At 46.6% G+C, this 273,413-nt stretch overlaps 1 protein-coding gene and 1 non-coding gene across 9 annotated transcripts; one reads left to right on the top strand and one right to left on the bottom strand.

The window, feature by feature from the left end:
* Positions 1–94,290: 94,290 nt before the first annotated feature.
* ZNF516-DT (ZNF516 divergent transcript) lies at positions 94,291–98,286 on the bottom strand. Of its 2 annotated transcripts, XR_011441639.1 has the most exons (3): positions 97,744–98,270; positions 96,870–97,297; positions 94,291–95,037 (listed from the first exon to the last, which is right to left on the bottom strand). It is a non-coding gene; the product is annotated as a ZNF516 divergent transcript (transcript). The 2 variants fall into 2 exon arrangements; XR_011441638.1 differs by lacking the exon at positions 94,291–95,037 and having other exon boundaries at positions 96,866–97,297; positions 97,744–98,286.
* A 9-nt stretch (positions 98,287–98,295) lies between these two features.
* Positions 98,296–218,720, top strand: ZNF516 (zinc finger protein 516). Of its 7 annotated transcripts, none has more exons than XM_023647999.2 (6): positions 98,296–98,453; positions 147,368–149,303; positions 199,406–200,866; positions 206,952–207,056; positions 207,946–208,013; positions 215,846–218,720. In XM_023647999.2, exons 2-6 carry the CDS (start codon positions 147,548–147,550, stop codon positions 215,903–215,905), a joined length of 3,450 nt encoding a protein of 1,149 aa, XP_023503767.2. In that variant the 5' UTR covers positions 98,296–98,453; positions 147,368–147,547; the 3' UTR covers positions 215,906–218,720. The 7 variants fall into 7 exon arrangements, with proteins under 7 accessions (XP_023503767.2, XP_070131968.1, XP_070131967.1 ...); XM_070275867.1 differs by lacking the exon at positions 98,296–98,453 and adding an exon at positions 98,729–98,863; XM_070275866.1 differs by lacking the exon at positions 98,296–98,453 and adding an exon at positions 101,977–102,093.
* The last annotated feature ends 54,693 nt before the right edge of the window (positions 218,721–273,413 follow it).

Genomic DNA, 273,413 nt, shown 5'->3' with positions numbered 1-273,413 from the left:
GGTCACCCCTCCGGAGAGCTCCTCCAGTTCTCCAAGGGCAACAGCCCTGCTCTCTCCTTTTCAGGCCCCGTTACTCTTATTAAATCACCCCCAGGCCTTGAGCCTGCCCCCTCTGCCCTCTTATCAACCCTCTGCAGAACTCCGGTGACCTCCTGGATCCCCATGTTCAGCCATTCCGTCACCCTGCAAAGCCCCAACCTTGACCTTAGTCCATTCTTCCTTTGGCCATCGCCAACATGGAGTGACCCCATTCAAACATTGACTCATTCAACACATGTCGATTGAGCGCCTGCCGACTGCTGAGTGCAGTGCTAAGCAGCGAGAGTCAACTGCCCTGTCTTGGGGGCTTCATAGCTGTCCTTTCTCTAGTTCACCCTCAGCTCAAGTCACAAAACCATGTTGACTGGGGCTCCTGTACACTGACGCTGCCCAGCTCCAGCGAGACTCACTGTGGCGGGACGAGCCCTTCCTTCCTCACCTCGGGCTCTGCGGTCTAACAGACACCACTTCTTCCCAGTTTTCTCCAGGCTACTGGAATCTCCAGTCCTGGGGGAGTGAGGCCAAGTTCTCTGCCTCTGGTTCAGGGAAATAATAAAGTCCAGCTCAGACTTCCTTCTCTTTTTCACCCTCTCCCTCCATCAGCTACCCTCTGGAGATTGCATTTTTAATTTCATCCTATGTGCTTGTTCCTTTTCTTCCTACAAAGTAAGCACTCCGCTCCAGCCTTCACAGACAAAGACACCAAGCAGAACGCTCTCTTTTCCATCCTCACCGCCATCTTGAAAGGAGTAGTTTCCCTTCTTGTCTATCTCTGCTGACTCTTAGATGCATAGAATCTGACTTCTAAGTTAATCCTTCTATCGTGATAGGAAATTGTTCTCTCAAAGATCACAGTGACCAAATAACCAATGTTTAGTTTTAATTTGGGTTTCACGATCAATCGCCGAGTCACTGTGTCCTTCCTTAACGACTCTGGTGCACTTGCAGGCTGTCAGTCTGAACTGCAGCCACATTGCTGAAGGGTTGAGTGGCCTAAACTAATAGGAAATGCTAAGGGCCTCCAATGGGGCAGCATCAGAGGTGGGGCTTAAATCCAAGTATAAAACCAAAAATTTAGCATCTGGGACACCAAACCAGACAATTCCAGGTATATTCGTTATTTATTGCTATGTAAAAAATTACCCCAAAATCTAGAGGCTTGGGACAACATGTTTGTTATCTCACACACTTTCTGTGGGTCAGGAATTCAGGAGTGGCCTGGCTGGTGGTTCTGGCTCAGGGTCTCTCAGGGGACTGCAGTGTGAGCTGGGGCCGTGTCATGTGAAGACCGCCCCCTGGACGGTTGGCTCACATGGCTGGCGGGCTGATTCCTCATCCCATGAGGTCTCCACAGGGCTGCTCGTCTGTCGTCGTGACATGGCGGGTGTCTCCTCCAGGATGAGTGGTCAGAGAGTACAAGGTGGAAGCTGCAATGTCCTTAAACACCACACCTTAGAAAACACATGACGTCATTTCTGCAGTATCCTGTTGGTGACACGGGTCAGCTCTATTCCCTGTGGGATGGGACTACACAAGGGCGTGGATCCCTGGGGACAAGGCTGGTTGGGGGCCATTTGGAGGCCACAGCAGGATGAAATGAGACCCTGGAAGTGGAGGGGACATGGCTTATAGGACTACCTAATTAGTGGTTTTCAAACGTTTTCTTTACTTTTTTTTTTAAGCAGAACTCTTTTAATCAAAAACCCTTATATCAGAATCAGTTTATATACAAATAAAAATAGAGCCGTCTCGTTCAAGCCGTGCTGGGCTGCTTGCTCACCTCCCGGCCGCTCCCTCTTCTTCACCCCGATGAAGAGGCCTCGAAACTTCTCCAGGAACAAAGACTTACAGGCAGAGAGCGTGAGGCCGTGGCCACAGCCGTGCACTGAGGGGGCCCTGGATCTTAGGAACCATTTGGACAAAGCAATTTGGTGATATCTATGAAAATTTAAACCCACACCTCCTTTGTCCGCTCAGTTTTACTTCTGGGAATCCATCCCACACATTAGCTGTCTGCGTGCACGGAGACGTGGGTACCAGCGTGTTCCGCAAAGGCTCTAATGGGAAAGTTTGGGAAACATTTAACGCTGGCTGAGAGAGGACGGCTTGAAAAAGTGACAGACGGCCATGCAGTGGGGTGCTCTGCACCTATTAGAAAATTGGGTATTTTTATATGTATTGACATGGAAAGATTTATTGTTACCTAAAAAAAAGCAAGCTGCAGAAAACTACTTATAGTTTGATCCTATTTTTATAGAAAAGAAAAAAGAGATATGCACCTTATTCTCTTATAGTGGTAGAGAATTTCTGGAAGGTGTTAACATGAGTTCCCTTGGGGAATGTGTAGGTCAGTGAACAGATCAAGAGATTTCCATTTTTAAATTTACACCATTTAATATTTTTTAAATTGCTTTCGATCAATTTGTGATGAATCACTTTTTTTTAATTGAGATACAATTCATATACCGTAAAATTCACTATTTTGAAGTGGACCATTCAGCGGCTTTTCATACATTCACAAGGTTGTATGACTATCACCACTATCTAATTCCAGAACAGGACGAATTACTTTATAATAAATACTGTTAAAGAGGAACGCGAAAGCTGGCTTATGGTGTCATCTCCTGGTGGTCAGGCTTGCTGTGATGGGCGGTCACCTGGAGGGACCGCCCACAGGAGGGCAGTGATCATCGCTCTCCTGAGAAACACGTAATCGAATCGATAAACCTGTGAGGTTCAAAACATGTAAATGGGTTCTGACTCATCCTAATGCCCATTTGCAGAATCTTAGCAGAAAACGGAGAAAAAGGTCTTAGAACAAAGTAAATGTCAGTGAGATGAAATGTCTGAGGCTCCTTTGCTCACTCCTCTTCCAGCCGGGAAGACCCCAACAGGGCCGCCTGGGTCCTTGTATGTTTTTAGGGGTTTTTGTACAAATTCGAGGGTAGAGATCACTTTAGACAAATTCATTTCTAGGAGGCAGTTCCCATGCAATCAGAAGAGAAACCAGAATATAGAATAAAGTGTTTAAATAATATTAAATTAATTTCAAATTGTTTTCGTTAGTTTACTTCTTTATCTTTACATTGGGGAGAAATCTGAAAATCTGGTCCCCTGGACCACATCGGCGTGGGGTGCCAGTTTCTCAGATTCTGATTTTAGAGATTGCTTTTGTCCATCACTGCAAATTTAGATGATACCTTTTCTTTTAACCTAAAAATGAGCAGGCCCTCTCTGCTCCTGCGCATGAGAATGTGAGCCAGGTCAGCAAAGATGACTTTTTTTGAATTGCTTGTTATATATTTTTCTAAATTAAAACCAAAAGAAGAAAACAGGAGCTCAGGTGACTGTAAGAATGGAAGGCCTCAACAATGCTTTTAAATCCGGAGGGAGGGAGAGCAGGATTCTGTAGCTGGCTCTGCAGGCAGACGTGGGTAAGTGCAATCCTGGTCTCCCTGAGAAGAGGTGCAGGGCTCTCCTTGGCAAAATGGTGGCTACACACACACGTCTTGGAAAAGAGAGGTCTTCAGAGACGTGCACACAGCCACTCATAGTGTCCTGCTCATACCCTCCTCGGCAGCCCTCTCTTCTGTTTACGAGGGAAGGATGTCCTTTAAACGCCTGCCAGTGAAACTCACGTTAGTATTTACCCTGAAATGTGGTCCAGCACGGTGATCCTGAGATGAAATCCTGAACTTTTCTCTCTCACAGCTTCTCCCTTCCCCACTTCCCTGTCTCTTTCTGCTCCCCCTGAGTCCTTCTGTGTCATTACGCACATCTTTCCTGTCCTGAGTCTTCCCTCCCCTCCTCTTGTTCACCAACACGCGTCACAATCCACAGCACACACCTGCTCTCCCAGGGCCTCCTGACAGCCCTTCTGGGGGGGGAGCATGTCCGTGTTCAACAAGGGTTGCTGCGCACCTACCACCGCCAGGCCTGGTATCCTCTCTCACACACGAGAAACGGAGGCTCGAGGAGGTGCTGGCCCCAATCTCAGAGCAATGGTGGCCGAGTCAAGACTTGAAGTCAAACCTGTCTAGAGATATGGGCTCTCTGCTTTCACCTCTTCCGTCTCTGTTTTGCTCTGCGTTTTTAGCAGTAACAGCAGCTACACTTTAGTGGCAATCGCTGTGTACCAGGCACTGTCCTTGTCACTTTTCGGTGAGCACTACTGTCACCATCATCTCCATTTTACAGACGAGAAGACAATTTTGGGTGCACTTCCCTGTGATGACCCCACTGTGAGAGGGAGAGGCAGGATTGGTCCCAGACGGCCGGGCGCCCCAACCCCCTAACCCCACCCGCACTCCCCACCCAACCCCCACTCTGCTCCTCTCTGCTGTGGGCGAAATGTCACTGCAAAACTTGGTGAACTGGGTCCTGGTTTCTTCGGCAGCAGAAGAGGACGGGTGGAACCTGCCTTGCAGAGTCACTGCACAATTGCACCTAGCAGGGTTCTTGGCGCTCAGCAGGCCCTCAGTGAGTGTCAGCTCTTGTCACTGTTGACTCAGCCACCCATTCGTGTGTGCTAATCTTTACATCCCAATCGCTTTTTTCAGAATGACTTGAAATGCTTTGCAAGTTTTTGGTGGGAGGTAGGCAGGTTGAGAGAGAGCATTGGTTGTAGCAAGATAGAGACCACCCCTCTCCTGCCCCTTGGCCCGCTAAATGCCTTTGTCATGCTCCCTGGATCCTCTCAGAGTCCTCTTTCTATACCATATGACCCGCCCCTTCCACCGTTCCCCAGTCCACCCAAATTAATGCCTCCTTCAGCCCAATAACAGCCTGGTCACCCTTCCTTCTGCTACCCACTGAAACGACCATGGGCTCAGTGGGGCTCTCATGGAAACAGGTAATGAATGCATCACAGGTGTCGGTGCCACTTTGATCGTGAACATTGGGACAGGACTAGATGGCACTCTCTTCCTCTCCATATACCTCAGCAGGCACATTTCGACCTGCGGCCAAGATCCCCATTTCTTTATTGGAGGTATATCTAAGTATGAAAGAATATGTTTGCATTTAGATCCTGCCTCTTTCAAAAAAGGCTTTGGTTCAGAGAGTTGTGAGGGCAGTCCAGAGGAGGGAGGGAAGCTGGGGTTGGGTCAAGCACCTTGGGGGAGCAGGGGGGGCCTTAACTGCAACTCTGGAGGTGCATGACCTCCCACTGTCTTCGTGTTCGCCTTCCTTCTTCTTCTCTCCTCTTCTCTTCGCCACCTTCCTCCCAACCTCACCCGAACTGAATGCGACTGTATACTCCGGTCTAAATATACCAATGTCAAGATTCCTCTCATCCTAGCTTGAGGAAAAGATTCCAGTTTGGATCCCTGCCCTTGTCTGGAAGAATCAGTATGCCTAGAGATGGCAAGGGTGGGAAACTTCCAGCTGCCACGGGATGCCGTCTACCACTCCCGATGGACAGACCGGAGCGCGCCGTGTCCCACGTCCTTGCTTTCAAGCCTTCAGTCATGTGGGCACTAAGCACCAGTCTGATCTGTTGGATTAGCCATATTCCCATGCAGCAATCATAAGAGTACTAATACAAGAACTCTGTGAGAATCCCACCACACACACACACTCACACACATGGATGCTCACACTCACACACAGCTTTTCTTGCATAATTTACTCCTTCCTCTGACTCACAGCGTTTTTCCTTACTGCGTAGCTGAAACCAAACACCTCCCATTACACACCCTGGGAGCATAGAACTCCTAAAGAGAGTTGCCTGAGTGTTTACACAGTAAAAATATGTATTCATTAAAATATTTTTGAAGCCAGAAATAACGTATGCATTAACAGTTTACAAGGGGAGATTTGAACACCTTTGTTTTTTTCCGGTTCTTCACGAAAACGTCTTACTGTTACCATAGATACAGATAGACCCAGGATGGCAGAGTCCTTCTCGGAGAAATCCACTCCATCAGCCCTGGGTTGTGTTGCTGATGGAAGGGCATGTGGGAAGGGGGAAAATTCAGGAGCCACAATCAACCGGTCCCTTCAGGTTCTCTGCTTTCAGTGGGTGACAGCTGGGCATCAGGGGACTTGGAACTGTGGACTCGAACGAGGTTGGCTAAAGTAATATAGGCTCAGAGGAATTGGCCCAAACTTGAAACTCGAACTTGTCCACCCGGCTGCCCCCCCGACAAGGCAAGGGGTGAGTCCTCATGTATTGATCAAAAGAAATGTGCTCCCAGTCCAAAGAAAAAAGCAAGTGTGGTGTAAGACTTGAAATAACGCACCGTGGAACGTACTGAATCTTCTTGTTCTGTATTCAATGTAGTGTATTCTCTGGGAAAAAAGCAATTTCAGAACAAACCAAAACAAAAACACTGGGCAAGTTACGACCTGCTGGAGTTAAACACAAGGGGAATCCCCAGGCTCCGGAGGATATGATGAGCGAAGGAAAAGGCAGGCGGGAGAAAAGGGGCAAAGTCAGAGGCCGGGGGGTCCGAGTGAACGTGGAGGTGAACCTGGGCTCCAGTTCTGGGCTTTGCTCTGGGCTGCAGCCCAGCCACTCAGTCCAGACCCAGGAGTTTCACCATCCTAATGAACGTATCGTCTCCATCACTCCTCGCAGCCGGCTTCTCATCCTTTTATCTGCTTAATTAAGTCTAAGACTATTTATGGGGCTTAAATTTGCCCTTTGAAGTGATGAAAAGTTTTGGAAATGGACAATGGTGACGGCTGCACAACGCTGGGAATGTAAGTCATGTCATTGAACTGCATGCTTAAAAATGGTAAAATGGCACATTTTATGTTTATGTTTCACCACAATCGAAAAAACATTTTTTTTAGCCACCTGGAAATCGAAGAAAATGTATTTTTTTGGTTTAACTAAAAATAGAAGCAGGAAAGGAAACCAAAATTGTATTGTCAGTTATTATATATTTTGTTAAATGCATTTAACAGCAACCACTTTTTTGTCTAGAACAATTCAAGAATAAAATGAATTGTTTTATTTTAAAAAAACAAACAAACCTAAGTTGCCCTTTGAGGACCATGGTTGGACACAAACCACAGAAGGCAGTGTCTGCCTTCTTTCTGTTGTGGCTAAGGTCTGTGAGGCTGCGTCGCCAAGTGGCCCCAGGGTGGGGACTCGAGTAAAGTTTCAGGTGTTTGGTCCTCGTCCCTGGGTGACAACTCCACTTGCCCCACCACTGGGCAGCTAGTGCAGTGCTCTCTGGAGGATGCTGTCCAAGTCACCCAGTTGCCCTCACAAAGGCCAATTGTATCTGAACCTGGTCAATATTCCTTAGAAGGATCCTGAAAGGGCAGGGTGGGAGGTCAGGGGTGGGGAGCCTTTGACACCATAGAAGGTGTAGAGAGACCTGATCTATGAATGGTATACCCTAGACTTGTTCCCTCTCAGATCAGGGTAGATATCAGAGATCTATTTTCACTCTTTCCACCATCTCTCTTCCAAAAGAAAAGAAAATAAGAGTCTGTTAAATGTGGGTAGAAGTTTAAACTTATACCATTTAAATATTCTCCTAGATACCACAATATTCTCCATAGACACTGGCGGTCTCCACTCACAGTGAAGAAAGTGAAGATGACCATCTGAACAGCGGAGAGATGGTGCTGATTACTCTGCTTCCCTTCACATCGCTAGGGTTGCTCTCTGAGGCTCTTCCCATGTGTTTATATCAAAGATGCCCACTATGGATGTGGTGGCTGTTTGGGTATGTGGCCATTACTGAAGAGACTAAAGTGTGACCAATCATTCTTTCCATTGAGTGTATGCATGAGGATTTACAAAACCCCAGAATTTGTTTAGAGAAAAAAATCCACCCACGTAATGCCTCGCTGTGCTCTGCGCTACCCACTTTGTGTAGCCGCAGTCCCTGGTGGCTAAAACATCCCCCTTTGGCTTTCAAATGGTGGTTCAATACCAGCACTAACCAAGACCAGTGAAGGGTGTTTCATGGTTAAGGACCATTTGTCTTGGTATTATGAACTGTGGAAAAAGGTGAAGGGAGGGATGGATAGAAGGGTGGATGGAGGGATGCACAGGGGCAGCTTGGGAGACGTGGAGCCCCATTTTTATCCTCTTAAAAGTTCACAAGAACTCAATCAGTACTAGATACCTAGGCAATGATGAAAAAAAATGTACACATATATATATGCCACATATATGAAGCCATGGGGAGGCATTCCAGTGGTCTATTTCATGATGCGTTTGAAGTTTGGGAGAACTTGCTAAAAGCAAAATTTTAAGAAAGTAGAAGTCTTTTCAAAATTATAATTAAAATCTTCTTTTGTGTTAAACGTCATTGAAATCCCTGATTTAAGGGGAAAAAAGCGTAGATTTTAGACCTGCTTATAAATTACATATACAATCGAATGTATCTTAACTTTTCAGATAGCCTTATAGCAATTTAATATATGAAAAATCATTTTTAAGAAAAAAGATGTGATGCAAATGAGATAAGTCAAATTCTATTAGACACAGATGAATTCCCACATAGTACAGCTTTTCAAAGTATTAATGGATCCAGGCTTATTATTTTTGTAAAAAGAATAGTTTTTTAGGCTTTGTCTTCCCTAACTAAAAGATATATTCTCATATTATCTGCACACAACAAAAAAAGAAAGAAAGAAAAAAGAAAAACAGATGCACATACCTGACTTTAAGGTTAAAATTGGTACTCTGTGTAATCTATTTTGCACAAATTCATTGTCAAACTAAATTTATCTATCGGAAGATGAGAAAACAAAGAGGGTGATGGGGAATGAGACATCGCGGCCTATTAGAGCAGTGCTGGACTGCTGGGCCTCTCACAGAACACTTGACCTCCGGTCGGTAAAGGAAGGATGGGGTCCTCAACACCCCTCAGAACCGTTTGGTCCTAAGTGGATCGAATGCAGAGAGCTGGTGATGTTCACTAGAGTCGATACGTCCACAGCCACCCAGTGTGCGAGTGACAGGGCGGGCTTGCCTACCTTTCCCTAAGATCTTAGATTTATTACAATTCGACATAACTCCTTAATTTTAGTCATTAATAACACCATGAGTGAGAGTGATAGTCAGTAATTCAAATGAAGTTGACATTAGTTTTGTTTTACTTTTTCATGTAATTTGTTTGTTTAAATCAGAGCATGATTTAGAGTTTCAGTAATAGATGAAAGGAGAAAACAAGATAGGTGGTTATAGATTCTTCTTAAGTCTTTGAGCGCCTTCAAGACGAGGGTGTGTCTTTCTTTTATCCCCAAATCCCAAGATACATAATAACCCTTCAAAAATGGTGAAAATGTGGATGGATCAACAGAAGGATGGATGGATGGATGCACAGGGACAGGTTGGAAGAAGAGTAAAATTTATATGAGTTGATTGACTCAGTGGCATCTTAAAAATGGAAAGGAAATTTCCATTGAACATGGAGTTATGTTATATTAATGAATTAGTAATATTTCTCAAAGCATGACCTACACACTACATATGTCAAAAAACAAAGGGGCACTTGTCAAAAATGCAGACTCCTGGGCTACTCTTTAGACCGTCTAAATTAGAATTGCTAAGTCTGGGTCCAGGAATATGCATTTTCACAAGTTCTCTATGCATAGCAAAGTTGAAAATCACTCATAAGCAGCATTACAAAATCAAGAAAGTAAGGCATCTTCTGTTTTTTTAGTACATCTGTCCATTTCTATGTCTATGGGACAACTAAGAGAAGGAGAAAAGGAAAAAAGCAGCCTCTCACAAGGGATGACACCACATAAGCCAGAGTAAAAGCAAACCAAACTCAGACTGGTTACTCGAGAGTAGACTGAACCAGCCGCTCTGCGCTGTGGCATAGGAAATGTGTCTCTGAGCCTAAAGACTCTCCGGGCAATAGTTTGAGGATTATATTAGCAATAGTCTGACATCTCCATAAGAGGAAATAGTGAATAATTTTATAAAATGATACTTTCTTGGGCAGAAAAGTGCATCTTGAACATTTTAATACAATATGAATGAAAATTACACAACAGAAATATCACAGTCTGTTCCCATCAGTAATGTGGAGGGCAGTGAATTCTTATGTAGTAGGGCAGACGTATCATGAGATCGGAAGTGTATTTCAATACAATTGCCTAGGGGCTTAGCACATTTTGTATATTAAAATTTAAAAAAAGACATAGGTGTATGTTTAATGTGCATCACCAGAATTATAGTGAAGCTTATGGGTTCTGTGCATTTCCTTGAAGAAAGATTCCGAGAAGCTAATGACTTTAACACCAGTGCGTATGACTCAAGCTATAGTTTAAATATTTATCCTCAACACATTCATGGATGCATAATAAATCTTCAGCCTTTGCTCTAGGTCATTCTCCACGAGAAGCACGGGGTCAGGAATGCATTTATTAAACCCCCTCCCTCCGCATCATCTTCATTTCCTCTCTTCTCAGCCTAAACGGCAGCCAGGACTGACCCTGCTGAACTAGCGTGTCGGTGGCGACAGTATGGAGGGTCGGATATTGTTTCATTGTGTGACGTTGCTGCAGATCAGAAGGCACATGCATGTTTTGAAAAAGTGAGGCTGCTCCTCTAGGCCCGTTACGAGACAGACTTCACACTGAAGATTCTCAGCTTTTCAAAGATTAAAAGATGGACGCATTGGAAGTGGAAAATGTTCTACGTAGTACTCCAACCCAAATATCTAACACGCAGACAGTAGAAGTGCCACCTTGGGGTCAGCCCGGTGGTGTAGTGCTTAAGTTTGTCCACTCTGCTTCGGTGGCCTGGGGTTCACGGGTTAGGATCCTGGGTGCAGACCTACACACTGCTGATCAAGCCATGCTGTGGCAGCATCCCACACACAAAATAGAGGAAGATTGGTACAGATGTTAGCTCAGGGCCAATCTTCCTCACCAAAAAGAAAAAAAAAAGGGCTGTCTCTCCCAAATCCTCAAGACAGCATCAGATTTCAAATACAAAGAACTTTATTTGTCGCAGTTAACTCTCTGAGTCTGTTTCCCTGTGTATGAAATGGCCATAATACCTATTTACAAGAGTGATTAGTATTCCCCAGGTGTGCTGGCTTGCCATGTCCATATCCATTACCCATTCTGGTTCATTGATACTCATATGGGTAGTTAAATAATTTGAATATCATCCATGTCTATTTCATGCAATTGTTCAAATCAGATGAAATCATTATAAGCACTATTTATTGAAGGAGTCGTTGTTCAAATAATTGGAGGACTTATAATTTAAGTCCGTAAATGGTATTATCCTGTCCAATTAACTCATCTTTAGAGATGAGGAAATGGGACCCAGGTGCCCTCGCCTCATAAGTGGCACTGTGGGTTGGAGCCTGGTTTGCCGCTCTGCCACTGATGCTCTTACCGCTGTGCCCTGTCACTGCCCACTCTTCACGGGAAGCTTCACAAGTTGTTTTCGTCTTCGAACACCTACGTGAGCCTTCTCCACGTCGACACCCTCTCTGGCATTCAAGCGGTTAGAGCAAGAAGGCTTTACAAGCAGGCCCTCGGGACGCGGCTACTGGGACAACAGTTCACTGTCACATTAAAATGAGTGAAGAGTAGCATGAAGTAGGTAATAAACAAACAACAGACAAAACTCTGAAAGCAGATGTGATCCGTGGCCGCGTTCACAGAGGCAGGGCCACCGAGAGCGCTACCCTGGGGATGAGACGTGGCCCCTGGTAACTGGACTGTTTCCAGAGGTGAGGGACGGAGACGAGGAAGATCTGGGGGGGCCGAGGCCCCGCGCAGTCTGAGGGTCTGAATGGGAGCAGCCCCGAGAGGGAAAGGTCTCAGGGGCATCAGGATGGCGTTCCCAGGACATCCCACCATATGGGAAATTTGACTTATTATATAAGGCCCCGGGCTGGGGCTGGGGAAGCAGGATCGGGATATAAATGGAAGCCACAGTGAGGCAGAGTTTGGTTTAGAGTAAGTTCAAATTTGAAAAAAGAAAGACTTTTAAGTCGAAGCCTATTTGTTGCGGCCTGGAGAGATCTGTGGCTGGCCTTGCGTAGGTCCAGGTCTGGGAGGCACTGAGCGGCGGCCCGAGCACAGTCAAGCCTTTGATCTACGTTAGGGTTACATGGGCTCCCCATCTTGAGATCCGAGGACTCTAAACTACGAGCAAAGAAAGATACTCCTCTTTTCAACTTGTTATCTTGTGCTCAAGACCTGCCATCCGTCAAACATTTTATGTTAGTTGGTTGAGTTATGGGTGGCCATTGGGAAGGACTTAAGACATCAGTCCATAAATGCTGTTCCTTGATTCCACAGATAGTTATCAGCAACCACCATGAGCCAGGCCTGGTTCTGGTCACTCGGATTATATCCGTGAACAAAACAGACCGACATCCCTGCTCCCAGGGGGCCTACAATCTGACAGGCAGACCAGACACTAAGCAAAGGATGTAGGGCACAAGTAAATGAAGCGGTGTTGGAAGAGCAGTGAGCAGTGCATGGAGGACGGACCAGTGGGTGCAGAGGTGGAGGAGGGATGACGTGTAGGGGCACACGAGAGGGCGAGGAAGTCATGGGGCCCTTTGCAGGGAACTCTGTGGGTAGCTGAAGTCTAGAACACTTTCGCACCTCGCTGGCTTCACGTTAGTCTCTCAGTCCAACACTGTTTGTCGCTAAATTTATTACATGTGGCCCAAGTAAAGAGCGAAATTGGCAGATTGGAATTTCACTGCTGTTGATGCTGCCTTTGCTGTAGGTCATATGTCAACACAAGTTTGCGTAGACAGTGGGCAAAGGAGGAGGAAGAATTCGGGCTGATCCGGGGCTCACTCTGCCCACCGAGGAGACGCCCTGCAGTTTTCCCAGAGCTCCAGCTGTGGAGACGGGTTTTCCCGAGAGGGCGAGGAGGTGTGGAAAGCGTGCAAACCTGGCTGAGCAAACTGGCCCAGCAGGGTTGGAAGCAATTTAGCACAATGCACTCGGTGCCATAAAAAATACTCAAATCCTTTGGCCCTTTCATCTTCCCTTTTAAATAGTCACACTGTTTTATATCATTATAAGAGGAATATCTACTTGTAAATAATTGCAACAGTGCAAAAGTAAAAAGAATAGAAAATGAGAGTAAAAGTCTTCATAATTCTCATAGACTCATGGATACAAGGTTTTTTGTCAGTCCTTCCAGACTTCTTACCGTCCATTTGGAAATAGATGTGTGTGTGTAAGTATGTATGTATGTTTGTGTGTCTAATTGTATATAGTGCGCATGTGTATAATGATATACAGAAGTATGTAGGATACTTGGAAATATACTAACTTATTTAAACAGAAAAAAGTTCATACATGTTCTTTTCTGTGACTTAAAAATATGTCATGTGGGGCCCACCCAGTGGCATACTGGCTAAGTTCACATGCTCTGCTCTCATGGCCCGGGGTTCACCATTTCGGATCCTGGGCACTGGCCTACACATCACTTATCAAGCCATGTGGTGGCAGGCATCCCACATGTGAAATAGAGGAAGATGGGCATAGATGTTACCTCAGGGCCAATCTTCCTCAGCAAAAAAAAAAAAGAAGAAGAAGAAGAAGAAGAAAAAAATAGGAGGCTAGGTAGCAGATGTTAGTTCAGGGCTAATCTTCTTCAAAAAAATAAAAATTCATGGATATTTATGTATGTCAGTGCAATATAGATCCACCTCATTTTTATTAGCAGCAGCATATAATTCCACTATATGACAATAGTATAATTTATTTATCCAATCTCTTTCTGATGAATATTTGGATTTTTCCAAATTTTCACTGTTAAAAAAATTCTGCAAGAGATGTTATTAGACATATATATACAATGAAAATAAGATTCTAGGCCTCTGTTGAATGTTTTTTTGTGTTTTTTTTTTTTTCCACTGAGGAAGATTCGCCCTGAGCTACCACCTGTGCCAATCTTCCTCCACTTTATATGTGGATCACCACCACAGCGTGGCTGCCAACCAGTGGTGTAGGTCCGTGGCCAGGAACCAAACCCAGGTCGCCGAAGCAGAGTGCACTGAACCTTACCATTAGGCCACAGGGCCGACCCCATGGGGAATACTTTTAAAGATAGCTTCCTGTAAGTGGAATTGCCAAGTCAAAGGGTATGCATATTTAACATTTTGATAGATATGTTAGTTTTCCTCCAAAAAATGTGGTGTCATATAACAGGTGTGCCTATTACTCATGTATTCACAAAAAGTAGTATTAATATTTTAGTCTTTGCCAATCTGATAGGTGAAAGTTAATATCCAGTTCTGTTCATTTTTATTTCTTTGGTTGTTATACCTCAGCACCTCTCAGATAGCCATTGTATGTTTCTATGTCTAATGACTGGTTGTTGGTGTGTTCTGCACATTTCTCTCTTGAATTGCCTTTTCTTCTGGACTTTTTGACCTTTCTATATTAGAGAGATTAATACTTCATCTATTGGATAAGTTACACATATTTTTCCCATTTGTCTTTTTTTTTTATATCTTTGGCCAAATCAATTATTTTTTCCTATATATTTTCTTGGTCTTGGTCTTATGCTAAAAGACCAATAAAACCTTCTCTACTCCCAAAATTAAGATATTCTCCTTAGTTTATATTTTTACTTTCTAATATATGCATATATATTAATCTATCAATAGCTTATTTTATGAATGTAGTAAGGTTGATAGCCAAATTTTTTCTTTTCCCCTAAAGATTATCCAATGTCTCTTGCTATTTATCGTATAATCAAGTGTTACTCCTTTGATTTGAAAGATGATCTTTATCATAAGGTTATAAAAGCCCCAAAATGGACATGGGTCTCTTTTACTACTCTTTAATTTGTTCCCAAGATAGTTCGCCTCTCTGTCCATTAGCACTGTTCTATTACAGCTGGGCACGGAACAGATGCACCAAAGGCACTCAGTCTTCTTTCTCAAACTTTTCTTAGCAACCACAGGACATTTGCACTTTCAAACTGACTGTACATTTTTCAATACAAAAGTGAGATTTGGAGTAAACTTGGGGAGAATGAACTTCCCTAGAATATTGAATTTTCTCATTAAAGCACAAGTTATACTTTCCATTTTTTTAAGCTCTCATTTTTATTTTCCAATAAGATCATTTAGTTTAATGCACAAACCTTTCTTGTTCTGTTAGGCGTTAGGTGTGATATAGTACTTACTGCTATTCTGAATCATTATATATGGAGTATGGAATGTTACATGCATGTAAAAAGGTAATACGTTTTATGTACTTTAGCTACTTTTCTGAACACTTAATATTATATTTTTAGCTGAGTTTTTGGACTTTTCTAAGTCACAACCATATAATCTACTCAAAAAGAATATTAGCTTGTAATTTCCAGTAATTTTACATTTTTTTCTGATAATAATAACTGAATATCCAAAATAGATATAATACCAGTAAGCCACGTTGTCTGTTTCTCTCTTGAATCTTCACATTCTAGAAATTTCTAATTTTTTTTTTTAAACATTGGCACCTGAGCTAACAACTGTTGCCAATCTTCCTTTTTTTTTTTTCTGCTTTATCTCCTCAAACCGCCCCCGTACATAGTTGTATATCTTAGTTGCAGGTCCTCCTAGTTGTGGGATGTGGGACTCCGCTTCAACGTGGCCTGACGAGCGGTGCCATGTCCGCACCCAGGATCCCAACCCTGGGCCGCCGCAGCGGAGCGCGCGAACTTAACCACTCGGCCACGGAGCCGGCCCCTAGAAATTTCTAATTTTAATTAATAAAAGTCTGCATCAGGAATCACTGTGAAATTTTTAATCATTATTTTAATGTCTATCTAAAAGAACATAACATGTATCTCCTTTAATCTGCATATTTAGTGAGTTGCTCTTGCTTTTCAAGAATAAAATCTACTTGGGTGTGGTACTATGTTTTTTTTAATACACTGTAGATTCTTTTGGATTTTTTTTTTTTTTTTTAAAGATTGGCACCTGAGCTAACATCTGTTGCCCATCTTTTTTTTTTTTTTTTGCTTCTTCTCCCCAAAGCCCCCCAGTACATAGTTGTACATTCTAGTTGTGGGTCCTTCTAGTTGTGGCATGTGGGATGCTGCCTCAGCATGGCCCAATGAGCAGTGCCATGTCCGCGCCCAGGATTCGAACCAGCGAAATCCTGGGCCGCCCAAGTGGAGCGCGAACTTAACCACTCGGCCACGGGGCCAGCCCCTTGGCTAGTATTTTTAATTAAAATGTTTGCATTAGTTTCCATAAGTGGTATTGGTCTGAATGTTCTCTCTCTCTGTCTGTTTTTCGTTTGTTCATTTTAATCTTTTTTTGAAATGTCTTTGTACATCATGTGCTTATAAAATGAATCACCATGCTCTGAGATTAGTTAAGTAACCTAGGAATTACCTGTTCCTTGGGTTTGTAGAATTTTCCTTTGAAACTACTAGCTAAATCTTTGATACTTTTTAAATTTTGTTATGGCTATTGGTAATTTGTTCCATTCATCCTAAAGAAAAAATGGGAAAATACACAATGCAAAGATGTTCACTGAAGCAGTATTTCTATTAGTGAAAAATTGGAAGCAACCTGAATGTCCAACGATAAGGGAATAGTAGGCAAATGACCAGTGATGAGTTAGATGATTGTGTAGCCACTAAAACTAACAAGCGTGAAAACTGCACAGTAAAACAAAGAAGTTAGGATTTAAAAGTGATGTGTATTGTCATTTTAATCTTGTAAAACAATGTATACGTGAAAAAGAAGGGTACCCGTGAAGTGACCTTATGGGATTATAGACGGCTGCCTTCCTTTTTGCTTTTAATTTTCCAAGCTTTCTACGACATGTTGTAGGAACTAACAGCAAGGACTGGGGGCTGGCTGCCTGGGTCTTAGTCCAGCTCCCCTGCCTACAGGCTCTGTGACCGTGGGCAAACCCCACACCCTCTCCTTGCGCAGGTTCCTCGTTTATCAGTTGTGAAGATCAAACATCCTAACGTATTTAGATAAACACACAAAAGTTTCTGGCACGTAGCAAATACTGCTAAGTCTCTGCAAGTTTTACTAAAAGACAGAAGTGTTATTTTCTTCCTCAAATGTATCCCATTAAAACACCTGCTTCGATAATAGCCTCCTGCTATTCCTTAACTAAAAGAAGAAGAAAATTGCTAAAAGATAACATCAAGTTGGGATGTATGAACAGACAAGATTTCATTCAAGAAGCAGAGCAATCTCTTTTTCAAACCAGAAAATACTTGCACAAGAGCCCTGGCACTTGAAAGCTATGGAAGGGAGAAGATGACAGGAGGATGATTTGCGGTGGCAGAGAAGAGGAAATGCAGAAAGAATAAGTCTCCATTTCCTTCCAAAGACAAGTCGAGGTAAAAATTTACAAGGCTGGCTCTTTGATCTGTCAATCGTGGGTGTCCCCAGAGTGGAGCCTGCACCATTCCTCCAGCCTGTTCCCAGACAAGCTCAATCTTTCCTTCCTGTTTATTTCACCATCTTGATGGGAAAAAATATTCCACTCCTGGAGCAGAGAGCAAATATTTTGACAATGAGCACAAACAGTTTCACTGCATCTTCGACTGTTAAATCAGGAGACGGGGCCCCCGAGCATTTTAATTTGGCAACTGTCCGGAATGTTCTGGAGGCTACTGAGTCAAATCGGAGGAAGGCACAGTCTTTCGCTCTGTGTTGGTTATTTCTGTTTGGACAGCTCGACTTCAAAGCGCAGTATTACTGCTCCATACATCTCAGACTGCCAGAACTTTCCATTAACAAATAGAGGTTCTGCCACAAATGGTCTCCATTTCCCTTCGCTGCACGTCAGAAAGCTTTCTCTCTCCTTGGTGGGAAGTCTCTTGCGCCAGAGTCTGGAGATCCCAGCTGCCCACACTGGGGGTGTCGGTTTGCTCTTATCCTCAGCTGGGGCTTAACACCGACCAGGGCCCAGGCAGCCGCGTTCTAAGCCCCCAGGGCTGCCTCTGTGAGGTGCACGGATTGCTCTGTCTCGCAATGCATTTCCTGTTTACGCAGGGGCTGTGCAGAGGAAAAGGCAAGCCTCTGGGAAAATCCTGATAATACCTGTCTCCCCCTGCCTGTCCAGGCTCCTGGCAGCCTTCATTAACTTAATCCTCAGACTACCTAGGAGAATGAATGAGCCCTTTCCATTTTGTAGGCAGAGAAATGAATACATATGGAGGAGCAAAGGGAAGCCCCTTCATCACCACTAGACTGTTTATTTCATCAGCTGATAAGGGGCATCTGCAGAAAGATTTAAAGCAGGATCTTTAACTTCTACCAGCTTTGAATCCAAGACACGTCACAGCACACACTAGGTGAACCAAACTAAAATTAGGAATAAATCTGAGACTTCCCATAGCATTTGGGGAACAGAAAGGATTCCCCCGCAGTGGCTGCAGGGGTCATGAGGGGAGAGGGGCCCTTAGGGGGGCGTGGTCTGCCCGGGAGCCGGGGACAGCCTGGGAACTGCGATGGGAGGGTTTGTTTGCTCGCCTCTGTTAGCCTGGCAGAGTGGGGGCAGCCTCGCTTCCTGAAATGAGATGCTCTGGGGCTTATCTCTGCTCTGAGTCTGTGATTGTTTCAGAGGCGGGGTTGACGGTGAGATATCACAGTTCTGTTGGTAAAATGTCTGCACAGCGGTTGTGGCTGAACCCCTAGAGGTGACCCGTGGTAGAGTCCCAAAGTTGATGGCAGACACACTGAGAGTGGGGACATCAGGGAACCGGTCCAGTCGGGGAAAGAGACAGAACCAGGCTTTCACCCCGACCCCAGCATTGCCCCAGCAAAGGGCTGAGACAAGTGAGCAGCAAAACCAGGTGTTTGGGGCCCGTGAGATTTCTCTGGGACACTCTTTCCACCACTGTGAAATGAGGGGTCTGAACTCAATTCTCTATAAAACTCCTCACCATTCCAAACTGTGAGTCTTTTCTGAAAAGCACACCCTAGACTGCCGGGCCTCCTTGTTCTCAGAAAGGTGGGTCTCGCATGGCGGCCTTGGGGCTCTTTGTAAGCCCACCACAATCCGTGACAATGGTTGAGCAGGGCAATGAAAATACAGACATGGTGTTCAGAAGCCTAACCCTAGGCACTGTGGAACGCGTGGAGGAGAAACTGAGGTAGGGAGTGGCCCCCAGAATAGCCAGTGGGGATGGGTGGGCCGTAACAATGCCGAGTAGGCCGGGCCTGGAAAGAAAGGAGTAAATGCAAGAATCGTGAGAGCCAACTGGCTGGCCTCAGAGGGAGGCAGGCATGGAGGTCCCTCTCGGGTCTCAGTCTGCATGCTGCACCGAGCATTTAGTGGAGAAGTGGTTAAAAATAGGCACACAGCAGCTTCCCCCGTGGTTCCGTGGTGTTCTGCCGGGGGAGGTGGAGGAAAGTGACAGCAGTAATGAAGTAGAAAGCTGAGGGTCTGCAGAAACCAGAAGCATCTTAAGCTAACATTGCCCGAGCCCTCAACAGGTACCAGGATTCTTTTTTTGATTGAGGTAAAATTCACGTAACATAAAATCAACCATTTTAACGTGAACAGTCCAGTGGCATTTGGTCCCTTCATGACGTTGTGCAAACATCGGCACTATTTCTGGAACGTTTTTGTCACCCCATTAAAATTGCCCTACACCCGTTAAACCGTCCATCCCCATCCCGCCCCCCACCCCCCCGCCCCCGGCCCCCATGGCCTCTAATCTGCTTTCAGTCTCTGTGGATTTGCCTATTCCGGATACCACAGAAATGGAATTGCACACTGTGTTGCCTTTCGTGACTGGCTTCTTTCACTTGGAATGGTTTAAAGGTTCGTCCATGTTGTAACATGTGTCAGAACTTCATTCTTTTTTACGGCCGAATAATGTTCCACTGTATGGTTACAGCATGTGTTGTTCATCTGTCGTCTGGTGGTGGACATTCGAACTGTTTCCGCCTTCCGGCTGTTGTGAATAGTGCCGCCGTGAGCGCTGGTGTGATATGTCAAATATGTCACACGCGTCACTAGTTTTCAGAAACTCTGGGGCCAGCCCCATCTTCCTGGTGAGGACATTAGGTGAAGCACCCACCGACACATGGCTGGTCAGTGCTGGACTCAGAATTCGACTCCAGAGCCCGTGCTCTGAGCCACCACCCTGCCATCTGGTGGACCTGCCCAACCCGCCAGTAGGAAAGGTCCCCAGCCTCACGCCGTGGAGAGCTTTCACATGTGGTTCTCTAGGGGTCTGGATCCTGCCCACTCTGACCGCTGTAATGTAGACGCCCGCGCCCCCCAGCACGTGCTGACCTAGGAAAAGACCCTGTCTTCTGGAGGGAAGACGTCCAGCTGCTGGCCTCGTGAAGGACCTTCCCGTGGAGGCAGGTGGGGGGAGCTGAGTCTCCAAGAACACTTGACCAGGAGGCGGTGGCTTCAACCTGCCTGAAATTAAGGACAAATTGGAAAAGATCAAGGGGAAAAAGTCCAGGACGTGCTGCTGGAACAATTTGAGTTTTGGGGGTCAGTGTAGAGAAATGTGCACGCTAGAGGAATGGGGGCCGTTCTGGAGGGCTGCCTCTAAGTGCCTGGGCTGCACCACCCGCTCAGCACCGCCTGGCAGGGAGCTGCGGATCTGAGTGGAGAAGCGACAGCCAAGGCTTGAGGGCTTAATGTTTCTCGCGACGTTTTATTGCTCCTGATTTCAGCATTTTTCATTGACTGAATTTTTGAGATACTCCTCATTTAGTAAAGGAAGTTTTATGAAGCCCCCTTACAGGATGCTGGCTTTTCTGAGCCACGGGGGAGAAGGGATTGCAGTGTGAGTATAATAAACCTTGCCAGAAGCACAGCTATTTCTAAGACTGGTTGTTGTGAGTCTTCATAAGAAGCTCCACAGATTTCTTTTAATAGATTCGGAAAAGAATTAATATGCCTGAAGAGCGAATGAAAGAAATTCAGAAGGGGGCTCCCAGCTTGGGAAAATACCTCGCAGGCATGAATCCTGCCGGAGCAATTTCCCAGCTGTGATGGATATGGAAACTAATGCCGCCCCCCCAGAGGAGGTGTCCTGTTTTACCAGAGCGAGGGGCTCCCTGACTCGAGTGGGCAGCCATCGTGCTGTAAATATTTCATTCTTCTTCCTCCCTAAGGTAGCGCCTTCCGACACTGAACCCTTAAATGAGCATTTCTTACCAATTCATTATTTGTCTTGAAAAACAGATCCGTGAGCCCATCATGAAACCATCTCTGATGGCTTTAGGCCACCCTGAGCTCTTTTTTCTCTAAACTCCCTTAAAGCACCAACAATCTGTGCCACACAATTTAGCACATAATTGGTATTCTCTTACTCAGTTCCTAATTGAGTCACTTCCCATCCCCCCACCTAACCTACAATATTGTATCCTGTTTGAGAGAGAAAAACTGTAGTTTATACTTTTTCCATACCTTCCTATTCTCCACATGCCACACCCTAACACAGTGCCAGCCACAGGTTAAGAAATAAATTTTGATTATTAAGTAGTTGGAAAAAAATTTAGTTTCAGGATTTGAAAAAAAGTGTGGTGAAATTCAAGGACAAATCATAGAGGATACTTTGTTTCCTGTATCCAGGGAAGGACTGAAGAGAGACAGAAATAGAGGAAAAGTACATGTTTGACAAAACTGCTGATTTTGGAGAAGACACCCACCTCTCTGGTTACGGCGTCAAGCAATTGTTATGACTTTGACAGAGTTCGCATAGACAATCATCAATCATACGCATTTGCGTCACTTTAAAAGATTTAATTGGGGCCAGGCCCATGGTGTAGTGGTTAAGTTCAGGCACTCCACTTCAGGGGCCTGGAGGTTGTGGGTTCGAATCCTGGGCATGGAGCTATGCGCCACTCATCAACTCACACTGTGGCTGCATCCCACATACAAAATAGAGGAAGATGGGCACCGATGTTAGCTCATGACACTGTTCCTCAAGCAAAAAGAGGAAGAATAGCCATAGATGTTAGCTCAGGGCCAATTTTCCTCACCAGAGAAAAAAAAAGATTTAACTGCATAAAAATTTGAAGACAAGGATCATTTTTTTATGAAGAATAAAGAAATTGTTTCAAAATCTGTTGCTGGCTCTGCACACATTCCCTCAATGATTTGTTAGCTCAGTTTTTCTGTGAGTCCTGGGGAGTCAGCCGGCCAGCCGACCAGAAAGAGGGAGGACCTGGCCGGTTAATACCCGTGAAGGGGGATCCGGAAACGCAGCAGCGCAGAGCCCCGAGCGCTGCCCGCACGTTGCCTTGCTGTTCTCTTTCCCAGGCCAGGGTGGTTGTAAATCTTTGCGTAGCACGACCTTCAAAGGTGGTCCTTCTTGGCATCGTTGCCTCTGTGCTTCCATAAAGCCCAAGAATTCTTCTTGGAGTTAAGCCTGCTCTGCCCTGGTGAAGGACCCAACAGCTTCCTACCAGCCAGGGCTCTCTGGGGCGGCTCTTTATCTTGAGCGGGAGGATCTGTGTGTAAGAACAGCCCCCGAGGAAACAGGGGGGCTCTCTGAGGAAGTCCACAGTGGTCCCCGGTAGGGGGCAATTTTGATGCTTATCTGGGTAACCCAATCTTAATGGGCCCTGGGTGTATGGCCTGGGCTCCATCAGCACTCCAGGCCCCTCTGTCCAGCAAGAACCCCCTCCCGGAGCGGAATGCACTCCGGAAACTTCACAAGCTCCCAGAACTGGTCTGAAAGTTCAGCTGGATTTTAGAATTGGTCAGTTTAATATTTTGGCACAGTTTTTACAGGTAAAACATTTTGGTTAAATTTGGAAGGTTTTTTGGTTTCAAATTTCAGGGTTTTTGTGGGGTTTTTTGATAATTCCCTAGAAGAAGCCTGACCTTTTGGGGGTGGTGAGCTAGTTCTGGTTTTTCAGAGCCTTTCCTCGGACAGGGAGCTGTATCTGCAATGTACTATTCATTATTCATTAAGGTTCGACATGCCCAGGATGCCTGTGCTGCACTCAGTTAAAGTAAAAAAAGAAAGACAATAAAGCATTTATTTCAGGTTCTTAAGTGACAGTCATCTCTTCACTGCACAGCCGCAGCATGTGGCTTCTGTGTGCCCCAAATGAGATTGTGATGAGCCAGTTTAACTGCTGTTGGCACATATAACCAAAATGTGATAATTTTTTCTTTTGGGATAAACATAGGTAGCTGCCTTGTAATGAAGACGCCCTTTCCACCTCATCACTGAGAGTCCAGCGATGTGACTGAGTTTTTTAAAAAGCTGCTTTGAAGTTTGTGATGGCTAATTTTATGTGTCAACTTGCCTCGGCAATTGTCCCCAGTTGTTTGGTCAAATGCGAGTCTAGATGTTAGGGTGAAGGCGTACTTCTAGACGTCATGAACACCTACCTTAGTAGGCTTTGGGTAAAGCAGATCACCCTCCGTAGTGTGGGCGGGCTTCGTCCAATCAGTTGAAGGCCTCGAGAGCAAAGACAAAGGTTTCCTGAAGAAGGAATTGTCAAGACTGCAACAAAGAAACCCTGCTCGTGTTTCCAGCCGGCTGCCCTGCGGAATTCAGACTCGGGACTGCAATATCCCCCGTCTCCAGCCTGCCCGCCTGCAGACTCCATGCAGTCTGGCTCCTCCCACCTTGTGAACCAATTCCTGAAATCTCTCTCTGTCCCCGGGGACGCCTGGGCAATGCAGAGATCACATGGTCAGAGGCTCTTAAATAATGGCGTTTAGGTTAAAACAAGCAAACAATCTTTCTCCTTCCCAAACAGCTTGAGTTTAGTTAAGAGAAAAACATAAGATATACCTTGACAGCTAAAAAAAGGGCTCATGTTACTCAATCCTTGTAAGATTGGTAAATGTACAATTTTTTTCATATACACAATTTTAAGAACACCAGTTTATAAAATAAAATATTTAGGGTAAATAGAGATAACTATTTGTTTAAATGTTTTAATATATTTTAATTTAGGGTAAATAGAGACAACTATAAATTTAAATGTTATTTTAAACAGCAACAAAAACATTCACTCAAATCTGTACGTGGATACAGATAGTGTAAGGGGTCCAATAGTAAACGTAACTTTCACGAACAGAAACCCCCCCAAAAAAACAAAAAACAAAACTATATAGTTCAATGAAGAGAGAAAATACTATGTTTGTTTGCTAAAATGAAGACAGAAGTGACAGCTTCACTGGAAAAAAAATTAGTTTTGTAAACAAGTGGCGTTTTTCCCCAGCCTCAGTCTCACGTGGTGACGATTTTGCCGCCGTCTGGCTGGAAGACGGGGCTGGCTTCAGATCCCGGGCGGGAACGGCTCGCCCCTGCTCTGGGGATGCACAGAGCGGGTCACCTTGTGCCACAGCTAAACCGAAATAAGTGCCATTGACACTGAGGGCCTTGGGGCTCGAGACAGCCTTTCACAGCATGGCCTCCGTGGGGCAGGACGAGGGAAGCACTTGCCCCGATTATCTAGGCGCAGGTGCCGGGCAGGTGAACACAAGACCTCCTAGGAGAGGCAGTCACGTGGTGCTCTTATCATAAAAATAAAGTGATGCCCTGTAGTTTCATAAGATGAATCTTCATTTTCCACAGAAATAAAATTAAAGCCATTTCTGAGATTTCTCAAATTGGGCTTCAGAAGTAGAAATTTTTTTTTTTTTTTTGAGGAAGATTAGCCCTGAGCTAACATCTGCCGCTAGTCCTCCTCTTTTTGCTGAGGAAGACTGGCCCTGAGCTAACATCCGTGCCCATCTTCATCTACTTTATATTTGGGACGCTGCCACAGCATAGCTTGCCAAGCAGTGCCATGTCCACACCCGGGATCCGAACTGGCGAACACCAGGCCGCCGAGAGTGGAACAGGGGCACTTAACCGCTGCACCACCAGGCCGGCCCCAGAAGTAGAAATTTTTGTATAAACCAATATGAAAAAAAAGCGATGACACTTTATATGGTTTGTAAAGTTTACAAAGCCCTTCCCCCCGCTTCTATTTTTTTTTTTTTCCTTTTTCTCCCCAAAGCCCCCCGGTACATCGTTGTGTATTCTTCGTTGTGGGTTCTTCTAGTTGTGGCATGTGGGACGCTGCCTCAGCGTGGTCTGATGAGCAGTGCCATGTCCGCGCCCAGGATTCGAACTAACGAAACACTGGGCTGCCTGCAGCGGAGCGCGCGAACTTAACCACTCGGCCACGGGGCCAGCCCCTCCCCCCGCTTCTATTTTTGACCCTCACAATAACCTCCGGGGTTCGGAAGGTCAGGCAGTACTGTTACCTTTGAAGAGCAGAAAGTAGATTCAGAGACTCCAAACAGACCTGGGCAGGGGGCACAGCCCTCCCGGCAGAGCTGAGGGTGGGCCCAGGTGTCCTGATTCCGGCCGAGGCCCTTGCCCGTGGCATCTGAGAGTTGTCTCGCACACCAGCCAACTGTGGCTGGACCGCGTGTTGGTTCTCGGACTGGCAGGTGACCTTTGCAGTCAGCTGGACCTAGGAAAGGAGGAGAAGCTACTCCCAGCTTTCCTCGGGGAGGGGCCCTGGCGTATTCAGGACCCTCCGCTCCTGCAGAGGAGCATCATGAAACTCTGTGACACGACAAGGCTGCGTTTCGGTGGCGCCGACTGCACCCACTTGGGAGGCCCACTCGTCTGGACCGCACCCCCTACACCATGGCTGTCAGCCGCCTCTGCAGGGACGAGCGCCCAGACCGTGCCTGCGACCCCGGGGCTGTCGCGTATCTATCGGCCTCCTTCTTTGGCCCCCTGAGAGCTGGCACTGCCAGAAGAGGCCTCAGGGGAGACGACTGATTGACAAAATGTGCTACCAATAAGAATAGTGAAGAAAATTCATTAGCTTAACTGAAAACTCTCCAAATACAGATAAAATGTGGAGAAGCACAATATATGCCTGAAGAATGGAGGAGAAAGGGGCAAGTTAGTTATGGTTTCTTACAGAAATGCAGCCCAGCCCTGGGAAGAGAAGACCCTGGTTTGTCATCCGATGATCCCAGAGAGAACTCCCTAGTCTTCTGCAAACACGCTCTGGGTTGTGTGTTTTTGCTTTCCTTAAAAGACAGACTACCATTAGCCAGCAAGCAGATTTTGGAAAGGAATTTGACAATTTTAGGAGATGCAGAGATTCTATGAAAACATGCAAAACCGTAGACTAGCATCATATTAGCACACACACACGAAATCGGCTCACGCTGTTACAGAATTGCTTTCAGAAGAGATATGCATGAAGATGCTTCCTAACTAACTATTCTTGTCTTTTCCTGTGACATCAAATCCACCTCTAAATTATATCCATTTACATACTCTGGAAGTTCTACTTTCTAGTTTTCCGGAGCCCACATTTTCGACTTGCACAAATGCATAACTGAATGTTCTGTGTGCCTGCGAGGATGTTCTCTAATTTTGGAATTAAAGGGTGTCTCCATCCTCTCTCTGAATTGTACCTAATGGCTTCAGAAACAGCATTTACGTTTTCTGCTTTCTTCCCTTCTGCACAGTTATGGTCCAGCCAGACTGGGGATAGCAGCTGAGAGGGGCAGGCCCGAGGCCACATCCCAGGACACAGGCAGAGGTCCTCCAGGGGCATGGAGACAGCTGGGCTTGAGTCGGTGAGATGATCTTAGGCACGGGGAATTGACTCCTAAATCCTCAGAGCCGCCATATTTGAAGACTTTTGGTAAATAAGAAGCGCTCTTCATGGTCCCCACTACTCTGGGGGTAAAGCGATGTCACCCCCACGGCAGAAAAGCACCCGAGGACTGCTGGGGTGACTCTTAGGATGTCTCAGCATGAGCTCTGATGGCTCGCACGGTGAAGTCTAGAACTGCCCTTCGTGAGCGTACTGGCTCCCTGGCGACGATAGTCTACCGTCTACAGTATCCCCCGGACCCAACAAACGTCCTACGAGAATCCATAAGAGCCAGTATCTATTATCTATCAACAGGTACTTAGAATTTTGATGCTGATACATGAATCCAACTTTAATACTGATGGGACATCCACTATGGACCATGTAACAGGGAGCTGGCATCTGCTATCTTCCTGCCCATCCTTAATACGTTTGCTACCACCTTATTGAGCAGGTGTTATTGTTTCCATAGGGTAGAGGAGAGGCCGAGATTCTTGAGGAATTAAGCCATTTGCTTGTCACTCCTACTAAGAGGCACAGAGAGGCGGGACTCGAACCTGAACGCTGCAAATACTTGCTGAGGACCGGCTGTGACTGCTAGTGAGCTTTATTTCGTTACAGCAAACCACTTCACTCCTACTTTGAAAGATGAGAAAATCGAACCCAGAAAGTAACTTTCCTAATTGACACAGGATCCAGGTAACTAATTCTAGTTCATTTATCGCTGCTATCTTAATGAGCCTGTATATGTTTCATTATTTGTTTTATATAAAAATCTATGACAAGAGGCCAGCCCAGTGGCGCAGAGGTTAAGTTTGCACGTTCCGCTTCTGCAGCCTGGGGTTTGGCGGTTTGGATCCCGGGTGTGGACATGGCACCGCTTGGCAAGCCATGCTGTGGTAGGCGTCCCACATATAAAGTAGAGGAAGATGGGCACGATGTTAGCTCAGGGTCAGGCTTCCTCAGCAAAAAGAGGAGGATGGGCAGCAGCTGTTAGCTCAGGGCTAGTCTTCCTCAAAAAAAAAAAAAAAAATGTATGACACGAGCTGGCTTGGTGGTAGTTAAGTTCACGCACTCTGCTTCAGCGGCCTGGGGTTCACAGGTTCGGACCCTGGGCAGGGACCTACATACCACTCATTAAGCCATGCTATGGAGACATTCCACATACAAAATAGAGGAATACTGACACAGATGTTAGCTCAGGGACAGTCTTCCTCAAGCAAAAAGAGGAAGGTTGGCAACACATGTTAGCTGAGGGCCAATCATCCTCACCAAAAAAAAAAAAAAAAAAAAAAATGATAAACTATATATGAGTCTCATGAGTTGTTTTCAAGGATCCTTAACAAACTCCTTCTATCTAATAAAGACTCTATGAAGCCCTCTAGATGCTATTAACACATGAATACCCGGATTGTGTCCACACATGCAGAATATTAACATCAATACTCTGGTTATCAGAGGGGACAAAACTAAGTAGGCAGTCCCATTTCCAGAACTCTGTCTTACTGAAGTTTATTTCTGTTCAGAGTTCTATATGTCACAGCAGCAATATGGGAGGATAACATATAAATACATGAATCTTTTCTGCCTTCAAGGAGCTTGGTTGAGTTGAGAAGAATGATACTACATAAAATTGGACACATGAAATGATTTGAAATCGATTTTCAAGTAGACTTGGTAACTTCTCAAGGGTTCTGAATAAAAGAGAAGGTCCTGGGCGTTCAAGCACTCGGGTCCTTAAATAAAGATCTGCTTATTCTACATTTAAGAAAGGTGTGTGAAATTTTGGTTTTGAAACCCAGGATACGAACCCATATTTAGATTGATAACTTATTAAGTGCCAAACACACAAATTGAATCCCATACAAGTAAGAGGACAGATAATAGAACACTGACAAGGGTGAGATGGGACTAACCATGGAAGGCTGCCTGTAGGAGGTAAGTCTTAAGCTCCATCTTCAACACCATCTCTCAGTCATCATATTTGCTCTTAATGAGAAAGGAGGAGATCACACCTGGTATGAGGGACTGCCTCCGCTGGTGTCCAATAGGCTGCATCTCTGTTCTGCTGTTTCCAGTCTGTCCTTGCATGTTCACCCCGAAGAGAGGAAGGGTGCTCGTCGGAAGCAAGAGCAAGAAAAACCAAACAGACACGTGAACTCGGAGAAAGGTGGGAGTACCACCAGAAGGATTTGATGGAGGAGCAAGGACGCGTGAAGCCGGGAGATGCAGGAGATGGCGCGCAGGCAGTGAGGAGCCGTGGGACAGCCCTCGACCTGCTTTAGCTCCTGCCTGTATCTGAGGTGACTTTCCGGGCGACGGTCACATGGGGGGAGCCGAGGTTGTCTTCCCAAAACCAGATGGAGAGTGCATTGCACGTGATGAGCATTCCAGGGATTGCATGTTTCACTGAACTGTGTGTATCCTAGTTTATAGGGACCCCACCCTCTTCCACAATTCTAGACTTTTTCTAAAAGTCCACATCCTCTTCAAAAGGTGGGAAATCCCACGTTTGGCAGCTCTTAACAAGCATGTATAACCAGGTAAGCAATTTAGTAAATGCAAGAAGCATCCACGTGAACTAGACAAGGATACAATGTTTTATTGTTTTTGCAGGAGAGACACCCAATGCTCACTGAGAGAACCAAATAAAAGGGGTAAAGTCTGTGTTTCAGTTGGCCTTGTCTACCCTCTGAACTTCTTGGGGAGGCTCCGAAGATGAAACCACTCCTCCTGGGAATGAATCTTCCTACCAGAAGAGAGAGGGCTGGGCGTTGATCTGCAGAAGGAGAGGCGTGGGCAGAGGTTGGGGGCCCTTCACTCAGCATCTGCTCACGGGTCTGAAGGCAGGTTGGGGATCCTGGAGGTCGCGTGCACAGGATCTCTCGCCACCGGCCGGTGGACAGGAAGGTCTTGATGAGGGGCGGACAGGAACTGCCTGGCGGAACTCACCACTGCCTTTGCCCCGCCGTGTCCTTCCTGGGTCACAGGCCCACATACTGCCACCAAGCTGCCCTCGTGCTCCTGGCTGCTCCCCAGTCCCTTCCAATCCATGAGCATATGCAGACCATCACACAGTTAGGGAGGGCGGTGCATGCCCCATAGACACCCACACCTGTGCTGACCACTCTGCAAAAGGTCCTTGACAGGGGTGGCTGGACCAACAGCATATGTCCCTGAGCCCTGGCAAGCCACCAGCACCACCCCCAGTCACAGATCCAGCAATAACTCCCGATTCCAAAACCTGAATTTCAGTCCCACAGGTCCAGCTGGCGGGCTGACCTGCCTCCGGAAGGATAGACGTAGCCTTTGCCACCCACACTTCTGCAATCACAGGACCAGTCCTGGGGAGATGTTTAAAGGTGGCCACGTTGGCTGGAAGTACCCGGCTCTCACTGGCTGCGCCGAGGCCTCGCTCTCAGACACTCAGGAGATCCACGTGCAAGCCCCCCATGAAGACCTGCATCGAGGAAGGAATCTCCTTTGAAAATTCCTCAGCAACCTCTGGGGAAAAGCAACACAGCCTGGTCCAAATAGATGAAGAAAGGACTCAACATTAGTCACTCACACTTTAGTCAAATTAAGTCAAAGTATTACGTCTCGCAGTAGTATTTCTGCTTTAAGCCCTAACTATGATGCTGGAAATGCTTCCGTAGAGAGCAAGCGCGTTTGGAAGACATGAGAGGATGCAGTTCCTGGGCTCCTGACATCCCACCAAGGGCGTCCAGCTGGGGGGTCCCCGCTCCTTCCGCTGTCTCTGCCTTCTAGCGACCACAGTGCCTTCAGTCTGAAGCTCCACCGCAGGGACCGCTCACGTCACTCCCTCAGCCTGACCAGACAGCCTGCTTCAGGCCCCCACTGCTGTTACTGTCTCAGATCTACATTTACATTTGTATTTGTATTTGTATTTGTATTTGTATTTGTATGAGGCCTTATCTTCCCAACTGGAATGTAAACCCTTTGCAAACTCTGTGCTCCCCCTCCCTCCTCCCCGCACTGCCCAGCACAGACGGAACCAGTAAAGAGGCTGAATTACAGCATGATGTAACAAACAGAGGGGAGGAGCGAGGATGGGGCGGAGGAGGCTCTGCCTCTGGGGCGTGCCCACGCCGCGTGCTCCTGGTTCCCTCCTTGCCCTCCACGCAGTGCGTGGGGCTGCAGTGGGTCCTGGAGGAGGAGGGAGGTGGCTCTGGAGGCCGCGTGCTCCCGGCGCCCCTCACGGAGCAGAGCGAGGCAGAGCACGCTTCCTTCTGCGTGTTCCGCACAGTCTTGAGGACCACTAGGGGACGTTGACGCCGTGACTCGAGCAGTGATCCTCCTGGTAGAGACAGAAAAAGGTGTCTATCTAACTGTTTGCCTGCTAATCGGACCCGTGAGCCAGGTGTCACTCAGACTTCGTCACCTCAGCACTCTGCCTCATCACGGCTGACTCTGCACCGTGGGATCCACGGTTGGAAGGACCACTGGGCGTCATCTGCAGGACACAGAGCGGGGACGGCTGCAGGCAGCGCGAGTGTGGACGAGGTGGGCACACTCTTTTCTTTTTTAAAGGACAAGATTTTCTTAAATTCCTTTTTACAAATCGACACCTGAGCTAACATCTACTGCCAATCTTTTTGTCCTTCTTCTACTCCCCACAGCCCCCCAGTGCATAGCTGTATATTCTAGTTGCAGGTCCTTCTGGTTGTGGCATGTGGGACACCGCCTCAGCGTGGCCTGATGAGCGGTGCCATGTCCACGCCCAGGATCCGAAACAGCGAAACCCTGGGCCACCAAAGCAGGGCGCGCGAACTTAACCGGTGGGCCCAGCCGGCCCTGCGAGCACACTCTTGATTTCAGCGGCCGACTCTCCCGCAGACACGTGGCAATGCGAACCCTGGAGGGCCAGGAGGGAGGCAGCTTTGTTTGCTGATGCCTTGAAATAAACTGCTTTCAGCCCAGGTCCCGGGGGTGCCTCCTTGAACTCAACGACTCAGGGCAAAGGCTCTCCCTGGCTCTCCCCGGCTCTTCTAACAGGGATGTGCAATTTGGGTTGGCGGATACGGCATCAGACGCTGTGTCAGATGTATGGGATCCTTTGGGGTAGGCTCGAAATGGAGCACTAAGGGGTGGCCGGCCCAGAGCTGGGGGCTGTCTCCCCCAGCTGCCCCCAGAGAACCAGCTCCAGGGTGTAGCCGGTTGGGACTTTTCGCTCCCAGAGCAAGGTGCTTCCCCCTTGCTTCCCATGGAAGGCAAGTCCTAGGTGGCGAGCAATAGCAGCTGTTGCTCGTCGGCATGCTGATGGAAGGTAGATGAAGAGTCATTAATTAGGACTGCAGACTGAAGTCCTTCGCAGCCAGCGCTGCCAGCTACTCTGTTTAGCTACAAGAAAGTCCTCAGAAGGAAAGGAGGTTAGTTGGCCTCATTTTTGCCGCAAAATTCTTCAACCTTCTGGCATCCCCTCTGAAGGACATGTTTCTCTCCGTCTTGCATGGTGGTGGTGACTGAAACCCTTCCTGCCAGGGCTCAGGGCAAACAGAGAGTTAAGAATACTGAGCAAAGTGGTGGGGGTCAGGACGAGGGAAGCCCCTCCACGCAGGTACGCCGGTACAGAGAGTAGAAAAATGCATGTCAGGAGCAGAACCACAATCCTCTTAAACCGGAGACTGAGGACACGCCGACAATTCCATTCCTGAAACATTTCACTTATGCGTGAAGTTTCTGGAAAGAAAATCTTGGCCCCAAATCTAAACCAGTAGCATTAGAGACAGACCCCTGCCCCACCTCTTTAAAAACCACTGGTGCTGGTTTGGGCAGAAGTCAATTCATTCTGATTATTTATGGTCTTTAAATCAATGAAACAAAATATATGACTGCTTCGGGCCTCTGTCTGGTGTGTGTGGGCATAAAGGCAAGTCTGGTGGTCAACAACCATTCTAGGCCGCTGAGATTCATTTATCAGTGTCGCCCACACAAAACCAAAAGAGGTAATCTTAAGTTCATTAATACCCGTCCCCAGAATCCTATAAGAAAATGTTCAGTTTCACATTACTGCTGCTGATGTATGTGCCCCTGGTCTTCTCACTGCATCCCCCGAGAAATCCAGTTCCCCAAGCGGACTTTGCCTCCGTGCTCTACCCCTCCCCTCCTCTCTGTTCCACAGCGCACAACCACACCAGCTTTCATTCAGAATAAGGCGGCTACCGGAGGTTTACTACCCACGTGAATGCAGGGGGTCGCACCCCGTGAGTGCCTCTGATGACGGCGGTCTCCTCCACTTTGGGGACGACCTCTCACCATCCATCTCAATGCCGCTCATTTTTATTTTAGAATCTTATGTTTTCAGAAACTACTTTGCAGTTATTTTAAATTTATGCACTATTTGTAACAAAGAGACAATTTTATGTTGACATTTCCCCCATTTCTTTGATGGAACAGCCAAGGAAATGTCAAAATCTAAGCTGGGATTAAAATTCCAAAACTCTAGGCATCAAGATTCTGCCCTCTGGGGCCGGCCCCGTGGCCAAGTGATTAAGTTCGCGCGCTCCGCTTTGGTGGCAGCCCAAGTTTTCTCTGGTTTGGATCCTGGGTGTGGATATGGCACCGCTCATCAGGCCACATTGAGGCGGTGTCCCACATCTCACAACTAGAAGGACTCACAACTTAAAATACACAACTACGTACTGGGGGGATTTGGGGAGAAAAAGTAGAAAAAAAGAAAAAGAAGATTGGCAACAGTTGTTAGCTCAGGTGCCAATCTTTAAAAAAAATATCCTGTGCCCTCTTCATTTCACCTCTGTATGCCTAGATTTCCTTACGGAAAGAGCTGACTCAGAGGCAGCCATCTCCAGTCTTCAGCTGAAAGGGTCTGTTTCTATCCCATCCTCAGCGCTGTGAAATGTTAGGCTGATCTAGATACTGACTATTACCACACGACACAAAATTAAAACTTCCGTGGGGCGTCCCGTATTCTTATCAAGATGTCACATCAGTCGCTGTCTTCACAGGGGATTGAGTTTAACCCAAGAGATGGCAGGGCAGGCTGGAGGTCAATGTCGTCTGAGGACACTTGTTCCCAGGAAAAGCCTAGCTAAGGAAAATCCACTTAAAAGAGAATGAAAATTTCATAGTAAATAGTGAAAAAAGAGTCCAGTTGGGGCCAGCCCGGTGGCGTAGTGGTGAAGTTCACGCTCTGCTTCGGCAGCCCAGGCTTTGCAGGTTTGGATCCCAGGTGTGGACCCAGCACCGCTCGTCATGCCACGCTGTGGCAGCATCCCACATAAAATAGGGGAGGATTGGCACAGATGTTAGCTCAGCAACACTCTTCCTTAAGCAAAAAGAGGAAGATTGGCAACAGATGTTAGCTTAGGGCCAGTCTTCCTCACATACACAAAAAAAGAGTCGACTTGATTTTTTAGCTTGAAAACAAATGAAAGCAAATTATATAAACTAATTTATTTTACACCAAATTTATAGTTACAATTATGCAATCATCCTTGGACTCAACAACAAAGGCTTCTAATCTTATTGGTTTTCTGGCACAATGTTTCCAATAAAACTGTAGGATAGCAGGATCAGACATCTGTAAACTTTCAGCATCATCCCACAAAAAGTCATTTTTGCAAAACTGTTGGATGGCTGCCTCATTATTCTCAAAGGCTTCTTTAATCATTGGGTGTGCAAATGCGCGGCTTTTGATGCTATCATGCCATGTTCCTTAGTGATGACTTTTCTATAATTGCTGGTTGTAATTGGAGGTGTGTCAGTGGCTGTGGGAGCGTCTGGAGCAGTTCCCTGACATCACTTCCATTGATTTGTGAAATCCCAAATCGTCTGTGAGACTCATAATCTTATTTGACATTGACCTATGCAGATCTGGGGCCTCAAAGAGGCCAAACCTCCTCCCTGGACAGCTGGACATGGGGTACAGACCCGTGGCTTCATCAGGACCAATCGGAGGGGCCATCCCAGGTCCAGAATTCCCCATGGAATAGTCAGAGGCCTCAGTTGCAATTACATTTCAATTCAACTCCTCCCCGGGCCCTATTATTCTCTCCTCACTCAATTACGGGGTTCTCCCCAAGAGCTTGCCTGATGACTCCCCAGCACACAAAGCTCCTTCTCAGCATTGTTTCTGGGGGGCCAGAAGACACATGGGCCAAGTGCACTGATCTCAAACGATACTTGGATTTCCACCCATCTTCCTGTCATGTGATCCCACAGCTCTTCTACATCGCAGGCAAAGATATCATTCCTTTCATTGAAGGCCAAGAACACTGAGCCCAAAGGGAAAACAGCTCATGTGCTGGCTTGCCAGTATGCTGGCACGTCCTGGAGTCGGCTCATACCCAGGGCTCATGACTTTTGCAATGGAATCAATTCTATCCCCCCATATTACTGTGTTGAAACCCCAACCCCCAGTGCAATGGTCTGTGGAGGCAGGGCCTTTGGGAGGTGATTACGTCATGACGGTCGGGGGGTTGGGAGGGAAACTCATGATGGGATTAGTGCCCTTATGAGAAGAGAAGGAGACCTGAGCTCGCTCTCTGTCTCTCCCTCCACCATGCGAGGACACAGTGATCAGGTGGCTGTTGTGATCCAGGAAATGGGCTCTCTCCAGATACCAAATCTGGCAGCACCTTGATCATGGCCTTCCAGCCTCTAGAACTGTGAGAAATAAATGTCTGTTTTTAAAGCCGCTCAGTCTAAGGTATTCAATTATGGCAGCCGAGGTGACTGAGACAACTTTCACTCTAATGCACAAAGCCAGAGAGGAGGACTGGAAACAGATGATAATGACGATGACGATGATGATGACAACAATGATGATGACGACGACGATGATGACAATGATAATGACGATGATGATGATGACGATGATGACAATGATGATGATGATGACAAACAGAAGAGACCCACCATGCAGATGTGGAAATTCTCCCCATTCCAACATCACAAAGGGATTTATTAATGGCATCAAGATCCTCTTGTCTTGCCACTCTCTTCACAAATCAAGCCACCACAAAACACAAGACTGCTCTCGGCTGACAAATTAGAAGTGATTGATGGATCTGTCTCTCACACTAGTTATTGTTAGAAGTTCCCTCATGATGTCCCCTGCCACCCTCCTCGACCTGCCTTATGGAGCCTGCAGGAGTGAGATGGGGTCAGCTGCTTGGCCCACAGCTTCCTACCTCATCGCGGGAACAAATGAAAAGACCAGGGACAAGCCCGGGAGAAGGTGTGTAACTCAAAATCTCTCTCCTTTGTCCCATAATCCCCATGAGTCCAAATTATGTATTATGAAATTTTAATAGTTTATTCCTCCAATATGTTCCCAAGCCAAACAAAAAACAAAAAATCTGTGCCTGCTGTGTGGATCTTAAATCTCTCTTTGATTCTCCTATTCATTAACTTGCCACAAAAACTAAAAGGCTGTGTCTTTTCTGAAGAAGACCAGAATAAGCCTGGACTCCCCTGCAGGGTGGGCTGCAACAAGCCCCGGCACGCGCGCGGGTGTAGGTGGAACTGCTGCGTGGCTGGCCGTGGGCTGCAGTCCTTGCTGTGCACTGAGACCCCGGCCACCCCCCAGCATCCTGGCCAGCAGTTGGACACACGTTCCCCTGTGCAAATGTCATCTGTGCAGACAGGCAGCCCTCATGAAGAGGCTGCTCAGACACAGCTCAGTGTAAGGTGTGTGCCACTGAGGCCATCCCGGGGGCTCGCTTCCCACGATCTCCACAGAATTTCATCAAGGGGCCTTCCAGTTCTGAGGGGAAACTGAGGGCTGTGCTACCCTGTGGTGTCAGAGTGATAACGATGTATGATGTCACACACAGCTGCCCATTCCAGGGACCATAAGCCGAACTTGGCGGGTTGGAAATGGGTGCATTCTCATTCTGCTCCCACCCCAAGTGACAAATGCCCAGGGTTTGCAGAGCCCCTCAGGTGAGCCAGGCCCAGAGCAACAACCCTGATGATTATTATGGGTTGAATGTGTCCCCAAAAGATGTTGAAGTCTTAGCCCCCAGTACCTGTTAATGGGTCTTATTTGGAAATAGGGTCTTTGCAGATGATCAAGTTAAGGTGAGGTCATCAGGGTGGACCCTAACCCAGTATGACTGTGTCCTGATGAAAAGGGGAAATTTGGACACAGACACAGACAAGCACACAGGGAGAAGGCCACGTGAAGATGGGGGCAGAGATGGGTGATGCTTCTACAAGTCAAGGAACGCCAAAGATGGCCAGCAGACCACCAGAAGCTGGGAGAGAGGCCTGGAACGGATTTCCCTCCCAGCCCTCAGAAGGAAGCAGCCCTGCCGACACCTCGATCTCAGGCTTCCAGCCTCCAGAGCTGTGAGAGGATGGAGTCCGGTGGTGCAAGCTGCCCCAGCCGTGGTTCTCCGCTACAGCAACCCCAGGGGACGAACACAGAAGCGGAAGAGCCGACGTCTCAGATCTCTCAGCACAGGGGCATCCCATGGACTGCCGGGCCCCTGGGGGGGATGTGCTGTCCCTGTCCACCTCCAGTTAGTGTACTCAGGACCACATCAAACAGCCCACAGAAGAGACATCAACTAGAGTCGTACAGGCAAGAGGAGGAGGGTGAGGCCAGAGAACGGAGAGAGAGAAGCTCCTGCTGAAGCCCGTGGCTGACAAAAGCTCAAAGGGAAAGTAGAGGAACTCCTCAGAAGGGCTCCTCAGGGACACAGGGAAAAGGAGGAAAGTCCCTCTCAACAGAGACATCTTATTAGAGACGCCCCCTCCAGTGCAGACCTGCTGGCACGGCTTCTGCCTGCTGGGAATTTGGCGTCGGGCAGGTTCTCCCTCTTTAGACCTCGAGGAGGGGCAGTTTTGCGCCACGTCATCTTGAAGTGTGGCGCTTACCTCCCAGCTGACCACGTACAGGTGCCCCACACGGCAACCTTCTCAGACCAGTGACCATCTCAGCTGCTTCGGAAGTGCCCCGAGAAGAACCTTCTCTCGCCGCCTTCTCTGCTGGTATTGAGAGACCATCCATATTACGTACCACCCTCCCTATCCTCCCGGAGCAGGGGGGCGCCGAGGAATGTGGGTGCACACAAACGTGGCGCTCGGGCAGAAATCTGTTTATACCTGGAGGGGAAGAACAGATATTTCTTCCCGGCATTTTCACGTAGACACTCATTCCTCAAGGCACACAGAGAAGTGAGGGCAGGCAGCCCTCTTGGACTACGTCCACCTGCCTGCTGAGGGGGTCTGGCCCAAATTAGAATTACGTTTGAGCATTTTCTTCTAGTTCCCCACCCCCCCAAACTGCTTCATTTATACGAATATCAACATGGCATTTAAAAAGTCTACGTCTTGCTCTCATTCCCAGCTGGAATCGCCCTCTGAAGTCGGCAGTGTCCAACTCCAGGAGCGTGTTTGCACCGTGTCCCTGTGGCCATCCACAAGCCCCCGGCTCGGCCGGGCGTTTTTTCAGGGCTCTGGAATGAGTCCTTATATAGGATCCATTCGAAGCCATAAGCCTGATTGCAGGGCGCAGCCAACATCTGGAGCAGCGGGAGATGATCGGACAGCATTGCGAAACATAAAATATGAAACTTATTAACTTTTTCCTGTGTTAAAAGTATTTTAAATGGAAGCAATCTGATAGTGCATTGAGCAAAACTTTATCACCCAGAAAAGTTAAGAAAAAGAAGGAGAGTTCAGTCATTTTAGGGTTTATTTTATTTCTTTTTGCCTGAGTTGCACTTTTGCCAATTTTAGAACATCATTACCTTGCATAGTGGATTTTGCTTTAAAAGCATTCTCACACCTGTTTGCCTTTGCATAAGGACTAATGTCACGTTGAGCCCAAGAAAAACAAGCCATAAATCAATGTATTAACGAGCAAGGAAATTCAAGGTGCGGAGGAGTGACTGTCATTCCTCAGGTGCATGGGCACGATCTTGCAGTCTCCTGGCAGCTCCACCCATAGGCGTGCCGTGTGCACACGTGAAAGAGCTTTCCTCGGAATTGCTCTAGCAGCTAAGGAGCAAAAGGAAATCCTAACCAGAGCTGTGACATCCCCCCAAGTCTGTATTTCCCTGTCATGATGGCGCTGCTGGAAAGGGGCTGCAATGCAAGAGACCTAAGGAGATCTGCCCTTGGATTGGCCCAGCCACCGCTCCTCCCATTATTGAAACCCGAGTCGCAGCCGTAAATATCCTCAAGTCAATCTCTAAGTATAAAAACATCCCAGAAATGTTGCCTGCGCACAAGCAATTTCCCCCAAGAAAGGGAATCTCGTAGAAAGTGGGGGAAGACAAAGGGCCAATTTGGAAGAGATACAAATTGACTATGAACATGATTTCTTTAATTAAATGAGAAAGCATTAAATCTTCTTTAGGACAAAAATACCAAAAGTCTATGTATTCAGCAAACACAATGAATCAGTAAATAGTTTTTTCAAGCCTTCGAGGTTAGTGAAATTGACCTACCGTTTTAGCTAAAACATATCTTTGGCTTCCTAATGTTGCACAACCTTTAGAAAGCTTAGAAGGGAATATTCCAGCTCTGGGAAGGCCAACGCCTTCCTGACGCCTAATGTCAAACTTTAAGCCCATGCAAATGTGCATCTGAGTCGAAGAAGATACCAAGATCGCAGACCAGGCACAGGCCGGGTGCCAGACGCAGATCCTGTTAGGAGGGTCCGTGTAAATTATCTCCTCCACTCCCCAAAGGAACCGTGCCAAATATGTCTGACAGTGTCCATTTTACAGATGCAGAAATGGAGGCTCAAAGAGGCCAAGTAATTTGCCCAAGATGACAGGGACAGGAAGCAGCACAGATGCAATTCTAACCCAAGTCCTTAACTCCAACCACTACCACAACGGTCTTCCTCAAAATAGTAAGGAACTACACATTCATGGCAAATTGCTTTTTTATTCATGAAATAAATTGCCATTATTATGTTCACCTTTTGGAAAAAAGTTAAGAACAAGAGACTCAAACACCGACATTTTCTGCTCCTATGTTGAATGGCCAGGAACTATGTAAATGAGAGGGCTGGGCCACCCTGGTTTTATTATCATGTTTACCACCTGCTGCCGCGTACAGAGCGCTCTGCCCTACGTCTTAGCGTGGATTGCTAGAAGAATCCTTTCAAGTTGTATACAGCAGGTATGAGTCATTTTCTCATTTTGCAAATGAGGAAACTTCGGTTTAGACAAATTAAATGACTCACCTAAGATCAGGCAGTAGGAATCTAAACCTAGAGCACCATACTTGAAACAATGATTTTTAAAGAAAATTAAACCTTGAGGATGCGACTCCCAAAGTCGTCTCAGTTACGTCCATTCTAAAAGTCTATTCATAAATTCACGTTTTCTAAAGATTTTTGGAAAATTTGTGGGGAAAATTCTCATCTGATGCTTCCGTCCCACAAAAGAATTATTTTTACATAATCATTTATCCTTTAAAAGGGAAACATTCATACTATTGACGGACTTAAGGTGTGAAGACCTGGCCACAAGCCACAGTTAACCGAAGGACGATTCCTCCCGCAGGACTGTGCAGGCTCCGAGGGGTTCTGTCATTTCTGTCGTCCCTGAGTGGGCTTCTCAATAGCACGTGGGATAAATAACCTTTCCCGCAGAAGAAGGTGGGTTCACAGGGATATTCAGCTGCGTCACTGACACCAGTTGATTCATTTTAAGTCAAGAAGCATCTGCTGGTCTTCCCCTGCCAGCGTGGCGTGAGGCATCCTTCATCCTGGTTGCACCTGCCATGTGCAGGCTCTTTGGGACTCTGGAGCACACTTGTCCTGTCTCAGGACAGCCCTGCCCAGCTCCTCCCATGGGACAGGATCTGAACCAGGTCTCCTCACAGATCCTGGCTCAGGGGGTGGGAGATGGCATGTCCAGGTGGCAGGTGGGAGCTGGAGTCCAGGCGGGACAATGGGACCCAGGCTGTCCAACAGGAGAACTAGCCTGTGGCCATGTGGGCAGAGTGGGGCCGGTGGGTGCAGGGCAATGCTGTGTTAGTCTGCTCCAGCTGCCACGACAAATGCCACGGATGGGAGACCTGAACAACAGACACTGATTTCTCACAATTCTAGGGGATGGAAGCCCAAGGTCACGGTGTTGGCTGGTTTGGTTTCTGGCGAAGCCTCTTCCCTCTGTTTGTTGACGCCGCCTTCTCCCCGTGTCCTCATGTGGCCTTCCTGCCGTGCGTGCAAGTGGAAAGGGAAAGAGAGAGCTCTGGGGTTGCCTCCTCCTCTTCTCAGGACACCAGTCTGACCAGATCAGGGCCCCACCCTTATGACTTCATTTAAGCTTAATCACCTCCCTGAAGGCCCCACCTCCAAATGCAGCCACAGTGGGGGGTTAGGGCTTCAACATGGGAATTTCAGGGGGGCACAGCATTCAGGCCAGAGCAAATTGCATCCAGAACCCGCACCATTCCTTACTCACTTAGTGGACAGGGCTCTGGCCCTACCAAGGGCACTGGCTGGGGCTAGGTGGACACTAATCCAGGCCTGTTCTAGAAAGACTCCACCCCACGGGGGAAACGGCCCCAAGCTGGGCCTAGACGGAGGCTGTCCCCGTAGTCTGCCGGGCAGGGGCACCACGTTCCAGGGTTTGTCCTTCCAGAAACTTGATTGTGGCTCTGTCAGATGTGCCAAGCCTACCCCAAACCAACCAGACCCACTGACATATTAACACACGGGCAACACATATTTATGGAACATATCCACTTGCCAGGTGTCGCTCTAGGAAAATGGAAGTGCACAGAACCGACAAAATTCCCTAATCCCGGAGCATATTACATCCCAGACAGAGAACGTGATTATCCCATGTCGGCGATGCTCAGGTTTACACCCACTGGACTCTCTCCCCTGGAAGGGCCCTGGGACGGAGGGGCGGTTAAGAATCAGCTGGGTCTTGTTGCCCCAATTCAGAGAAAAGAGTAGCACTAAGTAGTCTGGGAGGGAATTTCCAGGGAGAATCAGGATGGAGCCCACCTCCTCACTGACCAGACACTCTTGTCTCTCTCTATTTACCAGTCTCGGGGCAGTCAAGCCTCCCTGGGCTGGACCCTTGTCACTCGGCTTGTGTTTGCACATTTCTCAAATGTCCTCAGCACACACGAACCACGTACAGGGCGGATCACTTCTACAGACCCGCTATATGCCCATCTGTGAACTTGTCTCACTGCAGGAAACTAACCGAATACCACGCCTGGTTAGATGGCCAGCATCCTCTGATGCTCTGCCTGGAAGGGGCGCGCAGGTGTCAGGAACAAACAAAGGCCGTAACTCGAATCTGGGTCATTTGTGCAGGGCTGGACTAGAGCAGGGGGGTAGGCGCTGACCCCAGAGGGTGGCACTGTCTCAAGCTAGAGCTGGCCTTTGCTCCAGGATGAGACGGAGCCTGCTGGGGTTCGGCAGCCCCTGCCTGAGATGACATTCATGATGTCACCAAGGGAAGGGGATTCCAATGCATTCTTTCTCAATCCTCAAAGCCTGAAGTCGCACCTTTGGAGAGAAAAGGTCTAGAATTTTTACACACATCTCATTCTCTACAGGGTAGAATGCTAAGAAAAATGGCAAGAAATTGGACATTGGAGGCAACGATAATGCCTTATAAAGAAGACTTTTTTTAAATGCTTTTTTTAAGGGGAGCACTAACGCGGCTTTGGATACCACCCCCACCCTTGCCGTAAGTACGTGAACTGTGGCCAAAGGAATAAATGGAATGAGAGCTGAGTGCAGAGTGAGAAGGCCGGAGACACATGACAACTCAGAGGGAAGGTCCCATGGTGTCATTTCTGCACATCTTCCACAGGCCAGTGAGAGCCAGACAGTCACAAATGTCAACGTGCGGCCAAGAGTTATGAAAACACGTCTGCTGCACACAGCAGGTGTGAGTCTGTGTGACAGGAGTTTACTTTCCATTCACCTAGGCATCAATCCTGGCCGTGGTACCGGGCGGCCGCATCCAAGCCCTGGTGCTACTGCCCTTGGATGGGAGCCTTTCTCCAACCTGTCTCAAATGCTGGTCAAGGACCCCAGGGTGGTACCAGTACATGTAGACACACACACCACAAGGGAGGCACGCACACCAACAGAAGACACACACACACAGGAGGCACACACACAAATAGGGAGCCAATCAGAGGTGGCCAAGACCTTTATTGGTGAAAATAAATCGGTGTCTCTCTCTAGTCTTCAACTAATTTAAACAAAATGATTGTTAGAAACTAGGAGAATTTTGTGTGTGTGTGTGTGTGCGAAAGATTGTGCCTGAGCCAACATCTGTGCCAGTCTTCCTCTATTTTGTTTGTGGGATGCTGCCAAAACATGGCTTGATGTGCATGTGTAGGTTGGCGCCCAGGATCCGAACTTTTGAACCCCGGCCATGAAGTGGAGCAAGCGAACTTAACCACTACACCACCGGGCCAGCCCCCAAGAGAATTTTTATGAACCATCTTTCTTTTCAACTTCATGTCTGACTCTACAATTCCTTTTCAATTTACTCTGAGGCAGGCACGTTCAGCACGAGCTCATCTAATAGTTACATACATAGAGATCACCATTGCTAACCACCCCTCTTGAAATTTCCACACAGGCACACGCACATGCACACGTGCACGCACGTGTTTCCTAACAGATCATACCGTGCAACAGGATGATAACTGCATGCGTGAAGATGAAACAGATTGATAACGCGAAGAGTTTAGACGTGTGCCCAGGGCATGGTAAGTGCTTGGTAAATGTCAGATTATTATTATTGTTGTTGCTATACTATTGTTTTCCAGTACACGGTATTCTTTTGTAGTCTGGTTTTTTGTCGTTTAATTATGCAGTGATCAAGTAATGGGGAAAGCTCCCATTCTGTGCTGGATTTCTCTTGACGGTGCTCATTTCATTCACCAGAATACTTGACAAACATTTGGAGTGGTGCCTGCTCCAGCAACAGCAAAGTCACATCTTCACCTGCTCACCGCCTTCCTAATTTACATAGTTAACGGCTTTCTTGCACACTGACAGGTACCTGGCTTGAGCAGTGTCCTCTCCTGCCACAAGGAGCTTCTAGCATGAGATCGGAGATGGCCTCTCAGAGAGAAGAGCGTGTGCAAAGGTGCAGAGACGAAGAAAGGGCAGCTTGTCTTCAGACGATGTAGTCAGTGCAGTCAGTGCAGAAGATGCAGCAGAATATGGGTGTGGGGGGCAGGACAGGACACGGCGTGCATGTGGGGAAGCCACATAGTGTTTGCTAAGCTGGACACTGGTGGGAGACATCTTCCCGAGGGAGAGATGACCACCGCATCCGATACTACCACTGACCTGGACTGAATGTTTGCGATCCCATTAATGCAAAGAATCAGTGGGAATGAATCAATCTGTGGTGTCGATCTGCTGTCCTCACAGAAAGTTCACCAGCGGTGCTCCCTCACTCACGTTTTATGAAGAGACCTGCTCCCCCTCGGAGGTCCCGACCACAACCAGGAGGCAGGCCAGAGCCACTGACCGAAGGAAATCTCTTAGGTAAAAAGAGAAAAAGGATAAACGATGAACAATTTTGCAGTTAAGAATGTCAGAAACATGGGGCTGGCCCCGTGGCCTAGTGGTTAAGTTCATGCGCTCTGCTTTGGCGGCCCAGGGTTTCGCCAGTTCAGATCCTGAGTGCGGACGGACATGGCACCGCTCATCAGGCCATGTTGAGGCAGCGTCCCACATGCCACAACTAGAAGGACCTACAACTGAAAACATACAACTATGTACTGGGGGTGTTGGGGGAGAAAAAGCAATTTAAAAAACAAAGAGAGAGAGATTGGCAAGTTATTAGCTCAGGTGCCAATCTTTAAAAACAAAAACAAAAAAACTTGAATTGGTGGTTTAAAAAAAAGAATGTCAGAAAAAATGTTGAGCTATTTTTTGTCATTGGGAAATGAGTTAACAAGCCAGTCCCTAAAAATTCAGATTTTTATGGAAGATTTTTGTGGGGCAAAAACTATTGGGGGATGGAGAGAAACAGGAAGTGACTGGTTAAGACATAGTTCCTTTTTGGGAGTGATGGAAATGTTCTAAAATTGAGTGTGCGATAGTTGCAAAATTCTGTGAATAAACTAAACACCATTGGACTGTGCACTTTAAATGGGTGAACTGCATGGTATGTGAATTATATCTCAATAAAGACGTTACCAAAAAAAGGAAGAAGAATGTCAGGTATCTCACGTGGCAACTCTACCTGAGACTGGACTGTGTGTGTAAGAGGTTAAGTCGGGCGGCGACCTCCCAGTCTCATTGGCTGTAAGTGTCCCACTTAAGATAAACAATTCCTCTCCATTCAACTAAGAAATTCTAGCAAAGGCATTCATGAATAGGACCATCGTGGGCAGTCCAAGAAGGGGGCACATGAGCCAGGAAGCGCCGGTTAGGGTCCTCCCCAAGATTTTTCAAATGGAAGGCCAAGGAGAAGACGGTTTCTTTCTGGAGTGACAAGCTGGAAGCACAGGGCTCTGGAGGTGCCTCCAGCCACGTTACCCAGAGCAGGAAGAAACTCCACTTGCATTTCCAGTCTTGCTGAGGCTGTGCTCCACCCCGCCTGTCCGCACTCCACAAATCAGTACACAGTGTCTCCACTTTGTTTTAAACTTACGTTAGTTTGAATTGAGTATGTGGCACTTGCAACAAAAAGTCCTAACAAATGAAGTATTATGATGTTATAAAACTTATTTCTGAGCCCATATAGCACTAGAATTCATAGTGTCTCATTGTCTTAATTTCTGACTTCAAAACTTTAGATATATAAAATTTTCATTTAACTTGGAAACAACTTTATGCATTTATTATTGTGATAATGTTTTATAATATTATTTTAATTGAGAGCTGTAAATAGGTATTCAAAAAACACAATTAAAACACTAAGACATAATAAATAGGATTGATAGTAAGATGGAAGCAGCTGAAGAAAGAATTAATGAGTTGAAATATCAGATTGAGGAGTTTTCCCAGAAGACAATAGGAAAGGATAGAGAGATAGAAAATATCAAAGAAAGGCTACGGGAAATGACAATAGAAATGCCAGTACATATCTGGATAATAGGAATCTCAGGAGGAATGATCAACAAAGCCAGAGAGGAGCAAATATTTGAGAAAATAATGGAGGTGTATTTCCAGAAAGAAAGAAAAGGCTCACAGAATCAAACAAAAGGGGGAGGCAATAAGGAAAAATCCACGTCTAGACATGTAGTGAAATTTAAGACTACCAAATACAAAGAGAATGTTCTAAAAGCTTCCGTAAGTAAAGAGCAGGCCACCTACAAGTGAACAGGGAATTTCTCAACAGCAACACTGAATGCAAGAGAACAATGGAGCAATATTTTTAAATAATTGAAGGAAAACAGATTTGAACCTAGAATATTATTTCTAGAAAAGCTGGCATTCGTTTACTCTCTTTTATTGCTGTAATATTGGTTTATAACATATAAATTTCAGGTGTACATTGTAATATATTTCAAATTCTGTGTAGATTACATCATATTCACCACCCAAAGACTAATTACAATCCATCACCACACGCAAGTGCCTAATCACGCCTTTCTCCCTCCTCCTTCCCTCCCCACTTCCCCTCTGGTAACCACCAATCCAATCTCTGTTGCTATGTGTTTGTATATTGTTGTTTTTGTCTTCTACTTATGAGTAAGATCATACGGTATTTGACTTTCTCCCTCTGACTTATTTCACTTAGCATAAAACCCTCAAGGTCCATCCATGTTGTCGCAAATGGCCAGATTTCATCATGTCTTATAGCTGAGTAGTATTCCATTGTGTGTATATTCCACACCTTCTTTATCCATTCATCCCTTGATGCACACCTAGGTTGCTTCCAAGTCTTGGCTATTGTGTATAATGCTGCAATGAACATAGGGGAGCATGTATCTTTACACATTCATGTTTTCAAGTTCTTTGGATAAATACCCAGCAGTGGAATAGCTGGAGCATGTGGTAAACAAATTCTTAATTTTCTGAGGAAACTCCATACTGTCTTCCATAGTGGCTGCACCAGTTTGCACTGCCACCAGCAGTGTATGAGGGTTTCCTTCTCTCCACATCCTCTCCAACACTTATTGCTTCCTGTCTCATAAATTATAGTCATTCTGACTGGAGTGAGGTGATATCTCATTGTAGTTTTGATTTGCATTTCCCTGATAGTTAATGGTGTTGAACATCTTTTCATGTGCCTCTTGGCCCTCTGTGTATCTTCTTTGGAGAAATGTCTGTTCAGATCTATTGCCCATGTTATAATTGGGTTGTTGGTTTTTTTGTTGTTCAGATGTATGAGTTCTTTGTATATTTTGGATATTAACCCCTTACCTGATATATGGTTTGCAAATATTTTTTCCCAATTGTTAGGTTTTCTTTTCATTTTGCTAGTGGTTTCCTTTGCTGTGCAGAAGCTTTTTAGTTTGATGTAGTCCCATTTGTTTATTTTTCCTATTGTTTCCCCTGCCCAGTCAGACATGGTATTTGAAAAAATGCTGCTAAGACTGATGTCAAAGAGCGTACTGACTACGTTTTCTTCTAGAAGTTTAATGGTTTCAGATCTTACATACAACTCTTTAATCCATTTTGAGTTGATTTTTGTGTATGGTTTAAGATAATGGTCTACTCTCATTCTTTTGCATGTTGCTGTCCAGTTTTCCCAACTCCATTTATTGAAGACTCTCCTTTCTCCATTTTATGTTCTTGGCTCCTTTGTAGAAAATTAGTTGTCTCCAGATACATGGATTTATTTCTGGGCTTTCAATTCTGTTCCATTGATCTGTGTGTGTGTGTTTGTGCCAGTACCATGCTGTTTTGATTACCATAGTTTTGCAGTATATTTTGAAATCAGGGAGTGTGATACCCCCAGCTTTGTTCTTTTTTCTCAGGACTCCTCTGGCTTTTTGGGGTCTTTTGTTGTTCCACATAAATTTTAGGATACTTTGTTCTATTTCTGTGAAAAATATTGTTGGAACTATGATAGGGATTGCACAGAAGCTATAGATTGCTTTAGGAATATGGCCATTTTACTGCGTTAATTCTCCTAATCCAAGAGCACAGACTATCTTTCCATTTCTTTGAGTCTTCTTCAATTTCTTTTTTTTTTTTTTTTAAAGATTGACACCCGAGCTAACGACTGCTGCCAATCTCCTTTTTTTTTCTTTCTGCTTTTTCTCCCCAAATCCCCCCAGTACATAGTTGTATATTTTAGTTATGGGTCCTTCTAGTTGTGTTCAATTTCTTTCAACAATGTTTTACAGTTTTCAGTGCACAGATCTTTCACTTCTTTGGTTAAGTTTACTCCTATACACTAACAACGAAGTAGCAGAAAGAGAAATTAAGAATGCAATCTCATTGACAACTGCAACAAAAAGAATAAAATACCTAGGAAAAGCTGCCATTCAAATTTGAAGACATAATAAAAGCAATCCCCCACAGAGGGGATTTGCCATATAGATGTATTGCCTTACAAAGACTGACTTTTTGTGAGAAAACACTTTTGGAGAAAGTACTTAAAAGAAACAGATCACTAGAGATTCCTGTAAAAGACAGAAAATTAAGGGAACCAAATATTTTGGTAACATTATTATTTGAGAGAACTCACAATGTAAATTCTGGGCAGTGTCAACATCAAAGGCATGAAAGAAGGATATTAAAGAGATACAGAAGTGTCGTAACAGACTTGTCTTGTTAGGAGAAAAGTATAGATACTGGTAAGTTTAAGAAGTCAGTAGGGATAAATACATACGAGAGTTTGTCTTCAGGTAAAGGCATCAACTGCACAGACGAAGATGTGCGACTTTTAACCCAGCAGAAGAATATGGGGCCCATACGACAGAAAGTAGGAACAAAAATTAAAAGGAAGAAATAAGAAGTTCAGCAAATTAAAAATATAATAAGACATCAGAAGTAAGTTTTTTAATATGAGTAATTATGATAAATGCGAATAGGTTAAATTCACCAACTAAAAGACAGATATGCTGAACCTCAGCTTAAAAACAAGAATGTAGGGCATCCCACATGCCACAACTAGAAGGATCCACAACTCGAAGATACAACTATGTACTGGGGGGCTTTGGGGAGAAGAAAAAGAAAGAGGAACATTGGCAAAAGATGTCAGCTCAGGTGCCAATCTTTAACAAAAAAAAAACAACAAGAATATAAAAGAAACACATTGAGAAAAAAAAGTCAAAGAAACGTTGAAAATAAAAGGATTAAAAATTTATACTAAGAAAATATGACCCTAAAGAAAGTTGATATAGTAATCTAAATTTCAGAAATTCAAAATAGAATATAAGACCAAAAATGCCATAAAGGACAAAGCATGACATAACCTGCTGGTCAAAGTCCCGAGAGACCCAGAAGCTCTCTCCTTTGTAAACGTCAGTGCAGCCTCAAGCCTCACCGAGCCCCAGCGACAGCCCTGCAGCCACCAGTGGGAGACGTCAGGACAACTTTTTCAAAAGTGAACGGAGAAGAAGCTAAAATCTAAGCATAGCTGTCAAAGATCCAAACAATATCCTTAATAAGCCTGAGCTATTAGATGTAAAAAGAACTCTAGACCAAACCAAGGGAAAGTCCACAATACATTTGCAAAATAGGCCATGCATTAGGCCAAAAATGGATCGACATCATTCAGATTATGTTCTCCAACAATACAGCGATAAAAATAGAAATCACCGACACAATGATGGTTTTTAAAAAGTCTGTATGCTTGGAACCCAAAAAACATACTACTAAATAATGCTTTAATTAAAAAGAAAATGAAGTAATGTTTAAACCTGTGTGATAATGAAGTCACTACACAACAAAAAAATGTGGGACATAATAAAGACAGGATTTAGGAGGGAAATGTATAGAATTTCTAGTCATGAATACATTTATGAGGAAAGACAATTACACTTAAAAGCCAGTTGGTCAACTGAAAAAGTTGAAAAAGAACAGCAAAAATAAAGAAAATAATGAAAATAAAGACATGACTCAAGTTAATAGAGAACAAAAATGGTGGAGGAGATTAACCCCAAAAACAGAAGCTACTTGTTGGAATAAATTAACAAGAGAGACTTCTGGCAAGATTGAATTGGAAGGGAGGGCACAAATGAGATTCAGGCGGAGCAAGGAGACTATTTAAGGCACAACTTCTTAAAAAGACTGCTCTGAACTATTTCTGCTAATAAATTTGAAAAGTTATATAAAATGGATGACTATTAAAGAAAAACGCCAAATTTCAAAATTTACACAGGGAGAGAGATGGAAAATGAAGAGACCAATAGTTATTATTAAACACACTGAAATGATCACTAAAGATTTCCTTTCCAAAACGTCCCGGGCACAGATGGCTTTACCAGGGAGTGCCTTCAAATGTTTTTTTACACAGCTTTTACGAGATATAAGTTACATATAAAGTTCATCCATTTAAAGTGTACCGTTCAATGGCTTTAGTATATTTACAGAGTTATGCAACAATTAACCTAATCTAATTTTAGAACCTTTTCACCACCCCCGAAGGAACCATTAGCAGTTACTTCTCCTTTCCCTTCCCAAATTGATCATCCCTCCTCCAGCCCAAGGCAACCGATAATCTACCTTTTGTCGCTATAGATTTGCCCATTCTGGACATTTCATATAAATGGTATTGTACGATGTATGATCTTTTGTGACTGGTTTCTTTCACTTGGCATAATGTTTTTCAGGGTTTCTCTACATTGTAGTGTGTATCAGAAATTAATTCCTTTTTATTGCTGGTTAATGTTTCATTGTATCAATATACCACATTTTGTTTATCCATTCATTAGTTGATGGAAATTTAGGTTGTTCTGATTTCTGTAGCTTTGCAGTAAGGTTTATAACCAGGAAATTTGAGTCTTCCAACTTTGTTCTTTTTTAAGATTGTTTTGGCTTTTCTGAGTCCATTCCATTTCCATATGAATTTTAAGGTCAGCTTGCCAATTTTTACAAAAAGTCAGATAAAATTTGATAGTGATTGCATTAGATCTGTAGATAAATTTCAGGAGTATTTTTATTCTAACGTCGAGTCTTCCCATCCATGGACATAAGTTGTCTTTCCATTTATTTCGGTCTTCAATTTTTTTCAGCAATGGTTTGTAGTTTTTAGTGTGCAAGTCTTGCACTTCTGTCATTAAATTAATCCCTAAGTGTTTAATTCTTGCTGATGTTACTGTAAGTGAAATTATTTTTAATTTCATTTCAGATTGCTTATTGTTTACATATAAAAATATAATTGTTTTTATATTGATCTTGTATCCTGCAACCTTGCTGAACTCTTTTATTAGTTCTAATAGCTTTTAAATGGTGTGCCAAATTTTAAAGAAACAGTTGTCTTTTTCTACACAATTTTTTAATAAAATACATAAAATGAATAAAAAGTTGCCCAGTTCATTTTTATGAACTTGAATTATCTTGATTCCAAAATCATATAAAGGTAATATAAGAAAAGAAAATACAGGTTTGAAAATCCTAATAAAATATTAGTCAATAGATTCCAACATTATATTTAAATAGTCATAAATCATGGCCAAGAAGGGTTTATTCTAGGAGTGTGAGGATGGTTGAATATCAGAAAAGTAAGAAATGTCTTTCTCCCACTAATTTATTGAAAGGGAAAAGTTATATCATTATCTCATCAAGTCAATAATGCAAGAAAAGGTACTTTATGAGACTGAACACACATTTATGACAAAGTACAAAATCTCTCAGCAAACTAGATCATAGAAGGAAATTTCCTTAACTTGACAAAGTTACATATCAAAAATCTAAAGCAAATATACAGAAAAAAACAAGTTTAGGTGCATTCTCTTTAAATTTGAGAGGAAAATAAGGATATCCACTATCATGTCTACAGTTTAACATAGTAATAGCAGCCCTGGTCAATGGTATAAAGAAAGAAAATAAAAAGAAGTGTAAGTGGCAGGAAAGAGATAATGCCTCATTACTCATTTGATATAATCAGTTATCTGAAAATACAAATATATCGCTATTAGAACAAGTTAGAAGCTTTAATTAGGAAGTTAAATGTAAGATAATTCCATAAAAATATAGCATTTCTCTATACATGCAATATCCAACTAGAAAATAAAGTTTTCAAAATAAAATTTATAAGGAGAACAAAAACTTTAAAAAATATAGACAATGTACACCTACAACCCAGATCTTACTTTCTAAATACCATTCTCCAATAAAAGGAACAGGAACTTCTTGGAGAGATGGCTGGTTCCAGGGCTGTGACGGGGACAGCACAGATGGGCTGGAACACGTTTGGTGTCAGAAAATAAGGAAGTGCTCAAAGAATAATGAGACCTATCTGGTGGACACAAGAGCCATCTTGTATGGTCAAATGGAACAAGTTGAACAACATAATAAATAATAGTAGTCATGGATTGCTACTCATACAACAAAATTAATATCCATGAGTTCATGCTGATATTGACTAAATATACTGAGTGAGAATGCACAGCTTTTCCTTAAAGTAGAATCCCAAATAATAAATATAGAAGGAATAATAGACACAGTAAAAACTCCATTATGCAAACACCCCAGTAATCATTGTCGCAGGCAAAAAATCACCAATAGACGCTAAAATTAGCCAGTGAAAGTTTGATGAGAAGTAGGCTCTTGTATAGACTCAAGGTATCTCTCCACAATATACTCACTAATTAAAAAGAGGAAAATAATAGCTTTACAGTGGAGAAAGCTGCCAGACACTATCTCAACCACATAACCAAAGCTAACGAGAGCTATCAAAATTATGTCCCATCCCATCCCCCTGCCCCGATCAGACGCCCTGAGAAGGGCACAGAATCTCTCAGGCACGGACTTCCCACGTTTGGCAAATAAAAATACAGAATGCCCAGTTAAATTTGAATTTCAGATAAATAAGGAACAATTTTTTAGTGTAAGTATGTCCTATGCAATATTTGGGTGTCCTGTATTTTCTGTGTCAACCATAGTTATATGGCGTTCTTGCATTTAACCGTAAGGAAACCTGAATTATTCCTGTGGAAACATCAGACAAATCCAAACAGAGACGTACTACCAAACAACAAGCCAGTTATCCCTTCTTCAGTGACAATATCCTTCCGCAGTGTTGAATTTACACAAGGCAAAGAAACACTGAGGAGTCCCAGATCAGAAGAGACCAAAGAGGGGTGATGATTAAACGTGCTGTGTGGTCCTGGGTTGCTCCTTAGCCTACAAGGACACGAGCGGGACAACTGGTGAAATTTGAATAAAATCTGTAGATTAGTGAATACTATTATTTCAGTGTCCATTTCCTGATTTTGATCCTTGTACTATCTGCGTACACTGTTAACATCTGGGGAAGCTGGGTGAAGGGTTTATGGAGAACATTTTTGTACTCTTTTTGCAACATTTTTGTAAATGTTTCAAAATGAAAACTTAAAAATAAAAAGTAAAGATATAAATGATTTGAATAAATCCCATCTTATGTAGGTTAACTTAGTATTTTAAGTGCTTTAAATTATCCTCAAATTATTTTATAAATTCAATGCAATATCAATCAAAATTCAAGTTGGACTCTTTTAAGGACCTCAAAATTTTATATGAAAGAATAAAGTTCCATAAAATAGTAAATGAACTTGAAAGAAGAGTAAAGAGGGGCGTGTTCTCTGCCTGATGTTGAGACAAAATGCTAGTTGATCCTGGATTGTTATTGTTATTGTTGTGAAAGCAAACAAACCAAACGGAACAGAACTGAGGGCTCAGGGTGATCTGAGCTTTTCCCGCTGACCTGTGAAGCCGCCTCTGATGCAGACTAAGTGATCCCACACACACCTGGGGCTGTTTCTGGGGGGGATGGTGTAGCCACACCACAGAGCAATCTAGCAGCACCGAGCCACATGAAGCCTACGCACCGCCCGGGACCCAGAAACCTGCTTCAAAACGATGCTCCCACGTTTCCACCAGGGAGCACCCGCAACGATGTTGACTGTCTATGAGATTGTGTCTCCCAGTGTTATTTTGGTAGTAGGGGGTTGGAAGCAATCTGAGTGTCCACATTGCAAGAGCAGAGGGGTAATTCCGGAAAGAATTCATACTGTGGAGCCCTCCCAGCAGCCAGAAGCTACGGGTGATTTGTAGACATAATCAGAACGGTGAACGCCACCGCATAATCCTGAGTGGACAAAATGAGAACCAGAATAAGCTGTGCAAGACAATACCTTTTACATTTATTAAAAACACTCCAGGGGCCGGCCCCATGACCAAGTGGTTCAGTTCACATGCTCCGCTTCCATGCTCCAGAGTTTCGTTGGTTCTGATCTTGGGCACAGACCTGGCAGGACTCATCAGGCCACGCTCACGTGGCGTCCCACATGCCACAACCAGAGGCACTCACAACTAAAATATACAACCATGTACTGGGGGGCTTTGGGGAAAAGAAAAAAAATTTCAACAAAATGATACACTTTCCAAGAAGACATATGAACTAAAAGGCACACATCAAACCCATTAACACGGTTGCCAACTGTGGGGCGAGAGTCAGGGAAGGGATGAGGATACAGGAATAAGGAAGTCTGGTCATTCACTGATTAATTACATAAACAAGGCAGGGGCGCTGCACAACCCAATGGTGACAGTGTGCCACTAACTGAGGAGGAAAAAGTAATTTACTCAATCCTCTGAGTAATATCTGAGGTTAAATACTATAAGTATATATATATATCTATCTTACGCTTCAAGTGTGTCATAAAACAAATAGTCAAGATATTTTTCGAGTACATTTCATTCACTATCAGACATGCTGAGAACTGAGTGAGCGACACGCAGGCAGAAAGGGAAACACTATGGCGGATATATGAAGTCTGCATCTAAAAGAAACGACACAAGTTTTACAACTTTAGACCGTGCATCTTTCTGAGAAGCTTTACTGCATTATGAAGAGGCTTGGTTTGCTCTCACACATCTTTCTCTCAAACATAAGTATTACTCGCCCATTAAAGTAAAAGTTTAAGAAAACGTGCTACTTAATGTCTAAGAGACTTGCAGCCTGCGTTTCTGCCCGACGTCCTCGGAGCATTGCTCTCTTGGTCGTCCCGTTACGTTCCCACCCGAGAGGCTTGGTGGCAGCGCAGAGCTTCACAGCTGGCACCCACCAACACTAACTAATATTTCTACCCTCTGTACACACATGCTGGCTAATTTCTTCCATATACGTCGCTTTACATAAATTTACAATTTATGCACCGCTGTCTCACTCTGCCTGATTACGGCATATTAGTGAAACTTTTGTTCACCAGCTATTGAAATCTCAAGTGTATAATTAATAGGGGTTGTAAAGGTTTAAATCAGTTTCTATCAGCATCTATTAGAGGCGATGCCTCAGACAATGCACTGCCGAGTTGCCAGGCAGGCGAGGGAGGCCTGGCTCTTTGAGAAATGTCATTCTGAAGAGGTTGGACCGGGGAAGAGTAAACAGCTTAAGAGATTTTAGATAGCTGCAAGGAGGCATTTCCCAGCTAGAGGATGGCTAAGTCTTTGAGTGAATTACTGGAGAAGACTGCGGGATTCGTTCTTAGAAGAGCCTTCAAGACAAGATAGTGGAGGGAAAAAGTGAAACAAGCCCAATGCAGGCAGCGTTCTCAGCTGCCCCCTCTCTGAGAGCAGTGTTAGGCAGTGGGGCTCAATAAATGCACACTGGATGGATGAAAGCAGTAAAAATACATTACAGTTATTCTTAATAATTTAAATTCCCTTCCTGTCCCATGCTTTTTATGATAACATCATGTAGAATTCTGCTGAGGTGTGTTTTCCTAAGGTTTAGAATTCTGGCCAGTCTTTACATGTCAAGATTAATTGCATAGTTATACGAGGCATACTTGAGACTCAAGTGCAGAGAGACAGAATAAAAGAAAATTCTGTACTCCCCAGTCTCCTGATTCTGCAGTAGCCTCGTAATTGTTTCCAGTAAACCTGTTTCTCCCCAGCCTTCCTCCCCAGGTCCGTTGTCAGAAGAGGACAGTGCACTAATAAGAGCATGGGAGCCTCATAGAGCAAGGCTCGCCAAAAAAGGGAAGAAAAGAAAAGGAGCAGATTCACAGCTGAATCCTTACAAAAATAAACGAAACGGAGCAATTGGACACACAACCACAACCATCGCTGCCTCTCCACCTGAGGAGGCAGCCACATCTTTGAACCTTCCTGTGTCTGTCCAATTAACCGTGACAATTAGGAGAACAGATGCCGAGGTGCACACCGCGAGCTTGCCTCTTCATTTCCGGTGAGGAAGCGCGCACGTGCTAGAGAGATGGGCGTGAATCACATCAGGCGGGGAATCGTTTCTGTAGCACGATCTTGGAGCAGGTCTCCTGTCTGTGGTTCTTGACACATTTTAAAACAAAAAAGAACATGCCTCTTTCTGCCTCGGCAATGTCTGTTTCTTTGCAAGTCTTTATGTTTGAGACCGGGATGGGAGAAAGCAAGCACAGGGAGTCAGCTGTGAAATGCATTCTCTCTTATCCAGCAGTTTGTTAAGGGGGGGCGGGGGGGGTGGCCTGAGCTCACCCCACCGCCTCCTTTCAGGGTACACGACTAGGACCAATGGGAGATTTGGCTGATCCTCCCCGCTCTAAAGCGACAATGTATCGTGATCTCGGGCAGCAGGCAAGTCGCTCATTCAGTGCAGTGCCTGGACCCAGGGACCGTCGAGAAAAGGTGTCACGACATTAGGACAGGGCCCCGTGCCTCCGTGGGGGTCACAGAGTTGCAGAATGAAACCTGATGAGTAGTGCTGTCATCCCTCCCCTGAGGTGGGATGGAACACAAAGCGAAGCAGGCCTGTTTCCTCGCCAGGCCAGGCCATGGGCCATCGCTCCCCATCCCAGCGTATCTGAGTTCTATATCTCGTACGGCAGAAGACGCAATTTGTTGGAGATAACAAAGGTAGAAAAACCTACGGAGCCAGGTTGTAAAGTGGAAACTGAGCGTGTGGTGTGAGTTGTGCATCTTCTGCCCAAATTGCAGACAACGGACGTGTGATCTTACCTGTGGCCTGGAGGCCTTTCGTGGGAATGCGTCCAGGGCAAAGCCCTGGCTTGTTCTATGGCTCAGGGTCCAGCCTCTGGGAAAGCCATGCTATGTCACACGATGTTGTGCACTTGGACTCCCGGGAGACGAGTTCAGCCGTTGGACCGCAAACTGTCCGCCGTATTGTTTCAAATGGCTCAGGTATTCAGACAGGGCTGGGAGCACCAGAGCATGCGGTGCCTGCCTGGAGCGGGGTCTCCAAAGGATGTTAGGATGTTAGGATTGGTCCCCCTGAGTCTGACATTTACACAGCTTCCCCTGGAGAAAAACAGGGCCCATTATCCCTTTCTTTCCAGATACAGGTCTCTTCCTAACTCAGGGGTTGTCATAACACTGTTTTTTTCTTAAAACAGTTTTCATGACTCCCATTTCAATATTCCAAAACATTGTCCTGATACTGATCATTTCCCTAAATATTTAAATGGCCCGATTCGCAGTGACTCCCCCTGCACACACCCCCTGGAAAGCCGTTGTTTAAACTTGGGGTAACTTCAGAACACTCTTGGAAGTAGGTGGAACCCTCGAGGTAGATGCTGCTGTCACCATTTGACCCCCAAGGACACGGAGAACCCAGAAGAGGAGGCTGGTGGCCCAACATCACACCATTGGCTGGCGAGGGAGCCCCGAGTGGTTGGCAAAGACACACTTTTCACAATTTGCTGCTTTTCAGCATTTATAGAGTGTTCCGCACACCAGGTGCTGTTAGGCAGTTTATGGGTAATTTCTTAGAAGAAAATAAGTGGAAAAGCAAACACACACACATAATGAATCCCCTTGGCCTTGAGGCAGTGGGTCCCAGGGCAGGCTTCTGGAGACAGCTGGGAGAAGAGTGTTGGAGATGCCCTCCCCTCCACGTTCGTTCATTCTCCTCTCAGGACGTCCTTCCCTTTAGTTTACTTCAGCCCTGAAATCCTTCCTGTCTCCTCCCCTCCAGCCCAGACCCTGCTAGGGCCGCTCTGAGGGGAAGTAAGGGGGAGGGAAGTAAGCTGAGGAAGCACCACACTCAGCTGCTAATGGGGGTGCCCCACTCGACCCTAGCAGGGTGCTACATCTCAGAAGCGCATGCCAGCGCAGAGTAATCCTTTCATTCAACTAACCGAATGCTTAATAATGTAATTTCACAAATTGGTGGCAGGTGACACCACTCAATCCATATTACACGGGTCCATCTGCTTATTCATAAAACACAGCCCTGGTTAGAATGCACACATATTCATTCATTCATTCAACAAACATTTAGTGGATGCAATAAGTACAAGGGATGCAAAGATAAGAAAGATGCACCACGCCTGCCCAGAAGTCCTCCGCATTGAAAAGGATGACACGGAGACAGATACCAGTAAAAATACGTCACGTGCTCCGGTGAATGAAAACGCAGAGCGATGGGCACCTTGAGGAGCTGGCAGATAACTCAGGGCTTTCCCTGCCATGTCCCTGGCATCCGCACAGACCCGCCTCCACTCCGAGTTCTGCTCACGATGAACCAAGCCCTCCAAGCCTGAGCTGTCGTCTCTTCTGTGATTGCAGCCCCATCCTCTGGATTTGTCTTGGAGGGTTTCTCCACCCCGGGTGATGGTGTGCTCACCAAGGTAACAGGCTGCGTCATCGCGGGAAGAGCCAGGCAATTCTGCTGGAGCCCAGCTGAGGGAGCGCCTGGCGTCTTCCCTGCACCTCTCCCAGGGAGGACGTTTGTCCCCCAACAGCCAAGGGGACGGCCCAGCACTTGGGTCTTTGCCTGGAGGCGGGGTGCTCACCATGTGGGATGTCTTCCCACACATGCAGAAGTGAGAGCGCCATGTTTAGATTTCAGTTCCACAGATACGACATTTCCTAAGTGGGGAGTGTCACATGCTGCCCCTCAGCCCCAGTCCACCTGTCACACCTGCAACCTGTGTGATGGCACTAACACGCTCCTCCTGGAGAGAGAAGGCGGATGTTATGCAAAGAGCCCTGATCGACCTTTCTCCTCATTTATTTGGTGGTGGGATGGGTGGGGCCAGGTTGCTTCGGGGCCACAGAAGGCAGACTTGGGGAAGGGCAAGCAGCCAGCCCTTAGAGACCAGACAGGGACGAGCCTGTCTACACCCTGGGTAAGATCGATATGCCCTGAAGTGTAAAGAGGGAAGCGGCAGTATCAGTAAATGTTTAATATTGTACCAGCTAATATTTTCACTTAGGTCTTATTTACGCTACAGCAGAACTGTGATTTCTTATCTTTTTATATGCAAATCAGACAAAACACTAGGGCCCTTGTTCACCGAGCTGCTCAATATGCATATTGCATAAGGGAGGGAGGCCTATGGACCCGGAGAGGGTTGAATTGGAAATCAGGAAATAGGAGTTCCAGGCCTGGGTATGTGATTAACCTCTTTGAGACTCAATTTCCATATCTTGAAAATGATGTTAGATTGACGATCTCAGGTACGTCTCAGCTCTAACGCACAACGACACGGAGTTAATTTGACGATTTACAATTAGTGTAGGCAGCAATCGTGATCGCAGCTTTGCTTTCATGACATCATGTTAATCATTTGTCTGATGCCAATTTCTTTTAGAGAAATACAATCTCCAACTAAAACCTTATTCATTTGAGAAAAATATTCAGCTGGGCTCCACACCATTGCTGTTTGCCTATTTCTGACTCACACAAATGGCAGTTTCACGTGGTTCAACCTAATATTATCTCTTGTAAAAGAATCTGCTTTAAGACATGATTTCCAGATATAAGGTGATTAAAAAAAACTTCATGTTGACCTACAATGAACACCAAGAAAAGGAAGTCATCATAAAACATATTCGCTGTGATTTTTCACACTTTTCATTTTATACCTGAAAAAATGAATAGAACGGAGATTTTACCTTCCCACATTCTCCACCTATTAAAAAATCATACCACACTGGAGAGTGCTTTATGATCTCAAGCAGCTCTTACGTGTTATATTAATTGCCCTTAAGAAATGGGTAATGGCTTGATTCCAATGTGACAAAGAGGAAACTGAGGCACAGGAAAGTTAAGTCATCTGCCCCAGACTCTGGGTCATGTCAGGTTCAAAGCCAGACGACAGAACAGCAGGGGCCTTGCTGTCCCCCTTCTGCCAGATGCCCAACGAGTAAATGCCAACACATCAAGAAAGAAGGGCCAGCCTGAGGGTGCAGCGGTTAAGTTTGCACATTCTGCTTCGGTGGCCCCAGGGTTCGCCAGTTCTGATCCCGGGTGCGGACATGCCACTGTTTGTCAAGCCATGCTGTGGTAGGCGTCCCACATATAAAGTAGAGGAAGATGGGCACGGATGTTAGCTCAGGGCCAGTCTTCCTCAGCAAAAAGAGGAGGAGTGGCGGCAGATGTTAGCTCAGGGCTAATCTTCCTCAAAAAAAGAAAGAAAGAAAGAAAGAAAAGCCACACACGTGACCCACCACTCACAAGCTGGAGGGATTGAGGGTCCCAGCGTACCAATGTGGAGGACCCACAGCCAGAAGCTGCTGCACAGACAAGCCGATGGATGGCCTTCTTTTTTATGGTCTTTGGTGTCGTCTAGGAGCCCACAGAGCAGCTGGAGTGCTCACCCCAGGCACCACCTCCTGGGCCATCTGGGCTCCCTGCTGACAGCTCGCCAAAAGCCCCTGAAACTTCTGTTCCTGGAGATTTGCCCTGGGGCCACGGAGACGGGCCGCCCCTCCACCAAGAGGTTCCTGGAAATGTCTCAATCACATGGATTCAGTCAAAGGGACGGTAAATTTCCATCAGAAAGATGTGATAATTTGGCAAAATCCTGCTTTAACGACACAGGATCTGGTTGTTCATGTCCATCTACCACAAAAAGGAGGGATAAAGGTAAACGTCACTATCAACCTCTGCAATTGTAAAATAGTGACACTGCGACTCACAAATCACTCCATGTAATTAAAACTCACACCCGATGATCCCCTGAGTGACAGCAAGAAAGAACAAGAATGTACCCCAGTAAGCGCTAAGCCAAGTAATACCAAAGCTATTTCACGATTGGAACAGGTGCTGGCTGGGGGCCAGCTGCCGCCCACTCCGGGCCGAGTCCGGGGGATCCAGTGCCCAGGGCAGGAGACGGCTGAGCTCAGTGTCCATGACTCCCTGGGGCCGGGCCGGTGTCCCTGGGAGAAGCGGCCCGGGGGACCAGGGGCAGGAGCAAGGACCCAGCAGGCCTGGAGGAGGTACAGGCCTGGCCTGGCGTTGTCTCATCTCTGATTTCTCAAGAGAAGCCAAGCATGGGATTTAGATGCGAAATCACCCTTTTTAAGTATTGGGAATTAACCAAAATTTGTTAAAAAAAAAAAAATTGTGGAACAAACAGACATATCTGCAGGCTGGACCCAGCACCCCATCCCTCCCACTGCCCCTTCCCGGGTGAAGACCCCTTGCATCACTTGATGACGACACCACGTGACCACAACACCATGTGACCACAACGATGGAAACTGTTGTGTGTTTAGATGGGAGAATAATTCTAAATTATCTGTTAATGAGGAGTCTGGAAATAGTAAATTCAGAGATATTCCCCAAATTTCACTATAGTTTCCTCCTCGGTAAGCCTTCTATAAAGTCACTTAAAGAAAATAAAAGTGATAACGTGAAGGAAACACAGGTCACAGGGGGCCCGTGCCACGTGCAGCGGGCACACCCGGGTCTCGCACGTGGTGTGGGATGGCCCAGGACTGGAGCGCCCATTGAACACCGCACTCCATCAATGCAGTTGGGTGTGGCGAACCTTACAGAGTCAGCCTGCGAGTGAAAAGAAGTGAACTGACTCAGAGAGTTTCCAGTCGGACATCATTCTGGCTTCCAGGTTTCAGGAAGATTTAGAATGGCCAGCCTTGAGCAAAGCAGATTTCTATTGAAATAAAGGTGCAGAGTTTCACAGAACATACACAGTAGATTTCAGAAACGTGGCTTGCTCTTAAAAAATAAAAAGTCTAGGGGCTGGCCCCATGGCCGAGTGGTTAAGTCTGTGCGCTCCGCTGCAGGCGGCCCAGTATTTCGTTGGTTCGAATCCTGGGTGCGGACATGGCACTGCTCATCAAACCACGCTGAGGCAGCGTCCCACATGCTACAACTAGAAGGACCCACAACGAAGAATATACAACTATGTACTGGGGGGCTTTGGGGAGAAAAAGGAAAAAATAAAATCTTTAAAATAAATAAATAAATAAATAAATAAAAAGTCTATTGTGAAAACTCCATTTGAAATAAAGAATATCAAGTAATGATTATTTTGAAACAAAACAGGCAAAATTTAAAACTTCACTGTAAAGATCCACTGATGTTAGCCAGCAAGGGGGAATGCTTGCATGTCTATGGGTAAACAGAGTCACAGAAGAGAAAAGATTTAGCGCTTGCGCGTAAGAGTCTGTGAGCAAATGTGGGGAAATGAAGAAACACACACACACACATACTATCCAACTATCAACACAAGAAAATGTATGAGAGAAGCTCATCTCAGTGTGGTACCACACATGGGGCCAGCGAGCGCTTGGGGGTGGGCAGTATGACAGGGCACAGGTCAGAGAAGAAGCAGTGTGCACGCCCCAGCTTTGAAGGATAGGGAATCTGTAACTAGCAGAAAAAAATAAATCCAATGTGCAAGCCAGGTGGAGAGAGGCAAAGGGATGAAGTCACCAGGAGGAAGGACCAGCACGTCGGAGGACTGACCACTGGGGTGGCTCCTCAAGCCTGGGGACAAAGAAGGGATGTTAAGAAATGAGGCTCCAGGCGGAGGTCTGCACTTTATTGTGTTGGAATGGAAAACCACAAAGAGTTTGTGCGATGTGGAGTGGCGTGGCTAATCCAACATTTATTCAGCAAATTTCATTGCTGTGTTCCTTCAGCGCTCTGCTGAGTGGGAACTGTAACGCTGAACTCTTTGTGGATCCGAGAGTTTAAAGACTGCTGGGGAAGTAAAATGTAAGCTGATGCAAGGCAGAAGGTCACAAATATCGTCAGTGGTGTGTGTTCGCACCGTGGACCCTGGAAGAGGGAAGTTGACCCTGGGCACCAATTTACGAAAGGCCCCCAAATTTAGACTTAAAATACTGTCTTTATTTGGAATTGCACGTATATTTTTGTATGCATTAAAAACGTTATTTTGTTTTGAGTGAATGTTAAAAAGTTTGCCGTGATTTTTGTAACCATTTTGGCATTTCTTGGGTGTGAATGTAAGTGCAGAAGTGGCCAGCAGAAAGACCCTTCCTTTGGAAAGAGCTTAAAGAAGTAGAGGGCACTTGGACTAGATCTCGAATGGTGAGACAGATTCGGGTACGTGGAGACGAGGGCAGGGTGAAGCGGGCAGTCCAGGCAGAAGAACCAGACTGTCGGAGGCATGGCAGGTCCTGCCCACCAACATTTGGGCCAACCAAGAGCTGGGCACAGCTGAGGCAGGGTGGAGTCAGTCCAAGGGGAAAATGACTCTTGCTCTGGAAAATGAGATACTTGGCTTCAAACTCTGCCCTTTCCTGTGCTAGCATTGGGCTTTGAACAAGTGACTATTTCTTCATCTATAAAATGAGGTGATGGTATTACTTACAGTGTATAGCCATCAAGAAGACAAGCTGAAGAAGTGAGCAATACAATGGATCTCATTACTGTCTTCCCCAGCTTAACCATCTTCTCCACTTTTATCATCAACACCTCCCTTCGTGGAGAAAGCCCAGAAAGGCAGAATGTGCCCCAGTCTTGAGCTCTGACTGTTGGAAGAATGAGATGGGAGTGGCTACTCCATGTTGGTTCCATATGTATTTTGTGGGATGGGTGGGTGATGAGAATTGACCACCAGACCACTAAGATGATACTGCTAGCAATGTTGCTGATTAGAATAAACACTGGAGAATTACGGAAAAAGGGGAAAGCAAAACTCTAGAATCAATTGTTTGGGCTCCGTAAAAGAAAAAGCCACCTACTCGTTAGCTATTTTGCCTAACTTGATTGCCTGATTACAGGCAAACCAATAAAAACTGCATATCATAAAAAATGTGCCAGATTGGCTTGCTACTTTATTTCTAATTTTCTGTTTTTTGGTAATTTTTTTGATTATCAAAGACTAACTCAAGTTCACATGTGATCGTTATTTATAATTTCTCAAATATGTAGCTGGGTCATCTACTTGGACCTAAGAAATGGAAAGGGGGGCTGTCCCGGTGGCACAGTGCTTAAATTCACTCTCTCTGCTTCCAGCTAGGGTTCACAGGTTCCCATCCCAGGCATGGACCTAGTGCCTCTCGTGAAGCCATGCTGTGGCAGCATCCCACATAAAATAGAGGAAGATTGGCACAGATGTTAGCTCAGTGACAATCTTCCTCACAAAAGGAAAAAAAAAAACGAAATGGAAAGGAAGGGACATTGCTCAGAGCCCAGATAGTACCATTAGTCTCCTTGAGGGTAAGAATATTATTTAAGTTTAAAAAAAAAATTATCATCAACAATACCATTTCCCAAGCAATACATTCTCATTGTAAAACAATTCAAATACAGAAGAACTCCATTAAGTCATAAGCCTGTTAAGTCTTGTGAAAAATGTCAAATACAGGAGCCTGTGATGTCATGAGTGAGGGCCCCCTGCTTCACGCCCCACAGCCCTCCCTCCTGCTCAGAGGGAGCTCAAGGTCACTCTGTTCTGGTGCATCGTTGTGGCCTTCCTTTGCACCCGTGGGTCTCAGTGTGTGAGCCACAGACCAGGAGCATCAGCATTGCCTGGGAACCTGTCAGAAAAGCACATTCTCAGGCAGCCCCAGATCTACTGAATCAGAAACCTCGGGGCGGGCCCAGTAATCCACGTTCACAGGCCCTGCAGTGACTGACGGGAGCTGAGGCATGCAAGACGGCGCAGCATCCACGCCTCGGGATGCAGCAGACAGACACGCACGAACTCCGAGTGACAGGACTGCGCCGACACCGGGGCTCTGCCACCTGCTGTTGTCTCTCCCAACTCTTCAAGTTGGACCAGAGTTTAAGGAGGAAAAGACATGATCAAAGTCTGTTCAGCGAAGAACTTCGTAGGATACGGGAAAAAATAGGACATTAAATGAAGCCAGGAGTTAATGGAAACTTTTACAATTACAGATCGTTCTGAATGTTTCTTACATATATATGGATATAGATATAAAAGAATAAAAGAATGGCTCCCATGTCTCTGCCCCCCAACTTAAGAAAAGAGCACGGTATCAGTCCAGCTGCCTCAGCTCCACCTTCCGCTGCCCCCTCCGGCCTGACACCCAGAAGGTAAGATTCCTCCCAGGTTAAGCAGAGAAGCCAGCCTCTCCTCCCTCCCCCTCAGCCTCCTCCCACAACAAAGGTTAGCAGACGGGAGAACCAACTAAAGACTGGTCTGGACAAGGCAACAGGGAGGATGGTGTGGAAGGACAGAGCGACACAAAGGGACCTTCCGGAGGGAGAGCTGTGGAGACAGGGTGCTCCCAGACAGAAGTGATGGACCTGGCACCGTGTGGCGTGGGGAGTCCAGGAAGACAGACTCCCAGGGGCGGGGGTCTATCCAGGGCCTGCAGGACCCAACGGACTGAGATGGCGCCTCAGCGGTTTGCTGGCAAAGTCTTTGGGAAACCGCAGGCGCCCGATCAGGACATGATTCTGACTCAGTTCACTTTGCACACTTGGCAGCCATGTATCCAATCAAACAGAAATAGCCCCTCAACAGCTTGACCACCAAGGAAGCTGAGTTCTGTCTCGCCTTCTTTCTGCTCCGTGTTCCTTTCTGGCTGGCTCTCTCCACTGTGTTTAAAACTTGCTCCAAACTCAGAGAAAACAAAGACACTCCTGCAAACAGTGTTTTCCACGGCAGATGACAAGCTCCTTGTGGGAGAAATTTCACCTGCTTACGTCTGTGCCACTGCTTGTGTGACCCCATAACCTCCGTCGGCAAGGAGTTTCTTGGAAACCACTAGGTCTGTGTAAGTAGAGGACATCATCTTTTTAGAAGGTTTTCAAGTAAAATGCTTTTCTCTGCCAACGCAGACTCTGACTCTGCTCTTCCAGTGTTCCGAGTACAAAGATACCGAAATGGTAAAAAGTCAAAATGTCTGTTCTTGTAAATACACTGAAAATGTCAGATCCATCTATTTATTTTTGGAACTATTTTCTTCACTTGCTGTTATTTCTATTCAACTCCTAAATTATATGCTATCTGCTTTTCTAGTTCCTAGAAAATGAGTAAGATGGAAATGGGGAAGTTGTGGGCAAATTTTGCTCCACCTGAATTTAACATATTAATTTGTATACGTACTCTAAACCTGCACTCAGACATAGAAATGCCTAATACGCCCATATGAGGTAATCATCTTGATTTTTCACGTATTCCTGCCTATATTAGAGCCGATCCTAAAAGATGTGCATTTCATAAAGCTGCACGGAACTTCCCACAGAAGCAGGGCAGAAGTGACCGTGAATGCATTTCATTATTGGCAGGCGGGGGGCCAGACAAGGGAGACTAAACAGATCATATTTTGATTTAGGGCTAGTTTACCAAAATTTCACAATAACCCTACCGAGCACATCTGAGGGTTAAGTGAAACGGCACATATGTAACAGTGTGTGGCGCGTAGGAAGCAGTCAGACTTGGCTCTGCCTACACGTTGACTGAGGCAGGGAACTGCGCAGAAGGGGAGGAGACGGCCATGGGGCGGAAGACAAGGAGAGGGAAGGACGCTTCTTAAACCCGGCTGCGGGGGTCCGTCCCTCCTCGGCCCGACTAAGCCCTGCCACCCATCAAATCTCTGCCCCGCTGCCTCCTCCTCCATCAGCCCAGCCAGGGAAACAAATCCTTTCTGGCCCGCCCCCTCTCCGTGTGGCCTGCTGTCATATCACTGTTGGGTCACTTATCCCATTCGCATTAACGGCCATAATCATCAGGATGGGAGCTGTCCGACCCGCTCCACTGCCACTTTCTCCCAGACAGCACGCTCCGCCTCCATCCTGGTCCTGCTCCTTTCGCCTCCTCACGTCATCACTCGTCACTTTCCTCGTGACCAGGGTATGTGTCCAGGTGTCTGTCCCCTCTCCCAGCTGCCCAGCTCCATGAGAGAGGGACACCATTCTCATTGACTGTGTGTCCCCACCCCCCGGAAGTGTCTGTAGCGCTTGGTAGATAATGTGTAAGTCCTTGGTGAGTTGTTGAATTTTTACTGGCTTGGGGCATTTTTCCTGAACATGATAGAGTAACTATTCTAGACAGTTCCATCTGTTATGACAATTAAAATGCCACGTGATTGCATCACAGCAGGAATCCTTCATAGGTGAACCAGTGATCAAAACTCATATCCATGGTCAATGGGATGATACAGATATTGCTCTAAAAACCTTCATTTTGGGGTGCTCCATGTAGAATTTTAATATGGCTTTTGTGTGGGTTTACAAAGGTCAAGAATGTTCATTTTCTTCCATATTTTCCTGGGAGGTATTATGAATCTTTACCATTGTAAATGAATTCAGCCAAATAGTATTCCAGGAATTAACGAAGACTAGAGCAGCATTCTTCATCCCAGTGTGACATCTTAGTGGCTCCAGCGATGATGGTTTGCCATCAACAGAATGTCCATTCTGGAACACCACTATGGGGATGGGAGGGAACAGGCTCCATAAGCCACGCACCATCCTAGAAAATGTCCTGCTTTCTGTGCACATGAGCACGTGGTCGCCACAATGGAGAAGAAGGGGGCGCTCGGAGAAGGGCCGGACCCCCGAGCCACTGGACAAGCAGCCCTGGCCATCTCCTGCTCAGGTCAGGCAGGAAGTGACCTGAGGCCATCCTACCTTCACCACCACAGAGGTATGTGTTTTGGGGAGAAATGTCCTTTCCCCTCACAATATTGCCTATTAGTTCCACTGAATGTAGTTTCTAATGGAAAAAAAAACAAACAAAAAACTATTTCTGTTTGATCTACCAGCATCATAAGACACAATTTTTCTTGAGGTCTTCTCTTCTTGTGGTCTGCTTACCTCCTTTGCTAATTTTTTAAGGAGAAAATGACCTCTGGTGCCCCTTCCAACTCCAGAACTCCCCTATGAGAGGATTATAACGCTCTTTAAAGAATACCAACAAATACACACGCGTGCTTCGTGACTGCATTCACATGCCCAGTTTACAGGTAAATGAACTGAAATGGCAGAAAAAAAGGATTTTCCCCATATGAGAGATTGAAGTATTATTTCCTTTCCTCATGCTTTCCAAAGTCATTTCTCATATATCTTTGAACCAAATTCATTTTCATGAGCTTCTATTCAGCACTTATTTTGTATCAGACACAGTCCCAAATGCTTTAAGTATTAACTCACTTAAGCCTCGCACCACGCCTAGGAAGTGGATACCATCATTATCCCTATTTTCAGGTGAAGAAACCAGGGTGCAGTGGGGTTAACAGCTCACCTGAGGTCCCACAGCTAGAGATGGTCGAGCTGGGATCAAAACTGAGCAGGTGTTTCCCACCGCTACGTCATGCTCCCTCTAATAAAGCGACTGTGAACATCAAACAGTACCCAAGCTTTGTTCTTGCGTCTTTCGAGGAAAGCGTTTTATCTTAACAAATGCATCCACATCAGGCTATGAAAAGCAACGTCCTTCAAACCAGAACAGGATGAAACTTGGATGACCGTTCTTGGCCTCTGCCTGCCCCTTCTGGTTCAGTCTTGCTGGCCATCCGTGCCTCACCTGCCCAGGCCCTGACCAGGAGACCAGATCTACCAGGACAAGAGAAGTCCTTTCCTCAGCACGCGCCCTCTGATGTCCCCCTGCTTGGAGTTCAGTCTCACAGCTGCCCTTTGCTAACTCTGTTTGTTTCAGCCAGTTACCCGATGAGTTAGCAGCCCCCAGCGTGGATGCTCAAAAGAGCCAGGACCCCCCAGAGGACTCAGAGCTGTCCCTGGCCCCACCAAGCCTTGAAGAGCCACCCCGTCCTTTGGCTTTCTAGGAACACCAACTACATCCCAGAGCCATCATTGACGATTCCATCGAGGAATTCCAGAGGACAGTAAGTCTGCCGTGGGTCCTCTGTCTTCTGCCCATAACTCTAGAAGGTAGAGATTTCAAGAAACACAGAGCAGACGCCTAGACACACCCTCAAAGTGCTCCACGCCCCATTAAGCACAAGGCATTCTCGTGCAGGTACAGCAGACTCCGACTGGAAAGTTTCATCAGGAGAACTAGAATAAGCTAGAGTTTTCCTGAACTGATCTTTTTATAAAAAACTTTTTCTTGAGGTAGAGAAAGAAAGGATGTTTGAAAATAAGAGAGAGGTCGAAATAGCTTTATTCTACGGCTATCAAAAAGAGTTCAAAAGCTGTAATATCTTCATGAGATGTGGGGAGCTGAATTTTGTAAAACACCATATACATGTATATATTTATTTAAAAATAAGAAATATATACACTAGGGGGCTAGCCCCATGGCCGAGTGATTAAGTTCATGCCCCCTGCTTCAGCGGCCTAGGGTTTTACCAGTTGGGATCCTGGGCACGGACATGGCACTGCTCATAAGGCCATGCTGAGGCATCCCACACAGCACAACAAGAGACGCTCATGACTAGGATATATAGGTAAGTACTGGGGAGCTTTGGGGAGAAGAAGAAGACAAAAGAAGATTGGCAACAGATGTTAGCTCAGGTGCCAATCTTTAAAAAAAAAAAAGAAATATATACACTAAAATATTGAAAATGGTTATTATTGCATGCTTTTCAGTATTTTCCAGATTTTTCAATTTCTATAAAATTCCTTGGTGGAAAGGAATGTTACCATGAAAGTGCTTAAGATCCTTGCCATCAAGTAAGTGGTATGGGGCCTGGGAGCAGGAGTAAATGCATAGTTACCTTCAGTAACAATGGGTGACGAGCATTTTATGAAATTTATACTCCGGGCTTTGTCCTTCTTACGGCGGAAGTACAGACTAGGAACTTTATAAAATAATCATCACCCCGTTACTGAAGATAACCGTACATTCACACCTCCCCCAGGTCCTGACACCACCTCCTTGGATGAAGCTTGTCTTAAGCTACTTGGTCTGTCATAACAAAGTACCCCAGGCTGGGGGGCTTCAACAACAGACATTTATCTCTCACAGTTCCGGAGGCTGACGTCCAAGATCAAGGTGCCAGCAGATTCAGGATCTGGTGAGGGCCCACTTCCTGCCTTGCCCACAGCCATCTTCTCGTTGCATTCTCACGTGGCAGAGAGAGAGAGAGCCTGTGTCTCCTCCTCTTTTATGAGACACTGATCCCATCTCGGGGCTCCACCCTCACGACCTAATCACCCCTCAGAGGCCCACCTCCAATCACCCTCACCCCAGGGGTGAAGGTTGCAACACCTGCATTTGAGGAGACACGAACATGCAGTCAGTGACGGCCTGGACACAGTCCGTGAAAGAACCAGACACGAAAGCACACGTAGCACGTGATTCCTCCTCTAGGACATGCCCAGAACAGGCAAATCACAGACACAGACACACAGCAGAGGTTATCAGGGGCTGGAGGAGGGGACAGTGGGTACAGGGTATTTTTATGGGGTCATGAAAAAGTTTTGAAACTAGAGAGAGCTGGTGGTTGTACATCCTTGTGAACAGGACACTAAATACCACCGAACTGTGCATTTTAAAATGGTTAGTTATGTTATGTGAATTTCACCTTGATAAAAATGTTTTAAAAAGAAATGTGCCAAAGGAAAAAAGAAGTAAATGATTATCTGCCTTCACGCAAAGCAGTTGAACACATTCAGACTAACACACGTTTGCTGGGCACCTCCCTGTGCCAGGCAGCATGCTGGGTTCGGCGCAGTCCCCAAAGGTGATGTGCACATCGCTTGTGAGGACCTAGCCTAATGGGGGCCTTACAAACTCACCAATAGCTGCCACCCCAGACTGAGCGGATCCAACGAGGCTCGTCCTTACCATAACAAGCCTGTCTTTAAAGTCTGCAAGCACGTTGTTGCTGTATATATATATTTTTAAATCACGAAACAGTGAGAAAACGGATGAAATACTGGAAAAGGCAAAATATAAAACTTTAATATTCTATGACGAGAATTGAAAGGAAGTATGGAAAAACTAAATATTAATGTGTTGGTATGATTGGATTTTGGACAAATTTTATTTATTGAAGTTATAATGAAGTTTATGGAATAAACAGGGATAAATATAACTTTTATAAAATTATGTGTATACTCATGTATATATACATACAAATGTGTATCTATGTATATGTACACACACACACAATGCACACAGATGTGCGCCAAATTACACAATCAGAAATTATGTAGCTCATCTTGTTTTATTATATAGAACATTGACCAACAGAAATTACTGAAGAAGGTCAAGTGGGCGCCGTGAAAGCAAGGGTGGACCTTGCATCTGGAGCTGGGAACGCGCTGTGGCCGTGGCCAGCCTCTCCCAAGGATGCCGGCAAGGATGCGAGTGCAGAGGGAGTGAGGGTGGGGCCTACGCGGAGGCCTTGGAGCTCTCTGGCAGGAGGAGTCTGCCAAGAGGTGTGGATTTTATGGGCATGGGGACACAAGTCGGAGCAACAGAATTATCTGCTGAGTGGAGATTAGTATTGAAATGGGTGGCTGCCACAGAAACCTCTCCTGGCACCTATGTTGTCAGGAGAGTGGGACACAGGCCGAGAATGTTTGCCAGATTTCTTGCTGCGTCAGTCCAGCTCTGCTCTCAGTCCAGGGACCCAGTGCAACTTTAACCTGCAGGAGGTACCTGTTCCCAGTGGGGCCCCCACCACGCCTCCTCAGGTCTTAATTGCTTCTCCTCTCTGAAGAGATCCGAGTCTTCCTGCATCCCCCTGCCCCATCCTCCACCATGGTTGTCCCTGTCTTGGATTATCTTTCACGGCTGACACTTCTTGAGAAATGTCCCCTGACCCCTCTCACGGGAGGGGCCCTGCCTGCCCCAGACACCAGCGCCTGGCGTAGGAGCCTCCACACTCTGCCCAGGAGCGCCCGCTTCCCAAGCTTCTGTGCGTTCTCCACCCGCTCCGCTTGCCATTTCCTCATGGGTCTGAGAACATCGCGATGGAATCTTAGATGGAATAGCAGGCATTAGTCACGCGGCCACAAGACAGAAACAGCTCAAGCGATGGATGCATAAGATGTGGTACATCCATACAATGGGACGCTATTTGGCAATGAAAAGGAATAAGGACTGGCACATGCTACCATATGGATGAGGCTTAAATATATGAAGCTTTGTTCTGTTTTGTTTTATTGAGGTAATATTGGTTTATAACATTATATAAATTTTAGGTGTACATCATTATATTTCAATTTCCATGTAGACTACATCATGTTAAATATATTGTTAGTGAAAGAAGCCAGACACAAAGGACCACATGTTGTCTGATTCTGTGTTTATGAAATGTCCAGAACAAACAAATCCACAGACAGAAAGTAGATCAGTGGTTCCAGTGGTTGCCTGGAACAGGGGGATGGGAGAAGAGGAGGGAACTAATGGGCTCAAAAAGGGTTTCTTGTGGGGGTGATGAAAATGTTTTGAAAGTAGATAGAGGTGATGGTTGCACAACATTGTGAATGCACTAAATGCTGCTGAACTGTACACTATAAAACAGTTAATTTTGTATTATGTGTATTTTATTTCAATTAAAAAAAACTTAGGTATAGGGCTCAGAGAGATGTAGGGGTTGCAGGATAAGGGTTTAGGACTCAAAGAGGATTGATTAAGGGACTAGAATTCTAAATATATTCCCATGTCTTTGGGTTACTAGTCAGCCTCACTGGGAACACAACCAAGTGAATCACATTGTTCCAGGAGAAAAAGCATTCTGAGTCTCAAATAGCTGATCTGCAGACAAACTTTAGAAATATAATCTTTTCCTTTTTAATTGTTGAGGACTATCTGTAATTTAGTCTCCGGAGTATAGTCAGTCTTTGGTTCTTGTTCTGAATTCATCAATAACAAGACATCATGGTGGTAATCTTCGGGGAGGTGAAATTCAATTTAATCCATTTTTTCTATTTGTTAGCTCCTCTGGTAATTGGTTTGATGGGGAAGAAGTTTGAAGTTATTGGTTAAATAGAGGTTTTTGGATTATCTGTGAATTTCAATTAACCATGCTTCACCTGGCCCCAATTAGCACTAATAATTGAGTTAACTGAATAGAAGTCATTTCCCATCATATCAGTCTTACTATAGGCTTATTTATTGTTTCACTAACGGAGCCCACGAAACACAAAGCCCCTTTCTCCACTGGCACTCACGCCCCCTCCCACAATGTGTCCGATTAATGCTGTTTAACGGGCACAAAGTAAACTGTATAGTCAACAGTATGAAACAAACGCTCTTAATAACAAAACATACGTAGCTAAGAGGTGAAACCAGAGATTTCTAAAGGACACTCGGGAACCTTGGCCTTTACAAAGAAGGTATTACAAAGCATTTCTAAAGAGTAGTCAGAAATCTTAACCAATGTTTTCAACTGATTTCTATTTTCAATTTGAATTGAGATTGCTCCTGTCTTAATTATCCCAATTTCTATTAAGACAGCTTTCTAAAGCGCCCGTTAATTTCAGCAGCCTGCCCGTCTTCACATGCGTTGTTTATATTTACTAACCACAATCTACATGCCTTTTAAGGTTTCAGTTTCTCTCCTTGGACACGTTTGTATTTATATTAAACACAATAAATATCTCCCCTTCCAACAGCCCCCTTTTGACCTTCTTTGATCTCTGAATCCCAACATCCCAAAACGCCACACACAAATGAGCCCCGCCCCTCCCGCGAGGCCGGAGACCAGGCGGGTTCCACGGGCTCCCTGGCCCTCTCCGACTCCCGAGCATCATGTTTTTCCATTGCCATGGAGATGCAGCTATGTAGACAGAGCACGGCCACTCCAGCGAATGGGAGACGTCCGGCTAGGTAGAATTACTAACTAAACAAACGATCTTGGTGCCAGGGTGCCAGGGAGGGGCACTGACGTTCTCCTTTCCTCCCAGCAATCAGATTACAGGTAAAAGTGCGAACACCAGAGGGAAGCTGACACGGTTGTTCTTTTAAAGACACAGCGGACATGTTACTTTTCAAGAACACACAGCCTTTGGCTCAGAGCAAGCGGACATGTGAGCTGCTGTGGGTGAAAATGTGGAAGGTTTAGTGCTCCTTTTGTGAAAATATGGCTGTCCTGAACCCCACATCACGGTCTTCTTGGTGAATCAAGACACAGAGCAGGCAGCTGAGTGCTCCCCGGTGAGGACGCAGTGGAAGCCTGTGGCTTTGCTGCAGGGGACACTCCATGTTGTCCTGTGCGGCGTGAACCAGAGCTGGGTTTCTCCCACCCTGTGACACAGCCACTCGCCGGGCAATTTCTCTCCAGAATTAACAAATTAATTCATGGTTCTTTCGCATGGCTTCTAAAATAAGGAAACTGCCTATGCAACCCTCTGAGAATCAGATAAACAAGCTTCTAAGTGGTGCTTTTCTCAATATCATTTGTATGTTTCATTTGTACTTCTTTTTAATGATATATTTGATTTTGGTAGACTGATTAGTCTCTAAGGGACATAAAAAAATTGGAAGACAAATGTTTATAAGGAAGTAAATGCACATTTTCATTTAAAGATATCAGTGATGTTTTTTCTAGATTGGCAATCTACAAAGATTTTCTAAATGCAAAAATTACAGGTAACGTCTAAGCATTAATTAATCATTTATTCTATTACTTTGGCAAATATAAATTGATCCTAGTCCAACATATGAATTATGAGCTTAGTTGGGAAATTATGTCTATCTGTCTTGCCCAATTTTTGTGACATGTCTCAGATATTTTTCTTGCAAAATGTAATAGAATCCTGTGTGAATTGTCACTTTCATGTCCTGTGTGTGCATATTGCTGTGCTTTTATCAACTTTTCAATACTACCTGATTTAAGGTTTGAAAACCCCAAAGCCGTCTCGAACAGCCTCACAGCAACACAACACTGAGAGAAGAGGTTCAGGCGCCTTACATCGGGTGTTTCAATGACTTTTTAAAATAATATTAATTGGCCAGTGAATCTTGACAATCGCTGTATTTTTGGTATTTATTTAATAGAATTATAGACATTAGAGATTTTTTTGATGGCAATTCTTCTCACACTTGAAGATTGTTTTTTACTCCCATTTTCCACTTTTGTTTTAAAGAACTAAAGTGACTTTAACTTTCCCTTAGAAGTTGTTTCCAGGTAACAGAAATCACAGTTTAAAAAAATGCTAAAGTCAACTTAATTATCCTTTTCCAAATTTAGCATGGTTAGTTCACTCTTTTAAGCAAGACTTTCCCTCTCAGTGTGAAGACTTTGTGGGTTTGTCCTGATCAAGATCCTCGTGCCAGATTGTCAAACCTGGGTATTTTCTGAGGGAAATGGCCTTCTTAAAATACTGACTTCCCCAAAATCACTGCAGCTTTAGATGGTACAAAACTGACATGCCTGGAGATCTATTTATGAAAGAAAGGAAACCTCACTAGAGACTTCTCTGCATGGTTCTGATGACACATCATAATATTAGTACAGGCGGTCATCAGTTGGGGATGTTGGGGAGAAGAGAGATGCAGAAAGGGTAATTGAAATTACTGATATTTGGTAAATATTCATCTACACAATTCAAACACCTGTTTCCTAGCAACTAGGAAAGCCCCATCTCTACTCTTAGTTTTCTCATATAAGACATGTATTACAGAAAGAGGAATATAGACCAAGAAAATGGATACGCCATAATCTCTGCCAGTTTCTGTCATATGACCCTTATGAAATAATTGTTTGCATCACTGTCAATGATGTCATTTTTTAGTGATCTCAATAACATGAATACGGATTTCTGGTGGGCATTTTATTCATGATGTGGCCTCCTGGATTCGGCCCATCCTATCAGTGTTCACAGATGAGTGTCCTAGGAATAGCACGCTTTGTTTGCTTTCACAACAAACGGAAAAGGGAGCACACAGACCTCCCTACACCCCAGACAGGAGCGCGTACCTGCTGCTGGGTCTGCATACAGTTCCCACTAGGTCAGGAGCAGGTCTGTGAGCGGAAGGTGTCCCATTCAACATGAAAGGCCACAGGCCCCGCGACCCTGAAAGGAAACGCCGCCTTTTATGCACCATGGGATTTACCCGAACCCCCTTGGCTCAACCCCTCTTCCTCCCACTCCCCTCAAAATTGCCCACCCCATTAATCAGCCTGCACAGAACTCTGGCTGAATGTTCACCAAAAATAGAGTTCAGTCTTTGTGCAGAAACTCCCTAGGGGTTTACTGGTTACACTCAAGGATGCTCTCTGAAGGTTCACGTGTGTCTTAGTGTTAATAATCAGATGTCACTCTCAGTGAATGCCATATTAATTTAAAAACATGCTTCTATGAAACCTCTGCCTCCCATGGCTGGCTATGGAAATGCCCTGAAAAGAAAATCAGTGAGGTTAATTTATATGTGGCTTCTGTTTCTCGAAGGCTATTAACAATATATTGCTTTGGATTCTTAGAAATCAGTGGTATCCATTTAAATTGGCATTGTTATTGAAATAACAAAAGTAATCCCCTGAGAGCCATTTAGAGGCAGTTTGTCATGACCAAAGTTCCCAGTAGTTTAATTGTCCTTTCCCTAGTAGCCTGTACACTGTGCTACAAAGAATGACCGAACAACTTTGCTGGTTGCAAATGTGGGGTGTGTTCATGCTAGTGTGTGTTTCACAATTGCCGCAGGTGTGAGAGGGACATGCACACCACAGCACGCAGTTCCCGAAGGCCTCCTCACGTGCTGGCATTCCCGGAATGGACATGCCGGGTAAACTCATGGTACCGAGACCAAAGAAATCATTTCAAACAACATAGCAATGAGAAAGAAAGCTTTGTGAGTCAACCGTGCATATTACCAAACACAAACAGGCCAAAGAAGTCTAAAATCTGCCCAAATGGCAGGAAGGGGGTTATTCAAAAATGGCAAATAATGTTTTTGAAGAAAGAAAGGGACTTGATTTAGCAGGAGATACAGCAGCTTTGAAACTTGTCATTGCAATGCAAATATCTTTTGCAAAATAAATGTCCCCTCTCGTGGCAGAGATGATAGACACACAGCTCTTTTTAACATTATAGTTTAAAATGCTTTTTCCAGTTAGAAAAATACAGTTTTTATACTATATAATTTGGTGTACGTAAGTGGTCTCCTAATAGGTTGCCGTGAATGAAAATTATTTTCTAATTGTTAACATCTACTGACAAAGAATGTTGTTAAGCGGTTGAAGAAGGCAGGCAACGATGCTGAGACTTTCAGGGAAAAGCACCTTCTCCAGTCTGACTCAGGAGGAGGGAAGACGGTCTTTTCTTACTGGGACGTGGATGCCGGCGCTGCCCGCTCTGCTCCCGGTGGAGACGGCGGGCCCAGCAGCAAGGAGGGACCAGACTGCGTGGCTGAGAGTCAGCTTTCGTACTTTAAGGCTGAGATCTGGGCCTTGCAGTTTTTAGAGTTAATCATTGACTTCTCTGAAGTCTTGACCACATTTCAGTGGAACTAAAAACATGCCACTTTTCCAAGTAGTCTTCTTGCAATTTCCTATTTTACCCCCAAATCTAATTGGAAGTGTCGTCCTAATGGGACCTGCGTCAGCTGAGGCGGAGACTCAACCTGGACTTCTTGTTTCAACAGAGAATTTGGGTTAAACAAGACGGGTAAAAGGAAAGTCGAATACTCATACTGAATGCTTAATTTGCACATTAAAAGCTGATCATTAATCCTCTATTTTAACTCTGCAAATGTCAGGAGCTCTTATTTTCCAGGGAGTCTGACAGTTCTAGGGAAAAACGAACTGTGTCCTGTTGCAAAGCCCATAAATGAACATCATAATAGTTTCTGTATCAAACCTAAGGACCATTAACTAATACTTGAAGAATCAATTTATATCACATTAAGACTAAGGGAATCCTAGAACAAACTGTAACCAAAGTAGAATCATAACTGGGAAAGAATGTTAGTAAAATCCAACTATAAATACAATATCTATACACATATATGTATACACACCTATTACACTGTTGCAACGTGTCGGTAGTTTCATGTTATTGAACTGAAATAAAGATAAGGCCTCAAGTGGCAAAGGACCATTGATTTGTTTTTCTCAATCTTTGAGAAAACCCAGAACCAGAGATCAAGCGAAGATGCCTAAAACACAGCTCGCCAAATGATGTTTTCAAGAGATTCTAACATAAATCAATGTGACCAGCAATAGTTCGCCTAATTCTGAGAAATCAGCAAATCAAATAAATAAAAAAGCTGTCTTTGGACCAAATTGTAGTTTCTAACAAGACTGCCTACTGAGCATTACGTGCCCGTTCATTAAGCTTTTAAAGCTGGATTCACTAATGCCACTTGAAAGGGGCGGGCAACTTGCAGTCCAAATACGGGACAATGCTCGCCCTAAGCTTATTAAGTTTCAGTTTCATACAAATAGCTATTCAAAATGATTTGTTCATAAATGCACACAGCTTTCAAAATAACAATCTTCATACACTTAACAAAAAAAGTAAAGGAAAAATAAAGCTGAACCAGCGATAAGAAATTAGGTTGTGGATTTTGTTTTGAAACAGCACCTTTGGCTCTCTTTTCCAAATCCTAAAATGACTTTTAAAATGTAGCAGCTCTTAAATAAAGTTTGTTCACAAACTAATTATGTGCTAACTGCAAATTGTCAGCCTGAAAACGTCATAGCAAAATGTAGCAAATTTCCCCCCAAACATTTGATTTTATGTTTTTTAAAATTTCATCAGAATCTTGTGATCTTTCTAAGAGAAACTTTAAAGAAAGCGTGTTAGTTATTTCTTTAAGCTTAAGCTGCATTCACTTTGATAAGGAGGGGACACAATTATTTATCACGCTGAAGTGGCTGCAGAGATAGAGCCTACTGTGTTAGGGGCTGCGGGTCATCTGAGCAGCAGAAAATGGAACCATCCCCTTAGCGCACGGAGGGCGGGGTGGAGGGCAACGAGGGCTCATTCTTCATTCCTGATTAGAGCAGCTCAGAAACTTGTGGAAACTCGTAAAAGCCGCCCTTCAAACTCCTCTCCACTTCCTCTTCGAGTCTAAGGTTTCATTTGGGGCAAGGAAAAGAGCCACTTTACTATATCATAAATTGAGAGCATCATTTTAAATTTGGTTGATAAAATTAATAACACAATCCAAAAAAAATAAAACCCACGCCATTTCACTACATTTTTTCTCATTCATCTTATGAACACACGAGAGTTGAGAGGTTAAGTTCTGTAGGTGTTACTAACATGTTTTTTTCTCTGAATCAAAATTCTTTTATATTCCTCAACTAAGGAAAATGAATAGATTTCTAAAACCTTAAATCCAAAATACAGCCGAGTACATTTAAATGGAAAGACAAAAAAGACTCAGACAGGGGCTGTTTGGATTCTAACCCTAAAAGAGGAAGGAGCTTTTCTCAACAGTTCTCTCTGAGTCAAGGGTGCTGAGCACAATGAGGCTCCCACACCGGCGGCCCTTTTGGCAGGAAAGCCAACCGTGGTGGGTGGACCAAGAGGATGTCTCTCCTTGATGCCCAGAGATGCTGCTCAGCACGAGAACCCAGCCGCAGGGCAGAGACAATGCACAGGGCATTCCGTGTGCTCCTTGATTCCACCTCTCTCTCAAGGCTGAAGACAAGATTTTAGTGTTTTGAAAGAAACACAAATAAAGCACGAATTAAAATCTGCTGTTACAGGCCCAAGTGGCAATTACTAAGTGGAGAATATTTACACGGTCCTGTCAAAGCTTCTTTTGAAATACTGAAAATGTTTTTCCCAGAGAAAACGTAGTACTTTTTTACCGTTTTCAAAAAACTAAATATATATCAGCTCCTCCAACACTAGGCACATCTGCTTATCTGAAACTCAACACTGATGTTGTTGTAAGGTTCTGTATAACTCACTTCCTGTCTTTATACTTACACAACAGGATATTTAAATAACAAAGACAATGAAGAAGCTAGGCAAAACGTGGTGCTCCTGACATCACGTGTGCACTTCTTCATTTCCTAATCCCACCTCTACGGGTTCTGAGTTGTAGAAATAATTAGTGCACACCAGGACCCCCTCACAGAGGTGGCTGTCTCTAAGCACACCCCGTAACAGGCAAGGAACAGTGTTCGTCCTGGGCTTGAGCTGCAAGGGGCTGTTTTTCTTTCAGAGGAAAAGCCACTTGTGGCTTCATTGCTCACCCTGTTCTGAGGTTCACTATGACCTCCGGATCAGTTTCCCAATCATAATAAGCAAACACAGGGAAGCACATGTGGGTGGATGTCCAATGTCCCCCCAAATCCACTATGCCACTCACCATGTTTAATAATTTTTAGATCTTCAAATATATTTTCACTTACTTCTTAAAATACACAAAGTTTTCTTCAAGCTCATAGAGTTATAACGTCATTTCAAAAGTACACACTAAAAATACTTGGGTTAAAGAAAACTGTTTCCGTTGATTTAAAGTGCCCCCTGCCCCATGTAGATCAGAGTTTCCCGGTTTGGAAATCTAAACTAAAAGGAGGTCTTCCCTGTTTTATTACTTCCTTCGTAGGAACATTACTGACGGATATTATAAATTATTTCACCACAGCTTTCGTCTGGTCATTAGTGCGGGCCTACTGGAAGTAACCAAGGTTTGCAGATGAAGCTAGGCTCAAGCATTTTTCTGACTGCTCCTTTTGATTGGGAAAGATGCTCTGGAGGCCCCTCTCTCCCTCGGCGTCTGTGAGAATGAAGTTAGCACATGCACACACATTATGAGAATCAGAGCTCTGTGCCAGGGACTATCTTCCATTTGAAAACCAAGAATACGTTGAAACAAAGAGAACTTAATTCTGTACAGAAGAATTCCAACTTTAAAAACACTTAGGGGTTTCAAATATCTCTGCTCGTTACTGGAAGATGGCAAATGTCTCGCATCTGTATTTATAGATTTAACAGACATGTCTTTCAATCTAGTTATATTTTAACCTATGCAATACAACACTTTTTTAAAAATGGTATTTTCAAGTATAAAATTAAATACGCTTGTGTAATGGAAGAATTGAGAAACATATAAGGGTAAAAGATGAGATAGCCACAATTCACTTTTTGTTACATATTTTAAGAAACAGATCAACATGTCTTGTTTTCATAATGATGTTTATATTTACATATGCCATTTTAAATGTGGATCATAGAACTCTAATGTGGGAGGATGTATTTAGTTCTGGCCTTTTATTTTTCAGGTAAGCTATCTAAAGCCCAGAGAAGTTAAGTGATTTGCTAAAGGTCACACAGCTAGTCATGGCAAAGTCAAGACAAGAAGCCATTCCTTCTGTCTGTCTTCTCCAGATGCCAAGCTGTCATTCTTCAGAACTGTGACACAGGTTCTTCTCTAAATGATCAGAAGACTGGAGAAGTTGGGCATACTCAAGAAAAACTAACTGGTAATGTAATGGTAATGCTTAGGAAGATGAGTTGTCTTTCAGGCTGTTAAATCCCCTTTTCGTGCATGACAGATGAAGGACCATTGGTAGTGACCCTGCCATTCTTTTCATAACATCTTTATCGAGATATAATTCACATACCATACAACCCACCTATTTAACTTGTACGATTCACCGGCTTTTAGCAAAAACAGAATGTTGTGCACACACCGCCCCTCCCCAGCCCTTGGCAACCACGGATCTACTTTCTGTCTCTATGGAGGTGCCTCCTATGGAGATCTCACGTAAATGGAAGCAGGCAGTACGTGGCCTTTTGTGCCCGGCTGCCTTTGCTTAGCATCCCGTCCTCAGAGGCTCACTCATGCTGCAGCAAGCCACAGTACTTCATTCCTCTGTATGGCTGCACAGTGCTCCACTGTGCACAGACCACGTGCTGCTGAGCCATTCCTCAGAGGGTGGGCATTTGGCTGTCTCCACCTCCTGGTTATTATAAATCATACTACTACAAACATTCGTGTCCAGGGGTCTGTGTGGACATGTGTTGTCATTTCTCTTGGGTATATACCTAGGAGTGGAATTGCTGGGTCATACGGTAACTCGATGTTTAACCTTTTGAGGAACCGCCTGAATGTTTTCCAAAGTGGCACACCATTTTACACCCCCACCGGCAGTGCACGAGGATCTTACCACATTCTTGTCAACACTTGTTATTATCTGGCTTCTGTTTCTAGCCGTCCTGGTGGGTATGACGTGGTATCTCACTGTGATTTTGATCTGCATTTCTCTAATGCCTAATGACGTTGAGCATTTTTCATGTGCTTACTGGCTATTTGCATATCTTCTTCAGAGGAATACTTAGTCAGATTCTTTGCCCATTTTTAAATTGAGTTATCGTTAGGGCCAGCCCTGTGGCCGAGTGGTTAAGTCCCTGCACGTTCCGCTCTGGCGACCCAGGGTTTCACCAGTTCGGATCCTGGGCACGGACATGGAACCACTCATCAAGCCATGCTGAGGCAGTGTCCCACATGCCACAACTGAAGGAACCACAACTAAAAATATGCAACTATGTACTCGGGGGGCTTTGGTGAGAAAAAGGAAAAATAAAAATGAAAATAAATAAATAAGTAAACTGAGTTGTCTTTAAATCGTTGAGTTGCAAGAGTTCTTTATATATACCAGATACAGGTATATTATCAGATATGATACATGATTTGCAAATATTTTCTCCCATTCTGTGAGTTCTCACTTTCTTGATGGCATCCTTTAGGCACAATAGTTTTTCATTTTGATTGAGTCTGATTTACCTGTTTTCTTTTGTGCTTTTGGCGTCATATCCAAGAAGATTTTGCCTGACCCAAGCACATGACGATTTACTACTTATTTTCTTCTAAGGATTTTATAGTTTTAGCACATACATTTAGGTCTATGACCCATTTTCAGTTAATTTTTGAGTACAATGTGAGGTAGGATCCAACTTTTTTATACATGTGCATATCCAATTGTCCCACCAGCATTTGTTGAAAAGACCCTGTATTCTTTTTTTTTTTTTTTTCTCTCCAAAGCCCTAGTCCATAGTTGTACATCCTAGTTGTAAATCCTTCTAGTTCTTCTATGTGGGATGCTGCCACAGCATGGCTTGACAAGCGGTGTGTAGGTCCACACCCAGGATCCGAACCGGCAAACCCTGGGCCACCAAAGCAGAGCACATGAACTTAACCACTATGTCATCAGGCTGGCCCCCACCCTGTCATTTTTAATACAAAGGAGGGAAGCATGACTTTTAGATGATTTTAATGAAACATTAAGGAAAAAGAATGTGGATCTGAAGCAGGAACAGTGCTACAGTGTGCCATACACTATTTATACCCCTTGTAATCAATCTGGGGTATTGTTAAAAAAAATCGTAGAAAACGTTACACTGAATTAATTAGTTTCTCAGTTGGTCTCCATCTTAGCTTTTCTAGAATATCCTATCCTATCCACGACCTCCCCTAAGCAGACTGACAGAGCAGTTTAAGTAGGGTGATCTTGGATTCATTCAGACTTTCCGTTTTTGGTATCTTTCTTTTCCACCTTGTATCCTTCCAGAAAACTGTCTCATTCTCTCCAGTTCTTTGCCCACAGCCTCACAAAGTGATAATGGCTAATCAAGATTGGGACTGACACTCAGCAAGTATTTTTCATTTCAGTGAGCTACTTCAGGGAAACTGGAACACCTAGAAGGACTAAACGAACACTTCTCAACAGCTGAACTTTGAGCATTAAGGAGACGCCTGGTGAGAGACCGTGCCTGCCTCCTCTGTCAGGAAGTGTGGGTCAGTCCTGGCCCTGAGGACCAACACAATTAGCAATTCTCATACACAAAAAAAGCTGGTTTGCCTCTGAGCTTCAAATATATGTACATATATATATACACACACACATATATACATATATATACATACATATATACATACATATATATACATATATACGTATATATATCTATTTTTGTTTTTTGCAGGGAAAGATTCACCCTGAGCCAACATCTATTGCCAATCACCTCTTTTTTTTCCTCCCCAAAGCCCCAGTGCATTGTTGTATGTCCTAGTTGCAAGTCCTTCTAGTTCTTTTATGTGAGCCACTGCCACAGCATCGCAACCGACAGGTGGTGTGGCTCCGAGACCAGGAAGTGAACCTGGGCCACCGAAGCGGTGAGTGCAGAACTTTAATCACTAGGCCATCAGGGCTGGCTCTGACCTTCATATATATATATATATACATTTTTTTTTAAAGATTGGCACCTGAGCTAACATCTGTTGCCAATCTTCTTTTTTTCTCCCTTCTTCTCCCCTGCAAAGCCCCCAGTACACAGTTGCATATCCTAATTGTAGGTCCTTCTAGTTCTGCTATGTGGGACGCCGTGGCTTGATGAGCGGTGCTAGGTCTGGACCCAGCATCCAAACTGGCAAAACGGCAGGCCACTGAAGCAGAGTGCACAAACTTAACCACTCGGCCATGGGGCCAACCCCTTCATAAGTATTTTTTAATGGTCAGGCTAATCTGGACCTGGGAAGTTTATCCTTCAAACCTCAGTTTTCATTATTATTCAATCACCCTGGAACTATAATTTCCTCAGTGCTGGTGAGATGCTAGCAGAAGTACCTTGTTCTCTTGTTTCATTTGAAGACTTCTCCCCACATAGTATGGTTGAAAGAGTTTTTCCGTGTTGTTAAAATATCGCCTACGGATGTTTATTTCTTTGAAGTAAGGGAAAGCTAAACCTAATTATTCCACAAGGTATTATGGTACATCCATACGCTAGAAGGCTGTGCATTGGTCCTATTTTTTACATGGAATGATGTCATGATATGTGGTCGAAGTGACAAAGTAGGTGGTAGAACAATATTTGTTGCAAGATCTCTTTTTTGTAAATTTTATATGTCTATATACATATATTTGCCTGTTTGCAGTAAAAGATCCACAGTTAACGGCATTACTCCCAGGCACTGGAATTAGGATAAAGGAGGGGATGGGACATACTCCCTTTTTATCTTATATACTTACATTTGTTTGAACTCTTTTAAATGAGCATTTATTACTTTTGTAATTAAAAAATTAAAAATATTAAATGACCCAACTTCATAAAAACATTTAATCTGGTGCCTTTAAAAATCAAAGACATAACTTTATTTTCAAATTTTTCTGTAATTATTCATCTATTTAAGGTTGCTATTTATTCTTTAAGTCAATTTTGGTAAAAAAATTTTAGAAAAATTTATTTTTTGGGGTTGTTAAATTTATTGATATGAAAACATTATTCTTTTATAATTTTAAAAATATTTTCGTATAATTTATTCCTAATGGTTGATTGTGTATATTCTCTTTTTGTCTCTTGATTAGACTTGGCAAAGTTTATCTGATTTTTTTTTTTTTAGTTTTACTCTTCAACTCAATTATTATTATTTTTTGTTTATTTCATTTAATTGTGTTTGACTTTTACTGATTTCTCTCTTCTACTTTCTTTGGACTGATTCTATTTCACCTTTCTTTGGATGACTTCCTGAGCTGAAACCTTAGTTCACGTATTTTATACTAAATGTTTTCCTATCTAAGACCCTTACCCTCTGGGTCTCACCCCACTTGGACAACATCCACATATTTGATATGTAGATTTCTCATTTCTTTTTTCTATAAATAGTTTGTCATTTCTGATTGGTTTCTCTCTTAAAATCTTTAAATTTGTGGTTATATAAGATATTTTAAAATATAAGGTGTTTTATGATTTCTGCCCTTTGGAATTTATCAGTAGTTCCTAGCGACTTTCCTTTTTTTTACAATGACTGCTTCACTCTTCTTTGCAAAGAGACTATATTCTCTCTTCATTAACTATAATATTCCACATTTTATTATCTTAACCTTAATAGTTACGTTATTCACAACTCTTTTTGTTTACTTAACCCACGATTTCTGTTAGAGATGTGCTAAGTCCCTTAATATAGGGATGACCTGTCCATTTTTTCTTCATATTTGTTAGAGCTTGCTTCATATGTTTTGAAGCTACAGTGTTAGGTATACAAATGCCCCTGACTTTAATATTCTTATAATTTTTATCAGTTTGAAATCTCTCTTTTCTTTCTTTTCCTCATGAATTCGATTTTATCTGTTGTTTCTATATTATGCTTATTTTTTTTAATTAGTATTTGCTCGACGTCCAGCCTTTTCTGTTTAACATTCTCGCTGTGTTTAAGGTTTATCTCCGGTGAATAGCACATCACTAGATTTTAAACCCAATCTTGGCATCTCATTTCTCATTTATTTTCATTCCTAATGTTTTTAACTCATTCTGCATTGTATATTTTCTATTTACCATGCTTTCTCCAAGTTTTTATTAGTTTTAACAAATTTTCATTCTTACCTCTTTTCTAGTTGTTACTCATAATGTTTTAAATTTGTTTATTTATTTGTGAGGAAGATTGGCCCTGACCTAACATCTGTTGCCAGTCTTCCTCTTTCTGCTGAGGAAGATTGTCACTGAGCTAGCATCTGTGCCCATCTTCCTCTATTTCATGTGGGACGCCGCCACAGTGTGGCTTGAAGAACGGTGCTAGGTGGTCTCCAGGATCCAAACCTGCCAGCCCCAGGCCGCTGAAGTGGAGCACATGAACTTAACCACTAGGCCCCCTGCAGCCCCCATAATTTTTCAACACAGATATTGAACCTTTCTTCTGTCCATACTGAGTATTAATAAACTGCTTTTTTTTTCCACCCAACACAAAAATCTTACCTTACTTTTTTCTCTCTCCTCTAGTCTTGAGATTTGGGGGGATTATTGTTCTGATAATTATTACTAAATTTTTTACAATCAACACTTATTTAACTGTAACAACATCAACTATACTTCAATTTAAAAAAAACATAACTTCCCACCAAAAATTTTAAAAAGGTCTTTGTTAAAAAAAATTTTAAAGTAAATAAATGTAATACATTTTCCTGGTTTCTTTACTCACCCCTGCTTCTTCTATCCTTTGTGTTCTTTTTAACATATTTTTTATTTCCAATTTCTTTTAGCCTAGGGTTCAGGAGCAGAATTCCAGGTGAGATTGGTTAAAACCTGGCAAGAGGAAAACATAAAGTTCCAATTCTACATTTTGCGGCGATTTTCACAAGTGAGGCAGCAGACAGAAAGCGAGATGGAATGGCTAGAATGAGCATCAGGCTGAGCCTGGGGCCTGGGCGGGCAGGAGGGCCGCTGCGCGGCTGGTCCTCTAACGGGGCGCAGGCGAGCGCTGGACAGGCCTTTCAGCCAGAGGCGCACTGAGCGCCCCGCGCAGGGCCCGGCGGGCCTGCACCGACATCGCTGGTGCTCCCCAGATGCTCGCTCGCTCACACCTGAGCATTCACATATTTGCAGGCTGTGGCCTGTCAAGTGGCTCCACCAGCTGGTGGCAGGAACAGCGAGGGTGGTGTCCAGAGGTCTGGCTGCCATTCTCCAGAACCTTCTGTCTTCACTCCTGACACCTTCGCATCCGCGGTAAACGTGCTCGCCTCTCTGCCGCCTTTCTCCTTCTCCTCGAAGCCAGAGCAATCTTTAAACACGTGTCTCTGCGCGTCCTTCTCCTGTGAACACCCCCCGGGCCGCCTGCAGTCCTTGTGGTGACGGCCACCTGCTCGCCTCAGCCCGTGTGGCCCTCGGGGCCCTGACCCGGCCGTCCTCGGCCACTCCCGGGGCTCACAGCGAGCGACGGAGGTTGCAGAGCAAGCAGCCATTTCAAAAACAGATTTAGGTTGCTTTAACCAAAAGAAACAGCAGTCCTGACTCCAACGGCTAAAACAAAAAGGGAAATTTGTTGAAGTCCCAGGACAGGGGGGCGTCTGCCCCCAGCTTGGTGCAACTAGCTGCTTCCCGCTCCTCCAGGGTGGAGGATGGCCTCTGGTGTCACTGCCCCGAGCCACCACAGCTCCCGGTGACCGCCCCCCAGGACGGGGAGGAGAACGGTCGCTCTGCCTCTGATTCTTTTTATCTACAAGAAGACCCTCTGCCAGAAGCCCCTCCACTCTCACGCCAGGAAACTCCCCCTCGGGACCCACCGCCAGACTTGCGTCGCCTGGATGGAGCTAAACCAAACGCTGGCAGGGGAGTGGGGCCGCCGTACTGGCTTAGACCCACCCCAAATCCCTGCTTTGGCGGCGGGAGCTGCCGTCCCCTTTCCTGCAGCCATTGGCCACGTCCAGGCTGGACCGCACTCACGATGGAGGCAAGGCAGGGGCTTGAGTGATGGTTGGGTGGGTAACCAACCGAGTGTGCAGCAAATGCTTTCACAGCACTAGAGGGCCGACGGCGGAGTGCCATGGGAACATGCGCGTGGGGTTCTCAGCAGACTTCTTGCAACAGCTGTGCTCACACCGGGTAAGCACCTGGTAGCCGGAGAAGTGTCCTCCTGGCGGAAGACAGAGCCTAGAGCGATACCTCACAACACGTATGAGTTCAGTACGTATTAGTTGAATGAATGAATATCTCCATACATCTTATGTGTTTAATATATTATTATCATTGTGAAAACGTTAAGTGCCATGACTCAGAATTGCCATTTTAGGCTTTATGACTTGCATGTGGTTTTACTTATACTACGTGCGTTTCAAGTCAGATGCTCCTTTAGCCTCTTAAATATTGTTTAATATCATTCACTTTTTGGAAGACCGCTAAGGTGATAATCATACACGCACCTGATGTCGGCCGATGGAGTTGAGTTTACCCAGGAATTATCCCAAATTTGCAGTTTATCGCCAATTGCTACATTTTGCAAGAAAATCTTGGCTAAAGAAGGAATCATCATTTTTATTAAAATTTCTCAGTGTACATATACCAGGGAATTTAGAAATTATACAAAGTAGAACAATGATGTTGTTCTGTCTTAAAATTTCATAATAGAGCAGTGTGAAACACGCAAATAGAAGGAAAGCTCCTTGTAGTATGTGGGGCAAATGGATTGTAAGAACTATACCCTGAGACACATAATTCTTAAAAACATTACATGAATTAAAATGATTCGGCTCCTAATTGACTGTGCCACATAGGAATCATAACAACTTTGCTATGAGTTTTAAACTTTTAAGTGGAGTTAATAATTCTGTGCTGTTTCACTTTGCTGTTGCGAGCAGAATTAAAATAAAATAAATGAGAAAGCACTTCAAAATATAGCATGCGTAATTATTGTAATTCCTTGGGACAAACCCTCTACACTCGTATTTCAGAAGGAGTATAATGGTCATCTGTTCTGACCACAGCTGGTGGGAACACACAGGCTCACACAGACAACAGTGCCTTGGTCACTGGGAGACGAGACATTTCAAAATTAGTGCATTTTATTGTGGATTCTTTTGACTTGTAAATAATTACCTATAATTCATTGTCCCTACCTTCCTATCTACGGCATTCTCTACATGTTATCTTTGAGTGAAAAAAGGGAATCTCCACACACAAAAGAGAGAAGTATTTGTGTGGCTTTTATGACTCCGTCCTAACAAGGACACAACTGACACAGATGAAAGTCCCATCGAATGTTGGAAATAATTCTTTGGTGCAGTATCACCAAACAAAATCTGTTTTTTACTTGGTTTCTCTATGTTTTCTCAGAGGGTTAGATACCCAAACTTTCTACCGCCCCCTTGTAGAGAGATCCGTGTTTCCTCCCTGTTTGGTTAATCAGGATTAGAGAGGTGCTGAAATGAGGATATTTGCGCCATTAACTTCCCTGTAATTTTGCACAGCAAGGAAGGGTGAAGTAACCTTGCGCAATAATGTCAATAGGGGAAGAGAAGGACGGTATTCAATGGAAGTAATATTGTTACAGGTTCTTCTAGAGCTGAGGTTAGTCTTTAAAGTCCTTTTTGTGTTGTAGGTGATTGAAGGAAAATTTCATCAAAATTTTCAATGTGGGGGTACACGTGAGCACATCATTGCGTCTAAAAATAAGGTGAAATTTCCTGGCTTTGAAAAAATAAGAGTAGTTTAAGGGTTATCTTTGTGACACTTTACAAATGTGGTTTGTTTTTTTAAAAAATTAGGCTTCTTTATGTTGTTCCAAAGGAATGTTTTCTATGATTGGAAATATTAATAAAATCATGTTTTAGTAGTGTTTCCTAAAGTATATAAGAACTAGAAGTGGAGTTTATTATCAGTTTGCCTAAAAGTTCCTTCTCTGCTTCATCTAGGTCAAGTACGCTTAGAAACAACCGGATAAGCTCAGTTGCAATTTGAAAAAAGAGAGGTTTGGGGGAGGGGATGGGAGTGGAATATTGTTTTTCCACTCTGTTAAGTGTGGGGTAATTTATTTTCTGGAGAAAGGGACATATAGAAAATCACTTCATTTTAAGGATTCCTTTATTTTTACCACTACCCTCAATTTACTGAGCTGTGATAACTCAGAGGCAAACTAGATGAAAAAGAAAAGATCTCTGCAGGTCTTGCTGTTGGCCCGCTTTCCCCCCAGCGGGCCCCCCATGACAGGGAGACCCCGGGTGGAGTGGTAGCCCCTCTGCTCTGAATTTCCTTGCTTTTGTAAATTTGTCAGTCCCTCCATGAACTTCGTTTGAACAGTTTGGTACTTAATGGATGACTCCATTGTATTGTAACTCACAGTGTAACACATCTTGTCTGTATTTATTTTAAATAAAGGCTTTCTAGAAGCCACGGGGCTTAAGCGGTAGGAAATAAAGAAGGAAAAGTGTGTCTCCAGACCCTGCAAATGCTGCGTGTTCCTGAAATGCCTTGAAGTCCACACCCCAGAAGTTTCTGCAAACCAGGACTGTCGGGAGGCCACACTGGGCCCAGGAGGCGAGGGCCCGTGAGCTTTGGAGCCGGTCAGGGAGAAGCAGAGTGCTGACAAGTCCTGGGCCAGGAAGGGCTGTGCCCACGGCCAGTCTGGTCCTCTCCCTGCGCGGAGGGGAGAGGGCAGGGCAGCTTGTGAGGGTGGAGCAGCATCTCCGTCTGTATCACATCATAGTGGGCAACATCTAGATGGCGTGCTGAATGGAAACAGTTCTTAAACATTCGTGATTTGGGGTGTGAATCTGAGATTCCGCTAGGCTTGACCATCCCAAGGACATTTTGTGAAAACAAACACGTTTTAAAAGTCAATGAGAAAGAAAACAAATGATTCTAGAAGTGACCCCAATTTTAAGACTACTAATACAAATTTGGGATAACATTTGGGATGCCTTCAGATACTTTAAAACAACATTAAATTCACATATAATTTTATAATATTGATTACATCAGCAACTATATGGTGAGGGAGAGCCTGCATATTAAGAAAAGAACTTACGTTTGTTCACACTAATATAGCATTAAAACAATTTTAAGTGATTTCACATTTTCATTTTTCTTGTTTGTATCTCTAAGCGCTCTTCCCATTTTGCAGATAAGTTCATTCTGTAAATTCCTACTAAATTGTAGGTTGATAGTTTTGCCTCCAAACTACAGTGAGGAACATTGTGAATTTTTTTGTTTGGTAAAAATATTATTGAGAATATAGTTCATTATATTCCATGATCTCTTCTTTTTGAGAAGTTGTAGGAGAAATTTCACTTAGATACAAGTAGTAGGACATAATGTTTTTCTGTGGAAAAACACACTTCTCATTTTATAGATGTGCAAATCTTGTAAAGAATAATGTTTCCCTCTTTGTTTTGGATGCTAGGAAGCTCAGAGGAAAATTCTGCCACCTCTAACAACACAGAGGGTCACTAGCCGTGCATCAGTGTGTGCCGATCTCAAGCCTGGCTAAGCCTATCTTGACCCTGATTTTATTATTTTTCTACTCCTATTTTTCCTGAGCTAATTCCTCCCACTGCTATGCTGTTCTGTTGTATTTTATATATTCAGTTCAAATCCTTTGAGAAACTGAAAAAGATTTTCATAGGAATTCTCTGTCCCCCAGTTATTGGGTCTTCCTGCACAAATATGGGACACACGTTACGGGTACAGAAGACTAACAGTGCTTTGTGGTAAGTGACCAATGCCAACTTGAGTGACACAAACGGTGCGCATCCAGAGGATGTGGCGTAACTTACACAAGTGCAAGCCACTAATAAGCAGAATGAGAACTGGGTACGAGAGTTTGTGACAGGTTCCTAAAACTAGTATGAAAAAACACAGATTTGGCTTTGTTCATCTAAAGGATTATTTTTAAAATGGCCGAGGCCCTGGTGCTCTGGCTGGTGGGTGGATTGAGGTAAGGGTCAGTGACGTGGTCCAGGCTGTGCTTGGAGGCTACTGTCTTCCCCCCCGCCATCCCTGGTGCTCGCCAGCTCTGTGGGCTGGACAGGGTTGGGAATGCCCAGCCTGTCTGTCAGCATCTGTCAAATGGGGTGATAGTGGTCCCTACCTCGTGGGATGATTGTCAGGACTCAGTGACGTAAAATGTAAGCTCTAGGAAGGTTTCCTACATAATAAGCATACAATAAATATTACTTTTAAAATTAGCACTTAGCCTAGTGCCTGGCTTGGAGCAGTCAGTGTGGAATGAATGAATGATGAATGAATGAACATACAGATGTGAAAAATTAAGATATAAAAATTTTGTTAAACTTTGATCGTTATGTGCTTTAAGTGATCACTGCCTATCTGAGACACTTTAAACTTTCAGTCTGTGAAATGTTGCAGCTAATATTTAATGTTTAATCTAATCTTCCTCACATTTTCCACTGATCACTGTTACCACAATGCTGCAATTAAAAACAAAAGCACAAAGAAGACTGCTTTTTAGTGACTCAATTAGTACAATTTAGTGACCCAATAAGAGAGCAAACTATTTGTCTCTTCCAGAAATTCCATTTCGGTGCCCCAAGTTTAATTGGACGCCATTGGTTTAATATCTATTTGGGGCACATTGAAACACCTCCATCCGTTCTAAAACGGCAGGCTGTGCGCAGCGCGGCATGAGCCCCCGGAGATGCACGTGTCCCAGGCCAGTCCTCTTCTAGAAAGGTAAATTCTCTTAACCGAAGGTTTTCCTTGGGGCCGGCAGCTTGGGGTTACTTGGTGCCTGGCTGCATTAATTAACCCACCTCGGGAGCCTCATACATCAACTTCTCTGTTCCATTTTATTGATTTTAATTTTTAATTTTCTGATCTTTCTAATATGCCTCCTCCATTTTAGGCAGAAGTAGTCTGGTTATAAGGCATCAACAAGCTCTGAAAATACTAACTGGAGAGTATTTAATCCAAATCTGGCTTCAGGTGTGCTCCATGCTCTTCCAGCCACGCTGGTCTCCATTTGGGAAGATGGGCTGTCTCAAACATTTCGTCTGAGGCTTAGAAGGAGGCGAAGACAGGTGAAAACAGCTAGAGAAGGGGATCATTTTAGGTAAGAGAAGAAAAACTCGAGGATCGTTTTTGTTGAGTTTATAGTCACTTCGTTAATCAGTTGATTTGGCAAAGTTCTTTATATTATTGGCAATGCCCACTGCCATTTGTATAATGGTGAAGTCCTTTATCTATAACCTCTGCATCTTTTTTAAAGGCGACAAAATCGTACCTAGCTACATGTTACAGCATCGATGAACTTTGAAAACACGCTAAGTGAAATAAGCCAGACACAAATGGACAAGTACTGTATGATCCCACTTATATGAGGTCCCTACAGCAGTCAGATTGATAGAGACAGAAGGTAGGGTGGTCGCCTGGGGCTGGGGGGTGGGAATTGGGGGTTGTTCTTTCGCGGTTGTGGAGTTTCAGTTTTACAGGATGATAAGAGTTCTGGAGATGGATGGCGGTGATGCTCGCACAACATTGTGAACGTACTCACCAGCACTGAAGTGCACACTTAAAATGGTTAAAGTGGCAAATTTTATGCTGTGTACAGTTTACCACAATAAAAAAATCAGCGGGAAAAAATGCACCTAGCCTTCCTCATCAACAAAATGTCTTGAGTCCTTAATTATGACAACTACTCATTCATAGCCTGACCACTTCTAACCATTGACCCTCCTAAATGCCCAATTCTACTTTCCTTCAAACTGTCTTATGTATGCGTCACACAAGATCTGCAAAGGTCTCTGAGTATTTCTTCCCTGCTCAGTTTCATTACAAGTGTGTGTAGCCGACCCACAGTGAAAGAGAGAGATTGCTGGTTCCCTTATTTTGTTTTCAGTTCTCTTAGGAAAGTTTGCATAAACATGCACATGTAATCAGTTATGCCTGGTGAAACATAATGAGATTTGGGGGCAGAAGAAGTCAATGGTTTTGCTGTTGTAGGCATGTGGGGTGATAATAGGTCACAACGTATCTGCTAAGTGATTAACATACTGTAGGACTCGAAGAAAAGGTGATGCGAAACCAGTCCCTCTCTTCCCCAACTTGGGAAATCTTCCAAAAGAGGAATCCTTGAATTCGTCTTTCCTTAAATGAAGTCTGCTCTATGGCCCACTTCTTCTTATTCTTCAAACGATTATGAACCACATCTGTGGAGTTCTCCATCAGCTATTCTGCAGCCAGCTGTTGCCCAGAGTCTTTGACTTAAATTGAAATGAAGAGCAGATTTGAGGGCCCTGTACCTGCTGTGAAGGCCTGACGCAGTTACCTAAAGCTACAAACGCCGAGAAAATGTGCCTGCGATCCCTCCGACTGTTAGTATATTCTCCATACTTTTGCCTCAATTTCGGATCTGCACTAACTCTGTGACCCAACCTTATTGACATCTTTGTCGTTAACCAAAACATATGCACACCAACCATCAGTAAAAGAAAATCTACATTGCAATAAGAACTGTATTATGGGTCATCTCAAAGTTTTCCTATGAGCAGAAAACAAGCACAGATCGTTAAAAATGCTGATTCCCTGGGAAAGTTGTTAAGTTTTCTGCTGTGGGGAAAAATGAGTCAGGCATTCTCTGTATCACACATATGGGTATATTTTGCACAGAATCTTGAAGAGATGCTTCGCTGATTATTAAACTATCTAAAAATTCAGGTGTGGCTATCTGTTGAAGGCCAACTCCAGACTTGGCTACTACGGAGAGAGAAGAAATCTTCACCAAAGTCTTTCCAACAACATGCAGGTCTCAACCATGAATAAACAAGCCTAGAGCACGGCCAGTCTGAGCCTACATTATCCTGCAGATAAAAGCCCGCGGCAGAGAAAGCTGCTCGGTAAGAAGTTATCTTAGTGTAAACAGGGGGGAATGTCCGCAGATCACGTTAGAAGTAAGCGTGTGTGTGTATGAGAGATGCTAGTCATCACCTTCAATAGAAATGAAATTTAAGGAGCAGGACTGAGATAGTTTCCTACACCCAGATTAAAAATATTTTGTTAGTTAACTTCAGATTCAAGCCGTCTGCAGCCATTTTGTAGAAAACTACTTAAAATATAATCCCAAGTTTGTCTCCCGCCGCGCAGGGTTCGCCATATGTTAAATTCCGTAGTGAGCGCTCCTGCTGATGACACGCTTTCCCTTGCTCCATCGTCTGAACTCAGTGTATTCTCTGAGTGCCCACGTTCTGTGAGAAGGAAAGATTGTAGAAAAGAAAAGCAAGTTAGGATTGAGGTAATACTTTCGAAACCATTGGTGGTGAAATAAATAGCCAATTTCCATGTACACATGAAATGGTTACTGCTCCGAACAATATGAAGGCAGCTGGCAGCTGTACTGTCCTAAAAAGAGTCTTTACCTAGGAATACTTGTTGACAATTTAATTCAAATTTATCCCTAATCCACTCTGAAATCTGTCAGTTTAAGTCAGTTCAGAGAGCTAAAGATTACCCCTAGATTTAGGTGGATAATTTCATTCTCCTTTCTCAGATACAATTCTGAAAATCCTAATAAATTTACAAAGAGATATAATTAATATTAAATATTTACTAATAAGTAGTGCACTTAAATTGTTAAACATGTATATTTAATAAATATTTTTTAGTTTGTCTTGGATTTCATACCACAGAGTTTCACTTCCAGCTTTCAGATAGACGGGGCCTTTTGGGGGGTTCTTTTTGTTTTTTACTCTTAGCTATTCTTTAATGCGACCCCTCAGAACCCTTCTTATCTAAACGTCCAGCAATCAGGCCATCACCTAAGTTATGCAGACAAGACACTGAACCCTGTTTCACTAAAATGCCATTTTCCGTAGCTTTTGAAGGAGCAGAGTCTCAAATGCTGAACAAATAATTCATTAGACGGTAACTAGGGAAAATATATTTTCTCATTCAATCTATTTCATTAGCCAGAATTATTGTCTGTTATAAATAGCCAAATATGTGTTTAACCATTAATCCATTAACCGCTGATTTTTCTCCACCCAAATATTGTAATTTACCTAAACATTTCAAAATAGGACAAGCTCTCCTGGGGGATTTCAGGAATTTGTGTTTTGTGCAGAAACTGTGCCCTTAATCTTTAATGTCTACTTTCAGTGTTTCAAGATAGTAAACAGTTGAAATTTTGGCAATGCTAAATATGTTATAGGAAAAGTATGGGAACTCGTTAAATATTTTGTTTTTATAGTATTTTTTCCCCTGGAACAAGCTAATGATAGTGCATTGACAAACAACTACCAGTGACTTTGTGTACAAATAATGTAAACACATTTCTCCTGTCATGAATGGCACTCTCACCAGTAACAAAACCGGGATGGCCTTCAAGCTGCCATTTTCCAGAATGTAACCCTTGCCCATCTCTCAAATTACGTTCTCAGAGTGTGCATGCCTTGTAGCAAAGCGTGGAAGAAAGGAAATCTCTTAAAGCATAGCATCTTCGTGGAACAGGCATAGTCCTGAGTGAAACCACGTGTGGGCGATAAGCAGGTCAGAGAAAGGAGGCAAGTCATGAAAATCACAAGTTTACATGGAGGAGTTTGGAAGTTTTGCTCACTGTTCATTGATCTAAGTTAATTTTCAACACATGGAAGTTATTAGTGCAATACTGTAGTCTTAAATGGACCCAAGAATGTAGATGAATGTAGCAAGTTTTTACCATTGACTCAAATCCATTCCAAAATGCTACAGAAAAACTATGAAAATTTCAAGTATGTGAATTTTAATCTTTGTGGGTGAGTACTCACATATGTGATAATATATCTGTCTACACAGATATCTGTGTCTATATATGCAAGTTATATCCATGTAATTAGTTGAATTGGGGGATACTTTTATTTGTGCATTTTTACTGTGTACTGAAATGAATTGTGGGCACTTCTTTTCCGTGAATGACTTAATTTTGATTGTTCAAGAATACATCCCGCTTAGGCATTCATGCTGAAACCAGCAACAATTGTCAATGACCTTTACCATGCCTGCTATCCAAATTAGTGCAGATCATTAATCACAAGGAGCTTACATTCTATGCATTTTATGATTCGCAGATCCTTCTTGCAAAGGTTCTCACCCCTCTTGCTCCTTGTCTCTCTACTCCCCCGTTCCTCCATCGAAAAACACGCATACCGCACGCATGCACACAGACATACATCACACACACATCACACACGTGCAGAATGGCCCCTGTGTCTAAGAGTCCAGCTTTGCAGGCACAAGCTCCTCCCTTGAGCTCTTCTGTAGTAGTTTCTGTTGTAAACGCCATAAGTTGGAGAGGCCCCGGCTGCATCAGCAGTGAACGTTAGCGAATGTTAGGCACCGAGAGAAATGCCACAGCGGAAGGTAACGCCTGGACTGCGGCGCTGATCGTTCAGCAGAGCTACGTCGGTGTCTTGGACGGAATCCATCTCCACTGCGGAGTTATCACGAGGAGGGAACAACATGGCCAGGAGTCTGGTGGGAGAAGACAGCGTTACCCCTCCGCAGGCCACAGCTCCCTCGGTCTACGTCATCACCGATTCAGGGGCTCACTCCCCCTCCCTCTAACCTTCCCCACTCTCACTCCTCTCCTCTTTTCCCTCCACCCCCTACCGCCCCCCCCGCCCCCCCATGCACCATTTAATGCTATTTGGAGTCAAATTGGGATTTACTCTTTCTAGACTCAATGCAACTAACTACGGCCCACGGAGAGTAGCTGGGGTGAAGACATGGAGTTTGAAAAAGGAAAATTAGAGTTGAACTTTTCAGGGATAAAAATACAAAGAAAAAACAACAGTCACTTTTAAATTGCCCTACAGCAGAATCCCTGTTCTGAAGTCTCTCCAGGGGAACCTCTTTGATCTTGATTCAGGACTTAATCTATTGATACTCTGCGTCTGAATACCCCCAAACGTATTTACCAGGAAGTTAAGTGAACGCACACCCTAAGCCGTTTGTAACGCACGGGCATCTGGGACCCCCGGAAAGACACCCACGTAGAAATCTGGACTCGAGGCTTAGTGCTCAGGTGCTTAAGTCGGCTGAAAATGCATCCCCAACACGTCTGCACGTATGGATGCGTGCGTGTGTATCCGTGTGTGCGTAAACAGCTTCCCGTAACTGGATCTGCGGCAGCGTTAGTCCTTGAGAAAAGGGGTGACACTAGCCGCTGGGATCGTGATTCAGTGCTATTAGGGGAAGAATTATCTGTGTCTGAGTCATCGTGAGCCTCCAGACTTTCCCCGCAGTGTGGCAGAACTTTGTGCTGATGAGACAATAGTGGAGCGTGTGCGTTTCCTACAGGGCAGACCATTCCGGGGCTGGGGGAAGCCTGGGGCCTGCACCCGGCCGCGGGGGCCTGGCCCCCTCCCGGCGCGGAGCAGCCCCTCGAGCCCAGCCGGCGCCGGGGTCCCCGCGGGGCGGGCGCGTCCGGGGCGCGCGCGGGCGGCGCGGGGAGGGGGCCGGGCGCGTGGCGGGCCCCGCGCGCCCTCGCGCGTCCCCCGCGCCCGGGCGCAGCTGGCGCGGTCGGTCTAGTGCAGCGCTCGGCTCCGCGCCTCGGGCGCTTGGCTTCACCTTCAGAGGCGCGGGGCGTGCGCGTCCTCCTCCCCGGGCCCGCTGCCTCTTCCCCAAGGTAGGGGCTGGGGTGGGGGGCGGCGCGGGGCCGTGGGGTCAGGGGCGCGGAGATCCGGGCCTGGACGTGTCGTGAACCCCCGGTGTGCGCCGCGGGGGTGGGGGGCGCTGGGGAGGGGCTCCCCGGCGCGGGGAGGGGGGCTTGGCTTTCCCTGTTGGTAGTTGCTCCGCTCCGCAATTCCAGGAGAGGGAAGATGCAACTTCGGGCGGCGAGGCGAGCGTCCGGGAGGTGGTTTTTACCGCAGTGGAGGGGCGGGGTGGGGGCCGGGGTGGGAGCGCGGAAGAGGCTCTGGCAGTGTACACTTCGTCAAAGGCGACGCGGGAGGAGGGGAGCTCGGATGTGCTCTCCATCCATTAGGAGACAAAGAGCAAATTGCCTTACTTTAAAGTAAAACGCTTCGGCTAATGAAGGTGGGTGATGGGGCTGCGGGGCCCGAGGAGCCGCTTCAATTATTAAGGGTTTGGCTGATGGGATCGATGCCTGTGGGCTCCGAGCGCGGCTGCCTCGGGGACGTGTTTGCGTGGGGGAGGGGGGGGATTGTTTTTCCTCCCCCCTCCCCTGGCTGAATGCCCATCAGCTGGGAGCGTGTAAGTGACCATAACATTACAGAAGTGAGAGCGCCTGGAAGGGAAGTTAGGGCAGGGGTGGGGGTGGGGGGCGAGGGTTCTCGCAATGACTCCGAGAGGGGTGGGGAGAGGGGGTCTGGGTGTCAGAGACTCCTCGGAGATGCGCGCAGCCTGGCGGGGTTGGGGTTGGGGGTGGGGGTAGGGGAGGTATTGATCGCGATATATACCCGGGTATATGCAAGAAAAGAAGAATGCAGTGGGGTGTGTGTGTGTGTTTGGGGGGTGGGGTGGGGGTGGTGGTAGAAAAGCGCCTTGTCTGCCATTTCCAGGGAGAACGTACTGAATAGTTAGGATCAGTATTTAGATTAAACCGCCTCGTCAAGTTTTAAAGAAACTTTGTGTGAATAAGTTTGTTAAAAGCCAGCCGAGTTGGGTATTTAAAACAGCGGTTTATGGACGAAGGTTAGTGTGCGATAGAAATCAGCCGTGGTGGGCTGGGAAGCCAGTGGACCCCTGCTATTAGGAACCAGAGAAACCCAGCCTTTTGCCCGAAAAATGTGGGTCTGTAAGTTGGTCTCATTTATTATCAGCGTTAATAAGCACCCCGCAGCAGACCGGGATCAGACCAGGAGCTTCTGGCTCGTGTGTCTGTATCTTACTCATTCCGCTGGGCTTATTGATAAAGAACTGCTTGGTCTCCGGGTGTGCAAAGATCAACTTGCTCAGCCCTCTTTTTAAGTATATTCATTCTGTGCCTTATTTAATCCAGATGCACAAAAAGCCATTTGCAGCTTCATTGTTGGTTTACATTTTTTGAAAAGGCGACTGGTGTAACCTGTGGAATTTGAAATGCAAATAAAAGCCTGTGGGAGTTGAGGCAGAACAAATCAGCATTTATAAAGTGAAAAAGATTTAATGTCTTTGAAATCATTGCAGAGGAAAAAAACTGGAGAGGGGAGTGATTTTTCAGGGAGTGAATTGTGACGTCAGGTCTTTTTGGAAAAGATGTTATTTTTAAGGTCTGAAACCCGGGTATGTAAAGTGCTTACAGGAAAAACAGATTACAAGATTAACATCTGTTAACATGATCGTTTATCTCCAGCCAAAATTAGGTCAGTTCTTTCTTAAGGAAACACGATTGCTGGCTCATGCTTAAATAATAAAATTAAAATAATGAGTTCATAAATTAGGACAGGCGTTTGTTAATAACCTGACCTGTGAAAAACATTTTTTAATTTCGAGATCAATGAAAGGTCAAAGTCCCTTTTGGGTATTGAGAACAGCTCTTCACCCTGCGTCTACCCCTCCCGGATGACCCCCTCTATCCTTACTCCCAGCTCCGTCTCCGCCCCCACCCCGGATTGCTAATTTCCCTTTTCATCCACTGTGGAAGTACAAAATATACCTAAATGGATACTGTCTGACATCCCCCTCGTTAAAGAAGCCAAACTCTCTCGGCGCAGATGGCTAACTTTCAGAGCTCTGCTGTTGTTTTACCATTAAATGAAACGGGGGGGTGGGGAGGGGGGGGGAAGGAAACAGCCTTGCAAAATCTCCCTGCCCCCTGGGTGTGACTGACGGCTCTGTCGGCCAATCCGCAGCGGCTTTCTCCATTCCGGAGGTAATTTGGGGTGTGAGTGTGTGTGCGCGCGCGCGCGTGCATGCGCCCATGTGTCTGCACACTAAGTCCGACCAGCCCCGCGCATCCGCAGGCTTCTGCTTTGCACAGCTGTATGCCGTAGACGTGGACACGCTTTTACCCGAGTCTGCAGCTAGATAGGCACACGGCAGTCTAAATAGAGACGCTGGCTCCTCCGAGTGTCCTCCTGCAAAGAATGGGCACAAGAGGCGCTTTCGGATTCAAGTCGAAACCTGCTGAAGGGGAAGAAAAGGGGAGTGATGTGATTATGCTTCCCAACAATTGGGAAATCGAAATGTGCGGTGTTGTTCCTCTCGTTCCCACGCGGCAGGCGCGCCCTAGCGCGCTGGGGTCCCTGGGTGTTGGAGCCCACTCGCCAGGCGCAAAACGTACAGAGAACGAGAATTGTTGACACTGGTGTTAACTCCGTAGAAAAGAGAAGGACAGCATGTACCTTCCAACTTCAAATTTTATTTTTTCACTGGAAGTTGCTACTTAGTCCATGGCAAATTCTAGAATGTGACTTGCTCACGGTCGGTGAAAGTTCTGCTGCCCACCGACTTATGAATGCGGAGCGCTGGCCGCGTCTCCCCTGCACAATGGGCACATTCACGCGCGGAGTGCGTCACGGGCCGCCTCACGTTTCGTACTGGCTTAATCTGGCACCAACCTCCCTAGGAATATCGCTAGTGCGTGTGGAAGTATATGGGCCAGACCTGGCCAGGTAGCATCTCAGTTTCACTGCTGGAGTTGCTGTGCTGCTGCACTCGGGGATGGATGGTGCTGCTGCAGTGGTCGCTTTAGAGACCCACGTGTACCACTCCCTCCGGGAGACCCCTGCAGGGAGACCCCTGGGAGAGACCCCGCGCCCCGGCCTCGTCCACGCACGGTGTGCCCGGCTGCCGGGCCGCACCGAGGTCACCCGGAGGGTCCATGGGCGACCCTAGGCGACCTTCGTCCTACGCTGCAAGAACACAACTAGGTTACAAGGTGGTGTCCGGCCCCGCACCTACCGCTCGGGCCTTTTCCGCCCTCCACACCCAAGTTCGCCCCTTTTCTACCCCATCTCAGTGATCTGACGGATCGAGGAATGGGCAGCGCTGGGGAGGTGTCGCTGGATTAAATCATCCCTATTTCTGTATCTCCTGCGGTGCGGCGCTGGGCGCGGGTGCTGCTGGGGGGCGGGGGGATTTACCTGCCCGCCCCGGGGGCGGGGGCGGGGCGGTGGCCGCTGGTTGCTGGGCTTCCAGGGGGCGGGCCGTGGGCGGGGCGGGCAGCGCCGAGAGGTGGGGGAGGGCCCTGCCCGCGCCCCCGCCCCTGGCGCCCGCCCCCCGCCCCCGTCATGTGGAGCGGACGTCACACGCCTGCACTGTAACCCAAGAAGTGAAAGAGACCGGGACCCACGGCCCAACTTCGCACCGTAACAAAGGCGTGGGTCCGTGCGGGCCGGGGGGGTGGGGGCGGGACCAACTGCGGAGGGAGGGGGCAAGAGGGAGGGGGCCAGGGGATGGAGCGGCGGGACCGGGGAGTCGGGGGAGCCGGGGCCTGGCCGCTGCGGGGGTCTGTGCGGGGGTCTGTGCAGGGGCCCGGGCAGGGGTCTGCTCGGGGCCGGGGGGGGGGAGGGCGGCCCGGCCGCGGCGGGGGTCTGCGCGGGGCCGGGGGGTGGGGGCCTGGCCGGAGCTCTGCGCGGGGCCCGGGGGTGGGGGCCTGGCCGGGACGGAGGTCTGCGTGGGGTCGGGGCAGGGGTCTACTCGGGGCCGGGGGTGGGAGCCTGGCGGGGGCGGGGGTCTGCGGCCGGCGGGACCGCGCTCCGGGGCCCGAGGCGCGTTTGAGGCCAGGTAATTGGTTTCTATTTTAAACTTCACTTTGTTCTGGCGGAGGTGGGGCGGTGGGAAAGGCGTGGCCCCCGAGGACGATTACATAAGTGTTCACACCTGATCCGGTCCGGGCCGGGGGCACCGCGGGTGTTTGGGTGGGAGGTGCTGGAGGGCGCCGGCCCCGGGCATCCCCGCGTGGGTGTAGTGTCCTGCCCGTGTGACCAGACCCCGGCTCGGCGGTCGGAGCCCGTGTGGACTCCGGGGCTGTTTCTGGAAGCCCAGAGGTGCCCGTGGGCGTGGGGCCGGGCCTGCCGGCGGGGTCCACTGCGTAACAAAGGGGCAGGAGCTCCAGACCCTGGGCCGCGCGGCGCGCTGACCCAGCAACGAGTCACCAAAGGAACTTTAGACGGGGTCTTAATGAAACATTCCCCCAGAACCTGCCATAAGTCTCCAATCCTGACTAAAGATTTAAAAATTGATGCATCTCCACCCTGTGGCTGTGTAATAAATACCATGAAAGTACTGATCGGAGCAGAAGCGAGGGTGGATATTTCCCCAACAGGATCTTGTCCAGATTATTTTTTAAGCCACCCTATTAATATGATTGGAGTATTTTGGTTTAGGAATGTAACTGCTACTTTAAGGAACCAGGCATGCGTGCTATTTGATGAGATACTTTCTACTGCTTCGTAAAAAAGAGCTCATCTTATCATTTGTTTGTTCCTCCTTCGTTTTCTGTTGCATTCTTTCATTGTGGCGTGAAAATAGCCGCGTTATTTATATTTACACAGACCGGCCAGAATTAAATTTACCGCATGCCACTGCTGCACACGAATCAGAGAGTTTCCCCTTCTTGATAAAATTGCAGAGTGAGTTGAGCGCCGGCCAGTGGTGCCTGGGTCTGGGGGCTGGGTTAGAGGAGGAGGACATCTTTAGTTTCACAAGAGTCAGTCTCGTGCCATCTTGAATGGGCCCTGGGACAACCCGAGCTCTGAGCAAGACTCACGTATTTTGGTAATGGCATTAGAATTCTGACGTGTAAAGCTGCAAACATACCACGTCTAATATTTTTCTTAGTTCATTAGTAGGACTTTGTTTTCTTTAAACTTGCTAATTTGAATGTACTGAAACAGTCGGAGCATATTAACATTCCAAACAAATAAGAATCCCAAGGGATGTGTAAGAAAGCTCGTTAAGAGGAGTGGGAATGCCTCTCTAAAATGAAACAACAGCGAAGTAGTGTATTTAGTAGGTACGGTCCTCAACAACGCGAAGAGAGGAGTTCTGCTTGTTCTCGTCTGTGAAAGCTTTTGTTTGTCAGCGTCATCTTTCCGATGGCAGAGGATACTGAAACATGCTAGATCCGGAACCTTAGCTTTGGGCCGTGTAGCTGATACTAGGTGCTGATGACCAGACAATAGTTTACATCGTCAGTGTTAATCCCATTGTTATTTGTAACCGCCCTTTAAAGTTGACTGGCTGATTTACAGATGGACATTTTCCTGGGACCCGGAAGCCCTTACCTGTCTGACTCTAAGATGATGTCCCAGAGACCAACAGGAGTGAATAGGATGAGAGATGTTTTTGAAAACAGGTCGACGCTGAAAGCACGGTGCCTCCACGTCCACAAATGCCTTTCCCTTCCTTCTCCTACATGGGGATGTTTGAGTTTCATAGATGAAGCGTTTCATGTGCAGATTAAGTTTAGGAACAACTATGTGAAAAAGAAAAGGAGACTTTACAGAATACTTCAAAATGAGGTGTACTCCAACAGATGGTTTTCAGTCTTAGCAAACAGGGAAAAAGGATAATGTGACCTAGGAACTGAAGCAGAGTTTCGTCATGGATTGTCTTGAAAAACCAGTACTCAGTTTATTGGGTTGTTGTGGATTTTTATTTATTCATTTTCCAGAATACGTATTGGTCTTATTCATAATTTACCAGAAGGAATCTTTTAAAAAAGAATTTTGTGGGAGTGGCTGGAAGTCTCTCTGGAGATTGTGTTTAGAGTTTCAACTGCATTATACCTTAATGCCACAGAAATAGGAAACTGAAATATAAGCTGATTACGTTCAGCAGGAAGGAGCCTGTCTGAACGTGTGCGCCTTCCTTTTGTAATATGCTTGTTTTCAATGTTCAAGACATTACACTATTTTGGTTTTTATTCCATTTTCAACATTGGTGAAAAGGGCATGTGTTAAATAATTAAAAGTGGTATTTTGCTGATGTAACTAGATTTCTGATGAAGCGAAGCATCTCTGTTAAATGTCTGGAAACAACAACTTTTTCGTTGGTCGTTGATAGTCACACTGAGCTGGGGACATGTCAGCTTCCTCAGTGATAGGCACAGATTGAAGCAGAAGGGATAAAAGTAATGGAAGAAAATTAAATTTGATTCAATCTCTGCTGTATAAACATTTGCCTGTAGAAGGAACATTCCTTCTTCAAAGCAGATGTCTCACCTGCTTATAGTGTAGTGTTTATACATTTTAGGGCTTAGATAGAGTTCTCCTGGCACAGTCAATTAGTTTTTTCAAAAATACATCTCTTTGCTGCCCTAACCCCTCCCCCTCAAAATTCTGGAGGCTGTGGAAAAAGTGTAATTAAGTGGGATCTTACTGAACACAGTCCAGAGGTTCCAGGTGGGCCTGTGCACCGCGCTGACCCAGCCACCTGTGTGCCACCCCGGCTCTCCCGGGGCATGGCGGCCCCCGCACTGTGCAAGCACTGACTGCTTTACTAGCACCCAGCACAAGGACCTGCTTGGCTTGCTGACCACTTGGCGCCTTTGACCTTCACTCCCAGGGTTCTTGCTGTCTGCACATGGAGAGTTAATGGTATTTCTGTCTTAGCTCCCGGACGCTTCCTCTGTTGGTGGGAAGCTGCATCTCATTTGGCTTTGCGCTTTTCCAGGGATGGGCGCTGCGGGATCTCGATTTGTTCTGAAGTCTGTTGAGGTGGCGGTATAATCCATCCTGTGTGCGTTGTAGAGACAGGCGGCAGGGTGGAGCTTCCCGAAGGCAGATGGAAACGTGGGCTGCAGATAGGCATCCGTGGCGGCCATTCACGTTAGGAGTTTCCGTAGCAGCACTTCGACGCTGCCTTCCGCCTGGCATTAACTGGTGGCACGAGCCAGCCCACGGTGACGGTGGCCCTCCGCTGCCTCCTGTCCTCCCCTGGGGCTGTTACCCCAACCTTTCTACCCGCTGGCCCACAGTATGCTGGCAGCAGCCTGTTGAGGGTTTGAAGATCACTCTCGGGGCCACAAGAGTGACAGCATTTTTCAGATTCAAGCCTTGGCCTCCGTTCTCCCTGGTCCCGGGAACAAGTGGGTTTGGGGTTGGGGTGGTGGGTTCTCTTTGGAGGGGTGACCTCTGCCCTAGTGAGTTGAGATCCCCCCACCTCTCCCACCTCTCTCACCAGATGGGGGACTTTTGGGGGTTTTTTGGTGAGGAAGATTGGCCCTGAGCTAACATGTGTTGCCAGTCTTCCTCTTTTTGCTTGAGGAAGATTGTCGCTGAGTTAACGTCTGTGCCAGTCTTCCTTTATTTTGCATGTGGGATGCCGCCACAGCATGGCTTGACAAGCATGTGTAGGTCCACGCCTGGGATCTGGACCCGTGAATCCTGGGCCGCCGAAGCAGAGTGCACAGACTCAACCACTATGCCACTGGGCCAGCCCAGGGTTGGGGGGCGGGGGGTGAGTCCTCTTAATCATTGGACTCTAGCTGTGAATGTCTTCCAGTTTTCAGGAATATTGGCAAGTTGTCACATCAAATGTTTATTTGTGAAGAATTAATAAAATTAACCTTAAGGGAAGAATGAAGAAAACCTTTCTTTATGAATTTAAAGTGCTTCCCCATCCAGTTCTTTAAAAAGCATCTTTATTTTAAAATTAATTTTTTTCAAAAGAGGACTGTTTTAGGGTTGTGAGCTAAATAGCTATAGGGTGGATGCGTATACAGGCGCTATAAGTGCATTGCTTGCAGTTGGAATTTATGCTCTCTGCTAAGGTATAGTGAGTGTATTTTAGACGTATTGGTAAAAATTAGCAGTTGCAACTGTCGGTTCTCTGTCTTCTTTATCCCTTGCATCTGGCTGCACGTGATCTGAACAGCTGAAGCTTTTCTTTCCAGAGCTGGAGCTGGCTGTCATATTTATGTCCAGAATGCAGTGTTTTCCAGTGGCATACGTCGAATTGTAAAGAAATATAATTTTGTGGCTCTCAACATTCCTTAAAAGTAGTTTTCCAAAAAAGATCTGGCATTTAGTCTTGAATTCAAATGGTACTGAAAATTACAAAGCAGGAGTAATTAGAAATGCAACTATTTTTAGAAGGCAAACATGTAAATATATGTAAAATAATGAGTAAAACACCATACAGGAGAATAGAAAAAAATAAATTACTTAAAAAGCAACTATATCGAATTTAGATGCATTTTACTGTTTGTTTCAAATATATGTTCATTCTGGTAGGTTTTCTTTCTGGGTTTTTTTTTTTTTTTGGTCAGAAATTTAATCAAGTTGTTATGTTTTCAAAATTTACTTTGAGAGGTATTTTATATGATTGTGAAATTCAGATGGTTCCTCACCAGTGTGGTGAAAACAGGATGAAATATTGATTTTATTTTGTTTTCAAGACAGAATTAATCTGGTGTTTTATTCCTTCAAAAGCAGGTAGACTTGTCTCGCACCGATTCTGGCTCCCCCGGGGAATTGCTGATGTCAGCTCGGCCCTCGGATACAGCTGTCCTGTTATTTTCTTGCTCATTTAGGGGATGGTGAGCACAGGCTAAATGTGGTGTTAGCTTTCAGGACGTGTTAAATGGAGACTCTTAAAAATTGAGGTCCTGTGTGAAAACTCTGCAGATTTTTCTTGATGGCTAAGAATTAAAAAATTTCCTTCAGCATTATTTACTAACACTTGACAAACCATCTCGCCTTCAGCTCTTCTCACACTGAAGAAAGTAAAGGATATTTGTTTAGGAATTTTTCCTTTGTTTCAGAAAAGGGCAACATGTGTCTGTCTCTGCCATATGGCACTATTTAACCTATATTGCATGAGCTGGCTTGGTGCTGTGTTAGGCATTGATTTATTTCGGCATCCGAGAACATTCTTAGAAATTTAGTCCAGTGAAAGAGGCCGTGAAGATTGTCAGAGAGGCTGTTCGTGGCTTTAGCAGCTGCTCAGGTGCTTGAGGGTAGTAAGCAAGTGTCCCTGTTTTTTTTTTTTTTCTGTTTGGTGAGGAAGATTGGTCCTGAGCTAACATCTGTTGCCAATTTTCCTCTTGTTGCTTGAGGAACATTGTTGCTGAGCTAACGTCCATGCTCGTCTTCCTCTATTTTGTATGTGGGATGCCCCCACAGCATGGCTTGATGAGTGGTGGTTGGTCCATGCCTGGGATCCGAACCCATGAACCCTGGGCTACCGAAGCTGAGCACACGAACTTAACCACTAGCCACTGGGCTGGCCCCCAAGTGTCCCCTTTTCTTTTCCTAAAATAATTTTTGTGGGAAATAGTTTGACATTAAATGTTGGCTGCTTGTGTTCATTGAGGAAAACGCAGCGCCCCACGTGAGTAGCTAGAACTTCTGCTGGTCGCACATTTGCACCCTCAGGGTTGGGCTGGTGAGAAAGGACGTCCACTGTTAGTTCCTGATTACTCCACTGATTTTAACCGAGAGCTAAAAAATACGTGTTTTTCCCTTAAAGACTTAGCTGTTTTTTTTTTTTAATGGATGGATGAATCGGTGAACAGATGCATGGTCCTGTTTCATAGTGTAAGCTTTTATGGTGCTGCTCTGGGGTACCTAGAGGCGGCACTGTGATGTTTGCACTGACGACTTGTTTTGTTTACACATGTTGTCTTTGAGTTTTTGGATAGACTTGTGTTTAATTCACAAGGGGGCTTCTCCTGCCGTGTCTCAGGGACTGACTACTTACTTTGATGCAGAGCGTCGCGGAAGATTCTGCCTCCGTTCTCAGCATCCTCTGTGGCCGTGGTGTGGCCTCCAAAGCTGAGGTGTCTGGATACTCTTCTCTTAGTGCATCCCTGTCATTAGCTTTAATCATACTGTTTTTCCTGTTTTAAGGAAACAAGTAAACAAATTTATACTCATTCACGTGTGCACCCCCAAAGCAGGGCATGTGTGCACAGAAAGGTGGGCCTGGGTATCACTCAGAATTTCAGCAGAATGGGTGAAGGCTGCTTTTGCTGATGCATAATTTATGTTGACATTATCAGTGACACGGAGAGAACATTTTTATGCCAGTTTGAGAAAATACCGTCATTCACATTGATAATCATATTCCCACCAGATTTAGATTCATCATACCAAAGCTTTTCATGTCTTAGTGTGACCATTAGCATAATGATGATAATTTTCCCTTTGAGTAACACCAAGCGTAATTTAAATTAGTGTTATTGTGATGAGTACCACACAGCCCAGGTGTTCAAGTGGCTTCCTTATTTCAAAAACGGATTTTTGCTTTTTAAGATAAGAGGCAAGGAAGATGATCTCATTCCTAAAGACAACTTAAAAAATAACAATGTTGGTAAATAAGTGAATTCCTAATGTAAAAGTACTTGCCATAGCAACGTAAACTTGGGGACAATTCTGTAGAGTCATGGGATTAGTGGTTTAGTGGGAGGATTAAAATTGGCCTCAGTAAATTACCCTGGTGACAGAGAGGCAGAATCTGTTAATGGTTTTACAGGAAGATTGGCTTATCAGTTATTTTCTAGGTTGATGAAAGATTATGGGCTGCTTAGAATTTGAACTTTAGAAAGGAAGGTTAATTTTCCTAATAGCTACACATTTTTAAGTATCTGTAGGAATTGGTTAAAAAAGGCTGTTAGTGCAGTTAGAATTTGGGATTTTATACACATGTGGGAGACGATTTATGGTCCACGTTTGTTGTTGAGCTGCAAACGTTAAGGGGCAGTTGCCAGTGTGCATTTCAGGCGGTCGTTACATTAGGTCTTCCAACTGTCCGTGGAAATAGACCATTTTGGAAAGTGCATTAGATCTTTTGGGCCACAAAGCCTCCATTTAGATGCTTACAAGCTGGTAGTTTACTACACTGCACCTTCTTGGCCTGAGCGCAGTGAATGTGCTCCCCACTCCGGAGTATGACTTTTCTATCGGGTAGGAGGCCTAAATCGATGGTGTAGAATGACCACGAAGGAAAATGGTTACTTTTGTGATTATTTATGTTTCTTTGTGAATTTTTGTTACTTCTATTTGGATTTGTTTTAGAAGGTTAATATTGAGAGTTACATATACGTTATAACTAGCAGGAAATGTAGAGATGACTTTTTGCATGAATCCTGACATTTTATTGGTTGTGGCATGCTGAACGCACACAGCAAGGTGAGGTCAAAGTCCGCCTTCGAGATGAGCTTGTTAAGAGCGTGTAACGCTGATTTAGCAGGGTGGACTGTAGACCTGGGAGGGATCGGTCATTTAGGGCCATGGGTAGTATACTGTCCCCACTTCAGTTTCACTTTCTGATGCTTAGCTCTAGCTCTAGAGAGAAGAAAAAATCTTGCTTGAATTTTTGCATCTCTCAGTGGGGATATCATGTTAGTATGAGAACTGGATGGGTCGTCCCTGTCAAAGGCCACTGCAGCTTGGCAGAGCTCAGACGAGGAGACCTCGGGAAGTGCGGGGCACCATGGACACCCGGCCGCTGTTTGCACAGGTTCCCGGCTCAGCGCGGGGCCAGTGTACAGACTTTCTTGGGAAACCCAGTCTAACGCTCATACTAACATCACTTTCTATAAGAGAATGAATGTGGAAGGGAAATGACCAGCGTGGGATCAGAAGCCCTAAAAGAAAAAAGCTACCAAAGAATTGCCAGGAAGGAGGTCAGAGGAGACAAATGACGGTTGTGACAGACTGCCAGTCCCTGTTAGGCGTCCTGTCTAAGCTGCAGCAGCAGGTGGATACAGGAGTGCTGGTGCTGGTGGTGAGCCGGGCATCTGCAGGGCCAGTGCTCAGTGCTGGAGCAGATGACTGCTGAGGCCTGGAGACGCGGGGCTTTGAGAGAGAGCTGCTGACCAGAGCGGGTCAGGGAGGAGGCCCAGATGAGTGCCCCAGGGGTGGTGCGCATTTTTCCTTCCGCACATCCATGGTGTAGGTAGACAAGATGGCAACTGGGAGAAAGAGAAACTGGGGAGAGGAGCAAGCTGAACACAGTGACGTGTGCATTTCCCTTTTTCCTCTCTGATGGCAAGTCAGACACAGGGCTACACACAGCAGCCCGTGGGGCTGGCCGGCTGGAGTTGGGTCTGCTCCTGGTGGCTGTATGGACTCTGGCCAGCTGTTACCAGCCCGTGGAGAGGTCACTGAGCCTGCTCTAGTGAAATTGGAAGCTGGACCAGGGTGCAGTGAATTTTTCTTCTCTGTGCAAGAGCCGCTTAGAAAATCCATCTCCTTTTGCGTTCTCCATGTGAGCGAACATAGTGGACATTCTAGGTTTTCTCTTAAGAGGCAAAATTGGTAAATTGAGACCCAAATTTAGGATTTGTTTTCCCTTTTCTGAAGAAGATAGTATTGAGTACTTTTTCATTATTTACCTGAAGCTATATCCTAGGTGGTTTGCCACCCTTCTAGAAACTTCTCAAAATACGTGATGACCAGTGTACATTAAGAATTGGAAAGAATTATCTAATCAGTGTGATACTTTATGGACATCATCCTGGATGCCCTTGTGTGAGAATTTTTGCAGGCTTGTTTGAGTATCAGGCAGCTGAAATCTCATTTGCTTGTCGGTGGTAATGGTTTGCTTCTTTATACCCATCTCATTCCATAAAGGGTGTGCGCTGAGCTTGAGAGGTTACTCATTAAATATATAGTAAAGCATAAATAAAAACCAAGAACAAGAATGGAATAAGAAGTCACAAGAAGGGGAAAAATAATATTACCTATCCAGATCATAACGTTCCCTCCAGTGGGTGTCCCTGAACCAAAATTTAGAATCTGAGCTTTCTGGCAAGTGAAAACAGCGAAAGGTGGCCACTGATGTGTTGAATTGATGCTAAGGAGAAAGCTCACCAGTTCTGCTGTGAAAGAAAATCCTTTTTGAGCGCGTAACCCTAAAGAAAACTTTTTACATTGATTCGTGTATCGGCTGGTTTTGTACATATTTTTATGTAGACGGTGCCTTCAACAGCATTCTTAAGGCGATGCTGTAGTGGTTTTGGAAAGGTCCTTCCTTGTAGCTTCTCCAAAACGAAGAGCCAAGGGCTTAGGAACAAAATATGATGCACTGAGAGCTATGTTTTGAATCACCGTGACAGTATGATCCAAGTTACTGATCATTGGAGTGTCCCATTATGTTAGAAGTTTAATTTTTGTGACTGATGACTTATTCCAGAGTTGAATCAAATTTGGTGAATGCCTTAATAACCAGCCCCCCAAATAAATAGCTTGTAAGTGCTCTGTTAAGGCTCATTTCCTTTTCACAAACATCGATCTCATGCCTGCTGTGAGCAAGGCAGTGTCCCACGTTCTTTATGTGTGTTGTTTAGTATTCATAACAGTTATGAGATGGCTTGTCATTTTAGCCCCCTCTCCCCCAGGCGGACGCTGAGACTGGCACGGTGAAGTTGTTGGTCAAAGTCCCATGAGTAGAGTTGAGAAGACCATCTTTTGGGCAGCCGCCTTGAGGTTATGACCGTCCACACACTTGTTAAAACTTGTGTAGAGTTTGAGTCTTAGCCTGAGCTCTCTGGTACTGTATCACTGTGGAGGTCACATTATGGAAGACCAGTGTCCCTCCTCCTGGCCCCCTCCCCTTTCTAGGTGGCTGGGGTGACCAGTGAATCCTCTGAGAGAAGCTGGGAGCCAGTGTGTAGGGTCCCCGGAGCTGGAACTGAATCAGTTTATGGCCGTATCTGCTCTGAAGTTTAGCACAAGTTCTGAGGAATCCATCCCGAAAGAGAAGTTTAGAGGGCGCTCTGAGGATTTGAAGCAGGGGAAGTCCTGCCGCAGCCTTTCGAGCCAGCTGGGGGGGGACTCGGCCCCACCCTGGGCGCCCTGCCCTCTGCTTCTCTTGCCCTCTTGCCTGCCTGTCCACGGGCTTAGGGAGGTTCCCTGGAAGCCCAAAGCCACCCTCCTGAGCTTCGGAAACCCGGGTCTGTGTTGACAAAACCCTGGGGCAGAGGTCGGCAGACCGTCTGTGAAGGCCAGGTAGGCAGCGTTGCGGGCTTCGCCGGCCATGCCTTCTCTGTTGCGACGGCCCAGCTCTGCCTTGCAGCATGAAAGCAGCCAAAGGCGGTACGTCAGCGGATAAATACGCCTTATTTATGGACACTGAAATTTGAATTTCATGTGTCACAAAATATTATTTTCTTTTGATTTTTTCCACCCGCTTAAGAATGTAAAAACCATTCTTAGCTCACAAGCTGTACAAAAACAGGTGGCGGGCCACAGTCGGCTGACCCATCACGCTGGGACGGTGCTGCCCGATGGAAATACAGCGCATCTGTCATTTTAGATTTTCTGGTGACCACATGGAAAAAGGCTAAAGACATGCATAAAATTAATGTTAATAATATGTTTTATTTAATGCATACATATGCAAAATGTTCCTTGAACGTGTAAGTGATATAAAAATTATTGCTGAGATATTTTTTGTTCTTTTTTTACACTAAGTCCCTGAAATCTGGTGTGTATTTTACACTTACAACTCATCCCCATTTGGACTAGTCCTGTTTGGCCACCATATAGGTTGGTGCCCCTGAAGGGGGTTGTGATGACTTGCCCATTTTGGGAAGCCCCACCATCAGCCACGGCCAGGTGCTGAGGTGGAGTCAGAAATCTCCACCCCACAAGTTCAGCTGTGTCTGTTTTCGGTTGTTTTTAAACAAGGACACTAAGGGAAAATACATTCCTTTGGAAATATCTCAGTCGAGTCCTAGCAGTTTAATTAAGGGGAAGAGGTTCTTTTTCCCCACTCTCAAGATCTGTGCCAGGAGCCAGTGGTGGCCATGGTGGGGCGCTGAAGCATGCTTCCTGGGATGGCAGGAGGCGGGGGCCTCCCCTGGCAGGTCTGACCCTCTGTAAGTCCATGGTAATTAAGCTAGCACGCTCGCTCGCTCGTGGAGCAAAGAGCCATCCTATCTAGGTGTTTCCCTGTGTTCCCTGCAGCCAGACCCCCACCTCTGATGTAGCGTCTGCTAACTCAGATTTGTTAATTCTGGCATTGCAGTTGTATAGAGAGGAATTCCAGTGTGGGAAGATGCAGCCTCTGGCTTCGGGGCCAGCACCTGCCAGGGATGACTTGTGGCCAGATTTGGAGCCTCTGTGTGCCTTCACTTCTTCATCTGTGAAACTGGATGAGATGCGGCCTTCCCCGAGGGCTTGCGGGAAAGGAGGGCGTGGGTGCACGGCAGCTTTGAAAGGAAGTGGGCTGAACCTTTGCAGCTAGCCAGTTACCAAGCAGACAAGTTACAGATGAAGGCTCCTTACCCTGAGGCTGTCAGAGAGCAGGAGGAAGATCCTGGTGGTGTGAGTTTATTCTGTCTCATCTGGGATAGTTTTACATCTAGCATATAAACTGTAAGGAAATTGGTTATTCCTATTTTTTGCACATTAAAAAAAATCATCTGTTTTAGAAAGGCGATAATAATTGTGGTCTAATTCAATTAGGTAGATGTTGTTTATATTGCACATTAAGGCTTAAACCGGTTTTATGATAATTGGCATTTTAGTTTTGTTAACCTCATAATATAAAAAGCAAATTTACAAAAAGTAGAAACCATTACCTCTGTTTGGGTTAAGGTGTACCTGGAGTGAACACTGTGGGCAGAGTTAGTTTATTATTGTGTAAATTGGTGTAATGGCTGAGGATCAACAAAATGCTTGTTCTGTTGAGGAACAGAGTATCTCACTGAGATGGTCTGACCGACCCTCCCTCGCACATTCTTCGTGGGTGAACGTGTTCCTGCCTCATTTCTGCTCCTAGATCCTGTGCGGTTGTCGAATTAGAAGTCAGGACACTGTGTTCTGTATCAAAGCTTGTGAAAGTGCTTATGTTTTGGAGTTTCCACTTAGGAGAGCCATGTGGAAAGGTAGAACTTTTTTTCCTTCAGAATGAATCTAAACACATATATTTAATCAGTCTTTTTTAAATTGGTCATTTGAACATAATAATAATGATAAAAATGAAGGTTTCCCCCCGGAATGGGTAAGAATAATGCTTCAGGAAAGCTGTTTCTCAGAAGGAAGTAGAGGACTCTCCTTGAAGAAGATGCTTCTTTAAGGAGACGAGGGCTCGATGCCGTGTAGAGGATTTTTGTCCCTTTGTGTCAGCAGGTAGGATTCCTGTATTGTTCTGTGCTGCTAAGAGTTAGAGCGAGATGCATAGAGGCACCTGAACGGTTCTCGCCCTTGAGGGCCTTCCAGTGGGCCATTTTGTGAGTGCTGACGGTGTGTTTGGGGTGGTTCATAAGCCAGGTGAGAGGGGAAGGGAGGGTATTTACAATCATAAACTGGCCAGAATCACCTTCTGTTGGCATAGTGGACATCCCACGGGTGGGCATGAAAGCCTGCCCTCGTCTTCAGGAGGCAGAGCTCAGCTGGTCTCTGTCCCCGTGTATCTCAAGACAGCTGTTCCGTTTGCTTATTCAGTTTTATCCCATTTCAAGGTGAGACGTCGTTAGATTGCTTCCTCCTTCTGGGGCTGGTCCTGTTCTTTGTGGCAACACAGTGGTCTCCCTGTTACTCCTGCCCATAAATCCAGACGTTCAGGTCAGACGTTTATTATTTTGACCAAGGGTCAAGTTCCATTTCTTGCCATTGCAATCACGGAAATGCTTCTTTTGATAAATAAATGGTGTTGAAACAGACTAGAATTCTGTTGACTGTCTTGGGTGTGGAATGGCAGTATCAATGTTCAGAAAACTTATCATACTTTTATTTTGAATAAGATTGGCTAGCGTTCAGGTGGAATAACAAAGTCCAAATCTATATTGTTCAGCTGTGATAAAAAGTGCTATTTATCTATTTTTTGTTTCAGTGACTCAGCAAAACAGTGCTTTGGACCTGTGCAAATTTAGGTAAAGGAGTATTTCTACTTAAAGGAGAAATGTGAACCTTCAGTGTTAGGATCGCCATTTCTTAGTATGTGGACCTAAAATTCTTTGGAGAGTTTTGCAAATCCATGTATGTCTCAACGAGTTAGATTTCATAAGTGGGCCCTTATCTTGAAAATGCTTTAAGCCCCAGAGCCAGTCGCCCCCTAATGGCCATACATTTGGGGGGGTTCAGGACCTTACGCGGTTTCCGCCCGGTCGTGTGAAATTTATAGGTCTTCACTTGCCTTAGGATCTGCTAGTCAGATGGGACTCCAGTAGCACAGGAAATTAAAGTGTTCTGATTAAAACGTCCCTTTCTTGGACAAACACGGCTGTTTTTAGAGGTTGGTGGGAAACAGACACAGAACTGTAGCCTTACGTTTAATCACTCCGGGCAGAATTTCTTTCATATTCACTTGAAAGTCACTTTGTTGAATACACTTTAATATGTCTGCAGTTAGAGCTAGGAATATGTGCTACGTCCTCTTGTTAGAGGAGAGGAACTGTGGGAGCCAAGAACAAGCTTGGGCTTTCCTGAAAGCCCAAGATACTGACTTTGTCTTCTATAGAATTCCCTTTGCTGGCAGTGACTTATCCGAATGTCATTGTTCCAGGGGATTAATATGAACCTACGCGTTTTAATTGTTGAACCAGAATTAAAACATTGACAGCTGGTACCCAATATCTTACAGTGTCTGTTTCTCTTTCATAGGAGTATGAAGACAGACACAAGTAATTGGGTTTTAAGATGGATACAGAGATTTTAAAAAATAACTTACATAGGCATTCCCAAAATGGTATGAAGATGTGCACTTTTTGTTTACTACCATATAAGGGGCTGGTGGGGTGGGGTGGAATTTAGGGCAGATACACTTAACTTGATTTTTCAACCACGTATTTGAGTAATTATAGCCAAATACTTAGGGTAGTGTTCTCCTTGCCCAAATTAAGCTGTTTTTTTCAGGTAACTATACAAAATGCATAGTTCATAGACTGCAAAGACTTCATCATCTTTGCCTTCAAGATGTTTGCAATCTAAAGGGGAAAGTGCATTTTGAGAGAAAATAGCACGTTCGACATTTCACAACACGGATGTAATTTTATTTTATGCAAGAAGCTGTTTACAGAGTGCCTTCCACATGCCAGTCACCATATTAGGCATTTGCAGTAGTTTAATGTGTTTAGATCTTTAATATATATAAACTTTAATTTAAAAATTAAAATGGGATCATGTCATGTGAAGTTTTCTGCAATTTATTTTTTTACGTAACATCACAACCTACTCTTTTTGGGTTTTTTTGGCACCCGAGCTAACATCAGTTGCCAGTCTTCTTTCTTCTTCTTCTTCTTCTCCCCAAAGCCCCCCAGTACATAGTTGTATGTTCTAGTTGTAGGTCCTTCTGGTTGTGCTATGTGGGACACCGCCTCAGCATGGCTGGACGGGTGGTGCTAGGTCCACACCCCGGATCCAAACCGGTGAAACCCTGGGCCGCCGAAGCAGAGAGCACGAACTTAAACACTTGGCCTTGGGGCCGGCCCCACGAACTATTCTTTTCTTCGTTTGTTTTTTTGTTTTTCTCCCCAAAGCCCCAGTGCATGGTGGTATATCCTAGTTCTGCTGTGTGGGATGCGACCACAGCATGGCAACTGACAGGCGCTGTGGTTCTGCACCCGGGAAACGAACTGGGGCCACCGAAGGGGTGAAGCCCCAAACTTTAACCGGCAGGTCATCAGGGCCGGTTCCACACTTGTTCTTTTTAAGAGGATATGCACAGGACAGATGTTTGCACACACCCTTAGTGATGTCCAGATGCCCCATGCGACCCCGTTCTGACCCACTTGGAATGGATTCTGGCTGAGTAGTCCAGAGGAGCAGGCCAGTGCCCACCGGCTGGACATCCGCCTGAGGAGACTGCTCTCATTTATCCCCAGTGAGTGGACATTTGCCTTGCTGCCCGCATCCTAGTGTGCAGGGAGCCTCTGTGATGCACAGTTTCGTGCACGCATGGGAATATTTCTTTGGGATGAGTTCCCTGAGATGGAATTTTTGGCATGGAGGGGCATTTTAATTGATGGCTTCTGCCAGATTTCCCAGGGAAGTTGTCAGAATGCCATTTTACATCCTGCAGCCGTCAGCGTGAGCGAGGCCCTTCTCTGTCAGCACTTGCTGTTGTCGCTTTTAAGTCTCAGCCAACTGGATGGGGGAATCATCTCATTGTATTTAGAATATTTTGAATGTTGAGCATTTCATAATGTTTACTCATCACTTTCTTTCACCTGTTGATCTGTTGGTCAGTTTCTCCACTGAATTATTCGTGGTTTGTAGCTTTGCAAGAACATTTTGTTTATTAGAGTAATAGCCTTGTGCTTTGTGTCACAAGTATTTATCTTTTTTATGTCATTCACTATATGTAAGTTCTTTTTGCTCCAGAAACATTCAAATAGCCTCTATCTGAGTTGTTTCTTAAAAGGTGTGTGAATTTCCCTCATTTTTTTTTCCCTTTTGAGTGGGTGGAGGAGTGTATAACAGTTTTGATTATTGTGCTGGTTACTTTTTCTGTCCATTCCTAGGCAAATTTTGGACATTTGTATTTTACTAGAAAATCAGTAATTTCTTTCATCCATATAATCACATTTATTAACCTAGAGTTTTGAGAAACATTGTATTCTTTTAATTTTCCTTCTTATCAAAGAGTCAGTTATCGATTTCATTTATCAGTTTTACTATTTTTTCTTTTTTTCTGATTTGTTACTTTTTAAAATTCAAATGTAAGGGTTTTAATGCTTCTTTGGATGTTTCACGTACAGATTTTCTTTACTTTTTTAATTTTTTTGAGCAGTTCTGTTTATGAATGTGCTATAATTTATTTATCCATTTTGCCGTTGATGGATATTTGGGTTGTTTCTGTTAGGGGCTCTTGCAAGCGATACACATAAACGTTCTTGTACAAATTCATTTCTGTTGGGCGCAAGTTGACTGTGTTATAGGGTATGTTCAGCTTTTGTTGTTGTTGTTTTCTAGGAAGATTAGCCCTGAGCTAATTACTGCCAATCCTCCTCTTTTTGCTGAGGAAGACTGGCCCTGAGCTAACATCCATGCCCATCTTCCTCTACTTTATATGTAGGACACCTGCCACAGCATAGCTTGCCAAGCGGTGCCATGTCCGCACCGGGGATCTGAACCGGCGACCCCCAGGCCGCCGAGAAGTGGAATGTGCGCACGTAACTGCTGCGCCACCACTTCGGCCCCTTCTTTATTTTTGATGATGTAGCTGGTTACACCGTGAGCTTTCTTTGTGCCCCGTACATTTTGCCGTGGAACAGTGTCAGGAGAGGTTTTGCAATTGCTCTTTGATTTCCTCCTCCCCGGGAGTTATGAAGAGTTTAAAATTTTCCAAGTAGCTGAAGTCCTGGTAATGTTGTTTCTGCTTTTACTTGTTAATTTTTGGTGTCACAGTACTGTATGGTGGAGCTCGTGAGGTCTGTGCTGTGTTTCATTTGTGGAAGTGTTGGAGGCCTCCTGTGGTTTGCACGAGCCCGCTCACCTTTGCCAGTTGAGCCAAGTGGCAAGTGTGGGGTTGGTACTTCTGTATTAGATACACCTGACTTTTTAATTCAAATTCTCTATTATTTTTGCCTTTGAATCTGCCAGATTTAGGAGAGATTTGCTATGTCTCATAGATGCATTTTATCTCTGTTGATCTTTGCGTGCACTGCTGGAGTTTTTGCTTTATGTATTTTATTTTGTGTTATTTGATTTAAAGGTTTAGGACAGTTATGTTCGTTGTGATTTTTTTCCCCCCCTTAATAATTGTAACATGACTTTAGTGCAATTCAGTGCCATTTTTAAAGCAGGAATTGAACTTGTCAGGATCTTTTTGTTTTCACTGTTGCTTCTTTTTGCATTTCCTGCGGCATGTTGTCCACACAGCCAGCTTTTCTGAATTCCGTAGTTTTAGGTATGGCTTTTATAGAGAGCAAATAGTTGGATTTAGTTCTTAACTCTATCATAGAATCTTTATTAGTAAGTAAATTTATTCCATTTATAGTTATTGTTGAAACAGATTTATTTGATCATCTTTCTTAATTTTTTTTTTTTTTGAGGAAGATTAGCCCTGAGCTAACATCTGCTGCCAATCCTCCTCTTTTTGCTGAGGAAGACTGGCCCTGAGCTAACATCTGTACCCATCTTCTTCTACTTTATATGTGGGACGCCTACCACAGCATGGCTTGCCAAGTGGGGCCGTGTCCACACCTGGGATCCGAACTGGCGAACCCCAGGCCGCCAGGGTAGAACGTGTGACCTTGACTGCTGTGCCACAGGGCAGGCCCCTTTTTCTTAATTTTTTTTTTTGTTAAGATTGGCACCTGAGCTGACAACTGTTGCCAATCTTCTTTTTTTTTCCCCCCAAATTCCCCCAGTACATAGTTATATATTTTAGTTGTGGGTCTTTCTAGTTGTGGCATGTGGGATGCTGCCTCAGCATGGCTTGATGAGCGGTGCCATATCCGTGCCCAGGATTCAAAACGGAGAAACCCTGGGCCGCTGCAGTGGAGCGTGTGAGCTTAACCACTCGGCCATGGGGTCAGCGCCTTTTCTTAATTTTTTAAAAGACTTTTTATCTTGTTTAATGCTTTTTTCCTTTGTTTTCTGTGTGTTGGTCGGTGAGTTATGTTTTCTCTCCTTTAATTCCTGAAGTCGGAAGGTCTGTAGAAAGTTGAATGTTTTTAGTTCTACTATGGTTATATTCATAACTTTTGCTTAAACTTGTGTTTCTCAATTTATCACCTTGAGTAACAATATAATTTGACTTCCTCTGTGGAGAGATGAAGAAATTAGTTCTTCATCTTCTCTTACCTTCCTCCTCTTTCTTCATTTCTTCCCCTCTCCCCACATGGCTATCATAATTCCTTTTTTGGATGTTGTTTTAGTCTACTATTGTTAATTTATTATTTTTCCATAATATATATTTTATTTCAGAAAGTGTAGTAACTACACATTTATTTTATGTGTAGGTCACAGTTATTTAGACTGATTCTGTTTGTACTTCTGTGGTTACTGGGTTTAGTGATAATTGCCAGACTCGTTTCATCTGTATTTTCTCTGCTCCTGAGTTCTTGGAGTCATCTTTTGTTTGACTAGAGTACCTTTCCAAGTAGATTGTAAAGACCGTGCTGGTGAGGATGCTCGATCCCTGAGCAGGGCGGGTGCTGACGAGAATCCCGGAGATGGGAAATGGTCAGAGCCTGAAGAGCAAAAGAAGTTTGGTATTTCTTGGGCCTGGGGTGCGCGTGTGTGTGTGCCTGTGTGCACATGTGAGGGATGGCGGGTGGCCGAGGCGTGATGTCTGAGAGGTCGTCGGGCAGATCGTCCCGACCCTGTGCATCATCTTGAGGACTTGAGGCTCTGTCCGAAAGGCGGTGGGACGTTATGAGGGTGGTCACCAGTGGGGCGCTGGTGTGTTCTGGGTGAGCCCTCAGTGGTCCGCAGCAGGGGGAGCTCACCTGCGGGGAGACTAGAGAAGGGGGCCGTTTAGGGACAGTGGTCCGGGGCAGTCCGGGGGAAGGCTAAACAAATGGCTGTGAGGTGGGAGAGGAGGAACGGAGAGTGACCGGTTCACATGGGAAGTGGAATCCTGGGGACGTTGTGATGTATTGGACCTGGTGAGATGGAGGGAGGCCCAGGATGGTCTTGGCTCCTTCGTAGGGGGTGGAGGGACAGTGATGCCCTCAGCAGGTAGGTGGTCCTGGGGGCAGGAGGACAAGATGCAGCTCCGTGTAGACATGGTGAGTGTGGGGCTGGGAGATGCAGGCCCTCAGGATGCTCCGGGCCAGACGCGGGAGAGGCTGCACCAAGACAGGTTTGCCGTCCAGATTCCAAAGATTGGCAGTGTTACCGGGGCTGGGCCAGGATCTCGGGAGAGCTCTGGTAGACTTTGGGGATCTCCTGTTGAACTATATCCCACAGTCCAGCGAGGCCACTGAACAGGTCGGGGTAGAGGCCTGACCGCTCCAGGGTAGAATGTTCTGACAGTGCTGGCCCGGGCCTCCTGGGGTACCAGGAACACTTGGTGAGGACCCCATGGAATTGCGGCTGTAGAACTGGAGAAAAACCTTACAGTCTGCCCGTTACAGAGCACTCATTTCACAAAAGGGAAAGTAAGGGCCGAAGAAGTCAAGTGCCAAATCTGAGGCGACACATCCTGTTACAGAGAACAGGACTAAGGCCCAGCAGAGACTCCTGCGTGAGGTCCTCCTGTCTCGTGCCGGGTGTCAGAGGTGATGTAACAGCCGCACCTCAGCCCAGTTCCCCTCTCCCGGGAGGACGGTGGAGGCGGAGGACCCGTCACCTTCTGAGTTCACAAGGTTGGGGTTGGATGGATGTGACAGCCTTGCAGCTGGTGATACGTTGTGTGTACTTGTGAAATTATTCTTTAAGTTTTTGCTATAATAGTATTTTTATCTCCGCTGCTTGCTGCTTCTGGCCAACAGGAATACTGTGCCGTTATCTTTGATGTGGGAGCATAAAGCATCGGAAAGCTGCCTTTTAGTTAATCAGCTGACAGAGATACTTTTAAAGAAAGAAAACTGCTGAGGAAGGAGAAGGGAATCTAGAAAGAATTGAAAATCAGGTTTATGGAACTTATGGAAACACTTTCAAGGGCAAGGCAGGCCTTGTGGTGTGAGGGGTTTATAGAATCGTAGATAAGGAGTCCTGAGTGTGAGTGAAGTCAGAACGGGCTGTGCTTTTGGCCGAGAGAGGTTGTAAAATGTTTGCAACACAAAGTGAAATGGATTGCAATTCTCAGAATAAACCAGAGAGCACAGAAGAGGATTCGTATGGAATTTCCAGTCACGAAGAAGTGGGGCATTCCAAAGCTGATTTATAAAAGGGCTCCTTGGATCGAAACACCACAGTGTCAGTTAAATGCTGCCTCTGAAATAACTTGAACTCCCTCAAGCAGTGAGCATAAAAAGTGACTCTGAAAGCGTGCTTGTGTCGGGTAGAAATGCACCTTTATGGGGCCCTTCTTTCTGTGTACGAATTAGAGTTGTGTTCTTAGCGCTTGTGCTTTGTTCCAGAGCTAAGTGAAAAGTCGGGAAGGAAAAAGGGGCACTTTAGGTTTTTGGCCCACAGGCGAGAGGCTCCTAGCAGAGAACGCGAAGTGTAGCAAGGTCGACCATAAGCAGTGTGTTCTGCGTTTGGCACATGAAAATTGGCTGCCTCACTAGAAAAAAAATGTTTTTAGAACAGTTTGTGGGTTCTAGTGATGACCTCTGACATCTAGAAGTCTGGTCCTCATTTGGGATGATACTGTTTCAAGAGTAACGTATTTCCTGCAGTTTTAACAATAGATTATGTACCTAATGAGGCCTATAGATACTATTCATGTGTGTTTAGGATTTTTAAGGGAATACAGTATTAAAGCATTTTAAATGATTTTAAGCATTTAAAAACTATTTTTATTTTGCATTTTTTAGTGGTAAAATATATATAATGTAAAATTTGCCATTTTGACGATTTTTAAGTGTACACTTCAGTGCTTACCTTCGTTTTATAATGAATGAATGTTAGTTGAGAGGAGCATAGGGCGACCGTCTGATTTTCTGAGTACGGTGTGATTAACCTTTCAGGTTCCAGGGCCTTCGAATGGAAGAAGATAAAAATAGAAAATGAAGCCTCTGCTTAATCCCAACATTAAATTATATTTTTAAAAATGTTAAAGTTTCTGGTCAGGAGACTAAAATCACCATAATCCCTTTTATCTAAAAAGTGAATCTCCTCCCTTGACCAAACCCTGTAATTTTATTTAATTTCTTCTTACATTGAAAGAAAGCGCTTTTCCCCGAAATGCAGTAGTGGAAACTATTACTAGGTTTTTGGTTATTTCGATGTAGAAGGGAAAATATGTAACCTAAAATCTTGAGTACTTTCTTTTAGCTGTCCTCTCTGTACAATACACACATTCATAGACCTTTACTAAAACTTATTTTTAAAAAGCTCTCTAAATATAAAGATATAATGAGTGTAACTTTCTTAGTAATTAAAAAAAAACAGGACAGCAAATCCTTAATAATAGTAAGTTTGGCTGTAATTTTGGGCTGGTGACTTCACCACACTTCACGCTTTACTAATTTTGCATTTTGCTGGGAGAAAGCAAAAACTTTGTTCCAGCGAAGGGAACCTCAGCACACCCTAATTTGACTCCAACAGTTATTTTTATTCAGGCACACAGAACTAAACATGTGGAAACACTATAACTTCATTTAAAAAAAAATATTCAGCAATGGACTTTAAATGCCTTTAACACTGGGATGGGAAATTGGAGAGCGGAGGACTTCCAGACCTGACGTTCTCTTTTGACGCTTCTTTTTTCGGTGTTGTACCTCAGCCGTCCAGGATCTGTCATGGTTAAGAGAGACATTTGAATATGTGAAGGAGTCGTAAATACAGTCCATATACCCAAGACTCTGCTTTGAGGACTAAACCATAGAATTAACAGTGGAGGGTCGATCGACATTTTCATTTATTCCCCTCAAGAGAGAGTTTCTGTTGTATAAGCAACTGGTGTGATGGTTTTTCTTCTTGAGTGAACATGGGCCTGCTCCAGATCACTGGGGCACACGTTGAAGGACATTGCCAATCTTAATTTTGGTATCTGTGCTTTCAGATATACACTTTTCTGTGAAAGTGGGAAGCAGTGGTTCCCTGTTTCTCAACCTTTCTGACCCATGAGAGCGTGCTGCAGCCAGTCTCCCTGTGTGGGTCTCCCGTGTGCACCAGGACACCCCCCCCCCCCCCCGCCCCCGCCGCCGTGCCAAGGTGGATGTGTGCGTGTCTGAGAGGTGTCCTGGTTGTCCATGTGGGCGCTGAAGGGTCTGTTTGCAGATGGGCACGGCCTGGGTCTGTGTACCCCCATCCAGAATCACTCGAGGTGTTCACTGGTTCTCTGGGCGGAAGTTTGGAACGTGCTCTTGCTCTTGTTGGAAAGGCTGTCCGGCACCACAGAGGGAGCTAGAGATCAGCAGGTAGCGATCAGAAGCACGAGTCACTGCCTTCCTTTATTACTTTGTGCTTTTCGTGGGGCTGCCTTGAGAGGCTGTGACGCATATGGTTATTTTATGCATGGAAATGGATTTATCTCCTAACCGAAAAATCAGGAATTGAATGTACTTACAGTTTGAACGTGTCTGCAGATGCAGGAAATTACTAAACTTCTGCTTCGAAAACGAGGCTGCCCATGTGGATTGCGAAACATTTTTGAGGCTCCGACTCTATAAATTGACCTGATGTCTGTCTTTCTGAAGATCGCAGTTTACAAGTGCCAGAACCTGGGCCGGGACGCTGGCTTCACGTTCTTGCTCTCTCCCAACGCATCGTGTCACCTGCAGCCATTGGGGAAGGCTGGGCCATTTCTGCCCCAACAGTGTTGGTTAGCATCTGGTTGGGGCGAGGTAAATCCCGTGGTGACGTTTGCTCTGTCACCTGTGAGGTCACCTTGTCCTTTGCTTTTGGCCTAATTGTTTGTTCTCTGAGGCGAGAGAAGCGGGACTAGCCATCCCGACGTCCTGGCCTCAAGGTTCTCGGGGATGCTCGTCCATGAGACCCCAGGGTCTCCCCCGCCTCCTTCCGGCCCCCCTGCGCCTCCCCGTGCCCTGAACGTAGCCCAGGGGCGCTGCTCTCACCTGCCTCTCTGGGGAGCCCAGGTCCAGGCCCCGCCTCCTGTCTCTTGGTCCTCATCCAGCTCTTCCGGTCCTCGTCTCCTGCTGACGGGACTTGGGTTGCTCTCCGGTCCTCTGGAATCCAATGTTCCATTGTCAGCAGCGAGGGCCTTCGTCACGTCCACCCCCTTGGACTGTGTGCTTGTCCCTCGGTCCGTCTCCCCGACTCTCCATGCTCCTTGTCCTCTCTTTCCGCCCCAGGGGCGTCTTCGTGAACACCGATGCCCAGATTTGGGGTCCCCACCCTGGACGTGCCCTCCGTGTGGACCCAGCCCTCCTCTCCTTTGCTGGCTCTGCCCAGCGCCTCCCACAGCGAGTCATCCCTCCAGTTCACATTTCCCGGACCTCACCCGGGTGCTTGTCGGGCACCCACGTCCCTCCTCCACCGGTGTTGGGTGTGTAGGTCCCATCGTACTCTCTGGACGGTGTCCTCATTCAGGGTCCCCCCTCCCACATTGGTGGTTTATCCTCGTGGACTCCTGGCCGGCCTTGTTGAATCAGAGAAGGGCTGCGGTGGGGGACAGTGGCCTCACACGGGACGCTGGCCGGGCCCTGTGTGCGGGGTCTGGGCGTGGTGGATTGCACGCTTGGGCACACTCATAGCAGCGGGGAGGCGGGGAGAAATGAGCATCTTGGGAAGTGGGAGGTCACGGAAGCCCCGCGGGAATGGAAGCCTCTGGTGGAAGTGTCTTCTGCCTGTTCTCTTCCTGCCTCTGAGTTAGCAGGACCCTCGTAGTAATGACAGTGGTTGACGTCACTCCTGATGCATGTCACAGGAGCTTGGATTGGTGCTCGCTGCTAAGGGACCTCGATAATCAGAGAGGCTTAGACAGTCACAGAGGACGTGAGGAGCTGGGAGAGAAGTAGTCGGTGGTCAGAAAAGACCGGTGGAAGTTGTTCATGTGAAGCTCTGTGCCTGTGCTCCAGAAGTTTGCAGTGGTGGGGTGAGTGGAGGATGTGAGGGTCTTCTTCCCTCTTTGGGGCTCATCAAGTGCCCTTGGTTCTAGAAGTTTCTTCCTGCCTGGTTTTCGGTCGGCCTGCATCTGCTCACCCACATTTCTCTTCTCCATTTCACCCCCTCTGTTCTGCAGTCTTCATTTCCGAGGTGGCGTCTTAAATATCTGAGCATGGAGCTCCCCTCTCTGCCTCTCTCCCAGCTGAAGTGATGCATGAACAAACTCCCCTGGTCTCCACACTAACCGTCAGAGGGGCTGCACTGAAACCCCCCTCCCGGCCCAGCCCAGCCCTTGCTTGGCCGCCTCCATGCTGTGTGATGTTAGCAGTGTGCTCACCCTCTCTGTGCCCTAGTTTCTTTATTTGTAAAGTGGATAGAATGACCATAATTACTTCACAGGGCAGTTGTGCAGATTAAATGGGTTGATACTTCGTGTGTTTAGAACAGCGCCTGGTACATGGTAAGCACTCGAAAGATGTTAGCTGTTGTCACCTGTCCACTTGAGTGGTGGCCTCCTGGAGGGGGTTCAGGTGACCTCGGGGAGATGTTGAAGGGAAGCGACAAGGACCGTCACGCCACTCAGCCGGAAGCAGGTCCGTTCTGTGGTGACTGGACCGCCCCGAGGGTGTTTATCCTTCTTGGTTTTGAGGGCTCCTGTCTGGTGTCTCTCATGTGCTGGCTTTTTCTTTTCTCTGTCTGTAATGTTGTTTCATTTGTTAATTTTTTAACAGACCAACAATGGTTTGTTTCAATGAGACAGCTTTGGTAGAGGCATATGTCCTCTAATGTTTTATTCTAAGTCGTTTATTCTGCATGAATGATTGTGTGGTTTTCTGCGCAGTATACAGCACAGTGTCATTTGATGTCACCTCTTGGAATAAGCCTGGGTTTGCGGGAAGATCCAGGACAGCCCAGAGTCCCCATTTCCCGCACATCAGTGACATCAGTGTTTGTCACGCCTGAAGGACCACACGGTGCATCTCCAGTAGCGAAAACTCCCGCCTTGGGGGGTTTCACGTTGTCCCGCCCGACCCCACGCTGAGCCCTGTCAGTTGTTGGTCCTCAGCCTCGTGGGCTGTGATGTCCCTCAGCCTCACCCTCCGAGGCGGGCTGGCCCGGCTCTGCAGCCCGGGCCTCCGTTGCATTCTCTGCTTCTCTCCCGGGTCACCCTGGGCCCTGGGTCTGGGGACGGCCACAGAGGTGAGCGGATGCCTCATCCATCACATCAGGGTTGGTCTTTCTAAAATTTGTGTGCTCTTTAGGGTCCTCCCAGCTTCGCTTACTTTGTCCGTTATGTTGAAGCGTCTGACGGCGAAGGTGGGGTCGTGGATGGCCTTGGTGCTGTGTCTGGGTCCCGACCCCACGTCCTGTGCATTGTGGCAGCATCTGGCCCTCTTCTCCTGGGTGCCGTCCAGAAGGTCCCAGAATCCGCCTGTCCCTGAGGTCGACTGGCTCCCTCGGCCCAAGGGAGACGGAAAGTGGCGCTTTTAAAAGGTGTCCCTCTCCTTGGAGTCTTCTTCACTAAAAACCACTGCCAAAGAGCAAAAGCTTCCTGTTCCGTCTGAGGTGTCCAGGGGCAGGAAATGGCCTCTGAACACACAGAACTCTGAAACGTTTGTTTCCGTCAAGGAAAAACTAAGAAAAAATGTAGTGGTTAGTTTTTAAAAAACCCGAACTCTGAGGACAGATCGTCCAGCAGAGGGATGGTGCGCGGTGGCCCCTCTGTGCGGGCTCTGCGTGTGCAGGAGCCGCCGGGCTGCTGCCGAGCTCTGGCTCCTGTGTGCCGTTCAGTCTTTGCTGGGCCAGGGCCTCCTGGAGACGCCTGGACCGGAGGAGGCTGGGGTCGCCCTCACGGAACATGCGGCTGGAGTTGTGTCCTGACACCCACATGCAGTTTCTCCGCATCAGATGCTGCTCAGGCTTCCTCCTCCTTCCGCAGCTGGCCCTGCCCCACGTCTGAAGGGTCTGGTGATGCATTGCAGGCTTAAAAGAGACATTGACCAGGGCCTGGCCCGGTGGCCGAGGGGTTCAAGTTCCAGGCCATGTGGGTTTGGATCCTGCACATGGACCTACTCCACTCACCAGCCATGCTGTGGTGGCGTCCCACATACAAAAAAATAGAGGAAGATTGGCACAGATGTTAGCTCAGGGCTAATCTTCCTCAGCAACAAAACCCCCCAAAAACCCAACATTGAGTAAATAAGTTTTGAAAAATGGAAAAAATGAAAGACGTCCTAACCTCTTCATGAGTGAAACGCCCAGGTCTGGGGTGCAGGAGAGGCCTTGCAGTTTGGTGCCCCCAGCACCGCCCAGAGCTGTTGGGGCTGTGAATCCTGGTCTCGAGGACTCTGGACCTCCCAGATCCACAAACACCACTGAAACTCAGCCCGAGGCTCCACGCGTGCTGGGAGGCAGTCCTCTCGTGTGAGGTGGTGAGATCTCCGCACCTGAGGCTGGAGACGAGGGCTTGCTGCACGATCACGTAAAGAAAGGGAAAGTACCAGGAGAGCTTATTTCGGTGGATCCCCACCTGCCTTTTTTCGCTTTTAAAAAAGTTTGTGACATTTAGGACTGAGAAGCTAAACTTGCGTGCACTGCTTCTGGCTCAGGCAGGAGACTGTAAAAGCTGTCTGCAAGTGTCCTTTTTAAAAGGTCACTGTCAGATCTGTACGGAATGCCTTTCCAGTTGGGTGCGAACAGCCGCGCACATCGTAACCTCGGAAAATGCGGGAAGCTGAGGCTTAAGTGAAACGCTCTTCCCGCTGGCACAGCAGCTCGCTGGTCAGGCGGGCCCAGCCACAGGTGGGTGGGCTGCGTCTGGCCCCCTGATCTGACGGTCTGCTTTGTAAATTCAGATGATGATGCAGGGTGAGAGATATGGTCCTGCCCTACTGATGGGTGGTCCAGAAGAAAAAGCCGCCCCCGGGGCGTGGCGTGTGTGCAAGGCCTAGGAGAGCACGATGGCCGATCTCTGTGGGGATGTGTTCATGGCCTGCATGGATGGCCGGTCCAGGTGTTGAAAGCTGATGCAGTTGCACAGCTTCCCAGGGGTCCCTGCTGCTGAGTCTCTGCTGTCGTCGTTGGGTGCTTCCCACTCGTTTGCTGTGGCTCAGAGATGGGTGAGGAGGCGCCGTCCGCTGTTGCTCTCCGCGCTGTGTTTTGCTGGCAGCTGCTCCTGGGTGTTTTATTTATTCTGAAAACATCTGCGTAGCCCCAGCAAGGCCTTGTGCGTGTGCATCACTTAATTTTTTTCTTAAAGAACAGCAATAGCAAACTTTTAGAAAAAATGTAACCACTTTAATACCGCACTTCGGATCATTTCCGACTGGGAGAGGCCGGTGGAGTTTGCGCCTGCCCCTGCGAGCCGCGGGGAGCCGGGCTCCCTCGCAGGCCCTGTTGCTTCATTTACAGCCACGGGGAAGTCGGGTTGGGTTCAGTTTGAATTCCTTCCTGTTCAATCCGTTGCACCTCTGTTTTCCTGACCTGGGATTGGGAGCACTTAAGCTGAAACACTCATTTTCAGTTTAACCACGGCTTAGGAGCGCTTTTCCCGGAATAGCTGGGAAAATGTTAAAAGGAGTTTGAAGGTGAATAGAAAAATAACTAAACAAGAACGCCTGATTGTGAAGCCTTCTCGTCGTCCTTTTGAGCAGGACCTAAGGATCTTAAAGGGAAGGAGAGCAAAACTCTTGAGGAATTTTCCCGAGAGGCAGCTGTGTCAGCAGCTCTGCGGGCTGGGTGCTGTGGGAGGAGCACTTTCGTTTTGATTATCTGGGAAAGCTTTGCTCCAAGGATATTAGTTTGCATATGAGTAAGACGAACTTTGTTTTTCTGCTCGCTTGCCACTCCTGTTCCTGGGGTGGCATTTTGGGACAGAGCCCCTCAGAGATGGCAACAGCGGCACTTTCCCTTCTGGGAGGTGCTGTCGTTGTGCAGCGAGCAGTGACGCGGCGGATCAATTAATTAGGAACTTTGGGATGTTGCTCATCTCCACGCGTGTGGAGGAAAGGTCTGTCTGTGTCAGCACAGGGAAGGGTTCGGTTTTTATTGGGTGAGTCTTTAACGAGGGGGATCGTAGTAGCCTTGTGTGCATGCCGGGGGCTGGGACGTGCATGCACCCTGCCTCTCTGGTTCCTGTGTTTCCACCCAAAGGTCATTCTAGAAGCTTAAGCGTGTGGAGCCTGCAGTTCCTTTTAAGGAGATGTGCACGCACTGGTGCAGACCTCCTCCCTTTTATTCCAGTAATCGTGTGCATTGTCACTTGATTGAAGTCCTGGAACGGTTTGATTTGAATCTGTACGAAGGAGTCTCTGAGTTTGGAAAACGGAAACCTCCAGTCACGTTCCTCCCCCGTGGGGCCCCACGCGGCACGTGGCCTGGCGGCGGGCAGAAGTAGTCGCGGTCATTTCATGTGGCCAGGGCAGGCTCACCACGAACGACTGGAAAGCTCTTCTGTGACAAAAACACTTTGAAAATGAATATAGAGGCCCGAAGGAAAATATTAAATTTGATATTAATCTGAAAGATACTTTAATGCCAAATGGGGTGAAAGGGGGAGCTGGTATGTCTCATCTCTGGATCTGGGGGAAAGCATTTGACTAGAGTGTCCGAGGAGGAGCGGGCTAAGGACTGTCCTTTAGCCCTGAGGGAGGCAGCCAGCCCCTCGCCTGTGCAGGTGGGGTGTGAAAGAGCCAGCAGCTTACCCAGGTGTGAGCCCCGCCTGGCGCCGACGATGTAGCCTGGAGTGTGAATACCCCTCAGTCAGTATCTATTGACTCTCTGAGTAATTAGACCCAGAATGTGGGCCTCTGGACGGCCTCGCCAGAACCCCTCCTGGGTGGTGGTGGCAGTTGGCATTGCTTTCCTTGCACTTCGATAGTGAGCATTTACACTGTTACTGAATCTTGGATTTGGGACCTGCAGAGGACCTTGAATTTGCTGAGTGCCTGCTGTGTACCAGGCACTGGTCTAAGTAGATGCTGCTTGTATGAATCCAGAAACACTCTAGCCCTGAGTAGTAACAGAAGAAAGTCATCTACTTGCATTTCCTGAACTACTGGGCTTATTAAAAAAGAGAGGATGATGGCACGATCAGATTTCCCCCCCTTTTTTTGTTACTGGCTGGTAGCCGACTCACCAGCCACCCGGAACCATCACCTCTCGTCTCGTGTGTGTTGCTTTGGGCCCTCAGGTTCAGCTCCAGCACGCTCGCCTGATGGCCAGTGGTCTGCTCGCATTTGTGGCCCTGATCGTACTTTGGACTTAATTGGGGGGTCGAAGCATATTCTTGTAACCCCTGAGCGGGAATTCAGCATCCTTCAACATTTGGGTGATTTTGCCACCTGCTGCGTTTGACAGACGTGTTAACGGCCGGTGCGATCCTGCACAGCAGTGCAGCCCACTGTTTTCTGGGCATCATTCACGTTTGTTAGTGGACTCTCTCCTCGTCCTCCATTGACAGCGGTGAGAAGACGAGATTCCAGTGATTTCCACATGACTGTGCTCTCTGGGAGTGGTGAGCCCCCCGGGCCCAGTGCCAGGAAGGCCGCATGGCTGTCAGACCCCCCATGTCTTGGTTTGCTCGCATGTTCTTCTCCTGTCTGCGGGACTCTGACACTCCGTTCCTGGTACACGTTGTGGGCGGTTTACCAGCATCCTGATCTCAGGCCCCACAGGACCGCGGCTGCCCTGGGATCTCCCGGAGTTGTGATAGAGTCCTGCCCTCCGAGGAAATATCTGCTCTCTGGTGTGGACGTCCAGTTCTGCTTGATGTTCCGTGACTGCGGGGAGCCCTGGCTCCAGGTCAAGAGTTGGGCCCTCTGCCTCGAGCAAGGAGGCTGGGCGGAGGCTGGGTGTTCAGGTGTCACTGAGGGCGTCATTTCAGATGAGATGCGAGTTCGTGCTAGAACACATTCTGAGAGCGCATGAAAGGTCGTTTTGCCCATCATGTCAAGGCCGTGTGGACAGAAGAGAGGGTCCTGAGTGGGGTGCAGACAGGCTGCCATTTCCATTGGAACCCTGGCTTGACCTGCCGCCCCTTCCCTAGCTGGTCAGTGGAGGACACATGTGCTTTGGTGGTGGCGAGAGGTCCCGTGCTGGGAAGGAAGGACATCCACCTGTCCTCAGAGACGGGGATGGCAGACAGCCGTCAGAGCCATCTGGGTTCAGCAAGGATTTCCAAGCGTGCTCCGAGTCTGCAGTAATGCCTGTACGGTGGAGAAGCTGACCGTCACGGCAGAGTCCTGTCCTGGACCGCGGGACAAGGATGCATCTGGTCGGGCCAGAGGGCCGGTGGTCAGGTCGTGGGATCATCAGCAGGCTGGTGTTGATGGGGACGGGGGTGTGTGTTTTATCCGTAGTAGTATTGGAACGGGACACACTTGTCTACCTCCAGGTATGGTGTGTTTCTGAGTAAGCGAGTTCTCAGGTTGAAAGAACACAGATGTGTGCAAGCATGCATGTGCATACACACACGCACACGTGCATACACACACATGCGCCACACACACATGGAGAGCCATCTACCCTCCATGAGGCCTTGGCGGTCAGCTCGTCTGTGGCTCTTGGGCTCTCAGTCTGCCATGGGCTGTGGCCGCTCCTGTCTCCAGAGGGTCCCTGTGGGGGTGGATTTTCACATCAGGCCCCTCTGCACAGAAGAGGCTTGTTCCAGACATCAAGTGCACGTGGGCAAGGATGTGTGCCTGAAGCAGGAACGTGTCGCCCCTGTGTGTCTGCTGAGAAAGTCACGCCCCTTTATAACTCAGCATGACTCAGACTGTCTTCCTGAAGTTTCTCCTTCCACGGCCGCTTCTCCGTAAGTGTCTGTCCACATTGGAGCTACAAGTCCCCCTTAGCTCCTGGAGTTACTGTTTGAAACGTCCTGAGAGAACAGAGCTGGGCGCGTGGGGAGCCGCGGTGTGAGCAGTGTGCCCGGGAAAACCCGTCTGCGAGTAGGGATGTCCTTTCAGAGGAATAGCTGGAAGATGCCTTGGGACGGGAAGGTGAGTGAGAGCTCATCTCCTCAGAAGTAAAATGATACTTTCCGTTGCTTTCCTCGTGAAGCTGGCTTTCCAGAGCGTGACGTTGAAAGAACCATCCTGCCAGATTGCAAGACTGGACCAACATGTTCTTATGAAAGGGACCTCCTTGTATTAAAAAAAAAAAAAAAAAGAAGAGGATTATTCTGCAGTGGTTCTGTACTCGAGGCCCCGTCAGAGGGGGGCCTGCGCGTCATCCCTAAGGCATGGGGTTCCTCCTGTTCTGGTTTGAAAGGTTTCCGTCACCCGTTTGTTTAGTGCCTTTTCTCGAGTACAGTTTCCTTGAAGTGATTTAAGAACTAATTTGAGGAAACTGCCATCACCTAAGAAAGCACATATGGTACATTTATCAAAAAGGGTTCAGTGTAAGGAGAGAAAGCTTAAAATTGTTTACAAACCATGTGGCTGCTTATGGAGAACTTTCTAGAAAGGGGGTTCTGACCTGCAAGGCACTTCGGCCGACATTTTTTCTTTGCCACATACACGTGGTGTCATGAGTGCTCAGCCGTGATCCCGAAGCATAGCCGTCTTTCCTCTGCTGTGTGCCGTGTCCTCCTGGAGGGCTTCTCCACCTTCTCATGGGCCCTGTCAGCTTCGTTGAGTGGAGTGATGAACGCGGGGCACGAGGCGGTGTTTTCCCGTGCTGTGGCTTCCGCCGTCGCGCAAGAAACCGGCAGGGCCGTGCGTGGCCTGCCACGCCCCCAGCGCTCTGTCACCGGGAATACTGATGCGGCACTCCAACTTTGGAAATATAAGAACACGACTCAGACTAAATGTGGAACAGGAGTCCAGCGCGGCGTTACAATACGTGTGTGTGACTAGCTCGGTAACGCGATTTTCAGTGCAGAGCCGAGACGCCGACCGTGTTTGTAGTTAGAACTGGAGTCACGAACTCCCCACGGTGAACTGGTCAATGGTGCCCTTTGATGCATGAAATGAGTAAATATGCAGGGGTGCACTTAAACCCAGTCCTTGGTTCCGAGGGTCAGGGTTTGACGGTATGTCCCAGTGAAAATGTGCTGCTCGCACGTTCCCGGGGAGCCAGGGCTGCGGACAGCCACCTGGACGTAGGATCTGCGCTGCGTGCATGGTGAGAGCCCCAAGGCCTTCGGGGGGCTCCTGCTTCAGTGGGAGGGTGGTGCCCGGGGAGGCCACATGGGGCTCTCTCTGTCTAGAGAACACACCGGTTTAGTGGCTCAGCACCGGACATCTCACACTTGGACTGTGTGGGTGACCAGCTTGTTCTTCGTTATTTGTGGGTGAAGAGAGGCGCGAGTTTTGGGCCTTCTGTTGAGGAAGGTCCCAAATGTGCTGCTGCTCCTCCTGCAGCCGCAATCCAGATTTCCCTCAACAGGCCGGCTGCTCGGAACCTGGGGTTTGGGCAGGCGGGACAGATTCTCTTGAGCAGTTTTAGGCGCCCAGGGAGTCTGGGGAGGGGCGGAAGCTCAAGTGAGCTTCTCCTGTTTGCCGGGAGCTGACTCCGCAGAGGAGAGGGGAGGCACGCTGTCCTTATCTGGGGGGACAGTGCTTGTTCCTTAGGGAAAGAGGGGGTTTCTTGGCGTCTCAGATTGATGGGACCTGCCTTCCTCCTTGAGCAAGAGGCAGCCACAAGCCCCTTATGCGCCGGGAAATAGGGGGGTACAGGTGGCCGGGGGTTATCAGTCGTACTTATTTTTCTTTCCTCCCTAAAGCCCCAGTACGTGGTTGTATATCCTAGTTGTAGGTCATTCTGGTTCTTCTTTTTGGGATGCTGCCGCAGCATGGCTTGACAAGCAGTGCCAGGCCTGCGCCAAGGATCCCGAACCCACCAACCCGGGCCGCTGAAACGGAGCGTGCGAGCTTAACCACGCGGCCACGGGGCCGGCCCCAGTCGTACTTATTAAGTAATGTAACAATAGCTCATTCAGATAAATGAGTTGGAAACACAGACTTTGGAGAAAGTGTGTTTTGTTTTTCCTGTACCTAGTTAATTCAGTGGGCGAGCCGCATGCACGTTTGGCTCTCTTCTATCCCCAGAGGTCTGTGCTCAGGAGAACCGTCTTGCATCGTAGGTGTAGCAGTGTGGTGTCGTGCGACAGACTTGTGCCGACCCCTGTGTCCTGTGTGTTGAACAGTGAGTTTACGGGTAACCATCCCTTTCACCAAATGGGCGTTTACATCGTTGGTTTCAGTAAACTCTAACACCTGAGTAATTTTCTTGACCCAGGTTGTCTCTAAGTTGGATGTCACAGTCCCTGAGAACACAGGAGCGGGCCCCCAGGTCTGTGGCCTGCTCACCCTGCTCTGGCCAGGCACATCTGCTCGCAGCACCTGCACTGAACAAATCCGAGAAAGGGGATCTGGACTGTGCTGCTGTGTGCTTGGAGGGGGGAAGGAAAAGAGGGACAGGAAAGTGACGGTGGGGACAGAATGGACACACCATCAGAGTGCACACCGCCCACCGTCCTGACGTTAATTTTCAGCGTGGACCTAGCTGGAACCCATGGATGATTCATCGACTACATCTGGATCAGTGTCATGGTCTTGGGGATGTTGGAAAATATTCGCAGGCACTGGTGTGACTGCTGTTGTCTCTGAGTGCCCCAGGACATTAGAGTGCCACACTTGATTGCTGAATAATCCAGCCGGGGCTGAGGCAGAGAGATCCCATGTCAAGTTCAGTATCTTTCCTCTCCAGGGACTCAGGGGGTGGGTCTAGGAGCTTTGAAATTCAAAAACCTGCTTCGTTGTATTTTATATTAACGTTTATCGAAAGCAGTTGCTGGATAAGATACTTGGCTTAGAAAAAATACTCCGTTCCTCATTTCTGCAAGATCATTCAGGGTCTCTTCAGGTGTGGTGTTTTCCTAATTTGCGTCGCTGAATAACACAATAGCTTTATTGTGGGGAGTTAAAGTGGAATTTTGCTTGTTTATCCTTTTTTGTTCCTTGCAGGAAAAGTATAGATGGCCTTTTATCTTCAAAACTTAGAGCTTGCAGAGATGTGTCATTAAGTGAGCTTGGAAATATATTTTTAGACAGGCGGTGCAGGATAAATCCTGGGGCAACGTGACATCATGTTCTTGTCAAGAATTGCTCTTTGTAAACGCTCTCTGATAGATCACTCTCCTTAAGAGGCTGAGCTATCAGCTGCTTTCAAAGGCGCTGCCTGTGTTCCCGATAAACTGGGTCATGTTACAGTAGTTATTGGCAGTCATGGAGCTGGAAAATTTAAACTGGTTATAGTGTCTGTGCTTTACATAGCAATGCATTTTGGGAAGAGAGGTCCTTTTATAATTTTGATCTTCTTAAAGTATTGATTGGTGTTTGTACAATGGCAGACAAAATGTTATGTAAATCCTTGCATGATATGCCTTTCAAGAGTCCTACCAAAATATATCAGGGTATCTTTACAGAAAATGTTTGTGAGTGGTTGCTTAGAATTCAGTGAAATTGATTATTGAAGTGTTTATTCTTCCCCGAGTGTTCTTAATGAGGGGATTTCTGGGGCTGACTTGTGTGCTAAACTGCACTGCCTCGGAAGGTAATGTGTAACTGGACGTTTCATGGCTTACTGAACATAATTCTCTCTCTTTGTATTCTTGGGCACAGTTCTTTCTTTGATTTGATGGTGGGGACTTCTAGGCTCTTTGACAAAAAGCATAGAAGAGAGAGATAACGTTGGATAGGTATTAATTACAGTCTGTTTTCTTATACTGGAAGGGAAATGTTGGTTTTAGGTAAGACGCTGGAAAACAGGTCACTGTGTGTAGGTTGGGGGCAGATGTTGTCCTTTACTGTTGGTTTAGGTGGAAGAAAATACAGCTTATTTGTAGGAGTGAATTTCAGTTGAAATATATTTTACAGTCAACTAGTGCACATTCTGAAAGGGTGTGTCCGGTAGACCAGGGACAGTTACCGAGTGAGAAAATATAGTGAGTTTCTGCACAGCATTGTTTTGTTTTCACTGCTGATAATTTCTAAAAGGAAATTTAAAAATTTTTATATTAGACACTGAATTGGTGACGGTTTCTAATTGGTGACTTTTGAGTTTAGGCTCAGTAAACACCGATAAGCCGCTTTCAAATGGGATTTTTCCCTGTAGTTTATCGAAGGCCCTCTAATTTTCCATGTTTGTCTTAAAAATAGAAATGTATGCGTCTTCATTTTCTCCGGTGCCCCAAGTTGTCAGCGTTCCTGAGTTACTCCAAACGCTGGCTTGCATCGTCTTGCTGCAAGATATAAGGAGTCAAAGTAGAAACTGAACTGCTTTTGTGGGTCATGTAACGAAGAGTGAGCGATTTGTCCTCTTTTTGGACAAAGGTGAGTGCCCCTCCGTGAGGACAGACTGCATCCGAGCCGCCCGGTTTGGGGGGATGAAGTTCTGAGCTCCTGGAAATGGGGCTTTTAATGGAAACGATGACAAGGTCATTAACTACACTTGCCCTGCTGGCTGCTCCAGGAAGCTGGCTTTGCTGCCAGGTCCCAGCTCTTTGTGGCCGACCAGGGGCTCCAGCAGGACAGTTATCTGCTGAGAATTACAGGCCAAGCTCTGGCTCCTGTTCCTTTTATTTTCCTTCCAGTTTTAAGTTTACTTTTTTAAGGACAAAATAGACTGCTAAAATCACTACTTAATATAAGACTTGGGAGATAGTAATTAACAGGTAACAGTAATGCATTTACTTTGGAGAGCAAAAGAAAAAGTAGAAAGATGCTTTTTTCCCTTGGATATAAAAAAAATCCACCTCCCGCCCTTTCTCTTCCCATGGACGCCTCTTTATTAAAGTCTCCACCACCGCTTTGGATTTCTCAGGATATGTTATTAATGGCTGGAGAAGGAGGATTCCCACATCGTCCCTCCTTTATCCTTGGACTTTTCTGAATGTGGTCAATAACTATATTGTGTGTTCATCTGGTTTTTTTGGTCCCCTGTAAGGTGGGATTTGACCACCAATCTTTGTATTTTAGTTGAAGGACAGCTTATATATTAATGTTAATTTATATTTCTTCTGCAAATATATTGGTGTACCATCTTTACTCTTAACAAATGTTCTATTTGTACTTTCTGTCTGGGGGTGAAGATGGAAACACTCACTCATCTCCTGAACTAGGAATTTATTTGGGGTTTCGACAGATTGTGGTAAACAGCTTCATAAAGGTAACCTACTTGCAGAGTAACATTTAGGTCATCTGGGCATTCTTGCTGTAAATGGAGTGATGGTTCTAAAGCTGTGGTCTGGGGTACAGAATCGAAGTGGGTCTTGCTTCAGTGGTCATGGAGTTTGCATAATAAAACCTTCTTATGGACAGTTAGTTCCATTTGGGGACTAACGTGTTGGCACTTGCTTTGATTTATTTGGAGGTGCTAAATAATTTAAAGGAGACCTGTGCTTAAGAAAATGGAACTTTGTCACTGTGGTGTGCACGGTTCGTTCCCATCGACTCGTGCTCGGAACAAAGCGTATTGGAGACACCTTTAAAATGAGTTTTTGGCAGAAACGTCTGAGCACATTGTTCTTTGGCTGCTTGGAAATAAGGCCCGCGGGAGGCGCTTGTGTGTTCCTCCCGCCTGGGACTGTGGGTTTGTGTCCTTTTCCCCTAGTGGGCGAGGTGGGTGGGGTGTCTTGTGAATGCTGCCGATTCTGGTTGCCGTTCCTTCATTTTTTCTTATTAGGGTGGAAATGCAGTTTGCTCATAATGGATTATTGATTGGTCTGAGCGAGGCGGCCTCCAGGCCTTGTCATCCGTGGTCCTTACTCTGCCAGCAGTGAATGCGCCACTTCACGGAGCCACTGGGACCCTGGTCTGGGGACTATAAGCCTGGAATTGTTAATCTCGGGCAGATTGGTGTGTGGGGAGAGGAACTCCTCATTGTTGTTATGGAATTTCTCCCCATTTGTTCGGAGAATAGGCTTTTTGTCTCAGCAGTAGATAAGCTGGAGCAGGATGTTAATGATGTATTTTAATTCGTGGCTCATAATACTACAGTGTAACTAGTAAAGCCCATTTCATTGTCTGCAGGGGAACAAACGGGCAGTGTGCTCCGCGGGCTGGGCCCAGCACCCACGGGCCTGGGTTTCTGGGCAGGCCCTGCAGCAGTGGGCAGAAGTGACTGCTTGATGGAGTCACTTCAGAAGCGGCCGCCAGCCGGGCTGCAGGCTCGCCCTTCTTGTGTTACAACTTGCCAGTTTGGAGCCTGACAGCCCTGCAGCTATCCCGAACGTTCTGTCTGCTGGGAGCTGTTTTCTTTGTAAGGGCATCTTCCCTGCCTCACCGAGTCTTCAGGTTTCACAAATTCTCCTGTTACGGGAGCTCCGCATGCCGGATGCTGACCCTCCGGAACCCCACGGTCCCCCAGAAAGTGACCGGACGGAGAGAGAAGGACGAGTGACCCCACGGCATTGAGGAAGCCAAAGCTGTGTCTGAGTACCGTGCTGTGGGTAATTAATGAGCCCAAACTGCAGAAACCCCAGCGCGAGGGTCATCTGAAAAACAGCGCAAGCTTCGGTTTTGCTTCCCGAAACTGAAAAACTCTAAACTTGGGGCTGGAAGTGCCACTTCCAGGCTCCCAGCTGCCGCCTCAGGCCTCTGGTGTGGACTGGTCTGGTTTGGGTCAGGTTAAGGAAACTCAGAGTCGCTTTCTTCTGCAGATAACTGTGAGTGTTAGAAGTTACTGGAAAGCTAGCCTTCCCATTCCTTTTTCAGGACCAGATTTTGATAGAATGGACTTTGCTAGTTTTGGGGAGATCAATGCCAGACCGTTGGGCTTTTGCTTTGTGTTGGTTTAACTCACAGGGCAGACGATGGCAAGATTTCCTGTAGATTCAGAGACTTGCTTCCTATTTAAAAATAGAGGATATTTTACCTTCTTCCCCTGATAACGCTGTATTTTACTGGTCAGAAAGTGATTGTTTAAAACATGGAAGACAAACTCAGCAGCGTTGCTGGTCTTTTGCTGGGGAAGGGATGCATGGGACCCCCGTGAATGCCCACGTCCGCGGGCGCCTTCACTCCGGCTGGTGATAGGGACTTGCCCCCGTCTGCTGGAAGGCCGGGACTGGAACTTGGGTGGCCTCCCTGAGTGTCTCTGGGCAAGCCTCGGAAACCTCAGCAAGCAATCTCTTGAAATAAAATACTGCTTTTCCTTTGAACAGTTTCATATTGTTCAGACAATTCTTCTTTCTTTGAATTTTGAAAACTAGAACGAACAAAAGGTAAATTTCTCAAACTGCATTCCTTAGGGGCCCCCTGAGCTTCCTTGGGGCCCGGAGAGGGGGAGGGGTGAGTGGGAGCGGGGAGGGGGCTCCAGGCTCCATCAGAGCCACTCCGCTTTCAGTTGTGTTACTGACTGGAGTGGCAAGGGGGGAGTTATTGTTTTAACTTCTTTTGTGAAAAATTTCTAAAATCCATACAAATGGAAGAGTAATGAACATACAGATACACCCACCATCTAGGTCCAGCAGTTGTTAACACTTTGATATATTTGCCTTCTTTCTTTTTTTGTGAACTACCTCGAAAATATTTCATCACACATCTCCAAAAAATAAGAACATTCTCCTACGTTACCAAGCTAGCAAAAGCGACAGTAGTTCCCAGACAGGATCTCACATCCCCTCCATGTTACAGTTTACGTTCTATAAAGAGTCCTGGGGCTGAGCGTGCTGGACTTGTCTGCTGTGCATGGTGATAGCTGCAGTGGCAGTAAATGACCTGTTGAAGGGAACCTGTGAGGGTCCAGTGAATATTTAACGATTTCTCATTTAGCATCCTAAGCTGTTAGTTTGTCCTTTTCAGTTTATTAAACCAAATATTGTCACTGCCAGTGACTAGGTATCTTTGGGTACTGTGTTGACGTTTCATTAATTTATTCAACAATTAATTAATAATAATCCCTAACATATATTGACCATTCACTGCATGGTAAACATTGTACATTGCATACATTAACTTACACCTCACAAAAATGCTATAATGAAGGTTTCATTACCATCATTTACATTTTAAAGATGAAGAAATGGACTGGGGAAGAGAGACATTAAGACACTTGCTCAAGGTCACACAGCTGACCTGAGTGAGTGGCAGAACTGGGTTTTGATCTCGGGTAGCCTGATCTCAAAGCTAATGGCCTAGACCCCCTCTCACAGTGCTGTGATGTTCACTCTGTGGTTGGCTCTCTGCCAGTGTTGGTGATGGAATGGGGAGAAAGCTTGTTATTTTGTGAGCCCGTCCTCACAAAATATGGCATCTGACATGAGTGACTGATGAAAGAAGCAGTAATAGTAACACGTGCAGACGCTTGCTCGGACAGGCCCAGGGCCATGCAGAGTGCTGGGACAGAGTGCTCAGTCACATGGCTAAGGGGGGCAGGGAAGGCCCTCAGAGAGGTCGTACCTGAGAAGGTGGGCGGAAGGTGGGGTGGGAGGATGGTGAGATGTGCGTCTAGCTGGGGTGTGGAGTAGGTCATAGGCTGGGGGAGTCTGGGGACATGTGTCCCCAGCGCAGGGGGTCAGGCCCTTACAAGCCCAGCTAGGGAGTCTGGGCCTCATCTCAAGGGTGGGTTGAAGTCCCGGAGAGACCACCCAGATCTGCCGATTTTGGCTTGAGATTTTGGGGGGGGGGTGCGTGGATTCAAGAGTGAATTGGGGGTACGGCCACCAGGATGCTGGGTTGGTGTTGGATGTGGGTGACAGGGCGATGAGAGAGCTGGGAAGCCCATCGTGTTTCCTGGTGGGTCCTCAGGCATGGGGACTTGCTCTAACCCTTAGGGTTCTGCCCACACCATCCCAGACGAGGCTTGCCTCCCTGGGAAGACCTAGACACCTTCTGCCAGTGCAGGTCATCACTTCCCTCCCTGCCCTTCCGGAAGCTTCCACCTGCCCTGCTGGTGCACTGCCAGTGTGTTGTGTTCTGTGTTTACATCTTGTTTCCCTTTCTGGCTTCTGGGTTCCTCGAAGCTAAGCCTGTGTCTTGCATATCTTTGAGTTGTTCCACTCCCACCAGTCGCCTGGCGCCCAGCAGGCTCTCAGGAATTGTGATGCCACCCTTGTTCAGTCTGGCCCGCCGCTTGAACCATGGGGCTTCTGCGGTGAGGAGCGTCATGGCAGGGGCTCCAGGCCACTGATGGGGGCTGTAGTCGCCCACGCTGGTTCTGGGTAGATCCTTTGGCTGCGTTAGGGAGCTTCTCCTTCCGGGTGTAGGCCTGGGATCCTAGTTCTGCAGGGCCTGCTCCTAAAGGCGTTCCTGTGGGCAGGTGAGGTAACCCCATCTGTGGCCCTGGGCCTGGGGGACCTGTTGCAGTGCACCATCAGGGTGTGGCAGGAAGTGACTTCTCAGCCCCCAGGATGCTCACTACAGAAGTGATTTCTTGGTTGGAACATTTACCCACAGGTTAAGTTGATCCCAAATCCAGTGAGTGTAGCCGTGTTGGGGAAGTTGGGGACTTCCTTTCAGCTGTGCTCCACGGTAAGCCGAGAAAGGATCTCTGAGTACGGCAGCAGCCTCACTTCTGTGCATTGAGACCTAGCACTTTAGCTATTTATGTGTTCACGTGGTTATTTTTTAAAGTTTAGCTACATATTTTATTTTCAAAACCTTTATATTTCGTCCTCTTAAATCTCTCCCCATCTCCATTGTAATGCATTTTTTATGAATACACATTTCTGTTTTCTTTAATAAACATTTTAGTTTTTCTTATTTTTTATGAATGTGGTAGAATTACCTAACTTTTTCAAAATGAAATTTATTTTGAAAATGATATAAGGCATTTTTAAAAAGTAGCGGCAAACTGTTCATCACAGCTGTAGAGAAACACACACATACACACAGAGGGAGAGAGCCACTGGAAATCTATTTTAAAACCCTAATCAGCAAGACATTTTTATACCTAAACAATTAAATTACAGTCTTGTCTGGCAAGTTCCCAATTACAGCCTTGGAAAAAGTTTATAAGACAACAACAACACAACTGTGATTCATGGCGGGCAAACTTTGTGTTCACAGGGGCCGTGCTCTGTGTCCCCATGTGGGTTGACATGTGGCTGTATGTTGGCTCATGTCGTCTCCTCCGCCCCCTCCTCTCCTGATGTTTGTGTTGCAGGCAGACTTTCTTTAATCACTCCGGTCTGGGTAAAAAGCTAGCATTTATTTACCCGTTTTATAAAGCTAGTTATCTTTAGGTTAGTGTGTTTTAGGAGAAGTTGGAACACCAGCTCGCATTTGGCGCACGGTGGCTTGTGTGCGAGAGTGAGAGAGGCAGCCCAGGACTGAAGTGCATTCAGCTGGAGCCAGGGACTATATTGCTCTGTCCCGTGGTGGGGTTCCAACGCGGACCACGCCCCATGGGGACCAGAAGTCCTGCTGAGAAACGGGCTGAGACCCTCCCAGCTCACAGAGGCTGGTGGGCTTTTTTAAACCAGGAGGGCAGAGCCCGGAGTGCCAGGAGGGCCGCTGACGTCCCGTGAGCTTTCTAACTGGTGCGCTGCCCACCGTGCATTTTTAAGTTGGAAGTTCTGATGACAGCATTCCTGTTCTTTTTTGGAAACAAAGTGATGACCCTGTCTTAAATAGCGGCTTTTGCCTGCAGCTAAAAAGAATCACAAAGATTGGTTGATTTGGCCACTGACTGAGGAGAGCCCGTTGCAGGAAATTAACTTTTTGACTGTTTCTTTAAAGGTTTGCAAGAAACTCCATTGGCCCACTGTGGGCAGGAGGAAGGGGGCCACGTGCGGACCTTGTAAAAGTGGAGCCACTTTTGTGGATGTTATGATTTCCTTAGGATAATGGTAATTGGGATTAAATAGTCATTACCATTATAGTAGTTTTTCCATTTCTACATTTATATATTTTCCTCTCCAGAATATTTTTAAGTTCTTTAAAAATGCATCCCATGCAACTCTCACAGGGACTTAGTTCTCCAGGATGGGGGTGGTGGAGAGGAAGTGGAAACAAAAGAGAAAGAAGAGCTTGTCTGCTGATTGCAGGCCCCGTTAATGCCCCAACTTGAGAATTTTCCTGTAAATTGCAGGGCCTTGCTGCCTTTGGGTAAAGCTTTCAAGCTAGTTTTGTAGGACGCCCAAGTAAGAAATGAAAACTATGTTCTCTAGTCTTTGGGCTTCTTGAGGGAAAGTGTCCAGGCTTTGGGGTGTTGGGGAATCAGAAGCTTTAAACATCAAGGCTGTAGTGAGGAAATGGGAGTGGGAATTCTCAGCAAACAAGGATGGCGGCGCGAAGGAAGCCTTTGTAAATGTGCAGAAGAGTCTGAGGCCCCCCATGGAAAGAAGAGGGGGCAGCATGGTCATGTCCTGTTGCACCCACGGCGTGTCTGGATGCTGGAGGTGGCCTGGGACCACCCGAGCTGGTTCCTTCCTCCTCTGCACTCACATCTAATCCTCTTTGCATTCACTCTGGGCCTGTGGGTCTGTACGGCAGGATGCTGCCTGGTGTGAGAAGCGAGGCCCCCACTGGGCGGCGTTTCATTGCTCCTGGACTGTCCACTCTGTGTGTTACAGGGGATCTGAGTGGCGTTCCGAGGAGGTGCTTGCAGGAGGTGCTGGTGAGATGTGGCTTCCTCATGTCGTGTCCTCTCAGCACCTGGCAGATGAGGAGATGTGCCCAGGATGTGAAGGATGCCCCTTGCAAGCCACATGGCTGGTTAACAGGGACCAGGGCTACTAGGGTCCACTCTGCAGCATCAGTGCTGGCTGAGACCCCAAGACCTGGCCCACCTGGGTGGCACAGAGGCGGGGTCTCCATGTGCAGACCCCTGGAGTGGCAGCTTGGCTTTGAAAGCCTCTGACTTTCACTGGCTCCTGGAAGTGCTGAAAACAGCAGGGTGTAGCAAGGAAGGAAGGAACAAACTGGCACAGAGTGCGCATTTTTATGATTCAGAGGCTTCTCACTGAAAAATTCACTTTTATTTCCAGGTGCATTTGTGGGTCACTTCTTATGATCCTTAACTAGTTGAATGCTCGTACTTTGTGAATCCTCATGGCTGGTTTTTGGCTGTTTGATCCTCCTGAATTGGAGAACTGTCTGACATTTAACATCCTTTATGAACCGACTTAGACAGGTCCAGTGGAGTGGAGTCTGTAAAATTATTTCAGAGCCACCAATTTCCACTGTTTTTTTTTTTTCTCTGTAAACTTATTCCTATATGGTTCTTTAACTCCTACGATTTTTATACCCAGATTAGGTCACTAAATTCAATATAAATAGTGTGTTTCATTCATACTTTACATATTACATCACGTTCAACATTTGGGGGATGAAATAAGTCCTGGGATAGAAGGGGATACATGCCAATCATTTGCCTTATAAATCATCATAAATAATACACAGCTGTCCAGAACTTGTGCCAAGACCGAAACAGCTCGAAAAGATAATTGAAATTAGTTTAAATTATCATTAAGAGGTGTTCTTGGTAACCACGATGGTTTATCCAGTTTTAGGTGGCGTTTTCATTTACTTTAATGGAGACCTGGAGTTTGGGGCTCCTCTTGTCAGGAGGTACTGTGTGCACCTGTTAGTGTAAGAGCAACCCCTGATGGCCGCTCCGCCGCCTGTCGGTTTCTTCAGGTGCCGGGGAAACTTGCGAGCACAGGGCTTTCTCCAAAGAGGTTTGAGAATCCGTAACTGAAAGGAGATTTCTGCCTGTTCCTATGTGGGTCTGTGGGAGGAGGTGGTGTGGAGAGAGCACTGTGTCATCTTTTCAGAAAGTGTCCGTCAGGGATGGCGTCTGCACTCTCGTGGGGAAGTGGAGGAACAAGTGTAATGCGCTCAGAATCCCCACTCCTTGGGGACGTTTGGGTGGACACCCCTCGTCCCTCTGTCCTGTCCTCAGTGTGCTTTTCTGTGTCTGCTCTGGTGAAAACGTGGCGGGGCGGACAACCCAGAGCAAACAAGGAGTCCCTGTTCCGCTTCTTTGGGGAGAGAGCTTCATCTTTGAACAAAAATTTGTAAAAACACGGCTTCTTTTCTACCTGTTAACAGTTTTTGTTTTTTTTAAAGAAAATCTGCCCATCTGGGGGCCTCTCTGTGCAAACCTGGAGCCTCCCCAGCAGGGAGACCCTCACAGTCATGATTTCGAGTACTTCTGTGTTGAGGGGAGAAGGAGAAACAGACCTGTCCCCAGGAGCTGTGGGCAGCCCTCCCGCCCTTTCTAAGCCGTCAGGACACTGTCCTGAAAGACGCCGTATCTCTCACATCCTTTCCAATCGGCTCTGTTTTGTTTATACTCTACTTATCACAAGTCAGATGGAAATTCCTTTTTTTGCTGTACGTAGCTGCTTTCGGTGTGCTGTCTCGGCCCCTTGGGTGGCGTACAGGCGTTCATGCTGGCTTTCTCGGGGCATGGACGGTCACCCGCTGTGTGTCAGGCACAGCTCCCGGCGCCGCCTCGTCCAGCTCGCCTTTGCTGGTGCACAGGGTGCTGGAAGCACCCAGGCCCCTGGAGGAGCCACTCACACCAGGCCTGCCCCTTGTTCTCTGAGGGTGGGAAGGACATGAAAGTGGCAGTGACCACACAGTGTGACTGACACCTGCTGTCATCAGGGAGCTCAGGGTTCTGCTTCTGCCCTTCGTTGCCTCGCCTTGACTGAATCATCTACATTCTTAACCAAAGACCCGTTTCCGTAACATCTGAACACAGAGGTACATTTGTGAAGCGCCCATCACAATTGTCACCTGCGTTTGCGGCTCACTCGCTCTTGGCACAGCCTCCGCCTCCGTGGTCTTCACTCCCCTCCTCCCCATCCCGAGTCTTTGTTTCGCCTTCCCACACGCTGTCCTTGTTCTGTGGCCTGCCTTTGTCACCCTCCCACGAACTCTCTCATGACAGTCTTTCCCTGAAGAACTGGTATCTTTTTATTAAAAAAAATTATTTTAGTGCAGTCATTTACAATAATTTAGCACACAGTTATCAATAATTTGTCGTTTGCTTATTGATCTTTTAACGGAAGTGGCTGCCTGTACGTCTATTTAAACGTTTGTTGGTGTCTCTTTTATGTGGACTGGATTGAGATTTTTCAGCAGGAGCGGCCGGTCCCCATCCCTGGATGTTACTGGGTCCCTGTTTCCTCGGAAGCCTCGTTCCTAAGATGGTGTCTTTTCTGTTTCAGGGGCTCGCTGTGTCTGCCATGCTCTCCAGGTAGGAGATGCACGTCGCCGTGGCAGGAACCACTCTGCAGCTGGGATGCAGAAGACTTATCTGAAAATGGAAAGATAAGACCTTGTCCAGCAGGCCTGCCTGGTGAGAGCGAGCCGAGCCCGCCCCTGCCGGGCGAGCCCTTGTCCTGGAGATGGATCGCAGCCGAGAGGCCGAGATGGAGCTGAGAAGGGGCCCCAGCCCCACCGGGGCCAGCAGGAGCCCCGAGGTGGACGGGGACAAGGCCGTGAGCCACAGCTGCTGCATCTGTGGCAAAAGCTTCCCCTTCCAGAGCTCCCTGTCGCAGCACATGCGCAAGCACACGGGGGAGAAGCCCTACAAGTGCCCCTACTGCGACCACAGGGCATCCCAGAAGGGCAACCTGAAGATCCACATCCGCAGCCACCGCACCGGAACTTTGATCCAGGGCCAGGAGCCTGAGGCCGGCGAGATGCGCGTGGCCGAGGGCCTGGACGGCTGCACCAGCCCCACGAAAAGCACCTCGGCCTGCAACAAGATCCTGAACGGGGCCACCCAGGTGGACAACAGCAAGATCCTGCTGAGAAGCAGCAAGAAGGAGCCGGAGGGGGCCGTGGGGGGCCCCGAGGAGGGCAAGGCCGGAGTCGCTCAGTGCTCCTTCTGCAAGAGCAAGTTCGAGCGGAAGAAGGATCTGGAGCAGCACGTGCACCAGGCACACAAGCCCTTCAAGTGCAGGCTCTGCAGCTACATGACCCTGAGGGAGGAGTCCCTGCTGAGCCACATCGAGAAAGACCACATCACTGCGCAGGTGCCCAGCGGCGAGGCCTACGCGGAGAACTGCAAGCCGGAGCTGCCCCCTGGGGAGTTCCCCTGCGAGGTGTGCGGGCAGGCCTTCAGCCAGACCTGGTTCCTGAAGGCTCACATGAAGAAGCACAGGGGCTCCTTCGACCACGGCTGCCACATCTGCGGCCGAAGATTCAAAGAGCCGTGGTTCCTGAAGAACCACATGAAGGCACACGGCCCGAAGACGGGGAGCAAGAACAAGCCCAGGAGCGAGCTGGACCCCATCGCCACCATCAACAACGTGGTGCAGGAGGAGGTGATCGTGGCCGGCCTGTCCCTCTACGAAGTCTGCACCAAGTGCGGGAACCTGTTTACAAACCTGGACAGCTTGAACGCCCACAATGCCATCCACCGCCGCGTGGAGGCCGGCCGGCCGCGCGCCCCTGCCGGGGAGGGCGCGGCGCAGGGCGGCCCCGCCGACGCCCAGCGGCTCTTCCTTCAGTGCCTGAACCTGCGGCCCGCCGAGGCCGGCGCGCCCGCCCGCAGCCAGGCCGGGCGGCGGGTGGCCGAGCTGGACCCGGTCAACAGCTACCAGGCCTGGCAGCTGGCCACCAGGGGCAAGGTGGCCGAGCCAGCCGAGTACCTCAAGTACGGGGCCTGGGACGAGGCGCTGGCCGGGGACGTGGCCTTCGACAAGGAGCGGCGCGAGTACATCCTGGTGAGCCAGGAGAAGCGCAAGCGCGAGCCGGAGCCGGGCGCGCAGGGCCCCGCGCGCAAGAGGGCGGGCGCGCTCGGGGACCCCGCGCCCGGGCCCCTGGAGCCCCGGCCGGCCGCGCGCCCCAGCCGCCGCGCCGCCGCCCCTGCCGGCCACGGCAAGTCGTCCGAGTGCTTCGAGTGCGGCAAGATCTTCCGCACCTACCACCAGATGGTGCTGCACTCCCGCGTGCACCGCCGCGCGCGCCGCGACCGCGATGGCCCCGCCGACCGCGCGCCCCGCGCCCGCTGCGGCTCGCTCAGCGAGGGCGACTCGGCCTCGCAGCCCAGCAGCCCCGGCTCGGCCTGCGCCGCCGCCGACTCCCCGGGCTCCGGCCTGGCCGACGAGGCCGCCGAGGACAGCGGAGAGGAGGGCGCGGCCATCGCGGCCCCAGGTGAGCGTGCGCGCGCGGGTGCCGGGTACCCACGTGGCCCCCGCACCCAGGTAGCCCTTCCCAGGATTATCCTTTGCCCAAGTATTCTGCCCAGGTGCTCCCATGCTCAGGGATCCCCGAGCCCAGGAAGTGCAGGCCCAGTAGCCCCGCACCCAGGTGATCCAGGCTCAGGTAGTTCTGGCACCCAGGTAGTCGGGGCTCAGGTAGCCCTGTACCAGGTGGCCCGGCATCCTGGTTTGCCAGGCTCAGGCAGTCCAGTTCTCAGGTAGCCCCATATCCAGGTAAGTCTGCTTGGATAGCTCTTTCCCAGATATCCTATACCCAGGTATTCGGGGTTCAGGTAGCCCTGCACCCGGGTGGCCCCATACCCAGGTGTCTGAACTCACTGTATACTTGGAGCTCCCGCTGGAAGAGGCAGACACAGGCGACTCTCAGCTCCACTTCAGGCTCCTTTGTGCTAATTGCCCATTGTGTTTGCATAAATTAACACCTGTGGCTTGTTGAGTTGATGGTCTCTCCTGGTCATTTCTGAGCAAAGAGCAGGTGATGGGCCACCTCCGGGATGTACCCCTCTCTTTCTTTGCAGTTCCAGACCCACTTCTCTCACCATACAGCCTGCACACGCACGTGTACGCACACACTTTCCTCTGCTCCCCTCCTCCCTTGCGCCAGACAGCCGAATAAAAGAGTAACTTCAAATTGGTGTGCGGGTATAATTAATCTCCTCGGATTCAGGTAACCCTGTGGGTTCAGAGACGGCTAATTGGAACAGATTACTTTCCAAAGAGCACCTATGTAAATATTTAAAGACACTTGGCCAAGTTTGTTTTTGTCATTTTCCTACTTTTTATAAACTTTAAACCTTTTGGTATTTTCTTGATTATTTTTTTGTTTGTGTGATTCTTTTAAGTGGAGGGCGATGTTTCTGTTATAGAACTTGTTAGATCGTCCGTACAGCGGGGAACGTCTTCCTCTTCTTCCAGAGCACTGCTTAATGGATGCGGCTTTTACCTGAAAGGTCAGGGGTCCAGAAACCCAAGCCTGCAGCAGGACTGTTTGCAATCTGTAGTGAGGTCATGACCCCTGAGCATTTCTTCACAACAAAACATACAAATCCTATGTCATTTTTCATCATTAGAGATTTAGCCAAGTCTTTGGAACAGAGTTTAATTATTGTAGGCTTATACAGTGTATTATGTGATAGCTTACGTACTCGAATATGTATTGAGTCAATAAATTGTAGAAAAAGATTGTGTCTCTAATCTGTAGGGAAACCTGTGCTGAGTCTGCACGCACATTTCTAAGTGTGTACACAGGTAAATGGACACGTTATGCATCGACTGTATTTTGCATTTCATTTCTTACTCATTACCCTGTGGGATGGAGCAGGAGGATGCACTGTTCTCTGAAAATGGATGCTCGTCCTGTGAGCTTTTTTGGCTTCTTCTAACAGTTTGTCATGTAAAACCTAGTGAACCCAGTTGCAACCACTGGCTGGCATTTTTGAAGATTAATTCTTGGTTTTTCTTTTTTAAACCTTTTTACAACTATAGATTTTACTGGTCACATTCCAATAATACTGTGACTCCTTTTTAGATCACATTGGATAAAATATTAGGCCAGCACTGAATCTTTTTTTCTTTGGGGGCAATATTTTTAATATTTGGAAAGGCTCTTGGGTCTTGCCTCCATCTATTACGGTGGTAGTCAAATGATTAATAATAAGCTAATTCGGTAGAGCTTTCAAAGTCAAGATGTTGGAAAGATCAAATTATTTTCACTTGGAATTTACTCTTTTTTTCCTTCTCAGGTTTAGTAAATTTTAGAGATTGTCATTTATTTCATAGTGAGATTATATATCTGTTTTCTCTATGTGTCATCTATTCTTTTGAGAAATTTGATACCTCAGATGATTCTGTAAGCTTGTTTATCATAGTTGACTTTAAAAACAAGTTGACAATAGAATCAACAGGATATCGTAGCTTATTGAGAACTAGAAAGAGAAATTTATGGCATGACAGTGGCATAAAATGCTGAAGAACATTGTGGGTCTGCATGGGTCACTTTTTTTTGTTTTTTGGGAGGAAGATTGGCTAACATCTGTTGCCAGTCTTCCTTTATTTTCTATGTGGGATGCGGCCACAACATGGCTTGATGAGCAATGCGTAGGTCCGTGCTCAGGATCTGACCCTGCAAACCCCAGGTCACTGAAGCGGAGCACACAAACTTAACCGCTATGTCATCGGGCTGGCCTCTGCACAGGTCACTTTTTGTTGTCCCAAAGGGCAGTGTCTTTCCTCTGGAAAACACACACTTTTCAATCCTAGCAGGCCCTTAATGGCCTGGCGTGGCGTTAGATGGCTGCTTGCTGGGTGCTCCTGAAGGGGAGAGACGTGTGTTGCATGGATTCAGCACTCACAGAACACTGTCATTTGCAGGGTTTGGCGAAGGCCTTTGAAGCAGCCACTTTGGAAAAGCAAATGGGTATTTTGAATTCTCCGTTTTGATCTGTAGTGTGCCTTTCTTTTGTTACAAGAGGCATACAGCTTCAGAAAATGCTCCTCTTTCCTGTTACTAAAAGCTTATTTAGATTTTAAGCCTTTAAGTGACTTTAAATTCTCACAGGACTTTGGGGTGACTGGTTAAAATCGTTAGAGGAAATCCGTAGAAACTGAGGGATGGAAGGGCAGCTAGTTCTCGTAAGAACGCACCTGTCTGCGTGTGGGGGCAGAGCTAACTTCAGAATTCGGATCTTGGTGACCCTTCAGGTAAATCACTGTGCCTCAGTTTTACCCAAGGTTTTTGGCATCCAGGAATGGATTTCAGTGCTGCTTCTGCATCTGGAGATAATTGCTGTATCCGGTGAATTGAGAGAATCTTCTTTTCTTCATGAAACATCCTTCCTCAGCTGACGGTTGCCGTCTGCTCCCTTGGAAGGCTCTCACTGACACGTTATCTTTGTTTCCACGAGAGGCTGGGTCTCAGCAGCCCTCATGACTGACTGAAAATATACAAGAACAAAGTTGTGAGGAATACTCAATAATTTAAAATGTATTACTAAGCCAGATTTTCATCCTCCATTGAGAAAGTGAAATGGCACTGATAGAAAGTACAGTTTTGGAGTTCACAAAAAATTAGTCTTTTTATTAGGGAAGAGGAGCCTTGAAAGGGCGTGTAATTGAAGTTTATAAATTAGCGTTTCTAAACACGAAGCAGAGTGAGCATGTGTAGGGGTCATCACTGAGGACTTGGGAACGTTGCCTCCAGTAAACAGGCCCAGGTGGAATTCGGCTCCAAAAGCCTTTGGATGACGTGGGGATGACAGAAGCCCGCCAAGGGCATCGCCTCGAAGGGCTCTCCTCGTGCGGTACCTGTGCTGTTAGAGTTGGTGCCCTCGGGAGAGGAACCTTCAGTCGGCCTGCCTAGCACTTGAGCCGTCCACGTGTGTGAACCTGCCTTAATGCCGAAGGCTGAGGAGCCCGTTTCTCTGTTTATCGGCACATCGTGTCTGCTAAAACTTAAGGGACTACCCCAGCTTTTGACCATTTCTTGTTTTTCTAACGTCTTCTGTCACATCAAATTCATAGTCTGTTGAGCCCACACTCTCTGTATCTTTGGATACTCACTGTAACTAAATTGATAGTAAATCCCCAAGTTTTAGGTGAAGTCATATGAAATTGCAAATATTTGACTGTTTTTGAGTGACAGAGATGGCAAACCATGTGACTCAGCCGAATAGAATAAAAAGTTCTTAGAACAAGTGCCATGGAATTATATGCAGTTCGAAGAATTAAGGAGAGAGTTTTCAGAAATAAAAAATATGGTCAAGGGAAGGAAAGATAATTAAAGGAAGAAATGGACTTGCTTCAGAAAGTCGCCCTTTTCCTTTATTCCTTTGCTGGCTGCCTCCCTCCCGGCAGGCACTCTTGTACGTTGGAGCGCATCTTCTCTCCGTTGCAGTTGAAGGAAGGGCCACAGTCTTTTAAGTCTCAAGTGTTGGCTGAGCACATGCTTTGAGACTGACCCGTTGTCCAGGTCTGTGCGATAGCCAGCCAGGAGGGCCAGACTGGTCACGTGGACAGCCAAAGGACTCAGCAGCTCTTCTTCGTTCTTGTTCGTGGAGCACCGACAGTCCTTAGAAGAGCTAGGGAGAAAGTGTTTTTATACGTGCACCCGTTGTAACCGGATTTAGGGTGGGTCCAGGGAACCGCAGTCAGAGTGCGTGGGATGTGGGGGTGGGAGGAGGAGGGGTGTTTGCCCGTGGCGGCCGGGCCTGCTGGGCTGGGAAGCGTGTGTTGTCCCTTATTCTCAGAGTTCACTTGGGCCTGGAGCAGAAAGAGCGCTGACGGATGCGTTCCCTGTACTGTCCTTCTGGCCGAGTCTGCCTGAGGTGTGCATGTCCTGAGCAGGGAGGCGGCGACCCACGCAGCCCGGCCTGGCCCGCTCCGGTCTCCCACACAACTCAGCCATTGGAAGGCTCTCTGTCTTGACACAGGACTCGTCACTGGCCCCATCAAGAGGCTAAAAATGATACGACAAAGGAAGGGGTTGTGGACAGGGAGGAGAGGAAATGGATAAAGTGAGACGGAGGCAAGTTCCAGGTACAGGCAGGAGACAGGGGACAGGCAGTTTAGGTCGGGGGAGGAGGGCAAGTGCTTGTGGGAGCACTTCCCTACAAAAAGTGGATTCTCGAGGGGCCCGGGCTGTGGGAAATGGTAATTCTGAGGGGTCTCGGTGGTGGTGGGGCCCTGAGCTTGCAGAATTGGTCACGAAGGATCCGAGGGCCGCCTCCCTTCAGCCGCTGGTCTGGCTCGTGTAGCTCACTCTGCCCAGTTTCTGCATCGCTCCAGCAGCCTGAGGTTCATTTCGACTAACATCTAATAATGTCTGCAAAGAGATGGATCTGCAGCTCAGGAAGTGCCCCAGCGACGTGTGTATGATGGTGTAGGTGCCAGGCCGTACCTGTGCGAGAGCGTGCGAGGTGCTCTCTGCCATATGCCAACACCAGGCCCAACCCAGCTCCTCTGGGGGCGTTGTTTCCACGATGGCGAAATAAGCCAGAGAGCATCCAGAGAACACCACTGGGCTGGGGTCTGGAGAGGAAGGACTCTGGGTGGTAGGGACAGAGATTAAGGAAGAGCAGGGCTACTCCAGATTACAGAAGAGGCACTGTGAAACGCTAACAGGCTGAGCAAACCCTGAGTGGTGACAACGCTCTTGATGGTTTTACGCTGCCCTGAAGACTAAGGAGTTTACTTAATTGGGAAAAGATGAAGTAAGAGTGGAAAACCCTCGTACTAATTCTTATTCAGTATAAAAATGCAGCAAGTTCTATAAGAAGAATATTCAGACATACTTGACAGTCGAATGCAGAATGCCCTGTGGTTTCATTAGCGTCTAAGCAACCAGACGCCACTGAATCAGTGCTGGTAGCTTGCGCGAGTACACATGATGGTAATTGTTCACATGGCGCTGTGGTACCCTGCCTGGTGTGCTTTCTCTAGTCATCAGAGGGAGATTGAGTTATGATGAGGAGAGGGTCTTACAAGTGTGTTTTATTGTATTCCAGTTCTTCAAACATTGATCACCTATGCATGGCGTGCATGCTAATATTTGCTTGAACAGAACACTGCGTTCCCTGACCTTCCAGAATGAATTTATTATACCGTGAAAGACATGAGGCTCTAGAGACTGTGCTCTGCGGTTTTCTTCCTGTCGCTGAGAGACACATATGGGATGGATGTACTTAGTACTGTATACCAAACACCGTGCAAACATTTGGGTTTGCTAGCAAAAGTCAAACAGTTGATTTATTTTCTCTCTCTCTTTTTTCTTTGACACAAGATAGAATTATAGAATTTCAGATCTGGAAGGAAACTGAGGGATGTGTAGTCTGAGCCCCCATTTGATCAGTGAGGAAACTGAGTCACAGGGAATTTCGTAATTTGCCCAAAGCTGTGTGTGGTGTGTGTGTTGCTGGAGGACAGCGTGGTGGAGGAAGGCACATGAGCTTGGAGGCCTGCACTGTGATTCTCCTTTTGGGCTGAATGGCAGTGTGTCTTGTCCAAGTAGCTCATGAGTGTCCATTCTCCTCGGTTGCAGGGTGGGGGCCGTGATGCCCCTACAGCATTATTGACGTGTTCCCGTGTGGTGCCCGGCATGTAGTGGGCATCCTGTGGACTCACCTCTTGTTGGTACTAGAGTTATAACGAGGACCGGTTTCCACAGGGTCCAGTTCCCAGCCAGGAAAGCGTCTCTGTCCTGGTTTGTCACTGGAAGGGCAGAAACCTGTGGTCACAGGATGGCTCAGACCCTTCTGGGACTCAGATGCCCCATCTGCACTCACGCCCACTCCGCAGGCGTCCGAGTTGGAGCTGGGCTTCTGCGTGGGGGTGCTAGTCTCCTCCTGCCACGGAGGAGGCTGCTTGTGGTGAACGGTGAGTGGGTGTTCTCTAGAGGGAAATGAGTGATGTTCTGGGGTGCCAGTAGAAATGCGTGCTCTGTGTTTACAGAGTCTGTGGATGTCACAGCTTTTCAGTCTTCTCCATGTTTGCTTCGCATCCTAAGTTCCTTTATTTCAGTCCTCCTTGCCCTGCCGGATTTCATTTTCCCAGTCTGCGTGATGGGGGATGCTGACTACAATTCTCAGCTCCTCCCTGGGTTTTAAATGTCACCCGTGCTATTTCGTCTTGCAGAGGAGCTTGTGGTCTTCACCAGTTCAGACTTGAACTTCTTGCTCCTGATGTGAATGTAAGGATTCCTCTTTGTAGGTTTTATCTATTAACAGTGGAAAGAAGCAACCGGATTTGGTTCTTTCACCCCATCCTGTGAGATGTGGCCTTGCACGTGGAGAGGTAGATTGCACCGTCAGGAAGCGTCTGCAGAGTGAATTGCACTGATTTTGCTTCTGAAGCATCTGTTGCTGACCACCGGGGGGGTCCGATCAGCTCTGGAGGAGGGGGACCCCATGCTGTGGAAGTGGGGTTCAGACCTGGCAAGCTTGGGCCATGGTGCCTCCAGGTGTTGGGTGCCCCTGAGATGGCACGTCTGAGCTGTCCTAGACACACATCGTCCTCCTGGTGTTTACACTCCTGCCCATCTGTGATGGTGGCCGTTCTTCTGTCCCTGTGATGGGCACCTTGATGGCATCTGCTCCTCATACATCACCAGGTGTTTCTTGAGGCACAGATGCCATCAGATTGCCTTCTGCTCAACTCCTTAGTGCTCCCGTTGCAGGCGGAAGAGTTCCGTCTCCTTCCTCAAACCTGGCCCTGAGTGGGTGGCCCTGACCGGCCTCCCTGGGTCCCCTCTCTCACCTGCGCTGTACCCCAAGTACCCTGTCCAGAATTCCCACTCGCTCTTGTGGCCTGAGCATCCTCTTTTGACACCACACACTCTGGAAACTGGAAATCCCTCCCTCTCGTCTTCGCTGGTCCCATCCTCCCTGCTTGTCACCCTTGAGCCTTCACTGGTCACTTCTGGGCCGAGTGACCCTCTCTGTTCCTGGAATTTGTCGCCTGTTGCAGTTTCTCAGCGTTTGTCTCATGCCACACGTCGTCAGCATGTCCCTCATCTCTCGTCTACTGGTGATCTTGTTGAGGGCAGGGCTCACGGCTTGTTCCTCCCGGTGGCCCCACAGTATTCATGACGTGGACAGTGGCTCCCCACAGGTGAATTGGGTTCGTCTCCACAGTTTGTGGTGAGCTACGCTGAGAGGTATTGTATTTGATCGGGGTGAGTAGGTGAAATGCTCAGTACTTGTTCCTCTTGGTTATCTAGAGGCCATGTCATCTGCCACAGGAGCTGTGACTAATGACAACAGCAATGGCTCAGCTGATCATGAGTATTTAACTTGAACCGTCCATGCACCACACAGTTTTTAAGTTGAAAGTGCCCTATGAACGTGAAATAGTATTGTGGCCCTTTGGGATGGGCAGGAGTTTACTTTTTTGGTGATTTTTGGGGCGTTGTCAGACTGCGTTCAGGTCCTGGGAAGTAGCCTTTCTCCCACCTTCTGACCCCGCACGGCCTGTTCCGGTGCTGTGACCGGGAGTCTGTGTCCCGGGGCCTGTTTTCCTGAACCATCATTACTGTGGACAGGAGCAGACGTGGCCAAGCCGTTTCCAGTACTGAGCACGGAGGACACATGGCGGGCGGTCCTGCTCAGACCTCGTGTGTGTTCATGGCAGGCTTCTCGGGAGGCTGTGACTTGGGTCACCCACTGGAGGGTCCCCCAGCCTGGTGGCTATGGAGGCCAGAGGCTGTGGAACAACCTGGAGCAGGACTGTGGGCTTGGACTGGCCCCCTCCCGATCCCCCCCCCGGAGCATAGGGTCCACAGAACAGGGAGAGTGGCACCACGTGCAGTGTCCTCGGCCTGGCTGGTGACGGGCAGTTAGGACAGGTGCGGCAGTCCCGTGATGGGCACAGCTTGGTGCTCGAGGGCTGATGCCTCTGGTGGAGCGAAGAGTGTCCTAAGAACGGAGGAGTGTGGGGCTCAGCATTTGGGGGACCTGCAGAGCCCTCTGGCCTGTCCTTGCCAGGGGGACCCTTTGGGTGCAGATGCTGAGAAGCTCCAAGACTGTCCAGAAAGCTAGTCACCTGTGTGACCTTTGCACTGGCGTCTCCCACTGCTGAGAAAAGCAGGCCCCTCCTGACCCCCACGGCTGAGCCCACTGGTTGTCCAAGTTCACGCTCGCTGCCGTGAGCTCAGAATCAGAACCACCCACGGCGCTCAGCCCTTTCTTTAGGCACCTGCCAGTCCTCGCTGGAGCACGGGCTGAACTCAGCGGGCCGCTGATTCTGCGTCATCCTTGGTCTGCGTGTTCATAATGGGTACCCTGGGTTATTTAGTAAGTTTAGACTTTTTCTAAGCATTTAGGTTTTATTTGATAAGAGTTTCTGTTGTGTCCCTGGCACAAACTGTTGATTTTTCACTTGTAAGTTTAGGAGTTTTTTTTTTTGATACTTCTTTATTTCCTATGTTCTGGGCCTAATCCGAAGCCAGTTGCTCCTGAATCCTTTGTAGGATATGATCCAGTGTTTGTGTACCCAATTTGCATAAGTCTTTGCATATTAAAACAGATTACAGTTTTAGATCTGTATGTTACTAGAATTAAAAAGCTAGGGATGCTCTCCAGATGAAAGGTTAGAAGGGCCTGTGTTTATTATTGCAATTCTACCTGATCCTGTGTGTGCCGTCAGCGTCGTCATCTCCATTTAAAGGAGGCCCTATCTCTGGTTTTATTTACAAAGGCGGCCATTGATTGGAGAGCAGTATTTTCACAGATTAGTAAGACGTTTGGGCTAACTACTAACCGCCCAATATGTTCCTGTAGAAATGTGCCAGATCTGAGTATGACTCATGTCCTTCCTTCTAACTCCAGAATAATTGTTTTCAGCACTGTGAATAAACTGTATTCCCAATTTACTATGATTACTGTTTTCATTTAATAATCTCATTGGTTATTGAAATATATCACTTAATGATAATCCAGTGGTACCCTCTGAGGAGTTGGCCATCCTGTAGAAAATATGTGCGTTCCTGAATCTAATGTCTGAAACCTGCTGGAAAACAGCGGCTTCCTTCAAAATCACAAAATCAGGGTGTTCCTACGTGTGATAATCCAGCAGTTGATTCCATCACGAGCATATTGGAATAGTTCATTAACTGGATGCACTCCTGGAGAGCATCATTCTTGATGTTGAAATGACCGTCAGGTTCCCAGAGTTCCTCTCCTGTAAAACTTGTCTATAATGGTACTGGTTTTTAAAAAAATGGATTACTACATCATTCGTGAGGCATGATTTAGACAGATCATTTTGGTATTAGGCTGGAAATTGGTGGTAGTGGGATGGATTGAAAATTTTCAGTTTTAGGAAATATGATTGGGTACTATTTTTTCAAAAATGCTGGAGTTTATGGTAGGAGAGGGCTGTGAGGTTGAAAACAAGGCGTGAACCCTTAAAAACCTTCTTGACTGATAGAGAAGTATCTGTAATAGCCTCAGAATGCGGGTAAGTGAGTCATCTAAAGATGACTTACAAAGCTCCTGAGTTTCAGGTGTGAAGACAGGAATCGCAAAGTCCAGACTGGGGAAATTCTGGAAAGTTTGACCTTGAAGGTGCTGGACAGGGTGTGTGCTGCACCAGCAAGCATGAGAGTCTCTGCGGTCTCCATGGGGATGTCCCATACACACCGCTTAGCAACAAACTCTTGATATTGTTTGAAACCCCAGTCACAGAAGGGCATCGTGCTTGCAAGTTAGGAGTAGGTAGAGTAGCTTGGAGAATGGCCCTGCTAGCCGGGCAGCACTGGGCAGACAGCAGAGTCTTTGATGAGAGCCTTTAAAATGCCCGCTGTTCTCAACATTTCTTTTTCAGTCTGGGTCAGAATTCCTTGTTCGTTTTTTCTTTCTTGAGTTAAGATTTTTCTCTTTGAATTGAGAGATCTTAGGTACTTTTGGGGGGTGTTGCCGTGGATGTGTGTAGAAGTTTTCAGAGCTCTGCCACACCTGTGAGCTAGCGGGGCATGTCTAGAATGGAGAGGAGGTCTTCTCCTTCCTGCGTCCACACGCACACGGCTGGCCATTGGTCGTGTTCAGCCCCTCTGTCCTTCCCCTCGCTCCTTTTCTTATCAGGCGGCCACAGGGCAGTAAGGAAGCGGGGCATCATGTAACGGCAGATGCTTAGCGCACGCGCTAGGTCACGATGCTGGGGAGCACTGGACCCATGTGGCTGTCGGTCTGGTCTCAGAGGACACTTGTGCTTGTCATCTTTTCTCTGTCCCAAGGCCAGAGACAGAGTCCCAGACGTCGGCCATTGGCCTTAGGAGCCGCAGGAATGGAGCATGGTGAGCCTGCTATTGTCATTCCCACAGACCCGCCTCCTCCTGGGAAACCCCAGTCCCTCTGCCCTGGGTGCCGTGTGAATTTGTCACTTCTCAGCTCCTTCTGATGCCCTTGGTGGCAGAGGAGGGTCTTCCAGGGCAATGTTAGGGTCCTCCCGAGCTGGTCTTCTGGCCTTAGGACTGCTCACCCCAGCTCTGCCCCCAGGCTCTCCTGCCCCCGCTCCGCTGCACTCTCCTGTCTCCCAAGGAAGGACGTTACGGGGGCAGCGAGGCAGGGAGAGGAGGAGGAGAAGACGCAGGGATGACCATTGCATGGGCCAGACCCGGGCCCGCAGGTGACCTGGTTGTAGAATTCTCTGGAAAATCTTTGTCTTTCATGACACATTCGGAACAATCCAAATTCTGTAGCCCTGCGCAGATGAGAAACTGGTCCTCGAAGGCCTTTCCCTCGCTGCCTCAGCTGCTCAACAGAATTTTATTCTGTGTCCTCTAGGTCTTTAAAACGTATTACATTTGTTAGTATATATGCATAAGTAGATTTTTTCCTGTTTTGATACCTGATAAGATCATCCTATTTGTTCCACAACAAATTCCAAAACAACTTGCTTTTTTGGAATAACAATATGTTTTGGAAATCTCCAGTGTCCACAGAGGTATCTGTGCCTCATTCTTGAACTGCTCAAAAGTGGAACATGATCATAATTTATTTGCCTATTGATGGACATTCAAGTTGTTTCCAAATCCTTCTCTTTTAAAGACTTTTTTTTTGGTGAGGAAGATTGGCCCTGAGCTAGCATCTGTGCCAGTCTTCCTCCACTTTGCACATGGGACGCCGCCGCAGCATGGCTTGATGAACAGTGTGTAAGTCCGTGTCCAGCATCCAAACCCATGAACCCCAGACCACCAAAGCGGAGTGCACGAACTTAACCACTATGCAACCGGACTGGCCCTGGTTTCCAAATTTTCATTGCAACTAGTACCGCAGTAAACATGCCGGTAACATAGATCGTTGAGAACACTGAGGAGTCTTTCATGATCGATTTCTTTAAGTGAAATGGCTTGTTTGCGGGGTTTGCACGTTTTATATTTCAGTAGATGCTGCCAAGTAGGCTGTAGTAGTCCTCATTTCCACCAGCAGCTTAGGAGTATGTCCTTGTCCCACGTCTTCAATAATTCTGGGTGTTGTAAACTTTCTAAAGTTGCCTCTTAAAGCTGAAATGTGTTCTATTTTTATTGCTTTAGTTTCCCTTTCTCTGGTTTCTGAGAGTCAGTGAATTTTCACGTTAACTGGCCATTGTGTGTCACGTTGTGTGATTTACCTGTTCATGCCCTTTGCACATTTTTAATAATGTGTTGTTTGTCCTTTTCTTATTAATTTATAGGGACTCTTTATATATTGTGGATATGAATCTTTCATTGTTTGCTTTAAATACTTTCTCCTAGTTTTCCATTCCACTTTTTACTTTATGAAGTCTTTTATTTTAGAAGTTCTAAAACGTTGGAATTGTCCGTTTTTTCCTTTATGGTTTTTGGGTTTTACACACAACTTAGAAAGACATTCCCTACCCTGCTGTTAAAATATTGTCATTGAATAAAGCTAGTTTGCTTTACTTCCTTTACTTTATTCCACATTATTAACACATTTGTGTTAATCCATTTGGAACTTTTAGTGTACCCTGTGAGGTGTTTGTAAATTTTTTCCAAATTGCTATCCAGTTTTTACAACATAATTTATTTAATCATCAGTCTTTTCTCCACTGACTTGAAATATTGACTGTATCGTATACAGATGTCCATGCACTAGCCTCTGTACCCGAGCGTCTGAAGACTTGTATCCTCATCATTGCCCAGTGGGGTGTGGATGTTAGTCTCAAAATACAGATGGGGCATCTGAGGTTTGGAGTTTTAAAGAAGGTTTCTCAAGATTCACTGATAGTGAGTGTTGAAACCGGGCCGTGGCTGCAGACGTCAGTGCGTATTCTGTTACCGCGCTGGGGCGGGGAGAGATGGCAGGGAGGAGAGGGGGAGGAGGGGATGGGGGCACCCTCCTAGAACTGTGCCCCTTCTGTCTCCAGCCCTCAGACGGCCCTGGTCCTCCCCTTGTCAGCCTGCTCTGCCCAAAGCCCACCCCAGCAGCGGGGCCTCGAGCATCCTGTCCAAAGAAGATGAAGGAGTGAGGCTGCAACTGCATCCTGGCTTCGCGGACGGAAACTTGGGAGGCCCCATGCGGTGCAGACCGGTCCTTACACACCTGTGGTCTGGGGCTTTGGCAGGTGCTGTTGGCTTCTCCTCCCAGCTTTCCTCCGTTCTCCATGAACACATTCCACTCTTCTCAGGAAAGAAATGATACTGCAGAGAGAAGAAAATTTTCTTCTCGATACATAATGTTTGTGTGTCATCAGCACTTACACATTTTTTGGACCGTGTGTCTGACTCACATGGTGCTTGCTTTGAAGTCATTCATGCAAGTAATGTGTTTGTTTTAGATGAGAACAAGTTAGAGTTGCTAGATTTAGTAAGTAAAAATACAGGACGCCTGCTTAAATTTGGATTCCAGATAAACAGTGAATCCTTTTCTTTTAGTATAAGTACGTCCCATGTGATGTTTAGGCATACTTATTCTAAAGAATTGTCTGTGGTTTATCTGGAGTTCAGGTTGCCTGGGTGCGCTGTGTTCCATTGGGAGTGTCTCATGGTCAGTCTGTCCGGCAGCTTGGGTCATTGGTGCACACTGGTTCCCAGCCGGCTGAGCAGCTCTCTGTGTGTTCACTACAAGATTCAAAAGAAAACAAAAGTTACCTTTGGTCTGTTTACCTGATTAAAAAAAGTAACAGCATTTCTAACTCAGTTCTGTGAAGTTTCTTGAATCAGGATGGTCTGCATGGAGGAACCTGACGGCGACGTTTCCTTTCCGTATCTGAGAGACGTCCTGAAGAATGAGGCTGCGAGATCTCTCTTTGGTGCAGGTGTCAGTCGTCAGAGCACAGCAAAGTTCTGTTCTGTCGGAATTTTGTAGGTGAAGTGTCTATGTTGAGGGTTGTTGGCGTCCCTCAGTGTTCCTGACACTGTTTGATGGGGGAATGTCGTGTTCCGTGGTGTAGCGTAGGGGCCACCGCTTCTCACAGACCCGATGGGACACTGGCAGGTCCTGTAAGAACCTGGTAAGAGCTAAGGTGTTAATAAAAGACTTCAGCTCTTACCACCAACATGTCGGTCAGGTGTGGGCCAGGCTCCTTAGTTCAAGACAGAAGGAGACCGAAGAATCCTTCAGTTTCTACGTGAGACGTTGGCTGCCCAGGTAGAGAGATGTTTTGTGGTGTCAGTGGCACATGATCGGTAGGCTGTGATTTTCACACATAATAGTAAATAAATGGTCCAGGACTGCCCCTCCCACAAAGCTGTGTAAGGAAATCAGTCTTGGTCATGATGTGGTTGATTTAGTGGATGTATTTCTCCTCATTCTAAATTGGTCTTGCCTGTGTATGATCCAACCTTACTTAGTTTTGATTAAAAAAAAATGGTAAATATGTGTGACAAAAATCCATGGCAAGTCACCATTCTCTTGGGAATTCTTTATCCTGTGCTGAACTGTTGAAGAATTACTGACATTCACTTGTAGATTCCAGGGCGCAAATGAAAACGTCGTAAAAACAGTGAGCTCATTCCTGTAGCCTAGCAGAATGTGCAAAGAGATCTCAAGTTTATTTTAAAAGATTGGACAATATTGAAGTAGAAGGTTCTGGGCCTTCTTCGTGACCTGGTATCACGTTGAGATAAGGCCTTCAGGAGTCAGCTGAGGGTCCTCGCCTCACCTGAATGCATTTTGGAGGTGAGCGTTGTCTCCTGCCAGCGTACGTCTTGTCGTGTCCTGTTGCTCACGCGACGTTTGAGGCAGGGCCTGTCACTCCACATTAAGTGAGTATTAATGGGAACACACAAGAAGGGCTGAGCTGCCCTTCTCCCCAGAGGAACCCCAGGAGCCCCATTCGATTCCTGGAAATGTTCTTCTCCAGCTTGTGAAAAAGCTGCCGTCGTTTTCCTTCTGTGGGTTCATGCCTCTCTTCCCGTGGAAACACTGCCCGTGAGTTCTCTTGAGGACGTCGTGTTCTGATTGATCTTTCCTGGCCTGAGCTGCTTGCCGTTGAATAGAATCCTGGAACCTCAGAGTGTTCCAGTTAAAAGTCTTCAGAGGCGCACAGCGCAGTTTCCATGCAAACTCAAGGCGGCAAGAGGATTAAATATTTAGAGCTGTAGAACTAAATACCATTTTGAGAGGACATCTTGTCTTCTTTCATTAGGTAAAACTTAATGAACCAATTACAAAGATGAGTTATCCTTGCTTTTCTTGAAGATTTGTACAGAGAATTACTTTAGATGGTTTTTCTTATTTATTCCAGTTTGTCATATTTTATAATCTGAGTTTCTTTCCTTACTGCCTGCAGCTTAAGCTGTTGTAGCTTGCCCTTTCCTTGGCAGAACTGGAAATGCATCTCCTCTCCTCTCCTGCCCCCCCAAGGTCATCCTTGTGTATCCTCCTCTGCCCTTGGTCGTGCCTCTGTTTGGTTGATCTGTGCATGGCATGTCTGTTCCATAGCCCCTTTCTGTTTAATCTGTGTCTTTTGGGTATCTCTGATTCTCCACCTCCCCGTCAATGTGGAGTCCCACTTCTCTTAGAATCTTAGAGCTGCCTCATAATTGGTTCGTTAATTCAAGACGACACCTGTTGTAACCGTTGCATTGACCTGTGTCTCTGAATCCTGGGTTTCCAGAAAGTTAGCCCCAGTCACACCTTCTCAGGTGCAGCCCTGCCAGTGTTTGCTCCCCACAATCTAATTGCATTCATGAACAGGCAGAGCCCCTGGAGCTGAACGGTGGAGGATGTGTGGTTTCACCCTTTCCTCCCACCGCGGAGGGACCTGAGACGGGGTGACAGCCCTGCTAGTGGACAGACGCCTCTGAGCGTGCCTGGCACAGAGCTGTCTCCTGATTTCCCAGTCCTGTCCGCTCTCCAGGAATGGTGTTGGCCTAAGCCTCGTTCGGGGCGTGTTCCTCCACACCTCCGGCAAACAGTGTCTTACTGAGTTCTCATCAGCGCCACTAGAGACCAGTGTGGCCTCATTAGCATATATAATAACTTGGCTGAATTTTGCTGGGGTTTACTTGAAATTGTTCAAGGAGCCACAGCTTTGTTTGAAATAACAATATTAATCCTTCGTAGTCTGGTGCATTAGTGAATTTCTAAGATTAAAAAGAACTCCTCCCATAAAGTGGCCACAGTTAGTTTGATCTGTGCACGAGGCAGGAACATCTGTGATGACTTTGGTGCCAGACCCACTGTGTATCTAAGACCTGTGGAAATATCCTCAAAAACACTTTTTTCCTTTGAAAATACATATTCTGTGACACGGTGTATACTTTTTTACTGCAGGTAAAATCAAAGAATTGTGAAGTGTTGCCAAAATATAGGCAATACTTTACGCGGTTTGGAATGGTGCCTTATATGATAAGGAAATAGTAGGCTTGGGAGAGTATTAGATTTATTTTAGGGTGCTGTTCACCTGTTGGTCCTGCTCTCTCTGGCTGGGTGCTCTGAAAAGATGCCAGCCAACCCTTGAGTAGCCCAGCAGAGTCTTCTGAGGCTGGAGGGAGGGACCTGGTGCCAGCTTTGCCAGAACAGAACTTACCAGGGGCTCAGTCTGGATTCTTTTCAGCTCTGAGCTGGGGGACCCTGAGGACCCGGGATAATGCCTGGGACACGTGACCTGCTCCTTAAACCACAGAGCCCTGCCACAGAACCTGCCAGTTATATTTGTCTCCATCCTGCAGGTGGAAGCGGGTGTCCCTTTACTCCACTTTCTGCTCCTGTGCGTCCGGGACGTGGGCTGGGCCTGCTGCCAGGGTGGCCAGGAGAATGGCACCCGGGCCAGAACTGTCTGTTGGGGATGCATTTGGCCCCCTCCTTTGTCTCTCGGGGTTTGTGACGCCCTGAACTTACCTCACGCTCCCTCTCCGCTCCCTTTCCAGCCAGCTTACATCAGCCTAAACTCAGGTGACTCCTCCTACGTTGTCTTTACTTCTTAAAAATTTCTGAGTCAGTAATCGACCCTGAACATAAGTATTATCCATAAAAATAGCATTTCTGATACAGACCATTTTTAAAACATATGTTAGGAGCTTGTGTGTACACCTAATGTACAATTTTGGACTGTTGCTGGGCCCGGGGTCTCAGAATGTGGGGGCGTCATCATTTCTGGTATTGAGAGACTGAGGTTGATGGCTGGAGGGGCCCTGGCTCACGGTGTCTCTCCCCAGGAACGGGTGTTATTGGTGAGACTGCATGAGATACATGTGTAGCCCAGTCGGAGGGGGTTCCAGCCTCAGCTGGACCCCGACTTGACACAGACTTTGTGTGTCTCATTTCTCACCTGGGACGTGAGACTGGGCTGGAGGAGGCGGGTCCCACCCAGATTCCCTCTGCACCTCCTCCTTCCTTTCAGCCAGCAGGTCATTTCTGTAGTTATCTCAACCAGGAAGGCATTTTCAGCTTCATTTACAGCAAACTGGGTCTCTTATTATTTATTCAAGTTTGGGTTCGCAACTACATTCTCTCTCTGTTTTAAAGCGATTGTTCGTTTATCTCCCGCTTAGCACTATATTATAGGTTTCCAGGGAGAAAATAGAGATTAATTACATTTAAAATGAAGTTATTGCTGAAGGATTTTGATTTCTACTTTGTTTTTTCACATGTAGGGCTAATTCAAGAAACAGTCTTCTTTTTCCTTTTTTTTTCTTTTTTTTCACGTTTAGGTCAGTTTATTTCAGGCAGTGACCTGGGTGAGTTACTTCTGGTGAAAGATGTCGTGCCCAGCAGTGAAACAATACATTGGGTCCCCCAAAAGCATTGGCAAAGAGAAATTTAAAAATACTGCATTTATTGATACATTTATTTTACCAACAAACTGCTTATAATTTCATTTTAAAAATTCACCGTTGTATTTGACTGTTGGGCTGAGAAACCTTTGCAACTTGATAACCAGCAAAATTGTGGGATTTCACATTTAATAGGTGAGCATTCTTGTCTTTTGAATATTTAAATATCGTTCCTCTTCAGAGGCAGAGGTGATATAAACATTGACAGGAATTTCTGAAACTTATGCAGAAACGCAATGAGGGTGGTCATTCTATAAAAGGAACTATATGTATTTTTTTTTAGGCGTAAGAATCTTCAATGCAGTATTTTCTCTAATTGAAAGCTAACCAAGTTAATAAGTCAATTACATCAAAAAAAGGGAGAAAAAATCCTTTCAAGTTTTGTTACTTCTTGTCTGTAAGTAGCAAAGAAATATGAGATGTACATTCTGAGAGAGCAGGGTTTTATCGAGGGCTGCTTAATGTGATAGGTTAAAGCGATAAAAAATTGTGCTTGGGTTGTGCACCTATTTAAGTATCTTAAGGAAGCCTGTGATAGAGAAACTGGCGCACTGCTTGTCGATACCCCTCGTAAAGGTGGGAGTCAGCCGTGTTTTCAGATTGGGTGAAGGCAGAGGAGTTTGGATTTTAGAAGTTTTTCAAGATTCCTGGTGTCCTGCCTATGGCTTTGGTCTCCATGTTTTCGTGGGTTAAAAAGATGTTGAAACAGCCGGGAGGCGCGCAGAGTTTTAAAACATTGAGGCTAAAACGGTGCTCCCAGCTCCCTGCCCGCGCCGCCGGGACGGAGAGCCTGCTCTTTGAAGTCGGGATTGGGGACCAGATGAGCCTTCAGTGGTGGTTCCCGAGTGGGAGCTTTCAGAGTTCAAAGGCATCTCGACGGTGACCGTTTGCCAAGTTTCATTTCAGAACCTTACCGCAGCCATCAAATGGTTGCAAGCTGAGAGCACTGTGGAAATCTGTTTATTTCTCAATATCCCGGGCCGTCTTGACCCTGTGTTCTCCACGTTATTTATGGAGGTCTTTGGGGCTCTCTTTGCCAAGCATGAGAACCGATAAATAGTCCTGCCTTCGTTTTTCTTTCTTTTGTTTGCTTATTAACAACAGCTGTAATTTGAGATTAAAGCTCCCCCCCCCCCCCATTTGGAGGAGGGAGAGTGGAGGAATGAGGAGAGTATATGTTCTTTGATCTAGAATCAACCCAGGAAGCAGGCGGTGTTTAAGAAGGAGGGAAATGTGTGTTTTCAAAATTTTTTTTTTTTTTTTGCCACCGGTGAAGACTCTCCAAGTTTTATTTCCTATGAGACTTGAGCGCGTGGTCTCAGTTGCTGTGGACGTTCAGGTGTGTGGTTACTACGTGCTGAAGACGGCCTTACCGTTACGTTCACAGGTGTTTCAGGTGAAGTCTGCCGGGTGAGTTTTCCAGGCACTCTTGGTTTGTTTCTTGAGGCCTACGGAAGCATCACAGTGCATCGTCCTAGTCTGGCATCTGGGCCTGGATTAAGTTTTAGGATTTGAAATAGGATTAAATAGTTAACTAAAAAACCAAAAAGCCCCAAACAGTAAGTTTGGATAATTTACAGATCTTGTCTTTGGTCATTAATGGGAAAATCCTTGGCTTTTGGCGTTGTCTAAAGCATGTGCAACACTCCAAGTGGCCGTGCCCAAGGACGGGGAGCTGTGACAGTGGATTTGGGGCATGTCAGCAGCCTTGCCTAGGAGCGGGAAAGGCGGCCAGCGTGGTTCTTTCTGGCATGTGGCACACACAGGTCGTCCTTCCTGGGACTGGCTGCTCTGCGAGGGCTGCAGCGTGCTTTCCAACCGTGGAGCTTTTATGACTTTTCATAGAATGTCTTGCCACACAGTGGTTTTCATTCCTAAGTTAACGTTTGTCTTTTCTGTGAATTTTAGTGATTCAGTGTGCAATGCTAGAAGCTGACCTTTTAGTCGGAATAGTTGTACACTTAGTATGGAAGGGTGTATTGTTGGAAACAGCATACTCTGTTAACATAAATTAGTGAATTGAGTTCCCAGTTATTGAAGAAGGTTGCTAGCAGGGTGTTGACTCCTTTGCAAACAGAGCTAATAGGTTGTTGGAACTGAAGTGGCTGTTTTGAACCGTCCCTTTTCAGTCGGATGGATGCTGACTTTCCAAGAAGCACTTGGTGGAAGGGTTCAGGGTTCTGTTCCCCTGCGAGGAAGCTGAGCATGGACACTGGGCCTGTGGGAAATCTGAGATGAACTCCGTCTGATCTCAGGATGTGAAACGTGCATTTCTCGTGCTCCTCCAGCCAGCTTCTCTGCAGTTGAGATGAGAGAAATAGAACTTCCCATAAGCTCTACAGAAGTGTTCGTCCCGGGCAGGTGGGGGGCAGCTGGCTGCAAGGCCCGGACAGACTCTTCCTTTCCCAGAACCCCGACTCCCTCCTGGGAGCCACCCTCTGGAGGCCCCGAGACAGTGACTCCCTCTGGAGAGACAGACCTGTACCCTGCTTCCACTCGACGTTGGCTGTTGTCTCGTGGTCCTTCGATGATGAAATCCACTTAGAGTGGAAGGTGGCGGCTCCGAGAGCTGCTCTCATTGGTGGGAAGACTCACGATCAAGTCAGGGGGGTGCCCACACCAGAGCCGGCTTTGCTGCGACTGCCATCAGAGGTGAGGAAGCATCACGGGCAGAAGCTGGCCTGTGTAACTGTGTTTCGGATAGTTGTGCCTTCGAAATTCTTTCGGTTTTGCTATATAAGAGCACTTAGCTGGCTCTGAGTTACTGTTTTTTGGTCATAGATCAGATGGTTGACCCACTGTGGTGAAGCCTTTCATTTAAGAGTGTGTGTGTGTGTGTGTGTGTGTGGTTTGTGTGAGGTGTGTGTGTGTGATTGAGTGTTCAGGCGTGTATACGGATATATATCACTTCGTTTGAGAAATGGATTAAAGGCCAGACTCGCCGTGGGTTTTGTTTCAAGCGTTTGGTGGGAACGTGAATGGCACGTGCACTTTTATGTCATCCTAAAATGACCTGTCATGAAAAAAAATTTAAGACCAAAATTGGAATTTCCTGGCTTGTTTTACCTTTCACGTAATTAAGTTATCCTAAGTAATCCAATTTGGCAAGAAGAAAAGTCCTTTAGAAACCTCCAGTGCTAGTGAAGGAGGGTAACCTTTTTTGGGTGAAGAAAACGTAAGAAAACCTAAAAAGAAAACTTGGATCGACGGTAGTGTGCATAGTAGATCATGGCTCAAACGTTTAGTCCTTTCAAAGCCCCCAGAAACGGGAAGACTGTCTGCGTCGCCCCCGTTCCTCCCTGTCTGGTGTGTGTTCTGAGACAGTATTTCCCTGTGATCAGCTAACCTTTAAAGCCTTACGTTAAATTTTAGAGATGCAGACTTTCAAAAACATTCCCTGGGAGAGGAAGATCGCAGCTAGTGTGCCAACTTTAAATAAGATAATTTTTTGGGTGAAATCTTACTTAAGTACTTGCTAGTGTGCTCTTCAAGAAAACAGGAAAATGACTTGTTTCAGAATAAGTAGGGTTTTTTCCACAGCAGGATTGCAAACAGTAATGCCGAAAGCCGGACAATGTTGAGTGATCTAGCCCATTTAGTTTAAATACTTAGGAATGTATGTGTATATATGTATATGCAAGTCTAAAATTCTGTTAGAAATACAACTTTAAAGGGAATTTGTTCAGAGTAAGGGCAAAAGATAATGTGGTTTTGATGGCATCGAGTTTCTAAAAAAAAAATCCCTTTTTGTTTAAATGTTTAATTTTTAAAAAATAAAAGTTACATAAAATTCCTTAAGCTATTTGGTAGATACAGAAACTGCTTAAATATTGTGTCATTTTAAGAAAACATTTAACAAAACCTTTTAAATAAGCAGATGTTCACTGGTTTCAAATACATAAAAATTGTGTTGGAATATTTTTATTCATGGAGTTTCCTGAAGATTTTTCTTTGTTCACTAATATTTGCTTCCATCATTCTTTAAAGACTTGTTTCAACTTGAGTTTTTATCGAGTCACACTTAACCCAGGCCAGAGTGGCTTAGATTAAGGCAGCATTTTCTATCTCAGCATAAAATCAGTTTCTGTGGGTGAAACTACGGGGAGATGGGAGGTAGGGGTAGGGGTGGCAGTGGATTATTTGAAAGGATAAAATCAGATCTTAGTTCAATGAAAGAATAAATAATTTGGGAATGTCTCAAAAAAATTAGGAAATAATAGGAAAAAGCCAGGCTTAGAAATCCCAGTCATTACACAGTTTGTTTTTTTAGAAACTTGCCCCTTATCTTACAATACTGAAAAGTTTAGTCGATTGGTGTATATGTGATTGCGTAGAAAACATGGGTCCTTTTATTTCTTTAGTCCTAGTATCTGTCTATCAATGGATCAATTGATTGATTCAACAAGCCTTTACTAGCCACGGTGCTGCAATGAGTTAAAGAGGGATAAGATCTTATTGTGAAGGAGATCTCTCTGAGAAGGATGTACTTCTGTTGAGCATGTCCAGAACTTAGGGAAGTGGCAGTATTTATCCACAAATTATACACCTTACACACACACAGACATAAATACACACTCTGTGTCACATGCACGTTAGGTATGTGTGTACGTGTATATAATTTTAAAGTCATGTAGTAGTTAGATTTAGCTACTAAATTCTACTTGAAGTGCTTAAACAACTTTTTAAATATTTTTTAGTGAGGTTGGGGTTTTGGGGGTCTTGATGGGGGAAGGGGAGAATGGAGCCAACTGGAAAGACACAGAACATGTTCTTGTGAATCTGAATTCACAAGAATCTGAGCCTTACGGTAATTTAAACAGCGTGTCGCATTTCCAGTGATGGCGCTTGATTTCTGTCCTCAGGCCCCCTTTTCCAGTTCTTCACACAGGACCTGGATTTCGATGTGCTCCTCTTCCCAGGTGGAGCGTCTGGAATCTGAGCAGGGATGAGTCAAGAGTGGGACTCGTGGAGAGGGGTGTACTTAGGGCCCTCGTGTGCACGGCCCATGTCTTGGTGGGAGCGCAGAGCCGGGCTGTGCGGAGGAAAGGGGGGACACTGGGCTCAGCTGGGGTTTTTAGGACACCAGGTGAAGGAAGGACTACGAGGGACATTAATGTGACTCAGGCTTCCAGGGTTGCTCCAAACCTTGTTCAGGACATCTTGTGGTGGGAGGTTGAGTTCCCCAAGGTGCCTCTGCTCACCTGTGCCGTCGACACACCTGTGCAGCAGGGCTGGCCTCCTGCCTTCTCCATCAGCGGCCACACCCATCCTGTCCCCTGCCAGCTCTCTTCCTTCTTCCCTCTTATTAATCCATATTGCAGTCCCTCAGAGCAAGACACGTCTGAAACCGTGACCACTCTCTCGCCAAGGCTGACCCAGCAGGTCAGGTTGTAGGGTCTGTATAGACTCTCTTAGTTCCCCCCAGGTTCGAGGTGGCGTGTGATGCGACACGCGAGTGCAGTGCAGTGGACGATGGAGTGACATTCCAGGAGAAGAGATGAAGGCTGAGCCGGTGGCCTCTTCCTGTCCTGTTGGGGTGTCCTTCTAGACACTCTGTCCCCCACCCCTGGCGTGGAGCTCGAGCTCCCGGCCCTGAACGTGCGATGACTTTCATGCCTTGGTCCCGCACTCAGGATTGGGGCCAAGCAGGGAACATCGAACGTCTGTGTCCTTTTTCTCCGGAAACAGCTGATGGCGTTGGGCTGTGCCAGCAACTGGGTTCCCCTCTGCAGGGTGCCTCTGGGCTGCTCCTGCGTTTTGTCCTCTCGACACTGGCGTTTGTCTCCCTCGGGGTTTCAGATGTTTTCATTTTCAGGTTATTTCAAGGTTAAGATGACCCGCATGCTTTGTTAGTTGCTTTATTTGTCTGATGATAAAATGTGATATTTAAAATATTTGAAGAGCATTTGGTGCTGGAGGGATGGAGCAGGTGCTCAGGGCTGTTTGCGCTTTGCCTGAGTGCGGAGGACGAGGGGTGTCACTGGAGAGCCCCGACTCCCATCCTCAGGGCCGGCAGGAGATTTAGGGTTCCCGCCAGTCTCCTCATTTCATGGATGAAAAACAAAGGTGAAGACTAGGTTTTAGGTCTCCCGAGTCCAGAGAAGTGCCTTCTTTGTAGCCAGGATACAATTTTAGAACTTGTTGAGTTTGGTGCTTCTGGTTTTTGTATTTCATAAATTTTTTGGTGTTCCCAACACTTCTAATTTTCCATCCCTTCAGCGGAAACAGCCTGATACATGTTTAACAGAATTTTATCTCGTTACTTTTGCTTCTGGTCTGCAAATGTTGTGGAACATTGTCTTGTGTTTGACCTCTGCCATCTGTGATCCTAAATGAAGAGTTCGATCTTCAAATTACTCTTTCGGTTAAGAAGTATTTGGTTTAAGCAGTGACCCGCTTGCTTAACTGTTTGGCAGTTTTCTTTTCTGAACTATGTGGTGTTTGGGGGATGTCTGTTAATATTCATATTTTGGAAGATACTCGTCTAGAGTCAGGGTGGAAAGGAGTACTGTCCGTAGCTGGTCTGCTGTCAGGTGTTCATTTCAGGTGTATTAGGAAGGTGGCAGAGTGCGTGGGTTTCTCCAGGATGACACAGGTGACACGTGTGGCTGCTCTGTCCCCTGTGCTGATCCCCTCGCCACATGAGGCTGCCATATGGGACAGGGAAGATGGATAGAGCGTTTCCATTGTTTCCGTCATCCAGCATGTTCTGTTGGATGCTGATGACCACGGGACTCAACGTGATTTTCAACAGTTTCAAGGACACAGCTTCTAAAAACTAGAGCATTTCATAGAGGAGAAACTGTTTTAGAATTCCAGCCACTCCTGTTTCTTTTTTGACACCTGAATGTTTTTTCTCCTTTGAGGATTTGCAGGTTCTTCTCGGTGATGTGTCGAGAGGTAAAATGAGCCTGCTGCCCCCTAGTCTCCGAAGGGTAGAATGGGGAGATGTTTGCTCTTCGATGGATCTCATTGGCTATAATCTGGAATCTTGAAATTCCTCCGGGAGATTTTGAGATTGGGTGTGAGTTGCACACGTTGATACGTGATGAATTTTGGGAGATGAGGAACCTGGTGAAAGAATCCTGAGTGGAGAATTTCTCCTCTTTCCCTCTGTCCTAGCTCACAGACCACCTACAAGTGGGTGGTTTCTTGGATTCCAAAAATAAATTTGTAAGAGAAAAGTTTCCTTTCTGTCAAATTAATTTGAAGTTTTCAAAGTCAGAGGTTTTTTTCTCCCCTCACAAAGCAAGGCAGTTTTACCCATCAGGGTTCAGTGCAGGAAATAGGAACCCTCCTAGGTGTTTGCAGCAGGAAGGCCTCTAACACAGGGAACTACAGAATTGTGAGGTGGGCTGCAGGGGCCTGATGTAGGCTGCAGCTCCTGGAATGGCTGCCAGAACATTCCAGAATTATCTCTGTGCTTGAAAGAAAGAAACTGCTGCCAACATCAAAGATGTTGCTCCCCAGACTGCTTCTTGAAACCCAGGAAGCAGGTTCCTGGATCTGTGACCCGAGAGTCGGGAAGCTTTGTCCAGCCACTGCTGTGACAGCCAGGTGACTGGAGAAGGGGGTCCCGCTCAGGGAGCCCCCGCTCCACACCCCTGCCTGCCAGCAGTGGCAGCCGCAAGTGGCCACTCTGCAGATCGCGCCGGACCCTCTGATCAGAGGACATGGGATGTCAAACCCAGTGCAGGACGGTCTGGGAAATGTCCTTTCAATTTTCCAAAGTCTCCATCTTCAGGGAGGGTGGCCAGAGGTCAGCCAGGTCAGAGTGCCCAGCACAGATGGCAGCAAGTATCTTTGCTACTGGCCATGGAGTGTGTTTTTGGTGTAATATTTGGTATAGTTCCTTTTGGTATGTGAATGGTATGTGAAAAGTAGTCTCTCCTTAGATGAAATTCAAGTGCTTGCTTTTTTTTTTCCAAAATTAATTTTTACTGTTAACTTCAAAATTATCTTCTTAGGGTTTTTTCTTTTTGATTTTAGTTGGCAAATTAGTTGTGCCAATGGTAGCATTTCCCGTAGTCTTCTGAGCAAGGTTAAGAAATAGAATTTTATTAATTTTGATAATACATTTTATTTAACTAATCTTGATAATGAAATTTTTGTCATTAAATTCCATAATGAAAATTTGGCCATCAAAGAGTTCTACTCTAGTATCCTTGATCTACAAAGAATAGAATGTTATACAGTACATCCCCGTGCAGAGGAAATGGAATGGATACCTCATTAAGGAGAGTTTTAACTAAATTTTCCTGAAATCCCTTTTCGTGGTACTCTCCCACTCCAGCTGTGCGTTTGTTTGCAGTTGCTTCTGTTGGAGGTTATGTATGTTGTACATATATATATGATTATATCCTACCATTTGCTGTACCTTCATCTGAACTGATAGCTGGTAGTTTAAGATTTTCCAGCTCTCTTCTGTACTTTGAAGGGAGATAGATGAGCATGTATTTGACTTGTCCTGTGTTTTGCTTTGGTTGATGAACGGTGACGTGGCCTCACTTTAGCTGTGCTCCTGCCAGTGTCTCGAGTCCCAGCGTTTATGACAACTTTACTTCAGAGGTAAACGCAATAGGTGACTGTGTTCGCGCTCGGGGTTTCATAGGAAGTGCTTCATCTGCTGGGCTGGGACTCCCTGGAAGCCGAGGGCAGCGTGGTGGAAGCTGGTTTATGTGAATTCCTGAGAACAGGAAACATCAACCTGGAAACGTGCATGAATACACTTTGGAAAGGCCGCCTCTCAGCCTCTTCATTGGTGTCCCCACCCGGCTGTCCTTCCCCGTCCTGGTTGGCCCCGTCATGAGAGCAGTGTGCCTTTGGTTTTCTGATGGTGGTAACAGACCTCTGTACCTTCCATCCTGAGACAGTTTTCAACGTGTAGCTTCTTTCAAACCACCGTTTGCATCTCGCCGTGTGCCGGCTGAGTCCCCTCGAGTCACTGCTTCTTTTCAGGTTCCCAGGAGGCACCCAGGACCCACGGTCTCGGGAGTGGTCGGGGCTGGCCCCAGCGGGACCAGGAGCTGTGCTCCCCAGCACACCTGCACGCTCTCTGATGGGAGACCCTTCGTCCTCGTCAGAACAGTGACTCTGCTGTTAGGGACTCAGTGTTCTGGTGACAACAGAACCGTCATTGTTACGCATTGTGAAAAATGTGAATCTCAAGTGTGCTTTCTTTTCCTCCCGATTTTGTGCTTTGTCCCCTAAGGTCCACATCCCTCCTCGCTGCCCAGAAGGCTGCAGCCTGGTCTCCGTTTTGATGAGGCTTCCTCCCTGATCGCTCAGTGAATTGGTGGCAAAGCCGTGCTGGGCCTTTGTGGGCATGGCAGCCTGGCCGGCGAGGCGGAAGGACAGAGGAGGGAAGAGCGCCTGAACTGTACCACGTGGGGCCATCGGCAGTGGTGGAAGCACACAGCTTGAGGGCCTGGACTCTTCTAGAAGTAATCTCAGCAGATGAGCGGGGTGGAGGGGCAACCTGTGGGCTGAAGGGACTTGAGACGCATCAGTAAATGGTGACGGGGCCGAGCTGTGTCCTGGGGATGCGCAGGTGCAGAGGCAGGACTGTATATGATGCCCCGAGCCATCGCTGCGGAAGCCAGATGGTGGTTCCTCGTGTGGGTCGAGGGGGCTCTGTGGCCACGTGGAGGGGCTTCCGGGGGGTCTGGCCGTTTCTGTTTCTTGACCTGGATGTGGTTATAAGAGTGTTCTCTTTAGTGTCGTTTATTAAACTGTGCGTTGGTTTTGTGTATTTTTTGCATCTGTGCTTCATTTTACCGTAAAAAGGCCAAAAGCATTAAGGGGCCAGGGCAGCCTCTCCCGGGATGACACTCTCGGTGGATGGGTGGCTGGCTGCTGTCCCGGAGACCTGCCTCGAAAGGAGCCAGTTGTAGTGGGGTTTTGCCGGCGGCATTTTGCTCTCAGCCACCTCACAGAGCAGGCGTTAACCCGTTTTACAGAGTGGCGATGAAGGCTCGGTTACCTCACCTGTCCACCCTTGCTTGTAACGAGAGGACCCATGGGCATCGCTGATGGGGGGACACCCCTCCGGGCTGTGCACCTGCAGTCCTGCCAGGCAGGACAAGGATGGGCGTGGAGAGGGCGCTGGGCCGCTGTCTGCGTGCTCACTGATGATGCTTTGGGATCCCTGCCCCTGAGAAAGAGAGGCCCTGTTCCAGGGTTGTTGCTTGGGGCTTGATGCTGCGATGGCAGAAAAGAGAAAAGTGTTATTGACGACTGGGGATTGGTATGTCCCCTGGATGTACAGAAAAGCTTTGGCGGCAGCCTAGAAACCCGGATCCAGGCAGACGGGTTAGCAGACTGAGAAGGTTTGCTGGGAAAGGGGAGGCCCGGGGAGGCGCGAAGCCTGTCTCCCAGGCTTGCAGGTTTGCGTTTTGGGGCTTCCGAGGGCACAGCCAGGGAGGAGGGACATGGCAGTTGGCCAAGAGCTCACTGTGTCGGCGTACAGGCTGCTGTCTTGTGATTCCTGCTGTCGGAGGAGGTGATGGCCCCTTGGCAGGCAGGTGACACACCCTGAAGGAGCGGCCAGCTCGCAGGTCACAGAGGGGCATTCTGCATTGGGTCCCCCCTTAGTGGGTGAGACCTCCGACCGGGGGATGCGTCACTCTGCAACGGGAGCAGACTTCAGCCTGCCTCTTGTGTGGGCATCTCATGTTAGGGCTGGAAGTGACACTGGAATTATTTAACGTGTTGGAGTATGGTGTGGTCCAGTTGGAGTGGGAGCCGCTCGTCCAGGTGGATCCCCGGCCGGTCACATTGGATGGCCTGGCGCTATTCCGGGCCTGCCGCGTGCTCGTCACCCATGGGGTTATAAGTGGGATTCCAGACGATGAGGACTTGTCTTTTGACCCCAGCTGAAATACGGGGACATGACAGGCTGTCGTCCAGTGTGAATGTGATAATGGGGCCCTGCACTTAAACAACACATGCCTTCATCACGTGCTTTTAATCGAATCACAGACTGACATGGGGAGGTTTTGTAAAATTGCGAGAGGATTTATGACTGTGGTTGTCTGTGTAACTAATGAATGCTTCATTGTGGTTTTAACATTAACTGTGAGCAGAGCCACTGGTGGAGCACAGCAGACTCAAGTGTGCAGGAAACACAAGGGGACTGGGAGCCAGGGGGGCTAGAAGGCTGTCCTGGCCACTTCCATGGACCCCTCCCCTCTTGGCCTGTACCAGGTGCCCTGCCAATGAGCGAGCGTCGTCTCCTTTAACCCTTAGACGGCTTTGCCAGATGTCATTCCCCCGTTTCTTGGGTGAGGGGAAGGCCCGGCTCAGGATCCCAGTGTGGCCGTTGATGCAGGCTGACCCCCGGTCTCGGCTCGTGATCTCTGCTCTCAGCAGTGTCTTCTGTCCTGGCTGCAGGAGGGTGGGCCTGAGGGAAACCCCCATCACTGTCAGGTCCCACCTGGGGACGCTCAGGTGGCTGCCCCCAGATGGAAATCCTCCAGCAGCCAGCTCAGGTGCATGCACACACCTGGTTTCTACCACTTAATTCAAATGTGAAACTGGCCTCTGTTTACTTGGAATGTGTGTTATTTGCCATTTTGTAGTCTTTGAGCATTTTTTAATTTCTACCAGAACTCTTAATTTTTCACATAGATTAGGTATCGTGTACACTCTTTTGTTTAAGACTTTATCTTTTCCTTTTTCTCCCCAAACCCCCCCAGTACATAGTTGTATACTCTAGTTGTGAGTGCCTCTGGCTGTGCTATGTGGGATGCCGCCTCAGCACGGCCTGATGAGCGGTGCCACGTCTGCACCCAGGATCTGAACTGGTGAAACCCTGGGCTGCCGAAGCGGAGCCGACAAACTTAACCCCTCGGCCACAGGGCCGGCCCCTCACGCACACTCCTTGAATGGTACAGTTAGCCTTTTGGTCCCTGCTCTTCACAGTTAAACAGCGCTGATGAACCCGTTGGAACATGTGTGAGCACATTAAATAGCGCGTCCGCATGGGGGTCTGGTGCCAAGGTCTTCTGAAGTCTGGTGCCTTTGCAGACCCTGTCCCTTGGGAACTGTGTCCCCTCTTACCTGATGGGTCGTGTCATGGCCTCTGCTCCGGGAGGCTGTTTCATCAGGGGCTTTCAAGGAAAGTTAATATTCTCTGACCCTGTTTCCCTAGCTGCCTGCCTGAGCCATGAGTGTGGAATCTGCAAGAAGCAGGAGGTTGCGAGTATCACTTGCTATGTGGAGGCACAGTGTTTGCTGCTGGGGGATGATGAGGGTGGGTACACCATCTCTCATGGCTTAACAGACCTGACCGTCTACTGAGACTGCCGTGCACGTGCGTGCACCACCCCCCATGTACACACATGTACACACATGCGTGCACCCACATGCATGTGCACACACCTGCTTGCACTCGCACACACACTTTCGCATAGGTGATGAAACGCATGGGTAGTTGAAGCTAGAGCAGGGCCAGTAGGGACGGCTGACCCTGGGTCCCCCGTGAAATGGCCCCGTGTGCTCCAGGTCTTGCAGTGATTTGTAGGGAGGGATCCGCCTTAGCGGGCCCTTACTTTGCTCATTGCATTAGCCTAGCTGCTGTCAGTAACATCCATTCCCAGAAACGGGTGGCGCTCACTGGGTGCTTTGTGAAAGCTGTCCCAGAGAGTGGAAGGCCGTGGTCCTTGCCTTTTCGACCTGGGCCTGATGCCCGGCAGAGGGGAAATGTCGTGATTTCTGCCCCAGGCCGGTGCGCTGTGTGTGTTCCGGGACGCCCCGGGTGGGACTCGCGGGAGTGTGGTGTGTCGGCACAGGCTGAGGAGTAGCTGGCAGCGCGGGTGCAGGGAACTGCGTGTCACTCGTCTGGAGGCTCGGCAGGGGAGCTGTGGTTTTGAAGACATTGTGACTGTTGCATGTGACTGATAGAATTTTTTCCCAGATTCTAAAAATAATAATCATTTCATTTTTTGCAGTTCCACGTTGTAGTTTTGGCGTGCATGTGTTATGTAAATCATAAAGTTGATAGAGGTCTGTGACTAGAAGAGAGAAGATGGGACCCTGGTATTTCTGCTCCTTAGCACATAGTGGTGCATAGGATTTGTCACTTCAAGCTTTTAAGAGTATGGATTGATCCTCTCAGCTTTTAAAAATAGCCTCAACACACACACATACACGTTTTCTCCTTTTAAAGAATGGTGTATTCATTGGGTTTTGAATTCTGGACTTTGGAATTGACTGCCTGTGGGAAAGTGAGGGAGTTCTCAGGCCTCAGGGTCGTGTGTGTAATTATCTGGTTGGACAGTAGCTGACCTCTGTGGCCCTCCTAACCCAGGCCCTGCTGTTCCCTTGTGGGAAACTGCGCATTGCATGTGTTCGCATGTGACTGTTCATGTGTGTGACAGCATGTATGTGAACGTGTATGTGCACATCTGTCTTTGCATGTGAGGAGAGAAAGATCAGGACAGACAGACGGACACAGACAGAAGTGGGTGAGAAGCCCCCGGGTCACCACGGAGGCTGCAGCATCGGCCTGGTGATTTCCAGGGCGGTAAGAGGATGACTCAGCAGCGCTGTGGGTAATTAACGTACATGAACACGATCTATTTTTAAATGTGGTTTATGGCTCTCAACCCTATGGCTCAAGCTCTGCCACCACCAGCACTAGGCCTTTTTCAGTACTGTGTAAAATTGTAAGCTGCCAGCATTTTGAGAGAAAAGAGGGTATAACTTAAGGGCCATAGAAACGCAGCAGCCCAATAGAGGTATTTTTTTAGGTCAGAGAGAAGTAGTGTAAGATGTCAGGCTTGCGAAGTGCCTGCTGTTCTTAAGAAGGGAGTTTAGGTAACAGAATTTAAACATTCAGGTCAGTTGTGACTTTTCAGGTCACTTCTCGTTTGCAATCGTGAAGCTTGCTCATTGACCAAGGGTCACTCACAGTGTTCTCGGGGAAGATCTGGGGTTCCCCATCCCGGCAGGGGCTTCGGGGCGGCGTGGGGGCCCTCCCCTCTTGTGGGTGCAGAGGGACAACTCGGATCACACAGGTCCCTGAGAACAGGAAATGTTCTGGATGAGACTTCTTAGAATGGGTGAAGCTGAGGAATCCTGGCAGAACCTGCCGGGCCTCTGGCGGGTGGCTAGGGGTGGCGCTTTCATCCCCCCGAGTTCCCAGTTGTTCCTTGGTGGTTTGGTTGGCACCCATCTCCTGTTTAGGGCATGAGCTCTGTGAGGACAGCCGTGTGTGCTTTGCTCACGACTGAATTCAGCAAGAGGAATTGCAGAGACTCGTAAGGGTTTATTTAAAGGGCAAATAAATTAATTAGTATTGACCAAGGTGACGTCTTTAGCCAGTTGGAGACACGGGGTGAGACATGACTTGTGCCCTCAAAATACATCCTCAGAGAAGCCGTCCCCACCCCCTGGGAGGGTACCTGTCACCTGCCACGTGTGCACACAAACGTGCAATCATTGCTGTCTAGAGATTGCCTACACAGAGTCAGTGCTCCCAAAGTACTGGTTTTCTATATCGCTCTTCAGCGCCCACCATGTTCTTAGAAGGGGAGGGAGGCGTGGGTTTGTGTTGTTGGCTGAGGGACCACTGTGCTTCCTTGCCCGCTTCCCCTCACCTCTGCCCCGGATGTCTCTGGTCTTCACCCTCACTGTGGGGGTGAGCTGTTTCAGGCTGGGCTGGGGGCCTGGTCTCGCAGCTGTTGGGCCTGCCAGACGGCCTTGAAGGGCCGTCAGGCCTCAGGAGGCTGAGGGACAGGGCCCACCCTTTTGAGTTCAGCTAATAGAATTTGATGCAAAACCCTTTACTTAACTGTAACCATTTTTAATTCATAGATTCAGAGCTCCTGCTTAGCCAATAAGCTCCTGGAAAACAGTCACAGAAATGCAGTTTTGCAAGTCCTTCTCAAATTAGAAATATGACTAAATGATTGAGAAAATAAACGTTAGTAATTGGGGCTTTTCCGCGATTCTCTGAGCGGCCTTGTTCCATCAGGGCCTGGAATTCTTTCTGCCTTGAATTTTTAAAAACTGGATAAATTGAAAATGAGCTCTAAGGAGCAAAACTAAAGATATACAAGAAAGGGGAATACCGTTATTTCCTCTTTAAACAAAGGAGAGAAAATGAAAACAAGGAATGAAGAATTTCATGAAGGAGGAATGCGTATGTGCTCTTTCTTTTTTGCATTTTAATGAAGAACGCTATAATTACAACCCATTGTTACTGCCTCTAGTGTGGCGCAGGCAGCCTGCCTGAGATTTCAAAAGCAATCTAGTGATGTGATTTGGGAAGAGTTGCTCAAATTATTAAGTAAAATGTAAAGCAGTTCTTTCCACTATGTGTCTGTGGTGGAGTGAAACTTTGAGATTTAGTATTTATATAATAGTTTGAACTCTTGATGCGATACATACGGAAATCTATGTTTTATACTCATTTATACATTTGTAACCATAAAAGGCTATGAGATCCCTATGCCCAGCCTTCTGGTGTGGATGAGATTACTAGCCACACAAGCGGCTGCCTGCTTGGTTAACATTCCCCGCCGTGGCCCGCGCTCTCTGCCCGCTCATGGCTTGGTAGTTCTCACTTAGCTCAGTGCTGGCTCATCACCCTCCGTGTCAGGCATCCCCTGGAGCCGTCAGAGGATGAGTGTTTGGTGAGGCAGGATGGGGTGCTTATTTTGTATAGTTAGCTTCATGAAATAATAAAGTTTTACCTTTGTGGGCATTTAGATAGCAGATCCTGGCAAGTGCTCAGAAATAGCTGACCCTGGGACATGCAGTCAGTCCATCTTCTCTGAAGACACATAGGACAATACTCAAAAGAATGAAGATAATTTTAATTTTGACACAGATGAGAGTTCTTGCTGTGAAAGGGCGTAGAAAATCACACCGTGGCGTGCATACAGCTCCCGTCTCCATGGTCCCACTCTTACCTACCTCCAGTCTCCTGGCCCCTGCCGTCCGCAGCAGCTGGCCTGCGAGGCCCTGGGGTGGCCCTCCTTCTTGGTTCTAAAATGAGTGTGTATGAAGAACGGCCTGGAAACGTGTGTCAGCCTTGCCTCGTCCCATATGCTACAGGGGGCGCAGTGACGGTTTCTCTGTTGGGGTGCTGCTCTGTGGCCTGTCCGTTGGGTGAGTCGGGATAACCCCGTCCAGGAGTCCATACTAGAATGAAGAACCAGCCGTAGAAATGGTTTCCATTTCATTAGCTATTTCCTATACACAACCTCAAGTTGTTATTCCTGGTTTTCCAACTGGAAGCCCTGTGAGGGTAGCTAACTGCATTGCTAGAGCAGAGCAGCGTGTCGGGCACAGGACGGATGTGCACACCTTCCGTGTTGAAGGAAGGGATGTTACCCCAGGCTGGGTTAAACTGGATGAGGAAGTTTTCCATATTAGGCATCGGTGGCCCTGGGGCTAGAACTCAGACCTCCAGACTTGAGTGCGGAGGTGACCGAGATCAAGGACCACCTGCTTAGATGGGATATGGTACTGAAACCCCTGCAGCATGCCTGTATTTTAACTTTGAAAGGTACTACTTTGAAGCCAAGGTAAAAATACCTACTGATAAACAATTTCACGCCTGTTACTAAAATATCTTAAGTTAAACGTTAGATCGTTAAATTGGATACATTTTCAAAGAGTTGGACATTTGAAGGTAGTGTAATGCTGGCCGTAACGTAACCCCCAAAGTCTAGTGCATATGGATACATTATTAAATCAGAATTCACCTGTGCCAAATAATTCAAGTTTATCATTGACTTAAAGCCCTCTGAAAATAGTAATGAACAGACTGAAACGTAAGATGCTTTAAGACCTATGGATGAAGCTGTGTTTCAAAAGAAATGGGCATGGTTGTATCGACGAATTTTTAAAGCGAGTTCCTGGTGTGTATGTTTTGCTAGTAGATACCTGTTGTTCAAAAGCAGATGCCTCTTCAGTTCCATTTCTGAAATCCAGGGACCACACACGTCGAGCCCGGCAGGAGGGCCAGGGTGATAAATTGTGAGCAGGTGCCATCTAGCGGTGGTGTCGGCACACGGCGCGTCCCGAAGCGCGGCAGCTGCTGGCAGTGGAAGGCCGTGTCTTCCTCCCACACTGCAGCAGCCCGCGTGTGTTATGAAATGGCCTTTGTTCTGCAAGGCAGACACGTGCCTGGTTTTAAATCTGAAGACTAGACTCATAAATAATCCCGACTTTTTTAAGGGATCATTATAATTTCTTTGTAAGTACACAGAATTTGGGTTTTGTATTTTTGGATAATTAAGCAGCAGGAAAAACTTTTTAACCATGTAAATGCTAGGTTGTGTACGTAGTAACCGTTTTTATGTTGGAGATTGTGTTAACTTCTCTTCCGAAATCTTCCCTGTTCTTGAGCTCTTAAAACACTTCTTGTGAAAGAAAAGACACAGGTGGTTTAAGCTAAGTGCTGCTTTGTAATGCATGGTGAGCAATTCGAGAGATTCCTTAAGAAAAGCAAGGTATCCGGTCCAAAACAGCCTCCATGGGCTGACTTTCCTTCTCTTGGGCTTACTTCCTTAATGACGTTTAAAATCTAAAAGTATTCTTTTCAACGGTTACTTCCACTGGTCTTTATAAGGTTCGGTTTCCTTTCTTTTTACCGGTGTAAAATGGAAATGTTCATTGCTATTCAGATTATGGTTTGTCCGGTTTTGTTGGATGATTTTTTATTTTTACATTGATTTGCGTTTTTTTTCAAATGGGCAAGTTATAGTTTGCTGTTAGAATTTGGGGGCGAAGGAGAGTGTATCACATGCACGGTAGCCACGAAAATGGGCTTGAATTCGATTCTTTTTCGTGTGGATTTGATTTTAAAACGACAGCAACATGCTGAGCGCCGTGGTTATGGTGGCGTTGGTGGGAAGCAGTGGTTAAAGCTGGGTGTCTGGAGTGCAGTGACGTCTTACGTACGGAGGACAGACTGCTGTTTAGTACCTGAAAGCTGGGGGTGGAAGCCTGAGCTGTTTGATTAACCTTTAAAGTGTTGATTTTATATGCACCGAATAGGAAAGTTTCTGAAAAAATTTTTTCCCCTGATTTTAAGCTTTAAATTTTCTTGTGTAACATGGCTAATTTGTTGAGTCAGAAATCCTGCATTTAATTGGTAACTGTTTTTCTTCAGAAATCAAAACATGGCTTCCAAAGTGATAAGATATTTACATTTTTTTTCCATTAACGCAAATAAGTTACAGTTCTGCAAGAAATGAAAACTTGTGTACTCTACTCAGTCCTACAGAAAAAGTAGCACGAGCAACTTAAGAAACAGAACGTGTTCATTTATAAAAAATTTAAAATATCAGCATTCAGCTGTCATGCGTTGTTCCAGTCCCATAAGTCTCCTTATCGTTTGGACTTCTTTATTCGGATTATTTTTGTAGTTCACACTGCATGCGTAAGTGAGAGAGCTTTAAAACACTTCTTTAAAAGAAACTTTTCTGACCAGAGGGCTAACTTGTCCTTGATAGATACTGGATGGCTAGAAGCATTTTTTATTATTCGTGTGGAAACCAAAGGCTGTGCTTTTTAGGCCCAGCACAACGAGTCCCACTGGGACTTTTGCTGCGAGGCGGGGGGAGTCCTGGACTGGCAGTGTCCGACCCCTCCTTGTGTGCTGGCACCCCTGCGTACTCATGCCGTCCCTCAAGTGGTTAACGTGCCTTCCTGCGTCCCTCTCTACCCGACCCACACGCTAATTCTGTCTCTGCCTCTTGGCTGTGTTCCTTTATTTTTGCAGAACGAGGATTTCCAGGCTGAACCAGCCCGTGGCAGTATTTTTCATCATTTTCTTTGCTTCGCTTGCACAGAAAGCTTAAATTGGGTTGTTAATTGAAAACTCCCTTGGATATTGCAGCTGAACTTTTTAAGTATTTTCTACATCGTACCCCAAACATCTTAGGATGATAATGCCCCTGCACCTCATTTTGAGCTGAATGATAGATCTTCAGCACGTTTCATTGAGAATCAGTGTTTCTGTTTCGATTCTTTTCGCTCAAGTATCTTTCCAGGGACTCTTTGTCCCTGACACCTGGGCAGTTTCTCTGTTAATTTCTTGCGTTTCAGTTGTCTTAGTAGCTCCCAAGTTTCCACTAAATCTTGACGCCCAATTGCTCTCATTTCCCTCGAAATACCCTGCCCTTATTCTGCCCTGTATCTTTTTTAGTTACCAGTTGCCCCTTTTAAAGACAGGTTAAAAATTATAAGAGAAGGATCTTCTGAGAAATGTTATTCAAAAACTGGGACGGCCTCGCTGTCGCGTCAGGGTTTTGGTAACTGGTAATATTTGTTATAAAAGTTACTAGAGACTCACAAATAGTAAAATTCACTGCTGAGATCTCAGTTATTTTAATACAGAAGTTCTTAGTTGTGAGAATACTTTAGGCTTCAAGTACTTGGGATGCTTTATCTTTGGAGGAGGGTTGTTGTACAGGCCACAGAAGGCCCAGTCCCTTCTGTATAACTTGGGTTTGGGCTGTTTTCTCTCTCATTCCCCACCCACCACACACTTGAGTGGAAATTGGTTGGGTAGATCTTTCTTTTTCAACAACGAGGAGCAAGTAGGACCGGGCAGGAAGACCATCTCGTAATTCCAGCCGCGGGGGATGGGAGAGCCACTTACCTGGCCGTGCAGTCTGCTGGCAACCCTGAGCACCGGCGGCCGTCTGAAGTCGTCACTACAAGTGCCACGTCTGGATTTCAGTTAAGAGAGTGGGGCTGCTGTGGGATCGCGTGCTCAGCTTGGGTGCGGATGGCCTTCTGGGTCCGGAGCAGGGTCCCCAGAGAAGGCATGCTGTCCCGCTTCAGTCACAGCCTTGTGCACCTCCGTGGCTGTGGCAGGAGGAGCTGGGCAGCCGCGAGGTGGCCTCTGTGACAGTCTGGGCCTTGGAAGGTGGGCGGGCCTCCCTCCCCATATGCAGCCGCCTGACCAGGGTGGATCAGTCATTTGCAAAGTGCTGTATCTTACCATCATTTTGAGTTTTCTTTCGTCACAGTGGGCTTGTGCATCCTATTTTTGAGAGAAAGTTCCTCTTTTAGAATTGCACACCCTGAAGTCGTTCGGGGTCCAGTATGAAAAGTTCTGGAAACTTGCTGTACACGTAAGACTCAGTGCTTTACCTTAAGGGCATCCAGCCCACGGAAAGTTCAGTTTAAAGAAAGGTCAAAGGTCTCCCGTGGCATCTGATTCTCCTCCAGAAGTTACTCAGCAGGGTCATGTGGAACAGAATGGTCCTCGACACCCTCCTGCGACAGCGGCGCGGACCCTGTGGGCCTGAGCACATCTCCATCCTGCAGATCACCTACGGGTGCAGTGTGTCTGCGTGGGGCCCGTGCCTGAGTTGGGAAATGAAGGATAAAATTGTATTTTCTTTTCCAGATTCAGTGCACCTTCATTACAAAATCTTGTATATTTTTTGAAAGACATAGTCTCCGGGAATACCAGAGACTGGGCTGTTGGTCAGCTCAGTGGTTTGCCTTAACAGATCAAGTATTGATTTGGTTGGTTATCAATGTGCCATTTCATGGCCCAGTTGCTGATCCTGGTAGAATGCATGGTAGATGCAGCCTGAGTTATGTTGTGGCCCCTGATAAAAGGTCGTCAGAGCTGTGGGAACTTGGCAGCAGAAAGAAGGCCTTAGTCACAGGAAGTCCTCAGTTTTTAGCGAGCTCTAGACAAAGGATGTTGTCCCAGCCAGACGTTTCTTCATGGAGTCTGAGCAGGTGTCTGATTTCATTCCTGGACCAAGGGATTCCAGAGGGCGGGCCCCCTTAGAACTCGCCAGGTCTGAGTGAAGCTGGACTCTTAGCACTGGAAACAGTGAAGAAATCACCAGGCCGAGGCTGGGCCCCGAGTGTGGGTCCCCCGCTCCCGTCACTGGTGATTTACTGCATTGCTGTGTTTCTGGGGACCCGCCCCAGCACGGCACTAGGGAGGTACCGAGGTCAGTAGCTTTGCTCTGTCCTGCTAGGACCCCTTGCACCCGAGACTGCCTGCACATATGCTATTCTTCATCTCTGCAAGCCCTTAAGTACTTGCTGAATTAACTAATTCACGTGGCACTTGATGCTTTTTAGGGTACTTTCATATTCACTCTCTCTGTACATACGAATCTTGGACGTTAAGTGACGACTTCATTCATTCATTCAATATTTGTTATGGAACATCTGCCATGTGCCAGATGTGCTAGGTGCTGGCGCTAAAGCAGTGAATAGAAGGTGTTTGCCGTTTGTAGATCAGATCCTTCTGGGGAGAAGCAGAGAATAAACAAATACATATATACAATGCTGGGGAAGAGAAATGCCAGGAATACAGAACAGAGTAAGTAGGGTGGGAGTGTGCATGGGGGCTGTTATTTTATATAGGGGTGTGGGACACGCTCCTTCATGAGGGAGTGAAGACTTTTGACTTCCTGGGAGCAGAGTGTTTCAGAGGAAACAGCAGGTGCAAAGGCCCTGAGGCTGGGTTGTGACTGACATGTGCGGAGCACACTCCTGGGTTAGTGGGAATGCTGGACCAGGGCAGAAATTTCCTAGGTCGAACTTTTGTTCCATTGCAACCATTAAGGTGCCATGCAGGCTTTTTCAGTGACTTTATTCCATAATTTGTAAAATATTCTTGCCATGTGACCATGTGACTAGATGCTCATTCATGTGTTTAGTTAAAGCAGAGGAGTTTAAAAGGGAGGGGTCAGTGTTTGAAACACACAAACTTAGAGTATAGTCTTAGTTCCCTCAAGTTGTGCGTTGTTCGGTTTGAGGAGAGCGTGGCCGGTGGAGGACGGCCGGCGTGGATCAGCACTCTGTCCAGGCACCTTCTCTTCTGCACCTGCCCCCTCTGAGGCTCTCTCTGGGCTGGGACCCTTCAGGGCCCTCCCATGCTTCCACCCCCCTGCCCCCGTGAGTGTTATCTTGCCTCACCCGGGGCATAGTTTTAACCCAGGACTGCCACTTCCTGGGCGGAGAGTTCTGCTCGCACCCAGAACCCTGTTGATGAGGAATTCGGAACCGATGGGCACGTGCCACTTGTCTTACAGCTTCGTCTCATCTGGGAACAGGAGGTCTGTGTCCTGCGTGTCCCTCCTTCCGCCCTTTTCTGTCCAATCTCATCTTCTTGGGGACAAAGAACAGAGGGTGAGCCTCACCCTTGGGGCCACCCCCTGCCCTGTGGAGGTGGTGTCATATCTGAGTCCTCAGCTGACTTTCTGCGTTAGAATAGAATGCATTTTGGCGCACTTACACTGAAAGCTGAGAGCTGACGGATCTGTGAGCTGGGGAGGAGGATGTCGTGTTGCTGACGGACACTGTCGCTCTCCCTCTGTGGTTTCTGTGCAGACACACTCGACTGTGGCCCCGTGCTCGCGTACGCTTTCTTGCCTCCGATGGGCCTGTGCCCCCTCCTCCTCCTGAGTCCTTCTGTTGGGATCACGGCCGTCAGGGCCAGCTCAGGTGCACCTCCCCAGGGTGAGGGGCCGAGGCCAGAGTGGACATAGTGCCACGTTGCTGTCTGGTCTCGTCTGACCGCCTGGCCACCTGCTGAAGTCTCGCTCTGTTTTGCTTTCTTGTGACACGGATCCCATGGGTCTGTTAGTGGCCCAGGAACCTGCAGTTTAAAAGGTCGCCTGGGCGATTCTGATGTGAGTTGTGTTTGGGGACAACTGCCCTAACTTCAGCCTCCCAACTGTGGCTCCCTAAGGAATTTCCCAGCATGCACGTTTCTCATGGCTGCACACCTTAGCAGAAGAATCTTCAGTTCTCAGGCCCCCGGTGGTCTGTGTGGTTAGACCAGATCGCCAGCAGAGTGAGCAGCAGAGAGCCGCCCCGTGGACAGATGCTACCTTCCTGGGACACTCGTGTCCCTGGGTGGCGTGCCCTGGCAGCCTCCCTTTGAACCATTTTTCTAAAATGCAGAGCTCTTCATGGCGTTGCCTCTCTTCGCTTCAAAAGCTGCACAGCGCTCCCCAGCTCCACTGAGGAAGCCGAGTTCCCTGCATGACCTCAGGGCTCCCAGGGACCCTGGCCCACCCCGGCCAGTCTGTTCTCCCCATCCCTTTCCAGCTGTGGATGCAGCAGATAGGTGCAGCGGGCTCGACAGCAAGGCCTGGGGCTCAGAGAGACATGTTGGGGTCCAGGCCCTACCACCCACCAACCCCAGCTGCTTTCGATAAACTGCTTTCTGCCTCAGTTTCTTTATCTGCAAAATGGGGATTGCAGCATTTACCTCCTCCATGTGATGCGAGAGGCAGATGACGAATGCCGAGGACTTAGCGTGCCTCCTGGGCTGTGTCAGTGAAGAGCTGTCGCCGGCTCATGGAGGGGAACTGCCGACATGTGTCTCGTGCCTGCTGCAGAGCAGGAACTCGTTCCCTCGGGGAGCCTCAGGGCCAGGCTCTGTGTGACGCCAGCCTGAGACTGAGCCAGGCGGTGCCGGCCCAGGATCTCGCCCGGTCTGCGGTGACCTGGCTTCTCCCCATCGTGTCCTGGCCCTGCCAGCTTGCAGCTCTGCAGTCCCATTCCCTGAGGGTAACGGGGCTGGCAGGCGCTGAAGGACTTGCCTGGCCACCAGCAGGTCCCAGGACACAAGCGGCCTGACTCTGGTGTCAACACGGGTGATACAGAGCAGCGATGTGGCATGCTGCGGGACACACAAACCCGCTCCTGTGTCCCCTTGGATTCCATTAGAGACCTTTGTGGCTCATGATCTCCTGCAAGCTTTGCTTGTGTTCATCCCAGAATTGGTCATCTGTGTTCACAACCTGGCCCTGGGGGGAGACAGTGGGGAGACCGGTCAATCTGTTGATGACGGGGGAAGTCATCTAAGAAAATCTTCCCATGTGCCCCCCACGTGGAGCTGTCACAGTGGCTCTGGGTTTAGCAGAAGGGGTCTGTCAAGGCTGTTTGAGGGGAAGGCCCACAGTAAGATCCAGGTGTTCATGGTTTGTGCTTGGTGGGTTGCATTAGCGAGAAGTTCCTGTTTTGTTTTTTGTTTTTTGTTTTAACCAAAAGAGTAGGCAGCTATAGACATAAGAGAGGCACCCGGCCATCGTCCTATAATAAACAAGCTGGTCTGAACTGTGCTCGCTCATTGTCGAGTATGAGGTGATGTAAGGTAACTGAGGATTGGAAAGGTGGCTATTCTTACCGAGCGCCTTTTCCCCAAACTGAAAACCACGTCCTCCTGCACATTCCAAGGTTCTGTGGAGCGATTGCTGTGTATGAGCTCCTCAGAGAGAAATAATAGGGTATTTTTAAAGTTATAAATTAAGCAATGACAAAGCATGTTTTTTTTTTTTTGCTGAGGAATGTTAGCCCTGTGCCCATCTTCCTCTACTTTGTATGTGGGACGCCTGCCACAGCGTGACTGCCGGTGAGTGGTGTAGGTCCCTGCCCGGGAACCGAACCTGGGCTGCTGAAGTGGAGCGCGCCAGACTTAACAACTAGACCGCAGGGCCAGCCCCAACAAAGCATTTTTTTTTAAAAAGAAGTGTTTCCCCCTCAATCACTCAAACATAGTGTGCACAGTCCACTAAAGCAGAGTGCATTGAGCAGGAATGATGACACTGAAGAGGCCTGTGAACCCAGCGCTTCCCTTCTGTTGGCAGTTACTGGGTCGCTTCTGTGCACGATCCTGAGAACCTGAGGCTGGAGGAAGGATGGAGCCCAGGAAGGTCGCCCCACATGGTTCCCGCCAGCTGACTTCCAGTTGCTTCTTCACCTGCCGGGAGGGGCTTCCTCGTGCTGTGGCAGCGAGCTCTCTGCACTGGCCGCACTGGCCACACGTCACACCCGGTTCCCGATGACTCCCAGTTGTTTGTCCTGTGTTGACTCCCAAGTCTTGGCCACAGTCAGAATTACCTAGAGGTTTTCTAGAAAAAACCAATGTGTGGACCCCTTCTTTGAATGGTCCTTGGTTCTTGGTCTAGGCACCAGCCTTGTGAATTTCTTACTGGTGATGGTTCATGTTCTTTCCCCACGAATCTAGTGTACAGCCAGCACGCTGCCCTTGACGAACTAGTGATTCATGCATTCGTTCATTCAGTACCTACTGAGGGGATGTCAAAGCTTGCGGCAGTCCAGCCACGGCCTTCTTTTTTGGGTGCAACAGTCCAGGTTCCTGCGGTCATTCTTCATATACTTGTTTCCGGAAACCTCCCTGCGTAGGCCTGGTCTGCACACACCCGGCTCATCTTTTGTCTCCTTAGCGTGTGCTTCAGAGCCGAGATGGGCTACACGTGCGCTGGTCTGTGCTGGTCCTTCTCTGCCTGTGGCTGAGGATGCTTTCCTTGATCTAAAGCCCTGGGCCGTGACAACTCACACTGAGCTTGTGGTCCCCTAGGAGCCTGGAGTCCTTTTCACAGCTCAGCTCTTAGCCAGATCTTTCACTTGCTGCACTTGCTGTTTTTCCTTATGGGATTTTGTCGTCTTAGTTTTGGGCCTTTGTTCCGTCTTGTTGAAAACTTTTGAATCTCTGTGCATTCAGTGAAGGTTTTGGCTGTCCCTCCTAGCTGAGCGTCGCCGAGCCGCACTTCTTCATCTAGGCCATGGATGAAAGCAATGGAGGGGCTGTGGGGGCCCAGACGCTGTGGATCGTCTGCAGAACTTCCTCCCTGTTGATCCAGGCTGGGCACCCAGTCACGCCGTCCACCTCAGCGTTCTAACCCCGCCACGTTGGGGCTCGTCCCCCAGACTGTCGGGGGGGCCAGTCCCTGCGTTGCCTGTCCCTTGGATGACCAGCGTGGTAAACCTCTCGACAGGAAGTCATGCCGTACACCGGAGGGCTCTTACAGTGCTGTTGGTTTTTTTTTTTCTTGGCCAAACCTGGAGTAAAATATTTGAAACTCTTCCTACTTTATATACCCGACTACCAAGGGTCACAGAATTTGTCTAATCTGCTTTCTCAGCAGGGCAAATTGCAAAATATGTTTTGATCTGTGTTAAAATTTCTACTGACTACTTCGTTTGCTATTCAGTGTGGTTTAAGTCCCACAAATGTGGGTACAGTGTCGAAAAGTGAAGTTAGGTATTTAAGAATCCTTCGACGACAGGGGTGCTAGACTGCCCTCAGGTGTGGCCGCAGACGGGCCGCGTGTCGTCGGGCCGCGTGTCGTCTCTCCACGTTGTTAGCACGCTGGAGGGCCTGAAAGAGAAACGCGCTTTTCACCCACGCGTTTGACCTGAGCTTATGAACTGAGATGAGCGGGGAGCTTCCTGCCCCAACATCGTGATGTCCCGAGTCCTCGGGTGGCCCTGTCCTCGCTGGCAGCAGGCCCCTGCAGGCAGCCAGGGAGCGGGGTCCGGGTGGGAATCCAGCATCACAGGCTCTACGTGCCCTGGGCCTTTTTTTCTCCTTCGTCCTGTGGAAAGAAGGGTGTGGATGTTATCCTGGCTTATTTGTGAACTGAGTTACAGTTCCTGGAATTGTGTAATAAAATATTTAAGATGCTTGGCTGCGTAAGTAAAATGTCACGTGTGGGTGTGAAAGTGTCGGTTGTAGAGACAACACTGGAAAATATTAAAAAGTTGAGCTCTCTGAATTCATCTGTTAGAAAGGAAATTACAGTGATAAAGAGTTGAGACATTCTAAACCAAATGAAGTCAATGCAAGACCTGTAGAGCGGCTGTGAGTTAAGGGACCTCTTCGCGGTGGTTCTGTTAAAGCCATTTTTGGGGTTGGGAGAGAAAAGTTGTATTCCCAAGATGCCTTGGAATTAAGATAGCTTCCCTGAATTTCTTAGAGTCCAATGATGCATCTCAGGCTTTCTTCCCTGCATAATTTTCATAGCTTGAAACTTTTGCCTTTTCTTAACCTTTAACTCAGTGCCATCCCTCCGCCCCTCCCTTGTCAGCCGGGAGTTTAATCAGATGTCCCCAGTGGATGCAGTGTTGACAGTTACCTGTCCTCCACTCCCTTGTCCCTTCCTGTTACTGTAGAGGAGGGCCTCCTGTTTCTTTACAGGAAGTCTGGTGACATTGACTGGACTGCAGAGGGGTCCACAGCTCCAGCAAGCTTGCCGCCTCCAGCGTTCCCGCGGCAGCCTGCCCTGCGTGTCACAAGGCCCTGGCAGAGCCCGAGCCCTGGACGGGACCTGCCAGCGCTCTGTGGAAACCCAGGGAGGCTGGGTGGCCGGGACCCTTTACATTTATGGGATTAGAGAAGTTCTGTCCATTACTTATAAATAATGACCGTTATGAAGCACAATCAAAGGAGGGAGAGAGAGGGGAAGAATCCTTGTTTCCAACATGTAGGAGGAGAAGCTGGACAAGGAAACGCTCTTGCTTAGAGAACATGGGAAGCAGCGTTTCAGGCAGGATGTTGACTGTTCGAGTGCCCGTTTCGTGGAAATGGAACTAGGGAGAAAGAGAGGTGGGAGGGGGCTGGCGGTCTGCGCGGCATCCCAGGGCCCCCCGGGAACGCCAGGTCCCTTCTTGTGCACAGGGGGCCGTGCAGAGAAGGGTGGTGCACCGCCCCTGGGGAGCCCTGGGTCCAGCGCTGGGTTAGCCGTCCTGTCACAGGGTCCCCTCATCGTAGCCAGGATAGGACCCAGGTCCACTGGCTCCCATGCCGGCTCTGTGACCTGGGCCCCACTTCATCCCTCTGAGTAGCCGCCACACGCAAGCTTGCTTTCGGGTTATGTGTCTTAATCGAGGGGGGAAAAGAAAAGTGGCCCGAAGATGCACTAAGAACAGAGTGCTTTAAAAATGGATGCAAAAATCGAAACAAGACTGCGCAGCGAAACCCAGGTAAGTTGTAAAAGTGAAAGGGGAACACTTAAAGATGGTTAAAATGGTAAATTTTTGTTAGAATAAAGAAATTAAAAAAGAGAAAGTGAAAGGGGAGTAATTTTTTTCACCAAGTACCTGGAATAACTGTATTTCTGTGTGAGTTTCAGGGGTGATGTGTGTGTGTATATGTTTAAGATGTTGCCTTGGATTTGAAACCAAGTCCCCACCTCCACTCCCTCCCTCGGGCTGTGGGAGTCCTCACGTGACGTGCTCCTGTGTGTGTGCAAGGTGGCCAGGCACCCCCAGATGGGGACCGATGTCATGTCCGCTAAAACTTGATCAGTGTTGGAATTTTAACCATTTCCAGGGAGGTCCTATTTAGAAAGATACACAGGAATTTAAGGTGTGTGTGGGTCATGTACGTTATCCAAAAAAGACTGTGTTGTGTGTGTGTGCACGTGTGTGTGATGGCGTTTACTCTGTCGTGTAGACATGCGTTGCATGCATGTGGCTCGTGACTGGTGCGTGCTTCCCAGAGGACTGCGTGGGCCTTTACGTTCTTCTTGAGGAGCCTGCTGTAGCATATGGGTTGTTACCGAAACCGAAGTGGGTACCCTTCCGGCGAGTTAAATCAGACTCTCCACCAGGAGTAGTTGTCTCACAAAGTAAAGTATATTCGCAGCAAATAGGAGACCACACGGAATCATTTCTGGAGTCACAGCTCTCTCGAACAAAGGGAAGCAGGGACGTTTGTTTGGGATGGGGAATGATATTCAAAAGGGAGAGGTGGGTATCCTCTTGCGCAGGCTCAGTGGGAAACATGCTTCCACACACACTGCAGGGGATGGGAATAAGGCCTAAGCTCCTCCTGGAGAGAGCTTAGCATTAAAACTAAGGCAGAGGTCACAGGCATGGCTCTCTGATGAGGCCTGGTCTGGTTCAGGGAGGTTGGTGAGGGCATTTCCTTAACATAACAAAAGGAGAAAAACAATTTGGAAAAACGGTTAAATGCTTCCAAACCCAGCCTCGAGTTCCCTGGGGCAGCTAAGCGGGTGACAGGGTCAGCAGCTGGACAGTGTCGATGCAAATAATCCATAACCAATCTATAAATGAAAATTTGGGGGAGTTTATTCTGAGCTAAAATCTGAGGACCATGGCCTGGGGCCTTTCTCCCCGAAGGAAGAAAGGGCACCAAAGAAGTGAGTTGTACAGAGTGGTTATATACCCCCAAAGAGGATGTTTCACATATTGAAATGTCCCTTTTTACAATAGTTGCGAGACTGCTCTGTTAGCACAGCGATTGATGGACACAGCAGGTAGCTTGCTGTCTGGGTGAACGCAGCAGGGTGGCAGGTCTGTTGTCTCGAGCTGGGTGGTCACAGGTGAGCTGGACGGTCAAAGGTGAGCACGGCAATCAGTTCCTAGCCTAAGGAAAGATGCTTATCCTTAAGGAAATGCCAATGTCGGGGGAAGTTACACCTTTATCTTAAGGCCATTTGTTCTTGCCATAGGAAATGTTTAAAGGGGATATACAATGCGTGCTCAACAGCCATGGTCAGGCCCTTTTGGAAAAGACAAGGGCCCAATTAGATTTACACCAAATGGCTTCCTCATGTACTCCAGTATATCCTATTGCTTGCCATTTGTATTTGTCAACAGCACAACTGAGACTCCCTGTGGGTCCAGTGACTTGTGGGCCTTTCTGAGCCTGTTTTCTGACCTCTAGATGCCTCCTCTTGGCCTTGTGGCCAAGATGAAATGCAGTTGTCTAGGTGAAACCATGTAATGCTCCGCACTCGTAGCTGTCTTTTACTTCTGTGAGTCTAGGAATGTGTTCCCGGCACGCTGCTCCAGTCGGAGCTGTGTGTTCATGGAGCACGGTGACCTCTGAGAACCGCGTCCCGGCAGAACCTCGGCTTGTTGCTGCAGAACCGGTGGAGGAATGAGGGGACAGCTGTGCTGGCTGCCGTCTGCAGGAGGAGTATGTGTGGAGGGGGGAGGCCTGTTTTGCGATGGTGGAACTTAGTTCGCTGGGAAGTCCACCTTGTGGATGAAATGCGCTCATGAATAAAGTCGGAGATGGCACCAAAGACCCCAGGAACAGAGACACTGGGTCCTGCTCCCCTTGCGACCTCTGGGGAGCCACTTCATCTCAGCCTGCTCTGACCTGGACTTACTGAAGCTGGATGGTGTTAAGTGACCGCACTGTGCAGTCCACTCAGCTGAGCAGGTTTATTCCAGTGGCTTCCGTGCTGCTGGGTCCCCTTCTGCAGCCGTGGGGAGGACCTGAGATGGGGAGGCAGTGGGCGGGCCGGCCGGGCGGGCCTCCTCTGAGCAGACCTGGTGTCTGCTCTTGAAGTTCAAGTTCACCACACCTGTTAACCGAGGACCCTGGGTTAGCAAAGCCTCCAGGGCCTGAGAGCTGCGGGCTCCTGGTTGCAAGAAGCACTGGTCCCCAGCTTGCCCTCCTCTCGCCCTTGTTTTGGTCTCAAAGGATCTCTATTCCCCAATCTCAGTTGTCCTCCCGCAGTTAGAAGCCCGCTGGCAAACAGTCTCTTTTCTTGTTACCCTTCCCTCATTTCCTCTGATAACAGCTTTGCCCCGCCCCCCGTCGATGACTCTGATAGCTTTGTGCTCTGTCATTTGCTTTGATTTCTGACTTAGTGTCTTGGTCAGAGGAACTGGACGTTCTCTTGGGATGTTTTATTACCCTTTTCAGGAGCATAGCGTTCGAGCACTTTGACAGATGTGCTTTGAGAACCCCACAGATGTGCCGTGTCAGGTTACAGCAGCCTCATTGTTTCGACGTAGGAATTCTACTGATCGTCTTTGGCGTGTGTTTTCATAAATCCATATTCCTTTAATACAGGGAAAACTCGGTCCCCCAGCCGCAGGCGTTAGTCTGTTTGAAAATTTGCAAGTGCATTTGACATACTGAGCATTGTTCTGAATTAGACAAAGGCCCAACGTTCCCCTGGGTTCAGTTCCTGGGGAAATGCCCTTTTGTCCGTGGCGCTCTCCACAGCTGCCTAGGTTGCTTTCTGAGCAACATCAGGTACCGCATGTGACAGACGGACAGACCTGACTTCACTTAGATGTTAGCTTTTCTGGGCCAGCAGGAGTCATAAAATTTATCCCTCCTTTGTCTTATCTCCACCAATTCTGCTGATCACTTACAAACTGGTAATATTTTGTATGTGGACATAATCATTTAAAACTGCTTACGGGTGGCTCCCTAACTTCCTCCTAATTGAAAAGGAGCGTGGGTCACTGTCCTGCTTCAGATCTGTGGAAAATGCCCTCTGTGCAGGACGCTTTCATGCCTTTGTGAAGATCCCGTTGGAATAGATTTTTTACCAGCTTGGTGTGGTTCCTAAGTCTTAACTCCAAAAATGCGTAAACAGATACCTATGTTCCACTGGGGTATTAAAATCTCTAAAAAAACGTTACTTAAAACCCGCCAGCATTGGGCCTTCCCATAAGGGGACACCTGACGTGTTCCTCCATCTCCGCTGTGACACGGCTGTAATGGGATGAGACCTCTAGGGCGTATCGATGATGAAGCATCCACGCCCTGTGGTTCTGGAAGGTTTACGATATCCACACACATTTGTGCACCTTCTAGATTTTGACTTCTAGATTTAGTTAAACCCAAGGTCATCAATGCAGACTTAAAACGGGATTGTTGTTAGGTCGTGTCAAATCCACTTGAGTTGTGGTCTAGGCCGACTGCAGGAGCTCTGGAACCTCCGCTCGGAAGGTCACGCGGCCCGGACATGGTGTTTCACCCGAGTGAAGCATCTGCTCGGGAAGAGACGGGTGCGGGTCAGCAGAGCCTTCCTGTGGGGGCGCTCCGGGCACAGGCCTCCTGTCCTGCACAGGCGCTCCGGGCCGGCCCCTCCAGCTGCGGAGAGCCGGGGCCCATCCAGGGCGCTCTGCTCTCGGGCCCCCTGTACGGGCAGGTGCATGGATAGCCTGACCCCACCCTCCCTCTGGTGGCTCCAGGGGAGACTTTCGGTGTCAGGCTTTAGACTCGAACGTTGCACCTCACAGGGAGGAGCACAGGGGCCCCTTCTGGATCAGGCTGAAGTCCCCTGCAGCCCAGCAGTGTCTGAGGGATCCCGGGGTAGGGTCAGCTCTGTCCCGTCCTGCCTCCGTGACCAGGGGCTGTGTCTGAGCCTCTGGGAGTCTTCCTCCCTTAGAGGGTTGGGGCGACTGTGCAGTCCACGGGCGCCCTAAGGAGGCTGCATTCAGAGAGGTCTTTAGAGGCCATGGGAAGCCTTATGCTGTTAGGAAGGGTTAAGTCTTTTTCCTGGTTTTTGATGTAATTGGTCACCCTCTGTTAACTAGTAACTGTAATTACAGGTAACTAGATAGGCCGCCATGTTGAGTCATTTAATCAGTTGAAAAGAGAAGGGCCCCCCCAAATCCCATCCCACTGCCTTCAAGTTTGGTCAGCTCTCCCAGGGCTTTCTGAGAGCCGACCCTTCTGGAAACGTCCGCTGTCATCCAACCACGCGCGTTCCCCTCTGCCCGTGCGGCTCTGTCTTTCTGTGTGTTCTGATGAGAAATGGTAACGTCACATTTTACATTTTGATCCTCAGGGGGAAGGCCACACCGCTGCTGCTTTGCTGAGGGGGTGGCCGCGACCGTGCTCTCCAACGGAGACCAGAGTGGCACACGTGGCGATCACACGTCAGGCAGAGATGCCAGCGAGCCCAGAGCGGGGGTCGCCGCCTCCGTGTCTGCACTTGAAAACAACAGCAGAGAAACTCCCAAGAGACCAGAGCAGCCTAGGTTTTCCATGGACTTAAAGATGCCAGCGTTTCGTCCCAAGCAAGAGGTCCCCAGCTCGAGGGACACTGCAAACTTCCCATCAGGTTCGGATCAGACTTTTCTGGAAGGAGCAGATTTGCAGCTCTTGTCAGAGAGCCAGGCTAGCCACCCGAAAGAGAAGCTGTCTGATTTGCACAATAAGGAGCTTTCTGGGGGAGGAAAAAGGGCGCCAGCCCCAGACCTGATCCCGCTAGACCTCAGCGAGCGGTCGACCCGGGATGACCCCAGCCATAAGGAGTTGGCCTCCGCCCTTCAAGCTGCTCTGGCCGTTCACCCGTGTCCTTACTGCAGCCACAAGACGTACTACCCCGAGGTCCTGTGGATGCACAAACGCATCTGGCACAGGGTCAGCTGCAACTCCATGGCCCCCCAGTGGATTCAGCCCAACGGTTACAAAAGCATCAGAAACAACTTGGTTTTCCTTGCCCGGAGTGGACGCACGGGCCCCCCGCCCGCCCTAGGGGGCAAAGAGTGCCAGCCTCTGCCCATTGCTCGGTTCACACGCACTCAGGTGCCGGGTGGGGCACCAGGGCTCAAAGGCAGCTCCTCACCTCTGGGCGTGACCGTGAAAGCCGCTAGCATACCTAAGAGCAAGGAGAGCCCTGGCGGGGGCCCCTGCGCTCTGTGGACGGCCGGCCCCGACGGGCATAGGCAGACCAAACCTGGCCACGGCCCGGAGCAGCACGGTGGCCCGGCACAGCTGCCCCCGCCAAAGCCCAAGCAGGAGGTCAGCCCCAGAACAGGGCCCGCGGCAGGCGGGGGTGGCTTCAGCAGAAGTGCCACCCCCACGCCCACTGTCATTGCCCGGGCGGGCTCCCAGCTCCCGGCCAACAGCAGGCCAGGGGACAAGTATGTCATCCCCCCGACGGGGGCCGGCCTTGGCCCCCCAAATAAGCACAGTGCCCCGGACCCCCTGAAAGCCAAATTCAGTCCTCAGTCTCAGGGTCAGCTGCATGTGAAAGGTGATGGGGGCCCCCCTCTACCTCCCCGAGAGCCCCCCTCCAAGGCCGGTCAGGAGCTGCGTCCGCTGGCCAGCTGTGGGGCGGGCTCCAGAGGGAACGCAGTCCTGCAGGCCCAGCCCGTCCTGCACTCCATCAAGCCAGAGCCTGCGTCCGAGGGCCACGAGAAGCGCCTGGACATCCTCAATATCTTTAAGACGTACATTCCAAAGGACTTCGCTTCCCTCTACCAGAGCTGGGGTGCCAACGGCCCTGCGCTGGAGCACAGAGGTAAGACGTGCGGGCCCCCTCCCCGCCAGCCCCCGTGGACACCGCCACGCGGTCAGCCTCCGTGGACCTCACGGCGGGGGGGCCTCTCCTGGGAAGGTCGCCGTGCTGCCCACCTGCTGTGTGTCTCAGTGCAGAAGGGAGCACAGCCCACCCGTCGCCCCCCTGCCCGCCCCAGAGCACGGCAGATGTGTGCTGCCTCCCCCGCCCGTCACTCAGCCTGCGGGGGTGCCTGCCTGGTGTCCGTGGGCATCTTAACCCGCGGCCCTGCAGGGCTTCCCTCCTGGCCGTGTGGATTTGAAAATCCGGTTACATCTCCTCCATGCTGAAGGTTGACAGGAGCAGGCGCCCTTGGTGGCACTGCACTTGGTCATTTTAAACAGAGTCCGTAGATATTCCTTGTCCCTTGTCTCTCAAAGGACGAGAATGTTCATTGGAAGCGATTATGTTTTATTTTTATACACATATGATTAAAAAATAGCTATCAGTGCTCCAGCATAGGTAAGCAGAGCCTGGCCGGGTGTGCACCTACCATATAAAGTTTGGGGAATTGACTTGTGCTAGAATTCCAGAAAAAATATACCTTAAATGGTTATCTTCCTTTCCTCCAGTATTTTGGTATTGGTCCCTTCAAGTATTGGTATTAAGGACTTGCCAGCAGTCTCCTCACGCTCCGTGAATGCGTGCATTGGGTATGGTGCCATTGTTCTTGATTGTAAAGTGGAGGTACTCTCACTTAACGTCCAGAACACTGGGAAATCTCAGTATTTCCTATTAAAAACCAAAAACACCAGGCAAACACAAACCCGCAGGGAGCTCTGTTCCTGAGCTTGTTACCTGGGTGGTCCTGAGCCTTCTTTGGACAGAATTGTACATCCTGCACCTGTCATTCCTTAAAGTGGATTACCATTTACAGTGACCTTTCAGATCTGGTCCCTCAAATTCCAGGATGTTGGGAGCACTTTTGGAGGATGTGGTTCAACGTTTGAGAGAAGTGTGTCAACAGAGAGGCACCCCAAATCCACTGCGGATGAATGTGGGTCTCTGCTTTTCTCCCATGACTTATGGAACCTTTGGGCCCTCAGGCTCGGGATGGTCAGGCTCGGGATGGAGCGATGCCCTTGGTTCGTGTTTACTCTTAAAGGAAAACTAAGGTGTTTTTCAAATAGGGGAAAGCTCAGGTGTCCCACAGTCTGAGAGATTTTGCCAGTGGGCCCTCATTCGTGGCTGGCGTTTGTCCTGTTTCCAGTTGCGTGGAGCTCTGTGGCTCTTGCTCCGTGCCAGCGCTTACTGTGAACTTTCTAGAATGAAGCTGAGGGCCTGGGAGTTCGGAGGCTGTGGGAGGCTTTACACAGAGGTGTTCATCAGACGCAGCGAGCACTGGTGTGTCCTGTGTGAGGTTCTCGTCCCTTCTCCTGGCAAAGTGCTCTGTGCTTAAGGTGTAACTGGGCACATGCCCCTTGGCTGGCGGTAAAAGGCAGCGGCCACATGGCTTAGCGTTTTCATGTTTCACTTAAATAAAGTGAGCTTTACACAGTCTTAGCGATATTTTCCAATCACACAGATTATTGCTATGAAATGGAATAAAAGCATATTGGTTAGCCTTTTGGATCTCACGCCAACCTCATTTCTTTGGATGTGGGTTTTCTTAGACCCTAAAGCCGAGAAGTTTTTGACATGAGGTGACCAGCGAGTCTCAGCGGGGACCCTGGGTTCTTCCCCTTGGCCGTCCGTCCAGTCCTTCGCCGTGACTGCAGCCTCCCAGGGGAGTGGGCCAGATGTGTGCACCAGTGTTTTAATGACTTCCACTTAGTAAACCGGACTTGTAATTTAATTACTTACACCCTAATGGCCTACAAGAATCACACAGTTCTAAAGCTGCCAATTTACACCTAGTAAGCGGCATACCCAGTTTTTAAAGGCCCTTTGTGCCGTCCTGTGGGCCTACATTGTTGTTTCTTCCCCACCCCCCACCCCCAAAAAGTAGAAGTGAGTTTTAAGTTACGGATTTGAGAATTTCAGATGACAGAATTTGAAGTCAAAGTAGCCTGAAATGTTTTCCTTTTCCTTCAAATTTTTTCAGTTAATGATTCTAAGGCTTTTTTTTTTTTTAGAGAGAGGTTAAATATTTATCTTTCAAATATGGAAAACGTGAAATTGTCCATAAATCATGTATGTTCTTCTTGGACTATTTACCCTTCTAATGTGCACACTGAAATATAGTTAGGTGTAAGGCAGCAAATTTATGGTGTTAAAGGTCACTCTGATGGGGGTTTCTTAAGGGAAGTGTTTTAAAATTTTTGGCCTTCATACGCTAGTTAATAAGCACACTTTTAGAACCATAGCTTCCCGGGTTTAGGGAAGAACTGAGATCGGCTTGTCGCAGTACTTTGGCCGGCGTGCCTGCGGGTACTGAACGTCCTGGTGAGGAGGGACCCGCTCCCCCCGGACGGCCCCTTTCTCTCTGCTGGAGCTCTGTGGCTCCTGGTCCCGATGTGCGGGCCGATGAGAGCAAGCCGAGAGCTCCTGGGCGTGGCAGTCTGCTGAGTCTTCCAACGCCGCCCTCCGTCTTTCCTGGGGCCCGTCTCAGGCTCCGGCACCCTGATGGTGATCTTCAGCGGTCCCTTCCTGGCCTCCAGGGCCTCCACGCTTCCTTTCTCCTTCTTTGCATGTTTGTTTATGACGCTCTTGTAGCTGGAAGGAAATCCAGCGGGCTTGGCGCGGTCTGACTGTTTGAGAGGCGACCAGAGTGTTAATGTTTCCTGTTACGGACACTCTACCTCTGTTTCTGCAGCCGAGGAAATAGCTGCCGCCAACAAAACATGGCATTCCTGACACATGACTGAATGCTCCAGTCACCAAACTTTCTGAGCTTCTGTTGTCCACTTGTTGCTAGGCACCCATTCCTTCCTAAGCATTACACAGTTGAGTTTTGCATCACAAATCTCAAATTTTATTGAATTCATCTCTCTTCAAAATAATCTTTGGGCTTGTCCCAGTCGGTGAGTCTGTCTGCACTTTCTGGATCTGATTTGGTTGTCTGGCGCATTTGGGGTGTCGTCTGCAGAGCCGAAGGTCGTAACCTCTCCGTGCAGACCACTGATTGAATGTCCTGTCGTAGGGCCCCTTGTGCTAGGGAAGGCAGACCTGTGCAGACGAGAACCTTCTTAAAGAAGAGGCATGCATCGATGGCGTGCGTGACCTAGTCGTGGAGCCGGAGTGATGCTGTGGCTTTTCACTGGATGTGTTCTACTTAAGCAGAGAACATCTCTATCAGGAGAGGCCGAAAAGACACACGTTTTTTCAGAATTTAAGAAAGAGAATTCTCAGAGAACTTTTCCCCGTGTGTGTTTTGACGGCATGACGTTTATGTGGAACTGGATGGTCTAGAAACCCTGAGAGGGGAAAGGATGACACACGGACATGATCCTCGTCACTTTCCTTAGGGGCCTGCACGCTAACCCTTTAAGAGGGAAAAATGCTACATTTTCTTTTTTTTTTTTTGTGCCTTTGTTTATTTTATTTATTTATTGAGGTAACATTGGTTTATAACAGCATATAAATTTCAGGTGCACATCGTTATAGATTTCGATTTCTGAAAAACGTGACATTTTCTACAGTTGTTCTTACAGTGTGGCTATCAAGTCTGGAAACATATATGAGTATAACATGAATGGTTTGTTGATAGAATAGTTATAAGATAACAAATTTTCCATGTTTCCAGACTTTGTGGCTAGCCTATATTATATGTATTTTAGAATAAAAAATTGAAGATAATAGAATAGGATGATTCTAGATAGAATAATATATAAAGGTCTTTCTTAATTGGGACTTAAAAAAATCATTTATAGTAAGGACACATTAATATGACAATGAGGAAGGACCGTACTTCCTTTGTTTGAATGTTTGTCAGCTGTTTGCAGGATCTTCCCAGCCTCCTGCTCCCCCGGGGTGGGCGTACTACAGCATCCTGAAGTTAAGTGTGCCGGGCTGTGGAGAAGAGTCTGCACGTGCCTCTGGAATATTCCGAGGCCTCTGCACTTTCCTATATACAGCCTGAGTTTCTAGGTCAGAGAGTAGAGCTGTCTGCTCACCAGGTAGTCTTCAATTCAAATGAAGTTTATAACCTTTTTGATTAACTCAGAATTTTGTAGTAGCTTGGGCATAATATTATTGACCATAAAGGGCAAGGGTCTTTTCTTTAAAAAGTAAAGAGAAAGTGATATGGTAAAATGCACGAGTACACTGTGTGTGTGTGTGTGTGTGTGTGTGTGTGTAGTGGATGCACATGCTGATGCCTACTTAATTCAGGGAAATAGGGATAGAAGTGCTTTGTTTTGTCTGCTGCTAGTTTGGATAGGAAATAGCCAGCTAAAAGAACTACTTAGAAAAAAGTATTATAATGACTTAGTTTTTGAATGTTGTGAATGTCAGATGCAAATGCCATCTTGCTTATCACCATCGTTCATAGGTATCCTGGGTAGGCATAGTTAGAATCTAGATTGAGACACAGTCCGATGAACCTAGAAAAATCCAGACCACGAAGTAATTTCAGAGCTTGTTCTCTTAGGAACTCAACTGCATAGTGCTTATAATGAAAAGGAATGGGGAACAAAATTGCATTTGAAGTTGAGGTTTTCCTGGACCAGAATAAGAGGAAGGAAGCATCTTCCTGAAAGACATATTGAATTAGTGATTGACAGTGGTGACATTTCGAGACAGATATGTATACTCCAAACTTTGTGGATGTGGGGTGTCTGGGCACCCTTAGGAGCCCCCGGGCCCACTCTTGGGCCTAGGCCTGCATAGATCATCCAGAGACAGCCCTCCTGAGCTTTCCTTCCACCCAGCGTGCTCGGTTAAGACTCTTGGGAAGAGGACGCACGCAGTCGCAGTAACACGGAGCAGCCGGCACCCGGAGCCGCTCTGGCCTGGTCACGGTTTGGATGTTTCACAGCGAGTGGGGCACCTGTCCCCATTAGTAAGTGGTTTTTCATTAATGACAATGAGACCAGCGCTAGTTAAAATGCCTTATTATTCTTTCTGTGTTCCTGAATGAGGCAGTGGGAAATTGAGAACTTTGTGGGCAAGTTCTTAAATTTCTCCATGACTCCTGTTCATGACGTGTCCGATGAGAAATCTGACAAGATCTGCCTTGCCGTTCATGCATTTCTTTGGTTGTCTCCATAGTGTAAAAATGACTTTACATTATTTTTGCCTGTTGAGGCACTCTGAGTTAGGGTAAGAAGCAGCAGGATTTGGTTTCTGCTTATTTGACTCAGACCCCTTGTCCTCCTTTCATTTGCCTTTTACACCCCACTGTCAGACTCAGGTCCAGAAACCTCAGCTCAAGGAGCATCATTGAAGAAAAATTGTCATTTTAGGGGTAACCTTTCCTAGTTAGTATTTCTGCTTTTTGTTTTTCTGTTGAGTTGAGTTACCACTGAGCCTAACAGCGAATATCAGGCTCGGGGAAATCTCTCTGGAGCTACATCGTGTGACAAATTAGCCTTTTCTTCAGAGAGGCGCCCCGAACCAGGACAGGCGGCTGCCCAGACTAGTCCGTGGCCTCTGCCTCCCTTTCTGAGAAAGGCGGGCGTGTCTTTCAGGCTCAGGACGGAGGGAAGCTGCAGCCAGTGCTTTAGGACTGGGCTCATTCCCAGGCGTCCCATCTGTGCTCGGAGCCCCCACATGGGTGAGGGGCCAAGGGCCTGGGGCCCTGGGGTGTGGCCCTACAGCATCCTGGTCCCTGCGCCGGCCTGACACACAGCCTCCCTCGACTTACGTGACAAGCTACTGACAGAGCCCTTGGTGGCGGGAGCCTCCAGCCACTTCAGGCCCACCTGACAGGCCGCCACACCGTGCTTCGGGGGGTGTTAATTTGCTCTGATTTATGCTCCCTCGTGGTCCTGCGTGCGCCTGGCTGTCAGGGAGCCTCGAGGAAGGCTGGCAGTTGTCACTCAGGGCCTGGAGGTACCTCCACCGTGACATGCCAGACAGACTAATGATGTTTTCCTCTCGCCCGCCCCCCCCCCCCCCAAATCCCCCTGCCGCCTCACCTGCACCCACCCACGGCCACCGCCACCAGGGACGCTCCGGACACAGGCCCGGCCAGGAGACTTCGTCTGCGTGGAGTGTGGGAAGTGCTTCCACCAGCCCAGCCACCTCAGGACCCACATGCGGGCTCATGCAGGTACCCCACCCGCCACTCTGACATCCCATGGCCATCTGCGTACCCAAGGAGGGTGTGGGGGAGTGAGGTCCCCCTGCTGGTTGTTCCATTCTCCACGCTCGGTGACATGTATAAATCTCGCTGTGAGGTGGGGGGAACGTGTCCTCTTCTGCGATTACACACTTGACTCTCCTGTCCAGCACCTGAAAGGAATTTTTCTTTGCATCCCAGTGCTGTGTGGTTTAATTTGGGATAAGCCTGTTTGCAAATGTTCCATTTTAATTAGGGAGTAGACTCCTCAGACGTGAATATGCTAACGAGGTATGCTGCCACCAGCACACACTGAAATCAAAGCACCCTTTCAGCATGGCACACGGCAACGGTTCCTCGTTGGCAGTGACTGGCTGCTGGGGTGTATGCCCAGGCCCCCTTTTGGACTGGTCAGCGATGGATGGTCCAGTCCCTGGGCCTTTTTGTAAAGAGCTCTCCTGAGACCACATCAGGCTGAGAGCAGGGTGTGTGAAGACACCACCCAGCTCCAGGGAGACAAGACCAGCGTTCTTTATCAGAAGTGTGAACGATGCATACATAAGCCAGTCTGATGCAGAATGACAGAGGCCAAATGGTAAGTAATGCAGGAGGAGGGTCCCTCTGCACACACACTGATAATTAATGTTGTCAGTGATGACTTTCTTCAGCAGCAGAGTCTGAATTAAAAAGGGCAGTGGCCCCGGGCAGCATCCTCACAGTCTCTTACAGTAAGTGTTACGGTAAATTGGTATTTTCCGGCCACAGGCTAGGCGCTGGTGTCTTTTTTTGTGAAGTGCTTAATGTTTAATGGACTCCTTTAGTGTGGTGGCGTGATGAAGCCTGCGTGTTCATCTGCTAACGCACCCCCTTGTTCCCACAGAGGCGTTTGAGTCTAATGGTCTCCGAGGTGCTGATGCCCACGCCACCTCCACAGATGCCCCCAAACAAGTAGGTCTTCTGATTAATTGGGTGTTTGGGTTTTAATGTGGTCACTGGAAAAAGGTGCGCCATGATGTTCATCACGAAAGCACCAAATGGTCTTTGAGGAGCTCTGTCAATAATTTTAGGGTACTTTGACTTAGAACCCAGTCCTTCCAGGCAGTGTGTAGGCGGTTGATAGACACTGAAGGTCTCTGAGCCAAGATTCTGTGGATGAGGTCAATGCAGCTACTTTCCATCTTGCTGGGGACGAGGGAGTTGGGAGACACTGGTGGTGGCTTTAAAACACTAGAAATTCGTACTTTTCCGCACAAGATGTTTCTGCATGTAAGCTTGCTTGAGAACAGATTATGCTTTGTCTCCTTCCTTCAGAACAGAATTTTTGTTTTGCTCCATAAGAAGTGTTCTGCTGAACGTGGTGTTTTGTGGCCGTGTCCTCTTCTGGTTTGATTATCTGTGTTACGCACACCCTGGCACAGCCATGGTGCCTCAAAGCACTTGTTTGCATGTACGTATAATGTGTGTTACTGTAGATCTGTGGCCTTGGTATGTAAACCATTCAGAATCCACAACACGTGGCAGAGCTCTTGGACACAAATGCCGATGGGATACCGTGTCTTGCTGTAAGGCAGGGAAGCGTGCTCCTCTGTAGGTGGCCCTCTTTTACCGTGGGCTGAGAGCACGAGGTTTTAGAGCTCTTCTCCCTTCTCACCCCTCTTACTGAATGTCATGCCCATCCTCTCGTTCTCCCATGAGCATTTTCTACATAACTTTCTTGCTTTCTAACCGGTTGCCTTAGAAGATTGTGTAACTGCAAGCTCTCCCCTTTGCAAATGAAGGAGGGTTTCTTTGCCACCAGAGTAAACATCAGAGGCCCTGTTGGGGTGTCAGACCAGGGGGTATGCCCTCCCCAGCAACTGGGATCACCTGTGGGATCTGCGGTTGCTGACGATGATGATGGTGATGGAGATGTCAGGGGAACCTCAGGAATCACTTCAGCCCGTTTCAGTGGGAGGGAGTGGTAGGAGATCAGAGCCGGCTTTGCCGAGGGCCAGCTGCGGGTTCACGGTTGAGCTGACTCAGCACGACGTACCCCGATCAGGGTGCTGTTTTTGTTTTTCGGTGCATTTTTAGAATTCCTATTTGTTGGGAGAAGCCTTTTCTTCATGTATCTTTGACAAAATGCCTTGCCGTTTGTGGTAGTTTTTAATAAGTGACTTTTGTCTCCCTTAGTAAAACCCCTAGTTTTAGAATGTAAAGCTGTTATTTCATGATAGTATGACAGTTTATGGAATAAATAGCATCTTGCTGAATGCTGGATTGAAAGACTGCTGAACGTATGTGACCTCAACTTGAATTAGGTAGCACTGTCCTTTTTAACAGAAGTAAGACCCCCCTCACGACAGGAGTCACCGTGATGTGTCCGTGGGATGCAGTAACAGCAAGGTCGTGCCCTAATTGGAGAATTACATACTGCGATTACAGCTGGAGTCAATCCAGAGTGTTCCTGCCTACACAGGCAAGCATTAAATCCACTGAAGACGTGGCTTTTGATAAGAGTGTTGGACGGGGGCAGGGGCACCAGGCAGCTCCCCGAATAACTCAGTGAGATTCCTCAGGACACATGTCAGTTTGTTTGCTGCATATTAATTCCACCTGAGCCTCTTTAAAATGCTTCTGTCACAGGGAGAAATGGGTCAACAAAGCAAATCACTTGGACTGTAGTTTAAATTATTTCTATGTTCCTTATAGTCTTGCTCGCAATTCATAACAGTTGTTACTCATCCTTGATTATGATAGAGAAGAGATGTATTTATGTTTTTGTCTGTCTCTATAAATTCAAGTTCTGCTGTTTTATCCTTATTACCAGCTAACCTGTTGGTTTCATGTAGACAGTGGCTTCCTGCCGTGGTCTCGGTAACGATTAACTCCTGGTGCTTGGCCCTCGGTGGGTCAGCTGTCTGTCTTTTCGTCTCCTCTCGTTCAGGACTGTGATAGTAAAACTGAGCTGGCTTTGTATGCGTCCCTCGTTAGTAGTTAGTTAGGCCGCCAGTTTGTATAATTCTGTACTCGAGATGGTGTCTTCAGGTACTGCTTTTTGTCCTTTGTTACATTTAAAGTAGCTTTTGTTGCTGAATCATGAGATATTCTGGTTCTCTAAGCAAATTCCATTTTCCTTAAGGTACTCTGGAACTGTACCTTTAACAATTCCCGGAGAGATGTCCTGCCAGGGTAATTGACAAACACATCACTAATAGGTAGAGGTTTAAATCTTAGCGTCCTTCTTCCTTATCCTGTAGTTCTCATTGTTTATACAAAAATCGCAATTGCTGTCTTAGATTTAGGATGCGTTATAGACTGATGGAACAATTCTGTAGTTCTTTATATCTAGAATGGGACTCATTATACTTATCTGCCACATTCTTTCTCATGTTTCACATGCTTTACTAACATTAACTAATTAATATTTAAATCAGATTCTTTTCCTGTAGGCTTTCGAAGCTGTGAATCACGGGCTTTTTTTTTTTTCCCCATACAACACTGTATTTGTGCAGAAATTATTTGCTGTGACACTTAAGGTTGATGCACTTTGAAAGATATATGTAAGAGATGCTAAATTATCTAATTGAAACAATATTTGGGAATCAGTTTTACAGTAATCATTGAATCACTCGTTAACAGTATTTACTGAGCACCTGCTGTGTGCAGGCTCTGTAATATTGGGGAGACAGGATGTTGGGGAGACAAGGTAAATATTTTTCCTGCTTTTATGGTTCTTAAGGTGCAGTGGGTATTTCGACGAGAAAACAGGGCACAGCGGTGCAGCACGGTGCTGTGGCGAGGGCCCTGGAGCCCAGAGCTGGGGTGTTTGAAAGACCTTCTGGGGGCAGCAGGGCAGGCGCTCCCTGCAGAGCACCACTTGCCCCCCCCCACCCCCACACCAAACACCGATGGAAGAGCATGTTCTGTTACAGGAACGGCGTGAAGTTCAGCGAGACTGGAGGAGGGAGAGTGGTAGCCGGTGGGCTGAGGTGCAGGACACGAGCCGGGAGAGACCCTCCAGGCCTCAGTGCCCGTGCTGAGGATGTGCGGAGCCCAAAACTGGGGACGACTCGTCCGTGGCGTGTCTTTAGAGAGAGTGTCAGGTCAGAGGAGGTTGAAAGGGCTTTCCGGGGTTCCAGCCAGATGGCTGAGTGCCGCTTGGAGGCACAAGGGGAGTCCCAGTGAGACACAGAGGTGGCCCTAGCTTGGGTGCGGCCGGGGAAGAGCAGATGGGCATGGAGAGCTTTGGGAGGCAGCAGGACTTGGGGATGGGATGCAGGATGCAAAAGGAGGGGCGGGTTCACGTGGGCTTCAGGTTCTGGCTTAAGGCCCCAGCGCTGGGGAGGAGCAGGAGAGCAGGACAGAACCTGCTTCAGGTCAGGTTCCAGCCAAGCTGGAGGTGCCTCTTGGGATCTAGCCAGGGATGTCCAACAGGTGGCCGAGTAGGTAGGTTCCAAGTGGAGAAGAACGAGGCTGGCCAGGAAGATGTATATAACAGCTGCCAACATTTAAATTCAGTCAAGATCAGCTAATTCTGCTCTGAGAGACCTGAATAAGGTAAATATTAAGACATTGGCCTTTTGAGTAGACGGCTCTGACTTTGACTCTCACCTGAGTTTCCTCATCTGTAAAATGATGACAGCAGTATTGCTCACTTGTATCCTTGCAAAGGTTAACACGGAAGGGGACCGCGGGCCTGGCGCAGAGCACGCCTTCAGCGAGCTACCTGTTACTGTCAGGTATTCTAAAATGAACAGTTGTGCTTAATACCTGGAGGAGACCAGGCACGACGTGAGCATTTGTGTGGCGCACACGCAGGTGAACCTGTAGGCACGCAGACTCACGCCTGTGTAGATACGCCCCTCATAGACAAACCTGTCAGCAGGTTGTGCTGGGGACCCAAACCAGTGGCTGTTTCCTTCACCTGGCGTCTGCGGCTTTGTCAGAACCTGGCCCTGTGCTTGGACGTGCTCCGATCTGTCTTGTTCTCTTGTACAGACTAGTTGCCGGTTGCTCCTTAACGGGAGGGTACAGAAAACTGTTAGTTTGAGAAAAGTGTTGTCAGCGTAGACGTAGTTCCCTCCTCTCTCTCAGGCTGTGGACAGACTTCCTTTTTTGCAACCATATACAGCACCCTCCCTTACTTGGCCATATTAATATTTGAGTTTTCTGTGTTGGATAATTCTAACAAATCATAATGTGCTGTGGATCTCAGGGAAACAGTTCAGCAGGCATGAGGTCCAGGGACATATGCTGAAATTGATTAAATTCAGTCATGTCAGCATGGGCATGAACTTTGAGGAGAAATAAGATACTTTACTTTTGGTGCGTTGTGGATAGTGGTCTCTTTTCTGTGCGTACGCTGGTTAAGCCTCTTCTGCGTTCCGGGCACACACTTTCCGCAGGAGATCCCAGGGGCGGTCCTTCTTTATGAACACACTCATCTGGCAGGCAGAGTGGAAGGCCTCCTGAGTCCTTGGAAGTTAAAGATCTGGATTGAATAATAGGGTTTCTAATAGGTAGTTGGTGTCACAGTCTCTATTCTCTGGCATCTCATTCTTTTGTGTTTGTTATAAGGGTTTGGGCACTGGACGTGAGGGGCCATCTTCGAGAGTGGAGCCTCCATAGCTGTGGGTTAATCACTCCAGTCCTTGTTTGTGCTTATTGTATCATGAAGATACTTCTGATCATAAGCATAGCTAACATCCCAAGAAAAATTCTAAATGAGAGGAGGAGTTCATGCGTATTGTCATTTTTAAGATGCTTTGTCATATATTTAGCATGACTGAGTACCTGTTTAATTTCTAGTAATCATCAATATTCATTATTAGAAAAAACAGTTTTTTAAAAATAATATGCTGAAATATGGGTATCATTGTCCTATGGATGTTAGAGAAAAAAAACTAGGAGGTATTTTTTAGCATTATGGAGAAATTCTTTTTTCCATTATATTGTTGTTAAACATTAGAAATTAATGTTTAAAACCAAGGAAAATTAACCCTCTCTCCGCAACGCTCTGGTTCTGCGATTTAAAAGACCAGACCAACTTTTGCTGAAATATGAAATCTGGTGTTTGGATGTGTTTGGAGTCTTCGCCAGAATTAAGACTATGATTAATAGTTTATTTCTTATTATTCTCAGTGTTATTTTAAAGTAGTTAAGCTAGAGAAATAATTCCATTAGTCAAAATAACAGGAAATGAGAAAATAAATAGCAACCTAATTTGTCTCATTTTTAGCTATGGATGTTATAATACAAATGATGGAGAAATCACGTAGATTGGTATAGTTGAGTATATGTGTATCTGTTTTCAGTATCACTTTTATATTCTCAGCATCACAGATTGAATTTCAAAATTCAGCTCATTTGTCTAAGCAATTTTCTTGTAACACCAAGCAAACATCTTAAAACACATTACCCATTTTTCTTAAGTATAACATACTGTAAAAATTCATGAATACAACTAATGATTTATCCAAAATGACCCGCCATAATATGTGCCCCTGCTTACTTGTGGCTTATTGGGGACAGATTGTGGTCAAGAAGGTATTGTGTGTCGTGTTGCTAAGCATTTAGCGCCATACCACATGCAAGCCTCGTTCAGCAGGTGACCTCCCTCTGAAGGTGGAGAGGTTCCTGTGTGTCCTGTGCATACAGGCTTTTTGTGTGTCTGCCGTCCCTTGGCCCCCACACATGAGCGCATATACAGCCCCTTCCGTTATAAAGGCAGATGGGAAGAAAGTAGACCTCATCAAGTTCCAGAAGTCAGTATCCATCCTAGAACACTGAGATGGCTTCAAGAAAGAGAATATTTATTTCAGAATGACTGAAAAGCCCACAATTCACACAGCTACAGAAAAGAAAAGCCACGTTTTCTGAAAGTGTGCTTCTCATTTTCTGACTATTTCTTTGTAGGAGGTAAAAAACAACGTATGTGCTCAAAATACTGTGTGTCCATGTAATTTAAGCCTTTCTGTGGCTCCTTTCTTCCATGGCTGCATTTTCCCCTTCGCCTGGTTTCTCCAGTGAATGTCCCTTCATTTCTTAAAAGCCTGTGGGCCTGCCGTACTGAGTCATAGAGTATTGGTCCCAATGACTCAGTAAGGGAAAACCACTCTCTGAAAAAATGTGTTATTTGAACACATCCTGTCAGTTCTAAAGAGAAAGTGGGCATCTGTGCATCCAGATTTATGGACTAAATTTAACAATCTAGGTATTTGGATTATCTAGATTTTGCAGTTTTTATAAGTAAATTATTTTTAAAACTTTCGGGGCCCTGCCATGTAAAACTTAAGTCCTTTATGGAGAGAGGGCCATCTCCTCTTAGCTCCCAAGGGTCTTTCTCTCTCTGCCCAATGCAAGCTTGTGTTCTGGTCCAAAGGAAGGGAGAGCCAGGTGGGTACCTGGGAGTGTAGTCTGTTGTGTATATGAAATCTGGACACACACAACGCACGTGTTCCCCTGCATTCTTTGCCCACTTCATGGAATCACCGGCAAGTCTGTTTGCTTGTACGGTCACGTCCTAGGGACTTTCAAGGCCGGTCACCTGACAGCTGACAGTCTCTCCCTTGTATTTTCCTCTTGGTAAACACAAAGGCCGTCCCTTCCTTGAATGTGTCTAGAACTCATTCTGAATGAGGCCAGTTGACGATGAATCTCTCCACAGCGTGATGTCGCTGTGCGAAAATGTAAAACGTCTTTCTCCGTTTACTGCAGGAAACTCACCATCTACTTAAGGAAGTTTTATCGCATCTCTCATTCAGTTACTGTTTCCTACATTTCAAATAAACTGCTGTCTGCACCGCTGTGGTCAGCCCCGTACCCCCCATAAAATTTTGAGCATCTTTCTGACTTCCACCAGATGTCGACTGGTAGATGTCACGAACGCAGGGCCAGTTTTAAATAGGAGTTTTCTGAAACTATTAACGAAAGAGAAGCACTTAATTCATTATGCCAACCAGACTTCTCCCCGCCACTTATTTCTGGGGTTCCTATAGGCGTAGCTAGAAACCAGTGAGTTTTACATGAGAGCTCTATTTTATGTATGCTTGTTAATTTCAGGCGGTCGGTTTCACTTCATCAAGATTTTAGCTGGAGGTTAATGCAGTTAAGTAAGATTAATCTTGCTCTCTTGCTTTTGTCCTCAGATGGTAAACTCTATTGTTGAAACAGAGATGCTTCAAATGTCATTTGAGAGCGTTCTTTAAAAGCTGCAGGCTCACATTTATTCTCATTTTTATCTTGTAGTTCACTTGACTTTAGAATATCTCTTCTATTTTCCCAACATGGTAATTATTTATGGAGATTGTTGAAAGCTCTGGGGTTCTGACAGACCTCTGTGAGAGCTGCACTGTTTGTTTGTATGGCCCCCGAATTCAGACCTTGTTTTGGAACAGTCATTCTCATGGAGATCCGCTTTGTGCTGCGGAATGTTGCTGTTCTGAATCCTCTCCCAATCTCGCCATCTTTTTAACCTTTTCTCCCAAGCTGGTTCAGATGCTGTTATTTGCTGTTCTTGTGTGTGGAGTGGGGGGAGAGGTCTAATGATCCTTTCTAAATCACTGGCAATGATTTCCTAAAGCTGCCTCTGGAAGGCAGGAAGGCACACTTAACCTGTATCGTGCTCGGGCAAAATGAGTTCCAGCTTACGTCGGAGGTTTTTGCCGACCTGACGGGGTTGCTCTGTGAAGGTCCTTGTTTGTGTTCCTGGGTGTTGATAAGAAAATTAGTAAGAAAACTCCACTTAGAAACCAAAAGGCAGAAATGAGCTTTTCTGTTGTCTCCTTTTTCTCATCCAGGGGAGAGACCATTCTAACACGGATGCCGTCCAGACAGTGCCTCTCAGAAAGGGAACCTAAAGACACGTTTCCATCATACCCCGGTGCCCTGTGACAGCCGTCAGCAGTCCCCTCATGGATGCCCCAACAGTGACCCTGGCCACCCCGCGGAGGAACAGCTGGAGGACTGCCGATCGGACCCCTCCAGTCCTGGAGCCGCTGTGCTGGAGTGGAATCTGAAGAGAGATGCCTCTCCGTGTTAAATGTTTAAAAATAAATGAAGATGCTATACTCTAGAATTACATGTAGATATTCTATATGCATATATGTGCTCATCGACCATAGTCCCATATTTTTCTTAAAATAGACAGTGATATTGGCAGGCACAGTAGGAGCACAAGGCATCTATATTGTTCAAGACAAGTTTGAGACACTGGAAAAAAGATTCTTGTGTGTATTGGACAGAGTGAAGAAGCTAAGCACTGTAATAGAAACCGCCGACGTTCAGAAGGACTGTCGGGGTGATGTCAGAACAAGCAGAGGTGGAGTTGAGGTTGGCAAAGTGTTAATACTATGGCCTCTCCTTGTCTTAGTGGGTATTTAAAATAGTAAATGAAGAGAGGCAGGAGGTGGCCTTCAGGTGCTGTGGAAACCAGGCGTGATGGAGTAGGGGCCTCGACAAGACCCTCACTGTTCAGAGGTTCAGTCGCACCCCCCCAGGGGCTGTGTGCATTCCCCACGTGCTTGCTCCTGCTTTCCACCACTTGTACTCAGTGAGTCCGGCCGAGGAAACACGTCCGTGGGAATGCTTATATTCTGCTTCAGAAGAGAGAGCTAGTTGAACACTAAGAAAAGCAGGCTTCTTTGTTTATTCTCAGGACCTTTTTGTAACAGGGCTACATTCTGCAAACTGCTCACAAAGGAAGACTGCCTGTCTTAACAAATTCTCTAGCCACTGACCCCTCCCGATCTGGACCTGTTTTCGGAATGGCAGGAGAATCCCTGAGCAGATTGGGGGCCCTAGATCACCAGGTGCTGGGGCCCTGCAACTTTGTCCTCCCTCCCTGCCCTGCCTACCCCGTTCCGTCTGTCCCTGCACCACCCCAGCGAGTAGGTGTCTTTTCTTCTTGGGCCTGGGGACCTCCACAGGACGAGGACCTGCATTCCCAGCATGTGGGGGTCCCCAGGCCCGTGGTGGGGGTGGCTTTATATACCTCTTCCTCAGTCACGCAAATGCAAGTTTTTGTGGTGGAGGTTAAGGCCTGTGACAAAGGATCTTAAACCTTGCAGTGTATGCAGTGAACGTTGTATTCCACAGATATAAATATTTTCTTTTCCTATTACCGTGACACTGTGTGTGATGGTAATATTTCTGAGAGTTTCAGATTTTTGCACATATGATTTTATGCATTATCAAAAGTTACTGCTGCCTTGAATGAAAATGTTCTGTGAAATTTTTTGCAAAAGCTTTACTAGGTTTTTTTTAATTGTGAAATTTTGTAAAGGCAGGAAATGGATTAAAAACGAGCATGCTAAGTATATTTTTCAAAAAAGCAATAATTTTACATGTACAGAAATTATCCTAACCTTTAATACTGGTGAGAGCGACCGTTTACTTAATACAGTAATGGATTAGTGCAGTTTTTGTAGAAAATGGGCTTCTGATACAAAGACTTGTTTAAACACACACACACACACACACACACACACACCCTAAAGTGTGGTTTTCTTGTTCTAATGATTTGTTGAATTATTATATTATTATTATTATTGTTGTTGTTATTAGTTGATGTTTGGTTCTGGATTCTACTTGTTACTGAGTTTAAATTACTTGACGGTTCAGGTTACTTTGCAGCATTTGCAAACAATGCAATGTAACTGGCTAGCTTATACACACACAGGTATATATACATATATTGACATGATATATGTGTATATATATATACTTTTTTTACTTATTTTTTCCTGATACTCTTACACCAGATGTGTACCAGAATTATCTGTTGTGTTGGTGTCGTTAGGAATGTCTGTGCAGATACTATAAAGCGGCTGTAATTGACTGTTCTGTAAAGTTATTTTGAGCAAAGATACATTACAGAGATACATTCCTTTGTTCACCTTAGAAATCAAAATGCCTTTCTGTTGATTTATGTTGGATCATTTCGATAGTTTCCCCAAAGTGATAATTTCTGCATTTTCTGGCTTTTATTTTCTTGGTTGAAAGTGAATGGTGACAGTTCAGGAATGCACAGGGGCTAGTGATTCAGTCCTGTCTGTTTCTCTGTGTTTTAGTTATTAAAAGAAATTCTGTACCCAAAGTGACACGGAGGTGTCGTGTCCATTTTTATGTCTCAGCAGTGGCACGCGGGAGCCCAGCTGGCATTCCGAGCTGGGTGTGTCCTCCGGGAGACCTCTTCCCAGGGAGCCTGGTAGAGAAAAGGGGTCGTTCCCGGGGTCCGGTGGGCAGAGCGTGCAACTCGAGTCAGTTTAAACGTTCGTGTGCTGCACAGAGCACAGAAATAAGATTTTCACTTGATTACACAGACGGGAGGGGACCCCCCGAGAATGCTGTCGTCCGAGACAAGCTGTGTTCGGGCCTGATGTCGGTTCCTTTCTTCCACTGAGATCATCAGTATTGTATCGGTTTGTTAATGCGTTTATGTCAGTTCGACCATAGTATTTAATATGATTTGTGTTTTCTTATTTATTTAGCCAATATGTTTTGATTCGCTTTTTTTCGGATGATAATTTCCGCGTGATCTCTCCTGTAAGTCACCTTCTGACTGTTACAAACTTTCTACTACCTCTGCCAGTCTGCTGTTTCCTTGTTTCTTAACAGCATTTTTACAGTGTTGGCGTCTAATGTAACTTAGACAATAAAGGGTTTGGTTGTCTACACCGCGGCTTCTCCGTGTGTCTCCCCCGCCCCCGCCTGCTCTCCGACTGCCCCTGGCGCGGCTCTGCTGGTCTGGCTCCCTTGCTCGCCCTCTCCTCCTCCCCGCTCTCGTCTCTTACTCGTTGTTGAATTTCAAATAATACGCAAATAATGAGCTTATAGAAATCTTTCAGGTTATTCACTCATATTCCTTAATTTGAAGAATGAACATTTAAATTCTCTGAAAAGTCATCTTCTCTGGGAAATCATCAGCTGTTCTGTCACTTTTCTGCCTGGTCCCCGGAAGGTCCTCTGGCAATCTCAGATGGATAAATTTCACCTTGGTCCAAATGCAGCACAAACTTTCAAGCCAAGTGGACTTTGCCTTTTTGGTTTGGAAAAGTATTAAATGCTTTAACAGGTCTCCCCAATATTTACTTATTTATTTTTTAAACCAAGAAAGACACTGGTTTCCTGAAAAGAAGCTGCTCTAGGAAATTGACCTGGGAATTACACATGGCCACTTGGTAAGATACGAGAACGCTGATTTTGCCCAGTATGTCAAGAGCCATCTTCAAATTTGGCCCCTCTGTCACGTTGCATAAGGTTATATAAACATCTGTATAAAGGCCCAGGCACACGCAGATGTAAAACTCAGCACTTCGTTAGGATGTCGTGGTGGACACAGCGAGTAGCAGGTTTCGCCTCTCGGTTCCTTTCCAGGAGGCTGGCCCCAGGAGCTTCACGTGCTTTCCCCCAGGAGATAGCCTGTGGCTCCTGGGATGAGCGTCTTCTGGATCACAGAGGATGACCTAAGTTGTCAGTCCGTGCCTGAAAAACAGTACACCTCCTGGGTTTTCATAGCCCGACTCTCTTTACCAATATTCCTTCTTTAAAACAAGACAAATAACCACCCCAAACCCCGAGAGCTTTCCATAATGTGCAAGAAAGAAGAACCGCGTTTCTAAACTTTACCTTTCCACTCTCAAATGTCTGCGTGTCGGAGGTAGTGGCTGTTGCTTGACTGCGTTTAAATTTGGTGAGCTCTAATAGCAGAACAGTTTGTTCACTCGGCAAAAGACAAGAAAAATCATCCCAGGCCAGGATTCCAGTGATGGTGTAGGTGTCCCGAGCCCCGTAGCATGCCCGTGGGAAGTGACCGGGGGAAAATGTTCATTCTTCATCAACTTTGCTAATTATACTTTGAGGCAGTAAAATGCAAAAGACCATAGAATTTGTATTTCTTTTTTTAAATACAATTTATAACATTATATTTTGTACTCTTTATATTAGAATTTGTAACTAGATTGATGTATTTAACTCTATTTCTGAAAAAATAATGTTTCAGTTGTGTGATAAAAATATTTAGATAAAACATATTCACTCTATTGGAATTTGAAATCAATAAAAACATCTTGGAGTTCTTGAGATTTGTAAGACTTTTTCCCCTATTTCAGGAGGTGGCTCAAGCCCTTTGACAGCCTGTCTCCATCTGTGGTTTTTTATTTTTGTTGGCCGAACAGAAACCAAAAGGCAAGTGCTCTTTATTTATACAAGGGGGAGAGTTTAGAATGATTTTAGAAGATAGTTTCATCTGAAAAGATGCCAAGATGGCCACAGTGTTTTTTCCGAATCTTCTGTGGACTCCAGGACATACACTGTTTTTTGGAGGGTGACTATGTATTTCTCATTCCCCGCCCCCCCCCCCCCCGCACATCTCTATTTCCCACATCAAATACACACACTGTTCTTAAATACTTGTGGTATGAGCCACACAGGACTTACGGGAATGGACGCAGAAGAGATCCTGACTCAGATGAAATAATTGTATCGAAAACTTGGGGACGCAGAGAGGCTGGTACTGTGGGTTGCTATGGTTTACCGAGTAGACAGCAAACATATACTTGAGGCCCTCAGATGCACGAACCGAATTTAAACTTAAAAAGAAAATGTGTTTTAAAGTCAAAAGATAGAACTATGTCTCAGTTGGCAGAACAAGGTAAGTACTTGAACGGGGCTCTCAAATTGTGCCGGGGTGGAAACTAGAGGGCCGGGCAGTCAGGAGGTGGGTTGTCCAGGCCTGTGCCTGAGTCTGTCCAGCAGGGTCACTGATGGCATGGTAAGTCCCTCCCATCCATCCTCTCTGATGAGGACCCCGATTTGAGTAGTTTTCCGAAAGGCCTTTAGAATTTGTAGACAGAACCAGACCTCGTCGTAGGTGAGGTGTATGACTCAGTTTATTGAGATCCTCTCTCCTCTTGGGTGACACGAGAAGGGAGCCGACTCTAAATGAGGAAGCGGCAACACCAGCCTGTTTAACAGGTAGCTGACAGTTAACTGAAAAGCTGACAGGGCGTGTGGTGTGACAGAACAGTCCCCAGCCCAAATACCTACGTGTCACCTGATGTGGGGAGTTCCTTTCAGGTAACGTGGGCATATGACCTTCCTATGTCCAGACCCCAGACAGGCATTTCCCCAGTCCTCGGGTCTTGTACAAGGCGCCGAGCCCCTTCTCCAAGAAAACAGCTTTCATTTTCTGTCCACCTACCAGTCAGCGAATGGCGTGATGTTCTGCCCCGGTCCAGAGGTCCTCCTTAGCTATCGAGAATTAGACGGAAGGTGGCCATCGAACATTCGCCATGTCTGTAAATTGCCATATATACTGGGTGCCAGGACTGGGCATGGCTGTGCCGCTCACACACTGTAAGATCCTTATATAAAACCTGAAAATGAATCACTCCATTTATAACAGCACCTTGTTTCCCCTTCGTTTTCTTGCTGTTTGGAAACAACAGTGATGCGTTTCTAATCTGTGCTATTTGTGTTCTCAATCTTACCTTTTTTAAAAGGTGAGTTGTTATTCAAGAGATTAGCAAAATTATTGAGAGAAAATGTGAAATGCCCTGGTCATTGGCTGTGTGACAAGTTTGTGGAATGTCTGGTTTCCTCGCTGCCAGCTGATGCAGGACGCCACTGTAGGGCTTCAGGGCTGGGGCGGTCCTGCGGGAACCTGGACGCACAGGTTGTCACACACGCCTCCATCAGTTCCCTTTCTGGGAAGAGGAAGGATAGTAAAATGAAAATGGCAATGAGAATGCTCCCTTCTTTTTTTTTTTTTTCCCCCAACTGAAGAAGATACGGTGGAGGGTTGCATTTCAAGCCCTCTCTTGATGGGATGTTAGGTCTGCTAAGGGAAGAGAACTGGAGTAAACCTTTAACTCGGTTGGCAACGGTTCCAACTTTTAAAGGGCAAGAGGACTCTCGCCTTTTCTGTACCCAGAGGAGTCAATAGAAGAATATTCAGTCAGGAAACGTCATTCCCGCTTGGCTGAGCTTCCCCAGTCTCCTTGTGTCATGTTCCAGTTCTGGAGATTTATAGGACACGGTAACAGGAATGAAAAGGGGGGTTTCTTTTAGAGAAGAAAGGCTTCACACAAGACAGGTGAGCAGCTGTGAGGTATCTGGAGGTCTACCTTGAGAAATAGCGAGTCATAGCTTCTGGGTGCTTTGCACTGCAGAATTGTGGCTAGCGGTGGAAGGTGCACGCTGACTTTGGCTTCACGCACAGAATTCCCTGAGGCTCAGGCCGTTCAGCAGTAGCACGAGCTGCCTCTTGATCTGGCAGGCCTCGCCCTGGAGAGGTCCAGCAGAGCTGGACGTCCATTTTTGAGGAGATCAGTATACGGGTCCTTGCACAGAGAGGTAAGTTGGAACCAGATGAACACGCAAGTCTCCTCTGATAAAAGATTTCCAGCATCTTTGTAGAAATTGTACAGAAAGTTTTTGATGTTATAAACTCGTCCGGCAAACTCTGTGTGCTTGCCGTGGCTAAGTACAGCCCCAGATGCTGGGACAGAAAGTTGAACAAAATGGAACCCGCTCTTGGTGCTCCCACACGGGACGAGGAAGGCAGACATCCATGTGAGTTCTGATTCAGATAGACGTGGGCCACAGGGACGTGGATGGAACAGGGATGGGGTGCACTTGGGGAGAGATGTCAAGGATCTGATGAAATCAACCAGAGACCCACGTGTCACCAGGGCCAGGTGTCACCCGCATGAAATTTTTAAAACTATTTTATAAAATGGTTGGGGTAATTACTTGGAATTGAACCAAAATTTGCATCTGATGACAAACCGAGTTGACTCAGATAATCTATAAGAAGATGTTGATATGGGAGAGAAAAGTGACATGTGAATTTCAGTGAGGAAAAGCCTAAGGAAATATATTTTGGGAAATACCCCACAGTACATTTAGAGCATATTTTGAATTGTCAAATCTGACAGAGGAAAGGGACCGAGATCATTGTCAATTATTCCTTGATGACATTAACTCGAAGTGAGGCTTCAGGCAGAGAGATCAACAACGTGTGTATCAGCGGGCAAGATCCTGTGACAAAAAACAGCATCAACAAAATAGCCTGCCGTGGTATGGGGGTGGCGCGCCTCTGAGCCCGAGTTACTGTGTGAGTCTGTCATCATTAAAGTTCAAAGAACTAGAGACAAGCCAGCAGTGGGCGAGCCAGTGGTCAGGGGGAAGCCTGAAGATGAGACAAAAGGTGAGCCCTTTTAGTTAAGAAAGACAGAGGCCAGGAAGGACCTGGGTCAGACGGTTTCATGCAGTGAGTTGTCTCGGGGCAGAACCGGGTGACACACCTTTCAGTAAATTCAGAACAACAACAACAAAAAGCTCATGTTTAAAAGGACCGCCTGTGTGCCAGAGACTGAGGTAGATGTTCTCATCTGTTATCCCATTCCAGCCTCACAGCGCCCTTCAAAGTCGGCATTTACTCCATTTTACAGGGGAAAAACAGGTCAGCGAAGGGTGCCTTACCAAAGCAACATAGCCAGTAACTTGTGGACACAACCAGGGGTCCAGGTTGGTGGGGCTTGCAAATCCCAAACGCCAGATCGCGCTGTTCTGCCCTGATGCTGTGCAAGCAGGGTAGTAAAAATGATGATGCTTATGGGACATGTTGCCGCTTTCCAAAGCACCTGGACATCCATTGTCCTGTGGCTCACCACAGCGACCCTGCCAGGGAACGGATGTGGGTACTACCGCCCACATTCAAGAGATGGGTAGAGGACCATCACTGGATCAGAAAGGACATTTTGGAGTTGTGAGCTCTTGTTTCAGAGGGATCAAAGCTGCTCTGGTTGGCCTGATGTAAGTTAGGGACTAAGAGGCATAGGGATAAACACACTGGTTGGGATTTCTGAAGACCTGGTGCGATTCCAGTGTGTCATGTACCGAGTGTTCGTATCCATCAGCCAGTTCCTCCCAGATTCAGTCTTTTCTTCTCTGTTGGTTCTTTCCCTTGTGCTTGAGACATCCTCTTCCCCAAACCACCACCAAATAAAAAACCTTCCTTCGGTTGGCCCTCTGATCCCTGTCCATCTACTGTGTGCTGTCGTTTCCTTAAAAGTCAGTCTTCTGAAGAAGCCGTCCACCGTCGCGTTACCCCTCCCCATTCCAGCTTTGAAGACCACCCCCCGCTTCAGTGAAATGTCTCATGCCAAGGTTGTCAAGGACCTCTTAGTTGAATATCGTGATTATTTTATTCTACATTTTATTCTAACTTTTCTGTGGGAAATTACACACACACACACACACACACACACGTGTTCTTCATCATCCAGATTCAACAGTTACATTTTGCCAAATTTCATTGCTACCTTTTAACTTGTTGTTACGGTGTTTTGACTTGGAAGATTTTGAGTAATGTCCAGACGTCATGACATTCCAACCGTAAATACCTCCATGTGTGTCTCCCAGTGACACCTTCTTTAAAAACACAATAACAGCAATGTTGCATTCCTTCTATTTCTTGATCCTTCAATGGAATTTCTTCTCCAACCTCCCTCCTCACTTGACTTTCCATCGCCAGCCCGCCCGGTCTTCAGTCTCGTTCTCCTTTCCACGTCACTTTCCCTCTGTCCTCTAAAGGTTGGGATACAGGTCGTCTCCCTCCGCAGCGAGTCTGAGCCCCACGCTCTGGGACCACAACCACGCTCAGCTCAGCCCTGAGCTCTGGACGGGTCATTGGAAATGGTGTCCGAGACCCTTAGATGTAGCGAATCGTCTCTCCACTCCTGCTCCAGTGATGCCTCTCAGCAAATGGCATAACCAGCTACTCACTGGGTCACCCAGGGTGAAATCCACGGGCTCATCCTGACTTCTCCCTCCCTCTCCATCACGTAGCTGTCCATTCTGTGGGTCGGAATCTGGCTCTCCCCTCCACCCACTGCTCCAGCCTTGGTCTCCCTCTTCTTTGAGCCCTGAGGGTGACCACCACAGTCTCTCTGCGTGGGACTACATCCCCTCCAATTCACTTTCTCTGCATGGACACCACTGGAATTTTCTGGAAGACGTTAGATCTTTCCATTCCCTTGTTGAAATCTTTAGTAATTTTCCATTACCTTTAGAAAAATGCTGAACAACTTCCTGTGCCGTGTGAATCATCGTCACAAGACACTCAACAGCGTGCATTTCTTGAAGGTGCGTGGCTCCTGCCTCCTTTCTATGCCTTCTTTCCTCCAAAACTCCAGGCAAGGAGATGCCGCCTCCCCCACCTTTGCTGGCCCCCTCTCTTCCTGCAGCCCAGTCCGCTCCCAGGCTGGGCACATGCCTCTCCTCCGGGTTCCGCCCCCCGCATACTAGGTATCCCAGTGGTAGCTCTTATCACAGTATTTGGAAGTAAACAGCAAACCCTCTGCTTGTGCCTCTGGCTCTGAGCTGTCTGAAAGCAGACATTGCATTTCACTTCCATGGGCTGCTTTCAAGCCAGGTGGTTTCCTAAATGAACAGGTGACAGGCAGTGCCTCAGTCTCCACAGCCATATAGAGCCATCTCTGTCCCATCTCCCTCCCAGTGTTACTGTGGCAAACGGCATTATGGGCGGCATTTTGCAAACTTTAATGTTATATATAACCCGTAAGTTGGAATTACTTGCAAGAAACTTGCTTGAGTTACAATGTTTTTTTGAGAACCGTAAGTTGTCATTAAATAGCACCGTCTCTGTGCACCAGATTTTTCTTTTTTAATAGTATTGCATTTACAAATCAGGAAATTTCCATCGCTCATTTCCCACACTAGAAGCGAGTCATTTGGTCCTGTTCAATAAGTTTTTTTGGAGCAGCCAAAGATAGTTGGATTCTTTTCTCTATCCACAAAAGTGGAGGTTTCAGGTAGACCAAAAAAGCAAGCTGATGGCACTCTTAGTGAAATATAATGGTGTTTTATTAGTAGTATTAATTAGTAATTATTAAAGAAGAGCTTTTGCGCTGTCCATGGACAGAACGCTTCGTAAAGCCAAGGGAATGACCTTGGATGCTTCTGCCCTCTGGCCTGCTTTCAGATGTGCCTGCTGGAGACATTGTTTCAGCTCTTCACAGGCTCGTCAGAGGGAACACGTTAACTAACTTCTAAGCCTTCATTATAGTATGTTATCTAGCTCTTGCTGGGGCTTGTAAGTTAACTCAGCTGCTTCAGATGTCCTGGTCATTCTGAAGTGGAGGCTCCAAAAACAAAGGCTTTGGCTCTTGTCTTGGATGGGGAGAGTGTGGCAGTTCCAGCAGAGACCCAAGAAGAGTTCAGGGGGCTCTCCACTCCTTGCTGCAGGGGGTCAGGGCGGATTTTCTGCACACGCCTCTGCTCAGTGGTGGGTGCTGGACCGAGCAATAGATTTGGGGCAGGAAAGCATGGAGAGTGCCTGGCATAGGCTGCCAGGTGGGCAGGTGGACGGGCGGCTTTCGGGGACTCTGTGCATGCCTCTGGAAGGTTTTAGTGCCCGCCCTAGGAGATGGCCCTGCTCTGTGGTCCCCACGACATGTGTGAGCAATTCCCCAGTGTGCAGAGTGTGGGCGTGGGGGTGTGAGAGGGCAGGGCGGGCAGCTCCAGAAACCTGCTGCTTCCTGCTAACTTCCTAAAGAATAAAACTGGCTCCTGTCCCACAGTCGTCTTTGTAGCCTGAAGTCAAGTAGATGCCTGGGATTCATTAACACACACAGGCCAGGACAGCGCTCCTCAGGGCCTACTGTGATGCTGGGGCTGGCCTTGTGAGGCGGGCGCCACCTGTGTGGCCTGACTCATGCCGGGTGCCGGGGAGGCAGCGCGCACAGTGTGGCGAGCCCACTCGTAAACCATTCCCTCGGATCCCCGTGTCTTTTTCGCTTTCTGGACGCCTCCACTGGGTTTTCACATAGCCCTGTGGCAGGCTGACATATCGATGAGCCATGTAACATTTGATCCAGGATCATCGTCCATAAGTTTAAGATGAACGACTGTAGACAGAAAGTGAACTGTTGTTCAAGGAAATATCTAAAAGCCACACACCTCTTATGGATACGCATTAAGGTTTTGGTTAGGGATTTGCCTTAAGCTAGTTTTCAAATCAGACAGTTACAAAATTTGAAGGTTTGAAAACCCCTTGGAGACCATGTCGTCCAGGATCCCATTTCTACACACGGACACGAGGTCCAGTGGCTCGCCCACGTCTCGCCTGGGCTTGTGATCATCCACGGCTTTATTGTATTTTTATAATATCTGTCGACAAAAGTAATCCATAACCAATCTATAAGTGAAAATTTGGGAGAGTTTATTCTGAGCTGAAATCTGAGGACCATGGCCAGGGGCCTTTCTTCCCGAAGGAAGACAGGGCACCGAAGAACTGGGGTGCACAGAGTGGTTATCTACCCCCAGAGAGGATGTTTCACATAGGATTGAAATGTCCCTTTTACAATAGTCATGAGACTGCTCTGTTGGCACAGCGATTGATGGAAACAGCAGGTAGGTCTGCTGTCTCGGTGAACACAGCAGGACACAGCAGGGTGGCAGGTCTGCTGTCTCGAGCTGGGTGGTCACAGGTGAGGTGGGTGGTCAAAGGTGAGTACAGCAATCAGTTCCTAGCCTAAGGAAAGATGCTTAAGGAAATGCCAATGTGGGGGAAAGTTGCACCTTTATCTTAAGGCCATTTGTTCTTGCCATAGGAAATGTTTTAAAGCAGATATGCAACGTGTGCTCAATGGCTCTGTCAGGCCCTTTTGGAAAAAACAGAGTCAGGCTGAATTAGGTTTACATCAAATGGCTTCCTCATATACTCCAATATGTCCTATTGCTTGCCATTTCTATTTGTCATATCACACGATGAGGGCTACGTTTGTCTTCCAGGTTTTATACTTGAAGCATCTTTGTTGTTTCCATTGCATCCTCTCTTCAGCTTCTGCCTCAGTTTTACATTCTTACTCTTCTCAATTTATTTTAACTTTCCCCAAATTCTCTCTTGTTTTATTAAGGAAATAGGAAACACAATGTCCCGGGATTCTTCAGCTAAAGCTTCTGTCGTATCTGATCCCTGACAAAGTGGATCTGCCCCAGGATTGTCCCTCGCAGGTGTCAGACGGGACGGCGGATGCGCAGTCTCCCCGACGCAGTCCCGCGGGGAGCCCACACGCTCGTCTCGCGCTGGCGTTTCTTTTCCCTTGCATTCATCCTTTTACCGCCCCAGTCACATGCAGGATCCGGCTAGACAGCAGAATCCTCAGCATTTCCACTCTATAACGTGTCCCAAGCCCAACCGCTGGGGGGGCACTCACCTGCCTTCGTCCCTTGATTTCTCTCCAAAAGCTTGTCGCCCTGAAGTTGCCCTCTCCCACCACTAGATGGTAGATGGGGGTCATCCCTGAATGCAGAGTAACCCCCATTTCAAATTCCTTCACTTCATTCGTTATCTTTTTCTGCAAACAGGTATTGAGTGCCTACTGCATGCCGGGTAGGGGGCTTCTGTCTGCCAGGGGGCTGCCGAAAAGAAGATATGACAAAGCTCGGGGGTGCACAGTCCTTGGCAGGGAACGGCGATGGCATTCTCTCCTCTGCCTGTCCGATGTGAGCACCTACTATGCATCTCACTTGGGTCCAGGCACCGGGGATGCGGGGCACGTCAGACACTGAGCTCCCATCTCTTAATGGCTTTTACGTTCTCCTGGGGATACGCACAGTGGTCAAATGAACATATGCGTGCACGAGTCTCAGAATGAGCTATGTGCAGTGAACAGAGAAAGGCTGAGAGTCTCAAGAAAGAGAATTTTAGGTTGCTGTCAGGGCCTCTGGGTGATGCTTCCCCCCAGTACAGGAGTAGGAGCACCAGACAGCCAGGAGAAGAGGGTCTGGACCCAGGGCGAGAAGGACCAAGGGTGGGGAAGACACTTTGTGTGCACACCGAGGCGGCCAGGGAGGCCCCGCACAGCCAGCAGGGGAGGGAAGCTTGAGGAGGCTCAGGCTGGGGGCAGGCCCCATCCAATGCAGTCACTCTGGGGGTCAGGGCTTCAGTCTGTGGGTTCTGGGCTGGGGGGCACAATCCAGTTCATAATAGTGAACGTCCCCCTGAGAGAAGGCCAGGGGGGCGGGACAGGGGCCGATGTTAGAGAAGGAGGGGATGGCAGTGCAGAGACACCCCAGGGACAATGGAGGGGAAATGGAGGCAGATGAGGTGGCCACCCTCACTTTTCCTGGGGTCTGCCCTCTGAGGACCAGCTCTGCCAAAAGCTGGCCCATACAGGTCCAGGCCATCAACCCTGCCCTCAGGGCCTTATGATCCTGAGAATGTGAATAAAGACCCACAGGGAGCCGGGCAAACTTGTGCTTAGCTGAGTGCAGAGTTGATGTGGGCTTGACAGGGGCCGGGGAGGAGGTGGGGTGGTTGACACGCTTGTCACGAGGCACTGGGGGCCCATCCCATCGTATTTACTTGTGGAATGTTTCATGAAGAATGTGCAAGTTAATGAATTGTCTGAAAGGTGGGAAGCCGAGAAGTGACTGTTGAGAATAAGATTGATGGCAAAGAAGGGCAGGCACCAGGTGGAAGTTCTGGGGGCGGCCACACTGTCTGCTCCCCCTGCCAGGCCAAGGCTGACCCTGTCCACCCAGCTCCAGCCCGTGATCTGGGATGTGGAACACTGCGAACTTGGTGAGGGGGAGTGTCTGTCCCTTGGAATTTGGCTCAAGTGTGGCAGGAAGGACAGCTGGCCTTCCAGGGCCACAATCCCAGGACTCGTGGTGGAGGTTCCGGGGGGTAGGACGCAGCCCCGTCTTCTGAATCGGCCCATTCGTCTGTCATGGATGGCTCCAGATAAGTGTGGGTTTTCTTCACTTTATTAAATACAAAAATAACAGGAAGATTCTGGAAAACAGCTCTTGATGGACGAGCCAAATGTAGGTGATTAAACTTCCTAGATTTTCAAATCTAAGTATTTTTTTAGATAAAAACTTGACAGTGAGTCCACCTATAAATACAATTAATTTCACTAATACTAGGAATATTTCTGGTTTGGAAAAAGACTCATATCTAATATTTTTGGTCATCATTTGGAAATATTGCTGAAGCCCAAGATAAACTCTGTATTTTTCCATATTCTGGTCAACAAATATGCAATGTCATCTATGTCCCAGGAGTGGGCTGCATGTTGTGGTGGGCAAAATATTATTATTGACAAAATATCTGTGCTTCCTGGAGCCCTCTTTCCTTAGATCTTTGCTCAGCTTGTTCCCTCACTTCCTTCTGCCCGCAGCTCAAAGGCCCCTTCTCAGAGGGGTTTCCCCACCATCTGACTTAAAATGGAGCCAACCTGCATTATTCTCTAGTCACTCATCTGCTCTGTTTTTCTTCATGATACTTCCACTACTTGTCGTGTGTGTATATATACATATACATATACACACACACCCATATGTGTATATATTTGTTGTTGGTTATTTGTCTCCCACACCAGGGTGTCTTTTTCTTTCAGGGATCTTCAGGTTTGTTAGATTAGGTTTGTTCTTCTTTCTCTCTCTCTAAAATATCTTCTGAATGATCATCTTCTCCAGAGGTGAGGTCCTGATGATATCGCCATCACCACCATCACCATCACCATCATCATCATCATCCTCATCATTACCATTATCCTTACATGTAGATCATGGTGTCCTAAAATAAAATAGCTGGAAATATAAACCTAAGATTTAGGGAGGAGGTAAGTCTGAAAATAAAGATCTATGTGTGATAGTCACTCATGGCTAAAGCCAGGAAAATGTGTGAGGTCCGTAAGGAAAAAATAAAAATAAAGAAGAGTTCATAGTATTAGTAGGTGATAAAGCTCCTGTAGGAATGAAGGGAAGGCAGCCAGGTACAGGTTCAGACATAGAGCTGCCGGGGACGGGGCATTAATTGCTGGGGTGAGAGGGAGGCAAGTGTGGACCTTGAAGAGGCCCGTCCTTGTTGATGGGGAGGGTGGGGCTTCTGTGGTGTGGTGCAGATGGAATTCTGATTGCAGAGCATGCCCGTCACAGCCCAGACGTGGGACGATGTCTACCACTCAGCTGCCTTTACCCCTCAGTGGAGCCCATGGAGGTCATGCCCTTTGCTGGACATCTGCTGGGTTTGTAATTAAGCAAAATAAGAAGCTCCTTCTGAAATGTTGTTGGAGAACTAGGATTTAACCCTGCACTATTAATAGAAAGTGTTTAGAAGCCACTTGAATCAGTTCTGTATTTTAAATGGTCTCTTGGAAGGAAGGTGTCATTGGGGAGTTCCACCTTATTTCTTTTATCATAGTGCTACTTTAGGAAATGACAAAGAAGCATCTGTTATAATGTAAGATTGCAGAGGGGAAAAAATAGTGAACTCATTGCAGGAACTATTGTGATGAGCTTATAATGTCACTGAAATATTTTCTTATTAAAATAATTACAAGGCAAATAGACAAGTGACTATAATATAAAATGTCTGGCATCAGTAAGGCAGTTTATTGTTTTTAGATAAATTCTAGATTATATAACTGAGTTGCTATATTGGAAAATGCTTCTCAAGGGCAGGGCCCTGTGTATGTATCCAGTACCGTCCACTATGACGGGCACAGTGATGACAAATGTGGGGAGCAGGAGGCAAAGGAAGGAGAGGGGAGGAGGAAAAAAGACATTGTGGCAGTGTCTCCAGGATACCTGAAATTTGTTTAAATGTCCTGTACTGGATCAATTCCATCTGAAGACTTGGAAAGAAGTTATAGATGAGAGCATTGTTGGTGACATTAGAGGGATTGGAAAAATCGAGAAAGTGCCAAGAAATAGACAAATGTTGCTCTTGTTTTCAAAAATAATAAGTTGGTAGATTCACATAGTACATACTGGTTTGCTTGAGCAGTCTTCTGCAAGACGTTATTAAAGAGATCGTCTGAGAGTCCAGGGAAGAGAAAGCAATTCTCTGAGAACAATGTCGGTGGGCCCCTCCATGTCGTCACCTCTTAGCCTTGTGCTGACATATAATTGTCATTCTGGAAATGTCTGTTGAATGCCTAAAAATTATTGAAACAAGCATTGTGAATCTAACTGCATTTTCTCCTTTGAAAGCTTTAAAAAACTAATCCATGAGAAAATTGAGAGAGAAATTAAATATCCGGACTACAGCAAAGTATGTGACCAGTTATTCTTGCAGAAAAATGGAAAATATGAGCTGGACATTGGTATGAATGAGAAGACCTCTTCATGAGTTATTATTTGTTTATTCAAAAGGTAATTAATGAATACCTATGCAAATAAATTTATAATAACAAATTGACATTTTAAAAATGGGGGTCCTGATTTAGATTTTGAGGAAGGAGGTTGGGGAAGTCTTCCCTGAAGTGCTGTTGAAGCTGAGCCCTGAAGGATGAGTAGGAGTTTGCCAGGGGGACTGTGGGAAGAGCGTTCCAGAGGGAGGCACTTGGCTTAGTCGGGGAAATGAAAGGGTGTAAGTGTGGGTAGAGACTGGGGAGGTCGAGTCAGAATGTGTATCAGCCAGAAATGCAGGACCTGTGGGTTATGTTAGGGCCAGGACTTCTGGTCCTAATGCTAAGTGAAAGCATGAGACACTGATGTTTTTTCAAGCAGATTATGACATAATCTGAATTATATTTTTTAAAAGCTCATCATGGCTGTTGGATGACAAGTGGCTTGGAAAGGGGAGACTCTTAAAGTATGGAAGAGAAAAGGTGATGGCTTGGCCTAAGCGAGTCATGGTGAAGAAGGCAACAAGTGGCCAATCTCGATACATATGTGGGAGGCAGAAGTGGCTGTTTTGTACCAGATTGGATGGGACGGGGGCTGGGCTGAGGGAAGTGTAAGGCAGCCCCCCAGATTTCTGGTAGGAGTAACCCCAAGGGCCGTTTTCCGAGGAGAGGAGTCACTGGAGGAGGCTGCGGGGCAGGCTTGAGCTGAAATGTGGCGGAGGCGAGCGGGCAATGATAATTTGTGCTGGGCTGTCGTGGGGTCTGTGTTCTTCAGTAGTCATCTGAATGACTGATAAAGATGTAGAAGGCTTGGAAGTCAAATTTGTAGATGACAAATGCTGAGAGAGATGAAAGGACCCCAGTGGTAAACAATTTCAGGACAAAACACCCGGCTCCTGGCCCTTTGCAGGCCCGTCCAAAGGGAAACCTCCACACAGCATCTTCTCTGATTGCCAGCTGCCCTCTCCATCCCATAAACATCACCTTACTGCCCTAAAGTGGAGAAGGAAAGGAAGAAAAATATGGGAAGGAAAAAAAGCTTTGGTCTTTTTCTACTCCTCACACCAAAGCTTCCACCCCCCGTAGGGAGCACCCATTGCATTGGTCTAAGGAGCCAGGGATCTATCCATGCCCCTTCCTAGAGTGGGCTGGGAGGCGGGGCTTCCGGGGAACACAGATTAATTAAGGCCGACTGTTTCGATAACCAAGGTCTCTACAGCTTTCCATCTTCTAATGTCATGGCAGATGCACATTAATGTGGACATATCAAAACAGAGCAAACAGCATTGGGCATTTGCTGGCCTTCCATGCTCTTTGCTGCACTCCCACGTTGATTGTTGCAAGGGCCCTGGGAGATGCGTCAGTGGAATATTTTTTTGTCTGTTTCATACTTGGGAAAACCAGAGGCATGGGAAGGGTGTGCTTTGCCGACATGAGGAACTGGAGCTGGGGCTGGCAATTTCCCGAGTTCTCTTCCTCCAAGTTCCTGCCTTAATCCAGGAACATGCCATTTTCCCTGGGATTCTAGGACGAACCAGTAGGCTCTGCTGGTGTGCTAGGGACTTATGGATGGCCTGGCAAAGGAGACTCAGTGAGCAAGGCGTGTCGTCTGCACACCTCACCCAGCAAGTGGACCCGTTACATGCACATGTTTTAACAGTCACGTACACCTCTCTCCCTATGAATGTTCTCCCGCAGACATCCTTCACCTGCGGAGAAGGAAACAGCACACTGTGTGAAGCAACGTTGTCTAAGGCTATTGGATGACGTTTGTGATTCTTTCAAGATAGTGTGTCCTTGTGAGGCATTCCCTTAAACACAATCTCAAACAACCAAACAGTAAAAGTTTAGATAAAGCCATTGTTACAGCCCTTCTGTTCTTCATATTGAAATGATGTATGCCCTTACGTGTTGACATATGTTGTTTGGTTTCTTTTTTTCCGCTTGAAAATGACTTCGTGCCACATTTGTAGTAGACAATCTCTGTGGCACTAGGCTCAGGGCGGAGCTAGGCTGAATCTTTCAGGGATGTTGTGAGTGTCCTTAGCACACGAGGACTCTCTCAAATTGGGCAAGAGTCATACAAGGCAGGGCACCACCCCTTATGCGGAGTTTCAGGCAGGAACTGACATCTGGCAGATGTGTCCGGGTGGTGCTCGCTCCTGGGGAGGGGCTTACCCGGGAAGCAAACCTGTGTCACTGTTACATTCATTCGAACCATTTCTCTTTTGAAAAATGATCCTTTTATAGGTTTGTCTTGGCAGCGACACCAAAACCATGCGAGTGATTTGGAAAAAAAAAAAAAAAGTGGGCATTTCCAGGAATCTGGTGTGGAGAAAGCCATATTACAGCCAGCCTGCTTTCAATTGACTTGACTTCACCACAGAAATGAGGTTAATGAAAGAAATACTTTTCACATGGGGAAATGACATGGAAATGGCCTTAATATTGATGAGGTAGAGAAGTGAGGAGAGGAAGCTCCCCAGCAGCCGAGTCCTGTGGAGTGGGGCTGCTGCCCTGAGGCCAGCGCCATCTGAAACTCTGCTGTTCCTCACACGCTGCCTGCAGGTTTTCTGGGAGAGGGGCGTCTTTTATCCTGGGGAGGGGGCCACCATGTCCCAGCACCTCTGTGTCACCGTGTGCTGCTGAAGGCACTTGGTGTCCCTCAGTGAATAAAGCATCTGGCATCACTTACCCAAACATCTCCATCGTCCTGTCAGCAACAGTCTAATTATAGATCTGTGTGTGGCCGGCTCTGCGTCTCGCACCCATGTTTATTTTAAAGACATGTTGCAGTGGTGAATGCTAGCCTGTCTAATGAATTACTATTGTCCAGGCAGTCTTGCCTCATTTTAGATTTAGTAACACTATTCTTTAAAATGAATTGGTAGGAAAAAAATCAATGGGTAGAGTATTCTGTGTGCTGTGTCTCCAGCTAATGATGAACTATTAACCGGTGGAATGTGCTCGAGAAGTCAGCATCTTCCACCATCACCCCGGCGGCTGTTATGCAGGGTTTGTTCTGTTTCATTCAGAAACAGAGGAGGAGGCTGTGGCCGGTGCTGGGTCTCACACTTTGGAAACAAATGACCCAGGTGATCACAGAATGCAGGAAGAGAGCCTGTCTGCAGCAACAACGGCCGTGTGTCTGCATCTCACCTCCTCTCCTATGCGTTTGTGGCTTTTTCTTTTGTTTTTTTCTTCTTCTTTTTAAATTTGCGCTAGTGTCACCTAGTTCTTCTTTTTCACTTTGCTTTTTTATTCCAAATGATTTCCCTTTAATATTAGATAAACCTTATTTTTTTAAAAAAATTAGAAGACATGTAAGCAAAAAGAAAAAGTAAATAGTCTGCAATCCCATAATGAAGAGATAACTGCTGTTAGCCTTCAGTAAATACGGCTCCAAATAGTTTTTATACATGATGTGATAGCCAGTATAATGGGATATAATATACTATGTTCTCCAAAATGAGATTATGTTTTACTCTCTGTTTATAACCTGTTTATTTAATCTATTATGTGAACATCCTCCATGCTGATAAATTTTCGTCTACCATCATTTTTAGTGGTTGCCAAGCAATCTGTTTTGTGGATGTATTATTTATTTAACCAGTTCTGTTTTGATGGGCCTATAGATTATTTTCTATTTAAAAAAAATTAATATCAACAAAGTTCTGATGCGTGGCACCCTTTGCTCCCCCATCTCTGTGCCCCGTTCCTGCCTTCCTTCAGCACGTACCCGCGGTGTGAAAGGGCTACCCTTCCTGAAGGCTACTGATACATCTTGTCAAATGACCTTCAGGAAGCCTCTTCCATCTCTCTCTGCTCTGCGGGGTGTGACGGGCCCATTTCCCCCACTCAGGCTAAATGTCTCCCTAAACATTTCCATCCATTTCCTTTTAAAGCAGGCCCCTTCTTTTAAATTTTGTTTTGATTGACATCAGTTATTGCCTATTTGCCATTCTGGTTTGGGGCCAATTTGCTCATCTCTGGTTAAAAATAAGGAGGTAGCAATTTGGAGGCTAACCGATTTCTGCACTTTAGTGACGATGACTGAATCCATCCCAATAACCTGAGGATTATCTCCTTTCTCCTTCTCCTGGCCACCCCAGGGTCTCGGCACCCCTTCTGAGACTCTGCATGGAACCGTTGGCCCCTGGGTGGTGAGCTGCGTTTGGGACTGCGCGGCACTCCCCTGGGTGTCTCAGTTGTAAGGAGCGCATCGTCCTGGCTGCGCCCTTGCCTGCGCTTCCGTCTGCAATAGAGCCTTGCGTTTGTGTTCAATTAATTTTCCAGTCAGTTCCTGAAAGTTTCCATGTTTTTCTCCAGGTATTAATGCTGGTGCCGTAGTAGACATTTGCCTCTATCCCGTAATTTGTTTAGCTCTTTGTGCAATAGATTTCATTTAAAAAAAAAAAAAAAAAAGGTTTATTTGTTTTGACAAGTCCATGTGCCACCATCGTGTTGTGCCATGAACATGTCATAATAGAGAATAGTCCCTGCAATTAGCCCGGCTGTGGTATGACTTAGAAAAGGGCTGCTTTATAATTTTTGACAATTTGAAACTCAACCCAAGTGCTCCCTACAAACACCTTCACTTAGGAGGTGGATGTTTCTTTGGTTTTGAGGGGGGAAGGGGCCAAGATAAACTACATGTCTCCGTGTAACACAAGCCGCGATGTGGAGGCCACCCGCCTCTCGGAGTGCAGACGCGGAAGTCCACGGAAGTGAGAGTGGCATGGAACAAGAAGGTGCCCCCTGGACAGTGAGTTCTTCTGTCTGTGATGAGTGGGAGGATGGATCCCACTCAAAGTGTAGCAACACAACAAGCCTTTGAATTTCTAATTCCTCCCAGTCTTGGCCCAGACTTGGATTTAGAGCTAAAGGATACATTTACTGATATTTCTAGTAATTTTTTCCAGAGTACTATTTTTTTTTTATTTCTTGACATTTCTGGTGCCATTCTAGCTTTGGTTGGAGTCTCTTTTTTTTTTTAAGTTATGGGATAAAGGTATTGCCAGCAACATCTCCTCTTTTTTTCGAGCATTTCTCCAGTTCTTTTGGAGGGTATGTGATCACTTACTTACTTTGCAAGCATAAATAATGGGCAGCAGTTACAAGAGTAACGAGAGTTCTTCATTTGCCTTAAAGCGCCATTGACACCTCTTACTTTGTCAGAGCCTTAGGAGGCTTGCTTTATGTCTTTGCAATGCTTAGTAAGAATAGAGACCATGCTACTGTCTGTGTTGGGTAAAATGTCTTACTCACTTAATGTGCTTTATAAATAATAACATTAACAATAGTGCAGCTGAATCACTAAATGTCTTCTGAATTTTTTTCCCTCACCAAGTTCAAAGCTGGCTTTTCCTTCTCTCCTCTTCCCACTCGCCCTTGCTTTTCGTGGCATTTCAATGAGTTATTTTAGTCTAACACTTATTGTGGTGTTCTTCCAAAACACGGCTTATTTATGTCTGCCTCAAGGATGATTGCATTCTTTGCACTTTGGAGATGCTGAGATATTAATATCACCACTCTGAGCTCAGAGAAGTTAATTAACTTAGAAACGTCACCCGTTTAAGAAGCGGCAGACTCGGGGCTTGGACTTGGGTCTGTCGGCCTCTGAAGTCTGACTGTCTTCACTGTGGCACTTGACGGCTCTGATGCTCTGGGTGCATCAGACTCAACAACTCCAGTCTTCCCAGTATTCTAGAGCACCGGGGTGGCCACAGGTGACCATCTTAAACAACATGAACATTGCTGTTTTGCAAATCAAGGTCATTGTTAATAAATGCAACCACCGTAAGCCTTGTCTGCTTTGCCATTCATTTTATCAGCGTGTTCTAGGAGCTCCTACCACAGGCCACATGCCCAGCATTATGTTGGGTGCAGGGTGTTGGGAGCATATAAGTGATGGAAAGGTGGCCTCATCCATTCATTAAGAGACTGAATTCATAAGGACAAGGCAGATGTGGTTTCTGACCCAGGCAGCCCAGAGTCGAGATGGAAAAGTAGGTCTTCAGTTAGCACGCGTAGTGACACATGAGTGCACAGGGGAGTAGAAGGCGTGCTGGGTGTCAGCTAACCTCTCTAGGAAGCCTTCCCCACAAGGGGCAACTGGGAACCCGGCTGAGACTTGAGGAGCGAGTGAGAGTCAGCTCCAGGAAAATGGGGCAGAGTGGAAAGAGCGTTGGTTAGGTGTTCCAGCTCTTTCCAGCTAGTTCTGCAGACTTAAGAAAACCACAGGGCCTACCTTGTAAAACCCCGCACTCCAGTAAGGTGGGTCTGAGCCTCTGAGGATGCATTTTTTGAAAACCATAAGCCAGTGCACAAATGTAAAATCGTTTACCCTTATTATACTAAATTTAGTCATTTGAAGGCTTTAAATAGTTAAATTTTGAATCAACAGGTATAACTAAGCAGCTAGTCTAACAGTTTGATCTTTAGAATATATCAATAAAAGTTTCTGAGCCAAGTTCTGACTTTAATATCCCTTTTTCTTTGTTTGGGAGGTTGCTTGGTTTTCTTTAACAAGGAACAACTGTAAACAAACTCTTCTTCAAGCCGGAACGTCTTCCTGCTTTGGTTGAAGCTCTGGGGTTAGTATAGGGATGCTTGACGTGGACCGTTTTGACTATCTTTTACCCACTCAGGTAAGAGGGAATAGCTCCACACCAACAATATTTTAGGATGTAAAACCCATGGATACAGCCTTCCAAACACTTCTCAAACAGAACTGCTCCTCAAACGTTTGCTGCCGGGGAACACTGCCCTTGCTTGACCCTACCCTGTTGCTTGCCCTTCTTCCCCGTCCTGATGAATGCCTACGCTTAAGCCTGCGGTTCTTATCGTCAGCCTAACAGGCAAAAGATGCCTGTCTTGAGGGGTTATGTGAGCAGCAACTTTGACTGACATTACACCTCATAAAAGCCAAGTGTGACAGGAAAAGAAGACTTGAGGTGGTCACGTTACCATCCTTGAATTCCAGTGCCGGCTCTCCATGAGGCCTGGGCTTGGGCCCTGTCAGGTGCCTGGAAATCTTTCAAGTTCTAGTCAGGTGAGCCAGGGAACTTGAATTATTGAAATAATAAATCACACTCAAAAATCTGTCATTTGGACCCAAAATGAGGGTCAACATGTGCATCTACTGATGTGACTTTTTCCACGTAGACTTGACCGTGGGGTGCCTTTTGTTTGTGCATTACTACCAGAACAGCGGGAAATGCTTGCAGACCTCAGGGCCTGCTCTTTTTGCAGGTCCTCTGGGTGGACAACAATGATGGGCTGGTCCTGGGCCTGGTTACCTGGTTCGCGGGAAAACGTGGGGGGAACCAAGTGCACTCGTGGTGGGCGTTCTTCTTGTTTGATACAGTTTTACTAGGCTTGCTGCTGTGATCACAGATATTTGAATTATGAAGCTAAGAGAAGTGTAACTACATATATCTATATAATCTAAATCTATATCTGTATCTACAGTTACTTGTACTTACATCTAAATCTATGTCTATCTTGTATTTCTATCAATATGACATAGCCATGGAATACATATGTGTGAAAAAATCACAAGATGTTTAGGGCGTAAATGTGTTTCTAGCATTTGAAAGTGAGGGTAAAGTTTTGCTTTTCACTGTTTCTGTATTCAGAAAATGATGAACGTTCATTCAGAGGGATCCACGGCCTCTGTTCACTCAAACAGTGGATTGGTGGGGAGTTGCTAACGGGTGAGCTGGTGTTCAGAAGCCTTGGTGTTTCCTGTCTATGTCCTCCCCTTGAAGCATGCAGCCCTGCTTCTTCCTGAGGTGATGGTGAACAGGACTTCTCAGTGCCTTTATCCAGGTAAACCAATGGACCCTGCGCTGCGAGAATACGGCTCCGTTTACTTTGTTGAGCACGTCCCTGTCAAACCCTCAAGCCCGTGCCAAATCTGAAGCTCATGTGAAATCAGCGGTAGGAAGACATGGGTTTGTTTTCTGTTTTTATTTGTGGCATCTTCACCTTCTTGATTTCCTCTCTGTAAGTAACTCATTGCTCAAAATGAGTAAGGAGGGAGGAAGAAGGGACTGGATGCTCTTGCCTTATCCAGGCTCCTGGAGCAGAATAAAGCCTTTCCTGGCATGCTGTTCCAGCCCCAAGGGGAGCGGTGAGTCAGCAGGCTGTGTTGAGAGAGGGAGGAAAGCAAGAGGGCTGTACATCAGTCTGCAAAGGAACGGCCACAGTACGTACTTTAAAAATAGCGTGAAGATGAGTGGAAATGCACTTGAAGCGCTGAACTCCATGCCTGCACGTAGGAGGAACTACAGAAAGTGCACGTGGTTGTGAACAACCGTCTGAGCTGCGCTGCTCTCGGTCCCAGCCCGGTCAGACCCTCTCTGTGTGCTCAGGGCTGGTCTGAAGTGCTGGAATTTCCTCATCTCAGAAACTGAGTGCAAAGGCCAATTTCTCACCTTTTCTGATTTCTGTGCTCTGTGGAGATCACCTGCTTAGGTCTCATGCCCGCCTGCCTTGTGAAGCCTGTGAAATCTTCACCCCCGGAGGGACTGCTGCTCTGTTGTAGATGCTACTGAAGTGGGATCTGCCTTTCACTGTAATTTCAGAGGCTTAGGCAGCATTGTTGAATAGACTCTTCTGGAAGCTCAGCCTCCTGTGGCCTGCATGTTGTCTGTCGGCCCCTCTTAAACTGGCCATATACAAATCACTCTTCAAGACTCTTCAAGATTCCAGTTTGCCTTGAAAATGCATTCCAAGATGGGAATGAGATTTGTGGGGAGGGCTGCCTGAGGATAAAGCCGAAGACACAGCCGTGATAGCCAGCAACAAATGATTTTAAATTATTTATGGGGATAAGATACCATTCTTGGCTTTTATCCGATGCCAGAGCAACGACATGATTCAGATCCCTGAGCCGGGGCCGGGGTAAGGCTGCGCGAAAGGAGAGTCTCAAGGATGCTTTGTCTTCTTTCACTCAGCTGAAGGCAGAATTTCCTCTTATTTTCATTGCAGGTTTTTTGTATTTAATATACAAGAATTTGACAAAGTACTACAGTATAATCATCTAATAATATCCATTTTACCCCATAAAATTATTATATCCAGTCTTAAAATGTTAAATATGTCACTATTAGAAGAGAGTAACATAAAACTCAGTTTATAGTATTAAAACTCATAACGTGACACAATGTGATCAATCATGTTCCCTGGTAATATTAAACTTTCCTCATTTTTCTTTAATTTTGCATTTTTAGTGTAACAAATTGAGATTAAAGCAGCAGGCTCTTGTTCATAATCTCCTGGCAGTGAGTGGCAGAAAAGTTACGAGTAGAGTGATGACAAAACACATCGCAGGAATCCCTAATATTTAACGATGTTTCAGATGGATGGCGGCAATGGGAGATGCTGAGCGGTAACAGCCCTGGATCCGTGCAGACGGTCCAGTAATTACAGGGCCTGTGCACTAGGCCGCTTTGGAATAAATGTAGACGATTAGAAAAAGGCTTGAATTAAATTGCATAGCTGGGAAGAAATTGAGAGCTTCCTCTTGGAAGGTTTCAGTTTTCTCTCCGTGGTTTTTTATGAACTCTCTGACTGTTTTACTTTAAAGGCAGAGTAACCTGTCAAATTTGGAGTTATTTTTTAAATAAGCATGTTAATGTAGCTTAACACAAGCGACTGCCTCTCTGTACCCTCCCCTGGAACATTTAAGTGGCAAAAACGTTTTCCTCTGAGCGCCTAAAAATGTCTCTACGTGCTTACTCATTGTTTCTTAGGAAAACAGAGCTGTAAAAAGCTGTCTTCTTTATTTTACTCATAAACAGGGGCATGGCTTTTAAAAATTATTGAGATTGGTTCTGAATTCAGGACTGTTAGATAATAAAGTTTTAAAAAGCACACAGTGTGGGGCCGGCCCCGTGGCCGAGGGGTTAAGTCCGCGCGCTCCGCTCCAGGCGACCCAGCGTTTCGTTGGTTCGAATCCTGGGCGCGGACATGGCACTGCTCATCAAGCCACGCTGAGGCAGCGTCCCACATGCCACAACTAGAAGGACCCACAACGAAGAATATACAACTATGTACCGGGGGGGCTTTGGGGAGAAAAAGGAAAAAAAAAATCATTTAAAAAAAAAAAAAACACGCACAGTGTAAGTTAGCCAGGCTTTCTCTTTGCCCTAATTTACACATCAATTGCTTTGTTAAGACTGAGATGGCACAAAGGAGTTCACCGCCACAAACTTTTAAACCCCGTTGGTAAACCCAGCTATATCAGCCTCTGTGTCATTTGCACCAAGTAACATTCAGCCTTTCAAAAAAGAGTTCTGTCTTTGTGGGCTTGGGTAAATTTATTGAGGTGCTGTGCTGTTGGACCGTATTTGCTCCCTTGGCAAATGAGCGTGAGGTGTCCATACAAAAGAAGAACCCTGTGCGTACTGTAATTTCTCTGTTGAGCTTCTCCTCCGCACACATCTTGAATGTACCTCTGTGACCTGAATGGCAGGTTCTTAAGTGTGTCTTTGAAATTTTTATTAGAAGTTTGTAGTTCCCCGAGAATTTTTATGGCCGAGAAATCGCGAAGCCGACTAGAGTGCTATAAGAGGGCCTAGTGGTTTCTCCTCCATTACTAACAAGAGTCTTTTTTTGTTGTTGCCAAAGAAAAGTCTCACTCAGTCCCTAGCAAATTTAGTATCGGCTGTGTAGAACCAGAGGGATGATTACCAACGAGCTTGCTTGTAACTGCTGATCTGAATGACCCGTGGACAAGACACAGTCTTTGCCTGACTTTCCGGAGAAGGTGACCCCTCTGGTTACAGCTGTCAGCCCCAAAGGACACAAGTGGGTTTCACACGTTACAGAACACCTACCTGGTACAAGCCACGCCGTTAGAAACGGGGAGACTGGGATGGGAAGGGGCTCCCAGCACTCGTGAAATAGAAGCGCCTTCTGTGAGGAGAGCGCTGAAGAGGGGTTGACTTTATGTTGGGGACGGGAGGTGTGAGGAGGACTTCGTGGGGAGGTGACAGTGGGAGTTCCATAGCTTGGAAGGAGGGACATAGGTAATGGTGGGAGAGGGGGATCCGGCAAGTGTTATGGATTCACGTGGAGTGGAGTGTCTTAATTTAACCCAAGACTTGTCCACTGCGCTGGGAACACTGGTAACATTTTACGAGGAGCCCTTCATGTGCATCATCTCACTTAACCTCGCAACAATTTCACAAAGTAGGTGCTACAGGGTGCCCGTAATATTGATGAAGAAACCGTGGTTCAGGAAGCGGGCGCTGACCGCCTGAGTTATGAAGACATGGCATAGCTGGGACTCCACCCCGGGTCAGCCTGACCCCAAAGCCCATATTTTTAATTCTGCATTATGCTGTATAGAGAGAAATCTAGAATGGAATGTAACTGAGGATAATCTGTAAAGCACAACTTAAAAATGTAATATTTAGGCCTCTTTTATGGGAGGTTAATATAATGGTTTAGTCAACTGAAGATTTAGTTGAGTAAAGGATTAGTTAAATTGGATTTACCTCATATAAAGGGAGAAAATATAACGGAAGAAATTGAATTGGTAAGCCACGGGAACTACACATATACATATTTTTTTAAATAAACATTTGCATATATATAGTGTATATATATATATACTAGTTTCCTATGGCTGCTGTAACAAATTTCCACAAACTTGGTGGCTTAAAACAACACACATTTGTTCTCTTGCAGTTCTGAGGGTAAGAAGTCTGAAATGGATCTTACAGACTCAAATTAAGGTGTTGGCAGAGCTGCATTCCTTCTGACGGTTCTGGGGAGGAATCCATTTCCTTGCCTTTCCTGCTCCTAGAGACTGCCTGCATTCCTTGGCCCCGGCCCCTTCCTGCGTCTTCAAAGCCAGCAGTTCAGCATCTTCCAATCTCTCTTTGACCCCCGTCGTCCCGCCTCCGACCTCCTACCTCCTTCCTTCCCTTGTAAGAACGCTTGTGATGGCATCTGGGCCCACTGGGTCTGTCTGGGATAATCTTCCCTCCTCAAGGCCCTTCACTTCATCACATCTGCAAAGTCCATTTTCCCACGGAAGGCGACATAGTCAAAGGTTCCCAGGATTAGGACGTGGACCTCTTTGGGGGGTGCATTGTTCTGCCTACCACAATACATACAGACATATAGAAATATCACAAAATACATAAATATCAATATGTGTGTATATTTATATGCACATTAATATATTTCACATACACACCTGTTGTCTACTTATTATATTTTTCTGCCCTTAAAACTTTTCAACTTTTTTTTTTTTGGCATAATATTGTAAATGGCTTCATGCTTTTAATTAGGGCACAGCTCAGGTGAGAAAAATGGCAGACTGGAAAGCCTGCTCTCCACCATCTTGGGCAAGTCACACTCTCTTTAGGCCTCGCTGTTTTGATGGTAAAGGGAGGGTGTTGGGTTTAGATCAGCTCTCGGGTTTCTTGTAAGTGATTTCTAAATCTGCACTGCCTTTCAGTTCACGATCTAATCACAACCACTGACACGTTCAGTGAAGGGTTTGCAATAATGACCCGGTTCAGAGTGTAGGTATAACAACTACTTTCCGGTTCTGTTTTTATCAGTCCTTCTGGATTTGGTTTCTTATCACAACTGATAATTGTGGCAACTGACCGTTTTCAAAACCCACGCAGGCAGGCATTCAGGAACTCTCCCCCTCTCCCTGCACCGCCATGGTTCACGCAGGTGACACGACGGTCCAGTTCTCAGGGGGCTTAGAAGGAGCTCTGATGGGGCGGTTTCCTCCTCATTTTATGGCGCAAATGCTTTGTGACCCATGACATCCATTTGTAAGAAGCCTGCCTGGTATGAGCAAGCTGTTTGCACTGCCGAAGGAAGCAGAGTGAATTGTCTAGCACGGGAGTGGACAGCACCCCCCTTGCAGTCTGCTCAAGGTAACTAGTCCAGACAACTAGTCAGAGGCACAACTGCTGCCTAGGCTAGGAATTCCATTTGGGTATAAAAGTTATATTCATGACTCTCATTGTGCGTTTTATGGGCTATGCAAACATAAAGCAGAGTTATTTCATGGAATTCTCAAAGGTCTATTTTATATCTTCTCTGCACAAAAAGTCAATGAAAGAGGGACAGAAAAGTATTCATAGAACAGACTCTATTTATATAATAGTTTTGAACGTCAGCGTCATGGTGATTTTCTTTCTGGGTATGAGTGTTTCTTAGATGGGGGTGGGGTGGGGAAGAAGATAAATGTTGAGGAAAAGGGTGCATTTGGGTACAATACCGTAATTGTTTGTCCTTGCCATGGTTACATTGGCTCAGCACGTATCTGAGGGCACATGAAACGAGAGTGAGGCTTCCTTCCCACCCGCTTGTTTCACTCTCTGCCACCACATACATAAAGTAATGTTTATTTGCACTTAATTTTTAAAATCAGCTTGGCACGTGTCTCCATGGCGGGGTAGTTCTTGTGTAGGCATTTTTTTCATAAGACTTGGGGCCTGGTCTCTGATGGGGAGTATTTTGAATGGGAGACAAAGTATTGGTATAGAATTTAAGTCTGTATACGCAGGACTTCTTCCAGCGCTCAGCCGAAAGCAACCCAGGGCCGTTGCTAAATCATCTTAATGAGTGAGTGTTGTGTGGGGCTTTGTTTTCCTAAGCAAATGCATTTGTATCTGTTTCTGAAACTGTCAGAGATCAGTCAAGCAAATATTCCCGTGGAAGAGAAAAATACAGGTTCATAAAACTCAACTGGACTTATTTCTCTCTGCGGCGAGAAGGGATTGTTCTAGACAAAACTACGTTACAGAACTGAATTTGCTTTGGAAGGTTGTTCCTACCCGGAGTCCTAACTGATGTGTGAAATAAATAACTCCTCCTCCCGTTTTCCCTCGGCCTGCAGGCACCTTTATCAAATCCATATGCTGCACAGAATGAGCCACTTTTCATCTGAACGCAAGACTACCGAGACTTACACTCGCGGATGAAGGAGACGATTTGAATGGGTTCCAGGTTTCCTGCTCCTCTTTGCTGTTAAAGGGAGCAGGAGATGGCCACATCAAGCAGAAGTGGCTGTCACGGTGCCTGAGCACAGGCTGACCACAGACCTGAGAGAACAGCCTCGGCCCGGTCATCATCTCCGACTTTCTCCTGCAATGAGGAACCACAGCGACCGCTCGCCATTCATCACCGTGCCCTTCCCACACACCCAGCACCTTCCAAACGGGCTGGCCTGGAGATCTGCAAACATCTGCTTCTTTTCTCTTTCCCTCTGCAAACTCCCCATTCAGGTAGACTTTAATGACTGAGAGAGAGGTAAAATCCTTCTATAGAAATGACAACGGACGCTTGTTTTCTTTTAAATGTAATGTTAGGATTTCACTTTTATGAATAAGGCAGCAAAATGGCACAACTGTATGCACGTGTGCACAGACAGCAGGTTGTTGGGACTTGCAATCGATGTTAAAAGTTTAGTTTATGCCTATCAAAGTCATCTTTGACCCTTAATGGAGTGGAGGGCTCCTACAGTACTAAAGTTCATTGGTCTTGCATATTTTAATGGATAATGCTATTGTTTGTGGATTCGGGGTGTTCTCCTTGCCTCTCAGACAGGATGTTCCCAGCCTGTTTCCTTTGGGGGTTTAAGTTGTTCTGGGACAGTCTACAGAATGTTCGACTGCTGCTAATGCGTGTTGTGAGACCTATAGATGACAGTGAGAAAACATCCAGGTCAATAGATCTTGGCTTGCTCATTCAGTCAGGTATTTATTATTCTTCTTTGCATGAAAATTTTTGACTCTGGCAGACTCTGTAGCTCCCCACAGTAATAAAAGTGCGCCTCGGGGTGGCTAATCCTAAACAGTGGCTAATCCTCAAGCTATTTGCATTTGTTTTGGGAATGCACATTTGTACCTGCATTATAACAGGGCCAAGATTACTACCGAACAAATAACAAAGCTGGGTATGGCCAGACTGTTTCTGAAAGCGACGACAATCTGCTTTTTCATTGTATTTTCTCACTCAGACACTTTTTATTGGCCTCATCATGGCATTTAACTCTTTTGGATCAGATCTTTTCCAGAGCAAGGTGATCTGTGATGAGCCGATCACCTCATTGCATCCTGTCCATCACAACTGAGATGCAGGGCATGAACACTGATGGAGAGAGAGGAAATACACATCTTTAATGACCTCTTGGTCAGGAGCACTGCCTCGGGGTCAGAACCAAGTTCAAATCTCTTTCTTGCCATTTCCAACCTAGCCATGATTTTAGACAAGTTAATTTCCCTCTCTGAACCTCAGTCTCCTTAACTGAGCACAAATTCCCGCCCCATAAGGGTAATAACAGTGAGTATTAGGTAGTATGGTGGTCGTAACGTAGGTAGCACCAGTATTGCCATATAGTAAGGGCTTAGCAAGTGATAGCTGCTAATTTTACTTTGCAAACCGGCTTCCTGACTGCAGCAAATCTGCAGATGACAAAAAACTCTCATGCTGATGTGAAGATTTCTTTCCAAGAAAATTGTATTATTTCAACCATGCTCATTTCTCTCACCAAGCCAAAAAATTAGCATATTTCTCTAGAAGCTAGGGAGAAAGGACTACTTTTGTGTGTGTGTGTGTGTGTTTTTGTGTGAGGAAGATTGTCACTGAGCTAACATCTGTGCCAGTCTTCCTCCATTTTATGTGGGATGCCACCACAGCACGGCTTGATGAGCAGTGCTAGGTCCACGCCCGGGATCCAGACCTGCAAACCCTGAGCCACCGAAGCGGAACATTCGAACTTAACCACTACGCCACTGGGCCGGCCCCAAAGGACTACTTTTTAAAATATTCTTTTAACTAACAAAATGCAGAGATGATATTCTTTCTGCGTTGTTTCATGGCAGGGACACATTCTGAGAAATGCATTGTTAGGCGATTTTGTCATTGTGCAAACATCATGGAGTGCACTTACACAAACCTACATGGTAAAGCCTACTACACACCTGGGCTATATGGTACTAATCTTATGGGACCCTCATTATACATGCGGTCCATTGGTGACTGAAAAGTCGTTATTCGGCCCATAACTGTATAATATGATATTATTTGCTGTCACAGGAGTTTTGAAAACATAGCTACATTATATACATATAATTTGTTTACAAGGTTCTGGGTGGACCATCAGGCAGAAAGACAGAAAAAGTTTTTGAGTAAAGAGAGGAACAGGATTGAGAAATGGGAAATAAGGAATATCGCATGAAAGAGTAGAAGCAGATTGTGAGTAAACATCTGAAGAAGAAAGTAAGAGGAATGACATTAAACGTGTCAGTGCTCCTGTATTTTGAAGGAGGTGTAAATTGGATCAAGTGCTGTAAATGTTCACAGGCCATACCCCCTTTGGATCTTCTCACCTCTTCCCTCCTTCTCACCACCTGCGTCCATCAGCTCTGTCACTTTATGTATGAGAGAGAGATTCCCACATTCACTCCAGAGGTTCCAGGAAGAGCAGACAGCTTAAAAACATAAAATTTTAAAAATGCAGCTATTTCTTCATCGAACACTCCTCTCAAGCAGACATATTTTAAACAATGCTCGAAGTTTCAGAAGGGAGTTAAGATACATGAGAGAAAAATCCTTTCTGAAGTTTGAAGCTGCCTCGGGTGCACAAACGTGCACCTTCCTAGGAGAGAGACCATTTTTGGAAGAAGATAACAATAACACATCTGTCTTTTCAAAACCACAGCGCAGCTCGAGTACCAGATTAAGGGAGATTTGTAAACTCTGTTTCTGAAAAAGTACAGCCTCTTCCTTGGTTTTATTGGTCGAGGAATTCCAGCGAGACGGCAGCAGTCTGGTTCTTGGCAGACTTCTGCGGGACCTGATGAACGTCTTTTCTAGGTTAAAGTCTCCTCTTTTTTTGAGGAAGATCAGCCCTGAGCTAACATCTGCCCCCAATCCTCCTCTTTTTTGCTGAGGAAGACTGGCCCTGAGCTAACTTCTGTGCCCATCTTCCTCTACTTTATATGTGGGACGCCTACCACAGCATGGCGTGCCAAGCGGTGCCTTGTCCGGACCCAGAATCCAAACCAGCAAACCCCAGGCTGCCGAAGCAGAATGTGCACACTTAACCGCTGCGCCACTGGGCCGGCCCTAAATTCTACTTTTTAAAAGTCACGCTGTGAAGTGAGCTTGAGTTGATAGATCTGTTGGGCCACTGTTTGCATACTGAAGTATGGCAGCCTTCAACAGGCTACCTATTGGCTAAAGCAACGAGCCAGATGAAGACCTCAGTACAGTCATCTCAGCTATTGGAACAATGTAATTTGGCAAATGAAAAAAAGAAAGCATATGTTGATCATGCAATGCAAACAGAAGATGCCCCTTTATTATAGGAGATCACAAAGTCGTGAATGGTATGTCTTCTTATAAGGTGATGACGCAGTAATTCAACGACATTCTTAAAACTTCCAGTAAATTTCCACCATTTCAGATCCTATTGAGGCCATTAAATCAAGACTGATTTGGACACGAATATCTCTCTTCTACAGAAACATATAAATGGGATCAGATGATTTGGGTAAGTGGCAACTATTAATTTTATTGAAAAGACCTCCCTCAATTGATGTTTCTTGTTTGAAAGGCTAGCCCATCTCTAAAGGGTTAACTGGCGTCCCATTAATGGGACACACTATCACAAGACAAAGTAATACAGTTTAACGCCCCCTGCTTTGAATTCAGAGTTCATGCATAGTCTAGACTAAAGGCCAAACAAATGTGCAACACTCCATGCATGTCTATGGAGGAACATTTTTGCTGAAGGATATGTAAATATTGCACTAATCAGAGGTTCTGAAATTCCAAATGCCGTAAAAGGTTACGACCCGAAGCCCTGTTAATATATGAGCGAGGGCGTAGACCAAACCCTTTTGAATGACAGCTAACATGGGGTGTTTTGCATGAAAAATAACCTCTAATAAATGACCTCTGCTTTTCTCTTTTCAATTCTGTGACAGTAATGAATGAGAAAGGGGGAGCTTCCTACACATCCAGTGTTATTTACACCGAAACATGAAAGTCCTGCCTGAGTGTTGGCTCCCATTCAGGAAGATGGAACAGTAGACAATTTATCGCAGAGAATGATAATTTCTTTTTCCCTTTTGGGCTTCCCAAAGAACTCCAAGTAGAAGAGCAAAAAAACCTAAACACATGCAAAGTTGTTAAAACAAGTGTTTCATTTCCTAAAGAATCCTTTCCGTTAGAGGGTGTATATGGAATCTCCTGGAATGCTGATGAAACCTTTCTTGCTCAGAGAGCCCATGACGTTTAGCCTGTCAGGTCTGTGTCTCTTCCAGAGATGAGCATGTTTTAGCAGCTTAGAATCTCTGCCAAGAGATTAAATTTTCCTTGGGGCTGCTTTCACATGAGCAGAAAGTTCTGTTCTTTTCCCGGATTTCAGCTGATCAAAAAAACAACATATCCCCTTAAAGAACGGCAATCTCCTTCTCCTCTTCTCACAGCAGGAAAGTGTCTTTCCATGTTGTAATTTTTAAATCTAGTAAAAGATCTACTCTATCAGCCTCTCGTTGCTCAAAACAGCTGACCAGTGCTTCGCTCGGTCTCTCCAGGTTTGAGGGTGCGTCTCTCCCATGGGCCTTGGTCACGTTCAGAGCTTTCTGAAGAAATATCTCATGGTGTTTGGCTTAACTTTTTCTTTACAAAATTTAGATCAGACTACTACCAGTTATATCCCTTTGAATTTTAGTTCACGGCTTTTCTCCAAATCTAATGTTTGAGCTCCTCTGATGTTTTCGGATGCTTGTCTGGCTGTACGTTTTCACTTTCTCCCCCTATAAACACTTCCCTGTTCTGCTGGGCATCTCTGAGTCTTCCTCAGCTCTGCCCTCTCTCTGATGCTGAGATTTACTGTACGCTTTTCACTGATACACGCTTGTTCTCTTTGAGCTGCCCTTGTGCTTGTTAAAATGTTACCACTTGAAATTAAACATCCTTCTTTTATGTATTTAGAAGAACATCATATATGGTTTTCCTTGCCTGAAACCTCCCCTCCAGGCATGAGATCTGTGACTCGGTGTGGAGGAGAATACATTGGAGGTGGCAGTGATGGGGCACTGCGGGATCAGGGTGGCGACATGAGGCCTCTTGGATTTGGATGTAAACCGTGACCTAAGATCCTGGGGGAGGGGCGGGAAGGGCTGAGGGCAGAGAAGGAAGAAGAAACACAGCATTCAGATTCTCTTGGGCTTCACCTCTGACACCTGAGGGATTGCCTACGCTGCTCCCTTCTTGGCCTAGAAGCCCCACGTGGCCTTCAGGCCAGCATCATTCACTCCCTGCCTCAGCGTGTGAATAACCTGTGACTCGCCCGCCTGAAACCAGTCTTTGCACCCTCGCCTCTCCTCTGCCCCCAGTGCAAGGACAGCCCATCTGCAGCCCACACTGAATCACCCCGGTGCTCTAAAGAGAGCTCTCCGCGCCTCCATGTAACTACAGGATGAGTCTCACCCTCAGGAAGCAAAGCATCATTCCTAATGTGACCCATCTCCCACTGACCTTCCCACTGAGATCTGAGATCCAGCTGTACCCAAGTGTACGCCCTTCTCCAAAAATGCTGTTCTGTTGGGCTGTACTGGTGTGTTGTTCTTTCCACTAACCTGAAACTCCTTGCTTATCTTCAAAAACCAAAACAAGTACTACCATCTTGACAGAAATGAGTGGTACCGTGACCTAATCCCCATCCCCAGATCCCACACCTAACTCTGATGCCAACCCCAAGTTTGTGGCTCTGATCACCCACAGCATACGGGTTGTATTTCCCTCAGCACATCTGACTGTCTCTGTAGGTCGTATATTTGGGGCATCAGGGACCATGTTTTATTCATATTTACATCTTTGATGACGAGCACGGGGTGGGGCTCCACCAACGTCCGTCTGAGGAAGGAAGGAAGGGCATCCTTGTGGGGCAAGGGGTCGAGGGTAGTTCTCAGCCTCACCCCTTCCAAGGGAGCCTGGGGGCAGTCCAGAGTGCTCTGGGCGAGTCTTGGATTCACCTCACATCCAGTTTCAAGGACCACGCACTGGGCAGGCTTGCAAATAGTTTTCAATAGTTTCCAGGAACGTATCTGCTCATGGAAATCTGCAGGCCTGTTCTAGGTGATGAGAAGTGATACTGAAGTAGCCATATCACCATAGAGTGCCATGGACTATCAGAGTCCCGCTGTCTCCAGTGCCAACCAGCTCCACTTCCATCCCCAAGGGCCAGCCTGGAGAGCACCCCACCTGCAATTGCCTCTGATGCCAGTGCTACCTCAGAAGGGTCAGTTGACGATAATAAGAGCACTCTAGGATAATAAGAGCGCTCTAGGATAATAAGAGTACTCTAGGGTAATAAGAGCGCTCTAGGGTAATAAGAGCACTCTAGGATAATAGGAGCGCTCTAGGATAATAAGAGCGCTCTAGGGTAATAAGAGCACTCTAGGATAATAGGAGCGCTCTAGGATAATAAGAGCGCTCTAGGGTAATAAGAGCGCTCTAGGATAATAAGAGCGCTCTAGGGTAATAAGAGCACTCTAGGATAATAAGAGCGCTCTAGGATAATAAGAGCGCTCTAGGGTAATAAGAGCGCTCTAGAGCAATAAGAGCGCTCTAGGATAATAAGAGCACTTTAGGGTAAAAAGAGCGCTCTAGAGTAATAAGAGCGCTCTACTATAATAAGAGTGCTCTAGGGTAATAAGAGTACTCTAGTGTAATAAGAGCCCTGGAGGATAATAAGAGTACTCTAGGGTAATAGGAACACTCTAGGGTAATAAGAGCAGTCTAGAGTACTAAGAGCGCTTGAGGATAATAAGAGTACTCTAGGATAATAAGAGCGCTCTAAGATACTCTGACTGACAAAATCCAACTTGCAACTGGATCACTGGCTGCATGGGAGTCTAGGAGTGTAGTTTTCAGCTTCCTGGCCTATGCAGTACTTTGCAAGGATGCTGGAATAGATGCACTGCTGGTCATTCTACAGTATCTCTCATAACATACGATGTCCCACCCTGAACCCCACTTTGGGGCTTGGACCCTGCTGCATGCTGATATAGTGTCTGGATACCAACCACCTTCCTGGGGGCTGCTCACCGCTCTGGAAAAGTGTGTCCTGAAGGTCTAAGCCTGGATGCCAAGAGCCTGAGCTATGCAGGTGTATGTAGGGTCGAGCCAGGAGCAAGTCTTTCCTGAAGGCTAAAATGCTAGGCCTGAGGCAGCACCTTGGCACTCAAAACCACTCGCTCTTTAGTTTGAATAGAACTGATCAAGAAGGGGATGCGGCTTTGCAGCCTCAAAGTGGTGAAGTCTCAGGAGGGATGGTTCCTGAAGAAGTTCTAGCCAGGGAGGGTGGCTGTTGCACCTAAGGGAGCGTCGTGGCTTTGGGCATGGACAGGAAGAAGCCGTATGCTGCCCGGACTGGACGTACTGCCTTGCTAAGGATGGCTTGCTCCCAGATTCTCCGTCACTGCAGGCTCATCCCTGCTGGGAAGCCCCTGTGTTGGATGGCAGACTGGGATGACTTCTAATGTCTTCCACCTGCACTGTGGATGTTTCTTCAACCCTTAGCCCATGCCAGGGGACAGCCAGAACCCATCTTCCCATTTGTTTGTGACCCGAAATGGGTCACTCAACTGTGTCCTGAAATCAGATACTCAAAGTCACATGTTTTTGGAGGAACATAGATTACCGTGAAAGTGGAACAAATGTAAGACAACCGTAAGATTGAGGACCACACTTTCTGTCCCTGGGACTGACCTCCTGATTTCATTGCTATCTAGCCTTATTTTTCCTTAAGCGCCTCCTGATTCCTTTTTGCTCTGGGCATCAGGTGACATTTTCCTGACTGGGACATGGCTTGTGATCCTCTCACCTTTCAAAACAAATTTTGGTCGTTTTTTCCCTCCATTTTCTCATTAACTAGATCCCCAAAAATGTAAACAAAAATGAAGCATTTTCCCCCTCCATTTATTTGAATTTTAGTTTTTGATTCTGAGACCACTGAAAAATCGCCCAGTGTAAGCTGGCAGAGTGGGACAGAAAGTAAACACAACAAACACAAAGATCACAGGCTCTGTTATTATCTCAGTTTACCTTGCTGTTTAAATATTTAACTAAACTTTACTCCTTCTAAAGCCCCAAGCCAAAACCTTATATTTCCTTTTTTGGAGCAGTTGATTTAAATGTAGGTAATGAGAAGGAAGGCATTTCCTTTGGCCAGATTAGGAGCGAGTAACAGAAGTATCTTTATGTTGTTGCTTTCGTACATCAATGACAGGACTCTCTGTTAGACATTTGGATGAAAATTCAATCGCCCCGTTGGCTTCAGTCCTTCGCAATCCCTGTCCTGAGGGAGGAGTGAACAGTCTACTGTGTCAATTCAGCGCTCCCAGGCTCGAACCGTGTTTAGATTCAGGGAGCATTAACAGAGTGTCTCTAGCCTGGCTGGCACCAGACCAGGCACCTTGAAGTGGGTGAGGAATGAACTTCTCGTTCTCGTGAAGCCAGGTCATTGATTCTTGATACTTTGGATGGAGAAAAATAGCCATCATCAAAATCGGGCTAAGAAAATGTTTACGCTTTGATTAACCTCAGTCTTTCACAGTCAATTAATCTTTGTGTTTTACTTTTTAAATTTACTTGAGTTTATTGGTGGAACATCATAATACATAATACTCCAAATTTATGTATTTGAGGCTGTTAAAAATTTCATTCTGAGACTCTCTGTTTTGGGAAAGTCAATCACAATCAAATTCTATGTCTTCCCATGGGTAAACTTCCTGTGGACTCTACCCAGGACGACGTTTACTCCAGCCTGAGTGTTTGTCATCTGGCTTACTTTGAGGTCTCTGTTTTGGAATAATGCAAGCCAACTTTACCATTAGCTTGAGCAAAACTTCATTTTGATGGTAAATCTGCTATAAAATCAGTATAATACAATCTCAGGATAAATAGTTTGAGATGATGCACATGGATCTTCCTAACTACTTGAAGAATCTGCGAATTGATCAAATATATTGGCTGGGTAAATTCTTTTTTGCATGAGGAATTTAGACAATTTTGTCCAAATAATCCATTTATTCTCCTGTGCTCACATTTGTTTTATTATGTTTTCTTCTGTTCCTTCGTAATTCAAACATTCATATAGTTTATTTTCTTATAACTAAACAGGTAACTCAAGACGATCGATGTTTCAGATTTGTATTTTTCCCTCAATTCTTTCTCCCCTATAATTATATCTACTTGCTATGGTGCTGGAAGTTCTCAGTCACCTGAACAAAATGCTGAATGGGTCAACCGGAAAGAAAATTTATCTCAGTCATTAATGGTTTACTAAAGTTATCCTCCAGAACCAGAAGCGAACTATAACTCGATTCAGAGGTGCAGACGTCCTCCCGACACACATGCACCTCCAGCCAAACTTGGATCTGGGCACAAAATAACCTCCAACTGAGAACGACTATCTTAGACCAAAGAAAAATGACACGTCTGATGTGTCCCAGGTGAGGAATTCTTTTTAGCTGGAATACTAGAATAAAGAAGAGAGTTGAGCAGAGGCCAGCAGAACTCCAACAGACCCACAGTGGCGTGTAACATGAGCAAAATAATAAACGATTGTTGTTGTAAGCCAATGAGATCTTTGGGGTTGTTCGTAACGAGGAATGACCTAGCAAGAGCTGACTGGGGCAAGCGGTCAGCACAGGCCTGGGGCACATGCCCTCTCCATGAGTCAGAGGATAGAGGCAGCTTTCTAGAGTTATGTGGCTAACAGTGAGGGAGGAAGGAGACAGGACTTCTCAGGGACAGAGTGAAAATCTCCTTAAATTTGTTTGTGGTAGGCAGAACAATGGGTCCCCCAAAATGCCCGTGTGCTAATCCCCAGGATCTGTGAATGGGCCACCCCACGTAGCAAACGGGACTTTGCAGTTGTGATTAAGTTAAGGATCTTGACGTGGGGAGACGACCCTGATTCTCCAGTTGGGCCCACTGTGATCACAAGGGTCCTTTAAATGTGCAAGAGGAAGGCAGGAGATTCAGAGGCAGAGAAGGGACTGGGGCACTGGAAGCAGAGGTCCAAGAGAAGTGATTGCTGGCTGTGAAGATGGAAGGGGCCCCCGGCCAAGGAATGTGGGTGGCCTCTAGAAGCTGGGAAATAGCTTCTCCCCTAGAGCCTCCAGGACGAACGTACCCCTGCTAACATCTCGAGTTCACCCGTCAGACTCATTTTAGACTTTCGGTCTCCAGAACTAAGAGAACACATTTGCATGCTTTCAGGTCACCGCACTTGTGGTAATTTGTTACAGTGGCAATAGGAAAGTAGTACACTGCTCCTCCATGAAAGCACAAGCTCTGGTAATTTCCTAAGTGATAAGAGCACGAGGAGCATCTTTTGTCCCAATATGTGGTCTTAGACTCTGGTTCCTGACTCAGAGTTCCTCCTTCGAATATCCTGGGTGACAGCAGTGTCTTTCATTCCAACGGGGTGACTCATGATGGGCTCCTGGATGAGGGCCGGTCACCAGAAAGACTAATTGATAGATAAAAGCTTGGAATTTTCAGTCCTGTTCCCCATTCTCCAGAGAGAGGAGAGGGGCTAGAAATGACATTAACGATGGCTCATGCCTAAGCGATGACGCCGCCATAAAAATCCCAAAAGGACAGTGTTCAGAGAGCTTCCAGGTGGGTGAACGCATGGAGGTGTTAAGAGAGGGGCAAGCTGGGAGGGGACATGGAAGCTCCCCGTGCCTTCCCACGAGTCTTGCCCTACACGTCTCTTCCATCTGGATGTCCATCTGTATCCTTTATCATGTCCTTTTCTGTAAGCTGGTAAACGTAAATAAACTGTTTTCCTGAGTTCTGTGAGCCACTCTAGCAAATTAACCATATTTTTTATTATCATTCAGTTTGAAATATTTTCTAATTTCCCTTTATATTTAGTTTCCTCTGTTATTTAGAAAGGTATTGAAATGTGTTAGTGTGTAGCTTGCTGTATTTGTTAGGGTTCTCCAGAGAAACGGAACCAACAGGGGATGTATATCTATTTATGTAAAGAGATTTATTTTAAGGAATTGGCTTACATGATGTGGAGGCTTGATGAGTCCACAATCTGATGGGGAGGTCAGCATGCTGGAGAGTCTGGAAAGAGTTGTGGTTTGAGCCCAAAGGCCGTCTGCTGTAGAACCAGCAAGAGCTGATGGTCCGAAGGCAGGCTGCTGGAGAGTCCCTCTTGCCCCAGGGAGGGCCAACTATTGTTGCATTCAGGCCTTCAGCTGACTGGGTGAGACCTGTGCTCATCATGGAGTGCAATTGGCTTTACTCCCAGCCTACCAATTTAATGTGAATCTTAGTGCCAGACCTAGGAATTCATAGTTTCTGTCGCGTTACGAAGTGAATCTTCTTTCATTTACATTTTTGTTTTTATTTTACCGGTATATATTACCTTCTGTCTACCTTCTGTATTATCATGTAGCAGGACCAAGTCAATGACCATTTTGATTTACATTTTGATCTACTAGGAAGGGAACTGGGAGTTTGCCTTTCTCTGTGTCTCCTTTTTCCCTATTCTGCTACATTGACTGAAAGCAATATTGAATATAGTGGTAATGGCAGTATCTATTTTGTTCTGATTTAATGAACAATGTTGTGTGTGGGGGTTAAGTAGGACTTTTGCTTTTTACTCCATATACTTCTACACTGTTTTATACTGAATTAAAATTTCTGGGATGGTGCCCAGGAAACGTATTTTTCAGGAGCATCTTTAAGTGATTCTAACATACAGCTAGCTTGGAAATCAAAACAAAGAGATATAAAATTAAACCTGATAGCAGCTTAGCTCCAGGTTGCTTGGTTTTTCTTCTCTTGAACAAACATTTGCTTTGAGCAATTGTAGAAAATAAGAGAGAAACACACACACACTTTCTCTAGGAAAAATCGATATAACTAAGTGGAAGGACAAGTCTCATAACAGAAATAAAATTAAAAACTTCAAATTCAAATACAGTAATCCACACTATTATCAGTGTGTGGTCCTCCCTGGGGCATAGCTAATTTGTGCATTTACCTGTCAATCAAAGAGTATGGTGCCGTCCAGGTCCAGGGTTAGGCAAAGGAAGAATTTCAAGTTGTGTGACCTTGAGAAGGTCCTCAGCCTCGGTTTCTCTGTAAAGTGGGATCAAAACTGACTAATCTGTAAGGTTATTGTGAGAAATAAAGGTGGCAGGTGATGCACATAGAATATCCGAGGCTTTGGAATTGATATTTTTGCTATATGCAAACACCAGGAAGAGAATTAACTTTTCTTCTGTATCTTGACCCCAGATAGAACAGATGTTTTCCGGTAATTAATCTCTCACAGGTGCAGGTATTTTCCTATCTGGCTCTGCTGTTTGAAGGATGTAAACACAATTATTTGTAGAGAAAGGAAATCTGCCTTTCATTAATACAACACCGATTTCCTAAAGTTCCTCTATCAGAATTAAGAAAATAGTTTTCCCTCTACTCACTTCAAAGGATCATGGACTGTTGACATGAAAACTCTTTAGGAATGACAACTGGGTCAGCAGTTTTGAGAATAACCTGACATAACGTCTTCAGTTTATGAACTGGTTGGGATAATTGCTAAGTTTTCCCCTAATAATAAAAGACCTTGAGAAAAAAAAATAAATAAACAAACAAAAACAGTTAGTAAGAAAGGAGAAACAGGAAAATAATTGTGGGAATATGGAGTGTTAGTAAGATCGGGGATGAGCTACCAAGGTAAATCATAGAATCCTCCCCAAGAATCTCAGGAAAATCCTCTGCCTTCTTGTATGTGGGGGGCAGTTGGCCCTGTAGCTACAACATAGTCCTATTTGGAGACAGGGATGGGAGATACAAACCCGCAGCCTGAGCAATTCTGTGAGCATGGAACGCCTTCTGTGTACCGTGGCTCTATAGCGAAAGCCCCGGGAAGCCGTGGAGCTGAGAGGTCGATGCTCAGCTCCGCGTCAGCCGTTCTCCGCCACCCAGGGCCACTTCACTTCCCCTGCCCTTCTTTCCATTCTCTAGTCGTCATCCTTGGGACAAACCCCAAAAGCTGTGCTAACATTTGATTTTGAAAATGAGCCTAACAAGCCTTTTGGCTCCTTCTAGCGATCCTCAGGCTTCAGGAAGGGGCGTGGAGAGGGGCACGCTGGCCAGTTCTTGCACAAAAGCAACATGTTTGATATAGAATCTGTGTTTCCCAGTTGACACCAGTCTGAGAATAAAACTAGTCATGGGCACAGCAGCAAACCGTGCTGCTCTGTGCTTGTCTGCATCTGAGAGCCCGAAGCACCTCTCGAAGTCCTGGGTGTCTGACGGGGTGGGCGGGGTGGGCTGGCCCCTGTTCCAAGGTCTCCACTCCTTGCTGGGCTGTGGCCCTTGCCTCCTCCTCTACCCTTTGGGCCCCTGGTCTGGTTTCTTTTTCAGAGACTGCCGTGCCTTACCGCTGAATCAAGACGCTCATTGCTCAGCTTTCCCCAACGGAGAGGAGATTTAGGGTTAACCCAAGGGAGAGAGGACTGTATGAGAAATACAGTAAATGGGCTGACTTTCTCGGACGGTTCACTGTGACGTCCTCCCTTCCTAGATGTACTGATTTGGAGTTTTGATCTCCCTACCTTTGGGTATGGAGTTGCAGTGAGCAGAAAGTTGATGAGGCAAGAAGATATGGGGACAGTTATTTTCTTTTTAATAATATGTCCATTCCCAGAAATAATATAATCATCACAATAACCTTACCACATCTAACAGAGAGAAGCAGTTCTAGTCTTTACAAAGCTATGGTATTTGAAAGTGGTATCCCTGCCCTGCCTCTGTCTAATTGCCTGTTGGACCTGGAGTGGTGACTCGGTGTCCTCAGAAGCAGAGGGTCTGGCCTTCGTTAGGTATTTCAGACTCACAGACAGGGGAGCATGGGGGAGAATTTCCTTCCTTTGGGTACCTTCTCATCCAGTCACACCTTTTTTGTAGAAATCAAATTCACATATAAAATTAACTGTTGAAAGTGAACAATTCAGTGGCTTTTAACACATTTACAGTGTTGTGCGACCACCATCACCATTTCTTCACCCCACAGGTTACCCCACACTCAGTAAGCAGTCTCTCCCTCTTCCCACCTCCCTCAAGGCCTGGAACCTCTAATCTGCTTTTTATCTTTATGGATTTACCTATTCTGGATATTTTGTATAAATGGCATCATACAATATGTGGTCTTTCGTGTTGGCCTTTTTGCAGTCAGCACAATGTTTTCAAGGTTCATCCACATTTTAGCGTGTACCAGTACTTCATTCTTTCTTACGTCTGGATAACATTCCACTGTCTGGATGGCTCATGTTTTGTCTCTTGGCTCACGTGTTGGTGGACATTGTGCTGTCTGCACTTCTGGCTGTTGTGAACAGTGATGCTGTGAACATGCATGCATGTGGACTTGTTGGAGTACCTGTTTTCAGTTCCTTTCGGTGTGTACCTAGGGATGGACCAAGTGATACCTTTTGAATAGTTTCTTGAATGAGAATAGGTTGGCCTGATGCTTATGTCTATGATGAAAAGAACCAAGTGAAAGTAAGTTTGTGGGACGAGAAGCCTCGTTTTTATGTGCCTGCCCTTTCACCCACTGCGATAGTTTTTTGACGTGTCAACTAACCTTGGCTAAATGAGGACAGATGGGAGGCAGCTGCCACCATTTTGTAGCACATAGGCAACTTTGTCCACTTATGCAATCAAACCCTAATTTAGGTCTGCTGTGAAGGGATTTTGCAGACATAATTGAAGTCCCTCATCAATTCACTTAGTAAAGCAGATTGTCTTGGTGGGTCTGGCTTAATAGGTGGAAGTCATGTAAAAGAAGGCTCAGGTGTTCCTTGAGTGAGCCAGACTCCAAAGAACAGCTAGGTAGACACCTGCCATGCCTTCCTGACTGCCTGCCCTACAGATTTTGGACCTGTTTTCCCAACTCCACAATCGCCTAAGGCAATTCTTGCCATAAATTTCTCATATATCTTTATTTATCATCTATGTCTATCTATCTATCGTCTATCTATATCTAGCTACCCTCTACGTCTATCTGTCTATCATCTATCAGTCTATCTAATCTATCTATGTATCTATCTATCATCCATCTTTTTTATGGTTCTGTTTTTCTGGTTGAATCCTGACTGATACACCAAACCACAGTTCAGACCCCTCAGTAGAGCTTGGCCTCCTCCAACAGGGCCAGGCAGGTGATGTGAGTGGGTGAGTGTGTCAGATGGGCAAACGTAAGCTAACGTGCGTGAGGCGAACGTAACAGCACTTGACCAAATGGAGGTCCTTCCAATGGCTGCTCTCAGGGAATGGAGTTTATGATTTTCTAGAAAATATAGAAACAGACTTATAGATAATTTTTAATGTTGACAGCTATTTAGAACTCTTTAAAAATACAGGCTGAGACTTCTGTGTCCTGAAAGATGAGGCCGACCTGCTTTCTCTAGTCCTCCCGTTAAGTACAACTAAACACATTATCTGTAACAAATGTAAGAGGACTCTGAAAGGTGGAAAGGAGAAGGTAGATGGGCTCGGGGCCTCGGGACCCAAGGAGCCACACAGTGCTGCTTTCTCTGGGCTTCTTTTTCTCTCACAGATCCCAGACTGGGAGCTGAAGAAGCCCCAACCTGGAAACACCAATGTCGCAGGCACAAAAAGGCCCAACAGAGCAGTTCTTTCTAGCTGAAGGTGCAGGAGAGAGGCAGCTGGGTGAGACAGATAATTTTTAGGCAATAACTGCTCCACTCCAGCCAAACGCCACAGAAAACTGTACCCCTTGCCCCTCCACTCCCACCAGAAAAAGCATTGTGGGGAGTCTAGATGTCTACACTGGCCAAGTTGCAACGAAGTTCCCCCAAATCCGGCCAGGGTGGTGTCAGACAAGGCCACGTGTCGGTGGAGCCCACACCGGAAGCCTGGACTTCCAGCCCTGCTATGGACCGGATTGTGTCCCCTCAAATTCATATGTTGAAGCCTTGATTGGAATATAAAATGGTACGGCCATTCTGGAAAAGAGTTTGACCGTTTCTTAAAAAATTAAACATATACTTGCCTCGTGATCCAAAACACACACTCCTGGGCACTTACCTCGGACAAATGAAACTTATTTTCACACAAACACTGTACATGGATGTTCATAGTAGCTTTATTCATCATAACCCAAACTGGGAACATCCCAGATGCCCCTCAATGGCTGAGTAGTTAAACGAGCTGTGGTCCATCCACACCGTGGAACACTTTTCAGCAATAAAATGGAATTTTGCTGATACAACAACCTGGATGAATCTCCAGAGAATTCCATTGAGTCAAAAAAAGCCAATCCCCAAATTTACATAGTTTGATTTCATTTACATAAATTCTTGATATGACAAAATTATAGAAACGAAGAAGAGAGTAGGGGTTGCAGGAGTAAAGGAGGGGATGTGGGCTGGAGGCACGTGATGTGGCTACAAAAGGCCAGCACGAGGGGTCCTGGTGAGGATGGACCTGTTCTCTGTCTCCACCGTTTCAAAGTCAACGTCCTGCTGTGCTATTGCACTATCGTTTCATAAGACATTACTATGGGGAGAAAATGGGTAAAGGGCACATGGGGTCTCTGTGTTATTTCTTGCAACTGCATGAAAATCTACAATTATCTCAAAATAAAAAGTTTAATTAAAAACAACAACAAAAATATTGGTATACAAATTTGTTGGATTAGTAACAGAAGGTCTGAGGTTCCTTCTACTTCTAACAGGCAGAGCTTCCAGCACGGGGACAGTGGTCTCTGTGCTGCCCAGAATTCTCTGGCTGTTCGAGGACAACGCTTTCTTGTTACTGATGGACTTTCTGGAAACCTGTCATTGCTGCAGGCCCTCTAATGAACATTTGTCATCAATAGGAAATGTGGGACAATGGCCGTGAAGAGCCCTCTGTGTTTCTCTAAACTGTTGAAACATTCATGGACTTCTCTTTCTTACCCAAAACCTAGAGTGGCCCTTGCAATGGAGCACAAGGTAGGGATGCACAGCTATCATGGAGTGATTCCATAAAGAATCTGGTCACCTCAAGTTCACCAACGTGAGGCCACATGCAGAAGGCAGCAGGGGAATTCTAACCTGTCTTGACAGATGGACTCCAGTGTCGTCAACATATCTATGCAGCAAAGTGTGTGACTAGGGAGACTGAGCTCTTCAAGGCTCCGATTATGATTACTTCACAAGATCAAGGACACTTCATAGACTTTTGCTTAGTTACTGTTCCAGTGAGCTCATTATAGTCAATTGGTAAGATCTTCATGACTTATGAACTCAGCACAATTTAGCTGGGGACAGTTTTGGAAATACTTACAGTATTAACCACAAATCATGTCTCAGCTGTTAAAAACAACATTTTTCTCACTTTATGGAACTATATTGATTTCCTATGCCCATTGATCATCCATTAATTTATTCCACAAACACTTATTTGATACTTATGACATGCTAATCTGACCACAAGGTTATCAAATAAGGCCTTGTGTTTATGCATCTACACTTTCATGTAAGATTTTAATGTTGGGGAAACAGTCATCTCAACATGTTGAAACAGGAAAAAGTTTCAAAAACACATCCTTTATCTTCTGTTCAAACTTTTGTGATATTTGGCACTAACAGAAATGACCTTTAGGTCCCATGTGAATGCGTATTACAAAATAAGGGAAAAAACTCTTAAACTCAGAGCTCTGCTCCCCACATGGAGGATTTAGGATTTTTGCATTTTTATTTCAACTTTCCTATGGTGATTCCATATTTGCTATATCAATAGTCTCATTTTCAAATAAGGTGTTTTGTACATGGCAAATCTCAGAAAGGGCATGTTGTTTTCACAATTATTTTCACTACTTTTGTTATTGCATTTTTACTGATGTTGAATCAGTTAAATTGTCCTCAAATTTAGCTTAGACTGAGATGTTTGTGCTGAAAAATATACACACTGAATAAGTAATGCTTACTTTGAACTTTTTTGTCCATGATTACTTCTCTTTTCTTTTTTATGTAAAAGTCTATATTCTGTGCAACAATTTTCTTATTTTCAGATTTTAATGTTTAATTAATTTAATCTACTATCCAAAATTTCTTGTCTGCAAATTTTGCTCCTTCTTGGACCAAACTTATTGGAGTTGAAGCGCCATTTTCCCTCCTCCTCCCACAGAACTCGTCATGTAGAGAGATGCTAATGAGACATGACTGGAGAAGGGTGCACAGGTGTATTATACGGGCTCAGATTGGCAACTCTCTGATATACACAACACAGGCGCACACACACACACGCACACACATACACAGAGAGCCAGGCCTGATCAAAGACTTCCATTTGGTTGAACTTGGCAATGATTTTGAAATGTTGACAACTGTCAAATTAAGATCACCCAAGCCATTTCACAGGCTCAAATTTGGATGCAGGTCTCAGAACAGAAGGAGATAGCTACTGGCTACCGCCCAAGTGACTTCGCCATCTATCATTCGGTTAGCTGTGCTTTAGGAAATGAAGCAACATCGAGATGGGGGAGTCAGCTTCCAATTTAGAAATCATTTCTTTCCACATTTACCTTGACTCGAAGGAAGAAAATAGGTTACTCTTTTCTTTAAAATGTGCAAATAAGGAGCTCGGTTGGTTTCTTTGGCTTTTGTTTTCATCTTCCCGTCTCCTCCTCTCTGATCCTGGGAGAAGCATCAGTGTCTTTCAGTGGGGGGGATGGGGGACATGGGGGGTCAGCTCTCCACTTCTCTGAATCGCTGTGTTTCCGCAGTTGGTCGTGGTGATGTGTTCTGTTGCTATGCTCCCCGGCGATGCCCGCTTTTCACTGTCAGTCTGAGTTAAAATCTTCATGTGTTTATTGTCTTCCTCTTGATTTTAAGCATTTTAAGTGCAATGACTGTATCCTCTCAGTTGTGGTAGTATTTTGGCATCCAGTACGGTGTTCTGCATAAAGCAGGGGCGTGACAAGTGACACCCACACACTGAGAAGGACAGAGCATTTGGGGGCGTGAGAATTAAACGTCATTATTCTTGAGTTGCCATCTCTATTGGAACTAACAGAACAGGGAGATTTAAATCATTGACTAAAAACTTGCTTGTAAGGTTTGATTAGTCATCTGTTAGCAGATTACTCAGCTGACATTTGACCGGAATCCTTTAGGTCAGAAGAATGAATATTCTGACCGTTTCTGGGAGGGGTTCTCATTACCGCAGACTTCAAGTGGAGGGCCCGGGAAGGTCTCTGTGCATAACGGAGGCCACTGAGAGACCCTCCAGGGGAGGAGGCTCAGCCTGTGCTTCTTGAAGCCGCGTTATCCAAGGGGATGGTTCCTGTTGTTAGTAATTTGTATCTTGGGAGCAGAAGAGATTAAACCACAACTAACTGCAGGGTCTGTTGTAAAGGTACAAAGCAACAGAGGTCACAGCTAAAAGCTCGGCTGACAATACTCCTAGTATGCTGTTGCAAACCTCCAGCCCCCGAGTTCCTGAAAAAAGAAAAGTCCTGCACCACCATTTTGGACAGCTTGTGTGTCAAGACCACCGGACAGCGGGCCGTGGGAAGAGATTGTGTGGATAAAGCATTAACATATCTGAATATTTTTGGAATTTCTCTTGTGAATGTGGATTAGAACTTATTCTGGTGTTGTCACAATAAAATGACCACACAATCAGCTAAGAGCAGACCCTTCAATTAAATATTCAACTTTCCTTTCCTGTGGGATGTCAAATAATGACTAAAAACACTGATTGGCTATTGTGAGGTGACACGGGCACATTCTTGCCTGTGTGTGACACGCAGGGGAATATGGCAGTGCTTCGACACACAACAGACTTCTGCATTGTGCAGTGCCCGGATTCCAGGGCATGGCTGGAACGTTTTCCAGAGACCAAGCCAAGCTTCTTCTCCATCTCTGCCTTTTCTTTCTCACGGTTCTTTGAAACTTGAAGAGGAAAGAGAATTCCCTTGAGGCGCCAGCTGCCAAGGTTTCTCTTATCCTCCTTTGGGATGCAGCACCCTAGGCCAGTCATGAAGGTGCTGGTATCGAAAGAAGGCTCAGCCTGACCCAACCCCGGCCGTGCCTCTCTCCCAGGCCGTCAGGGAGAAGTACAGTGTTCAAATACACCCAGAGCTCCTGTTGATGGCTCGGCAGGTTGTGTATTGCACCACATCGGGAGGTATCATTTGCATAGACCAAGGTGTGACCCCCTCATTGTGCAGTGTGCAACCTGAACCATGATGCGTGGGAGTCAGAGTAGGATGGACTCCTCCTCTTGGAGCTCCATGTATCCTTTTCTTGAGAAGCACCAGCTCATGCTTGTCTGCATCCAGAGTAGTCTGCTCTTGCCAAAGGGTGGGGACAGGATTGCCTTCAGGTTGTTGTGTAAGAGAGAATTTGAATTTATGGGAAGGGTGCCACCCCAGCTAGAAAGGAGGGGGGTCTGCTAATTCTTAATATACCACTAATTGCAAAACTTTGGGAATAAATTCTTTTTCAATTTACTCTATTGAAAGAAATGGGTATAATAATCTATCCATTTCCTACCTTGAAAAATTGTCCTGTAGATAATTTAAACAATAGTTATGAAAATACCTAGAATGGTAAAATTGGGACAGTCAAGACGATGCAATCATAATCATCCCTGGGAATGAGCATCGATGCAATATGTTTAGGACATCGGTTATAAAAGGATGCACTTGAAGTAAAGCAAATTCATCCGTATTCAGTATCTTGGTGGGCTCAGAGCTGGAACTGTGGTTTCCTTCAAAGAAATATATTATACCATTAGCTTTGATTAAATGATGTTATGTTTTTCTGGGTGTCGATGACTCAAAAATTATCCAGACCCAGAACTCACTGCTTTAAAAAACGTCTCTTAAAATCTTTTGAGTAAAATGTGTGTAATGGGAAGAAACAGAAGAGGGAAGCACGAGCGTACATGCATTGGTCTCTTTCATCCCTTACTATCCTTCTGTCCCCATGTGGTCTTGTGCCCGGGAAAAACGCACCTTCCATGGAGCTCTGAGGCTGCTCCTTCTCAAGCACCCTGCTGGCATTTCGCCTCATGTTTCCTGTAATGTTCACGTTACAGAGTTTAGAGTTCACAAATATTGCCTGAAAAGTGTCTTTTTCCATGAATTTAACCAAAGGGTACAACTGTGATTTGATAGCATTCCCCATTCGAGGGCTTCTGGTGGGAGAGAAGCTGGCGGATCCGGGCACGGTGAGGCTCAGCCAAGTGGGAAAGAGAAAGTTGGAGCGGGTGCCTCTGAGGGCCCTGGCAGCAGGGGTCAAGCCCCAGACGTCTCTGCCGATGTCTGAGTAACGGCCTGATGCCGCTGGACAGCGTGTGCCATCACAGCAAAGGTGTGAGGAGGGGCTGTCGCCGGCTCCAGCCACAAGATGTCACTAGCACTGCTCGGCGTCCATAGCCATCCCTGCTCACAGGATTAGCCGGGTTGCCTTTAATTTTTGTCTACGTTCTCCATGTATTGAAGGTGAGGCACAGGGGCGGAGGGGGCCCCTTTCTTGTTTAAATCCATGCAGTCACATTATTGCTTAGGAATGCCGTGATGCCCTGGGGACTCAGACAGGCAAGTACAGATGAGCAGTGCCAGTGGGAACCAGTGACGAGGGACTCGCGCCAACATGGAGCAGACGCATCCACGTGTGCGTGGAGGCTGCTGGCCACAAGAGTAGGACTCCACATCTCTCATCGGATTTTCCTTAGTACAATCTATGCAAGTTTGTCTTCCCCGAGAAGCCTCAAGTGTTGAGGGTGGTTCAGTGGTTAGAGTGTTTACAAGGGCTGGGCGTTGTGTCCCATCAGAGGGCCACAAATTCAGTGTCAATGTTATACACACACTAAACCTCCAGTGAAACGAAACACGAGTCCCCCGTAAGGGTCAGAGTGCGGGAGAACCTGTCCCCCGCTGGGGACACTGCCACCAGCAAGCTTCCTGCCCATCGCCTCCTTTCTGCCCCTCTCCTGCTGTCCCCCACGCCCCACCCTGCGCGATATTCTGGCTCCAGGAGTAACAGACAGTTTTATTTACCTCCCACAAGGAGGACAATTGTTCAAGCCCAGTCTTCCTGGGAAGTGCAAAACAATGATTTTGCGGTGTAACAGCTGCGCGGTTGCTGAGCGATCCGAGGGCAGGACGAGGTTCCAGGCCGCTGGGGCCGCCGCCTCTCTGGGAGCAGGTGAGCGCGCCGCGTGATGGAAGCCGCAGGGGCTAAAGATATGTCTTCCTGCTGTTTCCTTCCCTCCACCGTGAATCACACCCCTGAAGCTGCAGGATCCTCCTCCACACTTACAACCGACCCATGCTTTCAAGCCCGTCCGTCTTTTAAACCGATCACCTTGACAGAACAGATAAACTTTTGAAAAAAATGGCTGCGCACTTATCTGTATATCTCTTCAGGAAAAGGGGTGCGTGTAAGGCCTACATATTTATATGGCAGGCGGCCTGGACATCAGATACAGTATCAGGGTGCACAATCATGTCTTCCCAGATGGGGAGTGGGCTGGGGAGGGGTGGGCAGAGGGGCTAGGCAAAATATTGTATGTCGAAAATATTACTAAATTACAAAAGGCTGCCTATTTTGTGGGTTAAATCTTTAAGCAGTGTGTCCTTATTAAAATTTACCCAACTATCAGGGGCATAAAGTAAATTTTCATGTAGTTATGTTTTTCCTCTTCTGCAGATTTTAATGCACCCTGAAGTGACAACTGTTGAGTGGAACACAGGGCCCTACAGTGCCCATCACAAGTGGTTCAACCCTAATTAGAAATTGATTGGGACTCATTTTGCATGAAAAGTGATACAGTTTTAAAGCCCTAATAGATATTTCCGGCCTATTGCACAGCTGCTTTGGTGGAGGAACTGTGGCCTAGTGACTGTGCAGTCAGAGGAGAACAAAATGCTGAATGTGACACAGCAGCACACGGGGCTTCTCCTCGGCGTCCATGGCATCGGGCTATGGGATATCCTGTAAATACTGACGAGGGCGCCCTGGGCATGGCTCATGCATTGTCTTGACAAGACCGCCATCCTAGCCGTGAACAGCCTGGCTCTCAGGTCACCACTGAGTCATTCTAGAATTCACCACTTCACAGAGCTACAGAGGACTCCTGAGGCCTTGAAGTTCCCCTAACTCCCTAAAGTAGGACCAGAAGCGGTCAGTGGACCAGGAGAATGTGACGACACTGCCCCTTCCCAGGCCCACCCTCTTCCCGAGGGCAATGGGATAAAGCCGGTAAGCAATTGGGCGTCTCGCATTGAGCGGGGAGTTCAGCCTTGAGTGGGTTATGTAAATAGCCACCTCCCTGCAAGTCAGGTGCAAGCTCTGCTGCTAGCATTCACCGCCTTGCACACAGGGTCCCAAACTGCCTTTCATCCCTGTTTCCTGACAGTCCTTGTTGTGGGTTGAATGGTATCCCCCAGAAAGATGTGTTGAAGTCCTTACTCCCAGTACCTGTGAACGTGACCTTGTTTAGAAACAGGGTCTTTGCAAATGTATTTGGTTGAGATGAGGTCGTACTGGAGTAGGGTGGGTTCTAGTCCAATGACTGGCCTCCTCCTAAAAAGAGACAGATTCAGACAGAGACATAAAGGAAAAGGCCACGTGAAGAGAAAGGCAGAGATTGCAGCGATGTTGCCACAAGCCAAGGTACTTTGAAGACTGCCAGGAACCATCAGGAGCTGGAAGCAAGGAAGGATCCTCCACTGGGGCCTTTGGAAGGAGCGCGGCCCTGCCTATACCTTGGTTTTGGACTTCTGGCCTCCAGAACCGTGAGGGAATACATTTTTGTTGTTTTAAACCAACTTTGCGGTGCTTTCTTCCAGCGGTCCTAGCAAATAAATACACTTCACCATATATCCATCACGCTCACGTGAAACCCAGGTCTGTCCTGTTTCCTGGCCAGCCCCTCCCACTGTCCAGCTGAGTACCCTTCCTCTGCCTCTTCTTTCTGCACCCCCCCCCCCGCCCCCCCGAAATCCCACTCCTCACCCACGGTCCATCTCAATGCCTCCTCGGAAGCCTCTTCTGATCTTACCTATGGAGCAAGAATTTCTCTTTTCTGAATTCTCAGATGATACTGTGCTCTTCTCGTAGCATTTATATTTTGTATTTGATTATCTTTATTTATTTCTTGTATATTATCTCTACTCGATTTAAAGCTATTTGAAGGCAGACTATGTAAATTTTCTATTTTGCATTCCCCAAAGCCTGTACCACAGCTTGCGTGCAGGAGGGCATCAAAATATTGTTAAATTGATGGGGCTGGCCCCGTGGCCGAGTGGTTATGTTCGCGCGCTCCGCTGCAGGCGGCCCAGTGTTTCGTTGGTTCGAATCCTGGGCGCGGACATGGCACTGCTCATCAAACCACGCTGAGGCAGCGTCCCACATGCCACAACTAGAAGGACCCACAACGAAGAATATACAACTATGTACTGGGGGGCTTTGGGGAGAAAAATAAAAAAATCTTAAAAAAAAAAATATTGTTAAATTGAAATAAATAGTTCCATTCTAGATTGACAAGCTATTTGGAAATCACCAATTTCTAAGATTCTCTCAATATTGATTAAGCTCAGTGTGTCCAGTTCAGTTCTCCCTTCTGCTTGGCTAGCACCATGTCGCAGCAGGAATGAGTTATCTGGTGCTTGGATATGGCAGGTGTCCAGTGAGTATTTATTGAATGTATGAACGCACGTATGCTCCTGGATGAAGATCTCGTTCCCACCCTCGAATGGCCTACAGTCTAGTAGGTAATAAGTACCCGATATTTCCATCGGGTGTGGAACACGCAGTGATAAATGTGTGCGTGGTGTCTTGAGAGCACAGAGTAAGGCCCTTAGCTCAGCTCTGCGGAATGTCAGCTCCTGCAGGGGCTGATTCTCAAGCTGAGCCACGAGCGATGGAAAGACTGATGGGTAAAGAAATGAGGGCTCACGGAGGCGTGGAAGGAAGGAATAATGCTCTGGACACATGGCTGGGCATTTTCCTATGTCTTCTAAACTAAAACAACATTTCTTAGTTTCTCGTTTATTTATTTGAGTTGGTCGATCAATTGATCAGCCCCTGGACATGGTCAGACTTTAAAAGAAGGGGTGCTAAGGGAGTGCTCTGGGTCAAAGCTCCAGGTGAGAGCGTAAACAAGACACGATGACGTTGGATTTGGGTTGAATTGTTGGAGAGGAAACATATTAGCAGTACTGAGGGCAGATGATAAACTTTGATCATTTTGTTAAATACTCACACCTACGAAATGTAGGTATAGGTTATAGGATGTTGTAAAAAATGATTTCAAAATCATATTCTTGTTGACTGTTGCATAAAACCCACACCGATTACTCTTCAGACCAAAAGTATGAACCTGAGTGAACTCTCCCGGCCATGAGCAAAACAGTGATGATGGTGATGATAACGATGGAATGATAATGACGCTACTGTTACTACCAGCGACAGGCCTTCATACAGTACTCAAAGCGCCAGCACTGGTCCGTGGACTTTGCGGATATTATTTCCTTTAATTCACACACAGCGTTAGGTAGGTAGTCTTCTAATTTCAGCTTAATTAAATTTCAGTCAAATCCAATTAATTCAAATTAATTTAATTAGCTAAATTAAATCAAGCTTTAATTTTATTTTTATTAAAAAGTTAAATTTTAACATTTTAATTTAATTCACACACAGCTTTAGGTAGGCAGTGTGTGTCCCCATTTCATGGATGAGGAATCTGAGGAGGACCGCGTACCTGGCGAGGCCCCCCAGCTCGTGCACAGTGCCCCTGGCTTCCTGCTCCCGATGGGCAAAGTTCAGGGGCCCTCAGGCTCATGGTGGAGTCACGACAGATGGACGAGCCAACAGACCTGTGGGCTGACAGACCTGCTGTCGAGTTCGGGCCTGTTCCTGGATGTGCAGTTTGGGGTGACTGGCTAAAAATGCTGCACCTGAATTTCAGCCTTTGCAGGAGAGGACAGCGTCCCCCTCCTAGGCCTGCTGAGCAGGGGACACAGGTCAAGTCTGTGAGGGCCCATCAGAGCGACTGCTTCTGAGAAGGGCTCAGAACATCGTTATTCAAAAGTAACAACTCAGGTGGGGGACCCGACCTCTAGACAGCCCCGAAACTCTAACCAACACAGCAACTGTTTGTCACTTTATGTTTACAGCACCCCTCAGATAGCATCCCTTTGGGGGAAGTGGGAAGATCTGGCATTCCTACTGTGGTGGATGACAGAGGCTCAGAGGAATTCATCCGTTCCCAGATCTCCTAACAGGTGACCGTGCCAAGTGGTTTTCCGAATTTATTTCTTCAGTGGGCCCCCTATTGTCCTTGGTTTACAGCGCTCCAGGCCTTTTGATACACGAGTGTGGACAAATTGCTCATCAAGAGCCTAGGGCACGGCCCCCGTTGGATCTGGACCTTGTGGTCATCCATGCGACCTGTATGCGATTCCTCTTGTTATTTCAGCTTCACAGTCAGACTTCCGAGGGGCACCTATTGGTTCTCATTTTTAATTGTACGTGCCAGCCTTTTGGCAGTTTATTATATAATATTATTTCTTCCACTAATGTTTCATGGGGTTGTTTAGTCTACCTAGACTGTTCTTCTGCTTGTTTTATGGACAGAGACCACGCCCTATATTTTTAGAGCTCTATGTGGTTAACCCACGTTGACCCATAGTAGGTGCTTCGTGAACACTTTTCCATGAAGACAGGGAACTCATACTGAAACTTTGATCTTGCCCAGTGCGCTGGGCCTTATAAAGGGAGAGTGGAGGCTTCATGAGAAATGTGATGCTCAGTGAAGCAGGTTGATGAGCAAGGACCTAATGGAAGACATTTCACAGTGGAGCCATTTTCCCAAAGGTCAGAATCAAGCTGGTCTTACCAGGCACTGAAATCAGCAGCATTTGCAGAACTCAGATCCAAGTGAATTCTGGATCCTCCAAAGTCAGTTTCAGGGGCAACACTACTCAGGCAAATGAGCATCGCTTGCATTGTTTTATGAAGAAGAAAATTACTAGGAAGCTCGGAAGTTCTCTGCTGTGAGCTGTGGGGTCATCTGAACTGGCCCCCAACCCCTCCCCTGGATTACTCTACATCCTTAATTATTCTTACTTGAACCT

This window comes from Equus caballus, chromosome 8, assembly GCF_041296265.1.
Source record: "Equus caballus isolate H_3958 breed thoroughbred chromosome 8, TB-T2T, whole genome shotgun sequence".
Lineage (NCBI taxonomy): Eukaryota > Metazoa > Chordata > Mammalia > Perissodactyla > Equidae > Equus > Equus caballus.
Note: the sequence above shows the minus strand (reverse complement) of the source record. Positions and strands in the feature narration are given on the sequence as shown.

Coding starts and splice junctions, on each gene's coding strand:
- ZNF516 (XM_023647999.2), top strand. CDS start 147,548: ATGGATCGCAGCCGAGAGGCCGAGATGGAGCTGAGAAGGGGCCCCAGC. Junction 207,057..207,945: donor CCACATGCGGGCTCATGCAG/GTACCCCACCCG, acceptor TTGTTCCCACAG/AGGCGTTTGAGTCTAATGGT. Junction 208,014..215,845: donor CCACAGATGCCCCCAAACAA/GTAGGTCTTCTG, acceptor TTTCTCATCCAG/GGGAGAGACCATTCTAACAC.